This window comes from Taudactylus pleione, unplaced genomic scaffold, assembly GCF_031769625.1.
Source record: "Taudactylus pleione unplaced genomic scaffold, aTauple2 ptg001067l, whole genome shotgun sequence".
NCBI lineage: Eukaryota > Metazoa > Chordata > Amphibia > Anura > Myobatrachidae > Taudactylus > Taudactylus pleione.
This window is the reverse complement of record NW_028285468.1, coordinates 74,027-361,170: the sequence shown is the minus strand read 5'-3', so window position 1 is coordinate 361,170 and position 287,144 is coordinate 74,027. Positions and strand designations below refer to the sequence as shown.

The 287,144-nt window shown below is 45.1% G+C and overlaps 5 protein-coding genes and 1 pseudogene across 10 annotated transcripts; 3 read left to right on the top strand and 3 right to left on the bottom strand.

Moving 5' to 3' along the window:
• Positions 1 to 43,885: 43,885 nt before the first annotated feature.
• Positions 43,886 to 186,322, bottom strand: LOC148453886 (uncharacterized). Its single transcript, XM_088461565.1, has 8 exons — positions 186,289 to 186,322; positions 125,073 to 125,222; positions 124,393 to 124,584; positions 124,058 to 124,136; positions 123,841 to 123,938; positions 123,391 to 123,691; positions 115,254 to 116,070; positions 43,886 to 44,959 (listed from the first exon to the last, which is right to left on the bottom strand). The coding sequence occupies exons 2-8, from the start codon at positions 125,148 to 125,150 to the stop codon at positions 44,080 to 44,082; spliced, it is 2,445 nt and encodes an 814-aa protein (XP_088317691.1). The 5' UTR covers positions 125,151 to 125,222; positions 186,289 to 186,322; the 3' UTR covers positions 43,886 to 44,079.
• Positions 45,987 to 69,139, bottom strand: LOC148453888 (uncharacterized). Its single transcript, XM_088461562.1, has 8 exons — positions 69,062 to 69,139; positions 60,824 to 60,973; positions 59,339 to 59,530; positions 59,136 to 59,214; positions 58,809 to 58,906; positions 48,264 to 48,527; positions 46,186 to 46,359; positions 45,987 to 46,043 (listed from the first exon to the last, which is right to left on the bottom strand). Exons 2-8 carry the CDS (start codon positions 60,899 to 60,901, stop codon positions 45,987 to 45,989), a joined length of 942 nt encoding a protein of 313 aa, XP_088317688.1. The 5' UTR covers positions 60,902 to 60,973; positions 69,062 to 69,139.
• Positions 83,644 to 90,454, top strand: LOC148453887 (uncharacterized). The gene is made up of 5 exons (XM_088461563.1): positions 83,644 to 83,683; positions 84,466 to 84,544; positions 84,664 to 84,761; positions 84,912 to 85,209; positions 89,385 to 90,454. Exons 2-5 carry the CDS (start codon positions 84,511 to 84,513, stop codon positions 90,257 to 90,259), a joined length of 1,305 nt encoding a protein of 434 aa, XP_088317689.1. The 5' UTR covers positions 83,644 to 83,683; positions 84,466 to 84,510; the 3' UTR covers positions 90,260 to 90,454.
• Positions 186,323 to 186,615: 293 nt separating the features above from the next.
• Positions 186,616 to 266,710, top strand: LOC148453884 (uncharacterized). 6 transcript variants are annotated; one of them, XM_088461561.1, is made up of 8 exons: positions 186,616 to 186,702; positions 189,361 to 189,518; positions 190,159 to 190,341; positions 191,022 to 191,100; positions 191,211 to 191,308; positions 191,474 to 191,816; positions 197,087 to 197,994; positions 264,933 to 266,710. In XM_088461561.1, the coding sequence occupies exons 2-8, from the start codon at positions 189,441 to 189,443 to the stop codon at positions 265,779 to 265,781; spliced, it is 2,538 nt and encodes an 845-aa protein (XP_088317687.1). In that variant the 5' UTR covers positions 186,616 to 186,702; positions 189,361 to 189,440; the 3' UTR covers positions 265,782 to 266,710. The 6 variants fall into 6 exon arrangements, with proteins under 6 accessions (XP_088317687.1, XP_088317683.1, XP_088317686.1 ...); XM_088461560.1 differs by lacking the exons at positions 186,616 to 186,702; positions 189,361 to 189,518; positions 190,159 to 190,341; ... (2 more) ...; positions 191,474 to 191,816; positions 197,087 to 197,994 and adding exons at positions 248,345 to 248,402; positions 257,623 to 257,764; positions 258,466 to 258,630; positions 259,187 to 259,378; positions 260,574 to 261,222 and having other exon boundaries at positions 264,646 to 266,710; XM_088461556.1 differs by lacking the exons at positions 186,616 to 186,702; positions 189,361 to 189,518; positions 190,159 to 190,341; ... (2 more) ...; positions 191,474 to 191,816; positions 197,087 to 197,994 and adding exons at positions 248,345 to 248,402; positions 257,623 to 257,764; positions 258,466 to 258,630; positions 259,187 to 259,378; positions 260,574 to 261,222 and having other exon boundaries at positions 264,643 to 266,710.
• On the bottom strand, positions 229,370 to 248,055 carry LOC148453885 (uncharacterized). The gene is made up of 9 exons (XM_088461564.1): positions 248,012 to 248,055; positions 246,572 to 246,686; positions 245,826 to 246,017; positions 245,359 to 245,437; positions 245,144 to 245,241; positions 244,927 to 245,038; positions 243,298 to 243,395; positions 237,901 to 238,153; positions 229,370 to 230,762 (listed from the first exon to the last, which is right to left on the bottom strand). Exons 2-9 carry the CDS (start codon positions 246,647 to 246,649, stop codon positions 229,543 to 229,545), a joined length of 2,130 nt encoding a protein of 709 aa, XP_088317690.1. The 5' UTR covers positions 246,650 to 246,686; positions 248,012 to 248,055; the 3' UTR covers positions 229,370 to 229,542.
• Positions 266,711 to 281,710: 15,000 nt separating the features above from the next.
• LOC148453883 (uncharacterized) lies at positions 281,711 to 284,021 on the top strand (annotated as a pseudogene).
• The last annotated feature ends 3,123 nt before the right edge of the window (positions 284,022 to 287,144 follow it).

Sequence of the window (287,144 nt, the reverse complement as noted above, 5' to 3'; positions counted from 1 at the left end):
CTGTGATAGCTGAAGTAACGATATTATTAGAGGTTTGGCATGGTCTCCCGTTATCTCTCCTGTGATAGCTGAAGTAACGTTATTATTGGAGGTTTGGCATGGTCTCCCGTTATCTCTCCTGTGATAGCTGAAGTAACGATATTATTAGAGGTTTGGCATGGTCTCCCGTTATCTCTCCTGTGATAGCTGAAGTAACGTTATTATTGGAGGTTTGGCATGGTCTCCCGTTATCTCTCCTGTGATAGCTGAAGTAACGATATTATTAGAGGTTTGGCATGGTCTCCCATTATCTCTCCTGTGATAGCTGAAGTAACTATATTATTAGAGGTTTGGCATGGTCTCCCGTTATCTCTCCTGTGATAGCTGAAGTAACGATATTATTAGAGGTTTGGCATGGTCTCCCGTTATATCTCCTGTGATAGCTGAAGTAACGATATTATTAGAGGTTTGGCATGGTCTCCCATTATCTCTCCTGTGATAGCTGAAGTAACGTTATTATTAGAGGTTTGGCATGGTCTCCCGTTATCTCTCCTGTGATAGCTGAAGTAACGTTATTATTAGAGGTTTGGCATGGTCTCCCGTTATCTCTCCTGTGATAGCTGAAGTAACGTTATTATTAGAGGTTTGGCATGGTCTCCCGTTATCTCTCCTGTGATAGCTGAAGTAACGATATTATTGGAGGTTTGGCATGGTCTCCCATTATCTCTCCTGTGATAGCTGAAGTAACGATATTATTAGAGGTTTGGCATGGTCTCCCGTTATCTCTCCTGTGATAGCTGAAGTAACGATATTATTAGAGGTTTGGCATGGTCTCCTGTTATCTCTCCTGTGATAGCTGAAGTAACGATATTATTAGAGGTTTGGCATGGTCTCCCGTTATCTCTCCTGTGATAGCTGAAGTAACGTTATTATTAGAGGTTTGGCATGGTCTCCCGTTATCTCTCCTGTGATAGCTGAAGTAACGATATTATTGGAGGTTTGGCATGGTCTCCCATTATCTCTCCTGTGATAGCTGAAGTAACGATATTATTAGAGGTTTGGCATGGTCTCCCGTTATATCTCCTGTGATAGCTGAAGTAACATTATTATTAGAGGTTTGGTATGGTCTCCCGTTATCTCTCCTGTGATAGCTGAAGTAACGATATTATTGGAGGTTTGGCATGGTCTCCCATTATCTCTCCTGTGATAGCTGAAGTAACGATATTATTGGAGGTTTGGCATGGTCTCCCGTTATCTCTCCTGTGATAGCTGAAGTAACATTATTATTAGAGGTTTGGTATGGTCTCCCGTTATCTCTCCTGTGATAGCTGAAGTAACGATATTATTGGAGGTTTGGCATGGTCTCCCGTTATCTCTCCTGTGATAGCTGAAGTAACGATATTATGGGAGGTTTGGCATGGTCTCCCGTTATCTCTCCTGTGATAGCTGAAGTAACGATATTATTAGAGGTTTGGCATGGTCTCCCGTTATCTCTCCTGTGATAGCTGAAGTAACGATATTATGGGAGGTTTGGCATGGTCTCCCGTTATCTCTCCTGTGATAGCTGAAGTAACGATATTATTAGAGGTTTGGCATGGTCTCCCGTTATCTCTCCTGTGATAGCTGAAGTAACGTTATTATGAGAGGTTTGGCATGGTCTCCCGTTATCTCTCCTGTGATAGCTGAAGTAACGTTATTATTAGAGGTTTGGCATGGTCTCCCGTTATCTCCTGTGATAGCTGAAGTAACGATATTATTGGAGGTTTGGCATGGTCTCCCGTTATCTCTCCTGTGATAGCTGAAGTAACGTTATTATTGGAGGTTTGGCATGGTCTCCCGTTATCTCTCCTGTGATAGCTGAAGTAACGTTATTATTAGAGGTTTGGCATGGTCTCCCGTTATCTCTCCTGTGATAGCTGAAGTAACGTTATTATTAGAGGTTTGGCATGGTCTCCCGTTATCTCTCCTGTGATAGCTGAAGTAACGATATTATTGGAGGTTTGGCATGGTCTCCCGTTATCTCTCCTGTGAAAGCTGAAGTAACTATATTATGGGAGGTTTGGCATGGTCTCCCGTTATCTCTCCTGTGATAACTAAAGGAACAAGATTATTGGAGGTTTGGCATGGTCTCCCGTTATCTCTCCTGTGATAGCTGAAGTAACGTTATTATTAGAGGTTTGGCATGGTCTCCCATTATCTCTCCTGTGATAGCTGAAGTAACGTTATTATTAGAGGTTTGGCATGGTCTCCCGTTATCTCTCCTGTGATAGCTGAAGTAACGATATTATTAGATGTTTGGCATGGTCTCCCATTATCTCTCCTGTGATAGCTGAAGTAACGATATTATTAGAGGTTTGGCATGGTCTCCCGTTATCTCTCCTGTGATAGCTGAAGTAACGATATTATTAGAGGTTTGGCATGGTCTCCTGTTATCTCTCCTGTGATAGCTGAAGTAACGATATTATTAGAGGTTTGGCATGGTCTCCCGTTATCTCTCCTGTGATAGCTGAAGTAACATTATTATTAGAGGTTTGGCATGGTCTCCCGTTATCTCTCCTGTGATAGCTGAAGTAACGATATTATTAGAGGTTTGGCATGGTCTCCCATTATCTCTCCTGTGATAGCTGAAGTAACGTTATTATTAGAGGTTTGGCATGGTCTCCCATTATCTCTCCTGTGATAGCTGAAGTAACGTTATTATTAGAGGTTTGGCATGGTCTCCCGTTATCTCTCCTGTGATAGCTGAAGTAACGATATTATTGGAGGTTTGGCATGGTCTCCCGTTATCTCTCCTGTGATAGCTGAAGTAACGTTATTATTAGAGGTTTGGCATGGTCTCCCGTTATCTCTCCTGTGATGACTAAAGGAACAAGATTATTGGAGGTTTGGCATGGTCTCCCGTTATCTCTCCTGTGATAGCTGAAGTAACGATATTATTAGAGGTTTGGCATGGTCTCCCGTTATCTCTCCTGTGATAGCTGAAGTAACGTTATTATTAGAGGTTTGGCATGGTCTCCCGTTATCTCTCCTGTGATGACTAAAGGAACAAGATTATTGGAGGTTTGGCATGGTCTCCCGTTATCTCTCCTGTGATAGCTGAAGTAACGTTATTATTAGAGGTTTGGCATGGTCTCCCGTTATCTCTCCTGTGATGACTAAAGGAACAAGATTATTGGAGGTTTGGCATGGTATCCCGTTATCTTTCCTGTGATAGCTGAAGTAACTATATTATTGGAGGTTTGGCATGGTCTCCCGTTATCTCTCCTGTGATAGCTGAAGTAACGATATTATTGGAGGTTTGGCATGGTCTCCCGTTATCTCTCCTGTGATAGCTGAAGTAACGATATTATGGGAGGTTTGGCATGGTCTCCCGTTATCTCTCCTGTGATAGCTGAAGTAACTATATTATGGGAGGTTTGGCATGGTCTCCCGTTATCTCTCCTGTGATAGCTGAAGTAACTATATTATGGGAGGTTTGGCATGGTCTTGTGTTTTCTCCTGTGATAGCTGAAGTAACGATATTATTAGAGGTTTGGCATGGTCTCCCGTTATCTCTCCTGTGATAGCTGAAGTAACGTTATTATTAGAGGTTTGGCATGGTCTCCCGTTATCTCTCCGGTGATAGCTGAAGTAACGATATTATTGGAGGTTTGGCATGGTCTCCCGTTATCTCTCCGGTGATAGCTGAAGTAACGATATTATTAGAGGTTTGGCATGGTCTCCCGTTATCTCTCCTGTGATAGCTGAAGTAACGTTATTATTAGAGGTTTGGCATGGTCTCCCGTTATCTCTCCGGTGATAGCTGAAGTAACGATATTATTGGAGGTTTGGCATGGTCTCCCGTTATCTCTCCTGTGATAGCTGAAGTAACGTTATTATTAGAGGTTTGGCATGGTCTCCCGTTATCTCTCCTGTGATAGCTGAAGTAACGTTATTATTAGAGGTTTGGCATGGTCTCCCGTTATCTCTCCTTTGATAGCTGAAGTAACTATATTATGGGAGGTTTGGCATGGTCTCCTGTTTTCTCCTGTGATAGCTGAAGTAACGATATTATTAGATGTTTGGCATGGTCTCCCGTTATCTCTCCTGTGATAGCTGAAGTAACGTTATTATTAGAGGTTTGGCATGGTCTCCCGTTATCTCTCCGGTGATAGCTGAAGTAACGATATTATTGGAGGTTTGGCATGGTCTCCCGTTATCTCTCCTGTGATAGCTGAAGTAACGTTATTATTAGAGGTTTGGCATGGTCTCCCGTTATCTCTCCTGTGATAGCTGAAGTAACGATATTATTGGAGGTTTGGCATGGTCTCCCATTATCTCTCCTGTGATAGCTGAAGTAACGATATTATTGGAGGTTTGGCATGGTCTCCCGTTATCTCTCCTGTGATAGCTGAAGTAACATTATTATTAGAGGTTTGTATGGTCTCCCGTTATCTCTCCTGTGATAGCTGAAGTAACGATATAATTGGATGGTCTCCCATTATCTCTCCTGTGATAGCTGAAGTAACGATATTATTGGAGGTTTGGCATGGTCTCCCGTTATCTCTCCTGTGAAAGCTGAAGTAACTATATTATGGGAGGTTTGGCATGGTCTCCCATTATCTCTCCTGTGATAGCTGAAGTAACGATATTATTAGAGGTTTGGCATGGTCTCCCGTTATCTCTCCTGTGATAGCTGAAGTAACGATATTATTGGAGGTTTGGCATGGTCTCCCGTTATCTCTCCTGTGATAGCTGAAGTAACGATATTATTGGAGGTTTGGCATGGTCTCCCGTTATCTCTCCTGTGATAACTAAAGGAACAAGATTATTGGAGGTTTGGCATGGTCTCCCGTTATCTCTCCTGTGATTGCTGAAGTAACGATATTATTAGAGGTTTGGCATGGTCTCCCGTTATCTCTCCTGTGATAGCTGAAGTAACGATATTATTAGAGGTTTGGCATGGTCTCCCATTATCTCTCCTGTGATGACTAAAGGAACAAGATAATTGGAGGTTTGGCATGGTCTCCCGTTATCTCTCCTGTGATGACTAAAGGAACAAGATTATTGGAGGTTTGGCATGGTCTCCCGTTATCTCCTGTGATAGCTGAAGTAACTATATTATGGGAGGTTTGGCATGGTCTCCCGTTATCTCTCCTGTGATAGCTGAAGTAACTATATTATGGGAGGTTTGGCATGGTCTCCCTTTATCTCTCCTGTGATAGCTGAAGTAACTATATTATTGGAGGTTTGGCATGGTCTCCTGTTTTCTCCTGTGATAGCTGAAGTAACGATATTATTGGAGGTTTGGCATGGTCTCCCGTTATCACTCCTGTGATAACTGAAGTAACGTTATTATTGGAGGTTTGCCATGGTCTCCCGTTATCTCCTGTGATAGCTGAAGTAACTACATTATGGGAGGTTTGGCATGGTCTCCTGTTATCTCTCCTGTGATAGCTGAAGTAACATTATTATTAGAGGTTTGGCATGGTCTCCCGTTATCTCCTGTGATAGCTGAAGTAACGTTATTATGAGAGGTTTGGCATGGTCTCCCATTATCTCTCCTGTGATAGCTGAAGTAACGATATTATTAGAGGTTTGGCATGGTCTCCTGTTATCTCTCCTGTGATAGCTGAAGTAACGATATTATTAGAGGTTTGGCATGGTCTCCCGTTATCTCTCCTGTGATAGCTGAAGTAACGTTATTATTAGAGGTTTGGCATGGTCTCCCGTTATCTCTCCTGTGATAGCTGAAGTAACGATATTATGGGAGGTTTGGCATGGTCTCCCGTTATCTCTCCTGTGATAACTAAAGGAACAAGATTATTGGAGGTTTGGCATGGTCTCCCGTTATCTCTCCTGTGATAGCTGAAGTAACGATATTATTGGAGGTTTGGCATGGTCTCCCATTATCTCTCCTGTGATAGCTGAAGTAACGATATTATTGGAGGTTTGGCATGGTCTCCCGTTATCTCTCCTGTGATAGCTGAAGTAACATTATTATTAGAGGTTTGGTATGGTCTCCCGTTATCTCTCCTGTGATAGCTGAAGTAACGATATTATTGGAGGTTTGGCATGGTCTCCCGTTATCTCTCCTGTGATAGCTGAAGTAACGATATTATGGGAGGTTTGGCATGGTCTCCCGTTATCTCTCCTGTGATAGCTGAAGTAACGATATTATTAGAGGTTTGGCATGGTCTCCCGTTATCTCTCCTGTGATAGCTGAAGTAACGATATTATGGGAGGTTTGGCATGGTCTCCCGTTATGTCTCCTGTGATAGCTGAAGTAACGATATTATTAGAGGTTTGGCATGGTCTCCCGTTATCTCTCCTGTGATAGCTGAAGTAACGTTATTATGAGAGGTTTGGCATGGTCTCCCGTTATCTCTCCTGTGATAGCTGAAGTAACGTTATTATTAGAGGTTTGGCATGGTCTCCCGTTATCTCTCCTGTGATAGCTGAAGTAACGTTATTATTAGAGGTTTGGCATGGTCTCCCGTTATCTCCTGTGATAGCTGAAGTAACGATATTATTGGAGGTTTGGCATGGTCTCCCGTTATCTCTCCTGTGATAGCTGAAGTAACGTTATTATTGGAGGTTTGGCATGGTCTCCCGTTATCTCTCCTGTGATAGCTGAAGTAACGTTATTATTAGAGGTTTGGCATGGTCTCCCGTTATCTCTCCTGTGATAGCTGAAGTAACGATATTATTGGAGGTTTGGCATGGTCTCCCGTTATCTCTCCTGTGAAAGCTGAAGTAACGATATTATGGGAGGTTTGGCATGGTCTACCGTTATCTCTCCTGTGATAGCTGAAGTAACGATATTATTGGAGGTTTGGCATGGTCTCCCGTTATCTCTCCTGTGAAAGCTGAAGTAACGATATTATGGGAGGTTTGGCATGGTCTCCCGTTATCTCTCCTGTGATAACTAAAGGAACAAGATTATTGGACGTTTGGCATGGTCTCCCGTTATCTCTCCTGTGATAGCTGAAGTAACGATATTATTAGAGGTTTGGCATGGTCTCCCATTATCTCTCCTGTGATAGCTGAAGTAACGTTATTATTAGAGGTTTGGCATGGTCTCCCGTTATCTCTCCTGTGATAGCTGAAGTAACGTTGTTATTAGAGGTTTGGCATGGTCTCCCGTTATCTCTCCTGTGATAGCTGAAGTAACGTTATTATTAGAGGTTTGGCATGGTCTCCCGTTATCTCTCCTGTGATAGCTGAAGTAACGATATTATTGGAGGTTTGGCATGGTCTCCCGTTATATCTCCTGTGATAGCTGAAGTAACGATATTATTGGAGGTTTGGCATGGTCTCCCGTTATCTCTCCTGTGATAGCTGAAGTAACGATATTATTAGAGGTTTGGCATGGTCTCCCGTTATCTCTCCTGTGATAGCTGAAGTAACGTTATTATTGGAGGTTTGGCATGGTCTCCCGTTATCTCTCCTGTGATAGCTGAAGTAACGATATTATTAGAGGTTTGGCATGGTCTCCCGTTATCTCTCCTGTGATAGCTGAAGTAACGTTATTATTGGAGGTTTGGCATGGTCTCCCGTTATCTCTCCTGTGATAGCTGAAGTAACGATATTATTAGAGGTTTGGCATGGTCTCCCATTATCTCTCCTGTGATAGCTGAAGTAACTATATTATTAGAGGTTTGGCATGGTCTCCCGTTATCTCTCCTGTGATAGCTGAAGTAACGATATTATTAGAGGTTTGGCATGGTCTCCCGTTATATCTCCTGTGATAGCTGAAGTAACGATATTATTAGAGGTTTGGCATGGTCTCCCATTATCTCTCCTGTGATAGCTGAAGTAACGTTATTATTAGAGGTTTGGCATGGTCTCCCGTTATCTCTCCTGTGATAGCTGAAGTAACGTTATTATTAGAGGTTTGGCATGGTCTCCCGTTATCTCTCCTGTGATAGCTGAAGTAACGTTATTATTAGAGGTTTGGCATGGTCTCCCGTTATCTCTCCTGTGATAGCTGAAGTAACGATATTATTGGAGGTTTGGCATGGTCTCCCATTATCTCTCCTGTGATAGCTGAAGTAACGATATTATTAGAGGTTTGGCATGGTCTCCCGTTATCTCTCCTGTGATAGCTGAAGTAACGATATTATTAGAGGTTTGGCATGGTCTCCTGTTATCTCTCCTGTGATAGCTGAAGTAACGATATTATTAGAGGTTTGGCATGGTCTCCCGTTATCTCTCCTGTGATAGCTGAAGTAACGTTATTATTAGAGGTTTGGCATGGTCTCCCGTTATCTCTCCTGTGATAGCTGAAGTAACGATATTATTGGAGGTTTGGCATGGTCTCCCATTATCTCTCCTGTGATAGCTGAAGTAACGATATTATTAGAGGTTTGGCATGGTCTCCCGTTATATCTCCTGTGATAGCTGAAGTAACATTATTATTAGAGGTTTGGTATGGTCTCCCGTTATCTCTCCTGTGATAGCTGAAGTAACGATATTATTGGAGGTTTGGCATGGTCTCCCATTATCTCTCCTGTGATAGCTGAAGTAACGATATTATTGGAGGTTTGGCATGGTCTCCCGTTATCTCTCCTGTGATAGCTGAAGTAACATTATTATTAGAGGTTTGGTATGGTCTCCCGTTATCTCTCCTGTGATAGCTGAAGTAACGATATTATTGGAGGTTTGGCATGGTCTCCCGTTATCTCTCCTGTGATAGCTGAAGTAACGATATTATGGGAGGTTTGGCATGGTCTCCCGTTATCTCTCCTGTGATAGCTGAAGTAACGATATTATTAGAGGTTTGGCATGGTCTCCCGTTATCTCTCCTGTGATAGCTGAAGTAACGATATTATGGGAGGTTTGGCATGGTCTCCCGTTATCTCTCCTGTGATAGCTGAAGTAACGATATTATTAGAGGTTTGGCATGGTCTCCCGTTATCTCTCCTGTGATAGCTGAAGTAACGTTATTATGAGAGGTTTGGCATGGTCTCCCGTTATCTCTCCTGTGATAGCTGAAGTAACGTTATTATTAGAGGTTTGGCATGGTCTCCCGTTATCTCCTGTGATAGCTGAAGTAACGATATTATTGGAGGTTTGGCATGGTCTCCCGTTATCTCTCCTGTGATAGCTGAAGTAACGTTATTATTGGAGGTTTGGCATGGTCTCCCGTTATCTCTCCTGTGATAGCTGAAGTAACGTTATTATTAGAGGTTTGGCATGGTCTCCCGTTATCTCTCCTGTGATAGCTGAAGTAACGTTATTATTAGAGGTTTGGCATGGTCTCCCGTTATCTCTCCTGTGATAGCTGAAGTAACGATATTATTGGAGGTTTGGCATGGTCTCCCGTTATCTCTCCTGTGAAAGCTGAAGTAACTATATTATGGGAGGTTTGGCATGGTCTCCCGTTATCTCTCCTGTGATAACTAAAGGAACAAGATTATTGGAGGTTTGGCATGGTCTCCCGTTATCTCTCCTGTGATAGCTGAAGTAACGTTATTATTAGAGGTTTGGCATGGTCTCCCATTATCTCTCCTGTGATAGCTGAAGTAACGTTATTATTAGAGGTTTGGCATGGTCTCCCGTTATCTCTCCTGTGATAGCTGAAGTAACGATATTATTAGATGTTTGGCATGGTCTCCCATTATCTCTCCTGTGATAGCTGAAGTAACGATATTATTAGAGGTTTGGCATGGTCTCCCGTTATCTCTCCTGTGATAGCTGAAGTAACGATATTATTAGAGGTTTGGCATGGTCTCCTGTTATCTCTCCTGTGATAGCTGAAGTAACGATATTATTAGAGGTTTGGCATGGTCTCCCGTTATCTCTCCTGTGATAGCTGAAGTAACATTATTATTAGAGGTTTGGCATGGTCTCCCGTTATCTCTCCTGTGATAGCTGAAGTAACGATATTATTAGAGGTTTGGCATGGTCTCCCATTATCTCTCCTGTGATAGCTGAAGTAACGTTATTATTAGAGGTTTGGCATGGTCTCCCATTATCTCTCCTGTGATAGCTGAAGTAACGTTATTATTAGAGGTTTGGCATGGTCTCCCGTTATCTCTCCTGTGATAGCTGAAGTAACGATATTATTGGAGGTTTGGCATGGTCTCCCGTTATCTCTCCTGTGATAGCTGAAGTAACGTTATTATTAGAGGTTTGGCATGGTCTCCCGTTATCTCTCCTGTGATGACTAAAGGAACAAGATTATTGGAGGTTTGGCATGGTCTCCCGTTATCTCTCCTGTGATAGCTGAAGTAACGATATTATTAGAGGTTTGGCATGGTCTCCCGTTATCTCTCCTGTGATAGCTGAAGTAACGTTATTATTAGAGGTTTGGCATGGTCTCCCGTTATCTCTCCTGTGATGACTAAAGGAACAAGATTATTGGAGGTTTGGCATGGTCTCCCGTTATCTCTCCTGTGATAGCTGAAGTAACGTTATTATTAGAGGTTTGGCATGGTCTCCCGTTATCTCTCCTGTGATGACTAAAGGAACAAGATTATTGGAGGTTTGGCATGGTATCCCGTTATCTTTCCTGTGATAGCTGAAGTAACTATATTATTGGAGGTTTGGCATGGTCTCCCGTTATCTCTCCTGTGATAGCTGAAGTAACGATATTATTGGAGGTTTGGCATGGTCTCCCGTTATCTCTCCTGTGATAGCTGAAGTAACGATATTATGGGAGTTTTGGCATGGTCTCCCGTTATCTCTCCTGTGATAGCTGAAGTAACTATATTATGGGAGGTTTGGCATGGTCTCCCGTTATCTCTCCTGTGATAGCTGAAGTAACTATATTATGGGAGGTTTGGCATGGTCTTGTGTTTTCTCCTGTGATAGCTGAAGTAACGATATTATTAGAGGTTTGGCATGGTCTCCCGTTATCTCTCCTGTGATAGCTGAAGTAACGTTATTATTAGAGGTTTGGCATGGTCTCCCGTTATCTCTCCGGTGATAGCTGAAGTAACGATATTATTGGAGGTTTGGCATGGTCTCCCGTTATCTCTCCGGTGATAGCTGAAGTAACGATATTATTAGAGGTTTGGCATGGTCTCCCGTTATCTCTCCTGTGATAGCTGAAGTAACGTTATTATTAGAGGTTTGGCATGGTCTCCCGTTATCTCTCCGGTGATAGCTGAAGTAACGATATTATTGGAGGTTTGGCATGGTCTCCCGTTATCTCTCCTGTGATAGCTGAAGTAACGTTATTATTAGAGGTTTGGCATGGTCTCCCGTTATCTCTCCTGTGATAGCTGAAGTAACGTTATTATTAGAGGTTTGGCATGGTCTCCCGTTATCTCTCCTTTGATAGCTGAAGTAACTATATTATGGGAGGTTTGGCATGGTCTCCTGTTTTCTCCTGTGATAGCTGAAGTAACGATATTATTAGATGTTTGGCATGGTCTCCCGTTATCTCTCCTGTGATAGCTGAAGTAACGTTATTATTAGAGGTTTGGCATGGTCTCCCGTTATCTCTCCGGTGATAGCTGAAGTAACGATATTATTGGAGGTTTGGCATGGTCTCCCGTTATCTCTCCTGTGATAGCTGAAGTAACGTTATTATTAGAGGTTTGGCATGGTCTCCCGTTATCTCTCCTGTGATAGCTGAAGTAACGATATTATTGGAGGTTTGGCATGGTCTCCCATTATCTCTCCTGTGATAGCTGAAGTAACGATATTATTGGAGGTTTGGCATGGTCTCCCGTTATCTCTCCTGTGATAGCTGAAGTAACATTATTATTAGAGGTTTGTATGGTCTCCCGTTATCTCTCCTGTGATAGCTGAAGTAACGATATAATTGGATGGTCTCCCATTATCTCTCCTGTGATAGCTGAAGTAACGATATTATTGGAGGTTTGGCATGGTCTCCCGTTATCTCTCCTGTGAAAGCTGAAGTAACTATATTATGGGAGGTTTGGCATGGTCTCCCATTATCTCTCCTGTGATAGCTGAAGTAACGATATTATTAGAGGTTTGGCATGGTCTCCCGTTATCTCTCCTGTGATAGCTGAAGTAACGATATTATTGGAGGTTTGGCATGGTCTCCCGTTATCTCTCCTGTGATAGCTGAAGTAACGATATTATTGGAGGTTTGGCATGGTCTCCCGTTATCTCTCCTGTGATAACTAAAGGAACAAGATTATTGGAGGTTTGGCATGGTCTCCCGTTATCTCTCCTGTGATTGCTGAAGTAACGATATTATTAGAGGTTTGGCATGGTCTCCCGTTATCTCTCCTGTGATAGCTGAAGTAACGATATTATTAGAGGTTTGGCATGGTCTCCCATTATCTCTCCTGTGATGACTAAAGGAACAAGATAATTGGAGGTTTGGCATGGTCTCCCGTTATCTCCTGTGATAGCTGAAGTAACTATATTATGGGAGGTTTGGCATGGTCTCCCGTTATCTCTCCTGTGATAGCTGAAGTAACTATATTATGGGAGGTTTGGCATGGTCTCCCTTTATCTCTCCTGTGATAGCTGAAGTAACTATATTATTGGAGGTTTGGCATGGTCTCCTGTTTTCTCCTGTGATAGCTGAAGTAACGATATTATTGGAGGTTTGGCATGGTCTCCCGTTATCACTCCTGTGATAACTGAAGTAACGTTATTATTGGAGGTTTGCCATGGTCTCCCGTTATCTCCTGTGATAGCTGAAGTAACTACATTATGGGAGGTTTGGCATGGTCTCCTGTTATCTCTCCTGTGATAGCTGAAGTAACATTATTATTAGAGGTTTGGCATGGTCTCCCGTTATCTCTCCTGTGATAGCTGAAGTAACGTTGTTATTAGAGGTTTGGCATGGTCTCCCATTATCTCTCCTGTGATAGCTGAAGTAACGTTATTATTGGAGGTTTGGCATGGTCTCCCGTTATCTCTCCTGTGATAGCTGAAGTAACGATATTATTAGAGGTTTGCCATGGTCTCCCGTTATCTCTCCTGTGATAGCTGAAGTAATGATATTATTGGAGGTTTGGCATGGTCTCCCGTTATCTCTCCTGTGATAGCTGAAGTAACGATATTATTAGAGGTTTGGCATGGTCTCCCGTTATCTCTCCTGTGATAGCTGAAGTAACGATATTATTGGAGGTTTGGCATGGTCTCCCGTTATCTCTCCTGTGATAGCTGAAGTAACGATATTATTGGAGGTTTGGCATGGTCTCCCGTTATCTTTCCTGTGATAGCTGAAGTAACGTTATTATTAGAGGTTTGGCATGGTCTCCCGTTATCTCTCCTGTGATAGCTGAAGTAACGATATTATTAGAGGTTTGGCATGGTCTCCCGTTATCTCTCCTGTGATAGCTGAAGTAACGTTATTATTAGAGGTTTGGCATGGTCTCCCGTTATCTCTCCTGTAATAGCTGAAGTAACGTTATTATTAGAGGTTTGGCATGGTCTCCCGTTATCTCTCCTGTGATAGCTGAAGTAACGATATTATTAGAGGTTTGGCATGGTCTCCCGTTAACTCTCCTGTGATAGCTGAAGTAATGATATTATTAGAGGTTTGGCATGGTCTCCCGTTATCTCTCCTGTGATAGCTGAAGTAACGATATTATTAGAGGTTTGGCATGGTCTCCCGTTAACTCTCCTGTAATAGCTGAAGTAACGATATTATTAGAGGTTTGGCATGGTCTCCCGTTATCTCTCCTGTGATAGCTGAAGTAACTATATTATTGGAGGTTTGGCATGGTCTCCCGTTATCTCTCCTGTGATAGCTGAAGTAACGATATTATTAGAGGTTTGGCATGGTCTCCCGTTATCTCTCCTGTGATAGCTGAAGTAACGATATTATTAGAGGTTTGGCATGGTCTCCCGTTAACTCTCCTGTAATAGCTGAAGTAACGATATTATTAGAGGTCTGGCATGGTCTCCCGTTATCTCTCCTGTGATAGCTGAAGTAACGATATTATTAGAGGTTTGGCATGGTCTCCCGTTATCTCTCCTGTGATAGCTGAAGTAACGATATTATTAGAGGTTTGGCATGGTCTCCCTTTATCTCTCCTGTGATAGCTGAAGTAACGATATTATTAGAGGTTTGGCATGGTCTCCCGTTATCTCTCCTGTGATAGCTGAAGTAACGATATTATTAGAGGTTTGGCATGGTCTCCCGTTATCTCTCCTGTGATAGCTGAAGTAACGATATTATTAGAGGTTTGGCATGGTCTCCCGTTATCTCTCCTGTGATAGCTGAAGTAACGTTATTATTAGAGGTTTGGCATGGTCTCCCGTTATCTCTCCTGTGATAGCTGAAGTAACGATATTATTAGAGGTTTGGCATGGTCTCCCGTTATCTCTCCTGTGATAGCTGAATTAACGATATTATTAGAGGTTTGGCATGGTCTCCCATTATCTCTCCTGTGATAGCTGAAGTAACGATATTATTAGAGGTTTGGCATGGTCTCCCGTTATCTCTCCTGTGATAGCTGAAGTAACGATATTATTGGAGGTTTGGCATGGTCTCCCGTTATCTCTCCTGTGATAGCTGAAGTAACGTTATTATTAGAGGTTTGGCATGGTCTCCCATTATCTCTCCTGTGATAGCTGAAGTAACTATATTATGGGAGGTTTGGCATGGTCTCCCGTTATCTCTCCTGTGATAGCTGAAGTAACTATATTATGGGAGGTTTGGCATGGTCTCCCGTTATCTCTCCTGTGATAGCTGAAGTAACGATATTATTAGAGGTTTGGCATGGTCTCCCGTTATCTCTCCTGTGATAGCTGAAGTAACGATATTATTAGAGGTTTGGCATGGTCTCCCGTTATCTCTCCTGTGATAGCTGAAGTAACTATATTATGGGAGGTTTGGCATGGTCTCCCGTTATCTCTCCTGTGATAGCTGAAGTAACGATATTATTAGAGGTTTGGCATGGTCTCCCATTATCTCTCCTGTGATAGCTGAAGTAACGATATTATTAGAGGTTTGGCATGGTCTCCCGTTATCTCTCCTGTGATAGCTGAAGTAACGATATTATTGGAGGTTTGGCATGGTCTCCCGTTATCTCTCCTGTGATAGCTGAAGTAACGATATTATTAGAGGTTTGGCATGGTCTCCTGTTATCTCTCCTGTGATAGCTGAAGTAACGATATTATTGGAGGTTTGGCATGGTCTCCCGTTATCTCTCCTGTGATAGCTGAAGTAACGTTATTATTAGAGGTTTGGCATGGTCTCCCGTTATCTCTCCTGTGATAGCTGAAGTAACGTTATTATTGGAGGTTTGGCATGGTCTCCCGTTATCTCTCCTGTGATAGCTGAAGTAACGATATTATTAGAGGTTTGGCATGGTCTCCCGTTATCTCTCCTGTGATAGCTGAAGTAACGTTATTATTAGAGGTTTGGCATGGTCTCCCGTTATCTCTCCTGTGATAGCTGATGTAACGATATTATTGGAGGTTTGGCATGGTCTCCCGTTATCTCTCCTGTGATAGCTGAAGTAACGTTATTATTAGAGGTTTGGCATGGTCTCCCGTTATCTCTCCTGTGATAGCTGAAGTAACGATATTATTAGAGGTTTGGCATGGTCTCCCGTTATCACTCCTGTGATAGCTGATGTAACGATAGTATTGGAGGTTTGGCATGGTCTCCCGTTATCTCTCCTGTGATAGCTGAAGTAACGATATTATTGGAGGTTTGGCATGGTCTCCCGTTATCACTCCTGTGATAGCTGAAGTAACTATATTATTAGAGGTTTGGCATGGTCTCCCGTTATCACTCCTGTGATAGCTGAAGTAACGATATTATTAGAGGTTTGGCATGGTCTCCCGTTATCTCTCCTGTGATAGCTGAAGTAACGATATTATTAGAGGTTTGGCATGGTCTCCCGTTATCTCTCCTGTGATAGCTGAAGTAACGATATTATTAGAGGTTTGGCATGGTCTCCCGTTATCACTCCTGTGATAGCTGAAGTAACAATATTATTGGAGGTTTGGCATGGTCTCCCGTTATCTCTCCTGTGATAGCTGAAGTAACGATATTATTAGAGGTTTGGCATGGTCTCCTGTTATCTCTCCTGTGATAGCTGAAGTAATGTTATTATTGGAGGTTTGGCATGGTCTCTCGTTATCTCTCCTGTGATAGCTGAAGTAACGATATTATTAGAGGTTTGGCATGGTCTCCCGTTATCTCTCCTGTGATAGCTGAAGTAACGTTATTATTAGAGGTTTGGCATGGTCTCCCGTTTATCTCTCCTGTGATAGCTGAAGTAACGTTGTTATTAGAGGTTTGGCATGGTCTCCCCTTTAATCTCTCCTGTGATAGCTGAAGTAACGATATTATTAGAGGTTTGGCATGTCTCCCGTTATCTCTCCTGTGATAGCTGAAGTAACGATATTATTAGAGGTTTGGCATGGTCTCCCGTTATCTCTCCTGTGATAGCTGAAGTAACTATATTATTAGAGGTTTGGCATGGTCTCCCGTTATCTCTCCTGTGATTAGCTGAAGTAACGATATTATTAGAGGTTTGGCATGGTCTCCCGTTATCTCTCCTGTGATAGCTGAAGTAAACGTTATTATTAGAGGTTTGCATGGTCTCCCGTTATCTCTCCTGTGATAGCTGAAGTAACGTTATTATGGGAGGTTTGGCATGGTCTCCTGTTATCTCTCCTGTGATAGCTGAAGTAACGATATTATTGGAGGTTTGGCATGGTCTCCCGTTATCTGTCCTGTGATAGCTGAAGTAACTATATTATGGGAGGTTTGGCATGGTCTCCCGTTATCTCTCTGTGATAGCTGAAGTAACGATATTATTGGAGGGTTGGCATGGTCTCCCGTTATCTCTCCTGTGATAGCTGAAGTAACGATATTATTAGAGGTTTGGCATGGTCTCCCATTATCTGTCCTGTGAATAGCTGAAGTAATGTTATTATTGAGGTTTGGCATGGTCTCCCATTATCTCTCCTGTGATAGCTGAAGTAACTATATTATTGGAGGTTTGGCATGGTCTCCTGTTATCTCTCCTGTGATAGCTGAAGTAACGTTGTTATTAGAGGTTTGGCATAGTCTCCCGTTATCTCTCCTGTGATAGCTGAAGTAACGATATTATTGGAGGTTGGGCATGGTCTCCCGTTATCACTCCTGTGATAGCTGAAGTAACGTTATTATTAGAGGTTTGGCATGGTCTCCCGTTATCTCTCCTGTGATAGCTGAAGTAACGTTGTTATTAGAGGGTTTGGCATGGTCTCCTGTTATCTCTCCTGTGATAGCTGAAGTAACATTATTATTAGATGGTCTCCCATTATCTCTCCTGTGATAGCTGAAGTAACGATATTATGGGAGGTTTGGCATGGTCTCCCTTTATCTCTCTGTGATAGCTGAAGTAACGATATTATTAGGAGGTTTGGCATGGTCTCCCGTTATCTCTCCTGTGATAGCTGAAGTAACGATATTATTAGAGGTTTGGCATGGTCTCCCGTTATCTCTCCTGTGATAGCTGAAGTAACTATATTATGGGAGGTTTGGCATGGGTCTCCCGTTATCTCTCCTGTGATAGCTGAAGTAACATTATTATTAGAGGTTTGGCATGGTCTCCCGTTATCTCTCCTGTGATAGCTGAAGTAACGATATTATTAGAGGTTTGGCATGGTCTCCCATTATCTCTCCTGTGATAGCTGAAGTAACGATATTATTAGAGGGTTTGGCATGGTCTCCCGTTATCTCTCCTGTGATAGCTGAAGTAACGATATTATTAGAGGTTTGGCATGGTCTCCCATTATCTCTCCTGTGATAGCTGAAGTAACGATATTATTGGAGGTTTGGCATGGTCTCCCGTTATCTCTCCTGTGATAGCTGAAGTAACGATATTATTAGAGGTTTGGCATGGTCTCCCATTATCTGTCCTGTGATAGCTGAAGTAACGATATTATGGGAGGTTTGGCATGGTCTCCTGTTATCTCTCCTGTGATAGCTGAAGTAACGATATTATTAGAGGTTTGGCATGGTCTCCCGTTATCTCTCCTGTGATAGCTGAAGTAACGATATTATTGGAGGTTTGGCATGGTCTCCCGTTATCTCTCCTGTGATAGCTGAAGTAACGATATTATTAGAGGTTTGGCATGGTCTCCCGTTATCTCTCCTGTGATAGCTGAAGTAACGATATTATTAGAGGTTTGGCATGGTCTCCCGTTATCTGTCCTGTGATAGCTGAAGTAACGATATTATGGGAGGTTTGGCATGGTCTCCTGTGTATCTCTCCTGTGATAGCTGAAGTAACGATATTATTAGAGGTTTGGCATGGTCTCCCGTTATCTCTCCTGTGATAGCTGAAGTAACGATATTATTGGAGGTTTGGCATGGTCTCCTGTTATCTCTCCTGTGATAGCTGAAGTAACGATATTATTGGAGGTTTGGCATGGTCTCCCATTATCTCTCCTGTGATAGCTGAAGTAACGTTGTTATTAGAGGTTTGGCATGGTCTCCCGTTATCTTTCCTGTGATAGCTGAAGTAACGTTATTATTGGAGGTTTGGCATGGTCTCCCATTATCTGTCCTGTGATAGCTGAAGTAACGATATTATGGGAGGTTTGGCATGGTCTCCCGTTATCTCTCCTGTGATAGCTGAAGTAACTATATTATGGGAGGTTTGGCATGGTCTCCCGTTATCTCTCCTGTGATAGCTGAAGTAACGATATTATTGGAGGTTTGGCATGGTCTCCCGTTATCTCTCCTGTGATAGCTGAAGTAACGATATTATTAGAGGTTTGGCATGGTCTCCCGTTATCTCTCCTGTGATAGCTGAAGTAACGATATTATTGGAGGTTTGGCATGGTCTCCCGTTATCTCTCCTGTGATAGCTGAAGTAACGTTATTATTGGAGGTTTGGCATGGTCTCCAGTTATCTCTCCTGTGATAGCTGAAGTAACGATATTATTAGAGGTTTGGCATGGTCTCCTGTTATCTCTCCTGTGATAGCTGAAGTAACGATATTATTGGAGGTTTGGCATGGTCTCCCGTTATCTGTCCTGTGATAGCTGAAGTAACGATATTATGGGAGGTTTGGCATGGTCTCCCGTTATCTCTCCTGTGATAGCTGAAGTAACGATATTATTGGAGGTTTGGCATGGTCTCCCGTTATCTCTCCTGTGATAGCTGAAGTATCGATATTATGGGAGGTTTGGCATGGTCTCCCATTATCTCTCCTGTGATAGCTGAAGTAACGATATTATTGGAGGTTTGGCATGGTCTCCCGTTATCTGTCCTGTGATAGCTGAAGTAACGATATTATGGGAGGTTTGGCATGGTCTCCTGTTATCTCTCCTGTGATAGCTGAAGTAACGATATTATGGGAGGTTTGGCATGGTCTCCTGTTATCTCTCCTGTGATAGCTGAAGTAACATTATTAGAGGTTTGGCATGGTCTCCCATTATCTCTCCTGTGATAGCTGAAGTAACGTTATTATTGGAGGTTTGGCATGGTCTCCCATTATCTCTCCTGTGATAGCTGAAGTAACGTTATTATTGGAGGTTTGGCATGGTTTCCCATTATCTCTCCTGTGATAGCTGAAGTAACGTTATTATTAGAGGTTTGGCATGGTCTCCCGTTATCTCTCCTGTGATAGCTGAAGTAACGATATTATTGAAGGTTTGGCATGGTCTCCCGTTATCTCTCCTGTGATAGCTGAAGTAACGATATTATTGGAGGTTTGGCATGGTCTCCCGTTATCTCTCCTGTGATAGCTGAAGTAACGTTATTATTAGAGGTTTGGCATGGTCTCCCGTTATCTCTCCTGTGATAGCTGAAGTAACGATATTATTAGAGGTTTGGCATGGTCTCCCGTTATCTCTCCTGTGATAGCTGAAGTAACGATATTATTGGAGGTTTGGCATGGTCTCCCGTTATCTCTCCTGTGATAGCTGAAGTAACGATATTATTGGAGGTTTGGCATGGTCTCCCGTTATCTCTCCTGTGATAGCTGAAGTAACGATATTATTGGAGGTTTGGCATGGTCTCCCGTTATCTCTCCTGTGATAGCTGAAGTAACGTTATTATTAGAGGTTTGGCATGGTCTCCCGTTATCTCTCCTGTGATAGCTGAAGTAACGATATTATTGGAGGTTTGGCATGGTCTCCCGTTATCTCTCCTGTGATAGCTGAAGTAACGATATTATGGGAGGTTTGGCATGGTCTCCCGTTATCTCTCCTGTGATAGCTGAAGTAACGATATTATTAGAGGTTTGGCATGGTCTCCCGTTATCTCTCCTGTGATAGCTGAAGTAACGATATTATTAGAGGTTTGGCATGGTCTCCCGTTATCACTCCTGTGATAGCTGAAGTAACGATATTATTAGAGGTTTGGCATGGTCTCCCGTTATCTCTCCTGTGATAGCTGAAGTAACGATATTATTGGAGGTTTGGCATGGTCTCCTGTTATCTCTCCTGTGATAGCTGAAGTAACGATATTATTAGAGGTTTGGCATGGTCTCCTGTTATCTCTCCTGTGATAGCTGAAGTAACGTTATTATTAGAGGTTTGGCATGGTCTCCCGTTATCTCTCCTGTGATAGCTGAAGTAACGATATTATTAGAGGTTTGGCATGGTCTCCCGTTATCTCTCCTGTGATAGCTGAAGTAACGTTGTTATTAGAGGTTTGGCATGGTCTCCCTTTATCTCTCCTGTGATAGCTGAAGTAACGATATTATTAGAGGTTTGGCATGGTCTCCCGTTATCTCTCCTGTGATAGCTGAAGTAACGATATTATTAGAGGTTTGGCATGGTCTCCCATTATCTGTCCTGTGATAGCTGAAGTAACGATATTATTGGAGGTTTGGCATGGTCTCCCGTTATCTCTCCTGTGATAGCTGAAGTAACTATATTATTGGAGGTTTGGCATGGTCTCCCGTTATCTCTCCTGTGATAGCTGAAGTAACGATATTATTAGAGGTTTGGCATGGTCTCCCATTATCTCTCCTGTGATAGCTGAAGTAACGATATTATTAGAGGTTTGGCATGGTCTCCCGTTATCTCTCCTGTGATAGCTGAAGTAACGTTGTTATTAGAGGTTTGGCATGGTCTCCCGTTATCTCTCCTGTGATAGCTGAAGTAACGTTGTTATTAGAGGTTTGGCATGGTCTCCCGTTATCTCTCCTGTGATAGCTGAAGTAACGATATTATTAGAGGTTTGGCATGGTCTCCCGTTATCTCTCCTGTGATAGCTGAAGTAACGTTATTATGGGAGGTTTGGCATGGTCTCCCGTTATCTCTCCTGTGATAGCTGAAGTAACGATATTATTGGAGGTTTGGCATGGTCTCCCGTTATCTCTCCTGTGATAGCTGAAGTAACGATATTATTAGAGGTTTGGCATGGTCTCCCGTTATCTCTCCTGTGATAGCTGAAGTAACGATATTATTAGAGGTTTGGCATGGTCTCCCGTTATCTCTCCTGTGATAGCTGAAGTAACGTTGTTATTAGAGGTTTGGCATGGTCTCCTGTTATCTCTCCTGTGATAGCTGAAGTAACATTATTATTAGATGGTCTCCCATTATCTCTCCTGTGATAGCTGAAGTAACTATATTATGGGAGGTTTGGCATGGTCTCCCGTTATCTCTCCTGTGATAGCTGAAGTAACGATATTATTGGAGGTTTGGCATGGTCTCCCGTTATCTCTCCTGTGATAGCTGAAGTAACGATATTATTAGAGGTTTGGCATGGTCTCCCGTTATCTCTCCTGTGATAGCTGAAGTAACGTTGTTATTAGAGGTTTGGCATGGTCTCCTGTTATCTCTCCTGTGATAGCTGAAGTAACATTATTATTAGATGGTCTCCCATTATCTCTCCTGTGATAGCTGAAGTAACGATATTATTAGAGGTTTGGCATGGTCTCCCGTTATCTCTCCTGTGATAGCTGAAGTAACGTTGTTATTAGAGGTTTGGCATGGTCTCCCGTTATCTCTCCTGTGATAGCTGAAGTAACGATATTATTAGAGGTTTGGCATGGTCTCCCGTTATCTCTCCTGTGATAGCTGAAGTAACGATATTATTAGAGGTTTGGCATGGTCTCCCGTTATCACTCCTGTGATAGCTGAAGTAACGATATTATTAGAGGTTTGGCATGGTCTCCCGTTATCTCTCCTGTGATAGCTGAAGTAACGATATTATTAGAGGTTTGGCATGGTCTCCCATTATCTGTCCTGTGATAGCTGAAGTAACGATATTATGGGAGGTTTGGCATGGTCTCCCGTTATCTCTCCTGTGATAGCTGAAGTAACGTTATTATTGGAGGTTTGGCATGGTCTCCTGTTATCTCTCCTGTGATAGCTGAAGTAACGATATTATTAGAGGTTTGGCATGGTCTCCCGTTATCTCTCCTGTGATAGCTGAAGTAACGATATTATTGGAGGTTTGGCATGGTCTCCCATTATCTCTCCTGTGATAGCTGAAGTAACGATATTATTAGAGGTTTGGCATGGTCTCCCGTTATCTCTCCTGTGATAGCTGAAGTAACGATATTATTAGAGGTTTGGCATGGTCTCCCATTATCTCTCCTGTGATAGCTGAAGTAACGATATTATTGGAGGTTTGGCATGGTCTCCCGTTATCTCTCCTGTGATAGCTGAAGTAACGATATTATTAGAGGTTTGGCATGGTCTCCCGTTATCTGTCCTGTGATAGCTGAAGTAACGATATTATGGGAGGTTTGGCATGGTCTCCTGTTATCTCTCCTGTGATAGCTGAAGTAACGATATTATTAGAGGTTTGGCATGGTCTCCCATTATCTCTCCTGTGATAGCTGAAGTAACGTTATTATTAGAGGTTTGGCATGGTCTCCCGTTATCTCTCCTGTGATAGCTGAAGTAACGATATTATTGGAGGTTTGGCATGGTCTCCCGTTATCTCTCCTGTGATAGCTGAAGTAACGATATTATTAGAGGTTTGGCATGGTCTCCCGTTATCTCTCCTGTGATAGCTGAAGTAACGATATTATTGGAGGTTTGGCATGGTCTCCCGTTATCTCTCCTGTGATAGCTGAAGTAACGATATTATTGGAGGTTTGGCATGGTCTCCCGTTATCTCTCCTGTGATAGCTGAAGTAACGATATTATTGGAGGTTTGGCATGGTCTCCCGTTATCTCTCCTGTGATAGCTGAAGTAACGTTATTATTAGAGGTTTGGCATGGTCTCCCGTTATCTCTCCTGTGATAGCTGAAGTAATGTTATTATTGGAGGTTTGGCATGGTCTCCCGTTATCTCTCCTGTGATAGCTGAAGTAACGTTATTATTAGAGGTTTGGCATGGTCTCCCGTTATCTCTCCTGTGATAGCTGAAGTAACGATATTATTAGAGGTTTGGCATGGTCTCCTGTTATCTCTCCTGTGATAGCTGAAGTAACGTTATTATTGGAGGTTTGGCATGGTCTCCCGTTATCTCTCCTGTGATAGCTGAAGTAACTATATTATTAGAGGTTTGGCATGGTCTCCCGTTATCTCTCCTGTGATAGCTGAAGTAACGATATTATTAGAGGTTTGGTATGGTCTCCCGTTATCTCTCCTGTGATAGCTGAAGTAACGATATTATTAGAGGTTTGGCATGGTCTCCCGTTATCTCTCCTGTGATAGCTGAAGTAACGATATTATTAGAGGTTTGGCATGGTCTCCCGTTATCTCTCCTGTGATAGCTGAAGTAACGTTATTATTAGAGGTTTGGCATGGTCTCCCGTTATCTCTCCTGTGATAGCTGAAGTAACGATATTATTGGAGGTTTGGCATGGTCTCCCGTTATCTCTCCTGTGATAGCTGAAGTAACGTTATTATTGGAGGTTTGGCATGGTCTCCCGTTATCTCTCCTGTGATAGCTGAAGTAACGATATTATTGGAGGTTTGGCATGGTCTCCCGTTATCTCTCCTGTGATAGCTGAAGTACCGATATTATTAGAGGTTTGGCATGGTCTCCCGTTATCTCTCCTGTGATAGCTGAAGTAACGATATTATTAGAGGTTTGGCATGGTCTCCCATTATCTCTCCTGTGATAGCTGAAGTAACGATATTATTGGAGGTTTGGCATGGTCTCCCGTTATCTCTCCTGTGATAGCTGAAGTAACGATATTATGGGAGGTTTGGCATGGTCTCCCGTTATCTCTCCTGTGATAGCTGAAGTAACGTTATTATTAGAGGTTTGGCATGGTCTCCCGTTATCTCTCCTGTGATAGCTGAAGTAACGATATTATTGGAGGTTTGGCATGGTCTCCCGTTATCTCTCCTGTGATAGCTGAAGTAATGTTATTATTGGAGGTTTGGCATGGTCTCCCGTTATCTCTCCTGTGATAGCTGAAGTAACGATATTATTAGAGGTTTGGCATGGTCTCCCGTTATCTCTCCTGTGATAGCTGAAGTAACGTTATTATTGGAGGTTTGGCATGGTCTCCCGTTATCTCTCCTGTGATAGCTGAAGTAACGATATTATTAGAGGTTTGGCATGGTCTCCCGTTATCTCTCCTGTGATAGCTGAAGTAACGTTATTATTAGAGGTTTGGCATGGTCTCCCGTTATCTCTCCTGTGATAGCTGAAGTAACGATATTATTAGAGGTTTGGCATGGTCTCCCGTTATCTCTCCTGTGATAGCTGAAGTAACGATATTATTGGAGGTTTGGCATGGTCTCCCGTTATCTCTCCTGTGATAGCTGAAGTAACGTTATTATTAGAGGTTTGGCATGGTCTCCCGTTATCTCTCCTGTGATAGCTGAAGTAACGATATTATTGGAGGTTTGGCATGCTCTCCCGTTATCTCTCCTGTGATAGCTGAAGTAACGATATTATGGGAGGTTTGGCATGGTCTCCCATTATCTCTCCTGTGATAACTAAAGGAACAAGATTATTGGAGGTTTGGCATGGTCTCCCGTTATCTCTCCTGTGATAGCTGAAGTAACGATATTATGGGAGGTTTGGCATGGTCTCCCGTTATCTCTCCTGTGATAGCTGAAGTAACGTTATTATTAGAGGTTTGGCATGGTCTCCCGTTATCTCTCCTGTGATAGCTGAAGTAACGATATTATTGGAGGTTTGGCATGGTCTCCCGTTATCTCTCCTGTGATAGATGAAGTAACGATATTATGGGAGGTTTGGCATGGTCTCCCATTATCTCTCCTGTGATAACTAAAGGAACAAGATTATTGGAGGTTTGGCATGGTCTCCCGTTATCTCTCCTGTGATAGCTGAAGTAACGATATTATTAGAGGTTTGGCATGGTCTCCCATTATCTCTCCTGTGATAGCTGAAGTAACGATATTATTAGAGGTTTGGCATGGTCTCCCATTATCTCTCCTGTGATAACTGAAGTAACGTTATTATTAGAGGTTTGGCATGGTCTCCCATTATCTCTCCTGTGATAGCTGAAGTAACTATATTATGGGAGGTTTGGCATGGTCTCCCGTTATCTCCTGTGATAGCTGAAGTAACGATATTATTAGAGGTTTGGCATGGTCTCCCGTTATCTCTCCTGTAATAGCTGAAGTAACGATATTATTAGAGGTTTGGCATGGTCTCCCGTTATCTCTCCTGTGATAGCTGAAGTAACGATATTATTGGAGGTTGGCATGGTCTCCCATTATCTCTCCTGTGATAGCTGAAGTAACGATATTATTAGAGGTTTGGCATGGTCTCCCGTTATCTCTCCTGTGATAGCTGAAGTAACTATATTATTAGAGGTTTGGCATGGTCTCCCGTTATCTCTCCTGTGATAGCTGAAGTAACGATATTATTAGAGGTTTGGCATGGTCTCCCGTTATCTCTCCTGTGATAGCTGAAGTAACGTTATTATTGGAGGTTTGGCATGGTCTCCCATTATCTCTCCTGTGATAGCTGAAGTAACGATATTATTAGAGGTTTGGCATGGTCTCCCGTTATCTCTCCTGTGATAGCTGAAGTAACGTTATTATTGGAGGTTTGGCATGGTCTCCCGTTATCTCTCCTGTGATAGCTGAAGTAACGATATTATTGGAGGTTTGGCATGGTCTCCCATTATCTCTCCTGTGATAGCTGAAGTAACGATATTATTGGAGGTTTGGCATGGTCTCCCGTTATCTCTCCTGTGATAGCTGAAGTAACGATATTATTAGAGGTTTGGCATGGTCTCCCGTTATCTCTCCTGTGATAGCTGAAGTAACGATATTATTAGAGGTTTGGCATGGTCTCCCGTTATCTCTCCTGTGATAGCTGAAGTAACGATATTATTGGAGGTTTGGCATGGTCTCCCGTTATCTCTCCTGTGATAGCTGAAGTAACGATATTATTAGAGGTTTGGCATGGTCTCCCGTTATCTCTCCTGTGATAGCTGAAGTAACGATATTATTAGAGGTTTGGCATGGTCTCCCGTTATCTCTCCTGTGATAGCTGAAGTAATGATATTATTAGAGGTTTGGCATGGTCTCCCGTTATGTCTCCTGTGATAGCTGAAGTAACGATATTATTAGAGGTTTGGCATGGTCTCCCGTTATCTCTCCTGTGATAGCTGAAGTAACGATATTATTAGAGGTTTGGCATGGTCTCCCGTTATCTCTCCTGTGATAGCTGAAGTAACGATATTATTAGAGGTTTGGCATGGTCTCCCGTTATATCTCCTGTGATAGCTGAAGTAACTATATTATTAGAGGTTTGGCATGGTCTCCCGTTATCTCTCCTGTGATAGCTGAAGTAACGATATTATTGGAGGTTTGGCATGGTCTCCCGTTATCTCTCCTGTGATAGCTGAAGTAATGATATTATTAGAGGTTTGGCATGGTCTCCCGTTATCTCTCCTGTGATAGCTGAAGTAACGATATTATTAGAGGTTTGGCATGGTCTCCCATTATCTCTCCTGTGATAGCTGAAGTAATGATATTATTAGAGGTTTGGCATGGTCTCCCATTATCTCTCCTGTGATAGCTGAAGTAATGATATTATTGGAGGTTTGGCATGGTCTCCCGTTATCTCTCCTGTGATAGCTGAAGTAACGATATTATTAGAGGTTTGGCATGGTCTCCCATTATCTCTCCTGTGATAGCTGAAGTAATGATATTATTAGAGGTTTGGCATGGTCTCCCATTATCTCTCCTGTGATAGCTGAAGTAATGATATTATTAGAGGTTTGGCATGGTCTCCCGTTATCTCTCCTGTGATAGCTGAAGTAACGTTATTATTAGAGGTTTGGCATGGTCTCCCGTTATCTCTCCTGTGATAGCTGAAGTAACGTTGTTATTAGAGGTTTGGCATGGTCTCCCGTTATCTCTCCTGTGATAGCTGAAGTAACGTTATTATTAGAGGTTTGGCATGGTCTCCCGTTATCTCTCCTGTGATAGCTGAAGTAACGATATTATTAGAGGTTTGGCATGGTCTCCCGTTATCTCTCCTGTGATAGCTGAAGTAACGTTATTATTGGAGGTTTGGCATGGTCTCCCGTTATCTCTCCTGTGATAGCTGAAGTAACGTTATTATTAGAGGTTTGGCATGGTCTCCCGTTATCTCTCCTGTGATAGCTGAAGTAACGATATTATTAGAGGTTTGGCATGGTCTCCCGTTATCTCTCCTGTGATAGCTGAAGTAACGTTATTATTAGAGGTTTGGCATGGTCTCCCGTTATCTCTCCTGTGATAGCTGAAGTAACGATATTATTAGAGGTTTGGCATGGTCTCCCATTATCTCTCCTGTGATAACTGAAGTAACGTTATTATTAGAGGTTTGGCATGGTCTCCCATTATCTCTCCTGTGATAGCTGAAGTAACTATATTATGGGAGGTTTGGCATGGTCTCCCGTTATCTCCTGTGATAGCTGAAGTAACGATATTATTAGAGGTTTGGCATGGTCTCCCGTTATCTCTCCTGTAATAGCTGAAGTAACGATATTATTAGAGGTTTGGCATGGTCTCCCGTTATCTCTCCTGTGATAGCTGAAGTAACGATATTATTGGAGGTTTGGCATGGTCTCCCATTATCTCTCCTGTGATAGCTGAAGTAACGATATTATTAGAGGTTTGGCATGGTCTCCCGTTATCTCTCCTGTGATAGCTGAAGTAACTATATTATTAGAGGTTTGGCATGGTCTCCCGTTATCTCTCCTGTGATAGCTGAAGTAACGATATTATTAGAGGTTTGGCATGGTCTCCCGTTATCTCTCCTGTGATAGCTGAAGTAACGTTATTATTAGAGGTTTGGCATGGTCTCCCGTTATCTCTCCTGTGATAGCTGAAGTAACGATATTATTAGAGGTTTGGCATGGTCTCCCATTATCTCTCCTGTGATAGCTGAAGTAACGATATTATTAGAGGTTTGGCATGGTCTCCCGTTATCTCTCCTGTGATAGCTGAAGTAACGTTATTATTGGAGGTTTGGCATGGTCTCCCGTTATCTCTCCTGTGATAGCTGAAGTAACGATATATTAGAGGTTTGGCATGGTCTCCCGTTATCTCTCCTGTGATAGCTGAAGTAACGATATTATTAGAGGTTTGGCATGGTCTCCCGTTATCTCTCCTGTGATAGCTGAAGTAACGTTATTATTAGAGGTTTGGCATGGTCTCCCGTTATCTCTCCTGTGATAGCTGAAGTAACGATATTATTAGAGGTTTGGCATGGTCTCCCATTATCTCTCCTGTGATAGCTGAAGTAATGATATTATTAGAGGTTTGGCATGGTCTCCCGTTATCTCTCCTGTGATAGCTGAAGTAACGATATTATTAGAGGTTTGGCATGGTCTCCCGTTATCTCTCCTGTGATAGCTGAAGTAACGATATTATTAGAGGTTTGGCATGGTCTCCCGTTATCTCTCCTGTGATAGCTGAAGTAACGATATTATTAGAGGTTTGGCATGGTCTCCCATTATCTCTCCTGTGATAGCTGAAGTAATGATATTATTAGAGGTTTGGCATGGTCTCCCATTATCTCTCCTGTGATAGCTGAAGTAATGATATTATTGGAGGTTTGGCATGGTCTCCCGTTATCTCTCCTGTGATAGCTGAAGTAACGTTATTATTAGAGGTTTGGCATGGTCTCCCGTTATCTCTCCTGTGATAGCTGAAGTAACGTTGTTATTAGAGGTTTGGCATGGTCTCCTGTTATCTCTCCTGTGATAGCTGAAGTAACGTTATTATTAGAGGTTTGGCATGGTCTCCCGTTATCTCTCCTGTGATAGCTGAAGTAACGATATTATTAGAGGTTTGGCATGGTCTCCCGTTATCTCTCCTGTGATAGCTGAAGTAACGTTATTATTGGAGGTTTGGCATGGTCTCCCGTTATCTCTCCTGTGATAGCTGAAGTAACGTTATTATTAGAGGTTTGGCATGGTCTCCCGTTATCTCTCCTGTGATAACTAAAGGAACAAGATTATTGGAGGTTTGCCATGGTCTCCCGTTATCTCTCCTGTGATAACTAAAGGAACAAGATTATTGGACGTTTGGCATGGTCTCCCGTTATCTCTCCTGTGATAGCTGAAGTAACGATATTATTAGAGGTTTGGCATGGTCTCCCGTTATCTCTCCTGTGATAGCTGAAGTAACGTTATTATTAGAGGTTTGGCATGGTCTCCCGTTATCTCTCCTGTGATAGCTGAAGTAACGTTATTATTGGAGGTTTGGCATGGTCTCCCGTTATCTCTCCTGTGATAGCTGAAGTAACGTTATTATTGGAGGTTTGGCATGGTCTCCCGTTATCTCTCCTGTGATAGCTGAAGTAACGATATTATTAGAGGTTTGGCATGGTCTCCCGTTATCTCTCCTGTGATAGCTGAAGTAACGATATTATTGGAGGTTTGGCATGGTCTCCCGTTATCTCTCCTGTGATAGCTGAAGTAACGATATTATTAGAGGTTTGGCATGGTCTCCCGTTATCTCTCCTGTGATAGCTGAAGTAACGATATTATTGGAGGTTTGGCATGGTCTCCCGTTCTCTCCTGTGATAGCTGAAGTAACGTTACTATTAGAGGTTTGGCATGGTCTCCCGTTATCTCTCCTGTGATAGCTGAAGTAACGATATTATTAGAGGTTTGGCATGGTCTCCCGTTATCTCTCCTGTGATAGCTGAAGTAACGTTATTATTAGAGGTTTGGCATGGTCTCCCGTTATCTCTCCTGTGATAGCTGAAGTAACGTTATTATTAGAGGTTTGGCATGGTCTCCCGTTATCTCTCCTGTGATAGCTGAAGTAACGATATTATTGGAGGTTTGGCATGGTCTCCCGTTATCTCTCCTGTGATAGCTGAAGTAACGATATTATTGGAGGTTTGGCATGGTCTCCCGTTATCTCTCCTGTGATAGCTGAAGTAACGTTATTATTGGAGGTTTGGCATGGTCTCCCATTATCTCTCCTGTGATAGCTGAAGTAACGATATTATTAGAGGTTTGGCATGGTCTCCCGTTATCTCTCCTGTGATAGCTGAAGTAACGATATTATTAGAGGTTTGGCATGGTCTCCCGTTATCTCTCCTGTGATAGCTGAAGTAACGATATTATTGGAGGTTTGGCATGGTCTCCCGTTATCTCTCCTGTGATAGCTGAAGTAACGTTATTATTGGAGGTTTGGCATGGTCTCCCGTTATCTCTCCTGTGATAGCTGAAGTAACGTTATTATTAGAGGTTTGGCATGGTCTCCCGTTATCTCTTCTGTGATTACTAAAGGAACAAGATTATTGGACATTTGGCATGGTCTTTCGTTATCTCCTGTGATAGCTGAAGTAACTATATTATGGGAGGTTTGGCATGGTCTTCCATTTTCTCTCATGCGTAGGGTGGCATTGCTGAAATCAGTCATATTACCTAATTGGCTTACACTATTCATATGTTGCCAATAAGACTATTGAGACCTGATATTCTTAAAATTACTAATCTATTTCTTAAGTTTGTATGGAGGAATGGGAAACCAGGTATATCTAGGGCCAAGATGTATGTAACTAAAGCTGAAGGTGGACTGGCAGTGCCGCATGTCTCGGCATTTACCAATGCTGTATTCTTTCAGTATATACTATACCTGATTGGCTGATGGGTTCTGAGACTTATTCCTATAAATCCTTGGAGGAAGAATTAGCTTACCCTTATTCACTAGCTGCAGTCCTGTATACCCCTAAAGAACATCTTCCATCTTTGGCGCAAAGTAACATTTTATTTTATGATGCATATTTGGGTTGGCTGCAAATAACCCGCAAAGTATGCAGGCGACATACTATATCCCCGAGCAACACGTTTTTGGGTAATCATATGTTCGTCCCTGGTCAAGAAAATGCTAGATATTTGGCCTGGAGGGTGAGGGGTACAGCTGCTATTAGAGATTTACTAGAAGATAATAATATGCGCAAATAAAGACTTTACCACTGATGGATAAGGTCGCTTTAAGGGAAACATCTGGTATCCAGCGAGTCCAACAGGAAGGCTGAAGCACAATCCACAAAGAGTAATCCAAGAGCTGCAACAGATGATGGCAAAAGGGGATAGAGGGCCTGATTCAGAGCCGGACGCTCTGACCAGAGCGCTCGCTCTGAATCAGGGCGGCCTACCTAAAATTGGAGCGGCCTCCTGGCCGCTCACATAGCTGTGGGTGGCCACCCACAGCTTATGCGAGCGGCCAAAAAGATGGTCGCAATGGTCAAGACCATCGTGACCATCGGGCTTGCAATGAGACCCTTGTGGTAGGGTCTCGTCTGCTGCAAGCCCGGAGTGCTTTTGGCTCTACCAGAGCCAAAAACACTCCCACTGACATCACTAGTGATGTCAGTGGGGTCGGACCCAGACGGTAGGCGTTCCCATGGGAACGCCTCTGTCTGGGCAGCCACGCCCCCGGCACGCCCACCAAAGGGGGCGTGCTGTCAATCACCATCGACAGCACGCCCCCTTTGGTGTGAGACTCCGAGCGACGGCTTCCCCGTCGCTCGCCGGGTCTCGCGCATGCGCACGACCGAGGCACCTCCATCGTGCGCATGCGCATTTGGGTAACATCGACCCGCTTGCGAGCGTACAGCGCTTGCAAGCCGGTCTGAATGAGACCCAGAGTCCAAATGGATCCAAATGATTCCAGGAGTCTGGATAGTGTGTCAGAATGTCTCAACATGTTACGCTGAGCAATGGACGCTCAGCTTTCATCAGTGGTAAAGTCTTTATTTGCTGCTAAAAATGATCAACCTGGGGTCAGATAAAAGAGAGAATTTTCCTTCTAACCAATCAATTGTTACAGGAGCGGACTTTAATGGTGTCTTCTATGCATGCTTTTAATTTTTTTATATTTTTAATAACTTTTTCTAATGTGTGTATTTTTGAGATGCATCTACACTGTCAGATTATCAGTATATATGTGATAGATTTTATATGATTTTTTCATTTATTTTAAAACCGTCCATCATCTTTTAATTGTTCTTTAGCGCTGGTTATACGTTATTAGAGATGTGTTTGATCCTGGGGGTTTATTGTGCGCCTTCCAGGATTTTAAGTCCAAATATTTGCTTTCCAACAATGAGTTCTACCTGTATTTGCCAATTCGTCATTTTATACATCCTTCACTATCACCCATGCTAAAGGAGGCCGATACCGATATTTTATACAGTCATCACTATCACCCATGCTAAAGGAGGCCGATACCGATATTTTATACAGTCCTCACTATCACCCATGCTAAAGGAGGCCGATACCGATATTTTATAGTCCTCACTATCACCCATGCTAAAGGAGGCTGATACCGATATTTTCTAGTCCTCACTATCACCCATGCTAAAGGAGGCTGATACCGATATTTTATACAGTCCTCACTATCACCCACGCTAAAGGAGGCTGATACTGTTAATTTATACAGTCCTAACTATCACCCATGCTAAAGGAGGCTGATACCGATATTTTATACAGTTTTCACTATCACCCATGTTAAAGGAGGCTTATACTGATATTTTATCCAGTCCTAACTATCACCCATGCTAAAGGAGGCTGCTACCAATATTTTATACAACCTTCACTATCACTAATGCTAAAGGAAGCCGATACCGATATTTTATACAGTCCTCATTATTATCCATGCTAAAGGAAGCTGATACCGATATTTTATACAGTCATCACTATTATCCATGCTAAAGGAGGCTGATACCGATATTTTATACAGTCCTCACTATTACCCATGCTAAAGGAGGCTGATACCGATATTTTATACAGTCCTCACTATCACCCATGCTAAAGGAGGCTGCTACCGATATTTTATACAGTCCTCATTATTATCCATGCTAAAGGAAGCTGATACCGATATTTTATACAGTCATCACTATTATCCATGCTAAAGGAGGCTGATACCGATATTTTATACAGTCCTCACTATTACCCATGCTAAAGGAGGCTGATACCGATATTTTATACAGTCCTCACTATCACCCATGCTAAAGGAGGCTGCTACCGATATTTTATACAGTCCTCACTATCACCCATGCTAAAGGAGGCTGATACCGATATGTTATACAGTCCTCACTATTACTCATGCTAATGGAGGCTGATACCAATATTTTATACAGTCCTCACTATCACCCATGCTAAAGGAGGCTGCTACCGATATTTTATACAGTCCTCACTATCACCCATGCTAAAGGAGGCTGATACCGATATGTTATACAGTCCTCACTATTACTCATGCTAAAGGAGGCTGATACCAATATTTTATACAGTCCTCACTATCACCCATGCTAAAGGAGGCTGATACCAATATTTAAAAACCCTTTTCTAATGTTCCAAATATTATGCATTACAAAACACGACATTTGTATCCTTACTTGTTTCCTGATCCCGTAGATGTCTTATGGAAAAGCTGTGTTCAGAGTTGGTCTTTGGAAATTCCACAATTAGTTTCTCCTACTATATTATTGAAACATACAGAAAAGACCTTGAAAATTCTCCACCCCCCCCCGTTTGGCAGGAAGTACATATTAAAACCATTCATAGGGCAAACATTTGTAAAGCGCAACGGAATATGCTGCGCTATATAAGAAACTGTTAATAAATAAATAAAAAACATGTCATTCAGGGAGAATGGGTGTGGTATAAGAGATAGACAGTAATTAGACAATGTCTAGATAGACACCAGATGTTAGACAGTGAATAGTTAGAACAGGGACAAAAGTCAGACCCACTAAAGTTAGAAATGTAAATATGTTGAAAGGTACAAAATGTCGACATGGTCAAAAGTTCACCATGAAAATGGTCGACACAAAAATGGTCGACAATTTTTTATTTTATTTTTTTAGCCCTAATCTTCACCCAAACCCTAACCCTCCCTCCTGGTGCCTAACCCTAACCGTGGGGGTAAGTGCCTAACCCTAAAAATTGTTAAAAGGTTGTCGACCATTTTTGTGTCGACCTTTTTACATGTCTAACTTTAGTTTGTCTGACTTTTGTCCCTGTCAAACTTTCACTGTCTAACATGTGGCGTCTATCTAGACATTGTCTAACAAATTACTGTCTATCTATATTCGGGAACCTGTGAGAATCAGGAGGTTGCCCAAAATGTAAAGCTTCCCGAGTCACATTCTTTCATAATATGTGGGAATGTGGCAAAATACGAAAATTTGGGGAAAAAGTTATGGTCTTTATAAACAAGATTTGTGTCTTACATCTTCAGAAAGACCCCCTAGCTATGTTATTTGCTCATTTTGCAAACTGGGATCTACAAAGGGAGAAAAACAGAACCGTTACCCTTTCTTACAGTAGTCGTCACTGTAACGAAAAAGGTTATACATCGAAATTGGAGTCTCTACTGCACCTTCTTCAGGCGATAAAAAATACACTGCTACAAATCATATATTTCAACAGATAGGCCACTTTACCTGATGTTGAGAAAGGAGTGATCCGTTTTCATGCCTAATGGGGTTTATACACTGACAGTTTGGATCTCGACACCAAAGCACACATAATGAAGCTGTCTGAAACCACGACTTGGTGTTTGCTTCGTAATCTGCAGTTATATATCCCCAAAAATAAATTTCCCATTCTGTTCAGTGGGTTATTTTATATGCCTCCATAGCTGGAATTTTGAGATAATAATGAAAGGCCTTGCCGCACTGGGGTTCAGATCATATCTTTTATATGTATATATGCTTTATTTTATTATCATTTTATACATTTTTCTTTTCTTATTTTTCTTCATGCCTGTGAACGTTCTTTTTGTGGAATTCGGTGATTGAATTTTTATAGTGAGTTGTATCATATAATTTTATTTCTGCAAGTTGCTGATTCAGACTTGGTTCATTTGTTAATGCTGAAAAGAATGGCACGATATCCTGTATGTATAATTTCTTTTTTTGGTTGTCAAAAAATGTTGAAAACCCCCCCCCCAAAAAAAATCAAAACTCATATTTAAAAAAAAAAAAAAAAAAGTTATTCGATATGAAAGATCTGTTTTGGGATCACCAATGAATGTGAAATAAATAGACCTAAGAGTAAAGAGAATAAAACATCAATATTGAGGGATTTGGAATGAAGAATTTATTATCTCAATATATAACAAGTGAGACAGACACGTATATATAAACATAAATATGAGTAATTAATGGTAGGGCTGTATGGCTCAGAATTTCCTTATTACACACGCTTCATACTGTATTCACATTTCTAATTCTCTTTCTTTTAATATCTCACTGACTGTATATAATCTATGCATGTTACAGCTAACAATAAAAGTTATATTTCATACATGTGCATCAATGACAACCTCTTCTAGTTCTTCCTTGGTGTTAGCAGAACAAGGCAGTGACCCTCCTGATGTGTAGAGGAGTCCGTTGGGAGCATTGGTGTAACTAGGGTAAGGTTGAGCGGGGCACATGCCCTGGGCACCGTGGTAGGCCCAGCAGAGGGGGAGCCGCCGGCCAGGGCATTGTACCCGCACCGCCCACTCCCAGCATTGCATCCTGACTGACTTTAATGAGCAGGCAAGCATGCCTGCTGGGTTGTCTGCAGCGGAAGCTCACAGCCCCTCTCGGATAGTCTTCCCATTCTCTATCCTGACCTGAGAGTTGCTGCGTACGCCTGGTGAAGAGTGATTCTTCCTTCACCGGGGCTCTCTCCGCTCGAGTCACCACAGATATGTATTGGGGGTGGCTAAGCTGGCACGGTAAGGGGGTGGGAGATCACCGCTCATGTGTATTGGGGGGGTGGAAGGGACCAAGCTACCGCAGGGGGGAGAAACTCGGCTGACCGCAGGTGTGTTAGTATTTTCATGTGTGGTGCCAGGGAAGGGAGGGGGGCTGGCTGCATTTGTGTGAAAGAGGTGTGTGTATATGTGTCAGTGTGCATATCTGTGTCAGTGCGTATGTGTTGGTGTGCTGAGAGACAACGCAGGGGTGAGCTAATGGTGTGACAGAGATGATGCGGGGAGGAGGTGATGGTGTGCTGAGAGACAATGCAGGGGGGAGGTGGTGTGACTGGTATGTTGCAGGGGGGAGGTGATGGTGTGCTGAGAGACGATGCGGGGGGAGGTGATGGTTTGTTGAGACAACGTGGTGGGGAGATGATGGTGTGCTGAGAGATGAGGGGAGATGATGGTGTGCTGACAGTTGATGCAGGGGAGGAGGTGATGGTGTGCCGAGTTGATGCAGGGGAGGGTGATTGTGTGCTGAGAGATGACGCAGGGGGGAGGTGATGGTGTGCTGAGATGATGATGCAGGGGGGTGGGTGATGGTGTGCTGAGAGGGGAGATAATGGTGTGCTGACAGTTGATGCAGGGGAGGTGATGGTGTGCTGAGTTGATGCAGGAGAGGGTGATTGTGTGCTGAGATGATGATGCAGGAGGAAGATGATGGTGTGCTGAGATGATGATGCAGGGGGGTGGGTGATGGTGTGCTGAGAGATGACGCAGGGGCATATTGTGGCTGAGAGCCTCATGGGGAGGGAAGTTACACAGGGGGAACGAGTCTGGTTGAACCACTGTTGTATGATGATGATCATGTTGATATTCCTACACAAACAGGCATCATCTGGACGTGTGACCTACATGAATAGTGAATACTGACTGAAGACACTGTCTTCCCAGGGAGGATACATTTCTTCAGAGGTTCCAGATTGTAAGAAACCACCATATAGGTAAGGTGCATATGGAATGGAATGTTCTCAGAGTGACAGAAATGGCTGACGTGTCATGTTGTCGCGCCCCTTCCGGTATGTGACCTTTTTTTTAATGTATTTTACTACATGGTGGTGGTGGGGGTGCCAATCTTAAAAACTTGCCCTGGGCTCTGAAGACCCTAGTTACGCCTCTGATTGGGAGAGGCCGAGAGACGAGGTTACAGAGGGTAGATTGGAGGCATGAGGTGATTGTGGACTGTCAGTAGTGATACTGAAATCACCCATGATGATGGTGGAGATGTCTGAGGATAGGAAGGTAAGGGAGCCAGGCAGAAATATGTTCCAGAGATTGTTAGGGTGGCCCAGGTGGGCAATAGACAGCAACACACAGAGAGAAAGGGGTGACAGTCCTGAAAGAATTTACATATTATGTAAATTTGAGTGATGGTACCTGTGGGAGAACTGTGTATGTGATAGATTGGGACAGTAGTTTTCCAACCCCACCTCCTGTACTATTACCAGGCCTGGAGGTGTGAGTGACGTGTAGGCCACCATGTGACAGTGCTGCAGGGAAGGGAGTGTCTGTGTGACAGTGCTGCAGGGGAGGGAGTGTCTGATTGTGTGACAGTGCTGCAGGGAAGGGAGTGTCTGATTGTGTGAGCCATGTTTCTGTTATCACCAGAAGGTTGAGGTTATTTGAGGTAAAGGTCATGGATGGATGTAAATTTGTTGCAGACAGAGCGTGCATTCCATAAGGCACATTATAGTGACTGGGAGGGTGATGGGGAAACATGATATGTATGAGGTTTGCTGGATTTATATTCCGCTATGAGTGGGGCCTGGATTTGGAGATACAGTCAGGTGCATAAATATTGGGACATTGACAGAATTTTCATATTTTGGCCTCTATTCACCACCACAATGGCTTTGAAATGAAACAAACAAGATGTGCTTTAACTGCAGACTTTCAGATTTAATTTGAGGGTAATTATATCCACATCAGGTGAACGGTGTAGGAATTACAACGGTTTCTATATGTGCCTCCCACTTTTTAAGGGGCCAAAAGTAATAGGACTATCAACTCAAAAGCTATTTCATGGACAGGTGTGGGCTATTCCCTCGTTATTTCATTATCAATTAAGCAGGTAAAAGGTCTGGAGTTGATTCTAGGTGTGACATTTGCATTTGGAATCAGTTGCTGTCGACTCTCAATATGAGATCCAAAGAGCTGTCACTACCAGTGAAGCAAGCCATCATTAGGCTGAAAAATCAAAAGAAACCCATCAGAGAGATAGCAAAAACATTAGGTGTGGCCAAATCAACTGTTTGAAACATTCTTAAAAAGAAAGAACGCACCGGAGAGCTCAGCAACACCAAAAGACCCGGAAGACCACGGAAAACAACTGTGGTGGATGACAGAAGAATTATTTCCCTGGTGAAGAAAAACCCCTTCACAACAGTTGGCCAAATCAAGAACACTCTCCAGGAGGTAGGTGTATATGTGTCAAAGTCAACAATCAAGAGAAGACTTCACAAGAGTGAATATAGAGGGTTCACCACAAGATGTAAACCATTGGGGTGAGCCTCAAAAACAGGAAGACCAGATTAGAGTTTGCCAAACAACATCTAAAAAAGCCATTACAGTTCTGGAACAACATCCTATGGACAGATGAGACAAAGATCAACTTGTACAAGAGTGATGGGAAGAGAAGAGTATGGAGAAGGAAAGGAACTGCTCATGATCCAAAACATACCAACTCATCAGTGAAGCATGGTGGTGGTAGTGTCATGGCGTGGGCATGTATGGCTGCCAATGGAACTGGTTCCCTTGTATTTATTGATGATGTGACTGTTGACAAAAGCAGCAGAATGAATTCTGAAGTGTTTCGAGCAATATTATATGCTCATATTCAGTCAAATGCTTCAAAACTCATTGGACAGCGCTTCACAGTGCAGATGGACAATGACCCGAAGCATACTGCAAAAGCAACCAAAGAGTTTTTTAAGGCTAAAAAGTGGAATATTATGCAATGGCCAAGTCAATCCCCTGACCTGAATCCGATTGAGCATGCATTTCACTTGAAGACAAAACTGAAGGGAAAATGCCCCAAGAACAAGCAGGAACTGAAGACATTTGCAGTAGAGGCCTGGCAGAGCATCACCAGGGATGTCTATGCGTTCCAGACTTCAGGCTGTAATTGCCTGCAAAGGATTTGCAACAAAGTATTAAAAAGTAAAAGTTAGATTTAGGATTGTTTAGTTTGTCCCATTACTTTTGGCCCCTTAAAAAGTGGGAGGCACATATAGAAACCTTTGTAATTCCTACACCGTTCACCTGATTTGGATGTAATTACCCTCAAATTAAATCTGAAAGTCTGCAGTTAAAGCACATCTTGTTTCTGTCATTTCAAAGCCATTGTGGTGGTGAATAGAGGCCAAAATATGAAAATTCTGTCAATGTCCCAATATTTATGCACCTGACTGTATGTCACCAGCTAATAGAAGCAGACGAGAGAGATAATTATAGTTGTAGGAGGAGTATGAAAGATTTTTAGGGTGACAGGTTAAGGATGTTTGTTAGTGTATATAGATAACAAGAGAGCTCATGTGTGTATATAAGAGAGGAGTAGAGTAATGAGGTGGCAATGTGTACAGAGGGGTGAGATACAGGGAGAGTGACGGATGTAATAGCCTTAGAGCAGATACCATGGAGTGATATAGGAAAAAGCTCATGTGTGTACATAAGAGGGGAGTAGAGTAATGAGGAGGCAATGTGTACAGAGGGGTGAGATACAGGGAGAGTGACGGATGTAATAGCCTTAGAGCAGATACCATGGAGTGATATAGGAAAAAGCTCATGTGTGTACATAAGAGGGGAGTAGAGTAATGAGGAGGCAATGTGTACAGAGGGGTGACATACAGGGAGAGTGACGGATGTAATAGCCTTAGAGAAGATACCATGGAGTGATATAGGAAAAAGCTCATGTGTGTATATAAGAGGGGAGTAGAGTAATGAGGAGGCAATGTGTACAGAGGGGTGATATACAGGGAGAGTGACAGATGTAATAACCTTAGAGAAGATACCATGGAGTGATATAGGAAAAAGCTCATGTGTGTATATAAGAGGGGAGTAGAGTAATGAGGAGGCAATGTGTACAGAGGGGTCATATACAGGGAGAGTGACGGGAGTAATAGCCTTAGAGAAGATACCATGGAGTGATATAGGAAAAAGCTCATGTGTGTATATAAGAGGGGAGTAGAGTAATGAGGAGGCAATGTGTACAGAGGGGTGATATACAGGGAGAGTGACGGATGTAATAGCCTTAGAGAAGATACTAAGGAGTGATATAGGAAAAAGCTCATGTGTGTATATAAGAGGGGAGTAGAGTAATGAGGAGGCAATGTGTACAGAGGGGTCATATACAGGGAGAGTGACGGATGTAATAGCCTTAGAGAAGATACCATGGAGTGATATAGGAAAAAGCTCATGTGTGTATATAAGAGGGGAGTAGAGTAATGAGGAGGCAATGTGTACAGAGGGGTGACATACAGGGAGAGTGACGGATGTAATAGCCTTAGAGAAGATACCATGGAGTGATATAGGAAAAAGCCCATGTGTGTATATAAGAGGGAAGTAGAGTAATGCGGAGGCGATGTGTACAGAGGGGTGAGATACAGGGAGAGTGATAGATGTAATTGCATTAGAGAAGATACCATGGAGTGATATAGGAAAAAGCTCATGTGTGTATATGAGGGGAGTAGAGTAATGATCAGGCAATGTGTACAGAGGGGTGACATACAGGGAGAGTGATGGATGTAATAGCCTTAGAGAAGATACCATGGAGTGATATAGGAAACAGCTCATGTGTGTACATAAGAGGGGAGTAGAGTAATGAGGTGGCAATGTGTACAGAGGGGTGAGATACAGGGAGAGTGACGGATGTAATAGCCTTAGAGAAGATACCATGGAGTGATATAGGAAAAAGCTCATGTGTGTATATAAGAGGGGAGTATAGTAATGAGGTGGCAATGTGTACAGAGGGGTGATATACAGGGAGAGTGATGGATGTAATAGCCTTAGAGAAGATACCATGGAGTGATATAGGAAACAGCTCATGTGTGTATATAAGAGGGGAGTAGAGTAATGAGGAGGCAATGTGTACAGAGGGGTGATATACAGGGAGAGTGACGGATGTAATAGCCTTAGAGAAGATACCATGGAGTGATATAGGAAAAAGCTCATGTGTGTATATATAAGAGGGGAGTAGAGTAATGAGGAGGCAATGTGTACAGAGGGGTGAGATACAGGGAGAGTGATGGATATAATAGCCTTAGAGAAGATACCATGGAGTGATATAGGAAAAAGCTCATGTGTGTACATAAGAGGGGAGTAGAGTAATGATCAGGCAATGTGTACAGAGGGGTGACATACAGGGAGAGCAATGGATGTAATAGCCTTAGAGAAGATACCATGGAGTGATATAGGAAAAAGCTCATGTGTGTATATAAGAGGGGAGTAGAGTAATGAGGAGGCAATGTGTACAGAGGGGTGACATACAGGGAGAGTGATGGATGTAATAGCCTTAGAGAAGATACCATGGAGTGATATAGGAAACAGCTCATGTGTACATAAGAGGGGAGTAGAGTAATGAGGTGGCAATGTGTACAGAGGGGTGAGATACAGGGAGAGTGATGGATGTAATAGCCTTAGAGAAGATACCATGGAGTGATATAGGAAACAGCTCATGTGTGTATATAAGAGGGGAGTAGAGTAATGAGGAGGCAATGTGTACAGAGGGGTGATATACAGGGAGAGTGATGGATGTAATAGCCTTAGAGAAGATACCATGGAGTGATATAGGAAACAGCTCATGTGTGTATATAACAGGGGAGTAGAGTAATGAGGAGGCAATGTGTACAGAGGGGTGAGATACAGGGAGAGTGATGGATGTAATAGCCTTAGAGAAGATACCATGGAGTGATATAGGAAAAAGCTCATGTGTGTATATATAAGAGGGGAGTAGAGTAATGAGGTAGCAATGTGTACAGAGGGGTGAGATACAGGGAGAGTGATGGATATAATAGCCTTAGAGAAGATACCATGGAGTGATATAGGAAAAGCTCATGTGTGTATATAAGAGGGGAGTAGAGTAATGAGGAGGCAATGTGTACAGAGGGGTGAGATACAGGGAGAGTGATGGATATAATAGCCTTAGAGAAGATACCATGGAGTGATATAGGAAAAAGCTAATGTGTGTATATGAGGGGAGTAGAGTAATGAGGTGACAATGTGTACAGAGGGGTGAGATACAGGGAGAGTGATGGATGTAATAGCCTTAGAGAAGATACCATGGAGTGATATAGGAAAAAGCTCATGTGTGTACATAAGAGGGGAGTAGAGTAATGATCAGGCAATGTGTACAGAGGGGTGACATACAGGGAGAGTGATGGATGTAATAGCCTTAGAGAAGATACCATGGAGTGATATAGGAAAAAGCTCATGTGTGTATATAAGAGGGGAGTAATGAGGTAGCAATGTCTACAGAGGGGTGAGATACAGGGAGAGTGACGGATGTAATAGCTGTAGAGAAGATACCAAGGAGTGATATAGGAAAAAGCTCATGTGTGTATATAAGAGGGGAGTAGAGTAATGAGGAGGCAATGTGTACAGAGGGGTGATATACAGGGAGAGTGATGGATGTAATAGCCTTAGAGAAGATACCAAGGAGTGATATAGGAAAAAGCTCATGTGTGTATATAAGAGGGGAGTAGAGTAATGAGGAGGCAATGTGTACAGAGGGGTGACATACAGGGAGAGTGACGGATGTAATAGCCTTAGAGAAGATACCATGGAGTGATATAGGAAAAAGCTCATGTGTGTATTTAAGAGCGGAGTAGAGTAATGAGGCGGCAATGTGTACAGAGGGGTGAGATACAGGGAGAGTGACGGATGTAATAGCCTTAGAGAAGATACCAGGGAGTGATATTAGAACAATCAATTTTTAAAACATGTTGATTTTGGATTAAAAGGTGAAATTTTTAGGACAGTACATAAACAAATGTCAGGTTTGAATATGAAATTACCTGGTTACAGATGGTGATCAATGTGTGTTACACTGTTTTTTTTTTAACTTGTTTAGAAAACCCACTTAGTTATTCCACGCTTTGTGTATTACCACAGTTAGTTGCCCCCTCAGCTAGCTGCCCCCTAAGACTGAATGGTAAGAAATACTATGGCTGATAAGACACATGACTACATCTGAGCCAATTGGTCAGTGGAATGAAATGCAGAGTGATGAAAGGACATACATAGCACTGTGTGTGTGAGTATATAACAGGCAGTGTGCTAGTATAATCTATGTGTCACTGATCCCCATCACACACAGGTAATGACAATTACAGTAACTCATTACATCACATACGTATAACATCAGATGGAAGATGTGATGTTCTCCACGATGGACTGACATTGTAAATTTGTCACCACATGGATCTCTTGGGTAAAGTTTAAGGAGATTGAGGATTACTTGCTTTTGATTAGCAACACAAAATACACCTTTCCCTCCCTGTTCCCTTTAGTTGTCCATGACTGTGTAATATATACTTTCCTTTTATTAAGGTTGATTGTTGTGTGAAAAATATACCAATGTTTGTCCACTGATGGCGCTGTGTATTATCCATTCTGCTATTACTGATACTCAAAATGGAATCAGTATGGAATACCACCGGCCGCATGGTTCTAATCCCGACAGCAGCAGCCCGGCAGGGTTGAAAATCCCGATCGTTCATTAAAGGTAAGTATCGCTAACCTAACCCCCCCTAAGGTGTGCCTAACCCGAACCTCTCCCCCAAGTGCCTAACCCTAACCTCTGCCCCAAGTGCCTAACCCTAACCTCCCCTTCCCCACAGCTGAAGCCTAAGTCTCCCAGGGGGGGGTGCCTAATCCTAAGTCCCCCCCAGGAGCCCCTAACCTAACCCTCTCCCCCCCGCAACTGTCTGCGCCTGGCGCAACTTTGATCGGTATGCCAGGCGTCGGGCTTTCGGCATAGGTAAAATGACAGGCGTTGGGATTTTGACGCCTGTCATTAGACCCTTGCTGGGATTAGACAGTCAGGTTGCCGACAGTCGGCATTTAGACCATCGGCATCCCGGCTGCATACCCTCAAAACATAATAGATTAAGCAATTCAAATGTTTAAAATATTTTGGCTAAAGTACTGTGTTTTATGTCTATCAGCTCGTTTTTTATGTATTATTTGATGTGTAACAAGATTTGATTTCTGTGTAAAGCATTTCCCACACTCAGAGCATGAAAATGGTTTCTGACCTGTGTGACGTTTCTGATGTTGAATAAGGACTGATTTTCTGGTAAAACATTTCCCACACTCAGAGCATGAAAATGGTTTCTCACCTGTGTGATTTCTCTGATGTATAACAAGTTCTGATTTCTGTGTAAAACATTTCCCACACTCAGAGCATGAAAATGGTTTCTCATCTGTGTGATTTCTCTGATGTATAACAAGTTCTGATTTCTGTGTAAAACATTTCCCACACTCAGAGCATGGAAATGGTTTCTCATCTGTGTGATTTCTCTGATGTCTTATAAGATTTGATTTATTTGTAAAACATTTCCCACAGTCAGAGCAAGGAAATGGTTTCTCATTTGTGTGACGTCTCTGATGTGTAAGTAGACTTGATTTTCTTGTAAAACATTTTCCACACTCAGAGCATGAAATTGGTTTCTCACCTGTGTGACTTCTCTGATGCATAACAAGAAGTGATTTTCTGGTAAAACATTTCCCACACTCAGAGCATGTAAATGGTTTCTCACCTGTGTGAATTCTTTCATGTATAACAAGATCTGACTTCTGTGTAAAACATTTCCCACAATCAGAGCATGGAAATGGTTTCTCACCTGTGTGACATCTTTGATGTCTAACAAGATATGTTTTGCCTTTGAAACACTTCCCACAATCAGAGCATGGAAATGGTTTCTCACCTGTGTGATGTCTCTGATGTGTAACAAGAGCCGATTTATAGGTGAAACATTTCCCACACTCAGAGCATGTATGGTGCTTTGCACTGGTCTTAGTTGGTTGGTCATTAATGACGTTTGTGTTCTGTTGGGCACCTATAGAACAGGAAAATATTGTATCTACTGCAGGAGCTGTAATAGGTGTACCACTATCTGAGGTATCAGGAGAACATTCCCCATAATCAGAGGGATCAGATGGTACATGTGCACTGTGAGGTGCTGGATATATAATTGTGGTTTTAGGGTTTTGTCCTAGAGAATCTCGGGTGATGTTGTGATCTTCTATGTCACCATCTGTAGATAAGATGAAATGTCCCTCTGAGATCTTCCTTCTGTTACATACATCTGCTGGGAATAAAATAATATATGATAAAAATATTGTTTCCCTGTAACTGGGATAGTTTTCTAATAGGGACTACGGTGACAGTTCCCCAAATTAGTAACAAATGGGGAAGTTCCGTTGTGTCATAGTACAATGTATAATGGTCACATATTATACTATGCTATAATTATCACAGGGGTTACATGTTTATTCTAATACAAAACATAAAGACAATTGTTGTCGGCATTGGCGCCATCATTACATACCTGGTTGCATCTAGCAATCCAAGCACAAGGACTTCAGCAATACATAAAGACAATTGTTATCGGCATTGGCGTCACCACTACAAACCTGGGTACATCTAGCAATTCAAGCACAAGGACGTAAGCAAAACATTTAAGCTTACAGCCCAGTATCAAGGTTCCTGCAAGTATCTATATTGTATATACATCAAACACCATTACACTGCTGGTAACGTGCTCACCTCCCAGATCCAGAGACTAACGCCTAAACAAGCACAGGCTAGTGAGCCACACCCAAAACAGCCTCATATCGGCTTGATTGACAGCATTCAGGACTGTAGGTGCAATTTTCAAACAAAAGAAATAGGCCAGCGCTGGATGTTACCCATACGTTACATGGTACCAGTCACATGGCAATAGGTTTTTGTTTCACAATTAGCTTCTGTAACTGGGTGGTGAGGAAGATGTAACTACAAGTTAGTGGTGTATGAAGGATCATTCATAGAGTAGGAACTTGCAGAATATTAGGAACTCCTGATGCCGGGCTGCAAGCTTAAATGTTTTGAGCAAACTATGAACAGATCCCTATACTGTCCTTTGCTGGATACACACAGATGGTCGGCGGAGGTGACAAGCCCCAAAGTGCCAGATGTCATTGTTCCTCCAGGTGATCGTAAAATTATTTTGGGCTTACTTTAACACTCATAGGGATTGTTACTGTCAGCAACCGCCTGTTACTGACTTCTGGGTGGTGTTGGCTAATTGCCACTGATCTCTCACTGTGGACCAGTCTGCACAGGGCAGCTGGCAGAGAGCTTGAAGACACTGGACTCAACCAGAACAGCTGGAAGTAGTGTTTGGTGCTTCTCTGGTAGTCACAGGATACGAGCAGATGCAGGTGTCTAAGGCAATTGGGTATTTATTGCTCATAGGATTTGTCTATACAAAGACAGTTACTCCAAACATACAAGATGTTACACAGGTTCTCTCCTCTCAGATAGTCAGAGCGTATACACCTTACAGAGCCAGATCAGTTCTTTACATAGAGATAATGTATAGAACACAGCGGGGGTCCAGCCCAAACCTCTCTACATAAGTTATCGCATCAGGAAACCAAAATTAAATAGAATCTAAATTTCACAGTAACAGGATAATTACATTCCTCCTGTGATAAGCCTGACACTTATTACACAGAATATGTACTCATCATGAAGAAAACTAAATTACTGTGACTTAAACATGACGTGTTACATGACTGGTCTCCTTAGTATGGAAGGCATGAATATGAAACTCCAATATGCAGGAAAACCAAAAGGCAAAGGCATCACCGTGGCAAATGGACAATATGGGTAACCCAGGCGCGGACATGTTTGTTTTAATAATTTACTTGCGCTGGAGATTACTTTGTGACATGAAAGGAGAGTATATCTCATATACTATAGATATAATGTGTTCTGATATACTAGACCAGGCCTGGCCATCATGTAGCTCTCCAGCTGCTGTGAAACTACAAGTCCCAGCATGACCTGCCGCAGCTTGGCTATTAAGAAATGCTAAAACTGTGGCAGGGCATGCTGGGATGTGTAGTTACACAACAGCTGGAGGGTCACAGGTTGGCCAGGCCTGTACTAGACAATGAAAGCTGAAGGCACGTGAACAAGACACTGCTGCCTCCAGGCTTACAGGAAAGATGCACAATATCCATGGGATGTACGGAGAGAGAAGCTGGAAATGCGCAGAGGTCGCCATTTTGGGGAATATTTACATGAATATTTGTTTTCATTGCAAATTTCCATTATAAAAAAGCAGGTGAGTAGTGTGGGCGGAAATTATTTAATCCCAAAAGACATGTTCCCCACCCTCATGGTGATCCCTTCAATGTACAGAAATGTCTACCAGTTCTTCTTATTAGGAAGTGAGCACAAACATTCAGCATATTATCCTGTGTAGTATCAGTAGGCCATGCCAAGCTTTGGATGAGCGTGTAGAATAAGGGATTGTTGTAGCAGGGCACGGTTGCGCCCTGTGCTGACCCCACCCATTGAGCATGCAACATCATTACATTACATGGTAGAGGCGTGACCCACTACTTCAGTAAGTGCGACAAATGGCTACATATACTGGCCAAGATGCTTATCTGGAGTGTCCACAGGATGCTCCCCGGGTACTCCACCAGCAATCCTGGCTGCAGGCATACTGCTAGCCAGGAGCAAGGGCCGGTTAAAGGTGCTGCCCACAAAGCCTCTGCAACCTGTGCAACAGCACCGGTTGCCCATAGCTAGTTACAGCCCTGTGTTGTAGTGCAAGGGGTATGTGACTCTTTTCTGTAATAAGTCTTTATTACTCACCTGTGCTGATATCTGTAGGGATTTCCTCTTCCTTACACTGCTGATCACCCATCATATACATCTCTTCTTCTCCCTCTATATCTTCTGCCTTCATATCTGTCACATATGTCTCTTCTTCTCCCTCTATATCTTCTGTCTTCATATCACTCACATACATCTCTTCTTCTCCCTCTATATCTTCTGCCTTCATATCAGTCACATACGTCTGTTCTCGTCCCTCTGTATCTTCTGCCTTAATATCAGTCACATACGTCTCTTCTTCTCCTTCTATATCTTCTGTCTTCATATCACTCACATACGTCTGTTCTCCTCCCTCTGTATCTTCTGCCTTCATATCAGTCACATACATCTCTTCTTCTCCCTCTATATCTTCTGCCTTTATATCAGTCACATACGTCTCTTCTTCTCCCTCTATATCTTCTGCCTTCATATCAGTCACATACGTCTCTTCTTCTCCCTCTATATCTTCTGCCTTATTATCGGTCACATACATCTCTTCTTCTCCCTCTATATCTTCTGCCTTCATATCAGTCACATACGTCTCTTCTTCTCCCTCTATATCTTCTGCCTTATTATCAGTCACATACATCTCTTCTTCTCCCTCTATATCTTCTGCCTTCATATCAGTCACATATGTCTCTTCTTCTCCCTCTATATCTTCAACCTTAATATTAGTCGTAACATCAACCTAAAAAAATTACAAAACACAAAAAAATACATCCTTCTAGAAAGAAAACCCACTGTGGAAGCAACAAACTTGTGGTGAAACACATCCTACACCATTATTTATATATATTTTTATTAATTAGAAATGTATGGATATATATATATATATATATATATATATATATATATATTTGTTCAATCCGAGCAGGCACACAACCATACTAATTCACATTCGACTGGTGCAGAGTCCATATGTATAGTAAAAATGCACACTCACCCGCTCCTTCCAGAGAAGATTCCAGGACTTGCACTCCACCACAAAAAAAAAAAACAGGTTTAATCCAATATAAAGGTTACATAATACAGACCAATTCAGAGGCCCAAAATTGGTCTGTGTTATGTAACCGTTATATTGGATTAAACCTGTTTTTTTTGTAGTGGAGAGCAAGTCCTGGAATTTTCTCTGGAACGAGGGGGTGAGTGTGCAATATACTGTATATGTATATATAAATAATTATATATATATATATATATATATATATATATATATATATAATACATGCCCCTTATAGTGTAATATCATTAAAGTGGCAACCGGCGCTCAAATCAAATGTGCGCACCAAAAGGAAAAACTTTATAGCTTATTTGAATTCCAAATTGCAAAGTTCACACAGAATGGGATGGACTCAGGATGTCATCAGCTGGATCACCTTAAAAGAGCTAATTCAAGCCCATAAGGGAGAGGGATAATATAGTGCAGTATTTCCTTCATATATATTGTAGCAAATATAAGGCTGCGTACCAAATAATGCTATATTTATAGCCTGCTTGTGTGTACTCATCATATACATTCCTGTGGAGTACTAAAAAGGGATACTAGGAGATTTTTGGAAAGACATTACTACAGGCTATAAATATAGCATTATTTGGTACGCAGCCTTTATTATATTTGCCACAATATATATGTAGAAAATACTACACTATATTATCCCTCTCCCTTATGGGCTTGAATTAACTCTTTTAAGGTGAGCCAGCTGATGACATCCTGAGTCCATCCCATTCAGTGTGAACTTTGCAATTTGGAATTCATATAAGCTTTAAAGTGTTTTCTTTTGGTACGCACATTTGATTTGAGCACTGGTTGCAACTTTAATAATATTACACTATCAGGCGCATGCCTTTATAACCTCTTTCCAGAACGGCCTTCTCCGTCTGCCAAACGGGGTCTAAAGAAGACTGCGGCCACCTTTCATTTTAAGGATCAGTGACTTTTGTGCTATTTGGCCACTTTACTGCTCTTTATGTATACACTTATTTTTGATCTAATGATTAACAATTAATTTGCTCTGGGGGAATTTGTGATCGTTCACTGTCCTTACACACACCTTCACCTATATATATATATATATATATATATATATATATATATGTGTGTGATTATTAAAATTTTTCCAAAAGACTTAAGAGTCCCCTGACACAAGTGTGGAAAGAGGATACCACCCAATTCATATAACACATGCACTAAAAGGAACAATATTCTTGAATAAAACTATGGAAGGAGGGTATGTCCGTATCATGGTTTGGAGGACACAGTTACGAGCTAGGACTATCAGTTACCCCTTTTCTGCGAGTGGAGGATCCCTGACACTGCACATACCTGGGGAGGGGGGAGAAGAGTGGTGCATTTAAGTGAGTAGAGGAATACAACTGAAAACCTCTCCATAAATATGTCACTGGGCGACAGTCCCATGTACAATGCAGGAAGGAAGTGGACAAGTCCCTGAGTATGAGAGATATACTGCCAGCTGCTGCTGGACTAACAATGTGCTGTGCTACAATTACTAAGCAGGCGTTTTCCTGCTGCTGATCTAACAATGTGCTGTGCTACAATTACTAAGCAGGCCTTTTACTGATGCTGATTGAGGCGTGTGAGCAGAAGTAACATTTCTTCTGCTACTGAGCGACTGTCAGCATCGGCTGGAGATAATTCAGCCACTTTTATGTTAGGCATTGCTATAGTGAAGTCCTCTAATTAGCTAATCTATATGTCTATTTAATTATTGTAACAATATAGAATGTGTTTTTCCTAATGATGGCTTTTTGGCTTTTATTAAAGGTGCAATTATGTGTCTTGTTGTAATTATGTATGTTTTCCCCTTGTTAATGAATAAATCCTATAACTGACCAGCGCCTCATTCTTGCTCTTTTCCTATGTATAATAGTATGTACGTCTGGGCCCAGCAGCTGTGACGTGGAAATGTCTAATTCCCGGCGCTGAGGAAAGGTCAACGATGTGCTGGGATGTATATAAGCAGCATCGGAGTACTTCTGGTGGCTGCCGAGCTTCAAGGTGGCAGGGCTGGCATAAAGTGTATGCTAGGGACAGGGAGGGCAGCTACCAGCACCACCCAGCAGTAAGGGGGATAAAGTCCCAATGACATGTGCCAAGATTAGTTTACATACCATGGCTAAGCAAACAAGCTGCTATAAAATGTATATATCTATTAAACAGTAAAAATGTGTTTTATCACAGTGCTGTAGGGCATGGCATCTAGGAACATTACAGTGCTGTGGGGCACTGCATCTAGGAACATTACAGTGCTGTAGGGTACTGCATCTAGGAACATCACAGGGCTGTAGGGTACTGCATCTAGGAACATCACAATGCTGTAGTGCACTGCAACGAGGAACATCACAGTGCTGTAGGGCACGGCATCTAGGAACATCACAGTACTGTAGAGCCCTGCATCTAGGAACATCACAGTGCTGTAGAGCACTGCATCTAGGAACATCACAATGCTGTAGTGCACTGCAACTAGGAACATCACAGTACTGTAGAGCCCTGCATCTAGGAACATCACAGTGCTGTAGGGCACTGCATCTAGGAACATCACAGGGCTGTAGGGCACTGCATCTAGGAACATCACAGTGCTGTAGGGTACTGCAACTAGGAACATTACAGTGCTGTGGGGCACTGCATCTAGGAACATTACAGTGCCGTGGGGTACGGCATCTAGGAACATTACAGTGCTGTGGGGCACTGCATCTAGGAACATTACAGGGCTGTAGGGTACTGCATCTAGGAACATCACAATGCTGTAGTGCACTGCAACTAGGAACATCACAGTGCTGTAGGGCACGGCATCTAGGAACATCACAGTACTGTAGAGCCCTGCATCTAGGAACATCACAGTGCTGTAGTGCACTGCATCTAGGAACATCACAGTGCTGTAGTGCACTGCAACTAGGAACATCACAGTGCTGTAGGGTACGGCAACTAGGAACATCACAGTACTGTAGAGCCCTGCATCTAGGAACATCACAGTGCTGTAGTGCAATGCATCTAGGAACATCACAATGCTGTAGTGCACTGCAACTAGTAACATCACAGTGCCGCAGGGCACGGCATCTAGGAACATCACAGTGCCGTGGGGCATGGCATCTAGGAACATCACAGTGCTGTGGAGCACTGCATCTAGGAACATCACAGTGCTGTGGGGCACTGCATCTAGGAACATCACAGTGCTGTGGGGCACTGCATCTAGGAACATTACAGTGCTGTGGGGCACTGCATCTAGGAACATTACAATGCTGTGGGGCACTGCATCTAGGAACATCACAGTGCTGTAATGCACTGCATCTAGGAACATCACAGTGCTGTAGGGCACTGCATCTAGGAACATCACAGGGCTGTAGGGCACTGCATCTAGGAACATCACAGTGCTGTAGGGTACTGCAACTAGGAACATCACAGGGCTGTAGGGCACTGCATCTAGGAACATCACAGTGCTGTAGGGCACTGCATCTAGGAACATCACAGGGCTGTAGGGCACTGCATCTAGGAACATCACAGGGCTGTAGGGTACTGCAACTAGGAACATCACAGGGCTGTAGGGTACTGCATCTAGGAACATCACAGTGCCGCGGGGCACTGCATCTAGGAACATTACAGTGCCGCGGGGCACTGCATCTAGGAACATTACAGTGCCGTGGGGCACTGCATCTAGGAACATTGCAGTGCCGTGGGGCACTGCATCTAGGAACATTGCAGTGCCGTGGGGCACTGCATCTAGGAACATCAGTGCTGTAGGGCACTGCATCTAGGAACATCACAGTGCTGTAGGGTACTGCAACTAGGAACATCACAGGGCTGTAGGGCACTGCATCTAGGAACATCACAGTGCTGTAGGGCACTGCATCTAGGAACATCACAGGGCTGTAGGGCACTGCATCTAGGAACATCACAGGGCTGTAGGGTACTGCAACTAGGAACATCACAGGGCTGTAGGGTACTGCATCTAGGAACATCACAGTGCCGCGGGGCACTGCATCTAGGAACATTACAGTGCCGCGGGGCACTGCATCTAGGAACATTACAGTGCCGTGGGGCACTGCATCTAGGAACATTGCAGTGCCGTGGGGCACTGCATCTAGGAACATTGCAGTGCCGTGGGGCACTGCATCTAGGAACATCGCAGTGCTGTAGGGCACTGCATCTAGGAACATCACAGTGCTGTAGGGCACTGCATCTAGGAACATCACAGGGCTGTAGAGCACTGCATCTAGGAACATCACAGGGCTGCAGTGTGTGCATCACAGTGCGCCGGATGCCGGTTTGTACTTACCAGATCGGCGGCTCCCTGGTACCGTCTTGTCTGTTTTGACCTGGCTCGTCGACTACGCTAAAGTCTCCTGCATACCGACCAAAGTTCACCAGCACTTGTATAAGGAATCCTAACCTGAGGGCCGCGACCTGTTTGTCGGACGCAGCCAAGCACATACCTTCTTTCGAGGGTCCCTGGTGAATACCGCCAGCACATTAGACTCCATGCCTAAGCTATAGGTCAAGCCAATTCGCTGAATACGGGTAACATCCACAATCCGTTCGAGAGTTGTGACAGTCTGGGTGAGAAAAGCCGGGTGCACACAGAGTGTATATTTAAAATGCTTTAAAGGGGGGGCATAGTCTGACTGGCTTCCTGGGCAGCAGCACTTTCCCGGAGCTCCCGATTTCCGCACCTTTAATGGCAATATAGCCCCATCTATTACCTCCCTGACGGCTTGTCCTCCCTTCCTGGTGTGTCTGCAGTCCCCCTGGTCTGATTCCTGAACTCTAAAGCGGCTCCATGGCACCCAGTGAATTGCGGCCTAGTGAGCCTCCAGAAGCCGTGGGCTAAATTTTGGAGCTTTGCTGGCGGGCTGCGTGATGTCATCGTCGCGGCCACCGCTGCACTCCCCACACATCTCCTATTTTACCCAAGTGTGCCTGGGGATCGACGGGAGCCGCCATTTTCAGACACAGTCTGCTCTCCACAGTGTGCCTGGATGCTGTTTCCTGAGCCTCTACCACCTCCTTCCTGTTGTTATATGGCTCTCATGTCTCCACTCTGTTTATTTAACTGTTTATTTCCCATTTGCCTTCCTGTGAGGCTGTAATCCCTTGCATCTCCATGCTGTTCCAGTGATACTTTTCTACCCTCCCCCATGAGACCTCCGCAGCTCCTGCTTCCCTTATGGGACATTCCACCATGTGGTGATTAGATAATAATTACCCTTCTGTCCTTACTCCTGTCTGTTATGTATACTTTATCCTCTCCATATTGTATTCCATGTATGTCACATTCCCCCATGTGGTGATTATATAATAATGACCCTTCTGTCCTTACTCCTGTCTGTTATGTATACTTTATCCTCTCCATATTACATTCTATGTATGTCACATTCCCCCATGTGGTGATTATATAATAATTACCCTTCTGTCCTTACTCCTGTCTGTTATGTATTCTTTATCCTCTCCATATTATACTCCATGTATGTCACATTCCCCCATGTGGTGACTATATAATAATGACCCTACTGCCCTTACTCCTGTCTGTTATGTATACTTTATCCTCTCCATATTATATTCCATGTATGTCACATTCCCCCATGTGGTGATTATATAATAATTACCCTTCTGTCCTTACTCCTGTCTGTTATGTATACTTTATCCTCTCCATATTATATTATAACAGACAGGAGTAAGGACAGAAGGATAATTATTATATAATCACCACATGGGGGAATGTGACATACATGGAATATAATATGGAGAGGATAAAGTATACATATGTATTTCACATTCCCCCCATGTGGTGATTATATAATAATTACCCTTCTGTCTTCACACCTGTCTGTTACGTATACTTTATCCTCTCCATATTATATTCCATGTACAGTCAGGTCCATAAATATTGGGACATTGACAGAATTTTCATATTTTGGCCTAAACAATCCTAAATCTAACTTTCACTTTTTAATACTTTCTTACAAATCCTTTGCAGGCAATTACAGCCTGAAGTCTGGAACGCATAGAAATCACCAGACGCTGGGTTTCATCCCTGGTGATGCTCTGCCAGGCCTCTATTGCAAATGTCTTCAGTTCCTGCTTGTTCTTGGGGTATTTTCCCTTCAGTTTTGTCTTCATCAAGTGAAATGCATGCTCAATTGGATTCAGGTCAGGGGATTGACTTGGCCTTTGCATAACATTCCACTTTTTAGCCTTAAAAAACTATTTGGTTGCTTTTGCAGTATACTTTGGGTCATTGTCCATCTGCACTGTGAAGCGCCGTCCAATGAGTTCTGAAGCATTTGACTGAATATGAGCATATAATATTGCCCGAAACACTTCAGAATTCATTCTGCTGCTTTTGTCAGCAGTCACATCATCAATAAATACAAGGGAACCAGTTCCATTGGCAGCCATACATGCCCACGCCATGACACTACCACCATCATGCTTCACTGATGAGGTGGTACGTTTTGGATCATGAGCAGTTCCTTTCCTTCTCCGTACTCTTCTCTTCCCATCACTCTGGTACAAGTTGATCTTTTGCTCATCTGTCCATAGGATGTTGTTCCAGAACTGTAATGGCTTTTTTAGATTTTGTTTGGCAAACTTTAATCTGGTCTTCCTGTTTTTGTGGCTCACCAATGGTTTGCATCTTGTGGTGAACCCTCTATATTCACTCTTGTGAAGTCTTCTCTTGATTGTTGATTTTGACACATATACATCTACCTCCTGGAGAGTGTTCTTGATTTGGCCAACTGTTGTGAAGGGGTTTTTCTTCTCCAGGGAAATAATTCTTCTGTCATCCACCACAGTTGTTTTCCGTGGGCTTCCGGGTCTTTTGGTGTTGCTGAGCTCTCCGGTGAGTTCTTTCTTTTTAAGAATGTTCCAAACAGTTTATTTGGCCACACCTAATGTTTTTGCTAGCTCTCTGATGGGTTTGTTTTGATTTTTCAGCCTAATGATGGCTTGCTTCACTGATAGTGACAGCTCTTTGGATCTCATATTAAGAGTCGACATCAACTGATTCTAAATGAAAATGTCACACCTAGGATCAACTCCAGACCTTTTACCTTCTTAATTGATAATGAAATAATGAGGGAATAGCCCACACCTGTCCATGAAATAGCTTTTGAGTTGATAGTCCCATTACTTTTGGCCCCTTAATAAGTGAGAGGCACATATAGAAACCGTTGTAATTCCTACACCGTTCACCCGACTTGGATGTAATTACCCTCAAATCAAATCTGAAAGTCTGCAGTTAAAGCACATCTTGTTTGTTTCATTTCAAAACCATTGTGGTGGTGAATAGAGGCCAAAATATGAAAATTCTGTCAATGTCCCAATATTTATGGACCTGACTGTATGTCACATTCTCCCACGTGGTGATTATATAATAATTACCCTTCTGTCCTTACTCCTGTCTGTTATGTATACTTTATCCTCTCCATATTATATTCCATGTATGTCACATTCTCCCACGTGGTGATTATATAATAATGACCCTTCTGTCCTTACTCCTGTCTGTTATGTATACTTTATCCTCTCCATATTATATTCCATGTATGTCACATTCTCCCACGTGGTGATTATATAATAATGACCCTTCTGTCCTTACTCCTGTCTGTTATGTATACTTTATCCTCTCTATATTATATTCCCTGTATGTCACATTCTCCCATGTGGTGATTATATAATAATGACCCTTCTGTCCTTACTCCTGTCTGTTATGTATATTTTATCCTCTCCATATTATATTCCATGTATGTCACATTCCCCCATGTAGTGATTACATAATAATTACCCTCTGTCCTTACTCCTGTCTGTTATGTATACTTTATCCTCTCCATATTATATTCCATGTATGTCACATTCCCCCATGTGGTGACTATATAATAATGACCCTTCTGTCCTTACTCCTGTCTGTTATGTATACTTTATCCTCTCCATATTATATTCCATGTATGTCACATTCCTCCATGTGGTGATTATATAATAATTACCCTTCTCTCCTTACTCCTGTCTGTTATGTATCCTTTATCCTCTCCATATTATATTCCATGTATGTCACATTCTCCCACGTGGTGATTATATAATAATGACCCTTCTGTCCTTACTCCTGTCTGTTATGTATCCTTTATCCTCTCCATATTATATTCCATGTATGTCACATTCTCCCACGTGGTGATTATATAATAATGACCCTTCTGTCCTTACTCCTGTCTGTTATGTATACTTTATCCTCTCCATATTATATTCCATGTATGTCACATTCCCCCATGTGGTGACTATATAATAATTACCCTTCTGTCCTTACTCCTGTCTGTTATGTATACTTTATCCTCTCCATATTATATTCCATGTATGTCACATTCCCCCCATGTGGTGACTATATAATAATGACCCTTCTGTCCTTACTCCTGTCTGTTATGTATACTTTATCCTCTCCATATTATATTCCATGTATGTCACATTCCCCCATGTAGTGATTACATAATAATTACCCTCTGTCCTTACTCCTGTCTGTTATGTATACTTTATCCTCTATATATTATATTCCATGTATGTCACATTCCCCCATGTGGTGATTATATAAAAATGACCCTTCTGTCCTTACTCCTGTCTGTTATGTATACTTTATCCTCTCCATATTATATTCCATGTATGTCACATTCCCCCATGTGGTGACTATATAATAATTACCCTTCTGTCCTTACTCCTGTCTGTTATGTATACTTTATCCTCTCCATATTATATTCCATGTATGTCACATTCCCCCCATGTGGTGACTATATAATAATGACCCTTCTGTCCTTACTCCTGTCTGTTATGTATACTTTATCCTCTCCATATTATATTCCATGTATGTCACATTCCCCCATGTAGTGATTACATAATAATTACCCTCTGTCCTTACTCCTGTCTGTTATGTATACTTTATCCTCTATATATTATATTCCCTGTATGTCACATTCCCCCATGTGGTGATTATATAATAATGACCCTTCTGTCCTTACTCCTGTCTGTTATGTAACCGATTCTCCTGTCTCTTCCTTTTTAAACCCATCTATTCTCTCCCCTAACACTTGTCCCAGGGCAGTAAATAGGGTAGAGTGACCAGTGCTATGGCACAGGGCACTGCAGGGCAGGGGGCGCTGTTTGGCTCTGTCAATTTTCCTGTTTATTATCATTCTCACTTGTAGTTTCCTCCTCTATTATCCCCAGCACCTCCTGGCCTCCCCTATCTCTTCCCTGGCCCTTCCGCATGAGGCCATGGCTCTTTTACAGGTGCACAATCTTATGTCCCTATTTTAAAAAGTCTAGTTACGGCCCTGACTTGTCCTATATGACCGTCTCCTCTTCCTCTCTCTCCGCTGTAGCTATCATAGGGGTCTATTTACTAAGCAGTGTTAGGAGGCAGAGTGATAAGTGATAAGGTGCCAGCCAATCAGCTCCCAACTGTCATTTTTCAAACACAGCCTGTGAGATGACAGTTGGGAGGTGATTGGCTGGCACCTTATCACTTTCTTATCACTTTTCGCTCTGCCTCCTAACACTGCTTAGTAACTAGACCCCATAGTGTATGTAAGCCTACATGCACTACATGTAACAGTGACACCCTCCATCGCAGCTTCTTAGCCGTGCTTCCTCCCGCACATTATCATCATTTCACATCTGCGCAGATCCAGCTATACATCACTGCAGTAATCTGTCTACAGGACATAAAGGCACCGCCCACAGCGCTCCCCGACAACACACAGCGACGTAACACTGGTTCTAGGTATTACTAAGAGGACACAGTGCAGATAGCTCACACCACACACTACAGCAGCTGTACAACACGTTACTAATGTCTGATGTCATACACAGAGATTACACAGTATAATATCAGTGTATAATACACACACAGCTTCTCTACACATCATATAGTGACAGTCACTGTGTTATATTGGTGAGACCCTAAATCCCATCTACCTGATGCTCCTGTGGTATCCTGCGATTCTCCTCTGTACAGTGCTGGGAATACAGAGGACGGGGACATCTCTCTGGGGTATTACTGTTACTGGTTCCATCTGTAGGAGACACATAGTGACTGAGTACATTGTATATATGTCATTCTCCTCTGTACAATCCTGTGAATAAAGAGGACGGGGACATCTCTCTGGGGTATTTGTGTTACTGGGTCCATCTGTAGGAGACACACAGTGACTGAGTACATTGTATATATGTGATTATCAGATTATGTGTGTATATAGGGGACCCCATACCTCCCCTGTACAATACATGCCAGTCTCCTCTTACCCAGTGATGTGAGGGGCCGGTGATTCTCCATCATCACGTCCTTGTACAGACCCCTGTGTTCCTCTATATACTCCCCCTCCTGCATGGAGACATAGACAGTGACATCCTGACACCTTATAGGAACCTGACACACACAATGATACAGTCATCACCCAGACACTTCCCCTGGTGTTACTGTATAATGTCCCATTCCCAGCAGTCACCTCTCCAGTCAGCAGCTGAATGTTGTTTTTGGTGAATTCCAGGATCTTCTGGTCATTGGGTCTCTTATGAATCAGTGAGTAAGATGTAGGCACTGTGATGGGGCGCAGGGTCCTGCTCAGTGGACCTAATACAAGGGGACGGCTGCTGGATGTCTCGTACTCACCGGATGTCTTCTTCACTACTGTGTAACCCTGTTTATTGGGGAAGACACCAAATATCACTGCATACAGTCCCAGATCCCCCCAACTACTTAGTCATGTCCCTGTATTATTACTATAGATATAAGAGATGTCACTGTGACACTCCCAGACCGTCTCACCTCCCCAGTCATGTCCCTGTATTATTGCTAAAGATATAAGAGATGTCTCTGTGACACTCCCAGATCCCCTCACCTCCCCAGTCATGTCCCTGTATTATTACTATAGATATAAGTGATGTCACTGTGACACTCCCAGATCCCCTCACCTCCCCAGTCATGTCCCTATATTATTACTATAGATATAAGTGATGTCACTGTGACAGTCCCAGATCCCCTCACCTCCCCAGTCATGTCCCTGTATTATTACTATAGATATAAGTGATGTCACTGTGACACTCCCAGATCCCCTCACCTCCCCAGTCATGTCCCTGTATTATTGCTATAGATATGTGAGGTCACTGTGACACTCCCAGATCCCCTCACCTCCCCAGTCATGTCCCTGTATTATTACTATAGATATAAGTGATGTCACTGTGACACTCCCAGATCCCCTCACCTCCCCAGTCATGTCCCTGTATTATTACTATAGATATAAGTGATGTCACTGTGACAGTCCCAGACCCCCTCACCTCCCCAGTCATGTCCCTGTATTATTACTATAGATATAAGTGATGTCACTGTGACAGTCCCAGACCCCCTCACCTCCCCAGTCATGTCCCTGTATTATTACTATAGATATAAGTGATGTCACTGTGACAGTCCCAGACCCCCTCACCTCCCCAGTCATGTCCCTGTATTATTACTATAGATATAAGTGATGTCACTGTGACAGTCCCAGACCCCCTCACCTCCCCAGTCATGTCCCTGTATTATTACTATAGATATAAGTGATGTCACTGTGACAGTCCCAGACCCCCTCACCTCCCCAGTCATGTCCCTGTATTATTACTATAGATATAAGTGATGTCACTGTGACACTCCCAGATCCCCTCACCTCCCCAGTCATGTCCCTGTATTATTACTATAGATATAAGTGATGTCACTGTGACACTCCCAGACCCCCTCACCTCCCCAGTCATGTCCCTGTATTATTACTATAGATATGTGAGGTCACTGTGACACTCCCAGATCCCCCTCACCTCTCCAGTCATGTCCCTGTATTATTACTATAGATATAAGTGATGTCACTGTGACACTCCCAGATCCCCTCACCTCCCCAGTCATGTCCCTGTATTATTACTATAGATATAAGTGATGTCACTGTGACACTCCCAGATCCTCTCACCTCTCCGGTCAGCAGGTAGATGATCTCCAGGGTGAGATGTAAGATCCTCTCAGTCCTGTGACTTTCATCCATGTCCATCCTCAGTGAATCAGTGAGAATACAGAACGTGTGATGTGTAATAAAGACTTTGGTTCCTCACAGCAGGACTATCTAGGAATAAATAGAATACACATCACAGAGAACACACATAACACAGTCAGACATATTACTCTGAGTGACCAGTAAGTCTCCCCTTTCCCCCCAGCCATAGAGCCCTGGTTAGTGTCTGTCAGAGGTTCCTGTGACCCAGCCCCATAAGGCTCCTCAGAGGCCGTCACACAACGCTGTACTGTATAAGGTTACACCAATGCTCCTCTCCTGGCCGGGGGTCTTATTCCTCCCAGACACAGATTTGGTGCAATTTGCTCCACGTGAATTTTTTACAAACTCATGAATTAGGGATGTTGGGATTTTTTACTTTTGTTTTAAATTTATTCTAGAAACTGAGTCTGTGACTATACTGAGGTCATACAGATAACAGGGGTGTGAGGGGAGAGTACACAGGAGAGCAGAAGGGGTGCAGATATGGGGAGAGGGGAAGTAACGTAGGAATACAGAGCAACAGGGGGTGTAACAGCTGTACAGAGGTGTCAGTAACACAGGGGAGGGGGAAGGGAACAGAAGAGGTTAATAACACAGGGATAGGACAGCAGGCAGCCCAGGGGACACACAAAGGGTTACACAATACAGAATCCCATCAGTCACTCTGCACAAATGATGAAATGACAAATGACCGCACCTCAGATGTATGTTACATGTGTGACCAGCCTGCCGGCCGTGTGTGTGCAGCGTAGGGTGGGGTGAGACATGTCCTGGGGGATAATCAGTGACACTCTGAGGATCTGGGGACTGTCACAGCCAATGGCTGTCTCTGAGAGAGTCTCTATTGCTCAGGATAACAAGACGCCCTGACAGACAGTCTCAGCTCAGGGAGTGCAGCCCTTTGTTACATGTCCTGTCTGTGTCCTTCTCACACATCCTTCCCCAGCTCCTGTTATGTATCATATGGTATATACAGTACATACATGTTATACCTATTATGTGTTATTCCCTGACCACTTATTACTGTTATTATTACTCTGCAGCTGCTGCTATAACAGGACACCACAGGCTGCTCCCCCTGTATAATAATAGTAATATGACACCACCGGCTGCTCCCCTGTATAATAATAATAACAGGACAACACAGGCTGCTCCCCCTGTATAATAATAATAATAATAATAATAAAAAATATGAGATATGGTAAGAACTTACCCTTGTTATCTCTATTTCTACGAAGTCCATAGGGTTCCACAGGATACCTTGGGGTATAGGTGTGACGTCAGTCGCTGGGCACCATAGAGTTAAGCTTTTCAGCCTCCCAGGATGCACTAGGGTCCCCCTCCTATACCCCGCCCCCGAGCCAAGGCACCTCAGTTAGTTATCAAGCCATAGGCCGGAGGAGGAGAAGGAAGAGAGAGAAAAAAGATCTGGACACATACAAGAATCACATTCTCACCAGACGGAGACGGAAAACTGGTGACCAGAGCAAAGCCCATCTGCAGCACAGGTGCGACAGGGCGGGAGTCCTGTGGAACCCTATGGACTTCGTAGAAATAGAGATAACAAGGGTAAGTTCTTACCATATCTCATATTTTCTACTTCAGGGTCCATAGGGTATCCACAGGATACCTTGGGGATGTCCCAAAGCAGTATCCTTTAAGGGTGGGGACGCTCCTGTGCAGAAAGGAGAATCTGCCGCCCGAAGGAAGCATCCTGAGAGGCGAAGGTGTCAAACCTGTAATACCTCACGAAGGTATGGACAGAGGACCACGTAGCAGCCTTGCAGATCTGAACTGCCGAGGCACCACGTCGAGCTGCCCACGAAGGACCCACAGACCTAGTGGAATGAGCCTTCAGAGAAGGAGGGACCGGTAGGCCTTCATGAAGATAAGCTTCAGAAATAGCCATACGGATCCAGGCTGCCAAAGTTTGCTTTGAAGCAGGCCAACCCTTTTTACGGAAGCCATAGAGGACAAACAAAGCGTCCGACTTCCTAAACGAAGAAGTGCGGTCAACATAAGTCCTTAAGGCCCGCACAAGATCCAAAGAGGCCTCACCCACGGAAAGACCCGGTGAGTTAAAGGCCGGAACAACTATTTCCTCGTTAACATGAAACTGGGAAACAACTTTGGGAAGAAACTCGGGCCGAGTGCGGAGCACTGCCCTGTTCCCATGAAAAACCAAGAAAGGGGGTCTACAAGAAAGAGCCCCTAACTCAGAAACACGTCTGGCCGAAGCAATGGCCAGAAGGAAAACAGTCTTAGCTGTTAGCCATTTAAGATCCACTGAGCCCAGTGGTTCAAACGGCGGTCCTTGGAGAGCCCTCAGGACCACAGCCAAATCCCAAGGCGCCACAGGTGGAACAAAGGGCGGCTGAATGCGGAGAACACCCTGCATAAAGGTGCGCACATCCGGGATTGTAGCAATCCTACGGTGAAACCAGACAGATAGGGCCGAAACCTGTACCTTCAAAGAAGCAAGGCGAAGCCCATGATCTAGTCCCGCTTGCAGGAAGGCGAGAATCCGAGACAGACAAAACTCCCGCGGTGCATAACCTCTCGGTCGACACCACTGGAAGAACGTATGCCACACGCGATGGTATATCCTCGCGGAAGACGGTTTCCGAGCTCGTAACATGGTACGCACCACAGAGCTGGAAAACCCCCGGGACCTCAGCATGGCCGTCTCAACAGCCACGCCGTCAAAGACAGCCGAGTCAGGTCCGGGTGAAGACAAGGACCCTGAGACAAAAGGTCCGGTCGTAGCGGCAACCGCAGAGAACTGTCCACGGACAGACCCTGAAGGTCTGAGAACCAGTGCCGTCTGGGCCACGCGGGAGCTATCAACAGGAGCGACCCTCCTTCCTGTTTGAATTTCCGGATTACCCATGGAAGAAGGGAGACCGGAGGGAACAGGTATGCGAACCGGAACGTCCACCGGACGGACAGAGCATCCACCAGAGACGCCCCTTCGTCTCTTGTGCGAGACCCGTACACCGGCAACTTGTTGTTGTGCCGGGACGCCATGAGGTCGATTTCTGGAAGACCCCACCTGTCCACCAGTAGTTGAAAAACGTCCGGGTGCAGGGACCATTCCCCCGGATGAACGTCCTGGCGACTTAGAAAGTCCGCCTCCCAATTTAGCACTCCCGGGATGAAGACCGCTGATATGGCCGGAAGATTGCGCTCCGCCCAAACCAGGATCCGAGAGACCTCTACGAGAGCCGCCCGACTGCGAGTTCCTCCTTGCCTGTTTATGTAGGCCACGGTGGTAGCGTTGTCCGACTGGACCTGCACCGGGCGACCCTGGAGAAACCGCTGTGCCTGCTGGAGAGCATTGAAGACCGCACGGAGTTCCAAGATATTTATTGGAAGCTCCGCTTCTGTCGGCGTCCACCTGCCCTGGAACAAGTGTGGACCCGAAACTGCTCCCCAGCCCCGAAGACTGGCGTCCGTTGTCAACAGGACCCAATTTGGAACCCAGAACGGACGTCCCTTGTTGAGGTGGGTCGTCTGTAACCACCACGCAAGGGACAGGCGAACCTCCGGGGTGAGCACAATCGTCCGGGACTTCAGAGACTGAGGCAGCCTGTTCCACTTGGACAGGATCAGGTGCTGCAGAGGTCTGGAGTGAAACTGTGCGTATTCCACCATGTCGAACACCGACACCATGGAGCCCAGTAACCTCATCGCCGAGTGTAAGGACACCCGGCGGCTGTGCAGACAACTGCGCACCCTTGACTGTAAAGCAGAGATCTTGTCCTCCGTCATGAAGATCCTTTGCTGTCCCGAGTCCAATAAGGCTCCAAAATGCAGAATCCTCCGAGACGGGATTAGAGTGGACTTCTGCCAGTTGATTAGCCAGCCGTGCCGTTGCAGCAGTGCAATGGTCAGGTCCAAGTGGCGTAACAGGAGCTCTGGAGATCCTGCCACCAATAACAGGTCGTCCAAATACGGCAACATGCGGACTCCCTGCAGCCGCAGAGAAGCCGCCATGACCGCCATCACCTTGGTGAAAACACGTGGTGCTGTTGCCAGGCCAAAAGGTAACGCCCGAAACTGGAAGTGGTCGCTGCGGATTGCAAACCTGAGGAACTGTTGATGGCGCAAAAGAATAGGGACATGCAGGTAAGCGTGCTGTATGTCCAATGACACCATGTAGTCCCCAGGTTCCAGCGCTAGAATGATGGACCGTAGGGTCTCCATCCGAAACTTCGGGACCCGCAAAGACTTGTTGAGTGCTTTGAGGTTGAGAATCGGATGATATGACCCATTGGGTTTCTGTACCAAAAATAGATTTGAATAGAAACCCTGGCCCCTCTGGGAGAATGGAACAGGCACTATAACTCCAGCCTGGAGCATAGTGTGCAATACCTTCCGCAGCTCCTTAGCCTTGTTCCGATCTGATGGTAGACCCGTGGTGAAGAATCGAGCCGGGGGTCTGTGCCGGAAGGAGAGGGCGTATACGTGGGAAACCACCTCCAGAACCCAAGTGTCTGTCGTAGTGGTCGACCAACACTAGGCGAACTGTAGCAGGCGGCCTCCCACCCTGGGATCCCCCAAAGGGAGGCCCGGACCGCCAGGCCGCAGGCTTGTCATCTGGCTTGGGGGCCGGACGTCTGGTACTCCATGCCTGCTTCCGGGGCTTGACCGATTTCTTAGGGCCAGCCTGTCGAGGAAACGACTGTGGTTTGGGCCTGCCCTGGGCCCTAGATGACCGAAAGGACGATGGTCCAGAACCAGAAGGAGCAGCGGCCGACGGGAGACAAGCAGATTTGGCTGCCGCCAGCGTGGCCACAATCTTATCAAAATCCGGACCGAAGAGAACTTCTCCGGTAAACGGCAACGCTTCCAGACCTTTCTTGGAATCTGCGTCCGCCTTCCAGGATCGCAGCCACAAGGTGCGACGAGCAGCTACCGCTGCTGAAGAAATTCTAGACACCAGAGTACTAATGTCTACAGCCGCCTCGTTGATGTAGGTGGCCGAATCACGGAGATTGCCAATCAACTCCGCCTGTTCGGTCGGACAGTCGGATTCAAAAGAAGCCTCTAATGAATCCGCCCAGCGCTCCATCGCTCTGGCAACCCAGCAAATGGCCATAGCCGGCCGTGCTGCCCCCCCTGCAAGGGAATAAGCGGACTTCAGGCAGATTTCTACCTTGCGGTCCGTAGCATCCTTAAGGGAGGACATGGATGGCATCGGCAATGTGGCACTACGGACAAGACGGGTCACGTGAGAATCCACCTGTGGAGGGGATTCCCACTTAGCAAAATAATTATCCGCGAACGGATAAGCCACCGCCAGGCGTCTCTGTGGCTGGTATCTTTTGCCAGGTTGTTTCCACGCCTCCTCTAAATGGTCCACCAACTGACCAGAAAGAGGAAAGACTGTGGCATCGCCCTTCACATCTTTGAAAAAGGCATACTTAGATTTAGCCGCTGGGGGAACTTAGTCCTCAATCACCAAGGCTGTGCGGACCGCCCGAATAAGTCCAGGAATATATACTTTGGACTTAGCATCAGCGTCCTTAGTATGGAGAGGTTCCTGATCGTAAGGATCCAGAATCTCCCCATCATCAGATGTCCCTTCGTCATCCTCATAAAGAGCGGACAGAGATGCCACCGGCCTTTTATGAGGCCGCATCACAGACTCCCCTTGCAACACATCCGACAAGTGCTGTACAGAACTCGTCAGGGAGTTAACCCACGCTGGCTCCTGAGAACCCGGGAGCGGGGAAATAGGGAGACTGTGGGGTACCACCAATTGTCGTGGGAACCCCTGCATGGGTGACAACACCACAGACTGCTGGGACAAACCCATCGGAGTAAACACGGGCTGCGGAGCTAACTGGCCCACTAAAGCTGTTAACGCCTGAGCGAAACAAGCCCAGGGCGGCTCCTGTACCGGTGCTGTAACCGTAATAGGCCGCGCCATGGACAAACACTGCCGGCAAAGGCCCTCCGCGCTACCCTCCCCCTCCGCTAACGGTACTTAGCACGTGGTACACTGTAGCCGGAGGGGAAAATCACTTTCAGACATGATGGCACCACGTATGTGACCTCTCTCACCAATTAAGTATTAAATAGGCGAGAGACCACCCTGCAGCACCGCACCGCAAGGGCTTTAGCAGAAAGAACAGGGACAGTAATAAAGCTGACAGTTTAGAGAAGAAAAGTTACAGGCAGCGCTAGCACAGTCACATACAATGCAGAGAAATAACAATTCCTGCACTAACAGCGCTGATCACTCAACTACACAGACACAGGGCCTGGTAGGACACAGCGCTGCATACACAGACCTGAGCCACAGCGGAGGAGAGGTATGCGGGGGGACCCAGACCACGATGCTTCCGTCCAGCGCTTCCAGCAGCGTTCACCATGCGTTCTGGAGAAGATGGCCGCCGAGGAGCAGAGAGGAGGCTGGCCTGGGGGAGGAGCGCTGCCACAGGACCAGTCGGCAGCATGCAGAGAGGGCTGTGTGCAGCGGGGGAGGCGCCGGCTGTGAGACAGGGAAGGCGCTGCCCTGGCATGCATTTAACCCCTGGGACGCCGCAGCGCTACCGCTCTGCTGCGGTCTGCTGTCCCAGGGGGCAGTGGAAAGCGCAGGTTGGTCGCCTGGCTCCACGCTGCAGCCAGTCCCCAGGGAGCCCCCTGCCTGGGGACTTAGGACCATGTGACCAGCGGGGACCCACCGCGGGACCCTGCTGCTTACCTTTGTCCCCCTTGGATCCGGCCATGGTCCGGAACATCTGGGGTCACCGCTAGCTGTGACCCCAGATGCTCACCAGCATCCCTGGATCGGTACCGGCGTTCTGGTACCGGCGGGGGTGTAGGGAAGACAGCATGGACGTCAGGACTGACTGTCCATGCTGTACATCCAGATGTGCAGCCACAGCTGCACTGAAGAAAGCTTCAGGGGCTCTTCTAGCCCCCACTCCGACAGGTGCACCCGACGCCGGCCGGGCACCAAACTAAACTGGGGTGCCTTGGCTCGGGGGCGGGGTATAGGAGGGGGACCCTAGTGCATCCTGGGAGGCTGAAAAGCTTAACTCTATGGTGCCCAGCGACTGACGTCACACCTATACCCCAAGGTATCCTGTGGATACCCTATGGACCCTGAAGTAGAAATACACCACAGGCTGCTCTCCCTGTATAATAATAACAGGACACCACAGGCTGCTCCCCTGTATAATAATAATAATAAAAATACACCGCAGACTGCTCTCCCTGTATAATAATAACAGGACACCACAGGCTGCTCCCCTGTATAATAATAATAAAAATACACCACAGGCTGCTCTCCCTGTATAATAATAACAGGACACCACAGGCTGCTCCCCCTGTATAATAATAGTAATAACAGGACACCACAGGCTACTCCCCCTGTATAATATTAATAACAGGACACCACAGACTGCTCCCCCTGTATAATAATAATTACAGGACACCACAGACTTCTCCCCCTGTATAATAATAATAATAATAATAATAATAATAACAATAACAGGACACCACAGGCTACTCCCCCTGTATAATATTAATAACAGGACACCACAGACTGCTCCCCCTGTATAATATTAATAACAGGACACCACAGACTGCTCCCCCTGTATAATAATAATAACAGAACACCACAGGCTGCTCCCCCTGTATAATAATAACAGGACACCACAGACTGCTCCCCCTGTATAATAATAACAACAACAGGAAAACATAGGCTGCTCCTCCTATATAAGAGTATTAACAGGACACCACAGGCTGCTCCTCCTGTATAATAATAACAGGACACCACAGGCTGCTCCCCATGTATAATAATAATAATAGGACACCACAGGCTGCTCCCCCTGTATAATAATAATATCAGGATACCACAGGCTGCTTCCCATGTATAATAATAGTATTACCAGGACACCACAGGCTGCTCCCCCTGTATAATAATAATACCAGGACACCACAGGCTGCTCCCCCTGTATAATAATAATAACAGGACACCACAGGCTGCTCCACTTGTATAATAATAATAATAATACCAGGACACCACAGGCTGCTCCTCCTGTATAATAATAATAACAGGACGCCATAGGCTGCTCCCCCTGTATAATAGTAATACCAGGACACCACAGGCTGCTCCCCCTGTATAATAATAAATACAATTACCTGCTCCCAGCCGCTCTATAGATAATAGAAAAACGTCCCTATACGTAACCACGCCCCTCTCATCATAGTGACCGCCCTCCTCCCATTCCCCTTTGTGCGATGATTGGCAGCAGCTAGTAGCCAATCAGGCGGAACACAGTAGGAAGGACGATCTGAAACTAGATGCCACCTGCAGCTGCCGCTCACAGCTTCATCACTAGAGTAACAGCCGTATAGTCTAACGGTGTCCTCATGTACGGTGACCGGCGGCCATATTCTAATAGTCTCCCAATCACAGAGCAGAGGAGGCGGGGCTTTAGCTGCCATTTTGTCATAGACATTTCTGACAGCCCGAGCCAGGTAACGAGTCCTGTATACACACACTGATATGTGGTATTATTATATAGGGGGAGAGGGGACCGTACAGTGATATATGAGGGAGAATAACACAGCTCCCAGCACACACTGATATGTGGTATTATTATATAGGGGAGAGGGGACTGTACAGTGATATATGAGGGGGAATAACACAGCTCCCAGCACACACTGATATGTGGTATTATTATTATATAGGGGGAGGGGACCGTACAGTGATATATGAGGGAGAATAACACAGCTCCCAGCACACACTGATATGTGGTATTATTATATAGGGGAGAGGGGACTGTACAGTGATATATGAGGGGGAATAACACAGCTCCCAGCACACACTGATATGTGGTATTATTATTATATAGGGGAGAGGGGACCATACAGTGATATATGAGGAGGAATAACACAGCTCCCAGCACACACTGATATGTGGTATTATTATATAGGGGGAGGGGACCGTACAGTGATATATGAGGGAGAATAACACAGCTCCCAGCACACACTGATATGTGGTATTATTATATAGGGGAGAGGGGACTGTACAGTGATATATGAGGGGGAATAACACAGCTCCCAGCACACACTGATATGTGGTATTATTATTATATAGGGAGAGGGGACCGTACAGTGATATATGAGGGGAATAACACAGCTCCCAGCACACACTGATATGTGATATTATTATATAGGGAGAGGGGACTGTTCATTGATATATGAGGGGGAATAACACAGCTCCCGGCACACACTGATATGTGGTACAATTATTATATAGGGGAGAGAGGACTGTACAGTTATATATGAGGGGGAATAACACAGCTCCCAGCACACACTGATATGTGGTACAATTATTATATGGGGGAGAGGGGACTGTACAGTGATATATGAGGAGGAATAACACAGCTCCCAGCACACGCTGATATGTGGTATTATTTTTATATAGTGGAGAGGGGACTGTACAGTGATATATGAGAGGGAATAACACAGCTCCCAGCACACACTGATATGTGGTATTATTATTATATAGGGAGAGGGGACTGTACATTGATATATGAGGGGGAATAACACAGCTCCCGGCACACACTGATATGTGGTACAATTATTATATAGGGGGAGAGGGGACCGTACAGTGATATATGAGGGGGAATAACACAGCTCCCAGCACACACTGATATGTGGTACAATTATTATATGGGGGAGAGGGGACTGTACAGTGATATATGAGGAGGAATAACACAGCTCCCAGCACACACTGATATGTGGTATTATTATTATATAGTGGATAGGGGACTGTACAGTGATATATGAGGGGGAATAGCACAGCTCCCAGCACACACTGATATGTGGTATTATTATATAGTGGAGAGGGGACCGTACAGTGATATATGAGGGGGAATAACACAGCTCCCAGCACACACTGATATGTGGTATTATTATTATATAGGGGAGAGGGGACTGTACAGTGATATATGAGGGGGAATAACACAGCTCCCGGCACACACTGATATGTGGTATTATTATTATATAGGGAGAGGGGACTGTACATTGATATATGAGGGGGAATAACACAGCTCCCGGCACACACTGATATGTGGTACAATTATTATATAGGGGAGAGAGGACTGTACAGTGATATATGAGGGGGAATAACACAGCTCCCAGCACACACTGATATGTGGTATAATTATTATATAGGGTAGAGGGGAATGTACAGTGATATATGAGGGGGAATAACACAGCTCCCAGCACACACTGATATGTGGTATTATTATTATATAGGGGAGAGGGGACCGTACAGTGATATATGAGGGAGAATAACACAGCTCCCAGCACACACTGATATGTGGTATTATTATTATATAGGGGAGAGGGAACTGTACAGTGATATATGAGGGGGAATAACACAGCTCCCAGCACACACTGATATGTGGTATTATTATTTTCTACTTCAGGGTCCATAGGGGTCCACAGGGTGACCTTGGGGTATAGCTGGATCCTCGGGCACCACGGAGTTAAAGCTTTTAGCTGCTCCCAGGATGCACTTGGGTCCAACCTCCCCTATACCCCGCCCCCGAGCCACAGGCACCTCAGTTTAAGATGGTGCCCGGCCAGAGTCGGGTCACCCTGCGGGGGGGGGCTGCAGGAGCAGCCCCCTAAAGCTTTTTATTTTAACTTAAATTTTTTTACTATAGTTTTTTTCTCCAGAGCGGCAGCGATGGGCTGTCTGTACAGACGCCCACGCTGCCACTCCTTCTCCCTGCTGGCGCCGCCAGCACTGAACTGGGGATCGCGGCGGGGGAAGACAGAGTCTGTACTAGCCGCACTCTGGTTTCCCCCGGGACTGCTGCCGGAAGACGCCGGGGAGATCCAGGTAAGCCGCGCACCGCTGATTAGCGGCGGTGCGCGGGTTCCTTTCAAATGCAGTCCCATGCCCCCAGTCTAGGGGACAGACCGGGGGCGCTAGCGGTGGCGGCGGGCCCCCCCTCTAGCGGAGGCATACCCCGCCAGACCACTAGACCACCAGGGTAAATTAAGCGGGATGCCGGCAACCCGGGGGTTAATATGCTAGCCAGGGGAGGAAGCCTTCCCTGTCTAGCGGCTCCTCCCCTCAGCTCAGCGCGCCTTTCAACTAGTAGTCTGGCGTCGCTGAGCTGCAGATTCTCGGGCCACTCCTCCTCTGAGGTCTCCAGCGGCCATTTTCTTCAAGTGGCAGCGCAGATTTTCAGGGAGCACGCGGACCGGTCCCCCTGTGTACCTCTCCCCTGACAAGGACAGTGTACACAGCACTATAGCCCTCCCAGACACTGAATCTGGGCAGGTTGATTGTAGTGGAAAGGTGCAGTGAGTATATCTTCCTGCATGGTATGTGACTTTTGCTAGTGCTGCCTGTCTGTGTCTTTTTTCTACTTACTGTCAGCCTATATATCCCTTTCCTTCTCCTACAAGCCCTACAGGGCGGGGGAAGGGTGTTTCTACTGACCTCATTTATATAGATCACGTATTTGTGAGGTCCGTCACATACAGTTGTGTGCTACACAGTACCATATTGTGGGCTGTTGTTCAGCACACTGGTGAGTGCGCACGTTTTCTTCCTAAGTCATGTCAGAGGAGGAGATTGAGCACTCCGGGGCTCCGGTATTGTTCTCCTGCAGGCGCTGTTCTGCAGGAGTGGATAGGGAGGATTTGTCACAGGACGGCCTGTGCGGATGGTGCCAGGCGCTCCCTGGTATGTCTAAACCTCCCATGTCGCAGGAGCCACCATGGAAGATGTTTTCCCAGGTGCTGGTGTCCATCGCGGACCGTCTGTCGGTCCCGACTGCCGCCCCTACTAGGGCGTTGCCCCAGCCTGCCATCCCCCATTCCCCGGGTGTCCCACAATTATTGCAGACTCCCCCGGGGTCTCAGCCTGTTGGTCCCTATGCGGGGTTGCCAATGTATATTCAGTTCACCCCTGTGGCACAGCAGGCTGTGGTGCCGTTTCAGGCTCCTGTGGCAGCTCCTCCACCCTGGGTGGATGCGCTTTCCCACACTGTCCAAGATTTGGCGGCAGCATCTTCGGCTTTTCAGTCGATGTTGCGCAGTGACGTGCCCTCCAGGGCGTCTAAACGCTCAGTCATGGCGCAGGCTGTGCATCTTTCGGATTCTGAGTGATCCTCGGATGATGGTGAGGTGCAGGATGACTCAGCCTCAGATGCCTCAGTCCAGGAGGTAGACACTAAGTCTTCCATCAATGTGCGGGCTCTGGTTAAGGCGGTGCGGGCCATTCTTCTGATTGAGGATGAGGCACCCGCTCCCAAGTCGAGGTATCCTAGTTTTAAAAAAGCTAAGGTTACTTCTGCAGCGTTCCCCTTGTCTGATCAGTTGACTGATCACATGGCGGTGGCCTGGCAGACACCCAGTAAGCGTTTCCTGCCACAGAAACGCTTGGCGTCCAATTATCCATTCCCTGAAGCGCATTGTAAGAAATGGGAAACTCCACCTGCAGTCGATTCCCATGTAACACGCCTTATCAGGAGTGCTACTTTGACATTGCCCTCTATATCCTCGCTGAGGAAAGAAAGGCTTGGAGGCCTTACCTTTTAATGGAGAATTACTATTTGGTACGGACCTGGACAAAATAGTAGATACCCTGGCAAAATCCAAGTCAGCCTTCCTCCCTTCAGCTACTACACCTGCTAAGGTCCGGAGCTCGGCCTTTCGTTCCTTTCGGGTTCAGGGCAAGGCAAAGGGTCAGTCCTTCCTGAGGCAGTCCGCACCCAAGACCGCCTCAAAGCCAAAGAAACAAGCCTGGAGTGCTAGGCGCCCTTCTTCCAAGCAAGAAGATAAGCCTTCTGCGTGATGGGACGGGCCTCCCTCTGGGGGACCCCTAGAGTGGGAGGCCGACTTCTTCAATTCGCCCAGTGCTGGCACAATACCACCACGGATGCCTGGGTGCGAGAAGTGGTCTCCCAGGGGTACGCCCTGTCTTTTCGGCACAGGCCGCCTTGCCAGTTTTTTTGCACAAGTCCTTCTCAGGACAAAACCAAGGCCTTGCAGGTTCAGGAAGCCATAGAGGCCTTGCTGACGGCGGGGGTCATTATACCCGTACCACAGTCTCAACGTGGGATGGGGTATTACTCTACGCTGTTTCTGGTGCAGAAACCCAATGGCTCTCATCGCCCCATCCTCAATTTGAAGTCCCTGAACAGGTTTCTCAGGGTTCCCTAATTCAGGATGGAAACTTTGCGTTCCATCATTCTGGCGATGGAACCGGGGGATTATATGGTCTCCCTGGATATCCAGGACGCCTACCTCCATGTGCCTATAGCAACATCGCACCAACGGTTTCTGCAGTTTGCTATTCTCCACAACCACTACCAATTCAGGGCGCTACCCATTGGTCTCTCCACGGCACCAAGGGTATTTACCAAGGTGATGGCGGTCATGGCGGCTCACCTTCGGAGCCAGGGAATACAGTTGCTACCGTATCTAGACGACCTCCTCTTGCTGGCAAGCTCCCCGGAGGTACTGATCCAGCATCTCCACCTGACGGTCACTTGTCTACAGGCGCACGGCTGGTTGATCAACTGGAAGAAGTCCTCCCTCATCCCATCACAGCGGATGGTTCATTTGGGGGCCCTGCTGGACTCTCGTCAGCAACGGATTTTTCTGACTCCAGAGAAGGTCTCCTCCTTACAGCTGCGGATTCACAGTTGTCTGAGCAGTGACAGAGTGTCGGTGCACTCAGCGATGAGAGTTTTGGGGTCCATGGTGTCGGCATTCGACATGGTGGAGTTTGCCCAGTTCCATTCCAGGCCCCTGCAGGGGCTGATTCTTTCGGAATGGAACGGATTGCCACACAGGATCCGCTCTCAGATGCTGGTGTTGTCCTCGGAGGTGCGTCTGTCCCTAGCCTGGTGGCTGCAGACAGCTCATCTAGAGGGGCGCCCCTTTTGGATCCCGGAATGGGTTCTGCTCACGACAGATGCCAGTCTCCGGGGTTGGGGGGCGGTGACGGGCTTCTTGTCACTTCAGGGTCGTTGGTCGGCGGAGGAAGCGATTCTTCCCATCAACATCCTGGAACTGTGGGCAGTATACAGAGCCCTGCAGTCGTCCGGCACCGCTCTTCACGGAAGGGCCGTTCAGGTGCAGTCAGACAACGCCACCACGGTGGTGTACATCAATCATCAGGGAGGGACTCGCAGTCAAGCTGCGATGTCGGAGGTGTCCCGCGTCCTGGCTTGGGCGGAGAGCTATCTTCCAGCTTTCTCAGCAGTTTTCATCCCAGGAGTCCTCAATTGGGAGGCAGACTTCCTCAGCCGTTACGACGTGCATCCCGGGGAATGGTCGCTTCATCCAGAGGTATTCCAACTACTCGTGGACAAGTGGGGGCTGCCAGAGCTGGACCTGATGGCGTCCCGTCACAATCACAAGCTGCCTGTGTACGGGTCAAGGACAAGGGACACAGGCGCAAGTCTGATAGACGCGCTGTCGGTGAAATGGCTGTTTCAACTGGCTTACTTGTTCCCTCCGATATCTCTGCTGCCTCGGGTCCTGCGCAAGTTCAAACAGGACGGAGGCACACTGATCCTGGTGGCCCCAGCGTGGCCCAGAAGGCCGTGGTACTCCGATCTGCGGAGCCTGTCCATCGACGCACCGTACCTCCTACCTCAACAGCGGGACCTGTTATCTCAGGGGCCCTGTCTTCACCCGGATCTGGGTCGACTATCTTTGACGGCGTGGCTCTTGAGACAGCCGTCCTGAGGTCTCGGGGCTTTTCTAGTTCTGTTATTACCACCATGCTGAGGGCGCGCAAGCCTGCTTCCGAGAGGATCTATCACAGAGTGTGGCACACTTACTTTCAGTGGTGCGAGGCCAGAAACTATGATCCCCAGGTGTTCCGGGTTTCGCGTATTCTGGCTTTCCTTCAGTCGGGTTTGGACTTAGGATTACGTCTTTCTTCGCTGAAGGTGCACGTGTCTGCTCTGTCGGTGTGGTTCCAGCACAGGATCGCTGCTATGCCGGACGTACACACTTTTTTCCAGGGAGTTTTGAGAATCCAGCCTCCCTTTGTGCCACCTGTGGCCCCGTGGGATTTGGCTGTGGTTCTTCGGGCCTTACAGGGTCCGCCTTTTGAGCCCTTGGAGTTAGTGGAGCTCAAGTGGCTAACTTTTAAAACTGTTTTCCTCTTGGCAATTGCTTCTGCCAGGAGGGTTTCAGATTTGGGGGTGCTTTCTTGTCGTCCCCCTTTTCTGATTTTTCATCAGGACAGAGCGGTGCTTCGCACTCGTCCTGATTTCCTGCCTAAGGTGGTTTCCAGGTTCCACATTAATCAGGAAATTGTTGTACCAGCCTTTCAGTCGCCTGCTCTTTCGGCTGGGGAGACTTCATTAGACGTTGTCCGTGCACTCCAGGTTTATGTGGACCGGACTAGTTCTGTGAGGAAGTCGGATTCTTTGTTTATCCTCTTTGGTTTTCACAAGAGGGGTTGGCCTGCCAACAAACAGACTCTAGCCCGTTGGCTTCGTTCTGTTATTATTGAGGCTTATATGCAGGAGGGTTTACCTGTTCCAGCCTCTGTTAAGGCTCATTCCACTCGGTCTGTGGGCCCTTCTTGGGCTGCTAGCCGTGGCGCCTCTGCTGTTCAGCTCTGTAAGGCGGCCACCTGGTCTTCCATTCAGACCTTTTTGAGGTTCTATGCGTTTGACACCTTTGCCTCTCAGGATGCATCCTTTGGGCGCCGGGTTCTCCTATCAGCACAGGAGCGTCCCCGCCCTTAGTTGGACTGCTTTCGGACATCCCCAAGGTCACCCTGTGGACCCCTATGGACCCTGAAGTAGAAAACAAGAGATATGGTAAGAACTTACCTTTGTTATCTCTGTTTCTACGAAGTCCATAGGGTCCACAGGGCACACGCCCTGACGCACCTGGCTTCATATGGGCTCTGTGACTGGTCACCGGTTTTCCGTCTCCCATTTCTGTGAGTATGGTTCTTGTGTGTTCCAGTCTTCCTTCTCTCTGTTTCGTCTCCTCCGGCCTGGGCTGCTTACCAACTGAGGTGCCTGTGGCTCGGGGGCGGGGTATAGGGGAGGTTGGACCCAAGTGCATCCTGGGAGCAGCTAAAAGCTTTAACTCCGTGGTGCCCGAGGATCCAGGATCCAGGTATAACCCAAGGTCACCCTGTGGACCCTATAACAAAGGTAAGTTCTTACCATATCTCTTGTTATATAGGGAGAGGGGACTGTACATTGATATATGAGGGGGAATAACACAGCTCCCGGAACACACTGATATGTGGTACAATTATTATATAGGGGGAGAGGGGACCGTACAGTGATATATGAGGGGTAATAACACAGCTCCCAGCACACACTGATATGTGGTACAATTATTATATAGGGGGAGAGGGGACCGTACAGTGATATATGAGGGGTAATAACACATCTCCCAGCACACACTGATATGTGGTATAATTATTATATAGGGTAGAGGGGAATGTACAGTGATATATGAGGGGGAATAACACAGCTCCCAGCACACACTGATATGTGGTTCTATTATTATATAGGGGAGAGTTGACCGTACAGTGATATATGAGGGGGAATAACACAGCTCCCAGCACACACTGATATGTGGTACAATAATTATATGGGGGAGAGGGGACTGTACAGTGATATACGAGGAGGAATAACACAGCTCCCAGCACACACTGATATGTGGTATTATTATTATATAGTGGAGAGGGGACTGTACAGTGATATATGAGGGGGAATAACACAGCTCCCAGCACACACTGATATGTGGTATTATTATTATATAGGGGAGAGGGGACTGTACAGTGATATATGAGGGGGAATAACACAGCTCCCAGCACACTCTGATATGTGGTATTATTATTATATAGGGAGAGGGGACCGTATAGTGATATATGAGGGGTAATAACACATCTCCCAGCACACACTGATATGTGGTACAATTATTATATAGGGGGGAGGCGACCGCACAGTGATATATGAGGTGGAATAACACAGCTCATAGCACACACTGATATGTGATCTAATTATTATATAGGGGGGAGGGGACCGTACAGTAATATATGAGGGGGAATAACAGCTCCCAGCACACACTGATATGTGGTATTATTATATAGGGGGAGAGGGGACTGTACAGTGATATATGAGGGGGAATAACAGCTCCCAGCACACACTGATATGTGGTATAATTATTATATAGGGGAGAGGGGACCGTACAGTGATATATGAGGGGGAATAACACAGCTCCCAGCACACACTGATATGTGGTACAATTATTATATAGGGGGGAGGGGACCGCACAGTGATATATGAGGTGGAATAACACAGCTCCCAGCACACACTAATATGTGATATTATTATTATATAGGGGGGAGGGGACCGTACAGTGATATATGAGGGGGAATAACACAGCTCCCAGCACACACTGATATGTGGTATTATTATATAGGGGGAGAGGGGACTGTACAGTGATATATGAGGAGGAATAACACAGCTCCCAGCACACACTGATATGTGTTGTTATTATTATTATATAGGGAGAGGGGACTGTACAGTGATATATGAGGGGGAATAACACAGCTCCTAGCACACACTGATATGTGGTATAATTATTATATATGGTAGAGGGGACTGTACAGTGATATATGAGGGGGAATAACACCGCTCCCAGCACACACTGATATGGGGTATTATTATTATATAGGGGGGAGGGGACCGTACAGTGATATATGAGGGGGAATAACACAGCTCCCAGCACACACTGATATGTGGTATTATTATATAGGGGGGAGAGGGGACTGTACAGTGATATATGAGGGGGAATAACACAGCTCCCAGCACACACTCTGTGGTTCTATTATTATATAGGGGAGAGGGGACCATACAGTGATATATGAGGGGGAATAACACAGCTCCCAGCACACACTGATATGTGGTATTATTATTATATAGGGGAGAGGGGACTGTACAGTGATATATGAGGGGGAATAACACCGCTCCCAGCACACACTGATATGTGGTATTATTATTATATAGGGGGGAGGGGACCGTACAGTGATATATGAGGGGGAATAACACAGCTCCCAGCACACACTGATATGTGGTATTATTATATAGGGGGGAGAGGGGACTGTACAGTGATATATGAGGAGGAATAACACAGCTCCCAGTACACACTGATATGTGGTATTATTATTATATAGGGAGAGGGGACTGTACAGTGATATATGAGGGGGAATAACACAGCTCCCAGCACACACTGATATGTGGTATAATTATTATATAGGGTAGAGGGGAATGTACAGTGATATATGAGGGGGAATAACACAGCTCCCAGCACACACTGATATGTGGTATTATTATATAGGGGGGAGAGGGGACTGTACAGTGATATATGAGGGGGAATAACACAGCTCCCAGCACACACTCTGTGGTTCTATTATTATATAGGGGAGAGGGGACCATACAGTGATATATGAGGGGGAATAACACAGCTCCCAGCACACACTGATATGTGGTATTATTATTATATAGGGGAGAGGGGACTGTACAGTGATATATGAGGGGGAATAACACCGCTCCCAGCACACACTGATATGTGGTATTATTATTATATAGGGGGGAGGGGACCGTACAGTGATATATGAGGGGGAATAACACAGCTCCCAGCACACACTGATATGTGGTATTATTATATAGGGGGGAGAGGGGACTGTACAGTGATATATGAGGAGGAATAACACAGCTCCCAGTACACACTGATATGTGGTATTATTATTATATAGGGAGAGGGGACTGTACAGTGATATATGAGGGGGAATAACACAGCTCCCAGCACACACTGATATGTGGTATAATTATTATATAGGGTAGAGGGGAATGTACAGTGATATATGAGGGGGAATAACACAGCTCCCAGCACACACTGATATGTGGTTCTATTATTATATAGGGGAGAGGGGACCATACAGTGATATATGAGGGGGAATAACACAGCTCCCAGCACACACTGATATGTGGTATTATTATTATATAGGGGAGAGGGGACTGTACAGTGATATATGAGAGGGAATAACACAGCTCCCAGCACACACTGATATGTGGTATTATTATTGTTATATAGGGGGGAGGGGACTGTACAGTGATATATGAGGGGGAATAACACAGCTCCCAGCACACAGTAATATGTGGTATTATTATTATATAGGGGAGAGGGGACTGTACAGTGATATATGAGGGGGAATAATACAGGTCCAAGCACACACTATGTGGTATTATTATTATATAGGGGAGAGGGGACCGTACAGTGATATATGAGGGGAATAACACAGCTCCCAGCACACACTGATATGTGGAATTATTATATAGGGGAGAGGGGACCATACAGTGATATATGAGGGGGAATAACTCCGCTCCCAGGACACTCTGATATGTGGTATTATTATTCTATAGGGGAGAAGGGACTGTACAGTACACATCATTTATGCCATTTTCTTCCACTTTGCAATTTATCACTCCAAAAATGACATGTCATTATTTTGTAAGTTACGCTATTTAAAAAAAATCATATTGCCAAATAAGTCCTTAAAGAGGGTGTGCCATTGTTTCTTAACTAAGTCCTGACATTTTTCCTTTATATAGGGATTTTCCCCAACTTTTTACTTGCTTAGGAGGTGATAATAACTAATGCGCAAAAAATGTTATGTAGAATTCGCACCCGTGAAAAGCGCATCTAATAGGACTGCGTGATAAGTATTTATTTGCACCATAAGCCATTTTTCATGAAAAAGAAGCATATCGTGTCTAATTGAATTCTCCTCTGAATGTGATTGTGGGCATGAAAAAAATTTTCTGGAATGATATAACAAAAGCTATAAATAATAATTCTCTTTAATTCATCCCTTTGTAACATAATTAAAGTTGAGCAGTATGAATAAAAGAGGTGTCTGGGAGGAACAATGCTCCTGGGGCCTTGCCGTTTTATATTTCCGGATCTGAACTGCAGAGAATTGCCAGCCGGCTAATTCTAGCCCCCAGCCGCCATTTGTGGTGGTTTGTCCTTTAGCAACATAGGATTGTGTGACTGCGTCTGAGGCGCCTTATGTAGCTGGATCTGAGAAACACTGACCAGATCTCCATAGCTCGGGGAGGAGGGCTTACTGGTCACATGGTGTTTCCTACCTGTGTATGTGACATGTACTCTTGATATTTTCATTCCTAGATAATTCAGCTGTAAGAAACAAGAGAGTCTATACTAAACTTCACATGAGAGTCCTGTATAAATCACTGAGGATGGACAAGGACAAGAGTCACATGACTGAAAGGATACTAAATCTCACCCTGGAGATCATCTACCTGCTGACTGGGGAGGTGAGAGGATCTGGGAGTGTCACAGTGACATCACTTATATCTATACTAATAATACAGGGACATGACTGGGGAGGTGAGGGGATCTGGGAGTGTCACAGTGACATCACTTATATCTATAGTAATAATACAGGGACATGACTGGGGAGGTGAGGGGGATCTGGGAGTGTCACAGTGACATCACTTATATCTATAGTAATAATACAGGGACATGACTGGGGAGGTGAGGGGATCTGGGAATGTCACAGTGACATCACTTATATCTATAGTAATAATACAGGGACATGACTGGGGAGGTGAGAGGATCTGGGAGTGTCACAGTGACATCACTTATATCTATAGTAATAATACAGGGACATGACTGGGGAGGTGAGGGGGATCTGGGAGTGTCACAGTGACATCACTTATATCTATAGTAATAATACAGGGACATGACTGGGGAGGTGAGAGGATCTGGGAGTGTCACAGTGACATCACTTATATCTATAGTAATAATACAGGGACATGACTGGGGAGGTGAGGGGATCTGGGAGTGTCACAGTGACATCACTTATATCTATAGTAATAATACAGGGACATGACTGGGGAGGTGAGAGGATCTGGGAGTGTCACAGTGACATCACTTATATCTATAGTAATAATACAGGGACATGACTGGGGAGGTGAGGGGGATCTGGGAGTGTCACAGTGACATCACTTATATCTATAGTAATAATACAGGGACATGACTGGGGAGGTGAGGGGATCTGGGAATGTCACAGTGACATCACTTATATCTATAGTAATAATACAGGGACATGACTGGGGAGGTGAGAGGATCTGGGAGTGTCACAGTGACATCACTTATATCTATAGTAATAATACAGGGACATGACTGGGGAGGTGAGGGGATCTGGGAGTGTCACAGTGACTTCACTTATATCTATAGTAATAATACAGGGACATGACCGGGGAGGAGAGAGGATCTGGGAGTGTCACAGTGACATCACTTATATCTATAGTAATAATACAGGGACATGACCGGGGAGGAGAGAGGATCTGGGAGTGTCACAGTGACTTCACTTATATCTATAGTAATAATACAGGGACATGACCGGGGAGGTGAGGGGATCTGGGAGTGTCACAGTGACATCACATATCTATAGCAATACAGGGACATGACTGGGGAGGTGAGGGGATCTGGGAGTGTCACAGTGACATCACTTATATCTATAGTAATAATACAGGGACATGACTGGGGAGGTGAGAGGGTCTGGGAGTGTCACAGTGACATCACTTATATCTATAGTAATAATACAGGGACATGACTGGGGAGGTGAGGGGATCTGGGAGTGTCACAGTGACATCACTTATAGCTATAGTAATAATACAGGGACATGACTGGGGAGGTGAGGGGATCTGGGAGTGTCACAGTGACATTACTTATATCTATAGTAATAATACAGGGACATGACTGGGGAGGTGAGGGGATCTGGGAGTGTCACAGTGACATCACTTATATCTATAGTAATAATACGGGAACATGACTGGGGAGGTGAGAGGATCTGGGAGTGTCCCAGTGACATCACATATATCTATAGTAAAAATACAGGACATGACTGGATCAGGGAGTGTCACACTGACATCACTTATATCTATAGTAATAATACAGGGACATGACTGGGGAGGTGAGGGGATCTGGGGGTGTCACAGTGACATCACTTATATCTATAGTAATAATACAGGGACATGACTGGGGAGGCGAGGGGATCTGGGAGTGTCACAGTGACATTACTTATATCTATAGTAATAATACAGGGACATGACTGGGGAGGTGAGGGGATCTGTGAGTGTCACAGTGACATCATTTATATCTATAGATATAAGACGCATGTGACTGGGGAGTTGAAGGGATCTGGGAGTGTCACAGTGACATCACATATTTATAGTAATAATATAGAGACATACATATTATCAGTGTCTCAGTACTCACAGGAGCTGGGATATATTACCTTGCTCACGGTATCTTGTTTTATTTATTTTCTATCACTGAAATGAAGATGCCAGGAGATGTGCTATATTCTGTCCACTTTCCTATATATGGTAAACAGTATAAGGGTTTTCTTTGTAAGACTGATCGTTCTTGCATATTGTGCACTGATGACAATAAACTGCTCCATGAGTATAATTTTACCCTTTTATTGGTGTCTCCCCCAATACACAGGATTACACAGTAGTGAAGAAGACATCCGGTGAGTGTGAGACACCCAGCAGCCGTCCCTGTGTGTCAGGAGGACTGAGCAGGACCCAGAGCCCCATCACGGTGCCTCCACCTCACTCACTGATACATGAGAGACACAATGACCAGAAGATCCTGGAACTCACCAATAAGATCATTCAGCTGCTGACTGGAGAGGTGACTGCTGGGAATGGGACATTATACAGTAACACCAGGGGATGTCTGGGTGATGACTGGAGAGGTGACTGCTGGGAATGGGACACTATACAGTAACACCAGGGGATGTGTCTGGGTGATGACTGGAGAGGTGACTGCTGGGAATGGGACATTATACAGTGACACCAGGGGATGTGTCTGGGTGATGACTGGAGAGGTGACTGCTGGGAATGGGACATTATACAGTAACACCAGGGGATGTGCCTGGGTGATGACCGGAGAGGTGACTCCTGGGAATGGGACATTATACAGTAACACCAGGGGACGTGTCTGGGTGATGACTGGAGTGGTGACTTCTGGGAATGGGACATTATACAGTAACACCAGGGGACATGTCTGGGTGATGACTGGAGAGGTGACTGCTGGGAATGGGACATTATACAGTAACACCAGGGGATGTGTCTGGGTGATGACTGGAGAGGTGACTGCTGGGAATGGGACATTATACAGTAACACCAGGGGATGTGTCTGGGTGATGACTGGGTAGGTGACTGCTGGGAATGGGACATTATACAGTAACACCAGGGGATGTGTCTGGGCGATGACTGGAGTGGTGACTGCTGGGAATGGGACATTATACAGTAACACCAGGGGATGTGTCTGGGTGATGACTGGAGAGGCGACTGCTGGGAATGGGACATTATACAGTAACACCAGGGGATGTGTCTGGGTGATGACTGTATCATTGTGTGTGTCAGGTTCCTATAAGGTGTCAGGATGTCACTGTCTATGTCTCCATGCAGGAGGGGGAGTATATAGAGGAACACAAGGGTCTGTACAAGGACGTGATGATGGAGAATCACCGGACCCTCACATCACTGGGTAAGAGGAGACTGTAATTTATTGTACAGGGGAGATTAGGTATGGGGGATCCCTATATACACACATCATCTGATAATCACATCTATACAATGTACTCAGTCACTGTGTGGCTCCTACAGATGGATCCAGTAACAGAAATACCCCAGAGAGATGTCCCCATCCTCTTTATTCACAGGATTGTACAGAGGAAAATCACAGGACTCCACAGGAGCATCAGGTAGAAGGGATTTAGGGTCTCACCAATATACCAAAGTGACTGTCATTATATGAAGCTGTGTGTATCTTATACACTGATATATTTTGTTTTATTGCATCTAATTTCATCTAACTTTCTAATTGTTCTTTTTTTCTGTTGTGGGTTATTTAGGGTGAAGGTTGGACATTTTTAAAGGTTGAAGTTATAGAAGGAGAAGAGACGTATGTGACTGATATGAAGGTAGAAAATATAAAGGGAGAAGAAGAGACCTATGTGACTGATATAAAGGCAGAATATATAGAGGGAGAAGCAGAGACGTATTTGACTGATATAAAGGCAGAAGATATAGAGGGAGAAGAAGAGACGTATATGACTGATATAAAGGCAGAAGATACAGAGGAAGAAGAAAAGACGTACGTGAGGGGTGATCAGTGTAAGGAGGAGGAAATCCCTACAGATATCAGCACAGGTGAGTAAAAAACACTTATTACAGAAAATAGTCGCATTCTCTCTCTGCACCATGGTATACTGTTCGGTTTGATTTTAACCAGTGTATTATATGTGTGGAGTTTATATGTTCTCCGTTTGGTGTGAATTTCCTTCCCCAAACCAAAAATATACTGGTATGTTAAATGACTTTCGACACAATGCACCTGTGTGTGTTCAGGTATTTAGATAGTAAACTCCTATGTGTATGGAACTTGGGAATGACTACATATCTTGCATACATCACTATGATTGGCTGATTATAAATAAAAAATAATACAGTCAATACAATCATCTTCTTCTACATCCTCCTCAGCCCCTATTGTATTCCTGCTCTCCCCCTTACATCGTGTCATTGTGTGTTACCAGCCCAGAGATCTGACCAGTCTCCTCCCCACACTCTCTGGTGTATCTCATACATCAGGAGCCATCAGCCCCTATTATACTCCTGCTCTCCACCTCACATCATGTCACTGTGTGTTACCAGCCCAGAGATCTGACCAGTCTCCTCCCCACACTCTCTGGTGTATCTCATACATCAGCAGCCATCAGTCCCTATTATACTCCTGCTCTCCTCCTCACATCATGTCACTGTGTGTTACCAGCCCAGAGATCTGACCAGTCTCCTCCCCACACTCTCTGGTGTATCTCATACATCAGGAGCCATCAGCCCCTATTATACTCCTGCTCTCCTCCTCACATCATGTGTGTGTGTTACCAGCCCAGAGATCTGACCAGTCTCCTCCCCACACTCTCTGGTGTATCTCATACATCAGGAGCCATCAGCCCCTATTATACTCCTGCTCTCCCCCTCACATCATGTCACTATGTGTTACCAGCCCAGAGATCTGACCAGTCTCCTCCCCACACTGTCTGGTGTAACTCATATATCAGGAGCCATCAGCCCCTATTATACTCCTGCTCTCCTCCTCACATCATGTCACTGTGTGTTACCAGCCCAGAGATCTGACCAGTCTCCTACTCACACTCTCTGGTGTATCTCATACATCAGGAGCCATCAGCCCCTATTATACTCCTGCTCTCTCCCTCACATCATGTCACTGTGTGTTACCAGGCCAGAGATCTGACCAGTCTCCTACTCACACTCTCTGGTGTATCTCATACATCAGGAGCCATCAGCCCCTATTATACTCCTGCTCTCCCCCTCACATCATGTCACTGTGTGTTACCAGCCCAGAGATCTGACCAGTCTCCTACTCACACTCTCTGGTGTATCTCATACATCAGGAGCCATCAGCCCCTATTATACTCCTGCTCTCCCCCCTCACATCATGTCACTGTGTGTTACCAGCCCAGAGATCTGACCAGTCTCCTCCCCACACTCTCTGGTGTATCTCATACATCAGGAGCCATCAGCCCCTATTATACTCCTGCTCTCCCCCTCACATCATGTCACTGTGTGTTACCAGCCCAGAGATCTGACCAGTCTCCTCTCCACATTTTCTGGTGTATCTCATGCATCAGGTGCCATCAGCCCCTATTATACTCCTGCTCTCCCCCTCACATCATGTCACTGTGTGTTACCAGCCCAGAGATCTCACCAGTCTCCTCCCCACATTTTCTGGTGTATCTCATACATCAGGAGCCATCAGCCCCTATTATACTCCTGCTCTCCCTCTCACATCATGTCACTGTGTGTTTCCTACTTAGAGATCTGACCAGTCTCCTCCCCACACTCTCTGGTGTATCTCATGCATCAGGAGCCATCAGCCCCTATTATACTCCTGCTCTCCCCCTCACATCATGTCTCTGTGTGTTACCAGCCCAGAGATCTGACCAGTCTCCTCCCCACACTTTCTGGTGTATCTCATACATCAGTACAAGAGATGTCACTATAGTGGATAAATTAATGGTTAATGTAATGATACCCTATGTGACATTACCCATGATCCTCCTTGTGCACTACCACATGTGATAATGGGGTCTATTTACTAAGCAGTGTTAGGAGACAGAGTGATAAGGTGCCAGCCAATCAGCTCCCAACTGTCATCTCACAGGCTATGTTTGCAAAATGACAGTTGGGAGCTGATTGGCTGGCACCTTATCACTCTGTCTCCTAACACTGCTTAGTAATATTACATGACTGACTGGTTTTCAGTATACTGTATACAACACATCACAACACACACTTCACATGAACTCCAACTTGTCACACACACACACAGCTATAACCACACACCCTTTTTTGCACAATGGCTCCCTCCAGTCTCTGTGCTTCGGTGCTCTGTAATGGTGCGCTTTATCTGCTGACCTGTCTCTATATCCTGCTCTGCTCTTTTGATTTCTTCCGCTTTCTGCTGTTGTCTGTCTATGCCCTGCACAATTCCCCTACCCTGTCCTGCTGCCTCCCCCGCTCTGTGCCCTGCACCATTCCCCTACCCTGTCCTGCTGCCTCCCCCGCTCTGTACTCTGCACCATTCCCCTACCCTGTCCTGCTGCCTCCCCCGCTCTGTGCCCTGCACCATTCCCCTACCCTGTCCTGCTGCCTCCCCCGCTCTGTGCCCTGCACCATTCCCCTACCCTGTCCTGCTGCCTCCCCCGCTCTGTACTCTGCACCATTCCCCTACCCTGTCCTGCTGCCTCCCCCGCTCTGTGCCCTGCACCATTCCCCTACCCTGTCCTGCTGCCTCCCCCGCTCTGTGCCCTGCACCATTCCCCTACCCTGTCCTGCTGCCTCCCCCGCTCTGTGCCCTGCACCATTCCCTTACCCTGTCCTGCTGCCTCCCCACTCTGTGTCCTACACCATTCCCCTACCCTGTCCTGCTGCCTCCCCCGCTCTGTGCCCTGCACCATTCCCCTACCCTGTCCTGCTGCCTCCCCAGCTCTGTGCCCTGCACCATTCCCCTACCCTGTCCTGCTGCCTCCCCCGCTCTGTGCCCTGCACCATTCCCCTACCTTGTCCTGCCACCTCCCCTGCTCTGTGCCCTGCACCATTCCCCTACCCTATCCTGCTGCCTCCCCCACTCTGTGCCCTGCACCATTCCCCTACCCTGTCCTGCTGCCTCCCCCGCTCTGTGCCCTGCACCATTCCCCTACCCTGTCCTGCTGCCTCCCCCGCTCTGTGCCCTGCACCATTCCCCTACCCTGTCCTGCCACCTCCCCTGCTCTGTGCCCTGAACCATTCCCCTACCCTGTCCTGCTGCCTCCCCCGCTCTGTGTCCTGCTGCCTCCCCCACTCTGTGCCCTGCACCATTCCCCTACCCTGTCCTGCTGCCTCCCCCGCTCTGTGCCCTGCACCATTCCTCTACCCTGTACTGCTGCCTCCCCCGCTCTGTAACGCCATCATTCTGTGTGGCTCTATCCTATCACTCTCCTTCCCTCTCAGCGGTTATATACAGTGACTCGTTACCCTGTTAGTAACATGACTCTGGTGGGGCTACTTTCCCTGAGGATGACCAGAGGACCATATAGAAGCTGCTTGTGCTACATATATATCCACCTGGAGAACTTTGTGTAGTGTGGACGTAGTTGTTTGTAATTAGCCCACAAGTTTTCCGTGTGTATGTGTGAGGGCATCTAGATGGGTATTGTGGTTCACCAACGTCACTGGCTAATGGGGCTTCCTGCTCTGTGATGATGGCTAGGGAACGTTACCCAGCAAAGTCTGCATTTGGGGGAGGTATACATTGGTGATGTGCCATCTGCCTGTCCCTGGGGCTGGGTCTATGACATGTGCTTATAATGTGCTTGTGCCATTTTATGCCAATATTTTATCTGTTCATCTAGAGTCTTATTTGTAGTTTGAATATTTGTAATTGTAATAATGTGGTCATAGTTTGTACCTGCAAATTAAACATCTTCACTCATAATAATTACACATCACACGGTGGTGTAGTGGTTAGTATTGCTATCTCTTCACACTGAAGTTATGAGTTTGAAACCAAACCAATATACTGTGTGTAGTTTGTATGTGTTTCATTTAATGCTCCAAATATCATAGTGGTAGGTTGATTGGCTTCTGACACAAATTAACCATAATAAATTTGAGAGTAGATGTGGTAGGGAATATAGATTGTATGATCCACTGGTGCAAACTGATGTGAATAGCCAAATATTCTCTGTAAAGTGCTGTGTAATGTGTGTGCGCTGTATGAAGAGCTGTGATTAATAATAATACAGTTATTTTATTTCCAGCAGATGGACGCACAAGCAGGAATGCCTTGGAGAGAGCAGATATTAAAACAGAATCTCCAGAAGACAGATCAGTTACACTAAATATACATCCAGTACCTCACAGTGCAGATATATCATCTGACTTTTATAATAATCCGGACTGGTCTCCTAATACCTCAGCTTTTGTTACACATAGTGCAACTCATGCACCTGATAAATTATTTGTGTGTTCTGAATGTGGGAAATGTTTTAATAAGAAATCACGTCTAGTTACACATGAGAGAAGTCACACAGGTGAGAAACCATTTCCATGCTCTGAGTGTGGGAAATGTTATAAAGATAAATCATATCTTGTTAAGCATCAGAGAAGTCACACAGGTGAGAAACCATTTCCATGTTCTGAGTGTGGGAAATATTTTACACGGAAATCATATCTTGTTATTCATCAAAGATGTCACACAGGGGAGAAGCCATTTCCATGTTCTGAGTGTGAGAAATGTTTTACATTTAAATCAGATCTTGTTACACATCAGAGACGTCACACAGGTGAGAAACCATTTCCATGTCCTGAGTGTGGGAAATATTTTATAAATAAATCAGTTCTTGTTACACATCAAAGATGTCACACAGGTGAAAAACCATTTTCATGTTCTGAGTGTGGGAAATGTTTTACACATAAATCAGCTCTTGTTAAACATCAGAGATGTCACACAGGTGAGAAACCATTTCCATGCTCTGAGTGTGGGAAATGTTTTACACAGAAATCAGATCTTGTTATACATCAGAGAAGTCACACAGGTGAGAAACCATTTCCATGCTCTGAGTGTGGGAATTGTTTTACACGAAAAATGAGCCTTGTTAGACATCAGATGTTACACATGAGAAAAGTATTTCAATGAGCTGATACAAAACACAGTTTTAGTAACACTCCAGTCACACAGTATTTTAAGTTATCAATCCGCAGATACTTGGTCTGTGTGTGATTAATAAACAAAGAGGAGGAATTTACAGTGTAGAGAAATCTAAACAACAATAAATAACATAGATCTTTGTAAAGATGCATTCAAATATATACTATTTTTAATATGAATACACCCAGGGAATATATATATATATATATATAGTGTATGATTCCAATATCAGAATGTGCCATGATACTTTACAGGTGGTTCTCATTATGCCTAAGTTTAAGATCTTTATATTCTATATATTTGCAGAATAAGTCTCCAGTTGGGACCTAGGATGAATAATAATTTGCTTAGATATGTATATATTATATCTGTCCTCATTAGTGTAATTGGGCGTATGGGTGTGATCATATCATGTGACTCACTAGTGGACACTATCGCACGTTATTACTAATATTATCAACATAATCACTATACAATATGGTATGTTGTGTTTATAACATGACCTAGATCCCAGTGACGCTGGCGTTATAGTAAGATAACGTATTAGTGATCTGTATATCATGTGTGTTATTTGTACCTTATTGTGTTATAACTTAGAATTGCTATTATATATATAACATGTGACCTAGATCCCAGTGATGCTGCCGCTATACAGATCACTAATACGTTATCTTACTATATCATGTGTGTTATTTATAAATTATTGTGTTATATAACTTAGGGGAATCGCTATGATATATATATAACATGTGACCTAGATCCCAGTGACGCTGCCGCTATACAGATCACTAATCTGTTATCTTTCTATATCATGGATGTTATTTATACCTTATTGTGTGACTTTATAACTTAGGAGAATCGCTATGATATATATAATATGTGCCCCTAGATCCCAGTGACACTGCCGCTATACAGATCACTAATCCGTTATCTTACTATATCATGTGTATTATTTATACCTTATTGTGTTATATAACTTAGGAGAATCGCTATGATATATATATAACATGTGACCTAGATCCCAGTGACGCTGCCGCTATACAGATCACTAATCCGTTATCTTACTATATCATGTGTGTTATTTATACCTTATTGTGTTATATAACTTAGAAGAATCGCTATGATATATATATAACATGTGACCTAGATCCCAGTGACGCTGCCGCTATACAGATCACTAATCCGTTATCTTACTATATCATGTGTGTTATTTATACCTTATTGTGTTATATAACTTAGAAGAATCGCTATGATATATATATAACATGTGACCTAGATCCCAGTGACGCTGCCGCTATACAGATAACTAATACGTTATCTTACTGTATCATGTGTGTTATTTATACCTTATTGTGTTATAACTTAGGAGAATCGCTATGATATATATATATAACATGTGCCCTAGATCCCAGTGACGCTGCCGCTATACAGATCACTAATACGTTATCTTACTGTATCATGTGTGTTATTTATACCTTATTGTGTTATAACTTAGGAGAATCGCTATGACATATATAACATGTAATGACTGGGATTGGTCTCATGCTATGTGCCCGAAGACTTGTAGTTGTTTATCGTCACCACGTGAAACGCACCATCCAGATCTTTTTCTGGGTTTATTTCACAGATAATCCAGACTCCCTCTCTAGTTCATTCTGGTACTCTGCAGCATTTGGTCCGTTCCGATCATGTGCGGTTATACAGATGTATCATTATATAGCCCTAATATGCCATACAAAGCAAACAAAGAAAAACGTAGTAACCGGGCTCTAATGTGGTCAAATCAATGTTTTTTCAATATTTGTAATAAATTCATATATAATTATACTAATTTTCACACGGTGCTGCTGATTTGACCACATTAGAGCGCAGTTATTAAATTTTTCTAAGTTTGTTGTGTGTGTGTATGTATATGTGTATATATATATATATATATATATATATATATATATATATATATTATAGGTTTGCCACCATTGGTATAACTGCTGCTCATTATAAATCCAATAACACACTGATAAGTAATCATATAACTAACAACAGACAATAATCTGGTGCTGCACCCTCCAAAGATTGGATGGAAGTTAAAATGGTAATAATAAATTAATAATATCAATATTCAATTTGTGTTCTGACTGCTGCTTAGTAGACAAAAGGTAGGCAATATATATACCCACCAAAAAGGAAGAAAAAATATATAAGCGCTGTCAGAAAAATAATTTAATACCAATGAGATAGAAATGAAAAAAATTGTAATAAAATTTAAAATATCAGTTAAAATACAATATTCACATAACAATTAACACAGACAATGAGTCTTATTTATAAACAATAAAAAAAAAAACAAAGAAAGGGAGCCAGTAGATATTCTGTTGATTCAAAAAGTTGTATCTTGTTAGAATCAATGCAATTATATTTTGTATCCACTTGATGGTAACACAGTTATGATTTTATATCCTCTTAAAGTGCACAAATAGTATCCACCGCTTTCCTTTCTGTGTGTAAACAACCTGTATCAATCCAGCTAATGGAAGCACTGAAGATCTCCAATAGCAGTATTAAGCCTGTTAGTTATTCCTATTTATATCTGGAGATAGGAAAACACACGTGTGTGGCCAGTCCTGGGTATTCGTATTTCCAATAGGTCCTTCTTAGAACGTGGCTTTATAAGGCAAAAAAACATAAAATATAGCCAAAACCTAATTGCACATGTGCCAGTTTATATATACGAATCCCACAGTTATTTATATCACATACAGGGGGCATAGAAAGTATAATAGTATTTTGGATTATACCTGCTAACACTTTCCTTCTTGGTCAAGTAGCCCTTACATAGCCTAGAGGTGTGTTTGGGGTCATTGTCTTGTTGAAAAACAAATGATGGTCCCAATAAGCGCAAACTAGATGGGTTGGGATGGCGCTGCGGAATGCTGTGGTAGCCATGCTGGTGTGCCTTGAATTTTGAATAAATCACCAATAGTGTCACCAGCAAAACACCCCCACACTATCACACCTCCTCCATGCTTCACAGTGGGAACCACACATGCAGAAACCATCCGCTCACCTTCTCTGCGTCTCACAAAAACATGGCAGTTGGAACCAAAAATCTCAAATTTGGACTCATCAGACCAAACTACAGATTTCCACTGGTCTAATGTCAATTCCTTGGGATTCTTGGCCCAAACAATTCTCTTCTTCTTGTTCATCCTCAATAGTGGCTTCTTCACAGCAATACAACCATGAAGGTCTGATTCACGCAGTCTCCTCTGAACAGTTGATGTAGAGATTTGTCTGCTACTTGAACTCTGTGAAGACTTTATGTGGTCTCTAATCTGAGGTGCTGGTAAGTAGCTGTTTCTGAGGCTGGTAACGCTAATGAACTTATTTTCTGCAGCAGAGGTAACTCTTGGTCTTCATTTCCTGGGGCGGTCCTCATGAGAGCCAGTTTCATCATAGCGTTTAATGGTTTTTGCAACTGCACTTGAGGATACATTCAAACTTCTTGAAATTTTCCATATCGACTGACCTTCATGTCTTAAAGTAATGATGGACTGTTGTTTCTCTTTGCTGAGTTAAGTGGTTGGTGCCATAATATGGATTACAACAGTAGTCAAATAGTGGTGTCCACTGTGTACTAACCCTACCTCTGCACAACACAAACACATTAAGAAGGCAAGTAATTCCACAGATTGACTCTTGACAAGGCACACCTGTAATTCAAAACCATTCCAGGAGACCTCATGAAGCTGATTGAGAGAATGCCAAGAGTGTGCAAAACTGTCATCCAAGCAAAAGGGGGCTACTTTGAGGAATATAAAATATAAAACATACTTTGATTTGTTTAACACTTTTTTTTGTTTACAACATAAATCCATATGTGTTCTTTCATAGTTTTGATGTATTCAGTATTAATCTACTATGTTGAAAATAATTTACATAAACAAAAACCATTGAATGAGAAGGTGTGTCCAAACTTTTGACTTGTACTGTGTGTATGTATGTGTGTGTGTGTGTATATATATATATATATATATATATATCTCACACAGTAGTACATAAATTCATGATAGATATACCAAAGAGAATAAACACATGCTTATTTTGTATGTAAATGAAAGACTTTTGTAACCAGTTGCATTCACAGCTGACCACTAATCCAGTCAAGTCACACAATAAGGTATAAATAACACACATGATACAGTAAAATAAAGGATTAGTGGTCTGTATAGCGGCAGCGTCACTGGGATTCTAGGTCACATGTTATGGACACAACATATAATCTCATATTGTATAGTTATAATGTTGGTATTAGTAATAACTTCCGTTAATGTTCACTAGTGAGTCACATATGATCACACCCACGTCCCCAATTACACTAATAAGGGCAGATATAATATATACATATCTAAGCAAATTATTATTCATCCTAGGTCCCTTATTCTGTAATTATAACTTGTATATCTTAGATTTAGGCATAAGGAGAACCACATATACTTAATTTACCATGTTATTTAAAGTACGTAATTAGAGCTGGTCTTTAAAAAATCTGGTATTTAAGCTGATTAAATTTATTAAATAATATTTTTTATATAAATTATGTTTTTATCAATTGAATATTTTATATCTTACTTTTTTAGTTTTAATATCCTCTTTTACAGTTTTAAAATCAATAGTAACCACCATAACTTTTTCAAAATGAAGAAAAAACCCGAATATTCACTTGAAATGCGTGGCAACACTCACACTCTGTCTGAAGAGGGCTATACTCATTTACATACTGCTAAAACATTAATAATTCCACGGTCTAGTGTAACATATACATTAGATTCTTACTAAGAAACAGGTACAAACATGACTAAAAAATGTTCTGTATAACCCAGGAGTATATCATAAAGGGAAGATAACAAGATATTTTTGTCTTACCTGTTAAATCCCTTTTTCTGAGTCCATGGTGGACAGTGGGATACAGTGGAGTGCAGGGACTGGGCACCAAAGAGTTAACTTTGTTGAACTGCAGCACAGACTCCTCCTCCCCTATAGCTGCCTGGAGACCAGTTTGACTTAACAATCCCCAGGAAGAGTCAGAGAGGAAAGGAGAAATAACATCGAGAACACACAGAGCCAGGCACAAAACAACCCTGGCACCCGGTGCCGGAAGAAGAAAACCCCCAGCCAGAGAGGTGCGTGAGGGTGTAGCGCCCAGTGTCCACCATGGATTCAGAAAAAGGGATTTAACAGGTAAGACAAAAAAATACCATTTTATCTTTCATCCTATGGTGGATACTGGGATGTCCCAAAGCTGTTCCTTCATAGGTGGGAATGCTCCTGCACTGCAGAAAGTACACTGCACCCAAAGGCGACATCACCCAAGGTAAAAGTGTCGAAACTGTAAAGCCAGTTGAAAGCGTGGGTGGAGGACCATGTAGTTGGCTTACAGCTGCTCCACGAGGCCCCTATAGCTCATGTTGTGCGCACCATAACAATGTGGAACCGGCTGCTGAACAGCCAGAAAGGCTTGTAGGATAGCAAGATGCATCCAGCGCGCCAACGTTTGTTTAGAGGCAGACCAGCCTCTTTTATGGGCATTATACAACACAAAGAGGGAATCCATCTTGCGGAACTCAGCAGTTCTGCGGACATAGATACGAGGAGCCCGGACAACATCCAGAGACCTAAAGGAAGAGCCTGATCTGAAAGTGTCAGGGACCGAGAGCGACAGAACCACAATGTCCTGGTTAATGTGGAACTGAAAGACAACCTTTGGAAGATAGTCCATACTCAAACGAAACATGGCCTAGTCCAAATGGAATATAAGGGCTCCCTGCAAGACAACGCCCCCAAGTCGGAGACGCGGCAACTGGATGCAATCGCCAACAGGAAAACAGTTTTCCAAGTGAGCCATTGAATATCCATTGATCGCAAGGGTTCATAAGGAGCCTCCTGGAGAAAGGTCAAAACCAGAATAAGGTCCCAAGAATGTACTGGTCAAACAGACTCGGTAATAAATTCTTGCTGAGGAAGGTTTCCTGGCCGAGAACATAACATAAGTCCGAATAGATTAGAGAACCACATACTTTTAGGACTGATGTTTTAATAGCCACCCCTTAAAAGCTAGAAGTAAGAGGTCAGAGTTAAAACATGGACCCTGAGAGAGAAGGTCTGGCCTTAGAGGCAGGCACCATGGAGGAGGTATGAACAGTTCTAAAAGGTCTGCGCACCAGGCCTGATTGGGCCACTGAGGGGCCACAAAATTGTCCATGACTCCCTTCTGATGCAATCTATGTAATACTCGTGGCAAGAGACCGATTTAAGGGAAAAGGTACACTAGTGGAAAGGACCATGGTTATGTCAAGGCGTCTACCAGAAACGCTGCGGGATTCCTTGTTCGGGAACCATACCAGGGTAGCTTGTGGTTGTGATGGGAAGCCATCAGATCGATCTGAGGTCGACCCTAATGATGAACTAGCATCCGGAATGAATAGACCATTCCACCGAGTAGACATCCTGTCTGCTGAGGAAGTCCACTTCCCAGTTCAGGACCAGGAAAAACTTTTCCAACCTAGGGAGAATCCCGCATGGCTGTGAGTGCCGCCATGATGATTGACGTATGCAACCACCGTCGCTTTTTCTGACTGGACCTTTACTGGCTGATGGGACAAGAGGGGTCTCGTCTGGCACAGAGTAGGTTAAACAGCACGTATCTCCAAAACATTTATTGGAATAGTGGCTTCCCAAGCTGTCCAATGGCCTTGAAAGGAGTGACTGCCTGTGACCGCTTCCCACCTATGGAGGCTGGTATCAGTTGTCAGGAGTACCCACTGCTGGACTAGAAATGGGCAACCTTTTGTTCAGGTGAGAGGACTAGAGCCACCACAAAAGGGAGAGATGCATGTCCCTGGGTAGAATGACTGTCTGCGACTTCAGATGGAGAGGAGAGCAGTTCCACCAGCTCAGGAGTTCCAGTTGTATTGGCCTGGAATGGAACTGAGCATATTCCACCATATCGAAGGGAGAGACTAGCTTGCCGAGAATCCGCATGCACAGATGTACAGAGACCCTGTGTTTCTTCAGAAACTGATCAATGAGAGCCTGAAGGGAGACTAACAAGTTCCTGGGAAGGTAAACCTGCTGAGGCTTGACTTGCGCCAGTTGATGAGCCAACCATATGACTGCAGGATGTCCAGGCTCAAGCGGAGTTGATCTTGTAGGAGGGCCTGCGATTGGGCCATCAGAAGATGATCTAGGTATGGAAGTATATAGACATACTGGAGCCGCAGGTGTGCTGCCATGATCTTCGTAAATACCCTCAGTGCTGTGGAGAGACCAAAAGGCAGGGCCCGGAACTGATAATGGTCTTACAGAACTGCATACTGAAGAAATCTTTGGTGATCTTTGTAGATGTAGTCTCCTGGCTGGAGGGACTGCATGATGGATCGGAGGGACTCCATCCTGAACCGTGGAACTTTTGAGAAACTGGTTCATTCTCTCTCTGTAGGTTGAAGATGGGATGAAAGGACCCATCTGGCTTTTGCACCAAAACAAAATTTGAGTAAAAGACTGTCCCTCTTTGAGGGGAGGGAACTGGGATCACCACACCTACTCCCAGAAGAGAGATAATGGAAGACTGAATGGTGGCAGCTTTGCAGACGTCTGCAGGGAGGCCGGGGGAAAAGAACTGTACAGACAGTCTGTCCCAAAAGGCTAGAGACTAACATCTGGACGCCCACTGTGGGAGGTCCCAGGTGGACCCACCCCAACATGCCGTTGTAAAGGCCTGGCGACCCATGGATTTGGAGAACTTGGATGAGGCAGACTGACCCCTAGAGGAGGGCTGACCTCTGGACCTACCCTGTTGATGAAAGGGTGATTGCTTACCCTTTGGAGCAGCAGAGGGCAAGAAAGCGGTTTTAGAGGCTGCTACCATAGCCACTATTTTATCAAGTTCATGACCATAGAGAGCCCCACCAGAAAATGGAAGTGATTCCAATTCGTTTCTGGAATTCTCTGCTCACCAGGAACGCAGCCATAATAATAGTCTGGCTACTACAGAAAACCAGCCATGAACAAGCCGGGCAGGCGAAACAATATCGTCGGACAGGTGCTTCATTATTGTGATCCCCGCTGTGCGCGTGGCGGGCTTCTGACGTACCAGGTCATTTTTACTTTCACTTTCTGACCGGCAACATGAGGTAACTCTGATTCATAAATCTTTATACGCTGCCACTAACATGATGCAACTTTAGTGGGTGAGCTAGTTAACTGTCTGTGCATTGCTGACCAGGATTACCTTGTCCATTTACCTTGCAGTATATTTTTTTTCTGTATACTGTAGATAGCAAGGATTGTTACAGCTGATTGTACCACTTGCTGTCAGTTTGTCTGTGGTCAAGCTAGCTAACTGTCTGTGTATTGTTAACCAGGATTACCTTGTCCATATACCTTGCAGTATCTTTATCTACATAGACAGCGAGGACTGTTACAGCTGGTTATATACTTGCTGTCAGCTGTCTGTGCTTTGTGTCATGGTTTATACACCATCCATTGTGGGATGTTACAAATGATATAGTAACACGCCACTGCAATGTAATCACATAACTGTTGTTACAATACCAGACAATATATTATAATATAGATTGGGAAACTAGAGTCCCCTATAGGACATCGTTGGATAGCATTTAACTCTGTATCACACCATATATTAGGTCGCCTGTGTTACCAATAAGGGTATTACATGTCCCCCTCACTTTTCTTTTGTTGCCTAAATTATTATGAGAAATCAGGTGGTTGTTTTAATGTGTTTATATATTAATAGGATATAAACTGTAACTTGGTAAGTGAATATGAAGTCGCCTCCAGTAAAGAACATCTTATAATTTAAATTATTTTGCACCATATGTATTTGATTTGCTTTGGGAATAATAGACCAGTAGTGGACTCTTTTTACTTTCTTCACACTCTCAACGGTACTGACCTGCAGGAGCCAGGCACAGTTTATCTGACAGCAGAAGCACTTACTAAAGAGGATGAATAACTGTTGTTTAATGTACTCTCATCATTTCTCCTCGGCACAGCAGTTTGGAAGCAACGAATATTGAAAGCAGATGCATAACATTATTCTCTCTTTTCACTATATCTGCTACTTAACTTTAATTCTCCTACTGCAATAACTGCTACTGAGGAGGAGATACACACATTGAGTTATTGGATGCGTAATTGCAGATGATTGAACAGCAGTATTTCTCTCCCCTGATTGAGCAGTTCTTTTAAACCAGACTTCTCTTTCTTCCTCTTAATTCTCTGCTAAGTCCACTATAGGAATGGGTCTGGTCTTATTTCCAATAAGTACTTTACTGATGTACATTGCTTAATACTTTTCGCCCTCTATAAATATTTTTGTATATTACACAGATTACATTCTCTGGGTCCGATTGTACTGAAATACTGAATTTATTCTTGACTCGGGGATGATCAATAACAGTGCAATATATTATATATGTTTTGTCTATGTGTGATTTATGTTTAAATAAATATAATACTGTTTTTAGCAGATGATAAAAGTTTGTGCCCCCAGAAAAAAGAGTTTTCTTTCTTTCTTTGTACAATACTACAGAAGAACTAGAAACTTTTGATGCCAGGGTACTGGAATCTAGGACAGCCTCATCTAGGTATGTGCTAACCTCCCTAATGAGATTCACAATTGAAAATAGATAATTGCAATGGTTTCCAGAGTGGGAAGCCTTTGTCCAGCATGTCAGCCCAGCTACTTTGGAAATCCAGGCAGAAGCTAAGGCTGGACGAACAATTGCCCTTGTATTACTGAAAACGATTTCCTATCCGTCGGGTCTTTAAGCAATACGAATAGGTAGAGGACCTTACCAATCATGCAATATGTGTGTCAATCGGAGACCGGGTCTCCCATTTCTATCACCCTCAGAGAAAGGGTAGAAAGAGGAGATACTGTACGTTTGGACAAGAATTTTGTTATTGGGGTGCGACCATGCCTCTGCCAGGAGGTTCTCCAACTATGCAGAGGGTGAAACATGAAAAGGTCCTCTTTACACTAAAGGGTGCCTCCGAAGCGGAAGTAGTGTCAGAGTCCGTAATCTGTAAAATGGATCTAACAGCCTTTATCAGCCTCAACTATGACCTGTGTCATACGATCATCTGGAACCCATGACGTGTCCTCTACCCTTTCTGAGGTCAGGGATAAATCCTCCTCCTCAGAAGAAACTTCGGATAGGGAATCCTGAGAAGGAAGACTAGCAGCTCTGCTGTTTCTGGGTTGTGCGTAAAGCTGATAAACCCAAAGCCTGGTGTAAGGTAGTAGACACATGGGAGCATATTCAATAGGCTGCGAGTATAGCAAAAATCCTGCACCTGTGAGGTTTTTCCTGCAGGTGCAGTTTTTTTGCTATTCTATTAGGTGTGTTTTTTTTAAAACACGCGCCTGGAGGTTTTTGTTACGCACCTCCTGAGGAAGTGTGAATTTTCCTAAAATCACCGGGACTTGCTCTAACATCCCTGCGGAATCTCCCCTGAGGACTAATTAAGCAATTGGAAGTGTCCAGTTAGCTTAAGTAGTCCTCAATTGTTTACCTCCTGCAGTGCTGTCCTGTTCATCCTGCGTCGGGAGCTGGCTCTTCTGCAGCAGTGGTGAGTATGTCAGTGTGTGTGTATATGTGTGTGTCCCACTGTCAGTGTGCCACCGCAGTGTTTTTGTGGCCCCCCCGGAATGCGTGCTGGGAGAACTACATCTCCCAGCAGCCCTTGCTCCTGTAGCCTCCCAGGAGCCCCTGGGACTCCCAGCAGCCACCCCTCCAGTAAAAAGAGAGAGGGGAGGCCTCCGGGAGCCACGGAGACCACTGGAGACCCCCGGCAAGGTAAGTAAATTACGCGGCATGGGTTTTCAGAACTGAAAACACAGCGACCAGTAGTTTTGGAATTGAATACCGCGGGTATCGGGAGCGCGCATACCTGCAGTATTTCTAAATTGGGCGCAAGGTTTTTACCTCACTAAACCTCGTGCCCATTTGTATATGCCCCATGGACTAAGTCCTGAACCAATTTGGAACGGACACTGAACCCAAGCTGGTTCAGAGAGTGACACCATCTGGAGGAGGTTGAGGTGTAGTGTTAGATGGCCTATGGAAGCCTGGACACTGCCAGCTGGGAAGCCAGTTCTGTAATCGCCAAGGACAGAGAGGTGGCCCATTCTGGCTGTTGCTGCGTGGATGTCTCAGCAGCAGACCAACCCTGAGTCCCCACAGAGCAGAGGTCGCAAAGGCCAGTAGGATCCTGCGCCACACCTGAATAGTGTTCTTTACACAACATGCACGTGTAAGCATGCATCACAGGAGGTGCCCTTTCCTTTTGGGAGGCCTTGGATGAGGAGCCCTTAGAAGACAGTTATATGTCAGTGAAAACAGGAGTACTCCCAACAATGAGCTAGCAACTAGGCTGAGAGCCGGAGGGGAGAGCACTGAACAGAACCCACAAATAAATAAGTGGATTAGGCACTTGTTACATTAAGGCTTAAATAGTGTGAGTGGCTTACTGGTAAAATAAACAGAAGGCAAAAACAATATCTGTAGGTGACTAACTAGTATTATATACATATAAAATACTAGAATAGTAAGAAGAATAACAAACTATGACTAACCAACAGATTAATACAGTGCCAGTTCAATGCTTCCCTATCAGAGAGACTGCAAGATTTCACAGATACACAGGAAAAGGCACAATGATCCCAACTGCCGCACACCAACAGGTGAGGGAGGGGAGTATAACCTGGCACCGTCACTCAGGTATAGAGGAGACAGACGCTGTACTCTCCGTTCAGGCATGATGATTGCAGTGCAAATGGCCGTTTTGGATAGACCCAGGGGCAGGAGAGAGCATCCCCTCGGCGGGAAACCCAGAGCAGGACTAGCCAAGGGGGGTGGGGGTGGAGCAACGGCCTGCTCCACCCACACCTGGAAACTAACCCAGGACCCGCAGCCAATGGCGGCTTCCCTGTCCACATTAAGGTATAAAATTATCGGTCAGGCACCAAAACCCTTAAGAGGGGGGATAGAGCAAAGAATTTGCTTAGAATGGAGGCGAGGTGGATACATTGCCTATATAACATAGCACCCAGGGGCCTGAACGAGAATTGTTTCTTATAGATGAATAGGAGTTCTAATTGATATGGGGTCTTCTGTCCTGCTATACAAATAGTGAGTACATTCAATTCTGATTATATACGGACACTATAGAGATATATGATGTCTACATTGGGTCTTTTCCATTTTTTTTCTATTTTCATGAATATATTATATGCATGCCGTTTTATGCTTCATAAGTAGATGGCTTAAAGAATGATTGCTTATTTCTATGAATTATTTTCAGCGTATACAGCCTGTTCCATTGTATTATTTATATACACATAGGGGTGATTGTTTTTCTGTTGTAGTTCTGCTGCCAGGGAACCTCCCAGGAAACAGGAAGCGCTAGAGGGCGCTTGTCGCCGACCGGTGACATCGAGGGTCGACCTTCCCCGGGGAAGATCCCGACAGCACAGCATGGTAAAGGTATACAAGGCAAATTTTTATTGTGGTTTGATTCTGATGAAAGTTGATATTATAACTGAAACGATCAGTAAATGGGGTCTGGTCTCCTGATTTAATGTGATTGCATCAAGTCCTGTGGGTGCTGCCGGCTGGACTGTGTTATATATAAAGATATATAGTGCGGACAAGGGGGAAGCAACGGTGGTACAAGATTTGGAGGCATATGAGGGAATGTCTGCGACAACTGTCAGATAACACGTATGAAATGTTGCCTAGAGATCCTACGGTGCAATTCAAGAGAGAGCTGGATACGATTCTGTTGGATGTGGTTAAAGAGGGTTTGCTTACAGGGGATACGAAGAATGTACTTACTGTAGATTTTCCAATAGTACCATTATTTTACACACTACCGAAGCTACACAAATCCCTGGAGGATCCACCTGGACGACCTATCATCTCGGCCAGGGGGACATTGCACCAGTGTCAGTATTGATACTTATTTGAATGTATGTGTACAAAGCATCCCTTCTTACCTTAAAGATACAACCTTTCTATTGATCAAACTTAGAAATGTGGGTAATGTAGCATCTGGAACTCTCCTGTGCAATGCTGATATTACGAGTTTCTATACTTTTATACCTCACTGTAATGGTATTAAAGCAGAATAATTAATTAGAGATAACCCCCTTTACACAGATCCTCCTTTGAGTCTATTCGTTAAACTGCTTGAATTAGTAGTAACTAGGTACTATTTTGTATATGATAACACATTTTTCCTACAAAAGACAGGATGTGCGATGGGGTCCAATGTGGCCCCATCGTACGCGAATGTCTATGTGTATATGATTGAACAAATGTTATTTAGACGCACTCCTGAGATTTGACAAACTTTTATTATATTGCAGATTTATTGATGACCTTCCCTTGTTCCAGACCAAACAATTAGCAGAACTTGTTGGATGAACACAACCATACAGGTCATGAGGTACAATTTACCTATGTGATAGATGATACTAATGTAAATATTACCCTAATTGATGGTATCCTTAGTACTGATCTGTATGTGAAAGATACTGACAGGAATACTATTCTTCAGCATGACAATTTTCACCCTTTACCATTACGCCATGGTTTACCGTATTCTCTGTTTTTCGTGTTATGCTTATTGCAAGTGATCCTGTCCAAGTAGATCAACAGATGGACAAGATGATTGAGAAATGTATTTTATGAGGGTATGATAAATATGAATTGATTCAGATTAAAAATAAAGTAATGAAGATGCCCAGAGAAAAGACCTTTCAATCAAATAGATTATGTAAATCCCACCAAGATCATTCCATGGTTAAGTCAATTTACAGCTAGGAGAGCATATACTACGGACATTGTGATATTGTGGTCATTAAGTAATACTGATTGTGAGTTACCTAGTCTTATTGAGTGCAAGGTGATGCCTTGCTATACTAGGGCACGCAATATGAAAGATCTGGTGAAGTTAGATAAAGAGAAATTAAAGAAGAGACCCCCAACACTTTCTAACCCAGAGAAATGAATATCATAGATGTCTAGGGGTATTACATGCAGGTCACTTATTTTGGGTGATACATATCACCATCCCTATACTGGGAAGAAATTTTACAACAAATATCCAGTGATCTGCAGTACGACCTATGCTGTGTATCTTCTGTCTTGCCCATGTGGCTTGCAGTACATGGGCAAGCCCGAATGCCGCATAAAAGAACGGATGGCATTACATAGATCTGCCATCCGTATTGGCATTTATTCGGGCACCAGTGAACAGCCGGTTGATAAACACTGGATAGCAGCTAAACATGGAGTGGCTGATTTGCGCTTTAGAATCATTGACTATATTCTTCAACGTACTAGGGGTGACAATAGGTTGAGGAGGTATATGGTTCTCTTGTACAGTTTGTATGTTACATGTTAGTGGTGCACGGATAAAACAGATTTGTTGATACATTACTATAGTAACGGTGGAAGTGTCAGCTGATCGGGATGCCCGGTGGGCGCTCTGCATGACGTCCTGTGCGACACAACGCCATGGAGATGGTGCGAGGTGCAGGGAATGAGCGGTAGTGTTTCCCGGGTGTGCTGGATTAGCTGATTGAGGTAATTGTATTCTGGTGTAAATATATGTTTTTTGTATTATTGTACAGTCGTGGCCAAAAGTTTTGAAAATGACACAAGTATTGGTTTTCACAAAGTTTGCTGCTTCAGTGTTTTTAGACCTTTCTGTCAGATGTTACTATGGTATACTGAAGTAAAATTACAAGCATTTCATAAGTGTCAAAGGCTTTTATTGACAATTACTTTAAGTTCGCCTCTGGCATGCTCTCAATCAACTTCTGGGCCACATACTGACTGATGGCCGCCCATTCTTGCCTAATCAATGCTTGGAGTTTGTCAGAATTTGTGGGTTTGTGTTTGTCCACCTGCCTCTTGAGGATTGACCACTGGGTTTAAGGACTGGGGCCATGGACCCAAAATGTTGATGTTCTGTTCCCCGAGCCACTTAGTTATTACTTTTGCCTTATGGCAAGGTGCTCCATAATGCTGGAAAAGGCATTGTTCGTCACCAATGAAAATGTTTTGGTACCATTATTCATTGCTGTGTGAGCCCACTCCCTTGGCTGAGCAGTAACCCCACACATGAATGGTCTCAGGATGCTTTACTGTTGGCATGACACAGGACTGATGACAGCGCTCACCTAGCCTTCTCCAAAAGCATTTTTCCAGATGCCCAAAACAATCTGAAAGGGGATTCATCAGAGAAAATAACTTTACCCTAGTCCCCAGCATTCCAATCCCTGTAAATTTTGCAGCATATCAGCCTGTCCCTTATGTTTTTCCTGGAGAAGTGGCTTCTTTGCTGCCCTTCTTGACACCAGGCCATCCTCCAAAAGTCTTCGTCCTGTGTATCCCAGATTTCTGTCCAGAACCCAAAACATCGGATTAAACTAGATTGAATATTTAACAAGTCGTGGAGTGCCACCATTTGTTTACATTAATATATAACTATATATATATATATATATATATATAAACATGGTGTATTGAAATGATGATTCAGACAGGGAGATATTTGGGGGAGCAGTGGCTTTTTAATGGCAGCAGACAATAAGAGTTATGGTATAACATATCTTTATTAACTTTTTCTTCGAGGTCCATAGAGTCCACAGGAATTACCTTGGGGTATGTGGTTGGAGTGATCCAGACACCAGTTACAAGCTTTAACTCCCAGGATGCACTGGGTTCTCCTCCATATATAAATCACCCGTGGCTACAGGCAGTTAGTTTGATACCAAGCCCAAGGCAGGAGAAGGAAAGATGAGAAGGAAGGACAAGTGTACCACAGAAACACTCTCTCTAAGAGGGAATCAAAAAAATACAAAATAAAAGATTACCCAATAACACTAGGTGCGTTAGGGTGGGTGCCCTGTGGACCTCGAAGAAAAAGAGTTAACAAAGGTATGTTATACCATAACGCTTATTTTCATCGGGGTCCATAGGGTCCACACCAATTACTTTAGGGATGTCCCAAAGCAGTTCCCTTAAGGGTGGGGACGCTCCTGTTTAGCAGAAAAGAGAATCCAACGCAAAAAGGAAGCATCCTGAGAGGCAAATGTATCAAATGCGTAAAATTTGAGAAAAGTGTGGACAGAAGACCATGTGGCTGCCTTGCATAATTGTTCAGCAGAGGCACCATGATGAAACACCCACGATGGTCTCACAGATTGAGTAGAATGTGCTATCACTTTGTTTGGAACAGAGATATCAGCTTGTGTGTAAGCTTGAGAAATAGTCATACGAAGCCACCTAGCCAGAGTCTGTTTGTTAGCTGCCCAGCCTTGCTTATGACAGCCATACAACACAAAAAGAGAATCCGATTTCCTACGTAGATATGTAGGGCATGTACAACATCCAAAGAAGCTTCACTTACAGACTTCCTAAAAGCTCTTTCAGCCACTAACTGGTATTGTTGGGTTGCCATTAGTAACCTCTTTGGGACTATAGGGAGAGAGCTCTCATTCCAACTTCCTATCCATTGATGGTCTGTGGTGGAGGTATTTCATAATTTCCTATATTTTTATTTTGTATGTGTTGATTGTTTGTACATATATTGAGATGTTATATGTAGTTTCTTATGCATATATATGAAATTCATTTTATGCACTGAAGTGCTGATTTTAGTATAATAAATTACCAATTGCTTGTTTTTACACAAACCGTCCATCTGTAATTGTTTTATAATACTATAGCGCAGGTTTTTCTACTTTTTGTACTTTCTCCTATATTGTTGTTACTGACAATCCCGCTACCAGCAGTTTTTGTGACAGCGCGTCATCATCTTATATTTATCACCTACAGAGAGGTCTGAAGACTGGAACCACAATTTCTTAATTTACATGAAAGCGGGATACAATCTTAGAAATGTAACTGGCCCTGGTACGAAGTATAGCTCTATCCTAATGAAAAATCAAAGAGGGAGAGCGACAAGAAAGGGCTGCCAAATCAGAGACCCTACGGGCAGAGATAGCCAGAAGAAAAACTGTCTTTCCTGTCAACCACTTAAAGTCTACTGATTTCAGGGGTTCAAATGGGGGAGCCTGTAGAGCCCTGAGAACCAAAGACAAATCCCATGGAGCTACCGGAGGGACAAAGGGAGGCTTAACCCTTAGAACACCCTGAATAAATGTCCTAACATCAGGCAACAGGGCGATCCTTTGCTGAAACCAAACAGAGTACAGATGCCTGAACCCTCAGGGTGGCCATGCGGAGAACCCGGTCTAACCCAGCCTGAAGAAAAGCAAGCACTCAAGAGACCATAAACACTTCAGGATCATATTTTCTGTGCTTACGCCACTGAAAATACGAGTGCCAAATCCTGTAATAAATGCGGACAGAGGAAGGTTTCTGTGCCCTAATCATCATCTGAATTACAGAGGTAGAACCTTTGACTCTTAAGATGGAAGATTCAAGAGCCACGCCATCAAAGACAGACAAGGAAGGTCCGGATACAGGCAGGGACTCTGTGTTAATAGGTACGTTCTTAGAGGAAGAGGCCATGGAGTGTCTATGGACAGACTCTGAAGGTCAGTGAACCAATGGCATCTGGGCCAAGCAGGGGCTATCAGTATTACTTTACCACCCTCCTGCTTGAATTTCCTGATGACCCATAGGAGAAGGCAGAATGGAGGAAAAAGATACACTACCTTGAAGTTCCACTGTTAGAGCGTCCACAAATTCGGTTGTGGGATCCCTGGTTCTGGACCCATACCTGGGGACCCTGTGGTTGTGGCCTGAGGCCGTGAGGTCTACCTCTGGAAGTCCCCATCTGTCCACTAGGCTCTGAAATACTTGTGGAAGAGCCCGCTCCCCGCTTCCAATTGAGGACTCCTGGTATGAATACTGCCAAGACTGCTGGAAGATGACATTCTGCCCAGACCAGAATGTTTGACACTTCCACCATAGCAGCCCAACTTCCCGTGCCTCCATGATGGTTGAGGTAGGCTACTGCGGTGGTGTTGTCGGACTGTACCTGGACAGGCCTGCCCTTCAGTATATCCTGTGCCTGAATGAGTGCACTGAACAATGTGTGCAGTTCCAGGATGTTTATGGACAGGAGACCTTCCCTGGTCATCCATCTTCCCTGAATTGTGTGCCGAACCTGTCACTGCACCCCATCCGCGGAGGCTGGCATCGGTAGTGAGGAGCACCCAATCTGGAATCCAGAATGGGCGACCCCTGTGCAGACGAAATGTCTGCAACCACCATGAGAGGGGCAGTCGCACCTCTGGAGAAAGACAGTTCGTCTGTGACTTTATCAATTGGTACTCCCTGTTCCAGCGGGAGAGGATTAGCCATTGCAGTGGTCTGGAGTGGAACTGAGCATATTCCACCTTGTCGAAGGTGGACACCATGGACCCCAGAACCTGCATCACTGAGTGAACAGATACTGACTGGTTGCAGAGAAACCTGCAAATCTGCAACTGAAGGGCCACAATCTTGTCTTCTGGCAGATATATCCTCTGTGCCAAAGAATCCAGGCGTGCACCTAAATGCACCATCTGTTGCACTGGAAGAGACTACTGGTTCAAATTTATGATCCAGCCAAGCCTGTGTAGACAGGCAATTGTCAGTCTGAGATGATGCTGCAATACCTGTGGAGATTGTGCCAATATCAGATCGTCCAGGTATTGCAGTATCCTGACTCCCTGATGCCTGAGGCAGGCCGTCATTACTGCCATTATCTTTGTAAACACCAGAGGGGCTGTTGACAGGTCAAAAGGCAGCGCCTGAAATTGGAAATGTTTCTGCAGAACCGCGAACCGCAGAAACCATTGGTGGGAAGGTGTAATTGGCCCATGCAGATATGCATTATTAATGTCCAAGGACACCATAAAATCTCCTGGTTTCATTACAAAAACAATTGACCGAAGGGTTTCCATACAGAACTTGGGCAACCGCATAAATGTGTTGAGACCCTTTAGATTCAGAATAGGCCGCTGAGATCCATTGGGTTTTTAGATCAAAAATAGGTTGGAATAATAACCCCTTCCTTGTTGATCCACTGGAACCTGGACTATTACCCCTGAATACAGCAGGGAATGAATGGCCTGCTGGAGGGCCAACGCCTTTGCAGACTCCGCCAAAGGCATTGTGCAGAAAAACCTTTGTGAGGGACATACCCTTGAGAGACCACCTCCTGAACCCAGGTGTCGTCTTGTGAGATGCAAGGTATCTGAAAACTGAAGTCGGCCTCCCACCCTGGCCGTGGGTTTATCGTCTGACCTGGAAGCCGGACGTCTGTTTGCCCAAGGTCTCTTAGATTCCAGACTCCTACGAGTACTAGTTCTAGAGGAAAACTGATCCTTCGATTTTCCTTGCACCTGAAAGGACTGCCTAGGTCTAGGGGTAGACGTTGAAGGCAAACCAGCCGCCTTGAAGGCTGCCACCGTAGCTACAATCTTATCCAATTCTGTGCCAAAGAGAATGCCTCCCATAAACCAAAGGGATTCCAGAGCCTTCTTGGACCCTGCATCTGCTTTCCAGTCCCTTAACCACAGGGCTCTGCAAGCCGCAGCTGATGCCTTAGGAGGACAGAATACAGGCATCTAATGCTGCCTCCTTAATATAGGAGACCATTGTCAGCTGTTCTCTGGAAGAGTATTTTCCAGTGCCCCTGCCCATTCTTCAATGGCCTTAGACAGCCAAGCCATAGCCATGGCCGGCAACAGCTCCCTACAGAGAAAAGACCGCCTTGAGACAGGCTTCAAGTCTTCTATCTGTGGAATCCTTAAGGGAAAATGCAGATGATTTGTGCAATGTGGTGCTCCTGACCAGATGTGCCACGTGCGCATCTACCGTTGGCGGAACTTCACACTTGTCTGGTGGAAGGGGATATAAAGCTATAACTTTTTATGTAACATGGAATAGTCTATCAGGAGAACTCCATAAGTTCAGACAGATGCTCAGATTAGGGAGAGTCAGCTTTTACAACCTTCTGGCATTTAAACACAGGAGCCTTCCTAAGCTCTGGCTCCTCACTATCTATGTTTAACACAGCTTTGACCGCCCTAATTAAGGAGGGTACATCTGCTGTTGGAAAATGGTCTTCCTCTCCTGAGACTCTTGAGGAGCCCTGTGTGTCCTCACACTCATTAGACCGCCTTCTGGTTTTAGGCTGCACAAGCCTAGCTGCTTGCAGCGCTTGCTGAAATGGAGCAGGGGACGAAGCCATACTCCTGACGTAAGTGGGCATAAACATCCATCCAGGACGGATGCATGAGGCACAAACATGCTGCTGAGGATACCCCATAGTAGGGTCCGGCATAGGAGCAGATAACCACTCCACAACCTGCGCCATGAACTGGGAAAAGGAAGCCCAAGGGGGTTCCTGCCCAGGAGCTGGTAGATTTGACTGATGTGGTGACTCCTTGTAACAGTGACCACATAATCCATTCTGCATGAACTACTGATGGGATAAACCCACCTTACAGGCCATACATGAAACCAGCAAAGGGGCTTTCACCTCCTGCTTCTCACTTTCTTTAGACATAACAATATCCCTAATATTATGCAAAGTAGTATAATACAATGTGACAGTGTTTCACACCCAAAATAACCCACACACCTGTAGCAGAGGGCTTATGAGGAGAAACAGCAGTGATAGCTATAACTGACAGTCAATCGAGAATGAAAAAGGCAGTACAACACACAGATTTCACAAGTCACATGCAATGCAAAAATATATATATATATATATATATATATGTAATAAGCTCTTATTCAACTAAAAACAGCATACAAGGTCAAGTAGAATATCAAGCTCTGTATAACCTGGCCACCTAAGAAGAGATATACAGGGAGACTGACCAAACCTCCTGAGATTCGTAGTCACAGAGAGCACCTGAGAGTGGTTTCTGGCTGTCTCATATACAGGGAGGAGCAACCCAGATGCTGGAAACCTCGACTCTGGACCAGCGTCTGCGTTGGTGGATGAGCCATCCAGAAGTGCGTACCTCCCCTAGGCTGAATGGATCCACCAGGCGCACTGACATATACATGGCTGCCGCCATTACCATCCCTGGCTGCCAAGATACCTCATGTCCCGGTGGTCTAGTGGGGGAAGCAGTTTACCTGGTTCCTCACAACAGCGGCCTCCGGCAGGTCTCCACTGCCGGAGGTACAGACTGTCACGTGCTTCTCCGCTGTCAGCGGCCTGTGGGAAGCCACCTTTCCTGCATCCCCGACTGCAGTCCTGGGCTCAGCGCTCACTCCGCTGATGCCTGCCGAAATCACCATTTCCCTCACATTACAGAAAATAATCAAACATAAAAGTAAAATGTCCCAGCATTCTATGTGCTTAACCTGGAAAGTCCACAGTTACAATATCTGTGGACTTTCCAGGTCCTGGCACCCTAATGCTAACCACCACCCGGGCCAATCACCTGGCCAGTTTGTCCGGCATCAGGAGCAAGGAGCTTCAGGTGTGTGGGAGTATTCAACGCTTCCTGTGCTCCAACTGGGTCTGTGTGAATGTGAAAACCTGGATTTCCACACCTACACTGCTAATGTAGAATGCACAGGTTTCACTCCAGCCTCCCTTGGAGGTAGCTGATTCCACCAGAATGTGGGTAATTAATGCTGAGGAAGCCACCAACATTTGGCAGAGGCGGAGAAACGCGTTTTTATGCTTACTATTTATCTGCTACGGAGATACCAGCTGACCGCACTCACGACTTTTAGATCCCGTCTCCCTCTGTGGTCCGGCTGTCCAAATTGTAAAGCAGCCGCAAAGCGCATAGCTTCAGAGGATACGGAGCCGACAGTGAGGAGAGGGGAAAGAGAACATACAAGTGGCACAATATACAGATTATCCCATTTGCCACTAATATACCAGCTGGCCATATTTCACGTCCCTGGGACTCCCTGTCCCCAGGAGGTCCGGCTGTCAAAACTGTGGAAGCAGCCGGAATACAGAGGGTACAGAGCGGACGGTGAAGGAAGATACGGTAAATAAAAAAATTTTCATGGCCATGATTTTTCAAAAAAAGCATGCATGTACTTTTTAACGAGTACTAAGGACTCGTTTGTTAGCAGGATAAACTTCCTATGACTGTGAGTCTCCATTGGTTTTAATCAGCCTAAAAAGCTACGTTTTAAATTTAGTGCAGATTTATATGCAGGTAAACTGTTACAGGAGACGTTTGGAAACAGCTGGAAAGTCTGTCTGACTGGTGTAATATAAGTAGCATTATGAGGATATAATGTTGTATCTCCCTAGATCTAATTAAATACAGACAGCTGTATAACAGTGCTATTTAGATCAGAAGGAAAAATACGTGTTGTGAGAATACAAGCTATTGGATACTAAGGACTTGATTTTTTTCCACCGTCAAATCTCCTGTGTTGAAAGGACCTATATAAAAAGAAAGTTTAAAAACCATGTTCTGAAATTGACTGTGGAGAACTGTATTACTAAACACAGCAGAGAAATCCTGTAGTGTCAAAACACACTGACACACGAGTATCCGTTTCTTGTCATGTTGCTAAGTGAGAAACAACTAGGGTAACAAATACTAATCATTGTAACACAAAGTTGCAATTAACACTGTGGATACATTTAACAAAGCTGTGACCATTACCCAGAAGTTACAGTATGCTAGGGGTGTTTCTTTCATCAGAATAAGGGATACATGTGGCCGCCTGAGTTTAGGTGTATTTATAAATGAAGGTACAATACAAATAAGTCATAATTTTTAGTAAATCTCATAAATTTGTTTTAATTATTGCTGTATCTATATCTGTTCATAAATATTGATCAATAATATGTGCTAAATTAGCTGGCAATATCTATAAGAAAGGAATCAAATTACTAAAAAAAAAATTCTATATTAACTGTGTGGCAACGCTTTCTACTTTCCGTTCTATGTAATTCAGGTGAGAGACAACCCCTATCACCACTATATATATATATATATATATATATATATATATATATATATATATATATATATTGTGACACAGTTAGGTTAGGGGGTCCCTCTCCTGGGTAGAGGACTCCTTCCTTACACACACACACAGCAGCAGGGAAGCAGCACACCAGTCTGGATGCAAGTACAAGCTGGTCGGCGCCAGTCTTTATTGTACAATGTCAGAAATAACACAAAGAAAACATAAACGTAAATCCTAGCCCTGTCGGGGCACTAACTTCACAGGTAGTTCCCTCACTACCAGAACCTGGCAGGGCCTAATGCCCTCGCCAGCAACAAAGCACAGCACAGTACTCACAGATAGGTTTTCCAAGTGTCTCTGAGCAAACTCCGTCTGCTCTCCCAGGTGAGACAATCAGCCCTCAACACACTAGGCTTATATTGGCCACTCTCAGGTGGGAACCCAATCAAGCCTGTTACCAGGCTGCGAGAACCAAAACCTGGAGTGGCCGTTGGTGGAGCCCTCCCTCCCCTCTCACCCACAACCCCCAGGTCCCAAACCGGCTTTTCAAAAAGCCGAAACTCAAGCCTGCTACACTGCAGACTTTCTCCTGGGGATTTTAAACACATAGGACAGGAATCTGGGATAAATGTCCCTGTCACAGACCACTTTACCAGTGATCCTATCACAATATATATATATACACACACACACAAATAAACAAAAAGGTAGAAAATCACATAAGTGGAGTCATACAAAGGAGTATAACAAATATCTAGGTGGTCGGTAGGACTAGGTGAAGGGGTTCTTGTCAATCTGGACAGAGATATCAGAGTTTGATTGATTAGTTTAAACCAGTGGCCGGGGAATGGGTAAATTACCCCACTTGGGGAAAAACTGAAATTCCTGGGGGTAATGGATAGACAGCCAGGTATGCATATGAATCATTGCATGCGCGGCTGTCCGTCCATCACCCCCAGGAATGGAGGTCACTGGCGCCGGGTGCAGCAGCGCACCCGCTGCACCCGGCGTCAGTGACCTCCAGCCCGGCGCCGCAGGGAGGCTCTAAGCCGGACGCCCGCTGAGATGTTATTACTAGCGGGCGCCGCGTTAGCCGGAGTTCTCTTCTGAACTCCAGCTTCCGCCTCTCTCCATGCGCACTATGGGAGAGACGTCTCTCCCACAGTTCCGAGGAGCAGCTGAGCGGACAGGACTGCGGCGGATGCAGGAGCGGGGATTAAGGTGTTTTTTTTTGTTTTGTACAAGCGGCACTACAGCGGCATAACTATGGGGGCACTGCTACAGGGGCATAACTATGGGGGCACTGCTACAGGGGCATAATTATGCGGCACTGGTATAGGGGCATAACTATGGGGGCACTGCTACAGGGGCATAATTATGCGGCACTGGTATAGGGGCATAACTATGGGGGCACTGCTATAGGGGCATAATTATGCGGCACTGGTATAGGGGCATAACTATGGGGGCACTGCTACAGGGGCATTATATGGGGGTACTACAAGTGGATTTCCTTCCTTTCAAAGCAAGGGGATAACATCGGCATATCTAAATATATTTTGGGGTAAAAGGTAAAAAAGTTACCTGACCCCTGGTTTAAACCATCTCGGTGGATCGAATTCAGTTAGAACATCAAGATCTCCTCCTGACGGCAAAGCTCCTGGGAGTGTTCATATTAAATACTATACATTTATTTTAATGCATCTTTATCAAGTCCTATATTAATTATTTATTGTTGTTTTTGATTTCCCTAGTGCGGCACATCCCCCCTCTTTTTATATCAGTGACACACATCCCAATTATCTGCAGAAGGCTAACTTAAAATGTTAAAATACTGGGTGACTGGAGTGTTGCTACAACCATGTTTTGTATCAGCTCATAGAAAAGCTTTTCACCTGTGTGACAGCTGATGTCTACCAAGATGTGACTTCTGTATAAAACATTTTCCACACTCCGAGCATGAAAATGGTTTCTCCCCTGTGTGACATCTCTTATGTGTAACAAGATCTGATTTATATGTAAACCATTTCCCACACTCAGAACATGGAAATGGCCTCTCACCTGTGTGATTTCTCTTATGTCTAACAAATGCTGAATTCTGTGTAAAACATTTCCCACACTCAGAGCATGAAAACGGTTTCTCCCCTGTGTGACGTCTCTGATGTGTAACAAGATCTGATTTCCGTGTAAAACATATCCCACACTCAGAACATGGAAATGGCTTCTCACCTGTGTGACTTCTCTTATGTCTAACAAGAGCTGAATTCTGTGTAAAACATTTCCCACACTCAGAACATGGAAATGGTTTCTCACCTGTGTGACGTCTCTGATGTGTAACAAGATGTGATTTGTTTGTAAAACATTTCCCACACTCAGAGCATGGAAATAGCCTCTCACCTGTGTGAGTTCTCTCGTGTACATTAAGACCCGATTTGTTTCTAAAACATTTCCCACACTCAGAGCATGGAAATGGTTTCTCACCTGTGTGACTTCTCTGATGTGTAACAAGAGCGGATTTCTGTGTAAAACATTTCCCACACTCAGAACAGGGAAATATTTTAATAGGTGTATGAGCTGCACTATGTGTAACAAAAATTGGCGTATTAGAACAGTCCTCGTGATTAGAGGGATCAGATAATATAGTTGCACTGTGAGGTAATGGATGTATATTTAGCATAACGGGATTATCTCCTGGAGATTCCAGTGTGATATCTTCTACTTTAATATCTGTAGACAATATGAGATGTCCCTCCAAGTCATTCCTGCTTGTGCGTCCATCTGCGGGAAATACAATAACTGTATTATTATTCCACAGTTTTTTGTCATTTTTTTTGTATTCTCCAGATGAAAGTAACAAAACTTACAGAATAGACTTCTGATCGCATTCTGCAGTTAGCCAGAAATTCCACAGCTACAATACACTAATTTCAATGCAAAAAGACGCAACAACCATGTCTAATTGGTGACAGATGCTAAAAGCTCTCATATAGGCTTTGCCTTCTTTATGTGCCGCATCCAAATTTGAATGTCTAGTACCAGTAATCTGGATACCGGCTCCCCACTTCAAATCATTTTTATTATAGAAAATTTTGTTTACAATACCGATCATAAAGAACCATGTACAAATATATATAGTAATATAATTCCACAATCTACAAAACAAAATATATCACAAAATAAAATATTTTTTTTTAAAAAAGACAGTTCAAATAAACAAACATACATAAAAAGGGAATAATAATCAAACATCAAGGAAAGTGCTCATAAATTTAAAGTTACCAAGGAGATTTAAGTAGATTTAAGATGAAACCCTCGAAGAGACAACCTAAAGCTGGCCATCCACTATACAATTTTCTATCAGATATCTGTCCAATCGGGCTGATTGGAATGAAAACCTGGTAATGTATGGGAGCAAATGACAGTCGATCATAAGGTTTTAAACACTGAAAAAAGGACAAAATTTTTTAAAAAAATTGGTTCAATTTATGTGTTGTAACCAATTTGTTTAAACAACTATTTTTGGCTATTTTCCAGTGTATGTTAGCAAATGGACGATTGTCATTTGCTCCCATACATTACCAGGTTTTCATTCCAACCAGCCAGCTATCTGACAGAAAATTGTATAGTCGATGGCCAGCTTTAGATTCATAGAAATCAGACCATGAGCACTATTTAATCAGAGGGGATGAGGTAGAAGTGGAGTATTTAAGGCCAAAAGTTTCTATTTCAAAACGTCTTTGCACACTGGACCTTATTTTCAATAAAAGAGGAGGAACAGATATTTTCCAATATTGTGCTATCACCGCTCTTGTGGCAATAAAAATATGCCCAATAACATATTTGTTGTGGGCTTGTACTGAAGGAGGGAAATACAGTAAAAAAAACAATTTCTGGGAGATGTGGTAGAGTCTCCGAGGTGACCTGAGTAATTCACTTAAAAACATCTGAACAAGACCAAAAAATATGCACAAGTGTGCCCTCGGATCCACAATTTCTCCAACAAAATTTAGAAGTTTCAGGCCATATTTTGTGTCATTAGCTGGGTATGATATAGACCACAAATTAATTAAAATATCATTTCAGTGTGATTTAGAAATTTGGACATTTTAAAAACATTTGAGAATAATGAAATCCAATCCTCATCCGTTAAGAGGCATTTTGAATTCTGACTCCCACTTGTGTATTATTACTCACAGTTCTTTATATAGCACAGACATACCGAGAAGCACTTTATATAGCACAGACACAGTGAGAAGCACTTTATATAGCACAGACATACTGAGAAGCACTTTATATAGCACAGACACAGTGAGAAGCACTTTATATAGCACAGACATACCGAGAAGCACTTTATATAGCACAGACATACTGAGAAGCACTTTATATAGCACAGACATACTGAGAAGCACTTTATATAGCACAGACACAGTGAGAAGCACTTTATATAGCACAGATATACTGAGAAGCACTTTATATAGCACAGACACAGTGAGAAGCACTTTATATAGCAAAGACACACTGAGAAGCACTTTATATAGCACAGACACTCTGAGAAGCACTTTATATAGCACAGACATACTGAGAAGCACTTTATATAGCACAGACACACTGAGAAGCACTTTATATAGCACAGACATACTGAGAAGCACGTTATATAGCACAGACATACTGAGAAGCACTTTATATAGCACAGACACTCTGAGAAGCTCTTTATATAGCACAGACATACTGAGAAGCACTTATATACCACAGACATACCGAGAAGCACTTTATATAGCACAGACATACCGAGAAGCACTTTATATAGCACAGACACAGTGAGAAGCACTTTATATAGCACAGACATACTGAGAAGCACTTTATATAGCACAGACACAGTGAGAAGCACTTTATATAGCACAGATATACTGAGAAGCACTTTATATAGCACAGACACAGTGAGAAGCACTTTATATAGCACAGACACACTGAGAAGCACTTTATATAGCACAAACACACTGAGAAGCACTTTATATAGCACAGACATACCGAGAAGCACGTTATATAGCACAGACATACTGAGAAGCACTTTATATAGCACAGACACTCTGAGAAGCTCTTTATATAGCACAGACATACTGAGAAGCACTTTATATAGCACAGACATACTGAGAAGCACTTATATAGCACAGACATACTGAGAAGCACTTTATATAGCACAGACATACCGAGAAACACGTTATATAGCACAGATATACTGAGAAGCACTTTATATAGCACAGAAATAGTGAGAAGCTCTTTATATAGCACAGACACACTGAGAAGCTCTTTATATAGCACAGACATAGTGAGAAGCTCTTTATATAGCACAGACACACTGAGGAGCACTTTATACAGTACAGACAAAATTAAAAGCACTTTATATAGCAAAGACATACTGAGAAGCACTTTATATAGCACAGACATACCGAGAAACACGTTATATAGCACAGATATACTGAGAAGCACTTTATATAGCACAGACACACTGAGAAGCACTTTATACAGTACAGACAAAATTAAAAGCACTTTATATAGCAAAGACATACTAAGCAGTACTTTATATAGCACAGACATACTGAGAAGCACTTTATATAGCACAGACATACTGAGAAGCACTTTATATAGCACAGACATACTGAGAAGCACTTTATATAGCACAGACATACTGAGAAGCTCTTAATACAGCACAGACATACTGAGCGGGACTTTATATAGCACAGACATACTGAGCGGCACTTTATATAGCACAGACATACTGAGCGGCACTTTATATAGCACAGACATACTGAGAAGCTCTTTATATAGCACAGACACACTGAGAAGCACTTTATATAGCACAGACACAGTGAGAAGCTCTTTATATAGCAGACACACTGAGAAGCACTTTATATAGCACAGACATACTGAGAAGCACTTATATAGCAGAGACATAGTGAGAAGCTCTTTATGTAGCACAGACATAGTGAGAAGCACTTTATATAGCACAGACATACTGAGAAGCTCTTTATATAGCACAGACATACTGAGAAGCACTTTATATAGCACAGACATACTGAGAAGTACTTATATAGCACAGACATAGTGAGAAGCTCTTTATATAGCACAGACATACTGAGAAGCACTCTATAAAGCACAGACATACTGAGAAGCATTTATATAGCACAGACACAGTGAGAAGCTCTTTATATAGCACAGACACACTGAGAAGCACTTTATATAGCACAGACATACTGAGAAGCATTTATATAGCACAGACATAGTGAGAAGCTCTTTATATAGCACAGACACACTGAGAAGCACTTTATATAGCACAGACATACTGAGAAGCTCTTTATATAGCACAGACATACTGAGAAGCTCTTTATATAGCACAGACACACTGAGAAGCACTTTATATAGCACAGACATACTGAGAAGCATTTATATAGCACAGACATAGTGAGAAGCTCTTTATATAGCACAGACACACTGAGAAGCACTTTATATAGCACAGACACACTAAGAAGCACTTTATATAGCACAGACATACTGAGAAGCTCTTTATATAGCACAGACATACTGAGAAGCACGTTATATAGCACAGACATACTGAGCAGCACTTTATATAGCTCAGACATACTGAGAAGATCTTTATATAGCACAGACATACTGAGAAGCATTTATATAGCACAGACACACTGAGAAGCACTTTATATAGCACAGACATACTGAGAAGCTCTTTATATAGCACAGACACACTGAGAAGCACGTTATATAGCACAGACATACTGAGCAGCACTTTATATAGCTCAGACATACTGAGAAGCACTTCATATAGCACAGACATACTGAGAAGCTCTTTATATAGCAGACATACTGAGAAGCACTTTATATAGCACAGACACAGTGAGAAGCTCTTTATATAGCAGACATACTGAGAAGCACTTTATATAGCACAGACACACTGAGAAGCACTTTATATAGCACAGACATACTGAGAAGCACTTTATATAGCGCAGACACACTGAGAAGCACTTTATATAGCGCAGACATACTGAGAAGCACTTTATATAGCACAGACCAACTGAGAAGCACTTTATATAGCGCAGACACACTGAGAAGCACTTTATATAGCGCAGACACACTGAGAAGCACTTTATATAGCGCAGACACACTGAGAAGCACTTTATATAGCTCAGACACACTGAGAAGCACTTTATATAGTGCAGACATACTGAGAAGCACTTTATATAGCACAGACACACTGAGAAGCACTTTATATAGCACAGACATACTGAGGAGCACCTTACAGAGAATATTTAGTCACTCACATCAGTCCATGTCCCAGTGGAGCTTACAATCTAAATTCCCTACCACATGGACACACATACACAAACTAGGGTTAATTTGTGTCAGAAGCCAATCAACGTACTAGTATGATTTTTGGAGGGTTGGAGGAAACACATACAAACTCCACATATAGCACCTTGGTTTTGAATCATACTCTTGACTTTAGTGTGAAGAGAAAGCAATGCTAACCACTACACCACCGTGTAACTATTATGAATGAAGATGTTTAATATTCAGGTACAAACTATGACCACATTATTACATTAACAAATGTACAAACTACAAATAAGACTCACAATGAACAGATAAAATGTTGGCAGAAAATGGCACAAGCACATTATCGGCACATGTCCTAGACCCAAGGATAGGCAGATGGTACATCACCAATGTATATCTACCCCCAAATGCAGACTTTGCTTGGTAACGTTCCCTAGCCATCATCACAGAGCAGGAAGCCTTTCATTAGCCTGTGACGTTGGTGAACCACAATACCCATCTAGATCACCCTCACACATACACATGGGAAACTTGTGGGCTAATTTCCAATAACTGCGTCCACACTACACAAAGTTCTCCAGTTGGTTATAAATGTAGCAAAAGCAGCCTCTATATGGTCCTCTGGTCATCCTCAGGGAGAGTAGCCCCACCAGAGTCATGTTACTAACAGGACAATGAGTCACTGTATATAACCGCTGAGAGGGAAGGAGAGCGATAGGACAGAGCAACACAGAATGATGGCGGCACAGAGCAGGAGAGGCAGCAGGACAGGGTAGGGGAATTGTGCAGGGCACAGAGCGAGGGAGGTAGCAGGATAGGGTAGGGGAATGGTGCATGGCACAGAGCGAGGGAGGTAGCAGGATAGGGTAGGGGAATGGCACAGAGCACAGAACAGTGGAGGCAGCAGTACAGGTTAAGGGAATGGTGCAGGGCACAGAGGGGAAACAGCAAGACAGGGCAGGGGAATGATGCAGGGAACAGAGCGTGGGAGGCAGCAGGATAGGGAAGGGGAATGGTGCAGGGCACAGAGCGTGGGAGGCAGCAGGACAGGTAGGGGAATGGTGCAGGGCACAGAGCGGGGGAGACAGCAGGACAGGGTAGGGGAATGGTGCAGAGCACAGAGCGGGGGAGGCAGCAGGACAGGGTAGGGGAATGGTACAGGGTAGGGGAATGGTGCAGGGCACAGAGCGGGAGAGACAGCAGGACAGGGTAGGGGAATGGTGCAGGGCACAGAGTGGGGGAGGCAGCAGGACAGGGTAGGGGAATGGTCCACGGCCCAGAGTGGGGGGGCAGCAGGACAGGGTAGGGGAATGGTGCACGGCACAGAGTGGGCGGGACAGCAGGACAGGGTAGGGGAATGGCGCAGGGCACAGAGCGGGGGAGACAGCAGGACAGGGTAGGGGAATGGTGCACGGCACAGAGTGGGGGAGGCAGCAAGACAGGGTAGGGGAATGGTGCAGGGCAAAGAGCAGTGAGGAAGCAGTACATTGTAGGGGAATGGTGCAGGGCACAGAGCTGGGGAGGCAGCAGGACAGGGTAGGGAAATGGTGCAGGGCACAGAGCAGGGGAGGCAGCAGGACAGGGTAGGGGAATGGTGCAGGGCACAGGGTAGGGGAATGGTGCAGGGCACAGAGCGGGGGAGGCAGCAGGACAGGGTATGGGAATGGGGAGGGCACAGAGCAGGGAAGGCAGCAGGACAGGGTAGGAGAATGGTGCAGGGCACAGAGTGGGGAAGGCAGCAGGACAGGGTAGGGGAATGATGCAGGGCACAGAGCGGGGGAGTCAGCAGGACAGGGTAGGGGAATGGTGCAGGGCACAGAGCGGGGAAGGCAGCAGGACAGGATAGGGGAATGATGCAGGGCACAGAGCGGGGGAGTCAGAAGGACAGGGTAGGGGAATGGTGCAGGGCATAGAGCGGGGAAGGCAGCAGGACAGGGAAGGGGAATGGTGCAGGGCACAGAGCAGGGAACGCAGCAGGACAGGGTAAGGGAATGGAACAGGGCACAGAGCGGGGGAGGCAGTAGGACAGGGAAGGGGAATAGTGCAGGAAAGAGATTGACAAAAGCAAAAAAGGAGGAAGACAGCAGGAGAGCAAATCAAAAAACAGACAGGTCAGCAATTAAAGCACAACAGTACAGAGCTGAGGGCTCCTGATGTATGAGATACACCAGAGAGGATGGGGAGGAGACTGGTCAGATCTCTGGGCTGGTAACACACAGTGACATGATGTGAGGGGGAGAGCAGGAGTATTACAGGGGCTGATGGCACCTGATGTATGAGATACACCAGAGAGTGTGGGGAGGAGACTGGACAGATCTCTGGGCTGGTAACACAGTGACATGATGTGAGGGGGAGAGCAGGAGTATTACAGGGGCTGATGGCACCTGATGTATGAGATACACCAGAGAGTGTGGGGAGGAGACTGGTCAGATCTCTGGGCTGGTAACACAGTGACATGATGTTAGGGGGAGAGCAGGAGTATAATAGGGGCTGATGGCTCCTGATGTATGAGGTGCACCAGAGGTTGTGGGGAGGAGACTGGTCAGATCTCTGGGCTGGTAACACACAGTGATATGATATGAGGGGGGGAGCAATAGTATAATAGGGACTAATGGCTCCTGACTACCCCACAGAGCAGACACATTTTCATTATTAATTTGTAGTGACAGATGAGGGTGTAGGATAAGAGATTGTTGTAGTGACTGAACAAGGAGAATATGCGACTCTTTTCTATAATTGTTTATTACTCACCTGTGCTGATATCTGTAGGGATTTCCTCCTCCTTACACAGCTGATCACCCCTCTCGTATGCCTCTTCTTTACCCTCTGTATCTTCTGCCTTCATATCAGTCACATTCGTCTCTTCTTCTCCCTCTGTATCTTCTGCCTTCATATCAGTCACATTTGTCTCTTCTTCTCCCTCTGTATCTTCTGTCTTCATATCAGTCAGATATGTCTCTTCTCCCTCTATATCTTCTGCCTTCATATCAGTCACATATGTCTCTTTTTCTCCCTCTTTATCATTTATCTTAATATTATTCAGATATTCACCCTAATTAAATCAGAGAATAAAAAATTGCATAATGTCTGATGTCATTACTTGAGAATACACAATATAATATCAGTGTAATAGACACACAGATTCTCTATAGATCATATAAAGTCACTTTCGTATTTGGATTGACCCTAAATCTCATCTACCTGATGCTGCTGTGGGGTCCTGTGATTCGCCTCTGTACAATCCAGAGAATAAAGAGGACGGGGACATCTCTCTGGGGTATTTCTGCTATTGGGTCCATCTGTAGGAGACACACAGTGACTGAGTACATTGTATATATGTGATTATCAGATGATGTGTTATATAGGGGGCTCCCCATACCTTCTCTCCCCTGTACAATACATGACAGTCTCCTCTTACCCAGTGATGTGAGGGGCTGGAGATTCTCCAACATCACGTTCTTGTACAGACCCCTGTGTTCCTCTATATACTCCTCCTCCTGCATGGAGACATAGACAGTGACATTCTGACACCTTATAGGAACCTGGCACACACAATGATACAGTCATCACCCAGACACATCCCCTGGTGTTACTGTATAATGTCCCATTCCCAGCAGTCACCTCTCCAGTCATCACCCAGACACATCCTCTGGTGTTACTGTATAATGTCCCATTCCCAGCAGTCACCTCTCCAGTCATCACCCAGACACATCCCCTGGTGTTACTGTATAATGTCCCATTCCCAGCAGTCACCTCTCCAGTCAGCAGCTGAATGATCTTGTTGGTGAGTTTCAGGATCTTCTGGTCATTGTGTCTCTCATGTATCAGTGAGAGAGGTGGAGACACCGTGATGGGGCTCTGGGTCTTGCTGAGCCCCTCCGACATACAGGGACGGCTGCTGGGTGTCTCAAAATCACTGGATGTCTTTTTAACTACTGTGTAATCCTGTGTATTGGGGGAAGATACTAAATATCAGTACTTACACTCCGAGATCCCCTTACCCCCCAGTCATGTCCCTGTATTATTACTATAGATATGTGATGTCACTGTGACACTCCCAGATCCCCCTCACCTCCCCAGTCATGTCCCTGTATTATTACTATAGATATAAATTATATTACTATGACATTCCCAGATCCCCTCACCTCCTCAGTCATGTCCCTGTATTATTACTATAGATTCTAAGTGATGTTACTGTGACACTCCCAGATCCCCTCACCTCCCCAGTCATGTCCCTGTATTACTATAGATATGTGATGTCACTGTGACACTCCCAGATCCTCTCACCTCCCCAGTCATGTCCCTGTATTATTACTATAGATATATGTGATATTGCTATGACATTTCCAGATCCCCTCACCTCCCCAGCCATGTCCCTGTATTATTACTATAGATATAAGAGAGCTCACTGTGACACCCCCAGAGCTTCTTACCTCCCCAGTCAGCAGGCAGATGATCTCCAGGGTGAGATGTAAGATCCTCTCAGTCCTGTGACTCCCGTCCTTGTCCATATTCAGTGAATCAGTGAGAATACAGAATGTGTGACGTGTAATAAAGACTCTGGTTTCTCACAGTAGGATTATCTAAGAATAAATCACAGGGAACACATATAACACAGACATGTAACACTGAGTGACCAGTAAGTCTCTCCTTTGCCCCCAGCCATAAATCCCCGGTCAGTGCCTGTCAGAGGTTCCTGTGACCCAGCCACATAAGACTCCTCAGAGGCCATCACACAACGATGTACTGCATAAGGTTACACCAATGCTCCTCTCCTGGCCGGGGGTCTTAACCTTCCAGACACATATCAGATGCTCTTTGCACCACTGGAAATAAGTTACATCAGTGTTAGGACACTGGGCCTGATTCAGACCCACTCGCAAGCGCTATGGGCTCGCGAGCGGGTTGATGTTAGGCCACTGCGCATGCGCAAGCTGGAGCCGGCTCCAACGTGCACATGCGCGAGACCCGGCTAGATACGCGCGCTCCAGCGCTCCGGGTCTCACACCAAAAGGGGGCGGCTGTCGATGTTGATCGACAGCTCACACCGTTTTGGGAGGCATGGCGTGGGGGTGGCTTCACAAACAGAGGCGTTCCCATGCTAACGCCTGCCATTTGTGGGCGGCCCCACTGACACACCAGTGATGTCAGTGGGAGAGCTTCCGGCTATATTAGAGCCAGAAGCTCTCTGGTGTTTGCGGCCATGAGACCCTACCACAAAGGTCTCGTCGCAAGGCCGATGGTCGCGATGGTCTTGACCATCGATACCATCATCCTGTCCGCTCGCAAAAGCTGTGGGTGGTGAACCACAGCTCTGCGAACGGCCAGGAGGCCGCTCCAAAAACTATAAAAAAAAAAACCCTGATTCAGAGCGAGCGCTCTTTCAGAGCATCCGGCTCTGAATCAGGGCGACTGCTCTTTATTTTATATCTGGCCTGCAGAACCTCTGTGTCACCAGAGGTGCTGCTTATGTATTCTGACATTGTCTCCTCACATGCAGGAGTTATTATCACTCCCCTGTTGAACCACCCGCACCTATCTCACAAACTTTTATTCCTTCCCCTAACCATGCAAACAGCTGCTGATAGATTGTTTTCCATAGATTGTATTCCATGGCCTGAACCTGATCTCCTGTCTACTGGACTTCTGCAAAAAGCAGCTCCACTGATGTCTGTGAGTCTGTCATCTACTCTGCAGCTTTTTACCTTTGCTTGTATCCAGTCTGTATATCCCCAGCCTATACTATGTGCAGCTAAAGCCAGCTGGGCCTCTGCAAGCTGTCCCTCCTATTGCTGCATGTGAATCTGACTCACCCACTCTGCAGTATATGGTTCTTGTATGTACCCAGTCTGTATATATCCAGCCTATAATATGTGCAGCTAAAGCCAGCTGGGCCTCTGCAAGCTGTCCCTCCTATTACTGCATGTGACTCTGACTCACCCACTCTGCAGTATATGGTTCTTGTATGTACCCAGTCTGTATATATCCAGCCTATAATATGTGCAGCTAAAGCCAGCTAGGCCTCTGCAAGCTGTCCCTCCTATTGCTGCATGTGACTCTGACTCACCCACTCTGCAGTATATGGTTCTTGTATGTATCCAGTCTGTATATCCTCAGCCTATAATATGTGCAGCTAAATCCAGCTGGGCCTCTGCAAGCTGTCCCTCCTATTACTGCATGTGACTCTGACTCACCCACTCTGCAGTATATGGTTCTTGTTTGTACCCAGTCTGTATATCCCCAGCCTATAATATGTGCAGCTAAAGCCAGCTGGGCCTCTGCAAGCTGTCCCTCCTATTACTGCATGTGACTCTGACTCACCCACTCTGCAGTATATGGTTCTTGTTTGTACCCAGTCTGTATATATCCAGCCTATAATATGTGCAGCTAAAGCCAGCTGGGCCTCTGCAAGCTGTGCCTCCTATTACTGCATGTGACTCTGACTCATCCACTCTGCAGTATATGGTTCTTGTATGTACCCAGTCTGTATATCCCCAGCCTATAATATGTGCAGCTAAAGCCAGCTAGGCCTCTGCAAGCTGTCCCTCCTATTACTGCATGTGACTCTGACTCACCCACTCTGCAGTATATGGTTCTTGTTTGTACCCAGTCTGTATATATCCAGCCTATAATATGTGCAGCTAAAGCCAGCTGGGCCTCTGCAAGCTGTGCCTCCTATTACTGCATGTGACTCTGACTCATCCACTCTGCAGTATATGGTTCTTGTTTGTACCCAGTCTGTATATATCCAGCCTATAATATGTGCAGCTAAAGCCAGCTGGGCCTCTGCAAGCTGTGCCTCCTATTACTGCATGTGACTCTGACTCATCCACTCTGCAGTATATGGTTCTTGTATGTACCCAGTCTGTATATCCCCAGCCTATAATATGTGCAGCTAAAGCCAGCTGGGCCTCTGCAAGCTGTCCCTCCTATTACTGCATGTGACTCTGACTCACCCACTCTGCAGTATATGGTTCTTGTATGTATCCAGTCTGTATATCCCCAGCCTATAATATGTGCAGCTAAAGCCAGCTGGGCCTCTGCAAGCTGTCCCTCCTATTGCTGCATGTGACTCTGACTAACCCACTCTGCAGTATATGGCTCTTGTTTGTATCCAGTCTGTATATCCCCAGCCTATAATATGTGCAGCTAAAGCCAGCTGGGCCTCTGCAAGCTGTCCCTCCTATTACTGCATGTGACTCTGACTCACCCACTCTGCAGTATATGGTTCTTGTTTGTATCCACTCTGTATATCCCCAGCCTATACTATGTGCAGCTAAAGCCAGCTGGGCCTCTGCAAGCTGTCCCTCCTATTACTGCATGTGACTCTGACTCACCCACTCTGCAGTATATGGTTCTTGTTTGTACCCAGTCTGTATATCCCCAGCCTATAATATGTGCAGCTAAAGCCAGCTGGGCCTCTGCAAGCTGTCCCTCCTATTACTGCATGTGAATCTGACTCACACACTCTGCAGTATATGGCTCTTGTTTGTACCCAGTCTGTATATCCCCAGCCTATAATATGTGCAGCTAAATCCAGCTGGGCCTCTGCAAGCTGTCCCTCCTATTACTGCATGTGAATCTGACTCACACACTCTGCAGCATATGGTTCTTGTTTGTATCCACTCTGTATATCCCCAGCCTATACTATGTGCAGCTAAAGCCAGCTGGGCCTCTGCAAGCTGTCCCTCCTATTACTGCATGTGACTCTGACTCACCCACTCTGCAGTATATGATTCTTGTTTGTATCCAGTCTGTATATCCTCAGCCTATAATATGTGCAGCTAAATCCAGCTGGGCCTCTGCAAGCTGTCCCTCCTATTGCTGCATGTGACTCTGACTCACCCACTCTGCAGTATATGGCTCTTGTTTGTATCCAGTCTGTATATCCCCAGCCTATAATATGTGCAGCTAAAGCCAGCTGGGCCTCTGCAAGCTGTCCCTCCTATTGATGCATGTGACTCTGACTCATCCACTCTGCAGTATATGGCTCTTGTTTGTACCCAGTCTGTATATCCCCAGCCTATAATATGTGCAGCTAAAGCCAGCTGGGCCTCTGCAAGCTGTCCCTCCTATTACTGCATGTGACTCTGACTCACCCACTCTGCAGTATATGGTTCTTGTTTGTATCCAGTCTGTATATCCTCAGCCTATAATATGTGCAGCTAAATCCAGCTGGGCCTCTGCAAGCTGTCCCTCCTATTGCTGCATGTGACTCTGACTCACCCACTCTGCAGTATATGGCTCTTGTTTGTATCCAGTCTGTATATCCCCAGCCTATAATATGTGCAGCTAAAGCCAGCTGGGCCTCTGCAAGCTGTCCCTCCTATTGCTGCATGTGACTCTGACTCACCCACTCTGCAGTATATGGTTCTTGTATGTACCCAGTCTGTATATCTCCAGCCTATAATATGTGCAGCTAAAGCCAGCTAGGCCTCTGCAAGCTGTGCCTCCTATTACTGCATGTGACTCTGACTCATCCACTCTGCAGTATATGGTTCTTGTTTGTACCAAGTCTGTATATCTCCAGCCTATACTATGTGCAGCTAAAGCCAGCTGGGCCTCTGCAAGCTGTCCCTCCTATTACTGTATGTGACTCTGACTCACCCACTCTGCAGTATATGGCTCTTGTATGTACCCAGTCTGTATATCCCCAGCCTATAATATGTGCAGCTAAAGCCAGCTAGGCCTCTGCAAGCTGTGCCTCCTATTACTGTATGTGACTCTGACTCATCCACTCTGCAGTATATGGTTCTTGTATGTACCCAGTCTGTATATCCCCAGCCTATAATATGTGCAGCTAAAGCCAGCTGGGCCTCTGCAAGCTGTGCCTCCTATTACTGCATGTGACTCTGACTCATTCACTCTGCAGTATATGGTTCTTGTATGTACCCAGTCTGTATATCTCCAGCCTATAATATGTGCAGCTAAAGCCAGCTAGGCCTCTGCAAGCTGTGCCTCCTATTACTGCATGTGACTCTGACTCATCCACTCTGCAGTATATGGTTCTTGTATGTACCCAGTCTGTATATCCCCAGCCTATAATATGTGCAGCTAAAGCCAGCTGGGCCTCTGCAAGCTGTCCCTCCTATTGCTGCATGTGACTCTGACTCACCCACTCTGCAGTATATGGCTCTTGTTTGTATCCAGTCTGTATATCCCCAGCCTATAATATGTGCAGCTAAAGCCAGCTGGGCCTCTGCAAGCTGTCCCTCCTATTACTGCATGTGACTCTGACTCACCCACTCTGCAGTATATGGCTCTTGTTTGTATCCAGTCTGTATATCCCCAGCCTATAATATGTGCAGCTAAAGGCAGCTGGGTCTCTGCAAGCTGTCCCTCCTATTACTGTATGTGACTCTGACTCATCCACTCTGCAGTATATGGTTCTTGTTTGTACCCAGTCGGTATATCCCCAGCCTATAATATGAGCAGCTAAAGTCAGCTGGGCCTCTGCAAGCTGTCCCTCCTATTACTGCATGTGATTCTGACTCACCCACTCTGCAGCATATGGTTCTTGTTTGTATCCACTCTGTATATCCCCAGCCTATACTATGTGCAGCTAAAGCCAGCTGGGCCTCTGCAAGCTGTCCCTCCTATTACTGCATGTGACTCTGACTCACCCACTCTGCAGTATATGGTTCTTGTTTGTATCCAGTCTGTATATCCTCAGCCTATAATATGTGCAGCTAAAGCCAGCTGGGCCTCTGCAAGCTGTCCCTCCTATTACTGCATGTGACTCTGACTCACCCACTCTGCAGTATATGGTTCTTGTATGTACCCAGTTTGTATATCTCCAGCCTATAATATGTGCAGCTAAAGCCAGCTAGGCCTCTGCAAGCTGTGCCTCTTATTATTGCATGTGACTCTGACTCATCCACTCTGCAGTATATGGTTCTTGTATGTACCCAGTCTGTATATCCCCAGCCTATAATATGTGCAGCTAAAGCCAGCTGGGCCTCTGCAAGCTGTCCCTCCTATTACTGCATGTGACTCTGACTCACCCACTCTGCAGTATATGGCTCTTGTTTGTATCCAGTCTGTATATCCCCAGCCTATAATATGTGCAGCTAAAGCCAGCTGGGCCTCTGCAAGCTGCCCCTCCTATTACTGCATGTGACTCTGACTCACCCACTCTGCAGTATATGGTTCTTGTTTGTATCCAGTCTGTATATCCCCAGCCTATAATATGTGCAGCTAAAGCCAGCTGGGCCTCTGCAAGCTGTCCCTCCTATTACTGCATGTGACTCTGACTCACCCACTCTGCAGTATATGGCTCTTGTTTGTATCCAGTCTGTATATCCCCAGCCTATAATATGTGCAGCTAAAGGCAGCTGGGTCTCTGCAAGCTGTCCCTCCTATTACTGTATGTGACTCTGACTCATCCACTCTGCAGTATATGGTTCTTGTTTGTACCCAGTCGGTATATCCCCAGCCTATAATATGAGCAGCTAAAGCCAGCTGGGCCTCTGCAAGCTGTCTCTCCTATTACTGCATGTGACTCTGACTCACCCACTCTGCAGTATATGGCTCTTGTTTGTATCCAGTCTGTATATCCCCAGCCTATAATATGTGCAGCTAAAGCCAGCTGGGCCTCTGCAAGCTGTCCCTCCTATTACTGCATGTGACTCTGACTCACCCACTCTGCAGTATATGGCTCTTGTTTGTATCCAGTCTGTATATCCCCAGCCTATAATATGTGCAGCTAAAGGCAGCTGGGTCTCTGCAAGCTGTCCCTCCTATTACTGTATGTGACTCTGACTCATCCACTCTGCAGTATATGGTTCTTGTTTGTACCCAGTCGGTATATCCCCAGCCTATAATATGAGCAGCTAAAGCCAGCTGGGCCTCTGCAAGCTGTCCCTCCTATTACTGCATGTGACTCTGACTCACCCACTCTGCAGTATATGGTTCTTGTTTGTATCCAGTCTGTATATCCTCAGCCTATAATATGTGCAGATAAATCCAGCTGGGCCTCTGCAAGCTGTCCCTCCTATTGCTGCATGTGACTCTGACTCACCCACTCTGCAGCATATGGTTCTTGTTTGTACCCAGTCTGTATATCCCCAGCCTATAATATGTGCAGCTAAAGCCAGCTGGGCCTCTGCAAGCTGTCCCTCCTATTACTGCATGTGACTCTGACTCACCCACTCTGCAGTATATGGTTCTTGTATGTACCCAGACTGTATATCTCCAGCCTATAATATGTGCAGCTAAAGCCAGCTAGGCCTCTGCAAGCTGTCCCTCCTATTACTGCATGTGACTCTGACTCATCCACTCTGCAGTATATGGTTCTTGTATGTACCCAGTCTGTATATCTCCAGCCTATAATATGTGCAGCTAAAGCCAGCTGGGCCTCTGCAAGTTGTCCCTCCTATTACTGCATGTGACTCTGACTCACCCACTCTGCAGTATACGGTTCTTGTTTGTATCCAGTCTGTATATCCCCAGCCTATAATATGTGCAGCTAAAGCCAGCTGGGCCTCTGCAAGCTGTCCCTCCTATTGCTGCATGTGACTCTGACTCACCCACTCTGCAGTATATGGTTCTTGTTTGTACCCAGTCTGTATATCCCCAGCCTATAATATGTGCAGCTAAAGCCAGCTGGGCCTCTGCAAGCTGTCCCTCCTATTACTGCATGTGACTCTGACTCACCCACTCTGCAGTATATGGCTCTTGTTTGTATCCAGTCTGTATATCCCCAGCCTATAATATGTGCAGCTAAAGCCAGCTGGGCCTCTGCAAGCTGTCTCTCCTATTACTGCATGTGACTCTGACTCACCCACTCTGCAGTATATGGTTCTTGTATGTACCCAGTCTGTATATCTCCAGCCTATAATATGTGCAGCTAAAGCCAGCTGGGCCTCTGCAAGTTGTCCCTCCTATTACTGCATGTGACTCTGACTCACCCACTCTGCAGTATACGGTTCTTGTTTGTATCCAGTCTGTATATCCCCAGCCTATAATATGTGCAGCTAAAGCCAGCTGGGCCTCTGCAAGCTGTCCCTCCTATTACTGCATGTGACTCTGACTCACCCACTCTGCAGTATATGGTTCTTGTATGTATCCAGTCTGTATATCCCCAGCCTATAATATGTGCAGCTAAAGCCAGCTGGGCCTCTGCAAGCTGTCCCTCCTATTGCTGCATGTGACTCTGACTCACCCACTCTGCAGTATATGGCTCTTGTTTGTATCCAGTCTGTATATCCCCAGCCTATAATATGTGCAGCTAAAGCCAGCTGGGCCTCTGCAAGCTGTCCCTCCTATTACTGCATGTGAATCTGACTCACACACTCTGCAGTATATGGCTCTTGTTTGTACCCAGTCTGTATATCCCCAGCCTATAATATGTGCAGCTAAATCCAGCTGGGCCTCTGCAAGCTGTCCCTCCTATTACTGCATGTGAATCTGACTCACACACTCTGCAGCATATGGTTCTTGTTTGTATCCACTCTGTATATCCCCAGCCTATACTATGTGCAGCTAAAGCCAGCTGGGCCTCTGCAAGCTGTCCCTCCTATTGCTGCATGTGACTCTGACTCACCCACTCTGCAGTATATGATTCTTGTTTGTATCCAGTCTGTATATCCTCAGCCTATAATATGTGCAGCTAAATCCAGCTGGGCCTCTGCAAGCTGTCCCTCCTATTGCTGCATGTGACTCTGACTCACCCACTCTGCAGTATATGGCTCTTGTTTGTATCCAGTCTGTATATCCCCAGCCTATAATATGTGCAGCTAAAGCCAGCTGGGCCTCTGCAAGCTGTCCCTCCTATTGATGCATGTGACTCTGACTCATCCACTCTGCAGTATATGGCTCTTGTTTGTACCCAGTCTGTATATCCCCAGCCTATAATATGTGCAGCTAAAGCCAGCTGGGCCTCTGCAAGCTGTCCCTCCTATTACTGCATGTGACTCTGACTCACCCACTCTGCAGTATATGGTTCTTGTTTGTATCCAGTCTGTATATCCTCAGCCTATAATATGTGCAGCTAAATCCAGCTGGGCCTCTGCAAGCTGTCCCTCCTATTGCTGCATGTGACTCTGACTCACCCACTCTGCAGTATATGGCTCTTGTTTGTATCCAGTCTGTATATCCCCAGCCTATAATATGTGCAGCTAAAGCCAGCTGGGCCTCTGCAAGCTGTCCCTCCTATTGCTGCATGTGACTCTGACTCACCCACTCTGCAGTATATGGTTCTTGTATGTACCCAGTCTGTATATCTCCAGCCTATAATATGTGCAGCTAAAGCCAGCTAGGCCTCTGCAAGCTGTGCCTCCTATTACTGCATGTGACTCTGACTCATCCACTCTGCAGTATATGGTTCTTGTTTGTACCAAGTCTGTATATCTCCAGCCTATACTATGTGCAGCTAAAGCCAGCTGGGCCTCTGCAAGCTGTCCCTCCTATTACTGTATGTGACTCTGACTCACCCACTCTGCAGTATATGGCTCTTGTATGTACCCAGTCTGTATATCCCCAGCCTATACTATGTGCAGCTAAAGCCAGCTAGGCCTCTGCAAGCTGTGTCTCCTATTACTGTATGTGACTCTGACTCATCCACTCTGCAGTATATGGTTCTTGTATGTACCCAGTCTGTATATCCCCAGCCTATAATATGTGCAGCTAAAGCCAGCTGGGCCTCTGCAAGCTGTGCCTCCTATTACTGCATGTGACTCTGACTCATTCACTCTGCAGTATATGGTTCTTGTATGTACCCAGTCTGTATATCTCCAGCCTATAATATGTGCAGCTAAAGCCAGCTAGGCCTCTGCAAGCTGTGCCTCCTATTACTGCATGTGACTCTGACTCATCCACTCTGCAGTATATGGTTCTTGTATGTACCCAGTCTGTATATCCCCAGCCTATAATATGTGCAGCTAAAGCCAGCTGGGCCTCTGCAAGCTGTCCCTCCTATTGCTGCATGTGACTCTGACTCACCCACTCTGCAGTATATGGCTCTTGTTTGTATCCAGTCTGTATATCCCCAGCCTATAATATGTGCAGCTAAAGCCAGCTGGGCCTCTGCAAGCTGTCCCTCCTATTACTGCATGTGACTCTGACTCACCCACTCTGCAGTATATGGCTCTTGTTTGTATCCAGTCTGTATATCCCCAGCCTATAATATGTGCAGCTAAAGGCAGCTGGGTCTCTGCAAGCTGTCCCTCCTATTACTGTATGTGACTCTGACTCATCCACTCTGCAGTATATGGTTCTTGTTTGTACCCAGTCGGTATATCCCCAGCCTATAATATGAGCAGCTAAAGCCAGCTGGGCCTCTGCAAGCTGTCCCTCCTATTACTGCATGTGATTCTGACTCACCCACTCTGCAGCATATGGTTCTTGTTTGTATCCACTCTGTATATCCCCAGCCTATACTATGTGCAGCTAAAGCCAGCTGGGCCTCTGCAAGCTGTCCCTCCTATTACTGCATGTGACTCTGACTCACCCACTCTGCAGTATATGGTTCTTGTTTGTATCCAGTCTGTATATCCTCAGCCTATAATATGTGCAGCTAAATCCAGCTGGGCCTCTGCAAGCTGTCCCTCCTATTGCTGCATGTGACTCTGACTCACCCACTCTGCAGTATATGGTTCTTGTTTGTACCCAGTCTGTATATCCCCAGCCTATAATATGTGCAGCTAAAGCCAGCTGGGCCTCTGCAAGCTGTCCCTCCTATTACTGCATGTGACTCTGACTCACCCACTCTGCAGTATATGGTTCTTGTATGTACCCAGTTTGTATATCTCCAGCCTATAATATGTGCAGCTAAAGCCAGCTAGGCCTCTGCAAGCTGTGCCTCTTATTATTGCATGTGACTCTGACTCATCCACTCTGCAGTATATGGTTCTTGTATGTACCCAGTCTGTATATCCCCAGCCTATAATATGTGCAGCTAAAGCCAGCTGGGCCTCTGCAAGCTGTCCCTCCTATTACTGCATGTGACTCTGACTCACCCACTCTGCAGTATATGGCTCTTGTTTGTATCCAGTCTGTATATCCCCAGCCTATAATATGTGCAGCTAAAGCCAGCTGGGCCTCTGCAAGCTGCCCCTCCTATTACTGCATGTGACTCTGACTCACCCACTCTGCAGTATATGGTTCTTGTTTGTATCCAGTCTGTATATCCCCAGCCTATAATATGTGCAGCTAAAGCCAGCTGGGCCTCTGCAAGCTGTCCCTCCTATTACTGCATGTGACTCTGACTCACCCACTCTGCAGTATATGGCTCTTGTTTGTATCCAGTCTGTATATCCCCAGCCTATAATATGTGCAGCTAAAGGCAGCTGGGTCTCTGCAAGCTGTCCCTCCTATTACTGTATGTGACTCTGACTCATCCACTCTGCAGTATATGGTTCTTGTTTGTACCCAGTCGGTATATCCCCAGCCTATAATATGAGCAGCTAAAGCCAGCTGGGCCTCTGCAAGCTGTCTCTCCTATTACTGCATGTGACTCTGACTCACCCACTCTGCAGTATATGGCTCTTGTTTGTATCCAGTCTGTATATCCCCAGCCTATAATATGTGCAGCTAAAGCCAGCTGGGCCTCTGCAAGCTGTCCCTCCTATTACTGCATGTGACTCTGACTCACCCACTCTGCAGTATATGGCTCTTGTTTGTATCCAGTCTGTATATCCCCAGCCTATAATATGTGCAGCTAAAGGCAGCTGGGTCTCTGCAAGCTGTCCCTCCTATTACTGTATGTGACTCTGACTCATCCACTCTGCAGTATATGGTTCTTGTTTGTACCCAGTCGGTATATCCCCAGCCTATAATATGAGCAGCTAAAGCCAGCTGGGCCTCTGCAAGCTGTCCCTCCTATTACTGCATGTGACTCTGACTCACCCACTCTGCAGTATATGGTTCTTGTTTGTACCCAGTCTGTATATCCCCAGCCTATAATATGTGCAGCTAAAGCCAGCTGGGCCTCTGCAAGCTGTCCCTCCTATTACTGCATGTGACTCTGACTCACCCACTCTGCAGTATATGGTTCTTGTATGTACCCAGTTTGTATATCTCCAGCCTATAATATGTGCAGCTAAAGCCAGCTAGGCCTCTGCAAGCTGTGCCTCTTATTATTGCATGTGACTCTGACTCATCCACTCTGCAGTATATGGTTCTTGTATGTACCCAGTCTGTATATCCCCAGCCTATAATATGTGCAGCTAAAGCCAGCTGGGCCTCTGCAAGCTGTCCCTCCTATTACTGCATGTGACTCTGACTCACCCACTCTGCAGTATATGGCTCTTGTTTGTATCCAGTCTGTATATCCCCAGCCTATAATATGTGCAGCTAAAGCCAGCTGGGCCTCTGCAAGCTGCCCCTCCTATTACTGCATGTGACTCTGACTCACCCACTCTGCAGTATATGGTTCTTGTTTGTATCCAGTCTGTATATCCCCAGCCTATAATATGTGCAGCTAAAGCCAGCTGGGCCTCTGCAAGCTGTCCCTCCTATTACTGCATGTGACTCTGACTCACCCACTCTGCAGTATATGGCTCTTGTTTGTATCCAGTCTGTATATCCCCAGCCTATAATATGTGCAGCTAAAGGCAGCTGGGTCTCTGCAAGCTGTCCCTCCTATTACTGTATGTGACTCTGACTCATCCACTCTGCAGTATATGGTTCTTGTTTGTACCCAGTCGGTATATCCCCAGCCTATAATATGAGCAGCTAAAGCCAGCTGGGCCTCTGCAAGCTGTCTCTCCTATTACTGCATGTGACTCTGACTCACCCACTCTGCAGTATATGGCTCTTGTTTGTATCCAGTCTGTATATCCCCAGCCTATAATATGTGCAGCTAAAGCCAGCTGGGCCTCTGCAAGCTGTCCCTCCTATTACTGCATGTGACTCTGACTCACCCACTCTGCAGTATATGGCTCTTGTTTGTATCCAGTCTGTATATCCCCAGCCTATAATATGTGCAGCTAAAGGCAGCTGGGTCTCTGCAAGCTGTCCCTCCTATTACTGTATGTGACTCTGACTCATCCACTCTGCAGTATATGGTTCTTGTTTGTACCCAGTCGGTATATCCCCAGCCTATAATATGAGCAGCTAAAGCCAGCTGGGCCTCTGCAAGCTGTCCCTCCTATTACTGCATGTGACTCTGACTCACCCACTCTGCAGTATATGGTTCTTGTTTGTACCCAGTCTGTATATCCCCAGCCTATAATATGTGCAGCTAAAGCCAGCTGGGCCTCTGCAAGCTGTCCCTCCTATTACTGCATGTGACTCTGACTCACCCACTCTGCAGTATATGGTTCTTGTATGTACCCAGTCTGTATATCTCCAGCCTATAATATGTGCAGCTAAAGCCAGCTAGGCCTCTGCAAGCTGTCCCTCCTATTACTGCATGTGACTCTGACTCATCCACTCTGCAGTATATGGTTCTTGTATGTACCCAGTCTGTATATCTCCAGCCTATAATATGTGCAGCTAAAGCCAGCTGGGCCTCTGCAAGTTGTCCCTCCTATTACTGCATGTGACTCTGACTCACCCACTCTGCAGTATACGGTTCTTGTTTGTATCCAGTCTGTATATCCCCAGCCTATAATATGTGCAGCTAAAGCCAGCTGGGCCTCTGCAAGCTGTCCCTCCTATTGCTGCATGTGACTCTGACTCACCCACTCTGCAGTATATGGTTCTTGTTTGTATCCAGTCTGTATATCCTCAGCCTATAATATGTGCAGCTAAATCCAGCTGGGCCTCTGCAAGCTGTCCCTCCTATTGCTGCATGTGACTCTGACTCACCCACTCTGCAGTATATGGTTCTTGTTTGTACCCAGTCTGTATATCCCCAGCCTATAATATGTGCAGCTAAAGCCAGCTGGGTCTCTGCAAGCTGTCCCTCCTATTACTGCATGTGACTCTGACTCACCCACTCTGCAGTATATGGCTCTTGTTTGTATCCAGTCTGTATATCCCCAGCCTATAATATGTGCAGCTAAAGCCAGCTGGGCCTCTGCAAGCTGTCCCTCCTATTACTGCATGTGACTCTGACTCACCCACTCTGCAGTATATGGCTCTTGTTTGTATCCAGTCTGTATATCCCCAGCCTATAATATGTGCAGCTAAAGCCAGCTGGGCCTCTGCAAGCTGTCTCTCCTATTACTGCATGTGACTCTGACTCACCCACTCTGCAGTATATGGTTCTTGTATGTACCCAGTCTGTATATCTCCAGCCTATAATATGTGCAGCTAAAGCCAGCTGGGCCTCTGCAAGTTGTCCCTCCTATTACTGCATGTGACTCTGACTCACCCACTCTGCAGTATACGGTTCTTGTTTGTATCCAGTCTGTATATCCCCAGCCTATAATATGTGCAGCTAAAGCCAGCTGGGCCTCTGCAAGCTGTCCCTCCTATTGCTGCATGTGACTCTGACTCACCCACTCTGCAGCATACGGTTCTTGTTTGTATCCAGTCTGTATATCCCCAGCCTATAATATGTGCACCTAAAGCCAGCTGGGCCTCTGCAAGCTGTCCCTCCTATTACTGCATGTGACTCTGACTCACCCACTCTGCAGTATATGGTTCTTGTATGTACCCAGTCTGTAAATCCTCAGCCTATAATATGTGCAGCTAAATCCAGCTGGGCCTCTGCAAGCTGTCCCTCCTATTACTGCATGTGACTCTGACTCACCCACTCTGCAGTATATGGTTCTTGTTTGTACCCAGTCTGTATATCCCCAGCCTATAATATGTGCAGCTAAAGCCAGCTAGGCCTCTGCAAGCTGTGCCTCCTATTACTGCAAGTGACTCTGACTCATCCACTCTGCAGTATATGGTTCTTGTATGTACCCAGTCTGTATATCCCCAGCCTATAATATGTGCAGCTAAAGCCAGCTGGGCCTCTGCAAGCTGTCCCTCCTATTACTGCATGTGACTCTGACTCACCCACTCTGCAGTATATGGCTCTTGTTTGTATCCAGTCTGTATATCCCCAGCCTATAATATGTGCAGCTAAAGCCAGCTGGGCCTCTGCAAGCTGTCCCTCCTATTACTGCATGTGACTCTGACTCACCCACTCTGCAGTATATGGCTCTTGTTTGTATCCAGTCTGTATATCCCCAGCCTATAATATCTGCAACTAAAGCCAGCTGGGTCTCTGCAAGCTGTCCCTCCTATTACTGTATGTGACTCTGACTCATCCACTCTGCAGTATATGGTTCTTGTTTGTACCCAGTCTGTATATCCCCAGCCTATAATATGTGCAGCTAAAGCCAGCTGGGCCTCTGCAAGCTGTCCCTCCTATTACTGTATGTGACTCTGACTCATCCACTCTGCAGCATATGGTTCTTGTTTGTACCCAGTCTGTATATCCCCAGCCTATAATATGTGCAGCTAAAGCCAGCTGGGCCTCTGCAAGCTGTCCCTCCTATTACTGCATGTGACTCTGACTCACCCACTCTGCAGTATATGGTTCTTGTTTGTACCCAGTCTGTATATCCCCAGCCTATAATATGTGCAGCTAAAGCCAGCTGGGCCTCTGCAAGCTGTCCCTCCTATTGCTGCATGTGACTCTGACTCATCCACTCTGCAGTATATGGTTCTTGTTTGTACCCAGTCTGTATATCTCCAGCCTATAATATGTGCAGCTAAAGCCAGCTGGGCCTCTGCAAGCTGTCCCTCCTATTACTGCATGTGACTCTGACTCACCCACTCTGCAGTATATGGTTCTTGTATGTACCCAGTCTGTATATCTCCAGCCTATAATATGTGCAGCTAAAGCCAGCTGGGCCTCTGCCAGCTGGGCCTCTGCAAGCTGTCCCTCCTATTACTGCATGTGACTCTGACTCACCCACTCTGCAGTATATGGCTCTTGTTTGTATCCAGTCTGTAAATCCTCAGCCTATAATATGTGCAGCTAAATCCAGCTGGGTCTCTGCAAGCTGTGCCTCCTATTACTGCATGTGACTCTGACTCATCCACTCTGCAGTATATGGTTCTTGTTTGTATCCAGTCTGTATATCCCCAGCCTATAATATGTGCAGCTAAAGCCAGCTGGGCCTCTGCAAGCTGTTCCTCCTATTGCTGCATGTGACTCTGACTCATCCACTCTGCAGCATATGGTTCTTGTTTGTATCCACTCTGTATATCCCCAGCCTATACTATGTGCAGCTAAAGCCAGCTGGGCCTCTGCAAGCTGTCCCTCCTGTTACTGCATGTGACTCTGACTCACCCACTCTGCAGTATATGGTTCTTGTTTGTATCCAGTCTGTATATCCTCTGCCTATAATATGTGCAGCTAAATCCAGCTGGGCCTCTGCAAGCTGTCCCTCCTATTACTGCATGTGACTCTGACTCACCCACTCTGCAGTATATGGTTCTTGTTTGTACCCAGTCTGTATATCCCCAGCCTATAATATGTGCAGCTAAAGCCAGCTGGGCCTCTGCAAGCTGTCCCTCCTATTACTGCATGTGACTCTGACTCACCCACTCTGCAGTATATGGTTCTTGTATGTACCCAGTCTGTATATCTCCAGCCTATAATATGTGCAGCTAAAGCCAGCTGGGCCTCTGCAAGCTGTCCCTCCTATTACTGCATGTGACTCTGACTCACCCACTCTGCAGTATATGGTTCTTGTATGTACCCAGTCTGTATATCTCCAGCCTATAATATGTGCAGCTAAAGCCAGCTAGGCCTCTGCAAGCTGTCCCTCCTATTACTGCATGTGAATCTGACTCACACACTCTGCAGTATATGGTTCTTGTTTGTACCCAGTCTGTATATCTCCAGCCTATAATATGTGCAGCTAAAGCCAGCTGGGCCTCTGCAAGCTGTGCCTCCTATTACTGCATGTGACTCTGACTCATCCACTCTGCAGTATATGGTTCTTGTTTGTACCCAGTCTGTATATCTCCAGCCTATAATATGTGCAGCTAAAGCCAGCTGGGCCTCTGCAAGCTGTCCCTCCTATTACTGTATGTGACTCTGACTCACCCACTCTGCAGTATATGGTTCTTGTTTGTATCCAGTCTGTATATCCCCAGCCTATAATATGTGCAGCTAAAGCCAGCTGGGCCTCTGCAAGCTGTCCCTCCTATTACTGCATGTGACTCTGACTCACCCACTCTGCAGTATATGGTTCTTGTTTGTATCCAGTCTGTATATCCCCAGCCTATAATATGTGCAGCTAAAGCCAGCTGGGCCTCTGCAAGCTGTCCCTCCTATTGCTGCATGTGACTCTGACTCACCCACTCTGCAGTATATGGTTCTTGTATGTACCCAGTCTGTATATCTCCAGCCTATAATATGTGCAGCTAAATCCAGCTGGGCCTCTGCAAGCTGTCCCTCCTATTGCTGCATGTGAATCTGACTCACACACTCTGCAGTATATGGTTCTTGTTTGTACCCAGTCTGTATATCTCCAGCCTATAATATGTGCAGCTAAATCCAGCTGGGCCTCTGCAAGCTGTCCCTCCTATTGCTGCATGTGACTCTGACTCACCCACTCTGCAGTATATGGTTCTTGTTTGTACCCAGTCTGTATATCTCCAGCCTATAATATGTGCAGCTAAAGCCAGCTGGGCCACTGCAAGCTGTCCCTCCTATTACTGCATGTGACTCTGACTCACCCACTCTGCAGCATATGGTTCTTGTTTGTACCCAGTCTGTATATCCCCAGCCTATAATATGTGCAGCTAAAGCCAGCTGGGCCTCTGCAAGCTGTCCCTCCTATTACTGCATGTGACTCTGACTCACCCACTCTGCAGTATATGGTTCTTGTTTGTACCCAGTCTGTATATCCCCAGCCTATAATATGTGCAGCTAAAGCCAGCTGGGCCTCTGCAAGCTGTTCCTCCTATTGCTGCATGTGACTCTGACTCATCCACTCTGCAGCATATGGTTCTTGTTTGTATCCACTCTGTATATCCCCAGCCTATAATATGTGCAGCTAAAGCCAGCTGGGCCTCTGCAAGCTGTCCCTCCTATTACTGCATGTGACTCTGACTCACCCACTCTGCAGTATATGGTTCTTGTATGTACCCAGTCTGTATATCTCCAGCCTATAATATGTGCAGCTAAAGCCAGCTGGGCCTCTGCAAGCTGTCCCTCCTATTGCTGCATGTGACTCACTCATCCACTCTGCAGTATACGGTTCTTGTTTGTATCCAGTCTGTATATCCCCAGCCTATAATATGTGCAGCTAAAGCCAGCTGGGCCTCTGCAAGCTGTCCCTCCTATTGCTGCATGTGACTCTGACTCACCCACTCTGCAGTATATGGTTCTTGTATGTACCCAGTCTGTATATCTCCAGCCTATAATATGTGCAGCTAAAGCCAGCTAGGCCTCTGCAAGCTGTGCCTCCTATTACTGCATGTGACTCTGACTCATCCACTCTGCAGTATATGGTTCTTGTATGTACCCAGTCTGTATATCCCCAGCCTATAATATGTGCAGCTAAAGCCAGCTGGGTCTCTGCAAGCTGTCCCTCCTATTACTGTATGTGACTCTGACTCATCCACTCTGCAGTATATGGTTCTTGTTTGTACCCAGTCTGTATATCCCCAGCCTATAAGATGTGCAGCTAAAGCCAGCTGGGCCTCTGCAAGCTGTGCCTCCTATTACTGCATGTGACTCTGACTCATCCACTCTGCAGTATATGGTTCTTGTATGTACTCAGTCTGTATATCCCCAGCCTGTAATATGTGCAGCTAAAGCCAGCTGGGTCTCTGCAAGCTGTCCCTCCTATTACTGTATGTGACTCTGACTCACCCACTCTGCAGCATATGGTTCTTGTTTGTATCCACTCTGTATATCCCCAGCCTATACTATGTGCAGCTAAAGCCAGCTGGACCTATGCTAGCTGTCCCTCCTATTACTGCATGTGACTCTGACTCACCCACTCTGCAGTATATGGTTCTTGTATGTACCCAGTCTGTATATCTCCAGCCTATAATATGTGCAGCTAAAGCCAGCTAGGCCTCTGCAAGCTGTGCCTCCTATTACTGCATGTGACTCTGACTCATCCACTCTGCAGTATATGGTTCTTGTATGTACCCAGTCTGTATATCCCCAGTCTATAATATGTGCAGCTAAAGCCAGCTGGGCCTCTGCAAGCTGTCCCTCCACTTACTGCATGTGACTCTGACTCACCCACTCTGCAGTATATGGTTCTTGTATGTACCCAGTCTGTATATCTCCAGCCTATAATATGTGCAGCTAAAGCCAGCTGGGCCTCTGCAAGCTGTCCCTCCTATTACTGCATGTGACTCTGACTCACCCACTCTGCAGTATACGGTTCTTGTTTGTATCCAGTCTGTATATCCCCAGCCTATAATATGTGCAGCTAAAGCCAGCTGGGCCTCTGCAAGCTGTCCCTCCTATTGCTGCATGTGACTCTGACTCACCCACTCTGCAGCATATGGTTCTTGTTTGTATCCAGTCTGTATATCCCCAGCCTATAATATGTGCAGCTAAATCCAGCTGGGCCTCTGCAAGCTGTCCCTCCTATTACTGCATGTGACTCTGACTCACCCACTCTGCAGTATATGGTTCTTGTATGTACCCAGTCTGTATATCCCCAGCCTATAATATGTGCAGCTAAAGCCAGCTGGGTCTCTGCAAGCTGTCCCTCCTATTACTGCATGTGACTCTGACTCACCCACTCTGCAGTATATGGCTCTTGTTTGTATCCAGTCTGTATATCCCCAGCCTATAATATGTGCAGCTAAAGCCAGCTGGGCCTCTGCAAGCTGTCCCTCCTATTACTGCATGTGACTCTGACTCACCCACTCTGCAGTATATGGCTCTTGTTTGTATCCAGTCTGTATATCCCCAGCCTATAATATGTGCAGCTAAAGCCAGCTGGGCCTCTGCAAGCTGTCCCTCCTATTACTGCATGTGAATCTGACTCACACACTCTGCAGTATATGGTTCTTGTTTGTACCCAGTCTGTATATCTCCAGCCTATAATATGTGCAGCTAAAGCCAGCTGGGCCTCTGCAAGCTGTCCCTCCTATTACTGCATGTGACTCTGACTCACCCACTCTGCAGTATATGGCTCTTGTTTGTACCCAGTCTGTATATCCCCAGCCTATAATATGTGCAGCTAAAGCCAGCTGGGCCTCTGCAAGCTGTGCCTCCTATTACTGCATGTGACTCTGACTCATCCACTCTGCAGTATATGGTTCTTGTATGTACCCAGTCTGTATATCCCCAGCCTATAATATGTGCAGCTAAAGCCAGCTGGGCCTCTGCAAGCTGTCCCTCCTATTACTGCATGTGACTCTGACTCACCCACTCTGCAGTATATGGCTCTTGTTTGTATCCAGTCTGTATATCCCCAGCCTATAATATGTGCAGCTAAAGCCAGCTGGGCCTCTGCAAGCTGTCCCTCCTATTGCTGCATGTGACTCTGACTCATCCACTCTGCAGTATATGGCTCTTGTTTGTATCCAGTCTGTATATCCCCAGCCTATAATATGTGCAGCTAAAGCCAGCTGGGTCTCTGCAAGCTGTCCCTCCTATTACTGTATGTGACTCTGACTCATCCACTCTGCAGTATATGGTTCTTGTTTGTACCCAGTCTGTATATCCCCAGCCTATAAGATGTGCAGCTAAAGCCAGCTGGGCCTCTGCAAGCTGTGCCTCCTATTACTGCATGTGACTCTGACTCATCCACTCTGCAGTATATGGTTCTTGTTTGTATCCAGTCTGTATATCCCCAGCCTATAATATGTGCAGCTAAAGCCAGCTGGGCCTCTGCAAGCTGTGCCTCCTATTACTGCATGTGACTCTGACTCATCCACTCTGCAGTATATGGTTCTTGTTTGTATCCAGTCTGTATATCCCCAGCCTATAATATGTGCAGCTAAAGCCAGCTGGGCCTCTGCAAGCTGTCCCTCCTATTGCTGCATGTGACTCTGACTCATCCACTCTGCAGTATATGGCTCTTGTTTGTATCCAGTCTGTATATCCCCAGCCTATAATATGTGCAGCTAAAGCCAGCTGGGTCTCTGCAAGCTGTCCCTCCTATTACTGCATGTGACTCTGACTCATCCACTCTGCAGTATATGGTTCTTGTTTGTACCCAGTCTGTATATCCCCAGCCTATAATATGTGCAGCTAAAGCCAGCTGGGCCTCTGCAAGCTGTGCCTCCTATTACTGCATGTGACTCTGACTCATCCACTCTGCAGTATATGGTTCTTGTATGTACTCAGTCTGTATATCCCCAGCCTGTAATATGTGCAGCTAAAGCCAGCTGGGTCTCTGCAAGCTGTCCCTCCTATTACTGTATGTGACTCTGACTCACCCACTCTGCAGCATATGGTTCTTGTTTGTATCCACTCTGTATATCCCCAGCCTATACTATGTGCAGCTAAAGCCAGCTGGGCCTCTGCAAGCTGTCCCTCCTATTACTGCATGTGACTCTGACTCATCCACTCTGCAGTATATGGTTCTTGTATGTACCCAGTCTGTATATCTCCAGCCTATAATATGTGCAGCTAAAGCCAGCTGGGCCTCTGCAAGCTGTCCCTCCTATTACTGTATGTGACTCTGACTCACCCACTCTGCAGTATATGGTTCTTGTTTGTACCCAGTCTGTATATCCCCAGCCTATAATATGTGCAGCTAAAGCCAGCTGGACCTATGCTAGCTGTCCCTCCTATTACTGCATGTGACTCTGACTCATCCACTCTGCAGTATATGGTTCTTGTTTGTACCCACTCTGTATATCCCCAGCCTGTAATATGTGCAGCTAAAGCCAGCTGGGCCTCTGCAAGCTGTCCCTCCTATTACTGCATGTGACTCTGACTCACCCACTCTGCAGTATATGGTTCTTGTTTGTATCCAGTCTGTATATCCTCAGCCTATAATATGTGCAGCTAAATCCAGCTGGGCCTCTGCAAGCTGTCCCTCCTATTGCTGCATGTGACTCTGACTCACCCACTCTGCAGTATATGGTTCTTGTTTGTACCCAGTCTGTATATCTCCAGCCTATAATATGTGCAGCTAAAGCCAGCTAGGCCTCTGCAAGCTGTCCCTCCTATTACTGTATGTGACTCTGACTCACCCACTCTGCAGTATATGGTTCTTGTTTGTATCCAGTCTGTATATCCCCAGCCTATAATATGTGCAGCTAAAGCCAGCTGGGCCTCTGCAAGCTGTTCCTCCTATTGCTGCATGTGACTCTGACTCATCCACTCTGCAGCATATGGTTCTTGTTTGTATCCACTCTGTATATCCCCAGCCTATACTATGTGCAGCTAAAGCCAGCTGGGCCTCTGCAAGCTGTCCCTCCTGTTACTGCATGTGACTCTGACTCACCCACTCTGCAGTATATGGTTCTTGTTTGTATCCAGTCTGTATATCCTCTGCCTATAATATGTGCAGCTAAATCCAGCTGGGCCTCTGCAAGCTGTCCCTCCTATTACTGCATGTGACTCTGACTCACCCACTCTGCAGTATATGGTTCTTGTTTGTACCCAGTCTGTATATCCCCAGCCTATAATATGTGCAGCTAAAGCCAGCTGGGCCTCTGCAAGCTGTCCCTCCTATTACTGCATGTGACTCTGACTCACCCACTCTGCAGTATATGGTTCTTGTATGTACCCAGTCTGTATATCTCCAGCCTATAATATGTGCAGCTAAAGCCAGCTGGGCCTCTGCAAGCTGTCCCTCCTATTACTGCATGTGACTCTGACTCACCCACTCTGCAGTATATGGTTCTTGTATGTACCCAGTCTGTATATCTCCAGCCTATAATATGTGCAGCTAAAGCCAGCTAGGCCTCTGCAAGCTGTCCCTCCTATTACTGCATGTGAATCTGACTCACACACTCTGCAGTATATGGTTCTTGTTTGTACCCAGTCTGTATATCTCCAGCCTATAATATGTGCAGCTAAAGCCAGCTGGGCCTCTGCAAGCTGTGCCTCCTATTACTGCATGTGACTCTGACTCATCCACTCTGCAGTATATGGTTCTTGTTTGTACCCAGTCTGTATATCTCCAGCCTATAATATGTGCAGCTAAAGCCAGCTGGGCCTCTGCAAGCTGTCCCTCCTATTACTGTATGTGACTCTGACTCACCCACTCTGCAGTATATGGTTCTTGTTTGTATCCAGTCTGTATATCCCCAGCCTATAATATGTGCAGCTAAAGCCAGCTGGGCCTCTGCAAGCTGTCCCTCCTATTGCTGCATGTGACTCTGACTCACCCACTCTGCAGTATATGGTTCTTGTATGTACCCAGTCTGTATATCTCCAGCCTATAATATGTGCAGCTAAATCCAGCTGGGCCTCTGCAAGCTGTCCCTCCTATTGCTGCATGTGAATCTGACTCACACACTCTGCAGTATATGGTTCTTGTTTGTACCCAGTCTGTATATCTCCAGCCTATAATATGTGCAGCTAAATCCAGCTGGGCCTCTGCAAGCTCTCCCTCCTATTACTGCATGTGACTCTGACTCACCCACTCTGCAGCATATGGTTCTTGTTTGTACCCAGTCTGTATATCCCCAGCCTATAATATGTGCAGCTAAAGCCAGCTGGGCCTCTGCAAGCTGTTCCTCCTATTGCTGCATGTGACTCTGACTCATCCACTCTGCAGCATATGGTTCTTGTTTGTATCCACTCTGTATATCCCCAGCCTATACTATGTGCAGCTAAAGCCAGCTGGGCCTCTGCAAGCTGTCCCTCCTGTTACTGCATGTGACTCTGACTCACCCACTCTGCAGTATATGGTTCTTGTTTGTATCCAGTCTGTATATCCTCTGCCTATAATATGTGCAGCTAAATCCAGCTGGGCCTCTGCAAGCTGTCCCTCCTATTACTGCATGTGACTCTGACTCACCCACTCTGCAGTATATGGTTCTTGTTTGTACCCAGTCTGTATATCCCCAGCCTATAATATGTGCAGCTAAAGCCAGCTGGGCCTCTGCAAGCTGTCCCTCCTATTACTGCATGTGACTCTGACTCACCCACTCTGCAGTATATGGTTCTTGTATGTACCCAGTCTGTATATCTCCAGCCTATAATATGTGCAGCTAAAGCCAGCTGGGCCTCTGCAAGCTGTCCCTCCTATTGCTGCATGTGACTCACTCATCCACTCTGCAGTATACGGTTCTTGTTTGTATCCAGTCTGTATATCCCCAGCCTATAATATGTGCAGCTAAAGCCAGCTGGGCCTCTGCAAGCTGTCCCTCCTATTGCTGCATGTGACTCTGACTCACCCACTCTGCAGTATATGGTTCTTGTATGTACCCAGTCTGTATATCCCCAGCCTATAATATGTGCAGCTAAAGCCAGCTGGGTCTCTGCAAGCTGTCCCTCCTATTACTGTATGTGACTCTGACTCATCCACTCTGCAGTATATGGTTCTTGTTTGTACCCAGTCTGTATATCCCCAGCCTATAAGATGTGCAGCTAAAGCCAGCTGGGCCTCTGCAAGCTGTCCCTCCTGTTACTGCATGTGACTCTGACTCATCCACTCTGCAGTATATGGTTCTTGTATGTACTCAGTCTGTATATCCCCAGCCTGTAATATGTGCAGCTAAAGCCAGCTGGGTCTCTGCAAGCTGTCCCTCCTATTACTGTATGTGACTCTGACTCACCCACTCTGCAGCATATGGTTCTTGTTTGTATCCACTCTGTATATCCCCAGCCTATACTATGTGCAGCTAAAGCCAGCTGGACCTATGCTAGCTGTCCCTCCTATTACTGCATGTGACTCTGACTCACCCACTCTGCAGTATATGGTTCTTGTATGTACCCAGTCTGTATATCTCCAGCCTATAATATGTGCAGCTAAAGCCAGCTAGGCCTCTGCAAGCTGTGCCTCCTATTACTGCATGTGACTCTGACTCATCCACTCTGCAGTATATGGTTCTTGTATGTACCCAGTCTGTATATCCCCAGTCTATAATATGTGCAGCTAAAGCCAGCTGGGCCTCTGCAAGCTGTCCCTCCACTTACTGCATGTGACTCTGACTCACCCACTCTGCAGTATATGGTTCTTGTATGTACCCAGTCTGTATATCTCCAGCCTATAATATGTGCAGCTAAAGCCAGCTGGGCCTCTGCAAGCTGTCCCTCCTATTACTGCATGTGACTCTGACTCACCCACTCTGCAGTATACGGTTCTTGTTTGTATCCAGTCTGTATATCCCCAGCCTATAATATGTGCAGCTAAAGCCAGCTGGGCCTCTGCAAGCTGTCCCTCCTATTGCTGCATGTGACTCTGACTCACCCACTCTGCAGCATATGGTTCTTGTTTGTATCCAGTCTGTATATCCCCAGCCTATAATATGTGCAGCTAAATCCAGCTGGGCCTCTGCAAGCTGTCCCTCCTATTACTGCATGTGACTCTGACTCACCCACTCTGCAGTATATGGTTCTTGTATGTACCCAGTCTGTATATCTCCAGCCTATAATATGTGCAGCTAAAGCCAGCTAGGCCTCTGCAAGCTGTGCCTCCTATTACTGCATGTGACTCTGACTCACCCACTCTGCAGTATATGGTTCTTGTATGTACCCAGTCTGTATATCTCCAGCCTATAATATGTGCAGCTAAAGCCAGCTAGGCCTCTGCAAGCTGTCCCTCCTATTACTGCATGTGACTCTGACTCACCCACTCTGCAGTATATGGCTCTTGTTTGTATCCAGTCTGTATATCCCCAGCCTATAATATGTGCAGCTAAAGCCAGCTGGGCCTCTGCAAGCTGTCCCTCCTATTACTGCATGTGAATCTGACTCACACACTCTGCAGTATATGGTTCTTGTTTGTACCCAGTCTGTATATCTCCAGCCTATAATATGTGCAGCTAAAGCCAGCTGGGCCACTGCAAGCTGTCCCTCCTATTACTGTATGTGATTCTGACTCACCCACTCTGCAGTATATGGTTCTTGTTTGTATCCAGTCTGTATATCCCCAGCCTATAATATGTGCAGCTAAAGCCAGCTGGGCCTCTGCAAGCTGTCCCTCCTATTACTGCATGTGACTCTGACTCACCCACTCTGCAGTATATGGCTCTTGTTTGTATCCAGTCTGTATATCCCCAGCCTATAATATGTGCAGCTAAAGCCAGCTGGGTCTCTGCAAGCTGTCCCTCCTATTACTGTATGTGACTCTGACTCATCCACTCTGCAGTATATGGTTCTTGTTTGTACCCAGTCTGTATATCCCCAGCCTATAAGATGTGCAGCTAAAGCCAGCTGGGCCTCTGCAAGCTGTGCCTCCTATTACTGCATGTGACTCTGACTCATCCACTCTGCAGTATATGGTTCTTGTTTGTACCCAGTCTGTATATCCCCAGCCTATAATATGTGCAGCTAAAGCCAGCTGGGCCTCTGCAAGCTGTGCCTCCTATTACTGCATGTGACTCTGACTCATCCACTCTGCAGTATATGGTTCTTGTATGTACTCAGTCTGTATATCCCCAGCCTGTAATATGTGCAGCTAAAGCCAGCTGGGTCTCTGCAAGCTGTCCCTCCTATTACTGTATGTGACTCTGACTCACCCACTCTGCAGCATATGGTTCTTGTTTGTATCCACTCTGTATATCCCCAGCCTATACTATGTGCAGCTAAAGCCAGCTGGACCTATGCTAGCTGTCCCTCCTATTACTGCATGTGACTCTGACTCATCCACTCTGCAGCATATGGTTCTTGTTTGTACCCAGTCTGTATATCCCCAGCCTATAATATGTGCAGCTAAAGCCAGCTGGGCCTCTGCAAGCTGTCCCTCCTATTACTGCATGTGACTCTGACTCACCCACTCTGCAGTATATGGTTCTTGTTTGTATCCAGTCTGTATATCCTCAGCCTATAATATGTGCAGCTAAATCCAGCTGGGCCTCTGCAAGCTGTCCCTCCTATTGCTGCATGTGACTCTGACTCACCCACTCTGCAGTATATGGTTCTTGTTTGTACCCAGTCTGTATATCTCCAGCCTATAATATGTGCAGCTAAAGCCAGCTAGGCCTCTGCAAGCTGTCCCTCCTATTACTGTATGTGACTCTGACTCACCCACTCTGCAGTATATGGTTCTTGTTTGTATCCAGTCTGTATATCCCCAGCCTATAATATGTGCAGCTAAAGCCAGCTGGGCCTCTGCAAGCTGTCCCTCCTATTACTGCATGTGACTCTGACTCACCCACTCTGCAGTATATGGTTCTTGTTTGTATCCAGTCTGTATATCCCCAGCCTATAATATGTGCAGCTAAAGCCAGCTGGGTCTCTGCAAGCTGTCCCTCCTATTACTGCATGTGACTCTGACTCACCCACTCTGCAGCATATGGTTCTTGTTTGTACCCAGTCTGTATATCCCCAGCCTATAATATGTGCAGCTAAAGCCAGCTGGGCCTCTGCAAGCTGTCCCTCCTATTACTGCATGTGACTCTGACTCACCCACTCTGCAGTATATGGCTCTTGTTTGTACCCAGTCTGTATATCCCCAGCCTATAATATGTGCAGCTAAAGCCAGCTGGGCCTCTGCAAGCTGTTCCTCCTATTGCTGCATGTGACTCTGACTCATCCACTCTGCAGCATATGGTTCTTGTTTGTATCCACTCTGTATATCCCCAGCCTATACTATGTTCAGCTAAAGCCAGCTGGGCCTCTGCAAGCTGTCCCTCCTATTACTGCATGTGACTCTGACTCACCCACTCTGCAGTATATGGTTCTTGTATGTACCCAGTCTGTATATCTCCAGCCTATAATATGTGCAGCTAAAGCCAGCTGGGCCTCTGCAAGCTGTCCCTCCTATTACTGCATGTGACTCTGACTCACCCACTCTGCAGTATATGGCTCTTGTTTGTACCCAGTCTGTATATCCCCAGCCTATAATATGTGCAGCTAAAGCCAGCTGGGCCTCTGCAAGCTGTCCCTCCTATTGCTGCATGTGACTCTGACTCATCCACTCTGCAGTATATGGCTCTTGTTTGTATCCAGTCTGTATATCCCCAGCCTATAATATGTGCAGCTAAAGCCAGCTGGGCCTCTGCAAGCTGTCCCTCCTATTACTGCATGTGACTCTGACTCACCCACTCTGCAGTATATGGCTCTTGTTTGTATCCAGTCTGTATATCCCCAGCCTATAATATGTGCAGCTAAAGCCAGCTGGGTCTCTGCAAGCTGTCCCTCCTATTACTGTATGTGACTCTGACTCATCCACTCTGCAGTATATGGTTCTTGTTTGTACCCAGTCTGTATATCCCCAGCCTATAATATGTGCAGCTAAAGCCAGCTGGGTCTCTGCAAGCTGTCCCTCCTATTACTGCATGTGACTCTGACTCACCCACTCTGCAGTATATGGCTCTTGTTTGTATCCAGTCTGTATATCCCCAGCCTATACTATGTGCAGCTAAAGCCAGCTGGACCTATGCTAGCTGTCCCTCCTATTACTGCATGTGACTCTGACTCATCCACTCTGCAGCATATGGTTCTTGTTTGTACCCAGTCTGTATATCCCCAGCCTATAATATGTGCAGCTAAAGCCAGCTGGGCCTCTGCAAGCTGTCCCTCCTATTACTGCATGTGACTCTGACTCACCCACTCTGCAGTATATGGTTCTTGTTTGTATCCAGTCTGTATATCCTCAGCCTATAATATGTGCAGCTAAATCCAGCTGGGCCTCTGCAAGCTGTCCCTCCTATTGCTGCATGTGACTCTGACTCACCCACTCTGCAGTATATGGTTCTTGTTTGTACCCAGTCTGTATATCTCCAGCCTATAATATGTGCAGCTAAAGCCAGCTAGGCCTCTGCAAGCTGTCCCTCCTATTACTGTATGTGACTCTGACTCACCCACTCTGCAGTATATGGTTCTTGTTTGTATCCAGTCTGTATATCCCCAGCCTATAATATGTGCAGCTAAAGCCAGCTGGGCCTCTGCAAGCTGTCCCTCCTATTACTGCATGTGACTCTGACTCACCCACTCTGCAGTATATGGTTCTTGTTTGTATCCAGTCTGTATATCCCCAGCCTATAATATGTGCAGCTAAAGCCAGCTGGGTCTCTGCAAGCTGTCCCTCCTATTACTGCATGTGACTCTGACTCACCCACTCTGCAGTATATGGTTCTTGTATGTACCCAGTCTGTATATCTCCAGCCTATAATATGTGCAGCTAAAGCCAGCTGGGCCTCTGCAAGCTGTGCCTCCTATTACTGCATGTGACTCTGACTCACCCACTCTGCAGTATATGGTTCTTGTTTGTACCCAGTCTGTATATCCCCAGCCTATAATATGTGCAGCTAAAGCCAGCTGGGCCTCTGCAAGCTGTCCCTCCTATTACTGCATGTGACTCTGACTCACCCACTCTGCAGTATATGGCTCTTGTTTGTATCCAGTCTGTATATCCCCAGCCTATAATATGTGCAGCTAAAGCCAGCTGGGCCTCTGCAAGCTGTCCCTCCTATTGCTGCATGTGACTCTGACTCATCCACTCTGCAGTATATGGCTCTTGTTTGTATCCAGTCTGTATATCCCCAGCCTATAATATGTGCAGCTAAAGCCAGCTGGGTCTCTGCAAGCTGTCCCTCCTATTACTGCATGTGACTCTGACTCACCCACTCTGCAGTATATGGTTCTTGTTTGTATCCAGTCTGTATATCTCCAGCCTATAATATGTGCAGCTAAAGCCAGCTGGGCCTCTGCAAGCTGTCCCTCCTATTACTGTATGTGACTCTGACTCATCCACTCTGCAGTATATGGTTCTTGTTTGTACCCAGTCTGTATATCCCCAGCCTATAATATGTGCAGCTAAAGCCAGCTGGGCCTCTGCAAGCTGTCCCTCCTATTACTGTATGTGACTCTGACTCACCCACTCTGCAGCATATGGTTCTTGTTTGTATCCACTCTGTATATCCCCAGCCTATACTATGTGCAGCTAAAGCCAGCTGGGCCTCTGCAAGCTGTCCCTCCTATTACTGCATGTGACTCTGACTCATCCACTCTGCAGTATATGGTTCTTGTATGTACCCAGTCTGTATATCCCCAGCCTGTAATATGTGCAGCTAAAGCCAGCTGGGCCTCTGCAAGCTGTCCCTCCTATTACTGCATGTGACTCTGACTCACCCACTCTGCAGTATATGGCTCTTGTTTGTACCCAGTCTGTATATCCCCAGCCTATAATATGTGCAGCTAAAGCCAGCTGGGCCTCTGCAAGCTGTCCCTCCTATTGCTGCATGTGACTCTGACTCATCCACTCTGCAGTATATGGCTCTTGTTTGTATCCAGTCTGTATATCCCCAGCCTATAATATGTGCAGCTAAAGCCAGCTGGGCCTCTGCAAGCTGTCCCTCCTATTACTGTATGTGACTCTGACTCACCCACTCTGCAGTATATGGCTCTTGTTTGTATCCAGTCTGTATATCCCCAGCCTATAATATGTGCAGCTAAAGCTAGCTGGGTCTCTGCAAGCTGTCCCTCCTATTACTGTATGTGACTCTGACTCATCCACTCTGCAGTATATGGTTCTTGTATGTATCCAGTCTGTATATCCCCAGCCTATAATATGTGCAGCTAAAGCCAGCTGGGCCTCTGCAAGCTGTCCCTCCTATTACTGTATGTGACTCTGACTCACCCACTCTGCAGTATATGGCTCTTGTATGTACCCACTCTGTATATCCCCAGCCTATACTATGTGCAGCTAAAGCCAGCTGGGCCTCTGCAAGCTGTCCCTCCTATTACTGCATGTGACTCTGACTCACCCACTCTGCAGTATATGGCTCTTGTTTGTATCCAGTCTGTATATCCCCAGCCTATAATATGTGCAGCTAAAGCCAGCTGGGTCTCTGCAAGCTGTCCCTCCTATTGCTGCATGTGACTCTGACTCATCCACTCTGCAGTATATGGTTCTTGTATGTATCCAGTCTGTATATCCCCAGCCTATAATATGTGCAGCTAAAGCCAGCTGGGCCTCTGCAAGCTGTCCCTCCTATTACTGTATGTGACTCTGACTCACCCACTCTGCAGTATATGGCTCTTGTATGTACCCACTCTGTATATCCCCAGCCTATACTATGTGCAGCTAAAGCCAGCTGGGCCTCTGCAAGCTGTCCCTCCTATTACTGCATGTGACTCTGACTCACCCACTCTGCAGTATATGGCTCTTGTTTGTATCCAGTCTGTATATCCCCAGCCTATAATATGTGCAGCTAAAGCCAGCTGGGTCTCTGCAAGCTGTCCCTCCTATTGCTGCATGTGACTCTGACTCATCCACTCTGCAGTATATGGTTCTTGTATGTATCCAGTCTGTATATCCCCAGCCTATAATATGTGCAGCTAAAGCCAGCTGGGCCTCTGCAAGCTGTCCCTCCTATTGCTGCATGTGACTCTGACTCATCCACTCTGCAGTATATGGCTCTTGTTTGTATCCAGTCTGTATATCCCCAGCCTATAATATGTGCAGCTAAAGCCAGCTGGGCCTCTGCAAGCTGTCCCTCCTATTACTGCATGTGACTCTGACTCACCCACTCTGCAGTATATGGCTCTTGTTTGTATCCAGTCTGTATATCCCCAGCCTATAATATGTGCAGCTAAAGCCAGCTGGGCCTCTGCAAGCTGTCCCTCCTATTACTGTATGTGACTCTGACTCACCCACTCTGCAGCATATGGTTCTTGTTTGTATCCAGTCTGTATATCCTCAGCCTATAATATGTGCAGCTAAATCCAGCTGGGCCTCTGCAAGCTGTCCCTCCTATTACTGTATGTGACTCTGACTCACCCACTCTGCAATATATGGTTCTTGTTTGTACCTAGTCTGTATATCCCCAGCCTATAATATGTGCAGCTAAAGCCAGCTGGGCCTCTGCAAGCTGTCCCTCCTATTACTGTATGTGACTCTGACTCACCCACTCTGCAGTATATGGCTCTTGTATGTACCCACTCTGTATATCCCCAGCCTATACTATGTGCAGCTAAAGCCAGCTGGGCCTCTGCAAGCTGTCCCTCCTATTACTGCATGTGACTCTGACTCACCCACTCTGCAGTATATGGCTCTTGTTTGTATCCAGTCTGTATATCCCCAGCCTATAATATGTGCAGCTAAAGCCAGCTGGGTCTCTGCAAGCTGTCCCTCCTATTGCTGCATGTGACTCTGACTCATCCACTCTGCAGTATATGGTTCTTGTATGTATCCAGTCTGTATATCCCCAGCCTATAATATGTGCAGCTAAAGCCAGCTGGGCCTCTGCAAGCTGTCCCTCCTATTGCTGCATGTGACTCTGACTCATCCACTCTGCAGTATATGGCTCTTGTTTGTATCCAGTCTGTATATCCCCAGCCTATAATATGTGCAGCTAAAGCCAGCTGGGCCTCTGCAAGCTGTCCCTCCTATTACTGCATGTGACTCTGACTCACCCACTCTGCAGTATATGGCTCTTGTTTGTATCCAGTCTGTATATCCCCAGCCTATAATATGTGCAGCTAAAGCCAGCTGGGCCTCTGCAAGCTGTCCCTCCTATTACTGTATGTGACTCTGACTCACCCACTCTGCAGCATATGGTTCTTGTTTGTATCCAGTCTGTATATCCTCAGCCTATAATATGTACAGCTAAATCCAGCTGGGCCTCTGCAAGCTGTCCCTCCTATTGCTGCATGTGACTCTGACTCACCCACTCTGCAATATATGGTTCTTGTTTGTACCTAGTCTGTATATCCCCAGCCTATAATATGTGCAGCTAAAGCCAGCTGGGCCTCTGCAAGCTGTGCCTCCTATTGCTGCATGTGACTCTGACTCATCCACTCTGCAGTATATGGTTCTTGTTTGTATCCAGTCTGTATATCCCCAGCCTATAATATGTGCAGCTAAAGCCAGCTGGGTCTCTGCAAGCTGTCCCTCCTATTACTGCATGTGACTCTGACTCACCCACTCTGCAGCATATGGTTCTTGTTTGTACCCAGTCTGTATATCCCCAGCCTATAATATGTGCAGCTAAAGCCAGCTGGGCCTCTGCAAGCTGTCCCTCCTATTACTGCATGTGACTCTGACTCACCCACTCTGCAGTATACGGTTCTTGTTTGTATCCAGTCTGTATATCCCCAGCCTATAATATGTGCAGCTAAAGCCAGCTGGGCCTCTGCAAGCTGTCCCTCCTATTGCTGCATGTGACTCTGACTCACCCACTCTGCAGTATATGGTTCTTGTATGTACCCAGTCTGTATATCTCCAGCCTATAATATGTGCAGCTAAAGCCAGCTAGGCCTCTGCAAGCTGTGCCTCCTATTACTGCATGTGACTCTGACTCATCCACTCTGCAGTATATGGTTCTTGTATGTACCCAGTCTGTATATCCCCAGCCTATAATATGTGCAGCTAAAGCCAGCTGGGCCTCTGCAAGCTGTCCCTCCTATTGCTGCATGTGACTCTGACTCATCCACTCTGCAGTATATGGCTCTTGTTTGTATCCAGTCTGTATATCCCCAGCCTATAATATGTGCAGCTAAAGCCAGCTGGGCCTCTGCAAGTTGTCCCTCCTATTACTGCATGTGACTCTGACTCACCCACTCTGCAGTATATGGCTCTTGTTTGTATCCAGTCTGTATGTCCCCAGCCTATAATATGTGCAACTAAAGCCAGCTGGGCCTCTGCAAGCTGTCCCTCCTATTGCTGCATGTGACTCTGACTTACCCACTCTGCAGTATATGGTTCTTGTTTGTACCCAGTCTGTATATCCCCAGCCTATAATATGTGCAGCTAAAGCCAGCTGGGCCTCTGCAAGCTGTCCCTCCTATTACTGCATGTGACTCTGACTCATCCACTCTGCAGTATATGGTTCTTGTATGTACCCAGTCTGTATATCCCCAGCCTATAATATGTGCAGCCAAAGCCAGCTGGGCCTCTGCAAGCTGTCCCTCCTATTACTGCATGTGACTCTGACACCCACTCTGCAGTATATGGTTCTTGTTTGTATCCACTCTGTATATCCCCAGCCTATACTATGTGCAGCTAAAGCCAGCTGGGCCTCTGCAAGCTGTCCCTCCTATTGCTGCATGTGACTCTGACTCATCCACTCTGCAGTATATGGCTCTTGTTTGTATCCAGTCTGTATATCCCCAGCCTATAATATGTGCAGCTAAAGCCAGCTGGGCCTCTGCAAGTTGTCCCTCCTATTACTGCATGTGACTCTGACTCACCCACTCTGCAGTATATGGCTCTTGTTTGTATCCAGTCTGTATGTCCCCAGCCTATAATATGTGCAACTAAAGCCAGCTGGGCCTCTGCAAGCTGTCCCTCCTATTACTGCATGTGACTCTGACTCACCCACTCTGCAGTATATGGCTCTTGTTTGTATCCAGTCTGTATGTCCCCAGCCTATAATATGTGCAACTAAAGCCAGCTGGGCCTCTGCAAGCTGTCCCTCCTATTACTGCATGTGACTCTGACTCACCCACTCTGCAGTATACGGTTCTTGTTTGTATCCAGTCTGTATATCCCCAGCCTATAATATGTGCAGCTAAAGCCAGCTGGGCCTCTGCAAGCTGTCCCTCCTATTGCTGCATGTGACTCTGACTCACCCACTCTGCAGTATATGGTTCTTGTATGTACCCAGTCTGTATATCTCCAGCCTATAATATGTGCAGCTAAAGCCAGCTAGGCCTCTGCAAGCTGTGCCTCCTATTACTGCATGTGACTCTGACTCATCCACTCTGCAGTATATGGTTCTTGTATGTACCCAGTCTGTATATCCCCAGCCTATAATATGTGCAGCTAAAGCCAGCTGGGCCTCTGCAAGCTGTCCCTCCTATTACTGCATGTGACTCTGACTCACCCACTCTGCAGTATATGGCTCTTGTTTGTATCCAGTCTGTATATCCCCAGCCTATAATATGTGCAGCTAAAGCCAGCTGGGCCTCTGCAAGCTGTCCCTCCTATTGCTGCATGTGACTCTGACTCATCCACTCTGCAGTATATGGCTCTTGTTTGTATCCAGTCTGTATATCCCCAGCCTATAATATGTGCAGCTAAAGCCAGCTGGGCCTCTGCAAGTTGTCCCTCCTATTACTGCATGTGACTCTGACTCACCCACTCTGCAGTATATGGCTCTTGTTTGTATCCAGTCTGTATGTCCCCAGCCTATAATATGTGCAACTAAAGCCAGCTGGGCCTCTGCAAGCTGTCCCTCCTATTGCTGCATGTGACTCTGACTTACCCACTCTGCAGTATATGGTTCTTGTTTGTACCCAGTCTGTATATCCCCAGCCTATAATATGTGCAGCTAAAGCCAGCTGGGCCTCTGCAAGCTGTCCCTCCTATTACTGCATGTGACTCTGACTCATCCACTCTGCAGTATATGGTTCTTGTATGTACCCAGTCTGTATATCCCCAGCCTATAATATGTGCAGCCAAAGCCAGCTGGGCCTCTGCAAGCTGTCCCTCCTATTACTGCATGTGACTCTGACACCCACTCTGCAGTATATGGTTCTTGTTTGTATCCACTCTGTATATCCCCAGCCTATACTATGTGCAGCTAAAGCCAGCTGGGCCTCTGCAAGCTGTCCCTCCTATTGCTGCATGTGACTCTGACTCATCCACTCTGCAGTATATGGCTCTTGTTTGTATCCAGTCTGTATATCCCCAGCCTATAATATGTGCAGCTAAAGCCAGCTGGGCCTCTGCAAGTTGTCCCTCCTATTACTGCATGTGACTCTGACTCACCCACTCTGCAGTATATGGCTCTTGTTTGTATCCAGTCTGTATGTCCCCAGCCTATAATATGTGCAACTAAAGCCAGCTGGGCCTCTGCAAGCTGTCCCTCCTATTACTGCATGTGACTCTGACTCACACACTCTGCAGTATATGGCTCTTGTTTGTATCCAGTCTGTATATCCCCAGCCTATAATATGTGCAGCTAAAGCCAGCTGGGCCTCTGCAAGCTGTCTCTCCTATTGCTGCATGTGACTCTGACTCATCCACTCTGCAGTATATGGCTCTTGTTTGTATCCAGTCTGTATATCCCCAGCCTATAATATGTGCAGCTAAAGCCAGCTGGGCCTCTGCAAGCTGTCCCTCCTATTACTGCATGTGACTCTGACTCACCCACTCTGCAGTATATGGCTCTTGTTTGTATCCAGTCTGTATATCCCCAGCCTATAATATGTGCAGCTAAAGCCAGCTGGGTCTCTGCAAGCTGTCCCTCCTATTACTGTATGTGACTCTGACTCATCCACTCTGCAGTATATGGTTCTTGTTTGTACCCAGTCTGTATATCCCCAGCCTATAATATGTGCAGCTAAAGCCAGCTCGGCCTCTGCAAGCTGTGCCTCCTATTACTGCATGTGACTCTGACTCATCCACTCTGCAGTATATGGTTCTTGTATGTACTCAGTCTGTATATCCTCAGCCTATAATATGTGCAGCTAAAGCCAGCTGGGTCTCTGCAAGCTGTCCCTCCTATTGCTGCATGTGACTCTGACTCACCCACTCTGCAGTATATGGTTCTTGTTTGTATCCAGTCTGTATATCCCCAGCCTATAATATGTGCAGCTAAAGCCAGCTGGGTCTCTGCAAGCTGTCCCTCCTATTACTGTATGTGACTCTGACTCATCCACTCTGCAGTATATCGTTCTTGTTTGTATCCAGTCTGTATATCTCCAGCCTATACTATGTGCAGCTAAAGCCAGCTGGGCCTCTGCAAGCTGTCCCTCCTATTACTGTATGTGACTCTGACTCACCCACTCTGCAGCATATGGTTCTTTTTTGTATCCACTCTGTATATCCCCAGCCTATAATATGTGCAGCTAAAGCCAGCTGGGCCTCTGCAAGCTGTCCCTCCTATTGCTGCATGTGACTCTGACTCACCCACTCTGCAGTATATGGTTCTTGTTTGTATCCAGTCTGTATATCCCCAGCCTATAATATGTGCAGCTAAAGCCAGCTGGGTCTCTGCAAGCTGTCCCTCCTATTACTGTATGTGACTCTGACTCATCCACTCTGCAGTATATGGTTCTTGTTTGTATCCAGTCTGTATATCTCCAGCCTATACTATGTGCAGCTAAAGCCAGCTGGGCCTCTGCAAGCTGTCCCTCCTATTACTGCATGTGACTCTGACTCACCCACTCTGCAGTATATGGTTCTTGTTTGTATCCAGTCTGTATATCCTCAGCCTATAATATGTGCAGCTAAATCCAGCTGGGCCTCTGCAAGCTGTCCCTCCTATTACTGTATGTGACTCTGACTCATCCACTCTGCAGTATATGGTTCTTGTTTGTACCCAGTCTGTATATCCCCAGCCTATAATATGTGCAGCTAAAGCCAGCTGGGCCTCTGCAAGCTGTGCCTCCTATTACTGCATGTGACTCTGACTCATCCACTCTGCAGTATATGGTTCTTGTTTGTATCCAGTCTGTATATCCCCAGCCTATAATATGTGCAGCTAAAGCCAGCTGGGTCTCTGCAAGCTGTCCCTCCTATTACTGCATGTGACTCTGACTCACCCACTCTGCAGTATATGGTTCTTGTTTGTACCCACTCTGTATATCCCCAGCCTATAATATGTGCAGCTAAAGCCAGCTGGGCCTCTGCAAGCTGTCCCTCCTATTACTGCATGTGACTCTGACTCACCCACTCTGCAGTATATGGTTCTTGTTTGTACCCAGTCTGTATATCCCCAGCCTATAATATGTGCAGCTAAAGCCAGCTGGGCCTCTGCAAGCTGTCCCTCCTATTACTGCATGTGACTCTGACTCACCCACTCTGCAGTATACGGCTCTTGTTTGTATCCAGTCTGTATATCCCCAGCCTATAATATGTGCAGCTAAAGCCAGCTGGGCCTCTGCAAGCTGTCCCTCCTATTACTGCATGTGACTCTGACTCACCCACTCTGCAGTATACGGCTCTTGTTTGTATCCAGTCTGTATATCCCCAGCCTATAATATGTGCAGCTAAAGCCAGCTGGGCCTCTGCAAGCTGTCCCTCCTATTACTGTATGTGACTCTGACTCATCCACTCTGCAGTATATGGTTCTTGTTTGTACCCAGTCTGTATATCCCCAGCCTATAATATGTGCAGCTAAAGCCAGCTGGGCCTCTGCAAGCTGTCCCTCCTATTACTGTATGTGACTCTGACTCATCCACTCTGCAGCATATGGTTCTTGTTTGTATCCACTCTGTATATCCCCAGCCTATACTATGTGCAGCTAAAGCCAGCTGGGCCTCTGCAAGCTGTCCCTCCTATTACTGCATGTGACTCTGACTCACCCACTCTGCAGTATATGGTTCTTGTTTGTACCCAGTCTGTATATCCCCAGCCAATAATATGTGCAGCTAAAGCCAGCTGGGCCTCTGCAAGCTGTCCCTCCTATTACTGCATGTGACTCTGACTCACCCACTCTGCAGTATATGGTTCTTGTATGTACCCAGTCTGTATATCTCCAGCCTATAATATGTGCAGCTAAAGCCAGCTGGGCCTCTGCAAGCTGTGCCTCCTATTACTGTATGTGACTCACTCATCCACTCTGCAGTATATGGTTCTTGTATGTACCCAGTCTGTATATCCCCAGCCTGTAATATGTGCAGCTAAAGCCAGCTGGGCCTCTGCAAGCTGTCCCTCCTATTACTGCATGTGACTCTGACTCACCCACTCTGCAGTATATGGCTCTTGTTTGTACCCAGTCTGTATATCCCCAGCCTATAATATGTGCAGCTAAAGCCAGCTGGGCCTCTGCAAGCTGTCCCTCCTATTACTGCATGTGACTCTGACTCATCCACTCTGCAGTATATGGTTCTTGTTTGTACCCAGTCTGTATATCCCCAGCCTATAATATGTGCAGCTAAAGCCAGCTGGGCCTCTGCAAGCTGTCCCTCCTATTACTGTATGTGACTCTGACTCATCCACTCTGCAGTATATGGTTCTTGTTTGTACCCAGTCTGTATATCCCCAGCCTATAATATGTGCAGCTAAAGCCAGCTGGGCCTCTGCAAGCTGTCCCTCCTATTACTGTATGTGACTCTGACTCACCCACTCTGCAGCATATGGTTCTTGTTTGTATCCACTCTGTATATCCCCAGCCTATACTATGTGCAGCTAAAGCCAGCTGGGCCTCTGCAAGCTGTCCTTCCTATTACTGCATGTGACTCTGACTCACCCACTCTGCAGTATATGGTTCTTGTATGTACCCAGTCTGTATATCTCCAGCCTATAATATGTGCAGCTAAAGCCAGCTGGGCCTCTGCAAGCTGTCCCTCCTATTACTGTATGTGACTCTGACTCACCCACTCTGCAGTATATGGTTCTTGTATGTACCCAGTCTGTATATCTCCAGCCTATAATATGTGCAGCTAAAGCCAGCTAGGCCTCTGCAAGCTGTGCCTCCTATTACTGCATGTGACTCTGACTCATCCACTCTGCAGTATATGGTTCTTGTATGTACCCAGTCTGTATATCTCCAGCCTATAGTATGTGCAGCTAAAGCCAGCTGGGCCTCTGCAAGCTGTCCCTCCTATTACTGCATGTGACTCTGACTCACCCACTCTGCAGTATATGGTTCTTGTATGTACCCAGTCTGTATATCTCCAGCCTATAATATGTGCAGCTAAAGCCAGCTGGGCCTCTGCAAGCTGTCCCTCCTATTACTGCATGTGACTCTGACTCACCCACTCTGCAGTAGACGGTTCTTGTTTGTATCCAGTCTGTATATCCCCAGCCTATAATATGTGCAGCTAAAGCCAGCTGGGCCTCTGCAAGCTGTCCCTCCTATTGCTGCATGTGACTCTGACTCACCCACTCTGCAGCATATGGTTCTTGTTTGTATCCAGTCTGTATATCCCCAGCCTATAATATGTGCAGCTAAAGCCAGCTGGGCCTCTGCAAGCTGTCCCTCCTATTACTGCATGTGACTCTGACTCACCCACTCTGCAGTATATGGTTCTTGTTTGTACCCAGTCTGTATATCCCCAGCCTATAATATGTGCAGCTAAAGCCAGCTGGGTCTCTGCAAGCTGTCCCTCCTATTGCTGCATGTGACTCTGACTCATCCACTCTGCAGTATATGGTTCTTGTTTGTACCCAGTCTGTATGTCCCCAGCCTATAGTATGTGCAGCTAAAGCCAGCTGGGTCTCTGCAAGCTGTCCCTCCTATTACTGCATGTGAATCTGACTCACCCACTCTGCAGTATATGGTTCTTGTTTGTATCCAGTATGTATATCCCCAGCCTATAATATGTGCAGCTAAAGCCAGCTGGGCCTCTGCAAGCTGTCCCTCCTATTACTGCATGTGACTCTGACTCATCCACTCTGCAGTATATGGTTCTTGTTTGTATCCAGTCTGTATATCCCCAGCCTATAATATGTGCAGCTAAAGCCAGCTGGGTCTCTGCAAGCTGTCCCTCCTATTACTGCATGTGACTCTGACTCACCCACTCTGCAGTATATGGTTCTTGTTTGTATCCAGTCTGTATATCCCCAGCCTATAATATGTGCAGCTAAAGCCAGCTGGGCCTCTGCAAGCTGTCCCTCCTATTACTGCATGTGACTCTGACTCACCCACTCTGCAGTATATGGCTCTTGTTTGTATCCAGCCTGTATATCCCCAGCCTATAATATGTGCAGCTAAAGCCAGCTGGGCCTCTGCAAGCTGTGCCTCCTATTACTGCATGTGACTCACTCATCCACTCTGCAGTATATGGTTCTTGTATGTACCCAGTCTGTATATCCCCAGCCTGTAATATGTGCAGCTAAAGCCAGCTGGGCCTCTGCAAGCTGTCCCTCCTATTACTGCATGTGACTCTGACTCACCCACTCTGCAGTATATGGCTCTTGTTTGTATCCAGTCTGTATATCCCCAGCCTATAATATGTGCAGCTAAAGCCAGCTGGGTCTCTGCAAGCTGTCCCTCCTATTACTGTATGTGACTCTGACTCATCCACTCTGCAGTATATGGTTCTTGTTTGTACCCAGTCTGTATATCCCCAGCCTATAATATGTGCAGCTAAAGCCAGCTGGGTCTCTGCAAGCTGTCCCTCCTATTACTGTATGTGACTCTGACTCATCCACTCTGCAGTATATGGTTCTTGTTTGTACCCAGTCTGTATATCCCCAGCCTATAATATGTGCAGCTAAAGCCAGCTGGGCCTCTGCAAGCTGAACCTCCTATTACTGTATGTGACTCTGACTCACCCACTCTGCAGCATATGGTTCTTGTTTGTATCCACTCTGTATATCCCCAGCCTATACTATGTGCAGCTAAAGCCAGCTGGGCCTCTGCAAGCTGTCCCTCCTATTGCTGCATGTGACTCTGACTCACCCACTCTGCAGCATATGGTTCTTGTTTGTATCCAGTCTGTATATCCCCAGCCTATAATATGTGCAGCTAAAGCCAGCTGGGCCTCTGCAAGCTGTCCCTCCTATTACTGCATGTGACTCTGACTCACCCACTCTGCAGTATATGGTTCTTGTATGTACCCAGTCTGTATATCTCCAGCCTATAATATGTGCAGCTAAAGCCAGCTAGGCCTCTGCAAGCTGTGCCTCCTATTACTGCATGTGACTCTGACTCATCCACTCTGCAGTATATGGTTCTTGTATGTACCCAGTCTGTATATCCCCAGCCTATAATATGTGCAGCTAAAGCCAGCTGGGCCTCTGCAAGCTGTCCCTCCTATTACTGCATGTGACTCTGACTCACCCACTCTGCAGTATATGGCTCTTGTTTGTATCCAGTCTGTATATCCCCAGCCTATAATATGTGCAGCTAAAGCCAGCTGGGCCTCTGCAAGCTGTCCCTCCTATTGCTGCATGTGACTCTGACTCACCCACTCTGCAGTATATGGTTCTTGTTTGTATCCAGTCTGTATATCCTCAGCCTATAATATGTGCAGCTAAATCCAGCTGGGCCTCTGCAAGCTGTCCCTCCTATTGCTGCATGTGACTCTGACTTACCCACTCTGCAGTATATGGTTCTTGTTTGTACCCAGTCTGTATATCCCCAGCCTATAATATGTGCAGCTAAAGCCAGCTGGGCCTCTGCAAGCTGTCCCTCCTATTACTGCATGTGACTCTGACTCACCCACTCTGCAGTATATGGTTCTTGTATGTACCCAGTCTGTATATCTCCAGCCTATAATATGTGCAGCTAAAGCCAGCTAGGCCTCTGCAAGCTGTCCCTCCTATTGCTGCATGTGACTCTGACTCATCCACTCTGCAGTATATGGTTCTTGTATGTACCCAGTCTGTATATCCCCAGCCTATAATATGTGCAGCTAAAGCCAGCTGGGCCTCTGCAAGCTGTCCCTCCTATTACTGCATGTGACTCTGACACCCACTCTGCAGTATATGGCTCTTGTTTGTATCCAGTCTGTATATCCCCAGCCTATAATATGTGCAGCTAAAGCCAGCTGGGCCTCTGCAAGCTGTCCCTCCTATTGCTGCATGTGACTCTGACTCATCCACTCTGCAGTATATGGCTCTTGTTTGTACCCAGTCTGTATATCCCCAGCCTATAATATGTGCAGCTAAAGCCAGCTGGGCCTCTGCAAGCTGTGCCTCCTATTACTGCATGTGACTCTGACTCATCCACTCTGCAGTATATGGTTCTTGTATGTACTCAGTCTGTATATCCCCAGCCTGTAATATGTGCAGCTAAAGCCAGCTGGGTCTCTGCAAGCTGTCCCTCCTATTACTGCATGTGACTCTGACTCACCCACTCTGCAGTATATGGTTCTTGTTTGTATCCAGTCTGTATATCCTCAGCCTATAATATGTGCAGCTAAATCCAGCTGGGCCTCTGCAAGCTGTCCCTCCTATTGCTGCATGTGACTCTGACTCACCCACTCTGCAGTATATGGCTCTTGTTTGTACCCAGTCTGTATATCCCCAGCCTGTAATATGTGCAGCTAAAGCCAGCTGGGCCTCTGCAAGCTGTCCCTCCTATTACTGTATGTGACTCTGACTCACCCACTCTGCAGCATATGGTTCTTGTTTGTATCCAGTCTGTATATCCTCAGCCTATAATATGTGCAGCTAAATCCAGCTGGGCCTCTGCAAGCTGTCCCTCCTATTACTGCATGTGAATCTGACTCACCCACTCTGCAGTATATGGTTCTTGTTTGTACCCAGTCTGTATATCTCCAGCCTATAATATGTGCAGCTAAAGCCAGCTGGGCCTCTGCAAGCTGTGCCTCCTATTACTGCATGTGACTCTGACTCATCCACTCTGCAGTATATGGTTCTTGTATGTACCCAGTCTGTATATCCCCAGCCTATAATATGTGCAGCTAAAGCCAGCTGGGCCTCTGCAAGCTGTCCCTCCTATTACTGCATGTGACTCTGACTCACCCACTCTGCAGTATATGGCTCTTGTTTGTATCCAGTCTGTATATCCCCAGCCTATAATATGTGCAGCTAAAGCCAGCTGGGCCTCTGCAAGCTGTCCCTCCTATTGCTGCATGTGACTCTGACTCATCCACTCTGCAGTATATGGCTCTTGTTTGTATCCAGTCTGTATATCCCCAGCCTATAATATGTGCAGCTAAAGCCAGCTGGGCCTCTGCAAGCTGTCCCTCCTATTACTGCATGTGACTCTGACTCACCCACTCTGCAGTATATGGCTCTTGTTTGTATCCAGTCTGTATGTCCCCAGCCTATAATATGTGCAACTAAAGCCAGCTGGGCCTCTGCAAGCTGTCCCTCCTATTGCTGCATGTGACTCTGACTCACCCACTCTGCAGCATATGGTTCTTGTTTGTATCCAGTCTGTATATCCTCAGCCTATAATATGTGCAGCTAAATCCAGCTGGGCCTCTGCAAGCTGTCCCTCCTATTGCTGCATGTGACTCTGACTTACCCACTCTGCAGTATATGGTTCTTGTTTGTACCCAGTCTGTATATCCCCAGCCTATAATATGTGCAGCTAAAGCCAGCTGGGCCTCTGCAAGCTGTCCCTCCTATTACTGCATGTGACTCTGACTCACCCACTCTGCAGTATATGGTTCTTGTATGTACCCAGTCTGTATATCTCCAGCCTATAATATGTGCAGCTAAAGCCAGCTAGGCCTCTGCAAGCTGTGCCTCCTATTACTGCATGTGACTCTGACTCATCCACTCTGCAGTATATGGTTCTTGTATGTACCCAGTCTGTATATCCCCAGCCTATAATATGTGCAGCTAAAGCCAGCTGGGCCTCTGCAAGCTGTCCCTCCTATTACTGCATGTGACTCTGACACCCACTCTGCAGTATATGGCTCTTGTTTGTATCCAGTCTGTATATCCCCAGCCTATAATATGTGCAGCTAAAGCCAGCTGGGCCTCTGCAAGCTGTCCCTCCTATTGCTGCATGTGACTCTGACTCATCCACTCTGCAGTATATGGCTCTTGTTTGTATCCAGTCTGTATATCCCCAGCCTATAATATGTGCAGCTAAAGCCAGCTGGGCCTCTGCAAGCTGTCCCTCCTATTACTGCATGTGACTCTGACTCACCCACTCTGCAGTATATGGCTCTTGTTTGTATCCAGTCTGTATATCCCCAGCCTATAATATGTGCAGCTAAAGCCAGCTGGGTCTCTGCAAGCTGTCCCTCCTATTACTGTATGTGACTCTGACTCATCCACTCTGCAGTATATGGTTCTTGTTTGTACCCAGTCTGTATATCCTCAGCCTATAATATGTGCAGCTAAATCCAGCTGGGCCTCTGCAAGCTGTCCCTCCTATTACTGTATGTGACTCTGACTCACCCACTCTGCAGCATATGGTTCTTGTATGTACTCAGTCTGTATATCCTCAGCCTATACTATGTGCAGCTAAAGCCAGCTGGGCCTCTGCAAGCTGTCCCTCCTATTGCTGCATGTGACTCTGACTCACCCACTCTGCAGTATATGGTTCTTGTTTGTATCCAGTCTGTATATCCCCAGCCTATAATATGTGCAGCTAAAGCCAGCTGGGTCTCTGCAAGCTGTCCCTCCTATTGCTGCATGTGACTCTGACTCATCCACTCTGCAGTATATGGTTCTTGTTTGTACCCAGTCTGTATGTCCCCAGCCTATAATATGTGCAACTAAAGCCAGCTGGGCCTCTGCAAGCTGTCCCTCCTATTACTGTATGTGACTCTGACTCACCCACTCTGCAGTATATGGTTCTTGTTTGTATCCAGTCTGTATATCCCCAGCCTATAATATGTGCAGCTAAAGCCAGCTGGGCCTCTGCAAGCTGTCCCTCCTATTACTGCATGTGACTCTGACTCACCCACTCTGCAGCATATGGTTCTTGTTTGTACCCAGTCTGTATATCCCCAGCCTATAATATGTGCAGCTAAAGCCAGCTGGGCCTCTGCAAGCTGTCCCTCCTATTACTGCATGTGACTCTGACTCACCCACTCTGCAGTATATGGTTCTTGTTTGTACCCAGTCTGTATATCCCCAGCCTATAATATGTGCAGCTAAAGCCAGCTGGGCCTCTGCAAGCTGTCCCTCCTATTACTGTATGTGACTCTGACTCACCCACTCTGCAGTATACGGTTCTTGTTTGTATCCAGTCTGTATATCCTCAGCCTATAATATGTGCAGCTAAAGCCAGCTGGGCCTCTGCAAGCTGTCCCTCCTATTGCTGCATGTGACTCTGACTCACCCACTCTGCAGTATACGGCTCTTGTTTGTATCCAGTCTGTATATCCCCAGCCTATAATATGTGCAGCTAAAGCCAGCTGGGCCTCTGCAAGCTGTCCCTCCTATTACTGCATGTGACTCTGACTCACCCACTCTGCAGTATATGGCTCTTGTTTGTATCCAGTCTGTATATCCCCAGCCTATAATATGTGCAGCTAAAGCCAGCTGGGCCTCTGCAAGCTGTCCCTCCTATTACTGCATGTGACTCTGACTCACCCACTCTGCAGTATATGGCTCTTGTTTGTATCCAGTCTGTATATCCCCAGCCTATAATATGTGCAGCTAAAGCCAGCTGGGTCTCTGCAAGCTGTCCCTCCTATTACTGTATGTGACTCTGACTCATCCACTCTGCAGTATATGGTTCTTGTTTGTACCCACTCTGTATATCCCCAGCCTGTAATATGTGCAGCTAAAGCCAGCTGGGCCTCTGCAAGCTGTCCCTCCTATTACTGCATGTGACTCTGACTCACCCACTCTGCAGTATATGGTTCTTGTTTGTATCCAGTCTGTATATCCCCAGCCTATAATATGTGCAGCTAAAGCCAGCTGGGCCTCTGCAAGCTGTCCCTCCTATTACTGTATGTGACTCTGACTCATCCACTCTGCAGCATATGGTTCTTGTTTGTATCCACTCTGTATATCCCCAGCCTATACTATGTGCAGCTAAAGCCAGCTGGGCCTCTGCAAGCTGTCCCTCCTATTACTGCATGTGACTCTGACTCACCCACTCTGCAGTATATGGTTCTTGTTTGTATCCAGTCTGTATATCCTCTGCCTATAATATGTGCAGCTAAATCCAGCTGGGCCTCTGCAAGCTGTCCCTCCTATTACTGCATGTGACTCTGACTCACCCACTCTGCAGTATATGGTTCTTGTTTGTACCCAGTCTGTATATCCCCAGCCTATAATATGTGCAGCTAAAGCCAGCTGGGCCTCTGCAAGCTGTCCCTCCTATTACTGCATGTGACTCTGACTCACCCACTCTGCAGTATATGGTTCTTGTATGTACCCAGTCTGTATATCTCCAGCCTATAATATGTGCAGCTAAAGCCAGCTGGGCCTCTGCAAGCTGTGCCTCCTATTACTGCATGTGACTCACTCATCCACTCTGCAGTATATGGTTCTTGTATGTACCCAGTCTGTATGTCCCCAGCCTATAATATGTGCAGCTAAAGCCAGCTGGGCCTCTGCAAGCTGTGCCTCCTATTACTGCATGTGACTCTGACTCACCCACTCTGCAGTATATGGCTCTTGTTTGTACCCAGTCTGTATATCCCCAGCCTATAATATGTGCAGCTAAAGCCAGCTGGGCCTCTGCAAGCTGTCCCTCCTATTGCTGCATGTGACTCTGACTCATCCACTCTGCAGTATATGGCTCTTGTTTGTATCCAGTCTGTATATCCCCAGCCTATAATATGTGCAGCTAAAGCCAGCTGGGCCTCTGCAAGCTGTCCCTCCTATTACTGCATGTGACTCTGACTCACCCACTCTGCAGTATATGGTTCTTGTTTGTATCCAGTCTGTATATCCTCAGCCTATAATATGTGCAGCTAAATCCAGCTGGGCCTCTGCAAGCTGTCCCTCCTATTGCTGCATGTGACTCTGACTCACCCACTCTGCAGTATATGGTTCTTGTTTGTATCCAGTCTGTATATCCCCAGCCTATAATATGTGCAGCTAAAGCCAGCTGGGTCTCTGCAAGCTGTCCCTCCTATTGCTGCATGTGACTCTGACTCATCCACTCTGCAGTATATGGTTCTTGTTTGTACCCAGTCTGTATGTCCCCAGCCTATAATATGTGCAACTAAAGCCAGCTGGGCCTCTGCAAGCTGTCCCTCCTATTACTGCATGTGACTCTGACTCACCCACTCTGCAGTATATGGTTCTTGTATGTACCCAGTCTGTATATCTCCAGCCTATAATATGTGCAGCTAAAGCCAGCTGGGCCACTGCAAGCTGTCCCTCCTATTACTGCATGTGACTCTGACTCATCCACTCTGCAGTATATGGTTCTTGTTTGTATCCAGTCTGTATATCCCCAGCCTATAATATGTGCAGCTAAAGCCAGCTGGGTCTCTGCAAGCTGTCCCTCCTATTACTGCATGTGACTCTGACTCACCCACTCTGCAGCATATGGTTCTTGTTTGTACCCAGTCTGTATATCCCCAGCCTATAATATGTGCAGCTAAAGCCAGCTGGGCCTCTGCAAGCTGTCCCTCCTATTACTGCATGTGACTCTGACTCACCCACTCTGCAGTATACGGTTCTTGTTTGTATCCAGTCTGTATATCCTCAGCCTATAATATGTGCAGCTAAAGCCAGCTGGGCCTCTGCAAGCTGTCCCTCCTATTGCTGCATGTGACTCTGACTCACCCACTCTGCAGTATACGGCTCTTGTTTGTATCCAGTCTGTATATCCCCAGCCTATAATATGTGCAGCTAAAGCCAGCTGGGCCTCTGCAAGCTGTCCCTCCTATTACTGCATGTGACTCTGACTCACCCACTCTGCAGTATATGGCTCTTGTTTGTATCCAGTCTGTATATCCCCAGCCTATAATATGTGCAGCTAAAGCCAGCTGGGTCTCTGCAAGCTGTCCCTCCTATTACTGCATGTGACTCTGACTCACCCACTCTGCAGTATATGGCTCTTGTTTGTATCCAGTCTGTATATCCTCTGCCTATAATATGTGCAGCTATAGCCAGCTGGGCCTCTGCAAGCTGTGCCTCCTATTACTGCATGTGACTCACTCATCCACTCTGCAGTATATGGTTCTTGTATGTACCCAGTCTGTATATCCCCAGCCTGTAATATGTGCAGCTAAAGCCAGCTGGGCCTCTGCAAGCTGTCCCTCCTATTACTGCATGTGACTCTGACTCACCCACTCTGCAGTATATGGCTCTTGTTTGTATCCAGTCTGTATATCCCCAGCCTATAATATGTGCAGCTAAAGCCAGCTGGGTCTCTGCAAGCTGTCCCTCCTATTACTGTATGTGACTCTGACTCATCCACTCTGCAGTATATGGTTCTTGTTTGTACCCAGTCTGTATATCCCCAGCCTATAATATGTGCAGCTAAAGCCAGCTGGGTCTCTGCAAGCTGTCCCTCCTATTACTGTATGTGACTCTGACTCATCCACTCTGCAGTATATGGTTCTTGTATGTACCCAGTCTGTATATCCCCAGCCTGTAATATGTGCAGCTAAAGCCAGCTGGGCCTCTGCAAGCTGTCCCTCCTATTACTGCATGTGACTCTGACTCACCCACTCTGCAGTATATGGTTCTTGTATGTATCCAGTCTGTATATCCCCAGCCTATAATATGTGCAGCTAAAGCCAGCTGGGCCTCTGCAAGCTGTCCCTCCTATTACTGCATGTGACTCTGACTCACCCACTCTGCAGTATATGGTTCTTGTTTGTATCCAGTCTGTATATCCTCAGCCTATAATATGTGCAGCTAAATCCAGCTGGGCCTCTGCAAGCTGTCCCTCCTATTGCTGCATGTGACTCTGACTCACCCACTCTGCAGTATATGGTTCTTGTATGTACCCAGTCTGTATATCTCCAGCCTATAATATGTGCAGCTAAAGCCAGCTGGGCCTCTGCAAGCTGTCCCTCCTATTGCTGCATGTGACTCTGACTCATCCACTCTGCAGTAGACGGTTCTTGTTTGTATCCAGTCTGTATATCCCCAGCCTATAATATGTGCAGCTAAAGCCAGCTGGGCCTCTGCAAGCTGTCCCTCCTATTACTGCATGTGACTCTGACTCACCCACTCTGCAGTATATGGCTCTTGTTTGTATCCAGTCTGTATATCCCCAGCCTATAATATGTGCAGCTAAAGCCAGCTGGGCCTCTGCAAGCTGTCCCTCCTATTGCTGCATGTGACTCTGACTCATCCACTCTGCAGTATATGGCTCTTGTTTGTATCCAGTCTGTATATCCCCAGCCTATAATATGTGCAGCTAAAGCCAGATGGGCCTCTGCAAGCTGTCCCTCCTATTACTGTATGTGACTCTGACTCATCCACTCTGCAGTATATGGTTCTTGTTTGTACCCAGTCTGTATATCCCCAGCCTATAATATGTGCAGCTAAAGCCAGCTGGGCCTCTGCAAGCTGTCCCTCCTATTACTGCATGTGACTCTGACTCACCCACTCTGCAGTATATGGCTCTTGTTTGTATCCAGTCTGTATATCCCCAGCCTATAATATGTGCAGCTAAAGCCAGCTGGGCCTCTGCAAGCTGTCCCTCCTATTACTGTATGTGACTCTGACTCACCCACTCTGCAGCATATGGTTCTTGTTTGTATCCACTCTGTATATCCCCAGCCTATACTATGTGCAGCTAAAGCCAGCTGGGCCTCTGCAAGCTGTCCCTCCTATTACTGCATGTGACTCTGACTCATCCACTCTGCAGTATATGGTTCTTGTATGTACCCAGTCTGTATATCCCCAGCCTGTAATATGTGCAGCTAAAGCCAGCTGGGCCTCTGCAAGCTGTCCCTCCTATTACTGCATGTGACTCTGACTCACCCACTCTGCAGTATATGGCTCTTGTTTGTACCCAGTCTGTATATCCCCAGCCTATAATATGTGCAGCTAAAGCCAGATGGGCCTCTGCAAGCTGTCCCTCCTATTGCTGCATGTGACTCTGACTCATCCACTCTGCAGTATATGGTTCTTGTTTGTACCCAGTCTGTATATCTCCAGCCTATAATATGTGCAGCTAAAGCCAGCTGGGCCTCTGCAAGCTGTCCCTCCTATTACTGTATGTGACTCTGACTCACCCACTCTGCAGTATATGGTTCTTGTTTGTATCCAGTCTGTATATCCCCAGCCTATAATATGTGCAGCTAAAGCCAGCTGGGCCTCTGCAAGCTGTCCCTCCTATTACTGCATGTGACTCTGACTCATCCACTCTGCAGTATATGGTTCTTGTTTGTATCCAGTCTGTATATCCCCAGCCTATAATATGTGCAGCTAAAGCCAGCTGGGCCTCTGCAAGCTGTCCCTCCTATTACTGCATGTGACTCTAACTCACCCACTCTGCAGCATATGGTTCTTGTTTGTACCCAGTCTGTATATCCCCAGCCTATAATATGTGCAGCTAAAGCCAGCTGGGCCTCTGCAAGCTGTCCCTCCTATTACTGCATGTGACTCTGACTCACCCACTCTGCAGCATATGGTTCTTGTTTGTACCCAGTCTGTATATCCCCAGCCTATAATATGTGCAGCTAAAGCCAGCTGGGCCTCTGCAAGCTGTCCCTCCTATTACTGCATGTGACTCTGACTCACCCACTCTGCAGTAGACGGTTCTTGTTTGTATCCAGTCTGTATATCCCCAGCCTATAATATGTGCAGCTAAAGCCAGCTGGGCCTCTGCAAGCTGTCCCTCCTATTGCTGCATGTGAGTCTGACTCACCCACTCTGCAGCGTATGGTTCTTTTTTGTATCCAGTCTGTATATCCCCAGCCTATAATATGTGCAGCTAAAGCCAGCTGGGCCTCTGCAAGCTGTCCCTCCTATTACTGCATGTGACTCTGACTCACCCACTCTGCAGTATATGGTTCTTGTATGTACCCAGTCTGTATATCTCCAGCCTATAATATGTGCAGCTAAAGCCAGCTGGGCCTCTGCAAGCTGTGCCTCCTATTACTGCATGTGACTCTGACTCATCCACTCTGCAGTATATGGTTCTTGTATGTACCCAGTCTGTATATCCCCAGCCTATAATATGTGCAGCTAAAGCCAGCTGGGCCTCTGCAAGCTGTCCCTCCTATTACTGCATGTGACTCTGACTCACCCACTCTGCAGTATATGGCTCTTGTTTGTATCCAGTCTGTATATCCCCAGCCTATAATATGTGCAGCTAAAGCCAGCTGGGCCTCTGCAAGCTGTCCCTCCTATTACTGTATGTGACTCTGACTCACCCACTCTGCAGCATATGGTTCTTGTTTGTATCCACTCTGTATATCCCCAGCCTATACTATGTGCAGCTAAAGCCAGCTGGGCCTCTGCAAGCTGTCCCTCCTATTACTGCATGTGACTCTGACTCATCCACTCTGCAGCATATGGTTCTTGTTTGTACCCAGTCTGTATATCCCCAGCCTATAATATGTGCAGCTAAAGCCAGCTGGGCCTCTGCAAGCTGTCCCTCCTATTACTGCATGTGACTCTGACTCATCCACTCTGCAGCATATGGTTCTTGTTTGTATCCACTCTGTATATCCCCAGCCTATACTATGTGCAGCTAAAGCCAGCTGGGCCTCTGCAAGCTGTCCCTCCTATTACTGCATGTGACTCTGACTCACCCACTCTGCAGTATATGGTTCTTTTTTGTATCCAGTCTGTATATCCTCAGCCTATAATATGTGCAGCTAAATCCAGCTGGGCCTCTGCAAGCTGTCCCTCCTATTGCTGCATGTGACTCTGACTCACCCACTCTGCAGTATATGGTTCTTGTTTGTACCCAGTCTGTATATCCCCAGCCTATAATATGTGCAGCTAAAGCCAGCTGGGTCTCTGCGAGCTGTCCCTCCTATTGCTGCATGTGACTCTGACTCATCCACTCTGCAGTATATGGTTCTTGTTTGTACCCAGTCTGTATATCCCCAGCCTATAATATGTGCAGCTAAAGCCAGCTGGGCCTCTGCAAGCTGTCCCTCCTATTACTGCATGTGACTCTGACTCACCCACTCTGCAGTATACGGTTCTTGTTTGTATCCAGTCTGTATATCCCCAGCCTATAATATGTGCAGCTAAAGCCAGCTGGGTCTCTGCAAGCTGTCCCTCCTATTACTGCATGTGACTCTGACTCACCCACTCTGCAGTATACGGTTCTTGTTTGTATCCAGTCTGTATATCCCCAGCCTATAATATGTGCAGCTAAAGCCAGCTGGGCCTCTGCAAGCTGTCCCTCCTATTGCTGCATGTGACTCTGACTCACCCACTCTGTAGCATATGGTTCTTGTTTGTATCCAGTCTGTATATCCTCAGCCTATAATATGTGCAGCTAAAGCCAGCTGGGCCTCTGCAAGCTGTCCCTCCTATTACTGCATGTGACTCTGACTCATCCACTCTGCAGCATATGGTTCTTGTTTGTACCCAGTCTGTATATCCCCAGCCTATAATATGTGCAGCTAAAGCCAGCTGGGCCTCTGCAAGCTGTCCCTCCTATTACTGCATGTGACTCTGACTCACCCACTCTGCAGTATATGGTTCTTGTTTGTATCCAGTCTGTATATCCTCAGCCTATAATATGTGCAGCTAAATCCAGCTGGGCCTCTGCAAGCTGTCCCTCCTATTGCTGCATGTGACTCTGACTCACCCACTCTGCAGTATATGGTTCTTGTTTGTACCCAGTCTGTATATCCCCAGCCTATAATATATGCAGCTAAATCCAGCTGGGCCTCTGCAAGCTGTCCCTCCTATTGCTGCATGTGACTCTGACTCATCCACTCTGCAGTATATGGTTCTTGTTTGTACCCAGTCTGTATATCCCCAGCCTATAATATGTGCAGCTAAAGCCAGCTGGGCCTCTGCAAGCTGTCCCTCCTATTGCTGCATGTGAATCTGACTCACCCACTCTGCAGTATATGGTTCTTGTTTGTACCCAGTCTGTATATCTCCAGCCTATAATATGTGCAGCTAAAGCCAGCTGGGCCTCTGCAAGCTGTCCCTCCTATTACTGTATGTGACTCTGACTCACCCACTCTGCAGCATATGGTTCTTGTTTGTATCCACTCTGTATATCCCCAGCCTATACTATGTGCAGCTAAATCCAGCTGGGCCTCTGCAAGCTGTCCCTCCTATTGCTGCATGTGACTCTGACTCACCCACTCTGCAGCATATGGTTCTTGTTTGTATCCAGTTTTGCAGACCTTCAAGTTTCTGTTTACCACCAGTTCCCTTCTGGTTCATGTATCACTCCTGGCTTCTCTGCATTACCTGCACTATGCTTTTGTGTCATTCAACATTTTATATTTCACTATGCTCCTGACAGTATGCAATTGGGAAGCCGGCGCACGTAAGCCCGACAGCCGGCTTCCCGACTGCTTTATCCCAGCGAGGGTTAAATGACAGACGTCTAATTCTAGATGCCTGTCATTTTACCGACGCCGGGAGACCAGCGCCCGGCATCCCGATCGAAGTGATGCCGAGCGCCGCTGCAGACAGATGCGGGGGGGTGGGGGATGTTAGGTTTAGGGCTCCTGGGGTGGAATTAGGGTTAGGCAACCCCCCGGGGGACGTAGGTTTAGGCGGTGGGGAAGGGGGGGTTAGGTTTAGGCACTTAGAGGGGGGATTAGGGTTAGGCACTGGGGGGGAAGGTTAGGGTTAGGCACCCCTAAGGAGGGTTAGTGTTAGGGGGGTTAGTTCATACTTACCTGGGGACGATTGGGATTTTCAGCCATGTCGGCCTGCCGCTGTCGGGATTTAAACCACCGGACTTGTGTCCGGCGGTAATTCCTATGTATTCCGCTCCTAACTCCACAGCTGTCATTACAAGTATCTAGTTACATGCCAAGTTTTTTCAGAAGCTCTGGGTGATTCCTGAAGTCCCCCATAACCCTCCTGGGACATGACCAATACGTAAACATTCCTCGCACATATATATGATACATTATACCATTATAAAGACTTCCAGTGGCTGAGCATTACCACTATATACTTCTATTGCGCCTGAATATGCCACTAATTAATTATCTGTTTTCCAAAGCAAAAGACAGAAGGAATTCAGCACCCTGGAATTTTTTCACAGCAGCTGTGAGGAACACAGACAGGACCTGGATCGCTCAAAGCAGCTGTGAGGAACACAGACGGGACCAATGGGAACATAGAGAGAGAAGGAACCCCGACAACTGAGAGAAGATACTGTAGAGAAGATAAGTACTGGAAGAAACATGTGCCACCACCGAAAAGATGAGGGTAAAATTGTAAAAAAATTCATCAAAAGGTATTATTAATTGGGTGCCCAACATAGGTTAAGAGGTTATCCTCAACAGGAATAGCAGTGTTCTCCCCAGGCTGTATATTCTGAGTGCAACGCACGACAAGAAACAGCTACCGCCTAGCACTTCGCACTCCCCCTCCGCCCCAAGTCTCCTGTCACCCGGTCACCCTTAATGTGTCCTTGTAGCCACGGACACGGGTTCCAGATGTGATGCCGATGTCACATGTTCTTCACGTTAGTGAGGGTTTCGGGACACGGCGCATTGGGGCGGGCATATGTGCCGAGCAGGTGACGCTGCATTGGGACAGGGGGAGGTGTCGGGCAGGGGATGTGGCATTGGGGTGCGTGATAGTGCCGGGCAGGGGATGTTGCAACGGGGCGGGGGGACGTTGTTCATCACAGTGCAGGGGCGGTGTCAGACTGGAGGGCAAAAATTCCCCTGTATAAAAGCATAGGTGCACTGTTCAGGTGGGAGCAGTTGCCTGAACTGATTAAAGAGAGTAGACCTGCGTCCAGTCTCTGTGTTGGAGCTGAAAGAAAAAATTTGTGGGCACAGTATATGGGAGTCTAAAAGTGGGACAGTATCTGTGGAGCTGCTGTATAAAAATATATTCTGTGTAACCTGCAAAAGGGGCCAGTGAAGGCCCCCACCCAGATACTTCTTGATGCCACCTGGCTTGAATATATCACTGTACAGTCCCCTCCCCTCTATATAATAATATAACAAGAGATATGGTAAGAACTTACCTTTGTTATCTATGTTTCTACAAAATCCATAGGGTCCACAGGGTTGACCTTGGGGTATAGCTGGATCTGGATCCACGGGCACCATGCAGTTAAAGATTTTGCTGCTCCCAGGATGCACTTGGGTCCATCCTCCTCTATAACCCGCCCCCGAGCCACAGGCATCTCAGTTGGTAAGCAGCCAAGGCCGGAGGAGGAGACGAAACAGAGAGAAGGAAGACTGGAACACACAAGAAACCATACTCACAGAAATGTGAGACGGAAAACCGGTGACCAACCATACAGCCCATATGATGCCAGGTGCGTCAGGGCGGGTGCCCTGTGGACCCTATGGACTTCGTAGAAACAGAGATAACAAAGGTAAGTTTTTACCATATCTCTTGTTTTCTACTTCAGGGTTCATATGGGGTCCACAGGGTTGACCTTGGGGATGTCCCAAAGCAGTTCAACTAAGGGCGGGGACGCTCCTGTGCAGAAAGGAGAACCCAGCACCCGAAGGATGCAACCTCAGAGGCAAAGGTGTCAAACACATAGAACCTCAAAAATGTCTGAATGGAAGACCAGGTGGCTGCCTTACATAGCTGAACAGCAGAGGCGCCACGTCTAGCAGCCCAAAAGGGACCCACAGACCGAGTGGAATGAGCCTTAACAGAGGGTGGAATAGGTAAAACCTCCTGTGCATAAGCCTCACAAATAACCGAACAAAGCCTACGGGCTAACGTTTGTTTGTTGGCAGGCCAACCCCTCCTGTGAAAACCAAAGAGGACAAACAAAGAATCAGACTTCTTAACGGAATCAGTCCGGTCCACATAAATTCTGAGAGCACGAACTACATCCATGGAAGCCTCACCAGCTGAAAGATCAGGTGACTGAAAAGCTGGTACAACAAGTTCCTAATTAATGTGGAACTTAGAAACCACTTTAGGCAGAAACTCAGGACGAGTGCGAAGCACCGCCATGTCCTGGTGAAAAATCAGAAAAGGGGGACGACAGGAGAGCACCCCCCAATTCTGATACCCTCCTGGCAGAAGCAATCGCCAGGAGAAAAACAAACAATCTTAAACATTAACCACTTGAGTTCCACCGACTCAAGAGGCTCAAAAGGAGGACCATGCAGGGCCCGAAGAACCACCGCCAAGTCCCAAGGAGCCACTGGAGGCACAAATGGAGGCTGGATTCGAAGAACACCTTGGAAAAAAGTGTCAACATCTGGCAGTGTAGCGATCCTATGTTGGAACCACACAGACAGCGCGGACACATTAACCTTCAGGGAGGCAAAACGTAAGCCTAGGTCCAATCCCTGACTGAAGAAAAGCCAAAATCCTAGAAACTCGGAACACCTGAGGATCACAGTTTCTGGACTCACACCACTGAAAGTAAGTGTGCCACACTCTGTGGTAAATCCGAGCGGAAGCCGGCTTGCATGCCCTCAGCATGGTACTGATAACAGAGCTTGAGAAGCCCCAAGACCTTAGGACGGCTGTCTCAAGAGCCACGCCATCAAAGACAGCCGACCCAGATCCAGGCAAAGGCAGGTCCCTTGAGACAACAGGTCCCTGACGCTGAGGAAGAAGGTACGGAGTGTAGATGGAGAGGCTCCGCAGATCGGAGTACCAAGGACGTCTGGGCCACGCAGGAGCCACCAGCAGAAGCGTGCCGCCATCCTGCTTGAATTTCCGTAGTACCCGAGGCAGCAGGAATATCGGAGGAAACAGATACGCCAGTTGAAACGTCCATTTCACCGACAGTGCATCTACCAGACTTGCGCCTGTGTCTTTGTCCTTGACCCGTACACAGGCAACTTGTGATTCTGACGGGAGGCCATCAGGTCCAGCTCCGGCAGCCCCCATCAGTCCACGAGTAGCTGAAATACCTCTGGGTGAAGTGACCATTCCCCGGGATGCACGTCGTGACGGCTGAGGAAGTACGCCTCCCAATTGAGGACTGCGGGGATGAAGACTGCCGAGATTGCTGGAATGTGGCACTCCGGCCAAGCCAGGATGCAAGACACCTCCGACATCGCAGCACGACTGCGAGTTCCTCCCTGGTGGTTATTGTATGCCACTGTGGTGGCGTTGTCGGATTGAACCTGTACTGTCTTTCCTAGAAGAGCGGTGCCGGACGACTGCAGGACCCTCTACATGGCCCGCAGCTCCAGAATGTTGATGGGGAGAACCGCTTCTTGGGGAAGCGGTTCTGAAGTGAAGTGACAACGAGCCAGTCACTGCCCCCCAACTCTGGAGACTGGCATCTGTTGTGAGCAGAACCCAGTCCGGATCCAAAAGGGCCGTACATTCTGGCTCCGAAGGGGGGTGGCCATGACCGCCATCACTTTGGTGAAAACCCTTGGTGCCGTAGAGAGGCCAAAGGGTAGCGCCCGAAATTGGTAGTGATGTTGCAGTATAGCAAACCTCAGATACCACTGGTGTGAAGGAACTATAGGAACATGGAGGTAGGCGTCCTGGATATCCAGGGAGACCATGTAATCCCCCGGTTCCATCGCCAGAATGATGGAACGTAATGTTTCCATCCTGAATTTGGGAACTCTGAGGAACTTGTTCAGAGACTTCAAATTGAGGATAGGGCAATGAGAACCATTTGGTTCCTGCACCAGAAACAGAGTAGAGTAGTACCCCGTCCCCTGTTGTGACTGAGGAATGGGAACAATGACCCCTGCTTTCAGCAAGGACTATATAGCTTCTTGAATCTGCAAAAATTTGGTTTTGTCCTGAGGACTCATGCAGAAAACACGGTGGGGCGGTCTGTGCCGAAAGGACAGGGCGTACCCCTGGGAGACCACTTCTCGAACCCAGGCATCCGTGGTGGTATTGTGCCAGCACTGGGCAAATTGAAGAAGTCGGCCTCCCACTCTGGGGTCCTCCAGAGGGAGGCCCGTTCTATCAGGCAGAAGGTTTATCTTCCTGCTTGGAAGAAGGGCGCCTAGCACTCCAATGCCTGCTTCTTTGGCTTAGAGGCGGCCTTGGTCGCCGACTGCCTCGAAAGGACCAAAGGGCAGAGCTCCTGACCTTTGGATGCGATGTACTCGAAGGGAGGAATGCTGACTTGGATTTAGCCAGCGTATCCACTATTTTATCCAGGTCTGGACCAAATAACAACTCCCCATTAAAGGGTAGGCCTCCAGGCCCTTCTTAGAATCTGCGTCAGATCTCCAGGACCTCAGCCACAAGGACCGACAACTCTAGAGGTCAGCAGGCTTGTATCCAATGACGCTTCCCCAGTATAGGACGCCGCATCCCTCATCTGTCCAATTAACGCTCTCTGGACATCTGGAGCATCGTCTGGAAAGGTATCCTCTAACGCATTGGCCCAGCTCTCAATGGCTTTAGCCACCCAGGAGATGGCCGTAGACAGACGGGCCACTGCCCCTGAGAGAGAGTAGATGGACTTTAAACAAGTCTCCACCTTCCTATCCATGGGATCCTTGAGGGTGGAGATAGACGGTAAAGGCAATGTAGTGCTTTTGATTAAGCGGGTGACATGGGAATCCCATTTCCTGCAATGATCCTCAGGAAACAGATAATTGGATGTCAGACGTTTTTGTGGCTGGAATCTCTTACTAGGCAACTGCCAGGTCCCCGCCATATGATCCTTCAACTGATCAGACGGGAAAAACCGTCGAAGTCACCTTAGCCTTCTTAAAATTAGGATACTTAGACCTAGGGGTCGGTGCATCATCCTCTATGTGCAGGATGGCCCACACCGCCCTAACCAACGCCGGCACATTAATGGAGGACTTTAGGCCTGATTCAGAGCCGGACGCTCTGAATCAGGGCGTTTTTTGGGGTTTTTTTTGGAGCGGACCACCCACAGCTATTGCGAGCAGCCAGGATAATGGTCGCAATGGTCAAGACCATCGGGCTTGCAACGAGACCCTTGTGGTAGGGTCTCGTGGCCGCAAAGCCCCAGAGAGCTTCTGGCTCTAATAGAGCCAGAAGCTCTCCCACTGACATCACTGGTGGTGTCAGTGGGGCCGCCCACAAACGGCAGGCGTTCGAATGGGAACGCCTCCGTTTGTGAAGCCACCCCCACGCCACGCCTCCAAAACGGTGCGAGCTGTCGATCAAAATTGACAGCCGCAAGACCGTCAATTTTGGTGCGAGACTCGGAGCGACGGAGCGCCCGCCGTTAGCTGGGTCTCGCGCATGCGCACATCGGAGCCGGGTCCGGCGTGCGCATGCACAGTGGCCTAACATCGACCCTGAGCAGAATCAGGCCCTTAGTCTCTATCTCCTGAGCCGTGGCATCAGAGTCAGTGTCCTCATGTACCTCCCCATCATCTGAACAGACGTCCGTGTCTGTTAAATGTGTAGCCTGGGCAGCCAGCACTGGGCGCTTAGACGCCTTTGGAGGCATGTCACCCTGTAACATTGACTGTAAAGCCGACGACGAGGCCGCCAAACTCTGGACAGAGCTGGAGAGTACATCCACCCAGGGTGGTGGAGCCGCCTGAGGAAAACCCTGAAAGGGCACTACAGACTGTTGCGACACAGGGGTAGACTGAACATACATAGGCAACCCCGAATACTGCCCAACAGTCTGAGACCCGGGGTAGCCTGCAATAACTGTGGAATACCCGGGGAATGGGGGATGTTCGACTGGGGCAACGCCCTAGTAGGGACAGCAGTCAGGAACGCTAGACGGTCCGCGATTGACACCAGCACCTGAGAAAACATCGCCCACATTGTCCTGCGATGTAGGAAGTTGAGAGAGCCCAGGCAGTAGCTGGCAAAGCCCGCACAGACCATCCTGTGATAAATCCTCCCTCTCCACCCCTGCAGAACAGCGTCTGCAGGAGGACAACACAGGAGCCACAGAGCGCTCAATCTGCTCATCTGACATGACAGAATATATATATATATATATATCACAATAGAGAAGTATGGTGTGTAACACCTGCGCAGTCACCAGAATGCAACACAACAGCCCACAATAGGGTACTGTGTATAACCCAACTGTATGTGACTGACCTCACAAATACTTGATATATATACACACGTGAGGTCCACAGAAAAACGCCCTTCCCCCACACACCTGCCGGGCCGTAGGAGAAGGAAAGGGATAGGTATAAGCTGACAGTAAGTAGAAATCAGCACAGACAGGCAGCACTAGCAAAAGTCACATAACATTCAGAAAAGTCAATATTCACTGCACCTTTCACTACAATCAACCTGCCCTGATTCAGTGTCTGGGAGGGCTATAGTACTGTGTACGCTGTCCTTTTGCAGGGGAGAGGTATGCAGGGGGACTGGTCCACGCACCGCCTGGGAGATCTGCGATGCTGCCAGTAGAAGATGGCTGCCGGAGACCTCAGACGAGGAGTGGCCGCATGAGGAGAGCAGCTCAGCGTTGCCAGTACACGTGGGAAAAGGCGCGCTGAGCTGAGGGGAGTAGCCACTAAACCAGGGAAGGCTCTCTCCCCTGGTTAGTGATTAACCCCAGGGATGCTGGTTCCCCTCCAGCCATTACTCCCTGGTGGTCTAGCAGACGCGCGGGGTATGCCTGGAGAGGGAGAGCTTGCCGCCACTACTAGCGCCGCTGGTCTGTCCCCAGAGACCGGCGGCTCAAGATTGCATATACCCGCGAGCAACGCAAGTTAGCGCTGCTCGCGGCTTACCTGTCCCCGGCGATCCGGCTGCAGTCGTGGGAGATGTGTTATTCCCCCTCATATATCACTGTACGGTCCCCTCCCCCTATATAATAATAATATCACATAGGGTGTGCTGGGAGCTGTGTAATTCCCCCTCATATATCACTGTACGGTCCCCTCTCCCCTATATAATAATAATACCACATATCAGTGTGTGCTGGGAGCTGTGTTATTCCTCCTCATATATCACTGTACGGTCCCCTCCCCCCAATATAATAATAATACCAAATCTCAGTGTGTGCTGGGAGCTGTGTTATTCCCCCTCATATATCACTGTACAGTCCCCTCCCCCTATATAATAATATCACATAGTGTGTGCTGGGAGCTGTGTAATTCCCCCTCATATATCACTGTACAGTCCTCTCTCCCCTATATAATAATAATACCACATATCAGTGTGTGCTGGGAGCTGTGTAATTCCCCCTCATATATCACTGTACGGTCCCCTCTCCCCTATATAATAATAATAATACCACATATCAGTGTGTGCTGGGGGCTGTGTTATTCCCCCTCATATATCACTGTACAGTCCCCTCTCCCCTATATAATAATAATAATACCACCACATGTCAGTGTGTGCTGGGAAATGTGTTATTCCCCCTCATATATCACTGTACGGTCCCCTCTCCCCTATATAATAATAATACCACATATCAGTGTGTGCTGGGAGCTGTGTTATTCCCCCTCATATATCACTGTACGGTCCCCTCCCCCCTATATAATAATAATATAATACATACAGGACACGTTACCTGGCTCCAGTTATCAGGAATGTCTATGACAAAATGGCAGCTAAAGCCCCTGTGGCCCCGCCCCCTCTGCTCTGTGACTGGGAGACTATAAGAATATGGCCGCCGGTCACCGTACATGAGGACACCATTCGACTATACATTTGTTACTCTAGTGATTAAACTGTGAGCGGTAGGTGCAGGTGGCTGCTTAGTTACAGGACGTCCTTCCTACTTTGTGCCGCCTGATTGGCTACTCGCTGCTGCCAATCACCGCACTGAGGTGAATGAGAGGAGGGCGGTCATTATGATAAAAGAGGCGGGGCAGACAGTAGCCATAGCTACACGGAGGAGAGAGGGGCGTGGCTATACAGAGGGGCGTGTCTTCTTGTATAACTGCAGCTTCCGGGTGACGGTCCCAGCAGGAATAAGCAGCAGGTGATGGGACTTATTGTTATTATACAGGGGGAGCAGACTGTGGTGCCTCATTATTATCATACAGGTAGAGCAGACATCAGTGTTCTATATAATACAGAAGTAATAGACCCTGGTGTTACTACAATACAGCTGGAGCAGCCTTTAGTGCTGCACTATGTATATACAGGTAGAGTAGACGCCAGGGTTGGTATAATACAGATGGAGCACAACATTCTGTTACTATAATACAGCTGTAGCAGACTCTGGTGCTGCATCACCATTATACAGGTGGAGCAGACCCCAGTGTTGGTCTAATACAGGTGGAGCAGACCCCAGTATTGGCATGATAAAGGTGGAACAGATCCTTTTGTTACTATAATACAGCTGGAGCAGACTCTGGTGCTGCATTATCATTATACAGGTAACAACAACAGAAGCAGGAAGTTTTGTCTATATTTTGGGGCACTCACCCTACTAATAATATAACGTAACCTGTAATAGTGTCAGTAAGAAATGACCGAGGTGTTATCTGTATAGCGCAATAAGTCAGGGAATACACAGAACGTAACAGAAAGACGATATAAAGCCAATAACCCCTCAGCACTGACCAGCTGTGTGATGGGAGATGTATATAGTGATTATCTATCATTTATGGTCAGACATATACATCATCACCCAGTGCTCAGAGGTATGGGGAATATATATATATACATACATACAGGTAATCACAGTAAGTGTAAGGAGGAAGATTCCGTCTGTATAATAAAGCGTCGGTAACCACCTGATTAATATGCTATTGTCTGATTTACCCAAGTGCTCATATCTATCATGGTGCATTCACATGTAACATACATAGAGTAACACCATATATCTGACATGGTGCTGTCACGTGTAACATACATAGAATAATCCCATATATCTGACATGGTGCAGTCACATGTAACATACATAGAGTAATCCCATATATCTGACATGGTGCATTCACATGTAACATACATAGAATAATCTCATATATCTGACATGGAGTCACATGTAACATACATAGAGCAATCCCATCTATCTGACATGGTGCATTCACATGTAACATACATAGGATACTCCCAACTATCTGACACAGTGCATTCACATGTAACATACATAGAATAATCCCATATACCTGTCATGGTGCATTCACATGTAACATACATAGAGTAACACCATATATCTGACATGGTGCTGTCACGTGTAACATACATAGAATAATCCCATATATTTGACATGGTGCAGTCACATGTAACATACATAGAGTAATCCCATATATCTGACATGGTGCAGTCGCATGTAACATACATAGAATAATCACATCTATCTGTCATGGTGCATTCACATGGAACATACTTAGAATAATCCCATATATCAGTCATGGTGCTCTCACATGTAGCATACATAGAATAATCCCATATAGCTGACATGGGGAAGTCACATGTAACATACTTAGAATAATCCCATCTATCTGACATGGTGCATTCACATGTAACAGATATATGGGATTATTCTATGTATGTTATATGTGAATGCACCATGTCAGATAGATGGGATTATTCTATGTATGTTACATGTGAATGCACCATAACAGATATATGGGATTATTCTATATATGTAACATGTGATAGCACACACCTTCCCTTCACACCATGGTGCTATCAGTGTGACCTGTGTATAGTGATGATCAGTGTGTATCAGGTGTGTGATATCAGTGTGACCTGTGTATAGTGATCAGTGTGTATCAGGTGTGTGATATCAGTGTGACCTGTGTATAGTGATCAGTGTGTATCAGGTGTGTGATATCAGTGTGACCTGTGTATAGTGATCAGTGTGTATCAGGTGTGTGATATCAGTGTGACCTGTGTATAGTGATCAGTGTGTATCAGGTGTGTGATATCAGTGTGACATGTGTATAGTGAACAGTGGGGTCATTCAGACCCGTTCGCGAACAAAGGACGCTCGCAAACGGGTCGATGTTGCCCCACTGCGCATGCGCACGACGGAGGGAGCTCCGTCGTGCGCATGCGCAGGACCCGGACTGCGACAGCCAAGCTGTCGCTCCGGGTCTTGCACCAAAGGGGGCGTGCTGTCGATATTGATTGACAGCACGCCGCCTTTGGTGGGCGTGGCAGCCAGACGGAGGCGTTCCCATGGGAACGCCTACCGTCTGAAGCCGGCTCCACTGACATCACTAGTGATGTCAGTGGGAGTGATTTTGGCTCTGATAGAGCCAAAATCACTCCAGGGCTTCTGGCAGCGAGACCCTACCGCAGGGTCTCTGTCGCAAGCCCGATGGTCTTTGACCATCGCGACCATCATCATGGACGCTCGCTATAGCTGTGGGTGGTCACCCACAGCTATACGAGCGTCCAGGAGGACGCTCCATTTTCATGGAGGAGGGCCCTGATTCAGAGCGAGCGCTCTGGTCAGAGCGTCCGGCTCTGAATCAGGCCCTGTGTGTATCAGGTGTGTGCTATCAGTGTGACCTGTGTATAGTGATCAGTGTGTATCAGGTGTGTGATATCAGTGTGACCTGTGTATAGTGATCAGTGTGTATCAGGTGTGTGATATAGCTTGTGGAAGAGGAGGGCTTAAGAGTTGCTTGAATATGTTACATATACTCTGTGATATTTATTATAATATATGTATTCCTAGACAAGTAAAGGACCAGAAAATCTTTACTAGAAGTCAAGTGAGGGTGAGACGTGTCCTGTATAAGTCACTGATCACTGAGGATGGACACGGACAGGAGTCACATGAATGAGAGGATACTAAATCTCACCCTGGAGATCATCTACCTGCTGACTGGGGAGGTGAGGGGATCTGAGAGTGTCACAGTGACATCACTTATATCTATAGGAATAATACAGGGACATGACTGGGGAGGTGAGGGGATCTGGGAGTGTCACAGTGACATCACTTATATCTATAGGAATAATACAGGGACATGACTGGAGAGGTGAGGGGATCTGGGAGTGTCACAGTGACATCACTTATATCTATAGTAATAATACAGGGACATGACTGAGGAGGTGAGATGATCTGGGAGTGTCACAGTGACATCACTTTCTATCTATAGTAATAATACAGGGACATTAGCGGGGAGGTGAGGGGATCTCGGAGTGTCACAGTGACATCACTTATATCTATAGTAATAATACAGGGACATGACTGGGGAGATGAGGGGATCTGGGAGTGTCAGAGTGACATCACTTATATCTATAGTAATAATACAGGGACATGACTGGGGAGGTGAGGGGGTCTGGGAGTGTCACAGTGACATCACATATCTGTAGTAATAATACAGGGACACGACTGGGGAGGTGAGGGCATCTGGTAGTGTCACAGTGACATCACTTATATCTATAGTAATAATAATACAGGGACATGACTGGGGAGGTGAGAGGATCTGGGTGTGTATGCAGTGATATTTGTGTTTTCCCCAAAACACAGGGTTACACAGTAGTAAAGAAGACATTTGGTGAGTGTGAGACACCCAACAGCCATCCCCATGTGTCAGGAGGACTGAGCAGGACCCAGAACCTCATCATGGTGCCTCCACCTCACTCACTGATACATGAGAGACACAAGATCCTGGACCTCTCCAACAAGATCATTCTACTGCTGAAAGGAGAGGTGACTTCTGGGAAGGGGACATTATACAGTAACACCGGGGGATGTGTCTGGGTGATGACTGGAGAGGTGACTGCTGGGAATTGGGCATTATACAGTAACACCAGGGGATGTGTCTGGGTGATGACTGGAGAGGTGACTGCTGGGAATGGGACATTATACAGTAACACCAGGGGATGTGTCTGGGTGATGACTTGGAGAGGTGACTGCTGGGAATGGGACATTATACAGTAACACCAAGGGATGTGTCTGGGTGATGACTGGAGAGGTGACTGCTGGGAATGGGACATTATACAGTAACACCAGGGGATGTGTCTGGGTGATGACTGGAGAGGTGACTGTTGGGAATGGGACATTATACAGTAACACCAGAGGATGTGTCTGGGTGATGACTGGAGAGGTGACTGCTGGGAATGGGACATTATACAGTAACACCAGGGGATGACTGGAAAGGTGACTGCTGGGAATGGGACATTATACAGTAACACCAGGGGATGACTGGAAAGGTGACTGCTGGGAATGGGACATTATACAGTAACACCAGGGGATGACTGGAAAGGTGACTGCTGGGAATGGGACATTATACAGTAACACCAGGGGATGTGTCTGGGTGATGACTGTATCATTCTGTGTGTCAGGTTCCTATAAGGTGTCAGGATGTCACTGTCTATGTCTCCATGCAGGAGGGGGAGTATATAGAGGAACACAAGGGTCTGTACAAGGATGTGATGATGGAGAATCACCGACCCCTCACATCACTGGGTAAGAGGAGACTGTCATTTATTGTACAGGAGAGAGCAGGTAAGGGGACCCCTAAATACACACATAATCACATATATACAATGTACTCAGTCACTGTGTGTCTCCTACAGATGGACCCAGTAACAGAAATACCCCAGAGAGATGTCCCCGTCCTCTTTATTCACAGGATTGTACAGAGGAGAATCACAGGACCCCACAGGAGCATCAGGTAGATGGGATTTAGGGTCTCACCAATACACTATAGTGACTCTCATTATATGATCTGTAGAGAAGCTGTGTGTGTATTATTTTCTGTGATTCTTCTACTTAATGTTAATTAATGAAATCAGACATTTTTAAACTTAATTGCTTTTAATTTTTGGGGGTTTCTTAGGGTGAAGGTCTGGCTGATAATAAGGTAGAAATAGAGGGAGAACAACAGACAAATGTGACTAATATAAAGGTAGAAGATATAAAAGTGGGAGTAGAAGAGACATATGTGACTGATATGAAGACAGAAGACATAGAAGAAGAAGAGACATATGTGACTGATATGAAGACAGAAGATACAGAGGGAGAAGAAGAGACGTATGTGACTGATATGCAGACAGAAGACATAGAAGAAGAGACGTATGTGACTGATAATAAGGCAGAAGATATAGAGGGAGAAAAAAAGACGTATGTGAGGAGTGATCAGCAGTGTAAGGAGGAGGAAATCCCTACAGATATCAGCACAGGTGAGTAATAAACACTTATTAAAGAAAAGAGTTATATTTTATCTTTTCTCAGGGGGTCATTCAGACCCACTCGCAAGCGGCAGTACGCTCGCAAGTGGGTCGATGTTCCCCACTGCGCATGCGCACGACGGAGGGTGCTCCGTCGTGCGCATGCGCGAGACCCGGACTGCGACAGCCAAGCTGTCGCTCCGGGTCTCGCACCAAAGGGGGCGTGCTGTCGATCGTGACTGACAGCACGCCCCCTTTGATGGGCGTGCCGGGGGCGTGCCTGCCAGACGGAGGCGTTCCTATGGGAACGCCTACCGTCTGAAGCCGGCCCCACTGACATCACTAGTGATGTCAGTGGGAGTGATTTTGGCTCTGATAGAGCCAAAATCACTCCAGGGCTTGTGGCTGGGAAACCCTACCGCAGGGTTTCCGTCGCAAGTCCGATGGTCGCGATGGTCAAGACCATCACGACCATCTTTTTGGACGCTCGTATATGCTGTGGGTGGTGACCCACAGCTATACGAGCGTCCAGGAGGACACTCCATTTTAATGGAGGAGGGCCCTGATTCAGAGCGAGCGCTCTGGTCAGAGACTCCGGCTCTGAATCAGGGCCTCAGTCTCTACAACACGTTCTTATTATACACCCTCCTCTGTCAGAATGGAATAATGAGGGAAATGTATCTGCTCAGTGGGGGAGTCAGGAGCCATCAGCCTCTAATATACTACTACTCTCTCCCCTCATTTCACTGTGTGTTACCGGCTTAGAGATCTGACCAATCTCCTCCCCACACTCTCTGGTGTATCTCATACATCAGGAGCCATCAGCCCCTATTATACTCCTGCTCTCCCCCTCACATCATGTCACTGTGTTACCAGCCCAGAGATCTGACCAGTCTCCTCCCCACGCTCTTTGGTGTATCTCATACATCAGGAGCCATCATCCCCTATTATAATCCTGCTCTCCTCCTCACATTATGTCACTGTGTGTTACCAGCCCAGAGATCTGACCAGTCTCTTCCCTGCACTGTAAAACCATATACTCACACATTACAACGAACACCATGTATACACACACACACACAAAGCTATAAGCACACACTTATTATTGCACAGTGCTTCCACCAATGCTTGTCTACAATTAATAATTAAGCCTATAATAGTACTGTGACTGTGACAGTGGGACTGTGGCACCTGAGTGTGACCAGAGGGACATATAGTGGCTGTTGCACTATTGCCGTTTGCTACCTTTGTGTCCACCTGGAGACCTGTGAGTAGTGTAACTGGTGGCCAGGACATGCTGCTAGTGTACAGAGCTACTGTGCTTCCACGTCTCCAGTGTGTGTGTGTGAGAGAAGTGACTGGTTGCCCAGTGTCACTGGCTTATGTGGTTTCCTGTCCCATGATAGTAGCTGGGGAATGTTACTCACCACATGTCACCATGGCTGGGTCTATGCCGTCTGCTTGGTAACCCCATAGTGTTGTATTTTATCTGTGCAGCAGGAGCCATATCTGCTGTATGTACAGTTATTGTAATAAAGTAGCTGTACAGTAGTTTGCAAATTCAAATTATACATCGTGGACTAATATTAGTATTGTTATTAATCATTATATATATATATATATGGAGTCCGCTTTGCCTTACGCTGTATATAGACAGAACACATTGCAAGCCTAACAAGGGAATAGTGCAGAAGACTTACAGTACAAAATATTTTAGACACCAGCGAGTGAGCCCACAACTGGGAAATCCTTCTCATTTATTTTGGCACCAGGAGCACCATATCACCCTATTATTACCACTGAACACTCCAACCTGTTTTCAGGTGATTCATATTCTCTCACTGTTCGGTTAGCCTGCGGTTATTTAGCAGGCTATCTATGTAGTAGACAGAGGAGTTTTTTGGATACCTACCTGACTATATTTCATACCCTCATGGTATATGTGATAGGTCCGCTCATGCTCCATTCACTACATTATGTACATGGAACACAGCAGCCACCTACCCCTTACTGATAAGTGTCAGGGTTCAGCCTAGGATTGGCCTCTCTCACCTCCTTGCCGGCTTCCCCTGACTTCCTTGCGGTCAGACGTCTGGTGCAGTGATGGATGTGGGGCTGAGTATTCTGCCTTAGGTGCTTTTTGCGAGCTTCCATGGTCGGCTGTGTGTGCTGGGGATCGGAGTTCCCATCATGGGCGCCGCCATGACAGTTCCTCTCATGTGACAGTACTACTAACCTATGGTAGCATGATTTCAGTCAGCTGATGCTGTGCTCCAGTAAACTGCTACCCCTGGGTATAAATCCGCCTCCAGAACTCCAGGAAGACGCTGTTCAACTTCGTTATTCCAAGTGCCTGTGTTACTCCCACTGCTGCTCTGTGCTAAATCCTTCGGCGTGTTGCTTCAGCCTGCTCACAGTTTCCCAGTTTCCTGTATGAGCTTCCATGCTAAACCTTACTCTGAGACTTCAGCTTTCTCACAGTACTTCAGTGTTTCATGTCCCTTCCCTGTGTGTCTTTGTATATGTGCTGCTAATTTTATTGCAGCTTTCCTGTGGCTATTACCCTGTATCACTGAAGTGTCAGATTACCTGCTGGTATTAATTAGCTCACAACTGGTCCTCCCAGCACATGTCTGTGTCAATCTGCTCTGTGTCTTGTCAGTGCAAATCTGCACTTGCAGTTAGCACTCTCCCAGTGTATGCCTATCTTCTCTATATGTCTTGTCTGTGCAATCTGCACCTGCATATATAATTATTCCCAGTATTTTGCCTTTGCCCAGTACCAGCATTTCTAGCTCTCCTAGTATTTGGCCTTTGTCCAGTACCACATTTCTAGCATTCCCAATATATTCCTTGAGTCCACTCTACTCCCCAGTATATGTTTGTGTTTTCCTGCATATTTAGCAAACTCCAGTACCTGCCTGTGTCCACATCTCCCTGAGCTGCTGAGCTAGTCAGCTCCTGGATTTCTTAGTGATTCTTGCAAGCCGGTGATCAGGATTTCTAACTGTGTTCCAGTGTATCTCCAGTGTTCTAGCAATAAACTTAACGTAATATAGTTCCGGTCTTCTGCCATTCCCAGGTACCTGTCCAGAGGGCCACGACCTGCTCACTTGGTGCAGCGGAAAACCAAATCCCAATTGGAGGGGTCACTGGAGAAAACCACCAAGTGAGTTAGACTCCGCGCCTCTGGGCAGGTCTAGCCAAACCTGGGTTCGGCCGCAAATAGGAGACCTAGCCACAGTCACTCCGATAGTCACCTGAACCCCCCGGCTCACCGTCCTCCACAGAGGATCACTTTCACCGGATTGTGACAATAAGTGAGTGGTTACTTTTCTGTTTCTATTTTATATAATACCTGATTCTTTGTATGTTCCCTTTTGTCTTTAACCACCACAATATCTTCACGATTTTTATTTACATTACTCAAATATCTATGTGTTGTGGTCTTTATGATTAATCATTGTGCGTACGATTCATTTAACCTGGACATGTATGATGTATTATGCCGCAATTACTTTGGGTTATAAATGTTTCTGAGCATTTTGATTTAGGGACACGCAGAGGGTACTTGGTTGGTGGACATACTCTACCACAGTGCTCAGATGTAGCAGCGTTTTGTTTCAGTATCTGATAGATATTATTCTGATTATCACACTTATTGTAGTATCATGAGATTTTTTTGGCATTAAGATTTTTCACCCAGGCTATTTTCAGATTTTATTATGGGTATGTTATAATGTATTATGTTTTGCAATCATTAGAGACCAAACATGATGTCATAGGGACCCATTTTTCTTGTACTTGGTTACAAACTATGTATCATTTTGACTGTCTTTGATCTCTTGCATTTTGTATATCCTTGCATGAGACCCATATTTATCTCATTGGATGGTCTCATTTCCTGATAGAAGAGACTTTGTTTACATACTCAAATATCAGCAGGTCACCATCGGATGGTTATGTAATTCTCTGACTGATTTGGTTTATTCTCAAACACCCTGCTGTGTTATATATATATATATATGTTGTTTGTCTTCTCTTTTGTCTGTCCTGTATTTTATTTTTATTGATATTTCTAATAAATGTTAAGTTTTACTTCTCTATAGCAGAGAATTGTGCCCCTACAATAGAGAGTACTTTCTTTTTCTTTTCTTTGACCTTGTAGTTTACTCTTTTGGGTGCACCTCCCATTACCTATTAGTATTATTTCCCATTTATGACTATTTGATTAAGGAGTTTTTCTCTGCTTTCATGTATCTAACCAATATTGATACCAGTGCTTGGGGTCTCCCCTCAATCCCCTTTTCCCTCATTTTTTACCAGCGATAACAACACTGCAGCTTATACAGTCACAGTAACCACAGAAGCAGCACGGGCTGAGCCCAATGGTTCTGTGCTGCCGTTAGTATTGGGGAGGAGGCGATAGTATAGGTCAGGGAGAGGGCCCTGCTCATTAGAGCTTACAGTCTATAGGTGGAGGGGCTGGCAGACAGGGGTGACACATAGAGGAGACATAGTGAGCAAGGAGCATACAGAGGTGGGTAAAGATGAGAGCAGGAAAGCTTTAGTAAAGAAGTTGATCTGCAGAATCTGTGAAGCTTAGTAGAGTCAGTAGGTGAGAGTTCCAGGGGTGGGGAGCAGCACAGGTAAAGTCCTGGAGGCAGGAATGGGAGGATGTAATTAGTTGAGAGGAGAGGCTCCAGTTCTTGGCAAAACAAAGTGGGCGGTGGTAGTCTGGAGGGAAATGGAGAAGTAGGGGGGAGATGATTGGTTGAGGGCATTTTAGGTGAGTTTGAATTGGGTTCTCACATGGGTAGGGAACAAGTGTTGGGCCTGTAGGGGAGACAGAAGCAGTTATTTTGGAGATGATGAACCGGGACAGATTGGAGGGGAGAGAGGTGGGAGTTGGGGAGGCCACATGGGAGGAAGTTGCAGTAGAAGAGTCTAAAGATGAACAGTGAGTGGATGAGGGCCTTAGGTGCTTCTAGGGTGAGAGAGGGGCTGATCCTGGAGATATTTTAAAGATAGAAGTGGCAAGACTGGAAAAGGAACTTAATGTTGGCACTAAAGGATATTTCCAAGACTTCAGACTTGTGGGATAGAAGAGATGGAATGGTTGTCGATGGATAGTAAAATTGAGGGAGGTGAGGGGACTCCACATGATAGGAAGACGATCAGCTCAGTCTTAGACATGTTAAGTATAAGAAAGCGCTGAAACATCCATGAACATTTGCTCCTCAATGTAAACATTTTTGTTTATTCTCATTTGTTTCCAGTAGATGAACACACAAGCAGGAATATCTCGGAGGAAGATCTCATCTTGTCGCCAGATTTTAAAATAGAAGATGAGAACATCACACAAGATTCTCCAGGAGAAACTCCCATTACCCTAAATATACATCCAACACTTCACAGTACGGATATGTCATCTGATCCCTCTAATCATGAGGAACATTCTCCTGATAATTCAGATCTAGTTACACACAGTACAGCTCATAAAGGTGATACGCTATTATCTTGTTCTGAATCTTGTAAAAGTTCTATACGTCACTCAGTTTATGTTAGACATCAAAAAATTCACACAGGTGAGAAACCATTTCCATGTCCTGAGTGTGGGAAATGTTTTGCACAGAAATCAGAACTTGTTAGACATCAGAGACATCACACAGGTGAGAAACCATTTCCATGTTCTGAGTGTGGAAAATGTTTTACACAGAAATCACATCTTGTTACACATCAGAGATGTCACACAGGTGAGAAACCATTTCCATGTCCTGAGTGTGGGAAATGTTTTGCACAGAAATCAGATCTTGTTACGCATCAGAGACGTCACACAGGTGAGAAACCATTTCCATGTTCTGAGTGTGGGAAACGTTTTACACAGAAATCAAATCTTGTTACACATCAGAAAAGTCACACAGGTGATAAACCATTTTCATGTTCTGAGTGTGGGAAACGTTTTACACAGAAATCAGCTCTTGTTACACATCAGAAAAGTCACACAGGTAAGAAATCATTTCCATGTTCTGAGTGTGGAAAATGTTTTACACAGAAATCAGCTCTTGTTACACATCAGAGAAGTCACACAGGTAAGAAACCATTTCCATGTTCTGAGTGTGGGAAATGTTTTACACAGAAATCGCATCTTGTTACACATCAGAGATGTCACACGAGAAATACAATTTCAGTCAGCTAATATACATGAAACGGGCATCAATAATAATTATTGAAAAAACTGTGTATATTATAATGTAAATAATAAAAGCCAGCATGAATACATTTACAGCGTGTATACTCCATTGTATATGGACTTCACTGAGTTATTGAGGTCTTACGTAAGGCTGCTGCCTTTATTTCACTTTCTCCCTCTACTCCTGTTATTTGCTTGGGTGACTTTAATAATGTAATGGATCCTTCCATAGACCGTTGGAGAAAGTTAATTATTTCTTTACCCCCTTCCCAATCCCCTTTTTCTAAATTGATTGCTGAATTGCATACAACAAGAAAAAATTGGTTGTGATGCGCTGACAAAAAGCGGCTGGTACAGGGATAGTCACACCCTGAAATCAATCACAGTAAAACACAAAAGAACCAGCGCTAAAAAAGATGGACGGTGATCTTTAAATAATGAAAATTATTTATTCTAAAAAAAACAAGAGTAAAACAGTAAATGCCACACATGATAATGGTTGAATGAATGACCAGCACTCTCAATGTGGGATTCCAATGAAAGATATTAACATAGTGTTAAAATATATCTCTGATCCTGTATATTGAGCAGATGGTATAGGACCTAGGACTCCTTCCACTATATCCAAGGTTTTGAGATTTCAAGCAGCCATAGGAATAGTCAGTACAATTGGTTTCAACACAGTCTTTAGCATCCAAAGTGCAAATTGAATAAGCTGTAAATAATCCACCTGTATTTTGTTCCGCATGCCGTATTCTCATTGGTTAGACAGAAATGACACCCATAGACCACATATTTCTAAATTCCTGGACTCCATCAGATAGTGTATATCCCCGCCAATAAGGTGACGTGTTCCGGATAATTACCCGGGGGAATACACTATATGATGGAGCCCAGGAATTTAGAAATATGTGGTCTATGGGTGTCATTTCTGTCTAACCAATGAGAATACGGCATGCGATCATGTGACACTAGGTTATCACATGATCGCATTGCCGTTAATTGTACAATATAGATTCTGATCAAGATAAATTTTCCCTACACCATTTAAGGGTAAGTGGGATTGCCTAATCTTAGCTTTGTTTAAGCCTTTTTTTTATTAAATGTGTTTGATGGACGGTTTTTCTTTTAATTTATTAATTTTATTGCCACTACATGTGTTATTAATTAACCAATTACTCCTGGGTATTTAACTACCCCAACAATATGAACCAACGCACATACTCCTGAGGAAGCTAGGTGCCTCTTGCCTAGTGAAATGCATTGAGGTGATTGCTCTGGGAATCCTGCTAACATTGGACTTTACTTTGGACCCCCACAACCTTTCCAGGACTGAGTGCAGCGCCGGAACAAAATGCAGGTGGATTATTAACAGCTTATTCAATTTGCACTTTGGATGCTAAAGACTGTGTTGAAACCAATTGTACCGACTATTCATATGGCTGCTTGAAATCTCAAAACCTTGGATATAATGGAAGGAGTCCGACCTAGGATCAGAGATATATTTTAACACTGTGTTCATATCTTTCATTGGAATCCCGCATTGAGAGTGCTGATTGCAGTATTGGGCTGGTTGGATGTCTGGTGTGTCCGCTATCCCTCTACCTTTTCCAGTCAGTCCTCCACTCATCGCTCTTTGTCACGTATTGAAATGGTTTTTATTTCACCTATTCAGGTTCCCAGAGTTTCTGTAGTTGATTATTTGTCGAGGGTGTCTCCGACCACTCTCCGCTGTGCATTAGTATTGGTTCCTCCCTTTCGGACGGTGCCCGCTTTTGGAAACTTAACCCATTCTGGTTAGACCTAGTGGGTGCCGGCTCTGAATGAGAAGCTGCTTGGGTTTATTATTTTGTGGATAATGCCTCATGTACTGATGTTTCTCTCCTTTGGGATTCCTTTAAGGCATTTCTAAGGGGCACCTTTATTAAGCGTATTGATAACATTAAATTATTTCATGGGCAGCGGGAAACTGTTTTGGAAAATGCTTATAAGGACGCTGAGGCCCAGTACCTCTTGTCTAAAGAGATCTCAGATTGGGAGGTTATGCTTCATGTCCAGCGGGAGTGGCCGGATCACCTGTTTGATAAATCTAAGCGTACACTACTTTTTCCCCATCATAAGAAATACTCACAGGCTGATGTTGGGATGGAGTTACATAGCTTATTTGGCAAAAGGGGATGGTTTTCCAGAGCAGTCTCGGGTATCCTTGATTCCTCTGGAATATTGCATACCTCCGCTCTTTTTATAACGGATGTGTTTCTGCAATATTACTCCTCTCTTTATGCTACTAAGGTGTCATATTCTCCCTCCCAGCTTCGTGCCTATTTAGAAGGAATCCATCTGCCCTGTCTTGAGACTGATGCAGTTGATTTATTAGATGCTCCTTTTACAGAGGAGGATCTGGAGGTTGCTATCTTCTCCTTTCCACACTGTAAAGCTCCCGGAATTGATGGTGTCCCGATAGAGGTGTATCAGAAATGTAAAAACGTCTTTATCCCGCATCTTCTCAAGACTTTTGATGCTCTTCTAACTGCTGATTGTCTACCGCCATCAATGTTGGAGGCCTTGGTTGTAGTGCTCCCACAGCCTGGGAAGGACCCCCTTTATCCAGACTCTTAGAGACCTATTTCTCTTCTTACCATTGACAGAAAAATATTGGCTAAACTTTTACTATTCGTCTTAATTCTATTATTAATTCTATTATACATCCTGATCAAACCGGCTTCATGTCAGGTAAATCCACTACTCAAAATCTTAGGCTCCTTTCCTATCATATGCAGATGTCCCATAGGGATGCCCCTGAAGCTGTGGTGGTCTCCTTAGATGCAGACAAGGCCTTAGATTCCATGGAATGGGAGTATTTATGGGAGGTCTTGTCTAGGTTTGGTTCTGGTTCCCGTTTTATTAGCTGGGAGTGGTGGTGAATGGTTGTATTTCCTCTTCCTTTTAAGCTAGGGTGTGGCACACGCCAGGGGTGTCCTTTATCCCATGCATTGTTTGCACTGCCTATCGAGCCCCTGGCGTGTCTCATTTGTGCAAATTCAGCCAGGGCCAGATTAAAGGGAGGAGGACAAAAGCAGTTGTCCCGGGGCCCCCACACCTAGGGGGGCCCCACACAGCAACAGCACCAAAACAGGCAATATTTTATTAAGCCCCGTCCACCTTGCAGCAAAATGCTGCAATTCGCAGGACAGCCGGTTGGAGGCGGAGCCAATATGATGTGATTGCGTTAAAATTGCCATTTGGCCCCTCCTTTTTCTGACCCGCAAATTGCTGCATTTTGCCACGAGGTGGCGGAGCTTAATAACATGGTGCCATCCCATCCATAACATGCAGTCTGCAGATGCTGCAAGTTAAGTGTATGTGTGTTTGTGTAATTTATGTGTGACACATGCATGTGTGGTGTATATGTTTTTCTGTGTGAATATACACTACCGTTCAAAAGTTTGGGGTCACCCAGACAATTTTGTGTTTTACATGAAAACTGACTTTTATTTATCAAATGAGTTGTAAAATTAATAGAACATATAGTCAAGACATTGGCAAGGTTAGAAATAATGTTTATTAAGTGAAATGATAATTTTGTCCTTCAAATTTTGCTTTCGTCAGAGAATGCTCCTTTTGCAGCAATTACAGCATTGTAGGCCTTTGGCATTCTAGCTGTTAATTTGTTGAGGTAATCTGAAGAAATTTCACCCCACGCTTCCTGAAGCACCTCCAACAAGTTGGATTGGCTTGATGGGCACTTCTTGCGTACCATACGGTCAATCTGCTCCTACAACAGCTCCATGGGGTTGAGATCTGGTGACTGCGCTGGCCACTCCATTACAGACAGAATACCAGCTGCCTGCTTCTTCCCTAAATAGTTCTTGCATAATTTGGAGGTGTGCTTTGGGTCATTGTCCTGTTGGAGGAGGAAATTGGCTCCAATCAAGCGCTGTCCACAGGGTATGGCATGGCATTGCAAAATGGAGTGATAACCTTCCTTATTCAAAATCCCTTTAACCTAGTACAAATCTCCCACTTTACCAGCTCCAAAGCAGCCCCAGACCATCACATTACCTCACCATGCTTGACAGATGGCGTCAGGCACTCTTCCAGCATCTTTTCACTTGTTCTGCATCTCACAAATGTTCTTCTGTGTGATCCAAACACCTCAAACTTTGATTCGTCTGTCCATAACACTTTTTTCCAATCTTCCTCTGTCCAATGTCTGTGTTCTTTTGCCCATATTAATATTTTCCTTTTATTGGCCAGTCTCAGATATGGCTTTTTCTTTGCCACTCTGCCTAGAAAGCCAGCATCCCGGAGTCACCTCTTCACTGTAGCGTTGACACTGGGATTTTGCGGGTACCAGTTAATGAAGCTGCCAGTTGAGGACTTGTGAGGCGTCTATTTCTCAAACTAGAGACTCTAATGTACTTGTCTTCTTGCACAGTTGTGCACCGGGGCCTCCCATTTCTCTTTCTACTCTGGTTAGAAGCTGTTTGTGCTGTTCTCTGAAGGGAGTAGTACAGACCGTTGTAGGAAATGTTTAGTTTCTTGCCAGTTTCTTGCATGGAATAGCCTTCATTTCTAAGAACAAGAATAGACTGTTGAGTTTCACATGAAAGTTCTCTTTTTCTGGCCATTTGGAGAGTATAATCGAACCCACAAATGTGATGGTCCAGATACTCAACTAGCTCAAAGGAAGGCCAGTTTTATAGCTTCTCTAACAAGCAAACCCATTTTCAGCTGTGCTAACATAATTGCACAAGGGTTTTCAAGGGTTTTCTAATCATCCATTAGTCTTCTAACGCGCTTAGCAAACACAATGTACCATTAGAACACTGGAGTGATGGTTGCTGGAAATGGGCCTCTATACACCTATGTAGATATTCCTTTAAAAACCAGACTTTTTCAGCTAGTATAGTCATTTACCACATTAACAATGTATAGAGTGTATTTCTGATTAATTTAATATGTTATCTTCATCAAAAAAACAGTGCTTTCTGTCAAAAATAAGGAAATTTCTAAGTGACCCCAAACTTTTCAACGGTAGTGTATGTAGGTATGTATGTTTGTGTATATATGTACAGTATTTGTGTATATCTATAAGCACAGTGTGTGTGTAAGTATATAAATATATGTATGTGTGGTGTGTGTATATATATATATTTATATATACGGAACTCCCCCCTTCCCTGTAAAATCCTGCGTTTGCCCCTGCTGACTGTATCGTGTTCCGGGATGGCTGCAGCGTGGTGATGGAGGTCCCGGCCACTCAGTGCTTCCCCGTATCCTGGCGTGTCGGGGCAGTATCTGCGCACCTGCCCAAGCACACCCACTCCCTGTCCTGCCTGCCCATGCAGCTCTCCTGCACAAATATACATATGTATATACTTTTAATACAATTATATTGAAAAGGGCCCCACAAGGTTGTTGCCCCAAGGGCTCCACAAACCTTAACCCGGCCCCGGATTCAGCTATTCAGGGCCTGCGGGGGGGGCCGTGTAATGGACACAAAAGCTCTTTATGCGGGTGATATTCTGCTGTTTCTGGTGGACGCGGGCCCATCTTTAGAATGTTTGATGGACATTATTAAGCATTTTGATTGTTTTTCAGGGTTGCTGATTAATTGGTCCACGTCTAGTATTTTTCCTTTGATTGGTTCCTGCCTTTTCCCTTCTCTCTCCTGCCCTCTACAATGGACTTTCTCCTTTCGGTATGTGGGTGTCTTCATCTCGCCTAATCCTGCTGATTTTGTAGAACTTAATGTGGTGTCCATTACCATTAATGTCTATTTAGCCTAAATACCTTTATGTCCTACAGCATTCACCTGTATTTATTCCTAAAAAAGTTTTCTCCCATATTGAGTTTATTTTACCTGTTTTTGTGTGAGAGGATAAGAGACATCTGATTGCTCTCCGTACCCTATGTAGTACCTAAATCTGCAGGTGGATTGGCCCTTTATAATTTACATATTTACTATTTGGCGTCACAACTGTCGCATTTGGTGCCCTGGTTATCTGTTGGTACTGACACCACTCTGGCGGGATTTCTTGGTGAGCAAACAGGGTCCCCTTTAGCTCCTTTATAAATGTTATTCTCCGTAAAATGCCGGATAGATATCTCCACTTACTTCGACAAGTTGAACTGGTTTTGCCCTTTGCTCAGGGATTGTTTGGGGATGAGGGTGTGGATCCTGATGTCTGCCTGTGGTTTAATGATGGTTTTGGATGTGCTGGGATCGGAGACCTTTTGGATTTCTTATGGTATCAAAACTACTGGTCATTTGTTTCATAATGGGGTGCTCCACTCCTATGACCATTTGCGTATGGAGTTTGGCCTTCCTTGTACAGCTTTTTATAGATACCTTCAGCTCCGTTGCACCCCTGAACACTCAGTTTGGATCTGATTCTATTTTATTAACACCTTTTCTTCTTAAATTTACACTCCTTCAAGTACCTGTTTGTAAGACAGTCTCCTATCTTTATAGTGATCTTACATCTCATAAATTTGCCAGATGTCCTTCTTCCCCTTAGGAATAAATGGGAATCAAACTTGGGTTCTCTTCAAGATGATCAAATGGTTCTATAAGGTATACTTCCCCTTGTGTTCTCTTCAAGATAAGCAATGGTCTCAGTTGTTGGGTTCTATAAGGTATACTTCCACTTGTGTTCTCTTCAAGATGATCAATGGCCTCAGTTTTTGGGTTCTATAAGGTACACTTCCCCTTGTGTTCTCTTCAAGATGATCAATGGTCTCAGTCGTTGGGTTCTATAAGGTATACTTCCCCTTGTGTTCTCTTCAAGATAAGCAATGGTCTCAGTTGTTGGGTTCTATAAGGTACACTTCCCCTTGTGTTCGTTTCCAACAAATCCATTATTTTATTTTCCACAGATCCTACCGTTCCCATTCCTATTGCACGTATTGATACTAATATTCCAACTAATTGCCCCAAATGTCATGCTCTTAGCTGTGAATTTTGGCATTTGTTATGGGATTGCCCTAGGGTTAATGATTTTTGGAAATTAGTGTGGTCGGATATGCAATTTACTTTCCCATCATTACTTCCTCCAGAAGCAAAACGTTATCTATTCACATTATTGCCCGCTCCTGGTGTGCTCCAGATCCTCCCAACATACACAAGTGGTGGGTGCTGGTTAGTGATACCACTGACCATGAACGTTATGTTTATATTAGTCATAAGGCCCTTCCCAAATGCCACAAGCTATGGGATAGATGTGCTCTTTCCTCACTGGGCCTTCGTAGACCTGTGTGAGATCCCTCTGTGTAATCTATCCCCTTCTATCTTCCCGCTCCTTGTCTCCTTAGTTTACCCCTTTTCCTTTCTTTTCATTTGGTCATTTTCTTTTTACCTCCATGCGTGAGGTGTTTATATGCTATATCTGTGTTTACGGGTTCAGCTTATCACTGATAACCCTCTGAATGTATATTTTGTTATTTATTGATTTTTTTTTTTTTTTTTGCTGGCAACACGTTTTTTGCAAACTTATTCGTATTTATTTTTTGTTCTGTTTATATGTAGAAAAATTTTCAACAAAAAGTTACATGATTAAACATGTATTATAAATTATAAGACACTAAGAATGCAGTATTCTAAGTAATATATGAGCATGCTGATCTCCTAATGTAGGAGTCTGACAAGTAGACTTGCTCTGTTGGTTTAACTCTTCCTTTCAAAGAGATTGACTTCCCATGCAACTATGTTTATATATGTGTGTATGTATATACAGTGCATCCGGAAAGTATTCACAACGCTTCACTTTTTCCACATTTTGCTATGTTACAGCCTTATTCCAAAATGGAATAAATTCATTTTTGTCCTCCAAATTCTACACACAATACCCCATAATGACAACGTGTAAAGTTTTTTTTTAGATTTTTGCAAAGTTAATAAAAAAAACCCACTAAGAAATCACATGTACATAAGTATTCACAGCCTTTGCCTTGAAGCTCAAAATTGAGCTCAGGTGCATCCTGTTTTCACTTATCATCCTTGAGATGTTCCTACCGCTTAATTGGAGTCCACCTGTGGTAAATTCAGTTGATTGGACATGATTTTGAAAGGCATACACCTGTCTATATAAGGTCCCACACTTGACAGTGCATGTCAGAGCACAGACCAAGCATGAAGTCCAAGGAATTCTCTGTAGACCTCCAAGACAGGATTGTCTCAAGGCACAAATCTGGGGAAGGGTACAGAAAAATATCTGCTGCTTTGAAAGTCCCAATGAGCACAGTGGCCTCCATCATCCATAAATGGAAGTTCGGAACCACCAGGACTCTTCCTAGAGTTGGCCGGCCATCTAAAATGAGCGATCAGGGGAGAAGGGCCCTAGTCAGGGAGGTGACCAAGAACCCGATGGTCACTCTGTCAGAGCTACAGCATTCCTCTGTGGAGAGAGAAGAACCTGCCAGAAGGACAACCATCTCTGCAGCAATCCACCAATCAGGCCTCTATGGTAGAGTGGCCAGACGGAAACCACTCCTTAGAAAAAAGCACATAGCAGCCCGCCTGGAGTTTGCCAAAATGCACCTGAAGGACTCTCAGACCATGAGAGACAAAGATTGTACTCTTTGGGGTGAATGCTAGCCGTTATGTTTGGGGGAAACCAGGCACCGCTCATCACCAGGCCAATACAATCCCTACAGTGAAGCATGGTGGTGGCAGCATCATGCTGTGGGGATGTTTTTCAGTGGAAGGAACTGGGAGACTAGTCAGGATAGAGGGAAAGATGAATGCAGCAATGTGCAGAGACATCCTGGATGAAAACCTGCTCCAGAGCGCTCTTGACCTCAGACTGGGGCGACGGTTCATCTTTCAGCAGGACAATGACCCTAAGCACACAGCCAAGATTTCAAAGGAGTTACTTCAGGACAACTCTGTGAATGTCCTTGAGTGGCCCAGCCAGAGCCCAGACTTTAATCCAATTGAACATCTCTGGAGAGATCTGAAAATGGCTGTGCACCGACACTTCCCATTCAACCTGATGGAGCTTGAGAGATGCTGCAAAGAGGAATGGGTGAAACTGCCCAAAGATAGGTGTGCCACGCTTGTGGCATCATATTCAAAAAGACTTGAGGCTGCAATTGCTGCCAAAGGTGCATCAACAAAGTATTGAGCAAAGGCTGTGAATACTTATGTACATGTGATTTCTTAGTTTTATTTTTTTTTATTAAATTTGCAAAAATGGCAAAAAAACTTTTTACAAGTTGTCATTATGGGGTATTGTGTGTAGACTTTTGAGGAGAAAAATAAATGCATTTCGTTTTGGAATTAGGCTGTAACATAACAAAATGTGAAATAAGTGAAGCGTTGTGAATACTTTCCGGATACACTGTATGTATGTATGTATATATGTGTGTGTGTGTGTATAGTTATATATATATATATATATATATGTGTATGTATGTATGTATATATATTCCCATTCCTTGTATGAATATTTCCTAATATTCGGGAAAACCTGTTTATAAACCCTAACTGGGGTTATGACTACAGATATGTCCCTTTAATTGGGATAACTAATGCATTCTATGTCTATGTACAGGTACTCTTCTCAGTATAGATTCTGGTACTCCATATTATTGTCTTGTCGCATATCTCACTAAAATGAGTCTCTAAAGTGGCCCCTAGGTATATTTCCTATCAGAACATAGAGAATCCAGGTTCTCTACCATCCTCAGGGCTTAATGGGTTAATTTCTATCAGACTGCAGTTCCTGCTCCTATGCCTGAAGGCCTGGGGCCACCTGCTGATATAGGCAGGGTCAGGCCTGGGTTGTACTGGATTGGTGGGCATCTAGTAAATCCTTGACCCTGCGGATCTATTTTATTGTTTATTTTCCATATCCCTCTTGTTGTGATCACTATTACTGTCAGGGATCTGGGGGATCTGTGAGGTTCTGATTTTGTTGTGGACCCGGGGTGGTGATAGGAGCAGACACAGAAGCAGACTTAAATGAAAAAGTGGAGTTTTTAATAAGTGGCTTAGAAGACATGGGAATGGCAAATGAAAAAGTCCTGGTATAGCACTAAAGTGCACTTGATAACTGTAGTGGGGGTTAATGGGAGAATGTCCAGATAGTGACAGGCAGAGGCAGTCCAGTATGTAAATATGGTGAGCTGTAGCAAATGCAGGAAGAGGTAGTGAGTCCAGCTGGGAGTGAAGGGAGGCAAGGTGCAGGGAAACAGCTGGTTCAGGTACTCAGGCAGGTCAAAAGGTATATGGAGGGTGCAGGGTAAGTCCAGCAGGTTGGAGCAGGCAAGGTTCAGGCTAGTAGCGTTTACAAGCAGTCAGGTAAGGCACAGGTACTCTCTCTCAGCCACAGCTGAGAAACACGTTTCACTGGCAAAGGAAGGAAGGCTCTGGACCTTCCTAAATACTCAGTGCCGCACTGTGACTTGGCTGGAATGAGCACATGACCTACCAGGATTGGACAGCTGGAATCACATGGCCGCAGGCAAGATGGCAGCACCCATGCCAACGGAACGGAACACCGCCATACCTCACCAGGCCTAGTGACAATGTGCCCGCACAGAACCACGCGCAGCCAATACCCCTCGCCAAACACCAGCACCGCTGCCAGAGACCCTCCGCCATAACGACCTCACAGGTAATACCCGGTGACTACCATGCCAAGAAACCCTGGCCATGACAGTACCCCCACCCTTATGGGTGGCCTCAGGACACTCACCAGGCTTCTCTGGATGGGCAGCATGGAACCTCTTGATGAGTGCAGGAGCAATGGATATCTCGGGCATCGGTACAACAACATTCCTTTGGGCCATAGCCCCTCCAGTCCAGTAGATACTGCAAATGTCCTCTGCAGAGACGGGAATCCAAGACCTGGGAGACCACATACTCCACACCCCTTTCAGTCTGGACACAGGGAGAAGCAGGCAGGACTCTGTGGAATTTGTTTAGCACCAGGGGTTTTAACAGGGAGACATGAAAGGAATTGGGAATTTTCAGATAAGGAGGTAGCTGAAGGCGATAAGCCACAGGGTTAATGATTTCTATGATGGAGAAGGGCCCGATGAAGCGTGGAGCAAATTTCATAGATGGTACTCTAAGCCGTAGGTTCCGGGTGGACAACCAGACTTTGTCTCCAACTTGCAGACGTGGTACTTTCCTACGCTTCTTATCAGCTTGAAATTTGTAACGGGAAGACGCCTGCTCCAGGTCAGTACGAACTTGAGACCAGATTGATGCAAATTTCCGTACAGTGTCTTCTACAGCTGGGACATCAAAGATGGGCAGGCTTTGAAATTCACGGATCCGATTATGAAGGCCATAGACCACTTGGAATGGCGTTTGGTTCGTGGAAGAGTGGTAGGAGGCGTTATGTGCAAATTCAGCCCATGGCAGCAAAACAGACCAATTGTCTTGGGAAGTTGTCATAAAAATCCTCAGGAAGGTCTCAAGGTCTTGTTTACCCCTCTCAGTGGAACCGTTGCTTTGTGGGTGATAAGCCATAGAAAAATTTAGCTTTACTTGCAATACAGAACATACGGCTCTCCAAAATTTTGCTGTGAACTGAACACCACGGTCAGAGACTATCTCAGCAGGAAGACCATGGAGACGGAAAATATGTTGAACGAACAAGTGAGCCAAGTGAGGAGCAGAAGGCAATTTCTTTAGTGGTATGTAATGGACCATTTTAGAGAATCGGTCTACTATGACCCAGATGGTAGTGAACCCTTGAGAATTCGGCAGATCCGTGACGAAGTCCATGGAGAGATGCGTCCATGGACGTGATGGAATAGTTAATGGCAACAAATCACCAGCCGGTGCCTGACGTGAAGATTTATGCTGGGCACACGAAGAACATGAAGAAATAAATTCTGACACGTCTGCTTTCATGGATGGCCACCAGTAGCGTATTTTTAAAAATTCCAAGGTCTTCCGGGTACCTGAGTGACCTGCAAAGTGAGAGGAATGAGCCCAGGTGAGGAGCTGCTTCCTTAACTCTGGGGCCACAAAGGACTTCCTAGTAGGGGGCTTTAACTGTAAGGTGGCGAAGACTCTTGACTCCAAAACAGGGGTATTTTGTTGATTCTCTGATTTGTTATCACAGAGGAAAGATCTGGACAGAGCATCTGCCTTTTGATTAAGGACTCCAGACCGGAAGGTCAGGGTGAACTGGAACAGAGCAAAAAATATTGCCCATCGGGCCAAACGAGGACTCACGCACTGAAGATTCTTTAGGAAGAGAAGATTTCTATGGTCCGTGAAGACAGTGAAGGGAAACTTGGCCCCTTCCAGCAGGTATCTCCATTCTTTTAATGCCAACTTCACTGCTAAAAGTTCTTGTTCACCAATGGCATAATTTCTTTAGGCAGGAGAAAATTTCTTGGAGAAAAACCCACAGGGATGAACTCTATTATCATCATAACGCTGGGAAAAAACTGCACCCACGGCCTCTGATGACGCATCCACTTCCACTAGAAATGGCTTATCCAGATCTGGTTGTCGTAGGACGTGCTGAAATAAACGCCTGTTTTAAAAGTTGGAAGGCAGTCTCTGCCTCAGGTGACCATAGGGCAGGGTTAGCGTCTTTTCGGGTCAACGCGGTAATGGGGGCCAATAATGATAAAAATCCTTTAATAAAACGTCTATAGTAGTTGGCGAACCCAAGCAATCTCTGGATGGCTTTCAAAGTTTGAGGACGGGACCAATCCAAAATCGCCTGCACCTTCTTGGGATCCATTTCTAGACTGGAGCCAGAGATGACGTAACCAAGGAATGGCACACTGGGAACCCCAAAGACACATTTCTCCAGTTTGCAGTAAAGGTGGTTCTTTCTCAGACGGGACAATACTTCCTTCACATGTTCGTGATGTTTTGTTACAGAAGACGAAAAAAAACAATATATCGTCCAGGTAAACTACAACCGAGACGTACAACAAGTCCCGGAAAATCTCATTAACAAAGCCCTGAAACACGGCAGGGGCATTGCACAACCCAAAGGGCATCACAAGGTATTCAAAGTGTCCATCTCTAGTATTAAAGGCGGTCTACCATTCATCGCCAGCACGAATATGGATGAGATTATAAGCCCCTCTCAGATCCAGCTTTGAGAATATGATGGACCCTTTAACTCTGTCAAACAACTCTGAGATCAGGGGAAGAGGATATCGATTCTTAATCATTATATCATTGAGGCCCCGGTAATCTATACAAGGTCTTAGGCCTCCGTCTTTCTTGCCAACGAAAAAGAAGCCGTCTCCAGCGGGAGAGGTGGAAGGATGAATAAAACCCTTCGCTAGGTTGTCCTGGATGTACTCAGACATAGCTTGAGTCTCAGGCATAGAGGATATGTGCGACCACGGGGTGGCATCTCAGGCAGCAGCTCGATAGGAAAGTCCCATTCTCTGTGGGGAGGTAAGACGTTCGCCTGTTGCTTGGAAAAAACATCAGAGAACATCTGATACTCCTTGGGAATAGCTGGAGATGTTAACAAAGCTGTCTTTCTTACAGGTTGTATTTTGGGAAGACAGGATTTCTGACAGGCAGTTCCCCATTAAAGAATCTGCATTGAACACCAGTCTATCCTGGGATTATGCTGGCGTAACCAGGGTAGTCCTAAAATAATTTCTTGAGAAGCCTCTGGTATCACTAAGAACTTTAAAGACTCGGAGTGGAGTGCCCCAACACAAACCAATACTGGTTGAGTTTCCTTGGTGACCACTCCTTTAGCTAGAGGACGTCCATCTACAGAAGTCAGGGAAATTGCGTGTTTGAGAGATGAACAAGGAATCTGTAGTTTATCAACTAGGCTGGATGAAGTTTCCGGCTGCTCCAGAGTCTAGTAGAGCAGAGACGAAGACAGGGTTGGGCTTGAGATCCAAAGCTAAGGAAATCTTGAAATCTTTAGTATTTGGGGACGGGCATATAACTCCTAACTTGATGTCCCCAAGGTCAGTTAGGAACGGGAGTTTACCGACTTGCGTGAGCAGGAGGCCACCAGGTGACCCGAATCTCCGCATTACAGAGGATTTTTAGCATTCTTCTCTGACGTTCCTCTTTGTAGAGATGGGTTTGGTTCACCTGCACAGACTCCTCATCTATAGGAGGATGGGGTCGACGGGTAGGCAAGGGAGGCGTAAATGACCTTTGCCGGTCAGTTCTGTGCTTTTCAGCCTGACGTTCTCTGAAGCGTAGGTCAATTTTGTTGCAGAGTGAGATCATATTTAAATTAGTGGGAAGCTCACAGGTAATCAGATCATCTTTTAATCGGTCGGAAAGGCCATGCCAAAAGGCTGAGGTGAGGGCCTCCTCACTCCACTTAAGCTCTGATGCCAAGATTTGAAACTGTACTGCATATTGGCTGACAGGACGGGTTCCTTGTCTCAGGGTCATGATGCTGGACGATGCTGACACTGTGTGTCCAGGTTCATCGAAAATCCTCCTGAATGAAGATAAAGTCTGTATAGTTATCCAGCAGCGAGTCTGAACGTTCCCAGAGTGGGGAGGCCCAATCCAAAGCCGAGCCGGTCAACAAAGACACAATGTATGCCACTTTAGTTCTAGCAGTGGGGAAGTTATCAGGCTGTAATGTAAAGTGTATATCACACTGATTTAAGAAACCACGACAGAGTTTAGGATTGCCATCAAATTTGCTTGACATGGGGAGATGTAGACGAGGGGATACCCTGGTCCCTGTATTACCAGGCACAGGAGGAGGTGAAGTTGCTGATACCCCTGGGTGATTAATGAGGTTTGCAGATTATCTTGGCATTTAGACATCTCCTGTAGAAACTGAGCCATTTGATGTTGTATAGCTTCCAGGTTTTCTAAATGACCAGCAATACAGCAAAATAAATCCGTGGCCGGATCCATGGGGCCGTTCAAACTGTGAGGTTCTGAATTTGTTGTGGACCCGGGGGGGTGATAGGAGCAGACACAGAAGCAGACTTAAATGAAAAAGTGGAGTTTTTAATAAGTGGCTTAGAAGACATCGGAATGGCAAATGAAAAGTCCTGGTATAGCACTAAAGTGCACTTGATAACTAGTGGGGGTTAATGGGAGAATGTCATGATAGTGACAGGCAGAGGCAGTCCAGTATGTAGATATGGTGAGCTGTAACAGAATGCAGGTATGATGAGCTGTAACTGAATACAGGTTTGATGAGCTGTAACTGAATGCAGGTATGGTGAGCTGTCATAAATGCAGGCTGAGGTAGTGAGTCCAGCTGGGAGTGAATGGAGGCAAGGTGCAGGGAAACAGCAGGTTCAGGTACTCAGGCAGGTCAAAAGGTATATGGAGGGTGCAGGGTAAGTCCAGCAGGTTGGAGCAGGCAAGGTTCAGGCTAGTAGCATTTACAAGCAGTCAGGTAAGGCACAGGTACTCTCTCTCAGCCGCAGCTGAGAAACACGTTGCACTGGCAAAGGAAGGAAGGCTCTGGACCTTCCTAAATACTCAGTGCCGCGCTGTGACTGGCTGGAATGAGCACATGACCTACCAGGATTGGACAGCTGGAATCACATGGCCGCAGGCAAGATGGCGGCGCCCATGCCAACCGAACGGAAACACCGCCAGACCTCACCAGGCCTAGTGACAATGTGTCCACACAGAACCACACGCAGCCAATGCCCCTCGCCAAACACCAGCACCACTGCCAGAGACCCCCCACCATAACAACCTCACAGGTAATACCCGGTGACTACCATGCCGAGAAACCCTGGCCGTGACACCCCCCACAGCCTAACCCTATCCCCTCACAGCTTAACTCTATCCCACACAGCCTAACTCTATCCTCCACTGCTAAACCCTACCCCCCTCACAGCCCAACTTTATCCCCTACAGCTTAACTATAACTCCCAGATTTACACTGCCCCCCCAGATTAACCCTAACCCCCAGTCTAAACCTTGTCTCCACAGCCTAACCCAATCACTTCACAACTTAACCCTAACCACCCCACAGCCTAACCATAACCCCCACAGATTTACCCTAACCCCCCAAACCCTAAGCCTTCCACCCACAGCCTAACTATCCCCCCACAGCTTAACTTTAACCCCCTCAAAGTATCTCACCCACAGCCTAACCTTAGTTATTACAGTGTCCTGTATAGATAATGAAATTAACTCTAGGCATTGTCCTCAGTAGCATATGAGTAACAGTAATATTTCCCAATACTTTTATTCTACGCAATCCCAATACCAAATTCTTACCCCAATAGTGCAAAAGTTATTCATTGCAAATTTTTTTTTAAATTAAAGCTATTATATCTTCAATGTCTAAATATACTGTTGTTACACTGACAAATATTCATTACCCATTGTCATTAAGGATAAAATGAGCACAGAAATGTATGTGTATGCATGTGTGTGCTGTAATATGATCAGGGTAGGAAGTCCCCCTACTTCGGTAGATGGACACCTCCAAACACACAGCTGCCAGGAAACAACACACCAGTCCAGGGATTTCATGCGAGCTAGCCGCAGCTAGTTTTTATTGTGCAGTAAAACAAAAATAAATCTTAGTCTGTCTGAGCACTAACTAGACAATAAATTCCCTCTCAAAGTGGCAGGGCCTACTGCCTTAACCACCAACATAGGCATATCCACAGTACTTACAAGTGGTACATCACAGTGTCTTTTTAAAAGACTGCCTGCTCTCCCAGGTATGAGACACTGAGCCAAACCCTGACAATGCCATTTATTAGCCTCTCATAGCTGTAGTCACTGATCTCAGGCTGAAGGTCTAAACACCTGAACCATGTCTTGTGGATGGAGCCTTCCCTTCTCTCTCACATCCACACCTCCAGGACCAGTTATCCAGCTTTTACTTAAAGCCCAAACTCTAATCAAGCAAACACAGACATTTCCTGGAGGTTTAAAATACATAGGTCAAAAACCTTGGACACACATATATGCCATTTAGCACTTTACCAGTGCTTCTATCACATATCCCCCCCTTTGTTTTAACCTGTAGGCGGAACTGCAGCCCCCATATAAAACACATGAGACAAAGCATCTGCATTGGCCAGCTGGCTTCCTGGCCTGTACACTACTGAAAATGTAACATTTTGCAGCACCAAGAACCACCTTGTTATTCTCCCATTGCTCTTTATTCTTTGACCATTTTAAAGGGGCATGACCAGTACTCATCCTGAATTTCCTCAGATTTAGGTATTGTCAGAACTGGTTGGGTGCACAATGCTACTTTTAACTGCTGAAAAGACTTTTCTGCTTCAGGACTCCATTTAACCATAACTTTTTTTTTGCCTTTGGTAAGGTCTGTCAGTGGGACTGCAATGGTGGCAAAATTGGGTATACACTCCTACCCCGTGATTCCCAAGAATGTTCACATCTGCTTCTTATTTAGGGGTCGTGGCCAATATTGTAGTGCCTCGATTTTACTAAGTTGGGGCTTCATCAAACCCCTGCCAATGGTGTATGCAAAACACTTTACTTCTTCCATCCCTAGACAACACTCTGTCCCCAGGAGCAAATACACGTAACTGGGCATTGCAATTGTACACCCACTGCTGTGCCTGCTCCAAGTGCTCTCTCACTATCGGCACCACTGCAGCAATTCTTTCCTGCATTTGAGAAACATGTTCAATAACTGTTTTATATGGACTAGACTGCCCCTCCCATTTCTCTTTGGCAATATCCAGTAATCCCCTTGGATGTCTCCCATGCAACACATCAAAAGGTGAAAACCCTGTGGAGGATTGGGGGAACCTCTCTTATGGCCAGCAATAAATAAGGTAATAATCCCAATCTCTTCCATAATTGTCCACTGCTTTCTTTAACAAATTTTTTAAAGTTTTGTTACACCTCTCCACCAACCCATCAGTCTGTAGGTGATACACAGAGGTTCATAACTGAGTAATTTTAAACAGGCGCATAACTCATGATTTTCAACATAAAGGGGGTACCTTGGTCAGTCAGGATTTCCTTAGGTATTCCCAACCTGCTAAAGACATGGACTAAGGCTCTAGCAATGGTCTTTATTGACGTATTGTGCAATAGTATTGCTTCTTGGAACCTGGTTGCGTAATCCATTATCATCAAAATATATTGATGGCCTCGGGCAGATTTCATTAGAGGTCCAACCAAATCCATAGCTATTCCTTCAAATATAACCTCAATAATGGGTAATGGAACAAGTGGACTTTTAAAATGTGGCCTTGGAGCATGATACTGACATTCAGGGCAGGATGCACAATGTTCAGATAACTCTTTATAAACCCCAGGCCAGAAAAACCTCTGTAAAATTCACTCAGTGGTTTTTTCTACCCTGAGGTGACCTGTAGTTATGTGACCATAAGCCAGGTCTAACACCGTTCTATGTTATCTTTGTGTGTAGGTTTCAAGCAGAATCTGGCTTACCTAAGCATCTGCCAATGCCATCACCATGGATTTTACAGGATGCAAGTTAATGTCCAAAACAACAGATTGGTGTCAGTCACTTTAAATTTCAAATGTAAACTTTTCCTATTGCTGCAATTTTTAGTGTGTATGCCCACATTCTCCACCACTTGTAATATGATAGGGGTAAGAGGTCCCTCTCCTGGGGTAGATGGACACCTCCAAAACACAGCAGCCAGGAAACAGCACACCAGTCCAGGGTTTTTGTGCCAGCTAGCCGGAGCTAGTGTTTATTGTGCACTTTATCAGTGATTCTATACAATCTAGGTGACAGACACTGTGTATATAACTGTATATAATTGTTAGTTAAATCTGTTTTATTTTCATCATACAAACAGAATATAATACTGAGAATAATAGCCATGTATGCCATATTAAATAACAAGTACAAATATCTTTGATCCCTGAGTGCTATAAGAAAGAGAAATATCCAGTCACACAAAACAGCATGCCCACCATTAGAGTAAGCAAGAAAACATAGACAATAATACACTCTGATGCCAAAATAGGCAGGGATCACAATAATGACAGTATATATACACTTATGTTGGCTATACAAAGGTGCCATTAATAATTCACTACAATAAATCAAAGTATAAAAGAAAGGAGGAATAAAAATAGGAAAATACATAAGAATAGAGGAGGGGGGGGGGATCTATGCCCATACCATATAAGGGGTATTTAATAGAGGAAAAAAAACACTACAATATTAGCAATCACATAAACAACATGCTATTCTTACTACATGGAATGGCGTACTATGTCTATAATAAGAATATATGATGTTCCAGAATGCACATAAAGAAATGTTCTACAGTATCGTGGAATTCTGGAAATAAGGAGAACTCAATGAGGAGCAATATGTGACTCTGCCGAGAGCTGCCTATATAGGTACCAATCTGTGGTCTCAGAGTATGATGTGAGTCTGCTGAGAGCTGCCTATATAGGTACCAATCTGTGGTCTCAGAGTATGATGTGAGTCTGCTGAGAGCTGCCTATATAGGTACCAATCTGTGGTCTCAGAACATGATGTGAGTCTGCTGAGAGCTGCCTATATAGGTACCCATCTGTGGTCTCAGAGTATGATGTGTCTACCGAGAGCTGCCTATATAGGTACCAATCTGTGGTCTAAGAGTATGATGTGAGTCTGCTGAGAGCTGCCTATATAGGTACCTATATGTGCTCTCAGAGTATGATGTAAGTCTGCTGAGAGCTGTCTATATAGGTACCAATCTGTGCTCTCAGAGTATGATGTATGTACCGAGAGCTGCCTATATAGGTACCAATCTGTGGTCTCAGAGTATGATGTGGGTCTGCCGAGAGCTGCCTATATAGGTACCAATCTGTGGTCTCAGAGTATGATGTGGGTCTGCTGAGAGCTGCCTATATAGGTACCAATCTGTGGTCTCAGAGTATTATGTGAGTCTGCTGAGAGCTGCCTATATAGGTACCAATCTGTGCTCTCAGAACATGATGTGAGTCTGCCGAGAGCTGCCTATATAGGTACCAATCTGTGGTCTCAGAGTATGATGTGTCTACCGAGAGCTGCCTATATAGGTACCAGTCTGTTGTCTCAGAGTATGATGTGGGTCTGCATGAGAGCTGCCTATATAGGTACCAATCTGTGGTCTCAGAGTATGATGTGTCTACCGAGAGCTGCCTATATAGATACCAATCTGTGGTCTCAGAGTATGATGTGAGTGTGCCGAGAGCTGCCTATATAGGTACCAATCTGTGGTCTCAGAACGTGATGTGAGTCTGCTGAGAGCTGCCTATATAGGTACCCATCTGTGGTCTGAGTATGATGTGTCTACCGAGAGCTGCCTATATAGGTACCAATCTGTGGTCTCAGAGTATGATGTGAGTCTGCTGAAAGCTGCCTATATAGGTACCAATCTGTGGTCTCAGAACGTGATGTGAGTCTGCTGAGAGCTGCCTATATAGGTACCCATCTGTGGTCTCAGAGTATGATGTGAGTCTGCTGAGAGCTGCCTATATAGGTACCAATCTGTGGTCTCAGAACGTGATGTGAGTCTGCTGAGAGCTGCCTATATAGGTACCAATCTGTGCTCTCAGAACATGATGTGAGTCTGCCAAGAGCTGCCTATATGTGCTCTCAGAGTATGATGTGAGTCTGCTGAGAGCTGCCTATATATGTACCAATCTGTGGTCTCAGAGTATGATGTGTCTACTGAGAGCTGCCTATATAGGTACCAATCTGTGGTCTCAGAGTATGATGTGTCTACCGAGAGCTGCCTATATAGGTACCAATCTGTGGTCTCAGAGTATGATGTGAGTCTGCCGAGAGCTGCCTATATAGGTACCAATCTGTGGTCTCAGATTATGATGTGAGTCTGCCGAGAGCTGCCTATATAGGTACCAATCTGTGGTCTCAGAGTATGATGTGTCTGCCGAGAGCTGCCTATATAGGTACCAATCTGTGCTCTCAGAACATGATGTGAGTCTGCTGAGAGCTGCCTATATAGGTACCCATCTGTGGTCTGAGTATGATGTGTCTACCGAGAGCTGCCTATATAGGTACCAATCTGTGGTCTCAGAGTATGATGTGAGTCTGCTGAAAGCTGCCTATATAGGTACCAATCTGTGGTCTCAGAACGTGATGTGAGTCTGCTGAGAGCTGCCTATATAGGTACCAATCTGTGGTCTCAGAGTATGATGTGAGTCTGCTGAAAGCTGCCTATATAGGTACCAATCTGTGGTCTCAAAGATCTTTAAAATTTGGGCTTGGGATGCAGAGTCTAGGGACTCAATATAATAGCACCATTTATTATAATATTTTTCCACTCGCTTGTTAATGTCTGGGAATGTGTCTCTCTCTTCTCTCTCTGAAATAGATGGAGAGAATGATTTCGTCCAGTGACATAATATCATCTTCTGTGCTACTGTTACTATAATCGTAAGCAGCGGAATCAACTGTTTCCTATTAGGATTTAAATCCCAATTTGAAAAATCTGAAAAAATACAGCTTCTGGGTCTGGGGTTACTGAGATGGAACTGAGTTGACAATTTAATAATTTATGCCAAAGCTGTATTATTTTCCTGAAATCTCACATGCAATGCATGAACCCTACAGATAAGACATGATATTTTGGGCTTTCTTCTGCATAGACTGTACTGAAATGGTGTCTTTGAGTAAGAGAGATATAGGCACTGAAAATTGTTCAAATATGTACTTCTTGTAAGTAAGAAGAATGCAATATTTGGGATCATAATGCTGAAACAGATCCTCACTATTACACAGGGAAGGTAAATCTGATTTCCAGAGAGTTCATGTTTTATCTCTCAAAGTGTTGGATAAGATATCTACTACTAAAGAGTAAAGATATCTCGTCTTGTATGGTAAAATGAGAGAGTTGCTTAATAGCGAGCATATAGGATCACGAGAAGTAGGATCTATGGCCGGAGGAATGGAAGAAATTAAGTGTCTTGTCTGCAAGTACATATAACAGTTAGTGTGTGGAATATTGAATTGTTGGTGAATATCAGAGAAGCTAAGTAAGTTGAAAAGGGAGGGAGGTTTAACCCCCTATTGTTCCTCAGCACACTGAATTATACTAGCAACAATATATGAACACTATATGGTAATAGAACTTCAGAGATGTTGGTTGCCTACTTGGTATGACCCCTCCCTTTCATGCACCTGAAAAATACTACCAGATTGAGAAGCTGCCATTTTTTTTGTTTGAAGCTAAGTTGTCAGGATCTGTTACTCAATCATTTATCATGACATACTGTGTGTGTCACAACTCTCGGACGGATTGTGGATGCGGCCCATATTTAGGGAGTTGGCTAGACCAATGCCTGAGGTGTGGAGTCTAATGTGCCGACGGTATTCACCAGGGACCCACGCAAGAAGGTATGGACTTGGCTATGTCTGACACACAGATTGTGGCCCATAGGTTAGGTTCCCCTATACAGGAACTGGTGGACACTGGATGAGGTGCAGAAGAATAAATGTAGTCGACAGGCTGGGTCAAAACCAAACAGATGAAATGCTACCAGGGAGCAGTCAAGGTCAGAATCAGATATCAGGAGCAGTACATGGGGTCAGACGAATTTGGAGTCGCAAACAAGCAAAGGTCAAGATCAGGACAACAGGTACTAGGAACGCTGGAGTATGGTATGGAGCCTATACTCTGGCACCTGTCTGGTGCCAGAGACTTCCTCTTATAGAGGAGGTTAAAATCTCACGCCAAACGTGACTTCACATTTGGCGCACCTGTCCCTTTAAATTTCTTTGCAGGACGGCGCGCGTGCTCCTAGGAGAGCCGCGATTGCCTGCACTTCCAGCCGGCATGTGGAGGACCCGGAGCAGATGTTACAGCACCACCCGCTGCCCGCTGCAGATTCCAGTGCTGCCGGACCCGGTAAGTGGTAACCGGTGTCTGGCGCACTGTCACAGTGTGTTAGACAATGGTGAGGGGAAGGAGGAATCACCCCACGGAGGAATATAGGGTGATGATCAGTAATTCCTATGGGGCTTTATATTTATAGCTCTCCAGGCACAATAGGAATCTCTAAGGATAATATAAGAGAGAAAGTGTGATGGGATATTTTTTGGACTTGTTGAATGCAGTAAAGCTGCTGGTGAATACGGGGAAATAGGGAATTATCTAGTCTTGTGTCTGTATATACACTACGGTTAGGGAGCCAATCACTAATATATCTAACACTGCCCTCCTGTGGTGATAAGGGGAACTTCTCCATGGCCATTCCAGGTCTCTTACCCTGCCAGGTAAATTTACACAACAAACATGAACTTTACCTTAGATCAGGTTTAGTAACACTGATAGGGATCATCTGTATTATAGAGAATATTTGGGGAAAATAACAGATTTAATGACAGCAATACAACCTAATAAGGATAACGGGAGTAGCCTCCAATTATCTAGCATTGTGGATATTATTTCAATAACTGAGGTGAAGTGAAGTTTGTATAAATTGGGTAAGGCTGAGGGGATTTGTACACTGAAATATTTTTTTGTGTTGTATTACGGTTGAAGGCACGTATTGTAGGGATATCTCCCAGGATGTTTATGGTGCGTGAAATTGGAAGTATCTTGGATTTATGAAAATTAACTTTGTCTCAAGAGAAAGTAGCAAATGAGGCGATGAGATCCATTATTACAGGTAATGACTGTGCCGGATTTGAGACAAACAATAGCATGTCATTTGCGAATAGAGCAACTTTAAGAGTTATTTCTCTTATGGAGATTCCCATAAACCCAGTGGAGGCTCTAAGAGCTATAGCCAAAGGCTCTATTGCAATGGCATATAAGAGAGGGGATAAAGGGCTTCCCTGTCTGATACCCGTCTGTATGGGAAAAGGTGAAGATAGGAAACCATTGCCGGACACCTGGGACTGGGAATTGGCATAGAGTGTTACCATTACATTTCTGAATGGGGTAGGGAAGCAAAATTGGTCTAGAGTGTGAAACAGGTGAGGCCAAGTGATAAGGTGAAAGGCCTTCTCGGCATCTAGGGAGAGGATGAGATTGAGATTTGAATCAGTGACCTCAGTGGAGGGCAAATGCTGGATAACAGATAGTAATCTGTGAACATTCAACACAGAGTTCTGACCCCAGATGTAGCTCATTTGGTCTCTTATGTATAATAGTTGGCAATAGTTGTTTGACCCTATCAGCAAAAATTTTTGTCAACAATTTTTAGTCAGAATTTAGAAGGGATATTGGTTTGTAAGAGGCGGGTGAGGATAGATCTCTTCCAGGTTTTGGAAGAACCTTCACAATCGCATGGTTAAAGTAGAGGGGAAGGGCATTACCAGGTAATAAATGGTTAAGAATGGATACTACAGTGTCAGCAATTGTAGATGAAAGTAATTTATAAAAGTCATTCCCAAGACCAGCAGGTCCAGGTACTTTAGCCAGCTTCAGGTGTTGAATGACTCTTTGTACTTCCTCTAAGGTCACCGGGGCCATTAATGCACCAAATTGTCATTATTTATGCTGCTACCAAATGGGACATGTGCAACTAATCACAAACTGATATTAAAGGGGATAAATGCAATGCTATTAATAGAACTGTATTGTCAGGGTAATAAGACAGATATCACATGGAGGGGAATATTTCAATCCACCACACTCTGTGCAAACAATACAAATGTTTCTATGGGAGATGTGCAATTATTTAATCCTTGATTATATACTGTTACCTAATGGGAAGTGTGGAATTATTCATACGCTGCTACTGAAGGGGGTATATGCAATATTCTAAAACAGATTTAGTGTTATTAGACGCATATAAACAGATATTATGTGGCGGTGAATATTTAAACCCATTATATTTTGTACAACATTACTACCTCTTGGGAGGTGTGCAATAATTCTATCCCTGTCCGAATATTATTGACATACTATGTTGTTGGACAACAACATACTGTAGGACTAATTGTGCAAGTGAATAATAGAACTAATCTCTTAAATAGTTTCATTCCCTACTCGGCAATATTCATTGTGACCGGTAAGTAATCTTTCAGATATCTGAGATTACCATATTTTTCAGAATTTCTCTTTATTAGTTTTCATATATTTTATTAAAGTAAAAGTTACGTTTCAAGTACTACAACCAACATACTTGTTACACATAAAGAGTACCCCAAAAATAAATTTTCTTTATTTTTGCCTTTGCAAAATACCAACCAGATATACAAATATATTGATTCCTGGGAGCACCACCAACACTCTATTACTTATAGATATGAACCCAATATAATATTCCCTACAGTTGGTTATAATAAATGATACACAATGTTATCACCATTCCTGTGCTGGATCTGTTTTCCCATTTCCTTGTGTTTCCCTTTTTCTACATAGGCTTCTGGTTTCAGGTCACTGTCTCCTGAAGAAATACTACATCCATATTCTCTTTGGCCAGATAAAGTAGTACCCTACACCTCTTAGCAGGAGAATTAATGCCCCCAATATCCCAAGATCCTATATTCAGCTGAGACATAATAGGAATAGACATGATGGTCATTTCCTTATAGATATCAGATAACAGGTATGAGTATGGGCACAACAGGGAAGAGAAAGTGGAGGAGGGAATATACATGAGGAAAAAAGACAGACACAGCAAAATAAGGGGAGCAATGTGATAATAACCCATAGGATAAACATCCCTGTAACAGAGCAGGTAAATATACCAGATCTATACAACTTCCTGGTGTAAAAACCCAAACCACAATATGTACAGTAATACCATATACAGAAAACTTTCTGATCCCGAGCTTTTGGCCACTACCCCTACAGTACAGAAGCAGGGGGGGGGATATCATAGTGAGTATACTGGACCACAGGGGCAAACGCAGGATATTTAAAGGGGGGTTTCCAAATCCCCAATCTCGGGAAAAAAACAAAAAACTAATATATATATATATACATACACACACATACATACATACACGCCTGTATATTTCTATACACACTATATTTATATATAAATATATGTAAAACTTAAATGTTATATATATAGTGTGTGTGTATGTATATATATAGTGTGTGTGTATGTATATATATATATTAGTGTGTGTGTATGTATATATATATATATAGTGTGTGTGTGTATGTATATATATATATAGTGTGTGTGTATGTATATATATATATAGTGTGTGTGTATGTATATATATATATATAAGCACACCTTGAGAAAAGGCCGTTGAGGCCTTGAAACGTCAGTTCACGCTGGATTGCTCCATTGAGCAGGAGACATGGAATATATATATATATATATATATAGTGTGTGTATATATATATATATATATATATATAGTGTGTGTATATATATATATATATATATTTATATATATAGCAAAGGGATGGAGCTCCAGGTCTCATATAGATTCAGAGAGAAGTGCAGGCAGAGACAGTATCATATATATATATATATTGTGACACAGTCAGATTAGGGGACCCTCTCCTGGGTAGAGGTCTCCTTCCTTACACACACAGCAGCTGGGAAACAGTACGCCAGTCTGGATTTGAGTACAAGCTGGTCGGCGCCAGTCTTTATTGTACAACGTCAGAAATAACATAAAGAAAACATAAACATAAATCCTAGCCCTGTCGGGGCTCTAACTTCACAAGTGGTTCCCTCACTCAAGGACCTGGCAGGGCCTAATGCCCTCACCAGCAACAAAAGCACAGCACTCACGGATAGATTTTCAAGTGTCTGAGCAAACTCCCTGTCTGCTCTCCCAGGTGAGACACTCAGCCCTAAACACACTAGGCTTATATTGGCCACTCTCAGGTGGAAACCCTAACAAGACTGTTACCAGGCTGCGAGAACCAAAACCTGGAGTGGCCGTGGGTGGAGCCCTCCCTCTCCTCTCACCCACAACCCCCAGGTCCCAAACCGGCTTTTCAAAAAGCCGAAACTCAAGCCTGCTACACTGCAGACTTTCTCCTGGGGGTTTAAAACACATAAGACAGGAATCTGGGACAAATGTACCTGCCACAGACCACTTTACCAGTGATCCTATCACAATATATATATGTATATATGTATACACACATGTGTATACATAATATGTATGCATACATATGTATGTGTATATACACATACATACATACACACACACATACATACATGCATACATATACATACCAGGGCCTGGGCTAGTGATGTTTTGGAAGGGCACCCTTGAAGCATTCATAAGCAATCACTCTAGAAACCATGAAGGTTTTCAAAGGGTTAACTCACCATCGTGCCTGTCTGGGCTGTGGAGAGCTCCCGTGCAGCAGCGTGTGTAGAGGGGGATGGTTTTGAACGTTCAGCAATGTGAGTGCAGAGAGAGGGTTCCCTTCCCTGCCTTAGCTAAAACAGAAGGGCTAGTTTTCTGACAGCCCGTGCGGAAGAAGGCTCGGGCTGTCAGTGTGTGTGTGCAGGGGGGGTTTCTAGGTACTCAGAAACCCCCTCTGCATGCGCTACTGGGACCATATATATAATAGAAAATAGTGACATAAAACAAGAAGAGAAATCAGACGTGTATAATAAACAATATATAAATACCCTAATCAGAAAAATAGGTTGGCATGAATGAGCTCTTAAGCAAAGCAGGAAATATGGATTTTGCATGTAAGCCCATGGAGCAGAAACTGGGTGGGAGATATCTGCACTTCGTTATTGAGCTTTCTCATGTAAATATGCTTGTGTGTCGTCTGGGCAGGTGAGGTCTTAGAAGGAATCCTCTTGGAACAAGCGGAGTCTAACAGGGTATATCAGTGTGAATTTCTTGCATTCCCGGATGAGTTCTGAGCAAATTGGTGAGGAAGCTTTTCAGGCACATGTGAGATCCACAGAAAATTCTTAGAAGATATAGAATTGATGGCCCTCCCAGGAGATATTCCTATTCTGCGAAACACTCCAAAATGCCGCCTTGTGGAGATAATTTCGGCATTTAAATGATGTGACCCTAGGTCTGGTATCTGTGGGTCTAGGAGAAGGACCCACTCTGAGATCCCGCTCTATCACCAGATCTTTGCATTCTTTGTAATGCCTAAAAGTGACGGTGATGTGGATGGAACAAACTGCCAGCGCCTGTCCCTTCACAGACTTAGGTGACCCCACCAGCCTGATGTTGTTTCTTCCAGACCTATTTTCAAGGTCATCAAGTTTGTTTTTCAATTGAAATTTCTCCTTTTCCAATTTTTTATGGAATATTGAACATCCGCCATATGGTTATAGAGGGAGCCTATTCTATGCTCTGCGTCAGACTCTGTGGGACAATTGCTGTAGCTGGGTTGAAATGTCACTAACAGCTTGATTTAAAAGGGGACCCATAGTGGATTTCATTGCCTCTACTACTGCACTGTAGGAGGTAGATCTGCGTTATACCAGCGTCAGAGGTTGCAGCTTTATTGTGTGCTGGTGTGAGTGCCTCCATGATAGCTTCAGCCCGGCGTTTTCCTTGTCTAGGTTGGAGCAGCAGAGGATGCAGGAGAGAATTTCTCCATAAAGCACTGGAGAATGTAATAGTAATGGGAATCCCTTTTGGAGACTGTTTAATCAGCCTTTAAAAGTTAAATTCACTGGGTTCATGGCGGAGTGCCGGGAGGGAGACGCTCACTCCATGCAGTCAGAACCAGAAGTCAGCTATCTCCATTTGTTAATATCTGTGTGTGGTTATATAATAATATAGTTTTGGTTGTACTTTCACCTCAAATGTTGGTTTCTTCATACAGATTCATTTTGGTGAAGTTCAAATACATTTATATAAGTAGTTCTAATCCCTTACAATAGGAGATATATATGATCTCTGAGGCAAATATTGTGCCATATACATAAATACAGGCTCATTGAGATTTTATAAAAAAAATCTGTAAAACCACCCAAATAATATATATGTATTAAATATATGTACAAATATAAGGTCAGGAATATTACTGTAATCACTCATAAATCATTCCAAAAATACACAGGACACTGACAATTTCTTACACATCCAACTTTATTGATAACATATTTGATTGACATAGTTAGAAAATGTGAATAAAATACACTGAACATTCTTTTCACAATTTTCATTTTCTTTCTGTTTTTATTTTGCTAGTTTTAAAACTTGATTCCATATTTTAGAATGAAACATACAAAGTTATATTTTATTATATGTTTCTGTGAGTACACCATAGCTGACAAAGCTTCTCTTTCCCAATTGTTTCATTGATAATTTGTGTCTATGGTAGCACCCCCATTCAGAATAGCTAATTATGTTAAAACTGGAGGTTTGTCATCCTTAAGATATAATATCCTGATTTAAATTCAATGTACTCACCAAAATTGATCCACCTCCCTTCCCAGGACTCGAACTCATCACCTTGTGCTTCCTAAACCTTTTCTCTACCACTGCTCTATCTCTCCACCTGCTAGTGATGGAGCTGGGCTCAGATTAGACCTATTTCTATTAAGTTAACATATTCTATTATCCCTATCATCAAAGTCACTGTAATATGACTCGCTCATAAGGTATAGTCCAATTTATTTTTCAATAATTTAATAGTCAACAATATAATCTTCATATTTATGTACTTTTATACAATCTAGCCCAATTTTCTCCCATGTTATTAAATCCTCATATAACACATTATCAGTGGGCGCTAAAGTTCACTCGTATACAAACAAATGAGAGTAAAATATGAGAAAAGGGTTATAGTTGAGAATAAATTAGCTAGTTGTTATCCATGTATATAATTACATCATGTGACTATAAAGTATAAGGATTTGTATTGTATTGAACCACAAATTACATATTTGTCCCCTCCAAGTTCTTACTTGGCCTCAAACCTATTACCTCTGGCTGTAATAGACAAATTTGAAAGACTACTCTACACCCACAAACATTAACACATGTATCTTCTTTACCTATTACAGGAAATATACCACTAGTTACACCACTCTAACCACAATGTGTCTTAGTGGTGCATCTATTAATGCTGAACAGACCTAAATACAGAGAGAATTACATGTCCTATACTGCACATCCCATCATTGTAGGCTGGTCTCCTCCATCAGTTATTCATTTCATCCTGGTATCGTGTTACCTACATGTGGGGAATATGGGTAAGAGACCTAAATACAGAGAGAATTACATGCCCTGCACATCCCATCATTATAGGCTGGTCTCCTCTATCAGTTATTCATTTCATCCTGGTATCGTGTTACCTACACATGTGGGGAATACGGGTAACAGACTCCACACACAAGTCATGTAACCCCTATTTGTACAAAAAGAGATGCAGTTATGGCCTCATATACGGGTCCAGCTGACCAGGCTGACTACACCAACATCTAAGCACAGGACTCATAATCTATAGTATCACTGAGCCCTCGTGGGAACAAGGTTTGTAATGTAAACACCCATAATGCCTCTTTAGCACATAAGTTCCTGTCTGCGCCCCTGCTTGTCCTCATCACATGCTGCACCCCTACATGTGACAGGTCTTCAGGAGCACAGCTGTGATTGGTAGCAAAGTGCTGCGACACACTGTGCGGCTGGTGACCCTTTACTATGTTCACTCTGTGTTCCCTAAGTCTAGATTTCAGGAAACGAATGGTACATCCAACATACTGTAGGCCACAAAGGCTTTTATTATATACATTAATGTACACAGCTTGTACAGTATTTAGTACTGATGCACCATAAGTAGTACCTAAATAATATACATTAATTTCATCAATCGGCCATAGTGTAAATATTCAGCAGCTATTTAATATCTCACGCATATAAATGTGATAAAGGTGAATGAAATGGTCAGAGCATAGACCACACTGCGATCAGTCACCAGGAGCATCTGCAGGTCACATATACAGAGCTGATAATACTGTAACTGTATATGATGGTACAGAGCTAATAACACTGTAACTGTATATGATGGTAGCACAATAACACTAACTGTATATGATGGTACAGAGCTAATAACACTGTAACTGTATATGATGGTAACGCAATAACACTGTAACTGTGTATGATGGTACAGAGCTAATAACACTGTATCTGTATATGATGGAAGTGCAATAAACACCAATTGGTAGGAACTATATGTAGAAACTCCAGCTAGGATGAGTCTCCCCAGATTGGTTGTTATTGTGCTACCATCATATACAGTTACAGTGTTATTACGCTACCATCATATACAGTTACAGTGTTATTAACTCTTTATATGTGACCTGCAGACGCTCCTGGTGACTGACTACGCTGTGATCTATGCTCTTCCTGAACCATCTCCACTTCCTGCTGTTGTACTTTGTTTATGTGTGACTATAACGTATAGACTGGCAGCATGACATAGACTTCCTCACTAGATACCAACTACATATTGTTGTTTACTTAGTCGTTATTAAGACTATTTATTGTGTTTTCCTCCTACACACCTGGATTGTGCTCTGTGCAGCACCTAGGGTCCATGAATATCAGCTCAATGAAATTGTATTTCACCTGTGTGAGTTCTCTGATGTATAAGAAGATGTGATTTCCGTATAAAACATTTCCCACACTCAGGACATGAAAAAGGTTTCTCACCGGTGTGTGTCATCTGATGTCTAACAAGAAGTGATTTCTTGGTAAAACATTTCCCACACTCAGAGCATAGAAGTAACTGCTCAACTGTGTGACTTCTCTAATGTACAACAAGAGATGATCTCTGTGTAAAACAGTTCCCACACTCAGAACAGGAAAATGGTTTCTCACCTGTGTGACGTCTCATATGTGTAACAAGATCTGATTTATGTATAAAACATTTCCCACACTCAGGGCATGGAAATGGATTCTCACCTGTGTGACTTCCCTGATGTATAAGAAGATGTGTTTTCCGTATAAAACATTTCCCACACTCAGGACATGAAAAAGGCTTCTCACCTGTGTGAGTTCTCTGATGTCTAACAAGAAGTGATTTCTTGGTAAAACATTTCCCACAATCAGAGCATGGAAGTAGCTTCTCACCTGTGTGACTTCTCTGATGTACAACAAGAGATGATCTCTGTGTAAAACATTTCCCACACTCAGAACAGGAAAATGGTTTCTCACCTGTGTGACATCTCTGATGTGTAACAAGATCTGATTTATGTGTAAAACATTTGCCACAGTCAGAGCATGTAAATGGCTTCTCACCTGTATGTGTCATCTTATGTCTAGCAAGATGTGATTTCTGGGTAAAACATTTACCACACTCAGAGCATAGAAATGGCCTCTCACCTGTGTGAGTTCTCTGATGTTTAACAAGAAGTGATTTCTTGGTAAAACGTTTCCCACAATCAGAGCATGGAAGTAGCTTCTCGGCTGTGTGACTTCTCTGATGTACTACAAGAGATGATTTATGTGTAAAACATTTCCCACACTCAGAACAGGAAAATGGTTTCTCACCTGTGTGATTTCTCATATGTGTAACAAGATCTGATTTATGTGTAAAACATTTCCCACAGTCAGAGCATGGAAATGGCTTTTCACCTGTGTGTGTTATCTTATGTCTAACAAGATGTGATTTCTTGGTAAAACATTTCCCACACTCAGAGCATAGAAATGGCCTCTCACCTGTGTAACTTCTATGATGTGTAACAGAAAATGACTGATGTATAGAACTTTTACCAGAATCAAAACAAGATAATATCGTATCACCTTTATGAGCTGTACTGTGTGTAACAAGATCTGAATTATCAGAAGAACGTTCCTCATGATTAGAGGGACCATATGACATATCCGCACTGTGAAGTGCTGGATGTATATTTAGGGTAATGGGGTTTTCTCCTGGACAATCTTGTCTGATGTTCTTATCTTCTATTTTAAAACCTGGAAACAGAATGAGATCTCCCTCCGAGGTATTCCTGCTTGTGCGTCCATCTACTGGAAACAAACGTATGAGGATAGACATAATTGTTTATATTGAGGAGCAAATGTTCTGGATGTCTCACCATTTTCTTGAACTTAACATGTCTAAGAATGAGCTGATTGTCTTCTCACCACCTGGAGTCCTCTCACCTCCCTCAATTTTACTATCCATCAGCAACCTCACCATGTCATCCATCTCACAAGTCCTCTGTCTTGGAGATATCCTCAACTCCACCCTCTCAATACCCTCATTCAGTCCCTCTCCCAGTCATCCACTCACCTCCAGACTGGGTTACTGTAACCTCCTCCCATGTGTCCTCCCCAACTCTGATCTCTCATCACTCCAAACTGTCCTCAATGCTGCTGCCAGGCTCATCTTCTCCAATCTACTGCTTCTGCCTCCACTATCCCAAAAGGTCCAACACTGGCTCCTCATCTCCTTCAGAATCCAATTCAAACACCTTTTACTCACCTATAAAGCCCTCTCCCCCCTATATCTCCAACTGCATCTCCCTCTAGACTACCATCACCCACTTTGCCCTGACAATGCTTGGCACCTCTCCTCCCAACTAATTATATCCTTCCCCTCCTGCCTCCAAGACTTTGCTGGTGCTGCTCCCCACCACTGGAACTCATACTCTCAGACTCTCCACCTCTTTCTAAGCTTCATACAGACTCTCAATCCCACCTCTACTACGTCCCACCTTAACCTCTACTAAAGCTTCCCTGCTCTCATTCTAACTCATCTCACTATGATCCTCGCTCACTGTCTCTCCCGTGTGTCACCCCTGTCTGTCAGCCCCTCCACCTATAGATTGTAAGCTCTAATGAGCAGGGCCCTCTTTCCTTTTGTGCTCTCGCTCCCCTGACCTACACTATTACCTCCTCCCATGTACTAACAGAACCATTGGGCTCAGCCCGTGCTGCTTCTGTGATTACCGTGACTGTATAAGCTTCAATGTTGTTATAGCTGGTGTCCCATGTGCTACAATGTTTTGTACTGTAAGTCTTATGCACTATTCCCTTGTTAGGCTTGCAATGTGTTATGTTTATATACAGCATAAGGCATACGGACCCCCTAAGAATAACAGTAAATAATACTGATAGTGAGACCACGATGTCTAATTTGAATTTGCAAACTACTGTACAGCTAATTATTACAATAATAACTGTACATACAGCAGATATGGCTCTTGCTGCACAGATAAAATACAACACAACAGGATTACCAAGCAGATGGCATAGACCCAGCCATGGTGACATGTGGTGAGTAACATTCCCCCAGCTTACACATTGCCCAGCTACTATCATGGGACAGGAAACCACATAAGCCAGTGACACTGGGCAACCATTCACTTCTCTCACACATACACACTGGAGATGTGGAAGCACAATAGCTGTGTACACTAGCAGCATGTCCTGGCCACCGTTTACACTACTCACAGGTCTCCAGGTAGGCACAAAGGTAGCAAATGGCAACAGTGGAACAGCTACTATATGTCCCGCTGGTCACACTCAGGTGTCACAGTCCCACTGTCACAGTCACACTACTATTATAGGCTGAATAATTCATTGTAGACAAGCATTGGTGGAAGCACTGTGCAATAATAAGTGTGTGCTTATAGCTTTGTGTGTGTGTATACATGGAGTTTGTTGTGATGTGTGAGTATATGGTTTTATAGTGCAGAGAGGAGACTGGTCAGATCTCTGGGCTGGTAACACCCAGTGACATGATGTGAGGGGGAGAGCAGGAGTATAATAGGGGCTGATGGTTCCTGATATATAGATACACCAGAGTGTGTGGAGGAGACTGGTCAGATCTCTGGGCTGGTAACACCCAGTGACATGATGTGAGGGAGAGAGCAGGAGTATAATAGAGGCTGATGGCTCCTAATGTATAGATACACCAGAGTGTGTGGAGGAGACTGGTCAGATCTCTGGGCTGGTAACACCCAGTGACATGATGTGAGGGGGAGAGCAGGAGTATAATAGGGGCTGATGGCTCCTGATGTATGAGATACACCAGAGAATGTGGGGAGGAGACTGGTCAGATCTCTGGGTTGGTAACACCCAGTGACATTATGTGAGGGGGAGAGCAGGAGTATAATAGAGGCTGATGGCTCCTGATGTATAGATACACCAGAGTGTGTGGAGGAGACTGGTCAGATCTCTGGGTTGGTAACACACAGTGACATGATGTGAGGAGGAGAGCAGGTGTATAATAGGGGCTGATGGCTCCTGATGTATGAGATACACCAGAGAGTGTGGGGAGGAGACTGGTCAGATCTCTGGGTTGGTAACACCCAGTGACATGATGTGAGGGGGAGAGCAGGAGTATAATAGAGGCTGATGGCTCCTGATGTATAGATACACCAGAGTGTGGGGAGGAGACTGGTCAGATCTCTGGGCTGGTAACACACAGTGACATGATGTGAGGGGGAGAGCAGGAGTATAATAGGGGCTAATGGCTCCTGATGTATGAGATACACCAGAGAGTGTGGGGAGGAGACTGGTCAGATCTCGGGGCTAGTAACACACAGTGACATGATGTGAGGAGGAGAGCAGGAGTATAATAGGGGCTGATGGTTCCTGATGTATGAGATACACCAGAGAGTGTAGGGAGGAGACCGGTCAGATCTCTGGGCTGGTAACACACAGTGTCATGATGTGAGGGGGAGAGCAGGAGTATAATAGGGGCTGATGGCTCCTGATGTATGAGATACACCAGAGAGTGTGGGGAGGAGACTGGTCAGATCTCTGGGCTGGTGACACACAGTCACTGGATGCTCCTTCCACATAAGCAGATTGTGGTTTAGCTCGGGCATTACATACAATGTCCAGAGCACAACCCTCATTTGCCTGCGGGGGGAATATAAACAGCCACCACTATCACTGATAAGATTTCTCTAGGCAAATAAAAGGGCCTGCATTTATCAATAAGACATTCCACATCGACAGAACAGAAAGTCTCAATAAAGGCAGCATTGGTGCACCACATATTATTCACGTAATTACAGAGGCTATGGGGCTGCAGATTACTTGGGCACGGTGGTAGATGAAAACCAATGGTGGTTTATTGATCAGAATGGGTGATATAGAGCACAGCATACTTCAGTAATACAATTCCACACGACAGTTCCCACAATGATTCCCTGGCAAGAGTATCACCTCTTATCCTAGGGCCAGGGACTCATCTCTCCAGCCCTCAGTCTAACCCTCCTTTATCACCCTCCTAATACCCTCGTTGGAAGGATCTGCTCAGGGGAGTTACCGAAGGTGGGGTCATTGTGCTATCCAGCCCCCACTACCCTGCTGGGTCACACTCTTGGCTCTCTGGCACTAGGGAGTAAAAAGAAGGTACAAGTTACCTTAATTCACTCAACCCTTGAGTGTCAACTGTTAACGGAGAATTTAACCTGTGAAGAAGGGCCGATGCTAGGGCGTTAGGCACCCTCCTGCAAACTGTAAATTTGTGCCCTCATATAGTTAGCATTCTCATATTTCTAATGTAGTAGCAAATGGTTCCATTGGTAAGGTGACTAACTGCAAAGTATAAGGTGCTAAGTTCGAATCCATGGTAGGACTGTATTTTAAATTACAGAGAATATGAATTAGCTGCATAGAGTTAGAATTCACAGGCTTCCATTGTAGCAGCAAATCTCTCTATTTCTATGTTGTCTGACTGCAAAGCAGAGGTGACAGGTTCGAGTCCAAACTATGTCAGTATTTTAAATTGTGTTAAAAGACGCAGAGAGGAGATGCCGGGACTCACAAAGGAGGAAGCTACATTGCGAATGATGCACGGAAGGCACTGGGCTACTCTCTGCAATGCATACACCGCTTACCACATTGTGTTGGCCTTGATGTCACATTTCCCTCACAGGTACATCTGGTATGATATATTCCTAAGGGCATGGGGATACACAATCTGTATGGAAACATCTATCACCTAATGTCACACGGCAACACATAAAATGATGTTGTATTTACATTTATGGTTATCAGTAAAGGGCTGGCATAATCACCAGGGTATGAAGTAATTAAAGAACACTGGGCTAAAAAGTACAGTCCAGGTAGGGTTTGGAATAAGACGTTGTAACTTTAGTCACCTACACAATTCCGGTTTCTTTACTTTCCTATCCAACTTTTTAGTCCATGTTCTCAGCACAAACTTACTGGTGTTATAACCAAACCTGGGTCAGAAGGCCATGCTACCTGAGAAGCCTAGTGCATGGCCTATTGCAGTGATTTTCAACCTTTTTTAACTCGCGGCACACCACACAAGATTTTAAAATTGCAAAGGCACACTATCCGGCGATGCGGTGTGCGCGGACTATGAAAAAACACATTACATTAGTTCCCACAGGAACAAAACACACTACATTGGCCCCCACAAGAATAAAAAACACACTACATTGGCCCCCACTAGAATAAAACAATCCCATTGGCTGGCCTAACAGAAAAAAAAAACCACATTGCTCCCCACAAAAAATACAACCATACCACATTGCGCCCCACAGAATTGCTCCCCACAGAAAAAGAAACCTATGGCTGGCCCCACAGAAACAAAATACAAAACACATTGTTCCCCACTAAATTGACAAATATATGGCTGGATAACATATGGCTGGTTCTCACTAAAAAAAATGACATGACTGATTCCCACGAAAAAATAAACTATGGCTGGTACCCACTAAGAAGAAAAAAATGTCTGGTCCCCATAAAACCCACATTTCTTCCCCCCTTGTCACTCACTGCAGCAGGATCGCATGCGGGCGGGCTTCCAGGCAGGCTGCAGAGCCTGCCTGGACAGAGCGCGGGCTTGGCTGATTGGCGCAGGGCGTTGGCTGGCAGAGCTGGCTGGAGGCCAGTGGACAACGCGGCGTGCGTGACCTGTGATGTCACGCCGACGCATCTTTGCAGGTCACTACCCGGTCGCGCCTGAGTCTCCCAGAGGAGCTCAGCGGCCTGGGATGCTGAAGTACAGTAAAATGTGCCCGGTGGCTCTGACAGCCCCGCGGCACACTTCACAACCGGCCACGGCACACTAGTGTGCCGCGGCACACCGGTTGAAAACCTCTGGCCTATTGGATATGGTGGAATTATGATTAGCAGGTCACAATTTTTGCGTCCTCCACCAGATTCCTAATTACATGTCTCTGGTAGCAAATAACTGTAGGCCCAAAACACACTTGTAAATGGCCGCCCCTCTCCCACTCCTGACTTCCAGGCTGATCATTGCTCCACACTTTGAGCTGTAGCCTGCCTCAGGCATCCATTAGCTTCACCATTGGAAGTCTTCCTAAGCAACTTTAAAAGGACTCCTAAGGATGTTGTAGGCATAACAGGGCTCCTCTATCCACAGTCTCCACTTTTGTAGGGTCTATGTGGTGCCCTAACGGTTACGTAGTGCCATCTTTGGTGTGAGGCTAACAACCACCAGCAATCTGCTTGTTTCACAGCCTGGCCCCTGGCAATGTGGCTCTCAAATGTCTCCTGGTACTGCTGAGTGTGCAGACGACCTCTACTCCAGCCAGTACCATGGCAGCTCTTTTGTGCCATTTTAGAACCCATTCAGCGAGCGTTGTTGGTGCTGCTGTCTCCATTCTGCTGATTCTTGCTGCTGAGCTTTTAACTTGAGCGATCCCACTCTTGCCACCAAATGTGATGACACGGGGTTGCAGATCACTAGGGTTTGGAAAAAGGTGTTGTTACTTTGTTCCCTAGACAATTCCGTCTCTTTACATAGTACTATGCCCATGTGCATGTCCCCCATGCTGAGTACAGACAACACATGTGACAGCGCCCACTGGCCCACTGGCCATTTTCTCACTGCTGCTGAGATGACTATATCACACCATCAGCAAGTGCTACCCTTACTACAAGCCATGTGGCTCCCAGCACAACTCTCCGTCAATAAATGTCAGGCACACACGAGTAGGATAATGGGATGTTTGTACTTACTGTTATATCCTTTTCTCTGATTCCATCTGAGGGACATTGGATCATGGGTAGCGGAGAGGACCGTAGGAGCTGGCACTTATAAGACTAGTATATCTGTAAGATGGTAGCTCCTCACCTCTGCAACCTCTTGGTCATCAGTACAACTTCAAAAGTAGCGATAAACCAAGGGGAAACAACACAGTGTAATACACAAACCAGCAAGAACCAACCAACAAAACAACAGAGTGTAACGGTGGGAACACGGTGTCCCCCAGATGGAATCAGAGAAAAGGATGTAAAAGTTATTACAAAATTCCTGTTTTCTCTTTCATCTAAGCTGGGGGACACTGGACCACGGAAAGCTCAAAAGCTGCCCTTAGGGCAGGGTACGCTTACAAAAACCTAAATGCAACATCTTCCGTCCAAAACCATGGATTTCTCGATGTGAAAGCCGGAAACGGTAACAGATCAGGAAGGTGTAGGCAGAGAACCAGGTGACAATTATTACATCATGAGTCTTCTCTGTTTGCTTAGTACTGGCCAGTATTCCAGATATGGAGATCATTAAAGGTGGTTGAAAAAGTGTCCAAGGAGAGATTAACCTGATTTTCATCACCCTTGAGTGGAACCACACTCAGATAAGCATATCCTTACCTATTTTACACCCATCAATTGGTATTTTATTTATTACACTATGAGCTCCTTCTTGTCCTGTTACTCTCTCCCTCTATATTAACACACACACATATTTATTAATTTGTCTATAAGGGCATTTAAATATATTGATTTACCTCACAAACTGTTCCTCAGATGAAATCACATCGGAATTATTAGAGAAATGCGGCAGCATGAAGCCAGCAGTGAGTAAGATCACGCAATCATCTACTGACTTACCTCAGAGCACTATTTCATCACAGTGGGTGGAACCAGTGTGGAAAGCAGTGACATATTTGCATTAGATATATACTACTATTACGTCTATTGTTCTGTAGGAGTAAAAAATGACATCCCTCATAGACTTAGAAATCATTCTGTCACGTCTGATTACACTTTCCATGTCTCATATAAATTGTGGCTGATTCTTCTATAATTAGCTTTACTAAAATATAAACTGATCACTGTCAGAGGAGGGTAAGGAATAAGAGATTATTGTAGTGACTGAGCAAAGAGAATATGTGACTCTATTCTGTAGTAAGTGTTTATTACTGACCTGTGCTGATATCTGTAGGGATTTCCTCCTCCTTACACTGCTGATCACCTCTCACATACGTCTCTTGTCCGTCTATATCTTCTGTCTTCATATTAGTCACATATGTCTCATCTTCTCCCTGCATATCTTCTGCCTTCATATCAGTCACATACGTCTCTTCTTCTCCCTCTTTATCTTCCACCTCTATAATTGTCAGATACATCTCTTCTTCTCTCTTTATATTTTCCACCTTAATAGCAGTCAGGTCTTCATCCTAAATTACCCACAAAACAATCAAATGAGATTTGTGTTCTTACTTGGTTAAATCCTTTTCTTCCAGTTCAATAGGGACAACGCTGGTATAGGGCACTAAACACTTCTTTGATTTAGGGCAGCCCTGCCTCCTTCTCATCTATACCCCACTCACAGGCCCAGGCAAGCCTGTTGAGTTAGCAAGCCCAAGGCAGGAGCGAGAAGGAGACGGAAGACTGGCACACACACATCTCCAAACACACACAAAGAGATGGACAGGGGAACCAGAAACAGAACAAACCCCCGCAAGCCAAGTGCGTAAGGGTGGGCACCCTGTGCCCCCTATGGAACTTGAAGAAAAGGGTTTAACCAGGTAAGAGCATAAATCTTCCTTTCTTCTTCCTACCTATAAGGGACACAGGGACAAATCTGGGATATCCCAAAGCAATTTCCATAAGGGAGGGGATGCTCCTGAGCTGCACTGAGAACTCTCCACCCAAATGCCACGTCTGCAGAGGCAAAGGTGTCAAAGGAATAGAAAAAGAAACGTGTGGACAGAAAACCACGTAGCCACCCTGCAGAGATTCTCTGCCTACCATGGCGAGCTGCCCAAGAAGTACTTATCAACCTGGTGAAATGAGATGTCACCACGGCTGGTGCTGGGAGAAATGCCACCACATACACGTGGCAGATAGTCAAACAAAGCCAGCGGGCCAAGGTCTGCTTTGTAGCCAGCCAGCCCCATTTGTGAAAGCCATAGAGCACAAATATGGAAACGGACTTACGGATGTAAGAGTGGTCTACGTAGATCTGGAGGGCGCTCATCACATCCAAAGAGGCCTCTTCCGGCGAAGAATCAGGAGACTGAAAAGCTGGAAAGACAATCTCCTAGTTGATATGGAACCGAGAAACGACCTTCAGAAGCTTCAGAAGGTAGCCTGTGTCCAAAGAAAGGCCCGATCGAGGGAAAGATCTTGGCGGCTTAGAAAGTCCACATCCCAATTCTGGACCCCTGGAATGAAGACCTCCGACAAAGCTGGAAGATGAAGCTCTGCCCAGCTAATAATGCGACTCAACTCCTTCATGGCGCCGCAACTGCAAATGCTTCCCTGATGGTTGATGTAGGCAACGACAATTGCGTTGTCGGAGTGAACCTGGACCGGACGATGCTGGAGGAGCAGTTGCACTAGACACAGAGCCTGAAAGACCATTCAGAGTTCCAGAATGTTGATCAGAAGGCTGGTCTCCTGAACCGTTCACTGACCTTGAAATGACTGGCATCGGTGAGGAGCAGAACCCAATTCTGAATCTAAAAGGGGCGGCCCATGTCCATGTGGATAGGATCCATTCCATCGGGTCAGAACTGCCCCCTGAAGCGGCCAACTGGAAAACTGGGTGTCAAAGGTGGAGACAAGTGTGCCCAGGACCCGCATGCAAGAGTGGATACTCGGCAGTGATGCAAGAATCTGAGCATCCTGTCCTGAAGTTTGACTCACTAAACAGTTAAGTACATTCAGGCCCCCAGGTGGAGCCAGATGGAGATGTTCACTGAGGACATCTGGAGACTAGCCCAGGATAAGAAGGCCGTCCAGGTAATGGAGAATCCTAACACCTGTAAAGGAGATGCCATGACTGTCATGATTTTCGGGGAGCCAAATGGCAAAGCCCAAAATTGGTAATGATCCACCCGGACCGCAAAACCAGAGGAAGCACGGGTGACTGAGCCAGATAGGAACATGTACATAAGCAACCTGAGTGTCCAGGTAGGCCATGTAATCCCCCGATTCCAGTGATAGAATGATAGAACATAGAAATTGTATACGAAATCTGGGGATCTGCAAGAAGCGGTTGAGTGACTTTAGTATTGATGAAAAGTACCGCTTGACTTCTGAACCAAGAAGAGATTGGCATAGAAGCCCGTGTCTCTCTGAGCCCTGGGTACTGGAATAATTACCTTGGAGGCCAGAAGGGAGTGAAATGACTCCAGCAGTGCTTTTGCTTTTTGTAGATCTGCTAGAAAACCTGTGGAAAAGAACTGGGCTAAGGACGCCTTCAGAAGGTTAGAGCGTAGCCCTGAGAAACCACCTCCCATACCCAGTGGTCCGATGTGTTGGCCAGCCAGATCTCGGAGAAAAGCAGAAGTCAGCCTCCTATGCTGGGGTCCCCAAGGTGGAGGCCTGCCCTGTGTGGATGCAGTCTTGTCGTCAGGCTTGGTGGCGGGACAACTGGCAGCCCAGCGCTTTTTGATTTGGGTATGGAGCCCTTGGAGGAAGAACCATGGGACCTGGAGGAAGACTGGCCCCTAGCCTTTCCCTGTGGATGAAAAGAGTGAAAATTAGACGCTCGCAATCTAGGGGCTGCTACAGATGGTAGAAACGCTGTCTTAGATGCCACCACCTTGTCCAATTCCGGACCAAAAAGAATTTCCCCATAATTGAGAAGGGCCTCCATAGCCTTCTTAGAATCTAGAGTCTGCACGCCAGGAATGAAGCCTAGTCGCGATGGGGGAATCTGACACTTTGGAGGTTAGAATACTAGTGTCAAGGGCTGCCTCATCCAGATAGGAGGCAGCCTCCTTAATATGCGCCACTTGGAACAATAACTGGTTCCTAGGAGTACCAGAAGAGAGGTCGTTTCCAACTGCCGATGGTCTTAGCCACCCAAGCGGAAGCTATAGCCGAAGGTGTGATAGCACCTGCATGGGAATAAATAGCCTTAAGGAAACTTTCCAACTTCCTATCCATTGGATCCTTAAAGGAAACCATATTAGTGATATGAGAGTGATATACAGGGAGACAGGAGCCCAGCTCTCTGGGGACTGTCTGTATAACCTGACCTGAGAGTGATATATACAGGGAGACAGGAGCCCAGCTCTCCGGAGACTGTCTGTATAACCTGACCTGAGAGTGATATACAAGGAGACAGGAGCCCAGCTCTCCGGAGACTGTCTGTATAACCTGACCTGAGAGTGATATACAGGGAGACAGGAGCCCAGCTCTCCGAAGACTGTCTGTATAACCTGACCTGAGAGTGATATACAGGGAGACAGGAGCCCAGCTCTCCAGAGACTGTCTGTATAACTTGACCTGAGAGTGATATATACAAGGAGACAGGAGCCCAGCTCTCCGGAGACTGTCTGTATAACCTGACCTGAGAGTGAGGTATACAGGGAGACAGGAGCCCAGCTCTCTGGAGACTGTCTGTATAACCTGACCTGAGAGTGATATACAGGGAGACAGGAGCCCAGCTCTCCGGAGACTGTCTGTATAACCTGACCTGAGAGTGGTATACAGGGAGACAGGAGCCCAGCTCTCCGGAGACTGTCTGTATAACCTGACCTGAGAGTGATATATACAGGGAGACAGGAGCCCAGCTCTCCGGAGACTGTCTGTATAACCTGACCTGAGAGTGATATACAGGGAGACAGGAGCCCAGCTCTCCGGAGACTGTCTGTATAACCTGACCTGAGAGTGATATACAGGGAGACAGGAGCCCAGCTCTCCGGAGACTGTCTGTATAACCTGACCTGAGAGTGATATACAGGGAGACAGGAGCCCAGCTCTCCGGAGACTGTCTGTATAACCTGACCTGAGAGTGATATATACAGGGAGACAGGAGCCCAGCTCTCCGGAGACTGTCTGTATAACCTGACCTGAGAGTGGTATACAGGGAGACAGGAGCCCAGCTCTCCGGAGACTGTCTGTATAACCTGACCTGAGAGTGATATACAGGGAGACAGGAGCCCAGCTCTCCGGAGACTGTCTGTATAACCTGACCTGAGAGTGATATACAGGGAGACAGGAGCCCAGCTCTTTGGAGACTGTCTGTAGTCGGCTGTTGCACTGAAAATGGCCGCTCAGCATCTCTGTGGGAAGGAGAGGAGAAAACCTCAGGCGGGAAGCCTGTGAGGGAAAGTACCAGGGGCCGGGGAGGAGCTAACAGGGAGAGTCTATCAGCCTCTTCTGACATGGAGCCCCACAGGGTAAATGACCGCTTCTAGTGCAGAGCCCCGTTACCTATGTGCCCGTGGTGGTCTAGTGGAGGTGCGGGCGGCTTGTCAGAGCCGGTGGGTAAAGCCGCACCAACGTGGCTACCTGCATGCAGGAAGCCGCCTTACCTGATTCCTCGTAGAGACGGCTGCGGCTGGGGTCCTCTGTGCTTATGGAGGACACGGTCGAGATCGCTGACCCGTTCGCCAGCACCACAGACACAGACACCAGGGGTTGGTTGAGCGTCAACGTTGCTCACTCAATTAGAATAAAATTAAAATAAATAAAATAAAGATCTGGGGCCCTGTAGAAGTGTGCCCGGCTTCTGCCAGCACAAAATGAGTGTGCCCTGCTCCTGTCGGCACAAAATGAGAACTGGCCTGCCTGGAGCTGGGGGTGAGATATAGGAAAGGAGGCTGGGCTGCCTGGAGCTGGGTATAGGGGAGAAGGATGGGCTGCCTGGAGTTAGGGGCGGGGTATAGGGGAGGAGGCTGGGCTGCCTGGAGCTGGAGGAATGGTATAGCAGAGGAGGCTGGGCTGCCTGGAGCTGGGGGTGTGGTATAGGGGAGGAGGCAGGGCTGCCTGGAGCTGGGGGCATGGTATAGGGGAGGAGGCTGGGCTGCCTGGAGCTGGGGGCGTGGTATAGGGGAGGAGGATGGGCTGCCCGGAGCTGGGAGTGTGGTATAGGGGAGGAAGAAGGGCGCCCTGGAGCTGGGGGCGGGGTATAGGGGAGGAGGCTGGGCTGCCTGGAGCTGGGGTATAGGGGAGGAGGCTGGGCTGCTTGGAGCTGGGGGCGGGGTGTAGGCTGGGCTGCCTGGAGCTGGGGGCGGGATATAGGGGAGGAGGCTGGGCTGCCTGGAGCAGGGGGCGGGGTATAGGGGAGGAGGCTGGGCTACCTGGAGCTGGGGGCGGGGTATAGGGGAGGAGGCTGGGCTGCCCTGAAGTCAAAGAAGATTCTGTCTGGTGCCCAGTCCTATTGCACACCCCTATACCAACGTTGTCCCTGTGTCCTCTATGGCAATGAAGAAGAAAACACTTTAATACTGTCTGAGTACATTATTTGAGAATAAATAGTATAAGAATAATATAAGCATGTAAGACAATCAATTAGAAGCAGATTAATTCATTAATAAAAAGTCACTTTGGAATTACGATCCTTGGGAAGAGCCTATATTACCTGATGCTCCTGTGGGCTCCTGTGATTCTCCACTGTACAGTGCTGGGAATACAGAGGAGGGGGACATCTCTCTGGGGTATTTCTGTTACTGGATCCATCTGTAGGAGACACACAGTGACTGAGTACATTCTGTATATATGTGATCATTAGATGCTGAGGGGACAGTAACACAACCAGCAGGAAGGAGTCGGCACAGATTACAAGCGGGAACAACCACCCGGGGAGCTGGCAGCGTGTGACCATTGTTACTACCAGCACAAAATAACAAGTTACAGACAGTCTGGTCAGTGGTGATTAGAGTCCCCTGTGCAGGACACAATATAATGGGCGGCATGTAGGGTCAGTCCATAAATGGGCCCTTTATCAGTAAGGCCGTCTGTGACCAGATGACCTCACTCCGCCAGGTGATCACAGATGTATAACATGATAGAACAGAGGGTGATTACTGATCCCTGAGTAACCAGAGTCAGCTTACTCCACCACTCCTAGTGATTCCCTCTCACCGGCAGTGACTGCGCTATTACTGACTCCTCCCACTGCGTAGTGGCTGGGAAACCCACTGCCATTGCCGGGCTCCTACATCGGTACCTGGAACTACTTCCCCCATGCTATTACCAGCACCTGGAGCTGGCTTCTTCTGGGTACGTGTGAACACAATGCTGATGGCTCCTGATGTATGAGATACACCAGAGAGTGTGGGGAGGAGACAGGTCAGATCTCTGGGCTGGTAACACACAGTGACATGATGTGAGGGGGAGAGCAGGAGTATAATAGGGGCTGATGGCTCCTGATGTATGAGATACACCAGAGAGTGTGGGGAGGAGACTGGTCAGATCTCGGGGCTGGTAACACACAGTGACATGATGTGAGGGGGAGAGCAGGAGTATAATAGGGGCTGATGGCTCCTGATGTATGAGATACACCAGAGAGTGTGGGGAGGAGACTGGTCAGATCTCTGGGCTGGTAACCACAGTGACATGATGTGAGGGGGGAGAGCAGGAGTATAATAGGGGCTGATGGCTCCTGATGTATGTGATACACCAGAGAGTGTGGGGAGGACACTGGTCAGATCTCTGGGCTGGTAACCCACAGTGACATGATGTGAGGGGGGAGAGCAGGAGTATAATAGGGGCTGATGGCTCCTGATGTATGTGATACACCAGAGAGTGTGGGGAGGACACTGGTCAGATCTCTGGGCTGGTAACACACAGTGACATGATGTGAGGTGGTGAGCAGGAGAATAATAGGGGCTGATGGCTCCTGATGTATGAGATACACCAGAGAGTGTGGGGAGGAGACTGGTCAGATCTCTGGGCTGGTAACACACAGTGACATGATGTGAGGGGGGAGAGCAGGAGTATAATAGGGGCTGATGGCTCCTGATGTATGTGATACACCAGAGAGTGTGGGGAGGACACTGGCCAGATCTCGGGGCTGGTAACACACAGTGACATGATGTGAGGGGGAGAGCAGGAGTATAATAGGGGCTGATGGCTCCTGACTCTCCAACTCTGCAGATTCATTTCCCTCATTAGTTTGCACTGAGTAGGGTGTAGGATAAGAGATTGATGTAATCACTGAGCAAGGAGAATATGTGATGCGTTTCTGTAATAAGTGTTTATTACTCACCTGTGCTGATATCTGTAGGGATTTCCTCCTCTTTACACTGCTGATCACCCCTCACATACGTCTCTTCTTCCTTCTCTATTTCTTCTGCCTCAATATCAGCTAGAACTTCACTCTAAATGGCCCATACAATAATAACGTCTGATTCCATTGAGAGTAGGCAGCACAATACGAGTATATTAGAAACACAGAGATTGGCGAGACCCTAAATCCCACCTACCTGATGCTCCTGTGGGGTCCTGTGATTCTCCTCTGTACAATCCTGTGAATAAAGAGGACGGGGACATCTCTCTGGGATATTTCTGTTACTGGGTCCATCTGTAGGAGACACACAGTGACTGAGTACATTGTATATATGTGATTATCAGGTGATGTGTGTATATAGGGGGCCCATACCTGCCCTACCCTGTACAATAAATGACAGTCTCCTCTTACCCAGTGAAGTGAGGGGCCGGTGATTCTCCATCATCACGTCCTTGTACAGACCCCTGTGTTCCTCTATATACTCCCCTTCCTGCATGGAGACAAAGATAGTGACATCCTGACACCTTATAGGAACCTGACACACACAATGATACAGTCATCACCCAGACACATCCCCTGGTGTTACTGTATAATGTCCCATTCCCAACAGTCACCTCTCCAGTCATCACCCAGACACATCCCCTGGTGTTACTGTATAATGTCCCATTCCCAGCAGTCACCTCTCCAGTCATCACCCAGACACATCCCCTGGTGTTACTGTATAATGTCCCATTCCCAGCAGTCACCTCTCCAGTCATCACCCAGACACATCCCCTGGTGTTACTGTATAATGTCCCATTCCCAGCAGTCACCTCTCCAGTCATCACCCAGACACATCCCCTGGTGTTACTGTATAATGTCCCATTCCCAGCAGTCACCTCTATAGTCAGCAGCTGAATGATCTTGTTGGTGAGTTCCAGGATCTTCTGGTCATTGTCTCTCTCATGTATCAGTGAGTGAGGTGGAGGCACTGTGATTTGGCTCTGGGTCGTGCTGAGTCCCCTTGACCCATGGGTATGGCTGCTGGGTGTCTCATGCTCACCAGATGTCTTCTTCACTACTCTGTAATCCTATGTATTGGGGGAAACACCAAACATCACTACATACACTCCCAGATGACATCACCTCCCCAGTCATGTCCCTGTATTATTACTATAGATATAAGTGATGTCACTGTGACACTCCCAGATCCCCTCACCTCCCCAGTCATGTCCCTGTATTATTACTATAGATATAAGTGATGTCACTGTGACACTCCCAGGTCCATTCACCTCCCCAGTCATGTCCCTGTATTATTACTATAGATATAAGTGATGTCACTGTGACACTCCCAGATCCTCTCACCTCCCCAGTCATGTCCCTGTATTATTACTATAGATATAAGTGATGTCACTGTGACACTCCCAGATCCTCTCACCTCCCCAGTCATGTCCCTGTATTATTACTATAGATATAAGTGATGTCACTGTGACACTCCCAGATCCTCTCACCTCCCCAGTCATGTCCCTGTATTATTACTATAGATATAAGTGATGTCACTGTGACACTCCCAGATCCCCTCACCTCCCTGTATTATTATTATAGATATAAGTGATGTCACTGTGACTCCCCCAGAACCTCTCACCTCCCCAGTCAGCAAGTAGATTATTTCTAGGGTGAAGTGTAAAATCTTCTGGCTTTTGTGACTCGGGTCCATGTCCATCTTCAATGAAACAGTGATTTCACGACAGCTCAATCGTCTAAGAAGGAAAATAATAATTATAATAAATACCACAAAGTACATAAGTAGTCATTGCAAAAATGAAACACAGGCTGGGAAACATAATCAAAGAATCCGGCATGTATACCCCTCATAGACACAGTCACTACCCAGCATTACACCTCATACATACAGTCCTGGGTACACCTTATACAGTCTCATGTGCAAACATATACATACATTCTTGAACAGTCCTCTCCTCTATATAATAATAATATCACATATCAGTGTGTCAGAAGCTGTGTTACTCCATCTCATATCACTGTCCAGTTCCCATACCTTGATAATAATAATATTACCGCTTATGAGCGTGGGGAGGGAGCTGTGTTATTCCCCCTGATATATCACTGTATGGTCCACTCTCCCCTATATAATAATACCACATATCAGTGTGTGCTGGGAGCTGTGTTATTCCCCCTCATATATCACTGTACAGTCCCCTCTCCCCTATATAATAATAATACCACATATCAGTGTGTGCTGGGAGCTGTGTTATTCCCCCTCATATATCACTGTACAGTCCCCTCCCCCCTATATAATAATTAGTGTTCAATCTGGCTCCGGCGGCAGGCAGGGCGCCGAAGCTAGAGAGGGCACCGAAAAGGGGACGTGGCCATTGAAAAGGGGGCGTGTTTATAAGACGCGTCCCCTTTTCATCACTCTTGGGGGCATGTCCGGCACTTACGGACATGCTGGGCAGCAATCAAGTGCTGCAGACAGGGAGAATAGATGACATGCGCCCGGCGTCTATTCTTCGGCGGTGACAGACTCACCGCACATTTCTCCACCCGCGGGACACTGCGACCCACGGGTGAAGACGGCACCCGCAGGCTGTGAGGGCAGGGCGCTTTTTGCCCTCCTTCTGGAGGGCAGGTTGCTTTTTGCCCTCCAGAAGGAGGGCAGGGCGCCGCACCCCGCTAAAACAGCCTAGCGGGAACGCTAATAATACCACATATCAGTGTGTGCTGGGAGCTGTGTTATTTCCCCTCATATATCACTGTACAGTCCCCTCTCCCCTATATAATAATACCACATATCAGTGTGTGCTGGGAGCTGTGTTATTCCCCCTCATATATCACTATACAGTCCCCTCTCCCTATATAATAATAATACCACATATCAGTGTGTGCTGGGAGCTGTGTTATTCCCCCTCATATATCACTGTACAGTCCCCTCTCCCCTATATAATAATAATAATACCACATATCAGTGTGTGCTGGGAGCTGTGTTATTCCCCCTCATATATAACTGTACAGTCCCCTCCCTCCTATATAATAATAATATAATATATACAGGACACGTTACCTGGCTCTGGCTGTCAGGAATGTCTATGACAAAATGGCAGCTAAAGCCCCTGTGGCCCCGCCCCCTCTGCTCTGTGACCGGGAGACTATAAGAATATGGCCGCCGGTCACCGTACATGAGGACACCATTAGACTATACAGCTTTTACTCTAGTGATGAAGCTGAGAGCGGCAGGTGGAGGTAGCTGCTTAGTTACAGGACGTCCTTTCTACTTTGCTACTCGTTGCTGCCAATCACCGCACGGAGGGGGATGGTCACTATGATACTGGGGGCGGGGTAGACATGTGTTATAGTAACATCCAGAGGAGAGGGGCGGGGCTATGTAGAGGGGGCGTTTCTTCTATTTACTGCAACTTCCGGGTTATGGTTCCAGCAGGAGGAAGAAGCAGCAGGTGATGGTATTTATTATTGTTATACAGGGGGAGCAGACTGTGGTGCTGTATTATCATTATATGGGTAGAGCAGACACTAGTGTTCTTTATAATACAGAAGTAATAGACCCTGGTGTTACTATAATACAGCTGGAGCAGCCTCTAGTGCTGCACTATGTTTACAGGTAAAGCAAACCCCAGTGTTGCTATAATGGTATGATACAGGTGGAGCAGATCCTTATGGTTTTATAATACAGATGATGCAGACTTTGGTGCTGCATTATTTTTATACAGGTGGAGCAGTCACCAGTGTAGTTGTAATACAGGTGCAGCAGAACCTTTTGTTACTAATATACAGCTGTAGCAGACTCTGGTGCTGCATTATCATTATACAGGTAACAACAGAAGCAGGAAGTTCTCTCTATATTTTGGGGCACTCACCCTACTAATAATATAACATAACCTGTAATAGTGTCAGTAAGAAATGACCGAGGTGTTATCTGTATAGCGCAATAAGTCAGGAAATACACAGAACGTAACAGAAAGACGATATAAAGCCTGGTCTAACCAGGGCCAATAACCCATCAGCACTGACCAGCTGTGTGATGGGAGACGTATATACTGATTATCTGTATCATTTATGGTCAGACAAATACATCATCACCCAGTGCTCAGAGGTATGGGGAATATATATATATATCACACTAAGGGCCGTATTCAATTAACGGCGATAATTATCGGCCGACAATCAGCCGATTTTTATCACCCCGCGATAATTTATCGCACTTTTATAGTGAAAAACAGGAGAAACGTTTTCTCCATCTTAGACCTGGAGAAAAGAATAGCAAAATCCCTATTTTTGCCTAAAAATGTGGGGATTTCTTTTAGAAGCCTTTGGACACTTCCCTAATAAAATTACCACAAATTTGTTTCATAAGTTGCGTACTTTGCCGAAAAGCGACCGCGCAAATATTTTGCGGAGAAAATAAAAAACATTGAAAATGGGTTTAAAGTATTGGGTCTGGTTTTTCGGGGGGCCGTATAGATGTATTTTAAACATTACATGTGACCGCAGCATGTGTTTTTTTAAATCATTAAAAAAACGCCTGCTGCGGTCACGTGCGAAGTTTAAAACACTTGTTGCATCCATATGGCCCCCTGAAGAACCAGACCCAATTCTTTAAACCCATTTTCTACCTCAGGGTTCCACAAGATACCTTGGGGTTATAGGTGATGGACGGTGATCATCGGACACTACAGTTAAAATATTCTTCCTTGGCCTGGGGGCCCCCATCTCCTATACCCCACCCCCTGGCCAAGGCACCGTCAGTTTCGTAGGTGCCCGGCCGGAATCGGGGCACTGCATGGAGGGGCTGTTACCAGCCCCAGAAAATCTTCAGCACTAACAGTCCAATGGATGTCCGTGCTGCCGCTCCGACACCCCGCTGGCGCCGAGACGCCGCTACTGATCCGGGGATCTCGGCGGGCTTCTGGGGTTTCCGCTAGCATGAAGCCTGGGACTGTGGCTGGGCTGCACGGGGGGTACTGCAGGTAAACAGCTGGCGTCTGTGGTAGGCGCCTGCTGGTTCACGGTCCTTCATTGTCCCCAGAGTAGTGGGCTTCCTGGGGACGGCTGTGCGTGGAGCTGGGCACTGAGCCTGCACTACCACTAGGCCACCAGGGACGTCTGGCTGCAGCGGTGAGGATACGCTCCAGCGTCCCGGGGGTTATAGCATGCCAGGGGAGAGCACCTTCCCTGTCACACAGCCGGAGCCTCCCCCGCTGCTCACAGCACCTTTCCGCAGCGGTCTGTGACAGAGTTCCTCCCCTGGACGGCGGCCATTTTCTATTAGGCAGAATGGTTTCCTTGGTATATGCGGCCCGGGTCCCCCTGCATACCTCTCCTCAATGATAAGGTCGGTGTGTGCAGCACTATTGCTACCAGACTCTGGCCCTCATTCAGAGCCGCTCGTAAGCGGCCGCTCGTTCGTTATGAGCGATGTTCGCACATCTGCGCATGCGTACGGATTGTAATACGCATGCGCGAACCAGTCAGTGCGGCCGAAAATCGTTCGCTAAATAGCGAATGCCTGCTATTTTGAGTGACAGGACTAGGAGTATGTGGGTGGTAACGGGAAGGTGCTTGAAAACGGGGAGTGGAATTCAGAACGCAGGCGTGCTTAAAGGTCAAAACGGGCGTTTTAAGGGTGTGCATAACTAAAACAGCGTCATTGACCACGTCACTTGGTTATTTTATAGTCAGAACTGCTCGCAAGATTGCGGTAGGAAAAACCAACCACAAGAATAGCGAGCAGTTCATACGCTGTTCGATGTACTCGATTAATCTAATAAATAGCGGACATGACGTATGATGCGAGCGGCCAGGGGGCATTTTTTTTCAAATTTACGACCGCAAGTTTTGTTCGCTCGTTCAGACATAGAGGCGTGAACAGACCGCAAAGAGCAAACGGTTAATTTGAATAGCCACCCCTTTTTTCTGAACGAGCGAGCGCAAATAGCGTCCGGCTCTGAATCAGGCCCTCTGTGTCTGTGTAGTTGATTATAGTGCCATTATGCAGATGTGTTTGCTGCATTATATGTGACTTTAAAATGCTAGCGCTGTCTGTATTTCTATTCTGTCAGACTATATAACTATACCTTTTTTTTCTGTAGCCTTCACAACAAGTGTTGTCAGTGTTGTTACGGATAAAAGGGTTGATGTATTCTCTTTCAGGGGCTGCCCCCAGGCTGGCCATGGCCGAGGAGAGTTCTGGGACGGACTCCCTAGTGGAATCCTTCTTTCGGATGCCACCAGAGATCAACTCTTGGGTGTAAGCTCTGTGATTCAGCCACATATATTAATGAGACTGCTTTGGATGTCAGTCTCTTAGCTTCCTAGATTTTGGCTGCTGCTGTGTCAGCTCGCAGTTCCTTAGGGCTGTGCTCTTGGAGAGCGTACGTGGACTCTAGGAAAGGATTGAAGTGGTTGCCTTATAATGGTGAAATCTTGTTTGGTCCACACTGGGACAAGATTGTGAATACGTTGGCAGCGGCTAAGTATGCGTGTCTGCTTTCGGCTTATACTACTTTGGGGTCCTGGACCTCGTCCTTTCGGCCCCAAGGTGAGCCTACAGGTCAGCCCTTCCCTAGACAGACAGGCCTCAAGAAGACTGCCAGGTCCAAGCATAAGTCCTCAGCCTAACGGGACTCTTCTTACGCGGAAGGCCTCCCTATCAGTTTTTCTGCACAGGTCCTCTGTCAGACTATGACGAGGCTCTACAACTCCAGAAAGCAATACAGTCCTTGCTTATATAGTGTTCCCTCTAGCTCCGGCGGGAGGCAGGGCGCCGGAGCAAGAGAGGGCATGCCGCGCGCGACCGACAAGGGGGCGTGGTCATCGGAAAAGGGGGCGTGTCTATAAGACGCGTCCCCTTTTCGTCACTCTTGGGGGCGTGCCCGGCACTTACGGACACGCCGGGCAGTCCCCAAGCCCTGCAGACAGGGAGCATGCACCCGGCGTCTATTCTCCGGCGGTGACCGGGTCACCGGATGTTTCTCCACCCGCGGGACACTGCGTCCCGCGGGTGAGAACGGCTCCCGAAGGCTGTGAGGGCAGGGCGCTTTTTGACAGGTCCACACTCTTTCAGGGTCAGTGGACAGCAGTGGAGTCTGCGCTACCAATTAACATATTGAAACTTCAGGCAGTCTTCATTGCCCTCTAGCACTCATACTTCACGGAAAGCTTGTGCAGGTTCGGTCAGACTACGCTACGACTGTGGCTTACATCAACCGTCAAGGAGGAACTCGAAGTCAGGCCGCAGTGACAGAGGTGTCATGCATTCTGACATGGGTGGAAGGCAATCTCCCGGCCATATTGGCAGTGTTCATACCAGGAGTACTCAACTGGGAAGCGGACTTCCTCAGCCGTCAAGACGTGCATCCAGGGGAATGGTCTATTCACCAAGAAGTGTTTCAGCTCCTAGTGGACAAGTGGGGCCATCCAGTGGTAGACCTTATGGCCTCCCAACACATTCACAAGCTGCCTGTGTACGGGTCCAGAACTAGATGCGCAGAGGCTCTCTTGGTAGACGCTCTGTCAGTATGGTGGACCTTCCAGTTTGCGTACCTGTTTCCTCCATTCTCCCTTCTTCCTTGAGTACTTCGAAAGTTAAAGCAAGAAGGAGGCATGATCCTGCTTGTAGCTCCAGTGTGGCCCAGACGTCACTGGTAATCAGATCTTCATAGTCTCTCTGTCAACCTGTAGTCTCAAGGTCCTTGCTTTTTCCTGGATTTGGTTCGGCTGTATTGACGGCATGGCTCTTGAGACATCCCTCCTGAGGTCCAAAGGTTTTTCCAGCTCTGTGGTTAATACCATGCTCAGAGCTCAGAAACCTGCTTCTGTCAGGGTTTACCACAGGGTGTGGCATACCTACTTTGAATTGCCTCGCCCTAAAGGGTACGTTCCCCAGGTGTTTCGGATATCCAGAGTTCTGGCTTTCCTGCAGGCAGGCTTAGATCAAGGTGTCCACCTTGCCTCATTGAAGGTGCATGTCTCTGCCCTATCGGTGTGGTTCCAGTGTAGGATTGCTCCTCTTCCTGATATCCGCACCTTTATGCAAGGCATCCTTCGCAGTCAGCCTCCCCTTGTCCCTCTTGTGGCTCCTTGGGATGTGGCTGTGGTCCTGCGGGATCTCCAGGGACCTCTATTTGAACCCCTGGGCTCAGTGGATTTCAAATAACTTACAGCAAATTCTGTGTTTCTTCTGGCTCTTGCTTTAGCCAGAAGGGTGTCAGATTTGGGGGCTCTCTGCTATCACCCTCTGTTTCTGATTTTTCACTAGGACAGTGCAGTGCTTCAGACTTGCCCTCGTTCCTTCATAAAGTGGTGGTTAGTTTCCACATTAATGTGGAAATTATAGTGCCGGACTTTAACTCTCCTCTCCTGACCTTTCGGCAGGTGAGGCCTCATTGGATGGTGGTACGTGCTCTCAGGATTTATGTGGACCTTACCAGTTCCCTTCAGAAGTCAGACTCCTTGTTTTTACTCTATGGTTTTCACTAGAAGGGATGGCCAGCCATTGAACAGTGTTTGGCTAGGTGGATTCGTATGATGATTTCTGAGGCTTACGCTCATGAGGGCCTTCCTGTACCTCCCTCTGTTACTGCACATTCTTCTCGGTCTGTGGGTCCTTCGTGGGCAGTTTGCCGTGGCGTCTCGACTGTTCAGCTTTGTAAGGCAGAAACGTGGTCTTCTGTCCATACCTTTTGTGAGGTATATGTCTTTGATACCTTTACCTCTCAGGTTGCTTCCTTCGGGCAGTGGATTCTCCTTTCTGCACAGGATCGTCCCCACCCTTCAAGGGACTGCTCTGGGAGATCCCCAAGGTATTCTGTGGATACCCTATGGACCCTGAGGTAGAAAAGTAGAGAGATGGTAAGAACTTACCTTTGTTATCTCTCTTTCTACGAAATCCATAGGGTTCCACAGGACTCCCACCCTGTCGCACCTGTGCTTCAGATTCGTTTTGTTCTGGTCACCGGTGATAGAATAATCCCATCTATATGACATGGTGCATTCACATGTAACATACATAAATAATCCCATATATCTGACATGGTGCATTCATTTGTAACATACATAGAATAATCCCATATGTCTGACATGGTGCAGTCATATGTAACATACATAGAATAATCCCATCTATATGACATGGTGCAGTCACATGTAACATACATAAATAATCCCATATATCTGTCATGGTGCATTCACATGTAACATAGGGTAATCTCATCTATCTGAAATGGTGCAGTCACATGTAACATACATAGGGTAATCTCATCTATCTGACATGGTGCAGTCACATGTAACATACATACAGTAATCTCATATATCTGATATGGTGCATTCACATGTAACATACATAGAATAATCACATGTAACATACATAAATAATATCATATATCTGAGTAGGCAGCAATATAATACATCAGTTATTGATACAATACAATGTATATAAACTTTCCCATGAAATCCTTTTGGGATAATGTACATATAGCTGCATATAGTATTGGACACATGGGTTAGATCCCAAATGTAAGTATAAGCAATCTACAACGTAACCCAGATATTACTGCATCAGATTCAGTATGATATAATCCCGGCAGCAGTAAAGATCCCGAGCGTCCTAAAGTAAGTATAAACTAACCTAATCCCCCCCCCCCCCCCAACCCTAACTCTCCCTTAGGGGTGCCTAACCCTAACTCCCCCCGGGGTGCCTAACCCTAACCTAGCCTAACCCTAACCTCCCGGGGGGGTGCCTCACCCTAAATCCCCCACGGGAACCCTAAACCTAACCCTCCCCCCCCTTGGTCTCCCGGTGTAGGATTTCGACGCCTGTCATTTAACCCTTGCCGGGATTAAGCAGTCGGGAAGCCGTGAGTCGGCATTGCGACCGCGGGCTTCCCGATTGTTTCCCACTGCAGCATAGTATCTAGTTATACAGCATTGCAGGTTACCACGGTGACATATAGCATCTAGTTATACAGCATTGCAGATTACCATGGTGACATATAGCATCTACTTATACAGCATTGCAGGTTACCACGGTGACATATAGCATCTAGTTATACAGCATTGCAGGTTACCACGGTGACATATAGCATCTAGTTATACAGCATTGCAGGTTACCACGGTGACACATAGCATCTAGTTATACAGCATTGCAGATTACCATGGTGACATATAGCATCTAGTTATACAGCATTGCTGGTTACCATGGTGACACATAGCATCTACTTATACAGCATTGCAGGTTACCACGGTGACATATAGCATCTACTTATACAGCATTGCAGGTTACCACGGTGACATATAGCATCTAGTTATACAGCATTGCAGTTTACCACGGTGACATATAGCATCTAGTTATACAGCATTGCAGGTTACCACGGTGACATATAGCATCTACTTATACAGCATTGCAGGTTACCACGGTGACATATAGCATCTAGTTATACAGCATTGCAGGTTACCACGGTGACATATAGCATCTACTTATACAGCATTGCAGGTTACCACGGTGACATATAGCATCTAGTTATACAGCATTACAGGTTACCACGGTGACATATAGCATCTAGTTATACAGCATTGCAGGTTACCACGGTGACATATAGCATCTACTTATACAGCATTACAGGTTACCACGGTGACATATAGCATCTAGTTATACAGCATTGCAGGTTACCACGGTGACCTATAGCATCTAGTTATACAGCATTGCAGGTTACCACGGTGACATATAGCATCTAGTTATACAGCATTGCAGGTTACCACGGTGACACATAGCATCTAGTTATACAGCATTGCAGGTTACCACGGTAACATATAGCATCTAGTTATACAGCATTGCAGGTTACCACGGTGACATATAGCATCTAGTTATACAGCATTGCAGGTTACCACGGTGACATATAGCATCTAGTTATACAGCATTGCAGGTTACCACGGTGACACATAGCATCTAGTTATACAGCATTGCAGGGTACCACGGTGACATATAGCATCTAGTTATACAGCATTGCAGGTTACCACGGTGACATATAGCATCTAGTTATACAGCATTGCAGGGTACCACGGTGACATATAGCATCTAGTTATACAGCATTGCAGGTTACCACGGTGACATATAGCATCTAGTTATACAGCATTGCAGGTTACCACGGTGACATTTAGCATCTAGTTATACAGCATTGCAGGTTACCACGGTGACACATAGCATCTAGTTATACAGCTTTGCCGGTTACCTCGGTGACATATAGCATCTAGTTATACAGCATTGCCGGTTACCACGGTGACATATAGCATCTAGTTATACAGCATTGCAGGTTACCACGGAGACATCTAGCATCTAGTTATACAGCATTGCCGGTTACCACGGTGACACATAGCATCTAGTTATACAGCATTGCAGGTTACCACGGTGACACATAGCATCTAGTTATACAGCATTGCAGGTTACCACGGTGACACATAGCATCTAGTTATACAGCATTGCAGGTTACCACGGTGACACATAGCATCTAGTTATACAGCATTGCAGGTTACCACGGTGACACATAGCATCTAGTTATACAGCATTGCAGGTTACCACGGTGACACATAGCATCTAGTTATACAGCATTGCAGGTTACCACGGTGACATGTAGCATCTAGTTATACAGCATTGCAGGTTACCACGGTGACATATAGCATCTAGTTATACAGCATTGCAGGTTACCACGGAGACATATAGCATCTAGTTATACAGCATTGCAGGTTACCATGGTGACCTATAGCATCTAGTTATACAGCATTGCCGGTTACCACGGTGACACATAGTATCTAGTTATACAGCATTGCAGGTTATCACGGTGATATATAGCATCTAGTTATACAGCATTGCCGGTTACCACGGTGACACATAGTATCTAGTTATACAGCATTGCAGGTTATCACGGTGATATATAGCATCTAGTTATACAGCATTGCAGGTTACCACGGTGACATATAGTATCTAGTTATACAGCATTGCAGGTTACCACGGTGACACATAGCATCTAGTTATACAGCATTGCAGGTTACCACGGTGACATATAGTATCTAGTTATACAGCATTGCCGGTTACCATGGTGACACATAGCATCTAGTTATACAGCATTGCAGGTTACCATGGTGACATATAGCATCTAGTTATACAGCATTGCAGGTTATCACGGTGATATATAGCATCTAGTTATACAGCATTGCAGGTTACCACGGTGACATATAGTATCTAGTTATACAGCATTGCCGGTTACCATGGTGACACATAGCATCTAGTTATACAGCATTGCAGGTTACCATGGTGACATATAGCATCTAGTTATACAGCATTGCAGGTTATCACGGTGATATATAGCATCTAGTTATACAGCATTGCAGGTTACCATGGTGACATCCACAGACGTCCTCTGTAATAGGTGAGAACTGAGCAGTGCCTATCTGAGGCTTTCTTATGAGTACAGACTAGACGCAGATTGGAGCGAGATATTGCATACATTGTCTAGTGTGTACCCATGTTATGTGCTCAGTAAGACTGTGTACACATTTGTCCAATCTGTCTGGTGGGAGGGAAAATCTGGTCTGTATTCCAGTGTTTTGTATCCAATTCTATTGTTATTTGCTTCCCTACTTTACCAGATTTTCCTTCCCACCAAACAGATTGGACAGATATATCTATAGGCATGTACGCACCCTTATGAAGCCACCTGTACTCCAGCAAGGATATATGGAAAACATGTCCTGTTAGAGATCCCTGGGGACCGGAGACGGGAAACACTGTTCTAGTTCTTCACTGTGTACTGTAAGTGATTATCCTCCAATAAATGCTTCATCCTCTCCCCTATGCTACATACACATGGCCGGCAGGATTGTCACACATGGAACGTACATCCTACAGTGGTAGGCTAACTGTGGATTCCCGCATGACAGGTCATGCTGGGACTTATGGTCCCACTACAGCTGCGGAGTCACAGATAGTACAACACTGCTGACACTCAGTAATTATTGCAGATGTGGAGCAGAGAAAATAAGATGGGTGATTGTACACAAGTCACCCAGATGTTAGGAGACAGAGGAATAGGGCAGTAGTGGGGAGAGAGGCTGGGCTGGGAGTTGTGGTGCACTATCGGAGAGCGTATAATGTGGATGGGGAGCAGATAAGTAGGGTAAGATGATGGGGGCAGAGACTTTATCCTAGGTTACTGGAGAGAATGACATGAGGATGGAATGAGGAGGAAATGGTGGGTGGGTGGGCTGTGAGGGATCTGGCCTGGGGAAATATCTTATCATATGGTGTTGTGTACTTGTATATATTATACTATGTGTAGTAATCACTGGTTATCAGGTGTGTGACCTGTGTATAGTGATCAGTGTGTATCAGGTGTGTGATATCAGTGTGACCTCTGTATAGTGATCAGTGTGTATCAGGTGGGTGATATCTGTGTAATTCCTGTTTTTTTTATGTTACATGTACTCTGTAATATATTATAATTATATTTTTAGACAAGTAAGCCGTGGGGAACCAGAGAGTCTTTACTAGAAGTCACGTGAGGGTGAGACGTGTACTGTATAAATCACTGATCGCTAAGGATGGACAAGGATAGAAGTCACATGACTGATAGGATACTAAATCTCACCCTGGAGATAATCTACCTGCTGACTGGGGAGGTGAGAGAGTCACAGTGACATCACTTATATCTATAGTAATAATACAGGGACATGACTGGGGAGGTGAGAGGATCTGGGAGAGTCACAGTGACATCACTTATATCTGTAGTAATAATACACGGACATGACTGGGGAGGTGAGGAGATCTGGGAGTGTCACAGTGACATCACTTATATCTATAGTAATAATACAGGGACATGACTGGGGAGGTGAGGGGATCTGGGAGTGTCACAGTGACATCACTTATATCTATAGTAATAATACAGGGACATGACTGGGGAGGTGAGGGGATCTGGGAGTGTCACAGTGACATCACTTATATCTATAGTAATAATACAGGGACATGACTGGGGAGGTGAGAGGGTCTGGGACTGTCACAGTGATATCACTTATATCTACAGTAATAATACAGAGACATGACTGGGGAGGTGAGGAGATCTGGGAGTGTCACAGTGACATCACTTATATCTACAGTAATAATACAGGAACATGACTGAGGAGGTGAGGGGATCTGGGCGTGAATTCAGTGACATTTGGTGTCTCCCCCAATACACAGGATTACACAGTAGTGAAGAAGACATCCGGTGAGTGTGAGACACCCAGCAGCTGTCTCTGTGTGTCAGGAGGACTGAGCAGGACCCAGAGCCCCATCACGGTGCCTCCCCCTCACTCAATGATACATGAGAGACACAATGACCAGAAGATACTGGAACTCACCAACAAAATCATTCAGCTGCTGACTGGAGAGGTGACTGCTGGGAATGGGACATTATACAGGTCACTATAGCAATACCTATCATAAATTTTCCACAATATTGGCTTAGTAGCACAAAAGATGTTACTTCTGCTCACACACCTCAATCAGCAGCAGGAAAATGCCTGGTTAGTAATTGTAGCACAGCACATTGTTAGTCCAGCAGATATATTGCAAGGAACAACTTGCAATATATATTTCATACTCGGGGACAAGTCCAGCTACCTTGTACATGGGACTGTCGCCCAGTGAAATACTCTTAGAGAAGCTTTCAGTTGTATTCGTCTACTCACTTAATTGCTCCACTGTCCCCCCTTCCCCGGCCCACGAGTTCTCCTTTGAATGGATCATAAGGAGCACAAACAGTTACTGATCGTATCGGCTGTAGCTCATAAATGCGTCCTCCAAACCATGATATGGACATACCTTCCTTCCATAGTTTTATTCAAGAATAATCTCTTTTTTTCGTGCAGGTTTCAAATGAATTTGGTGGTATCCTCTTTGGACAAGTGTGAGGAGACTAAGGAGCTCATTCGACTCGATGTTGCCCCACAGCGCATGCGCACGACAGAGCCGGCTCCGTCGTGCGCATTCGCGAGACCCGGCTAACGGGTGATTCGTCGTTAGTGGTCTCTTCGTAGACGGGGCGAGCTGTCGATGTTGAGTGTTTTGTGGGCGGGCCTTGCCAAACGGAGGCATTCCAGTAGGAACGCTTGCCGTTTGGGGGCGGCCCCACTGACATCATCAGTGATGTCAGTGGGGAGCTTCCTGCTCGATCAGAGCAGGAAGCTCCTGGGGCTTAAGGTTGACGAGACCCTACCTTAGGGTCTCGTCGTAAGCCCCGATAGTCGCGATGGTCTTGACCATCGCGACCATCACCCTTGTCGGTCATTAGAGCTGTGGGTGTTAACCCACAGCCTAACGACCGTCATGGAGGCAGCCATTCAGGATGCAAGCGGCCGCCTTGTTTCAGAACGACCGCTTGCATCCTACGACCGCCTCTGAATGAGGCCCTAAGACTTTTTGAAAAGTTTTATTGATCTCCATACATTTGTCATTGATAATAGTATGTACAAATAATGGTGTAGGAATTGTCCAGGACGTGTTTCACCAAGTTTGTGGCTTCCTCAGTGGGTTTCCTTTCTAGACGGATGTATATTATACTTTAATGTTTTGTATTATTTTTTAGGTTGATGTTGTGACTAATATTAAGGCTGAAAATATAGATGGAGAAGAGACGTATGTTACTGATAATAAGGCAGAAGATATAGAGGGAGAAATAGAAACTTATGTTACTGATATGAAGGCAGAAGATATAAAGGGAGAAGAAGAGACGTATGTGACAGATATGAAGGCAGAAGATATTGAGGGAGAAGAAGAGACAAATGTGACTGATAATAAGGCAGAAAATATAGAGGGAGAAGAAGAGACGCATGTGACTGATATGACGGCAGAAGATATAGATGGAGAAGAAGAGACGTATGTGAGTGATATAAAGGTAGAAGATACAGATGGAGAAGAAGAGACGCATGTGACTGATATGAAGGCAGAAGATATAGAGCGAGAAGAAGAGACGTATGTGACTGATGTAAAGGCAGAAGAAGAGACGTATGTGACTGATAATAAGGCAGAAGAAGAGACGTATGTGACTGATATGAAGGCAGAAGATATAGAGGGAGAAGAAGAGATGTATGTGACTGTTATGAAGGCAGAAGATATAGAGGGAGAAGAATCGACGTATGTGACTGTTATGAAGGCAGATGATATAGAGGGAGAAGAGACGTATGTGACTGATATAAAGGTAGAAGATGAGGAAATCCCTACAGATATCAGTACAGGTGAGTAATAAACATGTATTACAGAAAAGAGTCACGTATTCTCCTTGTTCATTCACTACAACAATCTGTTATCCTACACCCTCCTCTGTTAGTGAGCAGTTTGTTAATTTCTAAATCTGTTTAGAGGCGGTTACTGCAGATCTTTCCACAATTTAAATGAGACATGGAAAGGTAATCAGACCATGATTGAATGTCTTTAATGGATGTAGTATTTTACTCATACCAGACAATAGCATAAATTGTGGATCTTAGTATGGGTATGGGATGCCGGCAGTCGTCTAGCATACCTACACTTGTTCGGTAAGCTAACCCTCCCCCCACCCCGCTACTTACCTTTGGTATTCTGGTGGTCAGGATGTTGGGATTGTGATAGGCATCGGTATTCCGGCTCCGGTAATATCAGTGCCGGCATTGTGGCTGCTGGGATACGGACTGTAATCCATAGTATGTATCAAGTAAAAATATGTGAATCCTCACCACACTTCTGTAGACTGGTTTCCACACACACTCTGCCCACTGCGATGAATCAGGGCTCTGAAATAAGTCAGTGGATGAGTGCACGGTCTAACCCACTAGATGTTTTATATTGATGCATTTAGTAGTTCTCTGTGTGCTTGGTGCAGGGCTGTATTCCAGATTTAGACATCATTAAAAGTGGTTCAAAAAGTGTCCAAGTGGATGACGTTATCCTGATTTCCATTACCCATGAGTGGAACCTTACTCAGATAAGCATATCCATACACTACCCATTTTACAGCCATCATTTCGTGTTTTATTTACTACACTACGAGCGCCTTCTTGTTATGTTACTTTATTCCTTCCCTACCTTCCATGATCTCATGTATACAGTGTCGGCCATGGTTTGTAGTTATAGTAAGGCCGGTCACTAATGTCCTATGTAATGACAGTACCCAGCAGTGACTGTATAAACTTTGTGTACACTGTAAACTTGTCTGACACATTTTCAGTGATCGTTCTCATGGGAGAAATAACATCCACCACTACCTGCTGGGGACAGTATGTGATGGTTCTCATAGGTTGTTATTCTCCTTCTTGTTCCTAATGGAGGGCTGTGGGGTTACCATACTCCCTCTGGGGGGCTGCTGTCATTTCTGTCCATACCTGGCCCACTCAGGGCAGAGGAGATAAGATTTGGAAGAGGTGATGGGCTCTAGAGTAGGTGGTAGTAGTGGGTCACCCCGGCCATACCATGCAACTGCTGCTGGTTTATTAGGAATCTAAACCTAGATCTGGCCCTTGGGGGGCTCCAGGAAAGCTGGGAAAAGGAATGAAGGAGCAGTAGGAGGTGGTAGAGATAAGGGGGGAGGAGAGCAGATGGAGACAGAATGGAAGATGGAGTCGGCTGCAGAAGAGGGGGGTGCTGCTGGGAGGAGGCAGAGCCAAGCGCCAGCATCCTGCTGCTGAAGAGCCCAGCTTCTCTGCTGGTGACTGCTGCAGCTTCGGCCCTGTTGCATCCTTCCTCCGCTGTTACCACCTCCCACTGGCTGTTGCCTGAGGTCTGCTTGGACCGGATGACAGAGTACAGAGGCTGGAGCCTGAAGGGGTGGCTGTACTGATCTGGAGGCAGTTGGAAATATACAAGCAGAGTGTACATAAAACTCCCAATGACAGACATAGGGACAGGACAGCACTTGGTTCCTGGTCACCAAGTTCCGGAGGTCACACACCAGTCTGTGGAGCCCAGCCCTCCTGTCTCTCCCTGTATCCAGGGACCTCCAGCTTGTGAGGGGCGACCGGCTTTTTACATCCAAGGATGCTAGTGCTGGGTTTTCTGATAACACCCTCCCCTAGGGACAGCTTCTGTATGTCCCATGGTCCAGTGTCCCCCAGATTGGATGAAAAAATAAACAGTGCTGATTATCGCTAACATAAATAATAATAATCCCTTAGGACTGGCTAAACAGCTGTTCAAAAGTTAAAAACTCTGCAGTTTCATAAATATGAACCAAAGAAAAACATCACATGACCTGCGCTATACCAGTCTGTGTGATAAATATAATTCCCAGGTGCAATTCAGAAGAATATCTAATTTATTATAAGCTGTCTAATAAATATTGCATGGGCCCCAGCATAATACAGATGTTTTACAATAATAAATTGATTATATATATATATATATATATATATATATATATATATAATCACTATACATCAAAACAACATCCAAGTGGGGCTAACCGCTTCCTCTCACAATCATATAGAGTAATCCCAATGTCTGTGAGTAATAAGAATTGGAATGTTAGTATAATCCTCCTAAAAGTCACTGTCCAGATTTGTAACTTGCTGATAATATAAGTGTAATGCCGGGCTTGTCATATTCTTCTAAGATCTAAAGTGTAGGAGCCAGACCACCGTCCTTACCAAAGAAATGATAGGAGTGAGGAGCACAGCTCTGTGTGTTATCCATCTGTTATACACACTATACTAGTCCACAGAATGGCCGCAGTTGAATGGATATAGTAACATGGAGCCCTCCTCACTTCTCTGCACAGCTAATCTGCTCCACCCCCCACCCCCTCCAGTAATAATAGACCTCATTTGCACATTAAACAATGGAGCCAGACAGTACTACAACCCCCCTCTCTGGGGCCACATTCCTGAGCACCTACTCCCCCGAGCAACCAACCCCCACTACAAAGGGGGTACCCCAGGCAAACCACCCTTCTGCAGCCACAATGCTGTGCAGCTACCCCCGGGCAAACAAACCCTTCCCCGCAGCCACAATAAGGAGCAGCTAACCCCCCCCCCCATTAAATTAACTGCAATGGCCACACAACTATAGGGTACCCGCCGGCAAACCACCCCTCCGGAACCATCCAGCCCTCCATTCCCCCTCGTCATCACACCGCTATCTCTTTGAAGCTGCTCTGCAATCCCTGGCCATGCATAGACCCTCTTACCGGAGACCTCTATGCAGCCGGAGTTAGGATGCAGGCTGAGGAGGAGTTGCCAGATGCCGGGACAGAGTGGTGATGTCACCACAGGCTGGGACGGAGAGGAGGAGTCAGCGCAGTCCAGGATGGACAGGCACACCTGGCCCACGGGATTTGTCGAGCCCTGTGTTAATGGGTATACACCGTAGTTAAGGGGGACCGGGTTATGTCACAGTCACATGCCAGCACTAACCCTGATAGTATGCAGAGAGGTTTATGTTATCACTGTACTGTGTTATCACTGCATGTTACTATCATGTTACAGAGTAACCAGCACAAATGATTACAATAAAGCTGTAATCCCTGCTCTATACATAACGGAGCATAAACTGTCAGGTGATGAGTTTTACATTGTACCTTAGAGCATCGTGAGTTTATCCATTTGATGGTGATTTAAGGACCTTTAATTATAGTCTTTATGAAAAATTATATTTATGGGACATTCATATATTTATTTTATTCCCAGCAGGTGGATGTAATAGCAGGAATATCTGGAAGGAGAATATAGTTTTATCTACAGATTTTGAAGTAGAAGATAATTACATCAAACAAGATTCCCTGGGAGAAAACCCCATTACCCCAGTTATACATCCCGTACCTCACATTGCAGATGTATCACCTGATCCTGCGAATAATGAGGAATGTTCTCCTGGTACATCTATTACAGCTCTTAGGCTAGATAAAATATTTCCTTCTTCTATAGAAGCCAAAAGTCTTACACAGAACACAAATCATAGTACTCATCAGCCACCTAAGGTATGTGAAAGGCCATTTCCATGTTCTGAGTGTGGTAAATGTTTTACACAGAAATCAAAGCTTCATATACATCTGAGAAGTCACACGGGTGAGAATTCATTTCCATGTTCTGAGTGTGGGAAATGTTTTACACAGAAATCACAGCTTTGTAGACATCTGAGAGGTCACACAGGTGAGAAACCATTTTCGTGCTCTGAGTGTGGGAAATGTTTTACACAGAAATTATATCTTGTGATACATCAGAGAAGTCACACAGGTGAGAAACCATTTTCATGCTCTGAGTGTGGGAAATGTTTTACACAGAAATCAGTTCTTGTTATACATCAGAAAAGTCACACATATGAGAAACTATTTCCATGCTCTGAGTGTGGGAAATGTTTTACACATAAATCAAATCTTGTTATACATCAGAGAAGTCACACAGGTGAGAGGCCATTTCCATGCTCTGATTGTGGGAAATGGTTTACACGGAAATCACATCTTGTTACACATCAGAGATGTCACACAGGTGAGAAACCATTTCCATGCTCTGAGTGTGGGAAATGTTTTACACAGAAATCAGTTCTTGTTACACATCAGAGATGTCACACAGGTGAGAAACCATTTCCATGCTCTGAGTGTGGGAAATATTTTACACGGAAATCATATCTTGTTATACATCAGAGATATCACATAGGTGAGAAACCATTTCCATGTGCTGAGTGTGGGAAATGTTTTACACAGAAATCACATCTTGTTACACATCAGAGAAGTCACACAGGGGAAAAGACATTTCCATGTTCTGAGTGTGGGAAAACTTTTACACAGAAATCAGATCTTGTTTCACATAAAAGATGTCACACAGATTAGCTACTCTCATGTCCTGATCATCAGAAATCAGGTCTCATTAGACCACCCTTTATTTACACTAGAGAAACAGTGTTTACAAATGAAAATGTATATAAAAAATAACATCTTATTAAACAGCATTTATCCTGACCTCTGACATTTCTGTTTTGTGAGTGGTCATAGTTTGTATTACAGTCCTCGTATCTGCTGTTACTTCTCTTGCTCTATTTTGAAAGGAAAGTGACTGCAGTGTGTATAGTAGTTTTTGGATTTGGATCACCCAAATGGTATAAAAGGGTGTAGAAAGACACTAGGAACAGTGACCAAGGCGGAAACAGAGTTCGGTCATCTAATAACAGACCATAAGGTCTGAGACCTGACAGATAATTTCTTCCACCAGCCCCTTCCCGTCCATTATATCCTGCTATTCTCTCTCTGTTCCTTCCCGAGCTTAGAGAATGAGGCTATAAAGATCTATGAAACGTAATATTGTACTGTATGTACTAATAATTGTATACATGCTACATTGTAATATCGTGCTGTATGTACTAATAATTGTATACATGCTACATTGTAATATTGTATTGTATACATGCTACATTGTAATATCATGCTGTATGTACTAATAATTGTATACATGCTACATTGTAATATTGTGCTGTATGTACTAATAATTGTATACATGCTACATTGTAATATTGTGCTGTATGTACTAATAATTGTATACATGCTACATTGTATGTACTAATAATTGTATACATGTTACATTGTAATATTGTGCTGTATGTACTAATAATTGTATACATGCTACATTGTAATATTGTGTAGTTGTATTTCTCTGGTTCTCCATGTACAAAATGCAGCCAATCATCTTCATGTATTGGGACTCGAGGGACCGAATGTTTGTCATGTGTTAATTAACTAAACAAAGTATTATTAAAAACTGCTATTTATTATACTGAACCAGTTTCACGCATCCAATTTTTACTTTACGGTTTATATTGTTTTATATGTCATGTACACAAACTAGAAGGTCCACTAACATCTGTGGGCTAATGTCATGCAGAAACTGGATCATTCCCACTACAAAGCTGCTGTCTCCCTGGGGGATCCATGAATATTGTGGTATATCCATCTCTGAGACACATCTGGGTGCTGTGTGTGATTACCAGCTTCATTCTTACAGGCTAACAGCGTATACACTAGAAGTGGTCACTGTACTCACCAGGACTTTGCAGTATAAGGAGACACCTGCGGATACACTTCTGCAGCTAAATCTCTGCGATGGTACATTTGGCAATGGCTGTGCCACATTTTTTTCAGCAGAGTAAAAATACTTTTCACATTTTATCCAAAGAGGAATGAAAATGATGATTATCTAGCAGGGAAAACACCAGCGGTCACAGCCCCTGTATGACACCAGTAATATGTTAGCATGGAGCAGTGTGATGATTATCTAGCAGGGAAAACACCAGCGGTCACAGCCCCTGTGTGACACCAGTAATATGTTAGCATGGAGCAGTGTGTGCAGTCAGTGTGATGATTATATAGCAGGGAAAGCACCAGCGGTCACAGCCCCTGTATGACACCAGTAACATGTTAGCATGGAGCAGTGTGTGCAGTCAGTGTGATTATATAGCAGGGAAAGCAACAGAGGTCACAGCCTCTGTATGACACCAGTAATATGTTAGCATGGAGCAGTGTGTGCAGTCAGTGTGATGATTATCTAGCAGGGAAAGCACCAGCAGTCACAGCCCCTGTATGACACCAGTAATATGTTAGCATGGAGCAGTGTGTGCAGTCAGTGTGATGATTATCTAGCAGGGAAAGCACCAGCAGTCACAGCCCCCCTGTATGACACAAGTAATATGTTAGCATGGAGCAGTGTGTGCAGTCAGTGTGATGATTATCTAGCAGGGAAAGCACCAGCGCTCACAGCCCCTGTATGACACCAGTAATATGTTAGCATGGAGCAGTGTGTGTAGTCAGTGTGATGATTATATAGCAGGGAAAGCACCAGCAGTCACAGCCCCTGTATGACACCAGTAATATGTTAGCATGGAGCAGTGTGTGCAGTCAGTGTGATGATTATATAGCAGGGAAAGCACTAGTGAATGTATGATTCAATAAACAAATACAGTATATTTCACATAACTCAATATATACAGATATATTTCATATACGTACATATAGTTACAAGTTACAAATATCCATATACTGATATATCATACAGAGCACATATATACAAATATCCATATACTGATATATCATACAGAGCACATATATACATTAGTCAGTATTAGAACCACTCGTCAGCCATGATGCTGCAGCAGGACTCAGCTATCATGGTCACTATAAGCACGATATTACATAACTTGTTTTTCTCAATGTAGAGAGTATAAAGAATACAATAAGATCTTTCCTATTACGCACAGTCTGAGCTATATACCACATATATAGATACAGCCCACGGAGCAAGGATGTTAGCAGGACACGTAGCCTCCTCCATTGTATTCCAAGGACAGGACGGAGGATTCTAATAATACTAATAAGAATAAACTATGTCTCCATATTATTATAGATGTATTATCAGATTATGCCAGAAGTCATCCAGTGCTTGCATGCCATAGAGGTAACAATCATGTTAGAGGGCGTGATAATGTGTAATGGTTCTGTAACTGACATGACCAGTGTATAAAAGGTCTGTGATTTGTTCTCCTCCTTGTTACTTGTGCACTAACCCTGAGAGATGCACTTATACTCTCAGTAACATTATTTAATTCATTAATAAAGTACTTATTCTTAATAATATCCGTGCCGGAGGAATTACTTGGTGAAGCAGCACCTGGGAGAATTCATTCCTGTATAAAAGGGATTTTCTATAGCTGGAGGCACTGGCTTCCAGGACTTACAGAATGCACCTCATCATGTATCCAGTGTAACCATAGTGACGGGGGGAGAACTACTTGCTGATTGGCCAGTGGCTTGAGGGTCTTCACTAGTCATCTCTCGATATCTTGGTGAGTAATAGAAATTATTGTATTTATAATACATGTTCCTATACTCAGAGATAGTGTGAGAGAGATAATATTGGTGATCGGGTGTCTTCTACTAGGTGTTGGACTCATCAATATGTGAATTTGACATAGTGTAGCTGCATATAAGTAATTTTGTAATTAAATTATTGAAGTAGTAAAATTAAATTAAATTGATAAATAAAATAATAACATATTTTAAACTATAGTCTGATCAGCTATATATATATATATATACATACATATATATAAAAAATACAATAATAATAAATATAATTGGCAGTTTATTAATTTACTGAACGTTTAAATTATAAGTAAGAATAATTGAAATTTGTGACGTAATTAGAGACATTTATATTGATATGTGGAATATTGGTTGGGGTGGAGCCATTTTTTTTCTTAAGACAGACGTGTCCCAAGGTGTAATATAGACCTGTAGAAAATATGGGCGCTGATATTTCCTTGGAGAAAAGGGCTAAAATTCGCTCAGAACAATCATGTGCATATTACATCATGAAACAAATGAATCCTGATTATGTGCAGTTCTGTGATGAATGGTATAAATTGACAAAAGGTAACAGGATGTGTTTTCCTGTGTATGGAACATTTAACACAGACAGTTTAGATTTAGTTGGGGAAAAGATTTAATCTCTTCTTTGAGCACAGCACAGAGAAAAACATTTGCAGTGTTTACATAATTGGTATCATCACTCTATAACCAGGGATAGGAAACCTCAGGCCCGGGGGCCGCATAAGGCCCCCAGAATCATTTGGTCTGGCCCTCTGAACTTTTTTCTGCTAGACTCATCTGGCTAGCACTGTACCTAGAATGGCACCCTGCAGCCAGAATCTATGCAGCAGTGCCACCTGGAGCGTCCTTAGGATGCTTCAGACAGTCACACTGCTGCCCTCACAGCTCCCTGGAGCATCTTCGGGATGCTCCAGGCATTGCTTTAATCACCAGTAATTGTGGTTCGCCCCCCCCGTGTGACATCACACAGAGGGGGCGTGGCCTGAATAGAGCCCACAAATAATGTTATATATATCAAAATGGCCCTCGGCAGAATAAGGGTCCCTCTCCTCTGCTCTAAACTGTATAAACTGCAGACTGTAAAGGGGGGTGTTTAGCCCATGGTTCCAGTGTGAGATAACACCTTATACCCTATGCTCCCACAGAATACTTGTCCTCCTGCATATTGTCCATTGTTCCCTGAAAATATCACTGGTATATCAGATGTACAGTGGCATGATGAATTACAGATGGCAGGTCTTGCATGTAAGGTGGTAGATTCCCCCAGACAAGTACCAGTATTTGCCTCACAGCCTGTATCTGCATCAGCTTCGTTGGTTTATGCAGAAGGAGCACGTCTGTAATTACCTAAGTCAGCACCAGTTGGTTTATGCAGAAGGAGCACGTCTGTAATTACCTAAGTCAGCACCAGTTGGTTTATGCAGAGGTAGCACGTCTGTAATTACCTAAGTCAGCACCAGTTGGTTTATGCAGAAGGAGCACGTCTGTAATAACCTAAGTCAGCACCAGTTGGTTTATGCAGAGGTAGCACGTCTGTAATTACCTAAGTCAGCACCAGTTGGTTTATGCAGAGGTAGCACGTCTGTAATAACCTAAGTCAGCACCAGTTGGTTTATGCAGAGGTAGCACGTCTGTAATAACCTAAGTCAGCATCAGTTGGTTTATGCAGAAGGAGCACGTCTGTAATTACCTAAGTCAGCACCAGTTGGTTTATGCAGAAAGAGCACGTCTGTAATTACCTAAGTCAGCATCAGTTGGTTTATGCAGAAGGAGCACGTCTGTAATTACCTAAGTCAGCATCAGTTGGTTTATGCAGAAGGAGCACGTCTGTAATTACCTAAGTCAGCATCAGTTGGTTTATGCAGAAGGAGCACATCTGTAATTACCTAAGTCAGCACCAGTTGGTTTATGCAGAAGGAGCACGTCTGTAATTACCTAAGTCAGCATCAGTTGGTTTATGCAGAAGGAGCACGTCTGTAATTACCTAAGTCAGCATCAGTTGGTTTATGCAGAAGGAGCACGCCCAAAAATACTTCAGTCAGCACCAGTTGGTTCAGATTCGAGTGATGATACTGAGGAATTAAAATCAATTTATTATGAACATGATGTTGTAAAATCTGATCCTGAACAGTCTGTTGGGGAAACAAAGGATAAAACTGCTTATGAGCTTAAAAAAGAAAAAGCAGCAAAGTTACAATCTGAGGCAATGATTACTAAGGAAACCTAGAGAAGTGCAGGAAAATATAAGGACTAAGGCCCTCATTCAGAGCCGTACGCTCTGAGCAGAGCGCACACTCTGAATGAGGGCCGCCCTCCATAAAAATGGAGCGTCCTCCTGGACGCTCGTATAGCTGTGGGTCACCACCCACTGCCTATACGAGCGTGCAGTTTGATGGCCATGATGGTCGCGACCATCGCGACCATCGAAACTGCGAGCCGGAGCCTGCGGTTGAGGTTTTCAACCGCAAGCTCCGGAGTGATTTTGGCTCTATCAGAGCCAAAATCACTCCCACTGACATCACTAGTGATGTCAGTGGGCCGGCTTCTGACGGGAGGTGTTCCCGTGGGAACGCCCCCGTCAGGGAGGCACGCCCCCGGCACACCCACCAAAGGGGGCGTGCTGTCAATCAACATCGACAGCACGCCCCCTTTGATCAGACACAACGAGCGAAGGAAAGTCCTTCGCTCGTCGCGTCTGGCGCATGCGCACGACGGAGCTCCCTCCGTCGTGCGCATGCTCAGTGCACACCATCGACCCACTTGCGAGCGGACAGCCGCTTGCGAGTGGGTCTGAATCAGGGCCTAAGACAGTGACATTACAGCCTGTGTGTGTATATACAGAGCCAGGAGAGCAGGGAGGGAAAGATTGGTTCCGCTGTGGGCCCCATGGAGACAGACAGCTTTGCAGCCTTAATGCAGAATTTACCTGACCCGAAAAAGAATTTGCAGAAAAGTTATAAATATGTTGAAACTTTATCATTATTACATGAGCCCACAGGGAAAGATTGGAAGCAGCTTATGTTAGCTATGTGGCCAGAGAACAGTGTAACATCTGAAGATATCATTACTGAGGTTATGCTTAATGCTACGCAGCTAACAGCAAAAGAACGGAAAACAGTTGTTAAATGAGTTGAGGAACAGTTGAAGCTACGTAGTGTTTCCACAGCAGATTGTATGGTCTAAACTGTATCAGACTAAACCGGATCTCTCTGAGGAACAGTTGAAGCTACGTAGTGTTTCCACAGCAGATTGTATGGTTTAACTGTATCAGACTAACAGGAACTCTCTGAGGAACAGCTGAAGCTACGTAGTGTTTCCACAGCAGATTGTATGGTCTAATTGTATCAGACTAAACAGGATCTCTCTGAGGAACAGCTGAAGCTACGTAGTGTTTCCACAGCAGATTGTATGGTCTAATTGTATCAGACTAAACAGGATCTCTCTGAGGAACAGCTGAAGCTACGTAGTGTTTCCACAGCAGATTGTATGGTCTAATTGTATCAGACTAAACAGGATCTCTCTGAGGAACAGCTGAAGCTACGTAGTGTTTCCACAGCAGATTGTATGGTCTAAACTGTATCAGACTAAACAGGATCTCTCTGAGGAACAGCTGAAGCTACGTAGTGTTTCCACAGCAGATTGTATGGTCTAAACTGTATCAGACTAACAGGATCTCTCTGAGGAACAGCTGAAGCTACGTAGTGTTTCCACAGCAGATTGTATGGTCTAAACTGTATCAGACTAAACCGGATCTCTCTGAGGAATAGCTGAAGCTACGTAGTGTTTCCACAGCAGATTGTATGGTCTAAACTGTATCAGACTAACCAGGATCTCTCTGAGGAACAGTTGAAGCTACGTAGTGTTTCCACAGCAGATTGTATGGTCTAAACCAGGGGTCTTCAAACTTGGCCCTCCAGATGCTGTGGAACTACACATCCCAGCATGCACTGCACATAGTTTTAGCATGCTGTTATATCAAAAAGGTGGCAGTGCATGCTGGGATGTGTAGTTCCACAGCAGCTGGAGGGCCTAGTTTGAAGACCCCTGGTCTAAACTGTATCAGACTAAACAGGATCTCTCTGAGGCAGTTGCTGATTATCATAAGAGGTTAATGGACAACCTATAAGATTTTGGTGGTATTACGGATGAGAATGTACAGGTTGCGTATATGGTAAAGGGATTGTTTATGGAAGGACTTAATGAGACATTATGTGAGAGGGTAACAATTCAGTATCCAGAATGGAAAGAGCAGACTTTCAGCTTTTTGGTGACTGCTGCTAAAAGACATGAGAGAAACATTTTGCAGAGAAAGTAAAAAACAAAAGAGAAATTAATGACATTACAGATTAGGAATCTGGAAAGTACTGTGCAGGATAACCGTAATAGAAATTGTTTTTCATGTGAAGAGTTTGGTCACTTTCAAAGCTGTGCCCGATGTTACTGTTACGACAGAGCATATTACCATTCCCAATGTGTCCCCCTCCCAGATTTATGGGCAGGAATGGGGAGTTCATTCCTGGATCCAGAGCAAGTTTTCACCCTCCTCCTCTTACTAGATTTTTTTTTTTCAAATATATTTATTTGATTTTTTTAAAAACAGAAACATACAATATATGTGGTATACCAAACATTGTGTCAGTCAGGGTTCAGCCTAGGATCGACTATCTGTTACCTCCGTGCCAGCTTCCCCTGACTCCTTGTGGTCAGACGTCTGGTGCGAGATGCTGAGTATTCTGCCTTAGGTGCTTTTGTGGACTTCCATGGTCGGCTGTGTGTGTTGGGAATCGGAGTTCCCATCATGGGCTCCACCATGACATTTCCTCTGATGTGACAGTCCTCCTAAGCAATGGTAGCATGATCTTCAGTCAGCTGATGCTGTGCTCCAATTAAATGCTACCCCTGGGTATAAATCCGCCTCCAGAACTCCAGGAAGTTGCCTGATCAACAGCTGTCACTCCTAGTGTACTAGTTGAGTTTTGTTCCAGGTTCCCTTGGTTTCCACATCTAGTTACTGGTGTTTCCCTGTGAGCAGCAGTGCGACCTACATCTCTGCCTGTATTATTGGTCAAGTGCACCCTGTGGTGCAAAAGTGCATCTGCACGCCATTTCCCTGTGTATTCCGTGTGTGTTAACCTGCGGTGCTAAAGTGCTTCAGCACTCCTCTCCTTGTGTTCCCTCGTGTGCCACCTCTCAGTGCAAATGTGCGTCCACACGCCATTCCCTGTGTATCCCTTGTGAGTTTACCTGTGGTGCTAAAGTGCATCTGCCCGGCATTTCTGGTGTATTCTTCTAGTGTACCTTTCAAGGGTCAATCCCAGTGTACCTCTCAAGTGCTAATTCTAAGTACCATCTTCTAGTTAACTCCTTGTGTAACAGTGCCTTGGTTAGGCACTTTCCCTGGTCCATTTGATATCCACAGTCTCTATTCCACGGAATCTTGAATACCTGGTCAAAGGACCGCGACCTGCCTGCAGGGTGCAGCTAAGCCCATATCCCGCTTGGAGGGGTCACTGGTGAACACCTCCCTGCAGGTTAGACTCCACACCATTAACCAGGTCTCTCATGTCCAAGATCTGTGGACGAGGAGTTCGGTTATCCAGGTCTCTCATCTCTGACTTCTTCCCTAAACTCAAGACCACTAACGGCATACCTGACACATTGGTACGTATATGTATACATATTTCAGAAATGCATTAAGTAAACCACTTTAATAATAAAAGCGGAACACAATAGAGGGAATAAAAAGGAGAAGGGAAAGAAAGGTAACAGAAAGGAGGTAAACTGAAGTAGATGAAGGGATTACATCTCAATACAAAGCAATACAATACAAATCAGTCATCTTTTGTGTCTCATCTCTAAACTGACTCTAAGAGACGTTTATAGAGGTACAATTCCGTTTTTTCAAATACTTTGAAGATACAAGGCTGGGTTTCTGCTGATAATGTCTCAACATATGGTCCCCATTTATGGTAGAATTTAATAACATCTTTCTCTATATTTATAAAGGTGGAATAACGATCATGAAAAAGAATATTAAGCAGCATGTTATGAACTGTCATGAGAGAAGGAGAAGACCTGGAGATCCATTATTTCAATATAGCTTTTTTGGCTGCTGTTACTAATATTATAAGGAAAGGTTGCATTTGTTTATTTAGTCCCTGTAATTTCCATTCTGTAAAATCTGCACATAAAAAAGCAGCCGGACTTTACATAAAGGAGGTTGAAAATTTTTAATTAATAAAGTGTAGTATTTTATACCTAAAACATTTAATTTGACAACATTCCCAAAAGTTGTGATAAAATGTAGCTGAGGGATGTTTGCATTTGGGGCAGGAGCCTGTCTCCTCTACAAAATGCTTCCTCTGGGCTTGGAATATATAAGCACCATACAATGTGTTCACATGGACTTCTTGAAGAGAAGTAGATTGTAAAACACGTAGAACGGAGTCGTAGTGTAAAAATATATCAGTGTCTTGTGTTATTGAGGGTATATTCAATGCCCATGATTTAACCAAGCCTCTGATAATTAACACAGGTCATCGGTATCAAGTCTGGGTATAGGTATCTAGTCCTATAGGTATTTTGACGTATCAAATTCAACAGGGACATCATTGGATCAGGAAAGTCTTGTCCAGACATAGCTTTCGGGAGAATTAATATAATGACGCATTTGAAAATAAGAGAAAAGATGGTATCGAGTTAGTCCATATTTTTCTTGAATAGCCCGATATGATAAAAGAAAGCCACCAGGGTCAAACACATCTGCAATCTTTTTAATCCCCTTAAGTTGCAATCTATAGTAAGTAGCATTTTCTATAACAGGTGTAAACATAGGATAACCCCAAAAGGGAATAAGAGGAGGTACACATGGGTTTCTCTTTAGGATTTTATCATCCACCATGTGTTATATGTGTCTCGAAAAATAATATGATCATATATCTGAGCAGGTAAATGAGATTTAGGGGTGTGAAGCAAAGTACCTGGAGAATATGGATATAGGAGAGCACAATAGAATTCATAAGACGTGTAAATACTTCTTTCCCATAACCTATCTGCAATATATCGGGAAAATATAGAGTGGGAGAATTGTGAAAGATCAGGCGTTCCCAGACCCCCATTACTGCGTGTCTTCTGCAATATATTGGGAAAATATAGAGTGGGAGAATTGTGAGAGATCAGGCGTTCCCAGACCCCCATTACTGCGTGTCTTCTGCAATATATCGGGAAAATATAGAGTTGGAGAATTGTGAAAGATCAGGCGTTCCCAGACCCCCATTACTGCGTGTCTTCTGCAATATATCGGGAAAATATAGAGTGGGAGAATTGTGAGAGATCAGGCGTCCCCAGACCCCCAATACTGCGTGTCTTCTGCAAATTACAGCGAGAGGTTCTTCATTTACCATTTTTCCATATAAGTTTCTGAAAAGACTTTGACAATAGCTTAACATCCTTCTGCCGAATGTTTAGGGAAGCATCTGCACAACATAGGACAGTTTAGGGAATACAATTGATTTTATAAGCGCAACTCTTCCCATTAATGAAAGTGGTAGTAATTGGCATTTTTATAGCATTGCAGTAATACAAGTAATCACTGGTGTAAAATTAATGTTATAGAGAGTAGATAATAGGGAAGTAATTTGTATTCCTAAATATTTAAATTTGGTAGTCACCACTTTAATGTCTTGGAAAGATTCCCCTAATAAAATTGTATTCCTTGCTGTTCCCAACGGCAAAAGTTCAGATTTATTGATATTAATTTTGTACCCAGAAAATGTTCCAAATTCTGAAATGATATCAAAAACTATAGGAAGGGAATAATTTGGATGGGATAAAAATAAAAGCATATTATCTGCAAATAAAGCTAAAGCTACTACATTTATGTTAATGCCTTGAAAGTCTGGGGAATGTCTGATAGCTATAGCTAAGGGTTCTAAAGACCTCTTGCTAGATTTTATAGAGCAGGTTTTTGCCCCCCTCCTCCTGCTGGGTTTTACACTCCTCGGTTTAAGCCTGTCACAATGGATCCAAACACACGGCCTTTTGTTCATAAGGGAGGGGTCAATTCTTTAGCTTGCCCATTGGATGAGGCGTGTACCAATATACTTGCATTACAGGTGCCTAAGGTGCCTGAACCTACAATACAAATACAAGTAGGTAATGATATTTACCCTTTCTTACTAGATACAGGTGCTGAGTGTAGTGTCTTAAAGGACAAAGGGACTATTTCAAAAAACATCACAGACTGTTCAAGTAGTAGGAATTACTGGTGAAATGATGACTCTCCCAGTTTCTACAAAACAGGACATTACACGAGGACCGATTTCTACAACACATGCAATTATTCCTTCAACAAAAGCTCCATCAAATTTGTTAGGGAGAGATTTGCTGTGTAAACTGCAATGTACAATTTACTGTACTCTGGATGGAGTATTTTTACAGATTCCAGGAAAATACACAGAGGATGCGCAGGCGTACTTGGATATGGCAAACGTTCCTACACCTATATATCCGGTGACTCTTACTCCAGAGATAGAACAAATGCTGGGAGAAGTTCCAGAAAAACTCTGGACAACAGATTCACAGGATGTTGGGTTGATGAATGATGCCCCGTCAGTGTATGTTGAGTTGTTGCCAGGTGAGTCTCCACCACACGTACCTCAGTACCCACTAAAACCAGAAGCAGATGTGGGTATAGAACCAGTTATCCAATCTCTCCTAACAAAAGGAATATTGGTGAAATGTATGAGTCCACCTAATACTCAGATATATCCAATTCCAAAGCAAAAAACAAGTACGGCTACAGGTAAAAGTATGGGTTGGCGGCTAGTGCAGGATTTAAGAGCTTTAAACAAAGTGGTAAAGTCACATTTTCCGGTAGTTCCGAATCCTGCAACCGTTCTGAGGCAGATACCTGAGGATACAACTCATTTTTCAGTTATAGATTTGTGCAGTGCTTTCTTTTCATTACCGATATATCCAGAATCACAATATCTTTTTGCCTTTACTTTAAGGTATTCAATATACCTGGACTAGGCTTAGTCATGGGTTTGTGGATTCACCAATAATTTTTTTCCCAGTACTTGCAAAACAACTTACAGTCTTTTGTACCAACAGGTGGTTCAGTTCTTATTCAATACGTGGATCATCTGCTATTGTTTCAAGTCATTTTAGACATCGCTAGAAGATACTAAACAACTGTTGTGTTTTCTTTCAGAGGCAGGTCACAAAGTTTCAAGAGAGAAGATTAAGCTCTATTCTGAAAAGGTTAAATACCTAGGTCATTGCTTGGCACCAGGCCAGACACCTAGATCCACAGAGGATTGCTTTCATTGATAAGCATCCTTTGCCTAAGACACAAAAGGAGGTGCGTGCATTTCTAGGAATGACTCAATGTTGCAGACAATGGATACCAGGGTTTTCTTCCGTTACATTAGCTTTACAGAAATTGATTTCTCATGATCAACCTCAACTTCTACAACATACACCTGAGTCAATTGAATCATTTGAGGAAATTAGAGAACTTCTGGCTGCAGCCCCGGCACTGGGTCTCCCACGTTATAAATTGCCCTTTCAACTTTATTGTACAGAGGATAAGAACACGGCCATAGGCATGTTAACTCAAATTCATGGGGACATGCATAGACCATTTGGTTATTTCAGTGCACAGCTCGATGCAGCTGCGAGAGCTCTGCCTACTTGTCTCGGAGCAGACAGGACTGCGGTTTTACTCGTAGATAAGACTCAGGACATTGTGCTTCAGCCTGAATTACATTTATACGTTCCACATGCTGTAGCTCAGTTACTAAACAATGCTCAGACCAGACATGTCGGCAGCCAGATTTTCATGTTGGGAGATTATCTTTTAACCCCTACTAATGTACATATCCACAAGTGTGCCACTCTCATTCCTGCTACATTGTTACCCGGGAGAGGAGAGATTTGAGGAAAAGGGGTTGATGAGCATGACTGCATGAAATACATGAGACAAAACTTCTGTAAGACCAGACATTTCTGAAGTTCCATTAGAAAATCCTGAATTGGTCTTTGTCACTGATGGCAGCTGTCACAGACAACATATGATGGCTCTTTGGTGACAGGGTATGCAGTGACTACACAGGATGAGATAGTGGAAGATAACCCATTGGGTCCACCACATTCAGCACAGGTGGCAGCTGTCACAGACAAACACATGATGGCTCTTTGGTGACAGGGTATGCAGTGACTACACAGGATGAGGCAGTGGAAGCTAACCCATTGGGTCCCCCACATTCAGCACAGGTGGCAGCTGTCACAGACAAACACATGATGGCTCTTTGGTGACAGGGTATGCAGTGACTACACAGGATGAGGTAGTGGAAGATAACCCATTGGGTCCCCCACATTCAGCACAGGTGGCAGCTGTCACAGACAAACACATGATGGCTCTTTGGTGACAGGGTATGCAGTGACTACACAGGATGAGGTAGTGGAAGATAACCCATTGGGTCCCCCACATTCAGCACAGGTGGCAGCTGTCACAGACAAACACATGATGGCTCTTTGGTGACAGGGTATGCAGTGACTACACAGGATGAGGTAGTGGAAGATAACCCATTGGGTCCCCCACATTCAGCGCAGGTGGCAGCTGTCACAGACAAACACATGATGGTTCTTTGGTGACAGGGTATGCAGTGACTACACAGGATGCGATAGTGGAAGATAACCCATTGGGTCCACCACATTCAGCACAGGTGGCAGAACTTACAGCATTAATAAGAGCATGCCAGCTAGCTGAAGGTAAAAGAGTTAACACCTATACTGACTCCAGATATGTGTTTGGGGTTGTTCAGGATTTTGGTGCAATTTGGAGGCATAGGGGTTATCTCACAGCTTCAGGAACCCCAATTGTTCATGACCTACAGTCAAAGAACTGATTGAAGCAATACAATTACCAAAAGTCGCAGTGATGAAGTGTCAGGCACATACTAAACAGAATGACACCATTTCCATGGGGAATAGATTAGTTGACACAGCAGCAAGAGAAGCAGTTAGTTTGACTATAAGTGAGGAACCAGTGGTAAACACTAAATTGATGTTGTTTAAGGAAATTACATTTGAGCTCTTAAAACAATGTCAGGAAAATACTCCCCACATTGAGGTTAATACTTGGAAGCTAAGAAATTGCAACAAAAGGGAAGATGGTGTTTGGGTAGATGCAGAAGGAAGACCAGTGGCACCAAAGGCGTTACTACCAGCCCTTGCAGAAGGTGCTCATGGACTAGTACATTTGGGAGCAGACAATATGAATCTCATTGTGCAATCTTATTGGTGTGCTCCAGGTTTCATGTCAGTGACTAGAGCCAAACGTCAAGGTTGTGTAATTTGCCTGAAGAACAATGTGGGGAAAACTGTACCTACAAAGGTAAATCATTTACCAAATTCCACAGGTCCTTTCCAGAGATTGCAAATAGATTATATTCAGGTACCTAAGTCCAGAGGGTTCAAGTACATGTTGGTTTGTGTTTGTATGTTCAGCAGGTGGATTGAAGGATGGTCTACGGCCACCGATACTGCGCAAATTGCAAGAATTTGTATGTAGATATGGTTTACCTTGTGTTATTTAAAGTGACAGGGGAACTCATTTTACAGGAAAAGTGTTTCAGAAAATGTGTGAAATTATGGGAATAGAATCAAAATTGCATACTCCGTATTATCCAAAGCGTCAGCCAAAGTTGAGAGACAGAATGGGGTTATAAAAATAGGCTAGCCAAATTTACAAGAGACAGGAATGGCGTGGCCCGAAGCCCTACCTTTGGTGCTTCATAGCATAAGAACCACACCTAAACCCTGCTCAATCTATCACCTTATGAGTTACTTTTGGGACTGCAACCACAAAACCTTACTAACCCAAAAATTGACTTTAAAATGCAACATGATTTGACTGGTTATTGTGTCATAAAATTGCTAAACAGTTGCAAGATCTGCGAAAAGCTCAACAAGATGTTCAACCAGCATCTGCAATTGGTCCAGCACATGAGATACAGCCTGGAGACTATGTTATGATAAGAAGTTTTTTACATTCTGGTTCCCTTACAGATCGATGGGATGGTCTTTGGCAAGTACTGCTGACAACAGACACAGCTGTAAAGGTTGCTGAGAACACCTGGATTCACGGCTCTCACTGCAAAAAGGACAGAGATCCGAGCTTAAAGGGACCAAAAGACTCAGGACCTCATTCAGAGTCGGTCGAAGCGGCCGCACGGTCGTACGCCACCGATGTTCGCTAAAGTGCGCATGCGTAAAGTTCGCAATGCGCGTGCGCAAACTAGCCGCTACGATCAGAAATTTCTCTCTCCTTGAACACAGCCAGGTCGGTAGTTTGAGTGACAGATTGGGGCGTTTGTGGGTGGTAACAGGGGAAGGTGCTTGAAAACGGGGGAGTGGAGATCCGAACGCAGGCGTGCCTAATTATGCGAATGCCGTTTTATGGGAGTGCATACGGTTTATGGGAGTGCATAATTAACAAAGTAGCGTCATGGCACATGTGACATGGGAGGTTTTTACACTGACATGATCGTAGTGCTTAAGAGAGGGTATGGTCAACCTTAAGCTCTACAACCAGTTCCGATGGTTCCTGATGGTTTCGAATAATCCTTATATGCCCGGAGATGACGTGTAATGGTACGAAAAGGGGGCGTATTTTTTTGTTTTCCGGCCGCTTCCTCCCCTTGGTCGGCCAGCTACCGATCCGAACTTAGGGACGCAACTTGCGAGGGAATCATTTGCATATCTGACCCCTTTTCCCGTACGACCGTGCGGCCGCTTCAACCGACTCTGAATGAGGTCCTCAGACTCAAGTGCTGAAATCAAGACCGAATTATATCTGAAATAACTCTTCAAGCAAGATGGAAGTGATTGCTTACCACAGACTGCAGGCCTAGACTGATGCAAAATAGAACTTTTAACATTGTGGTCTGTGTGTTGGGTTTCTTCCTAGTTATTTCAGTAGTGGGACTGATTTTTGCTGGAGAGCGAGCGAGCGAGGGTTCATGGTCTGGTTACTACACATCCAGTAATTTGGATGGAGTTTATTCTAATATTTCCTTTTCTAAGCAGGACAAGAGCTAAATGACCGGTGTCAGGAGACTGATTTACCATCCGTTGAAAAGTGTATTTGTGACTACTGTACTAAATCACCAGAGGAAAATTGTATATTGTGGTGTATGGAAAATATTGGTTATTATTCAGAGGAATATCCCATTCAGCAATATCATGCATTGGGGTATTCAATTACAGGCATAATTGACCATTGTCGCCATCGTTGGCGATATCGTCCATCCGATCGGCCAATATCATGGCCGATTTCCGCCAACGACGGCGAGGGCAGGCGAAAAAATTTGCAAAATCTCTTTTTGGGTAAAAATGTGGGGATTTCTTACAGAACACTTTGGACAGCCCCCCTAATGACACTTTAGCGAAAAAAAAACGTAAGTTGCACACTTTGGCAAAAAACGACCGCTGAAATTTCAGTTAAACATTTTTTTTCCATGAAAAATGCATTTAACGTATTGGGGCTGGTATTTCAGAGGGCCATAAGGATGTGCCAATTGTTTTAAACACCGCACATGGCTGGCGCAGGCGGTTTTTTATAACCGCTAAAAAAACGCCTGCGCCAGCCACGTGCGATGCTTAGAACACTTGACGCATCCTTATGGCCCTCCAAAATACCAGCCCCATTATGTTAAATGGATTTTTCATGGAAAAAAAAAATTAACGAAATTTCAGCGTTCGTTTTTTGCCAAAGTGCGCAGCTTACGATGGAGAAAACTTTTCTCCAGTTTTTTTTCTCCAATTAAGTTTTCGCCTGTTTTTTGGTGAAAAAACATCCGTTTTCGCCGCTAATTGAATACGGCCCATTGTTGGGTAAAATATTAAATGTTACTAACTGTTGGATGTGCACCAGAACTCCATTATTAAGTGGAGATATGCCACTGACACCAGTACCAGCTTTTCACACTGACATTACTAAGATACATACCATAGCTTGTGAGGATTGTTTTGCTAAATGGTCTGGTCAAAAGGTTACTGATACTTATAATCTGACAAAACCTCCAGTGATTACATTAGCTCCACATGTAAGTGAATATATTCCTTTTTGTTTTAATAAAACAATTTATGAAATGCAACAGTTACACCTCAGATTTGCACAACTGCAGGATTGTATACTATTCCTAGGCCCGAACACCCAATACAGCTAGGAAAGGCTGAGACAGGATACTGCAAAAACATCATTACTATGCACAAGCCCTATGTTCCTCAATGTGACAAATTCTGTAAGGTCTTCTGAAACCTGATTGTTTAACATGTACCACCGATTTTTATCAATCAATTATTATGAATCATTTGATTATACATTTCCTGTGAGGAAACCCAGGAATTCAGAGGATAATGAGACAGAGAAAGGCAGTAAGGTAGAAGGCCAGGTAAACAGCGAGGAAGATACTAGGACAGAAAATGGGTCAGAACAGGAGATATTTCACACGTCACCTGGGAATGATAGTTGCTACTATGGTATTAGGATTTGATGTTCCTTTCCTTTTGCCAAATGATCTCTATTACATATGTGGAAAATATGCTTACAAATGGTTACCAATCAATTCCTAAGGTATTTGTTATTTAGGTTGAGTGATTCCACAATTTTATGCCATAACTCATGATGATTTGCAAAAAGTTCTTTTGCAGGGTACCAATATTGGACGTTCTAAAACAGACATTGATCCAGTGAAAAAAAAGAGAATTTCTCTGATAAACATCGTATTGGTACAGCCTTTGATAACTTTCTTACATCTGGCAATTGGGGATATTTGGAAAATCAACAAGAGATTATTGATCTGGCTGAGTTTATGGACAATGTGACTGAACTTTATGATGAGACTTTCAGATATGTTGGGCATGAGTTAAAAGCATTTCGAAATGAACTATTGCAACACCGCCTAACGCTGGACTATCTAAATGCACAAGCGGGGGGATACTGTCTTACTCTTGAAACAAATCTTGGAGTTCATTGTTGCAATTATCTGACCAATGACACTACTGATCCGGAAGCTGTCATTACTAATTACATGAAAGAGGCTCATGATATGAAAGAAAAATTTTGCCATATACATTATGATAAAGATTCAGAAAACGTTTCATGGTGGTCATGGTTAGATCCTAGTAAATGGGTTTCAGTATTTAGAAAATGGTTTACCAATTTGTTTCATGCTATGACAGTTTATTCTTGCTATTGTGATCTTGGTTCTTCTCATCTATGCAGTCTACCGATGTGGCCTATGCTGTATTCAAGGGCTACACAGAGAGGTTGCTACAGTATGAGGGAAACAGGAACACATTACAATAAAGAGACACCTGGGATAGATATGGAGGAGCTTTATGTTCCAGTGTAATCTATAAATATGTCACATGTACAATAAAGAGACACCTGGGATAGATATGGAGGAGCTTTATGTTCCAGTGTAATCTATAAATATGACACATGTACAATACAGAGACACCTGGGATAGATATGGAGGAGCTTTATGTTCCACTGTAATCTATAAATATGACACATGTACAATAAAGAGACACCTGGGATAGATATGGAGGAGCTTTATATTCCAGTGTCATCTATACATATGACACATGTACAATACAGAGACACCTGGGATAGATATGGAGGAGCTTTATGTTCCAGTGTAATCTATAAATATGACACATGTACAATAAAGAGACACCTGGGATAGATATGGAGGAGCTTTATATTCCAGTGTCATCTATACATATGACACATGTACAATACAGAGACACCTGGGATAGATATGGAGGAGCTTTATGTTTCAGTGTAATCTATAAATATGAGCCATGTACAATAAAGAGACACCTGGGATAGATATGGAGGCGCTTTATGTTTCAGTGTAATCTATAAATATGACACATGTACAATACAGAGACACCTGGGATAGATATGGAGGAGCTTTATGTTCCAGTGTAATCTATAAATATGACACATGTACAATAAAAAGACACCTGGGATAGATATGGAGGAGCATTATGTTCCAGTGTAATCTATAAATATGTCACATGTACAATAAAGAGACACCTGGGATAGATATGGAGGAGCTTTATGTTCCAGTGTAATCTATAAATATGACACATGTACAATACAGACACCTGGGATAGATATGGAGGCGCTTTATGTTCCAGTGTAATCTATACATGTCACATGTACAATACAGAGACACCTGGGATAGATATGGAGGAGCTTTATGTTCCAGTGTAATCTATAAATATGACATATGTACAATAAAGAGACACCTGGGATAGATATGGAGGAGCTTTATGTTCCAGTGTAATCTATAAATATAACATGTACAATACAGACACCTGGGATAGATATGGAGGAGCTTTATGTTCCAGTGTAATCTATAAATATGACACATGTACAATAAAGAGACACCTGGGATAGATATGGGGGAGCTTTATGTTCCAGTGTAATCTATAAATATGACACATGTACAATAAAGAGACACCTGGGATAGATATGGAGGAGCTTTATGTTCCAGTGTAATCTATAAATATCACATATGTACAATAAAGAGACACCTGGGATATGGAGGAGCTTTATGTTCCAGTGTAATCTATAAATATGTCACATGTACAATACAGAGACACCTGGGAGAGATATGGAGGAGCTTCATGTTCCAGTGTAATCTATAAATATGACACATGTACAATAAAGAGACACCTGGGATAGGTATGGAGGAGCTTTATGTTCCAGTGTAATCTATAAATATCACATATGTACAATAAAGAGACACCTGGGATAGATATAGAGGAGCTTAATGTTCCAGTGTAATCTATAAATATGTCACATGTACAATAAAGAGACACCTGGGATAGATATGGAGGAGCTTTATGTTCCAGTGTAATCTATAAATATGACACATGTACAATACAGACACCTGGGATAGATATGGGGGAGCTTTATGTTCCAGTGTAATCTATAAATATGACACATGTACAATACAGATACCTGGGATAGATATGGAGGAGCTTTATGTTCCAGTGTAATCTATACATGTCACATGTACAATACAGAGACACCTGGGATAGATATGGAGGAGCTTTATGTTCCAGTGTAATCTATAATTATGACATATGTACGATACAGACACCTGGGATAGATATGGAGGAGCTTTATGTTCCAGTGTAATCTATAAATATGACACATGTACAATAAAGAGACACCTGGGATAGATATGGAGGATCTTTATGTTCCAGTGTAATCTATACATGTCACATATACAATAAAGAGACACCTGGGATAGATATGGTGGAGCTTTATGTTCCAGTGTAATCTATAAATATGACACAAGTAGAATAGAGAGACACCTGGGATAGATATGGAGGAGCTTTATGTTCCAGTGTAATCTATAAATATGACACATGTACAATAAAGAGACACCTGGGATAGATATGGAGGAGCTTTATGTTCCAGTGTAATCTATAAATATGACACATGTACAATACAGAGACACCTGGGATAGATAGGGAGGAGCTTTATGTTCCAGTGTAATCTATAAATATAACACATGTACAATAAAGAGACACCTGGGATAGATATGGAGGAGCTTTATGTTCCAGTGTAATCTATAAATATGACACATGTACAATAAAGAGACACCTGGGATAGATATGGAGGAGCTTTATGTTCCAGTGTAATCTATATATATGACACATGTAGAATAGAGAGACACCTGGGATAGATATGGAGGAGCTTTATGTTCCAGTGTAATCTATAAATATGACACATGTACAATAAAGAGACACCTGGGATAGATATGGAGGAGCTTTATGTTCCAGTGTAATCTATAAATATGACACATGTACAATAAAGAGAAGCCTGGGATAGATATGGAGGAGCTTTATGTTCCAGTGTAATCTATAAATATGACACATGTACAATACAGAGACACCTGGGATAGATATGGAGGAGCTTTATGTTCCAGGTAATCTATAAATATGTCACATGTACAATACAGAGACACCTGGGATAGATATGGAGGAGCTTTATGTACCAGTGTAATCTATAAATATGTCACATGTACAATAAAGAGACACCTGGGATAGATATGGAGGAGCTTTATGTTCCAGTGTAATCTATAAATATCACACATGTACAATAAAGAGACACCTGGGATATGGAGGAGCTTTATGTTCCAGTGTAATCTATAAATATGTCACATGTACAATACAGAGACACCTGGGATAGATATGGAGGAGCTTCATGTTCCAGTGTAA

Coding starts and splice junctions, on each gene's coding strand:
- LOC148453888 (XM_088461562.1), bottom strand. CDS start 60,901: ATGGACATGGATGAAAGTCACAGGACTGAGAGGATCTTACATCTCACC. Junction 58,907..59,135: donor CCGGCCCCTCACATCACTGG/GTAAGAGGAGAC, acceptor TGTCTCCTACAG/ATGGAACCAGTAACAGTAAT. Junction 46,360..48,263: donor CGTATGTGACTGATATGAAG/GCAGAAGATATA, acceptor TGTGACTACCAG/AGAAGCACCAAACACTACTT.
- LOC148453887 (XM_088461563.1), top strand. CDS start 84,511: ATGATGGAGAATCACCGGACCCTCACATCACTGG. Junction 84,545..84,663: donor CCGGACCCTCACATCACTGG/GTAAGAGGAGAC, acceptor TGGCTCCTACAG/ATGGATCCAGTAACAGAAAT. Junction 85,210..89,384: donor CCCTACAGATATCAGCACAG/GTGAGTAAAAAA, acceptor TATTTCCAGCAG/ATGGACGCACAAGCAGGAAT.
- LOC148453886 (XM_088461565.1), bottom strand. CDS start 125,150: ATGGACAAGGACGGGAGTCACAGGACTGAGAGGATCTTACATCTCACC. Junction 124,585..125,072: donor TCTGCCTGCTGACTGGGGAG/GTAAGAAGCTCT, acceptor CCCAATACACAG/GATTACACAGTAGTTAAAAA. Junction 123,692..123,840: donor GGACCCCACAGCAGCATCAG/GTAGATGAGATT, acceptor TGATTTAATTAG/GGTGAATATCTGAATAATAT.
- LOC148453884 (XM_088461561.1), top strand. CDS start 189,441: ATGGACACGGACAGGAGTCACATGAATGAGAGGATACTAAATCTCACC. Junction 189,519..190,158: donor TCTACCTGCTGACTGGGGAG/GTGAGGGGATCT, acceptor CCCAAAACACAG/GGTTACACAGTAGTAAAGAA. Junction 197,995..264,932: donor ACACGAGAAATACAATTTCA/GTCAGCTAATAT, acceptor CAGCCACCTAAG/GTATGTGAAAGGCCATTTCC.
- LOC148453885 (XM_088461564.1), bottom strand. CDS start 246,649: ATGGACATGGACCCGAGTCACAAAAGCCAGAAGATTTTACACTTCACC. Junction 246,018..246,571: donor TCTACTTGCTGACTGGGGAG/GTGAGAGGTTCT, acceptor CCCAATACATAG/GATTACAGAGTAGTGAAGAA. Junction 245,438..245,825: donor TTCAGCTGCTGACTATAGAG/GTGACTGCTGGG, acceptor GTCTCCATGCAG/GAAGGGGAGTATATAGAGGA.